This window comes from Salmo salar, chromosome ssa15 (genome assembly GCF_905237065.1).
Source record: "Salmo salar chromosome ssa15, Ssal_v3.1, whole genome shotgun sequence".
Classification (NCBI taxonomy): Eukaryota; Metazoa; Chordata; class Actinopteri; order Salmoniformes; family Salmonidae; genus Salmo; species Salmo salar.
Genome location: NC_059456.1, coordinates 85,043,681 through 85,321,791, shown reverse-complemented (window position 1 = coordinate 85,321,791; position 278,111 = coordinate 85,043,681). Strand labels below are relative to the sequence as shown.

At 42.6% G+C, this 278,111-nt stretch overlaps 8 protein-coding genes across 36 annotated transcripts; 4 read left to right on the top strand and 4 right to left on the bottom strand.

Annotated features, from left to right (window-relative positions):
- Positions 1-8,210: 8,210 nt before the first annotated feature.
- On the bottom strand, positions 8,211-35,633 carry LOC106572405 (neurofascin). Of its 4 annotated transcripts, XM_014146542.2 has the most exons (28): positions 35,228-35,632; positions 34,745-34,877; positions 25,456-25,583; positions 25,212-25,317; positions 24,902-25,092; positions 24,512-24,634; positions 24,065-24,283; positions 23,028-23,139; positions 21,486-21,670; positions 21,070-21,201; positions 20,763-20,906; positions 19,598-19,709; positions 19,360-19,523; positions 19,091-19,238; positions 18,182-18,306; positions 17,893-17,994; positions 17,534-17,731; positions 17,291-17,361; positions 16,938-17,160; positions 16,567-16,682; positions 16,135-16,345; positions 15,889-16,011; positions 15,593-15,766; positions 15,354-15,485; positions 11,839-11,908; positions 11,392-11,403; positions 11,053-11,091; positions 8,211-10,949 (listed from the first exon to the last, which is right to left on the bottom strand). In XM_014146542.2, the coding sequence occupies exons 3-28, from the start codon at positions 25,529-25,531 to the stop codon at positions 10,694-10,696; spliced, it is 3,564 nt and encodes a 1,187-aa protein (XP_014002017.2). In that variant the 5' UTR covers positions 25,532-25,583; positions 34,745-34,877; positions 35,228-35,632; the 3' UTR covers positions 8,211-10,693. The 4 variants fall into 4 exon arrangements, with proteins under 4 accessions (XP_014002017.2, XP_045552149.1, XP_014002014.2 ...); XM_045696193.1 differs by lacking the exon at positions 11,392-11,403 and having other exon boundaries at positions 35,228-35,633; XM_014146539.2 differs by lacking the exons at positions 34,745-34,877; positions 35,228-35,632 and adding an exon at positions 26,253-28,380.
- Positions 35,634-59,991: 24,358 nt separating this feature from the next.
- Positions 59,992-67,616, top strand: LOC106572406 (monocarboxylate transporter 2). The gene is made up of 5 exons (XM_014146544.2): positions 59,992-60,208; positions 60,513-60,747; positions 62,465-62,608; positions 63,422-64,291; positions 66,863-67,616. Exons 2-5 carry the CDS (start codon positions 60,531-60,533, stop codon positions 67,117-67,119), a joined length of 1,488 nt encoding a protein of 495 aa, XP_014002019.1. The 5' UTR covers positions 59,992-60,208; positions 60,513-60,530; the 3' UTR covers positions 67,120-67,616.
- A 39,145-nt stretch (positions 67,617-106,761) lies between these two features.
- Positions 106,762-152,061, top strand: LOC106572407 (chemokine-like protein TAFA-1). 2 transcript variants are annotated; one of them, XM_014146546.2, is made up of 6 exons: positions 106,762-107,219; positions 109,201-109,348; positions 147,127-147,267; positions 150,761-150,885; positions 151,050-151,119; positions 151,224-152,061. In XM_014146546.2, the coding sequence occupies exons 2-5, from the start codon at positions 109,201-109,203 to the stop codon at positions 151,083-151,085; spliced, it is 450 nt and encodes a 149-aa protein (XP_014002021.1). In that variant the 5' UTR covers positions 106,762-107,219; the 3' UTR covers positions 151,086-151,119; positions 151,224-152,061. The 2 variants fall into 2 exon arrangements, with proteins under 2 accessions (XP_014002021.1, XP_014002020.1); XM_014146545.2 differs by having other exon boundaries at positions 109,198-109,348.
- A 4,486-nt stretch (positions 152,062-156,547) lies between these two features.
- Positions 156,548-160,809, bottom strand: LOC106572409 (chemokine-like protein TAFA-4). Of its 2 annotated transcripts, XM_014146548.2 has the most exons (4): positions 160,619-160,809; positions 159,981-160,136; positions 159,649-159,773; positions 156,548-158,386 (listed from the first exon to the last, which is right to left on the bottom strand). In XM_014146548.2, exons 1-4 carry the CDS (start codon positions 160,716-160,718, stop codon positions 158,375-158,377), a joined length of 393 nt encoding a protein of 130 aa, XP_014002023.1. In that variant the 5' UTR covers positions 160,719-160,809; the 3' UTR covers positions 156,548-158,374. The 2 variants fall into 2 exon arrangements, with proteins under 2 accessions (XP_014002023.1, XP_045552148.1); XM_045696192.1 differs by lacking the exon at positions 156,548-158,386 and having other exon boundaries at positions 158,895-159,773.
- A 10,275-nt stretch (positions 160,810-171,084) lies between these two features.
- LOC106572411 (NEDD8-activating enzyme E1 catalytic subunit) lies at positions 171,085-195,228 on the bottom strand. 16 transcript variants are annotated; one of them, XR_006759258.1, is made up of 12 exons: positions 194,882-195,216; positions 194,720-194,789; positions 188,479-188,590; positions 188,303-188,383; positions 179,239-179,321; positions 178,970-179,071; positions 173,949-174,062; positions 173,656-173,804; positions 172,643-172,724; positions 172,371-172,471; positions 172,144-172,262; positions 171,087-172,051 (listed from the first exon to the last, which is right to left on the bottom strand). XR_006759258.1 is itself a non-coding variant. In XM_045696190.1 (10 exons), coding segments are annotated over exons 1-7 (438 nt in total). In that variant the 5' UTR covers positions 194,902-195,228; the 3' UTR covers positions 172,224-172,262; positions 172,371-172,724; positions 173,656-173,804; positions 173,949-174,061. The 16 variants fall into 16 exon arrangements, 7 of the variants coding, with proteins under 7 accessions (XP_045552142.1, XP_045552141.1, XP_045552147.1 ...); XR_006759261.1 differs by lacking the exon at positions 179,239-179,321 and adding an exon at positions 178,808-178,851 and having other exon boundaries at positions 171,085-172,051; positions 172,371-172,724; positions 173,656-173,709; positions 178,991-179,071; positions 194,882-195,224; XR_006759260.1 differs by having other exon boundaries at positions 171,086-172,051; positions 172,371-172,724; positions 173,656-173,801; positions 194,882-195,222.
- Positions 195,229-195,278: 50 nt separating this feature from the next.
- LOC106572413 (PRA1 family protein 3) lies at positions 195,279-200,066 on the top strand. Its single transcript, XM_014146556.2, has 3 exons — positions 195,279-195,524; positions 196,451-196,668; positions 198,918-200,066. Exons 1-3 carry the CDS (start codon positions 195,346-195,348, stop codon positions 199,094-199,096), a joined length of 576 nt encoding a protein of 191 aa, XP_014002031.1. The 5' UTR covers positions 195,279-195,345; the 3' UTR covers positions 199,097-200,066.
- Positions 200,067-202,804: 2,738 nt separating this feature from the next.
- Positions 202,805-227,903, bottom strand: LOC106572414 (FERM domain-containing protein 4B). Of its 2 annotated transcripts, XM_014146557.2 has the most exons (23): positions 227,663-227,903; positions 217,404-217,469; positions 217,162-217,256; positions 214,926-215,021; positions 214,627-214,711; positions 214,286-214,342; positions 214,170-214,192; positions 212,614-212,697; positions 212,346-212,411; positions 211,844-211,901; positions 211,612-211,698; positions 209,802-209,878; positions 209,565-209,703; positions 209,253-209,394; positions 208,934-209,067; positions 208,542-208,658; positions 207,611-207,839; positions 207,444-207,500; positions 207,071-207,341; positions 206,103-206,872; positions 205,721-205,859; positions 204,607-204,731; positions 203,327-203,565 (listed from the first exon to the last, which is right to left on the bottom strand). In XM_014146557.2, exons 2-22 carry the CDS (start codon positions 217,467-217,469, stop codon positions 204,629-204,631), a joined length of 2,895 nt encoding a protein of 964 aa, XP_014002032.1. In that variant the 5' UTR covers positions 227,663-227,903; the 3' UTR covers positions 203,327-203,565; positions 204,607-204,628. The 2 variants fall into 2 exon arrangements, with proteins under 2 accessions (XP_014002033.1, XP_014002032.1); XM_014146558.2 differs by lacking the exon at positions 204,607-204,731 and having other exon boundaries at positions 202,805-203,565.
- Positions 227,904-236,298: 8,395 nt separating this feature from the next.
- On the top strand, positions 236,299-277,385 carry LOC106572415 (microphthalmia-associated transcription factor). 8 transcript variants are annotated; one of them, XM_014146560.2, is made up of 10 exons: positions 236,299-236,524; positions 257,052-257,316; positions 271,052-271,255; positions 271,530-271,625; positions 272,081-272,195; positions 272,411-272,503; positions 272,984-273,037; positions 273,182-273,257; positions 275,147-275,294; positions 275,509-277,385. In XM_014146560.2, exons 1-10 carry the CDS (start codon positions 236,418-236,420, stop codon positions 275,929-275,931), a joined length of 1,581 nt encoding a protein of 526 aa, XP_014002035.1. In that variant the 5' UTR covers positions 236,299-236,417; the 3' UTR covers positions 275,932-277,385. The 8 variants fall into 8 exon arrangements, with proteins under 8 accessions (XP_014002035.1, XP_014002034.1, XP_045552140.1 ...); XM_014146559.2 differs by having other exon boundaries at positions 272,981-273,037; XM_045696184.1 differs by having other exon boundaries at positions 272,981-273,037; positions 275,147-275,304; positions 275,509-275,813.
- The last annotated feature ends 726 nt before the right edge of the window (positions 277,386-278,111 follow it).

Here is a 278,111-nt window from a genome sequence, read left to right as displayed (position 1 = left end):
GGTCTAAATCCATGCCACATTATTAACAAGTAGCCTCACAATATTGTGTTCTTATTCACCTATTGTAGACTATATACTTACTACTAAGTAGTAGCCTATTTTACAGTTGGAGGTAATGGCGTAACAACAAAGGTTTCAAACATTTAAAACGAAAGGCAAATCACAATCAGCAGCATCAACAAATATTGCACAAGTACTTTATTTTGGCTCACTTTTGAATGATATCACAATAATTGTTATTCCATTGTAATTGGTGTACATATTGTTAATAAAATCTAAACTAACGTAGGCACAGTGGTGGTGGAGTGGTCGTGGGAGGAAGTGGTGGCAAATTTGTCATACACAAAATGTGTTATTGTCAAGCATGGAATGATGCAATGGGTGCGTTCGAGCGGATTACTTTTGTCAAGGAATTAGGGTGTTTTTGTTTGACCCACGCGAATGTGACTAAAGACATGACTGAAAAAGGAACCAACTTCATGTAGGCTATACAGACGATAGCCTACATACAAATGAATGTGATATGAGGCTCTCAGTCATTTCTTGTAGAATGAACAGACATGATTTCAGTTTGTGAGTGTGTGATATGGGGGTTGGAACCATGTTTATTTCGATATTAGAAAGAGATGTTTAGAAACAATGGCAACACTGCCCTATTAATTTGAGCCTTGCTGTTGGAAAACCACAGTGTCTGACTTTTGGCTGTCGTAGCTGCACCTCCCCCGACTTCACTCCTAAACTTTCGCCTACAGTCGTTTGCTTTCGCCTTAACATTCAAACGCACCCTTTGTCTTTCTTATACTAACTAAAGCTTCTCTTATGAGACTTTTACCTCTGTATTCTAGTAATGGCTGCTTACCTGAGGCCAGAAGAGAACGCCGATCAGAGGCTAGTCATCCAGAGCCCAGATAAAGGCCCCTACAAACTTGTTCATTTTAAGATGGCATGCCTATAAAATGACAAAATATTTTATTTCCTGAAACCATATAGCCATCAACCAATCACCATGTAACCAAAAACAAAGACATTATGGTTTAAATGAGCAACAGAATTGCTAGAATTTACAGCCATCAACTGAAAAAATAGTCATTTTTGCACTGTTGATACCTTTGTCTCAAAGTTTTCCCTGTTGTCAAATCCCACCCACTAATTACCTTTGGTGGGGTATAGGGAACCATCTGATCCTCAATCAATTGGACAGTTGCTCCTTGCAAGAAAGTGCAGATCTGGTGGAAGAGAAAAATAAACATGAGTACTGTATGTGTGTTGGAAAGCTGATCCTGGCATGCAGAATACCTGTTGTTTTGAATTGGTCCTGAGGATACTGAAAATGTGCATTAATGTATTGTGTTAAACTTTCTTTTTTTTTTAAATGTCCCTTTGTAAAGTTTGATCAGGTGTTTTACAACATTGTAGTACTTGAGCTCCCCTTCCTCTCAATCTGAAGCACCGCGGTACAGAGGGCTGTTGTGGTGTAAGTCAAAACAAATCAAATATTATTGGTCACGGCCCAGACAGCTAGGGATGCCGTCTGGGCCGTCAGCCTTGCGAGGGTTAACGCGCTTAAATGTCTTACGTCGGCCAAGAAGAAGGAGAGCCCATAGTCCTTGGTAGCGGGCCGCGTCGGTGGCAGGGTGTTATCCTCAAAGCCGGCGAAAAAGGCGTTTAACTTGTCCAGAAGCAAGACGTCGGTGTCCACGATGTGGCTGGTTTTCCCCTTGTAGTCCGTGATTGTCTGTAGACACTGCCACATACGTTGTGTGTGAGCCTTTGAATTGCGACTCCACTTTGTCTCTGTACTGCCTTTTTTGAGTTCTGTTTTAACCTTTGAACTCACTTTCAACCTCTGCAATCTCATAAGTATTGTCAGTGTTTCCCTTCCCAGCAGCCACTGCAGCTGTAACCAGCAGCCTTGGTCTCCTGATGTCAGCACCCTCCTTCTCAAATGCCTCGAGAAACTGCTGGAACCAAATGGGACAGTGTATTTTGTTAATGTTATGAAATAATATAAGCTATCAAAATAAAGTCACACTCCATGTATAATCTCCCAGCAATTTAATGGGTATTTACCAACGTTTCAGCATCACTGTGCCTTCCTCAGGGTAATGTCATGAACACTTGAACCAGGTTATATAGACACAGTGCAATTAGTGTAACCAATGACAGTAGTGAGGGGTGTGTCATAATGATTAAGTTAATTCAAATGAATTAGTGAAACTGTTAAAAAATAGTATATGGCATATTAAATATATTACGCTATTATCATATAGAAACATAATGGAATATTGTACATCATATGAAATATATTACGCTATTGTTATCATATAGAAACATAATGGAATATTGTACATCATATTAGCATCAACATACATTATTGTTTCATTTAATTTCACAATTTTGTATTTCATTTTTGTGACATGTAATCTTTTGGTTCAACCTTAATATATAATGAACATCATCATCTGAGAGAACAACATTTAAAGAAAAAAGTTCATTTGTACCTCCCCCCCCCAAATGTAATGCATCCATAGAAACCTTCTGTAGGATTGTTGAAAATGATGTTCGTGACTTACTGAAAGACAACCAGAAACACAAATCCTATGATAATCTGAGTGGAGACGAGGGAATGGCTCTTAAGGACTTAAAGTCAGATCCTTTGATTATCATAAAAAATGTGACAAAGGAGAAGGAATTTGTATACAACACAAATGTGACTATGTGAATGAATGTCACCGACAACTATCTAAAGGTGACTTCTATCGCGAACTGAATTGTGACCCTACCCTGGAATTCCAGCATAATATCTCATCCACAGTGGAAAGCTGTTTGGAATCAGGACAAATCAATAAAAATAAGTTGAATTTCTATGTGTGAAATTTCCCAAGATACCAACTTTCTGTACAGTCGCTAAATTACACGAACAAGTGTCTCCATCAGGTAGACCCATTGTAGCAGCAATCGACTCTGTGACTTCCAACATTTCTACATTTGTGGATTATCACATTAAACCGATGGTTGAGAATCTCCCATCTTATGTCAAAGACACTAGTCACATGATCTCATTGATAGAGGGTTTAGGAAGGATACTAGAGGGCACCCTGCTGGCCACTTTTGATGTGGAGAGCTTGTACGCTAACATCCCACACACTGGAGGCTTGCAGAGAGACTCTACCCTTGCTCCATCCAATGATTACATCTTACAACTTACTGAACTGGTATTATCCCATAACTACTTTGTCTTTGAGTCAGACTCTTTCCTTCAAATTCGGTGTGTAGCCATGGGCTCCCCTTTTCCCCCCAACTATGCTAACCTGTATGTGGGACAATTTGAAGAAGCACTCCTTTATAAAACAGAGACACACCCCTTACTTTCTAAAATATTTCTATGGAAGAGATACATAGATGATGTCTTTGTGCTCTGGGAAGGAAGTCAGCAGGAACTAAATGAATTCCAAACTCTACTAAACGAGAGCTCTGAATACGTCAAATTCACCATGCAGACTGATGAGAGAATAATAAACTACCTGGATTTATGGATTATCAAAGAGAATGATGCATTACACACAGATTTATACACAAAGCCCACAGATTGCAATACCTTGCTATGTGCTGATAGTATGCATCCCCTTCTCCTTCAGAATGGTCTACCATATAGCCAGTTATGCAGGGTTAAATAGAATCTGTGGCCACCAGTCAGATTTTGACAGCAACGCTAAAAAAATGACAGATAAATTCAAAATGAGAGGCTACAAGGACAAAACTCTTGATGCTGCAGTGATGAAAATATCTCAAAAACCAAGAGCGGAATTACTAAAAACTCAACCAAAGAAGAAAAACAAAGTACACCAAGGGTTCGGAGAAAATTAAAGCAATCCTGAAAAAGTACAGGCATATTCTGCAATCAGACAAAAAAATCGCACACCTCTTCTAGAAACCCTGGTCTATAAGCGTGGTCACAATTTTGGAGATAGTTTGGTGAGATCTGACATGCCCCCTGAGCCCACTCAGACACTCTTGACACCTATCCCAAATGGGAACTACAAATGTGGCTCATGCCCACAGTACAATAACACTATAAAAACGTCTTTCTTCAGACACCCACATAGAGGTCGAAAGATCCCTGTTAGGGTATCATCTCATGCAAGACCAAGGGAGTAATCTATCTCATCACCTGTTCATGTGGAAAAGCCTATGTAGGACAAACGAAAAGACAATTAAAACAACGCATAGCTGAACACCGCAGCTCAATCAGGTGTAAGAACATTGACTCTCCAGTAGCAGCTCACTTTGTTGAAGCTAACCATCCCATCTCCTAGCTCAAATACACAGGCACTGAGCATGTTGCTCTACCAAGGAGAGGAGGTAACATCGAGATCCTACTACTACAAAGGGAGGCTTACTGGAGATCCTCTCTAAAAACATTGACCCCTAGTGGTCGGAATAGTGACTTTGATCTCAGGGTCTTCTTATGAACACATTTTCCTTTATGAACAAGTCTTATAAATTGAAAAACATTTTTTCCAGCTTATTAGCGTACACCTAATATCTTCCCTCTGTTGATGATGTTCATTATATATTAAGGTTGAACCAAAAGATTACATGTAATAAAAATTAAATACAAAATTATTATGTGAAATTGAATGAAACAATAATGTATGTTGATGCTAATATGATGTACAATATTCTATTGTGTTTCTATATGATAACAATAGCGTAATATATTTAATATGATGTACAATATTCCATTATGTTTCTATATGATAACAATAGCGTAATATATTTCATATGATGTACAATATTCCATTATGTTTCTATATGATAATAGCGTAATATATTTAATATGCCATATACTATTTTTTAACAGTTTCACTAATTCATTTGAATTAACTTAATCATTATGACACACCCCTCACTACTGTCATTGGTTACACTAATTGCACTGTGTCTACATAACTTACCCATTTGAAGGCACATCAAGAGAGACAGGCCTAAAACAGGAACAAAACATTTGTTCACTAGAAAAACCAAACACGCTTCATTGTATGCAGTCATTGAGGAATCTACAGTATGGTGTCATAGTAACATGTTAAATTGATCACAATATTTCATTGTCAGAATTTGACTTACCAGCAAGGAGTGTTAGTTTGACGATGATGGGTTTGCAGTTGCACGGCTTCTGCTTTCAAAATCAAAGTTGAACCTGGAAAAATTAAGACTTTTTTTTTCATTAAACGAAGCATGGTGATAAAAATGTGTTTGTATATTGTGGCTAAAGTTTTTCTGATTGCACTGGCCAGCTTCAAATCAGTGGAGCATAGGCAATATATATTTTGCTATAATAGTACCCAAAAGGTTATAGTTTAGAATTGTAAACCTAGCTGAATGAATGGTAATAGTAGAACTATATTGTAATGATGAAAACATAAAGCCCAAGTCCTACCTCTTCCTCTGTAAAAGGCTAGATCCGTGTCTGGAGGAGAACACATCTCACCCTTTATACCGCTCTGATAAGCCTGGGCCAAAGGCTAAATACCATTTTTTGTCAGGTCATAGCCTTAAGTGAAATGTCTGAACTGTACCAGAGATTGAGACACATCTTTATGGTCTACCTACCTTGGATGATTAGTATCTAAAATGAACCACCTGACTCAGTCAGGGTGTCAATTTACTGTTGAGAGTTAGAATAGTTGAACACACAAGGTTTGAAATTTGTTTGTGCATCAGCAATTTTTCTGTTATGTCAATCAATTAAGACACATTTCAGTTGTACAACTGACTAGGTATTCCTTTTCCATGTCAGCTAAACATTTTCAGATTGGGAAGTTAGTCTAGCCAGCTATCTAAACTTGTAGTAATCATGGCCGAATACCGAGTGGGCATGCAGGGCACGTCCACAGGGGCCCTGACCTCCAGGGGGCCCCCATTGATTTTATTAGTCACTCAGATATCCTTAACATGGCATAAGTCATGGCAAAATGTGTAGAATTGCAGGCAATTAGCTGTGAAACTGAAAACCTTTTCTCTCCACTCCATGGCAAAATGGGTAGAATTGCCGGGAATTAGCTGTGAAATTGCACACACAACAAATTCTCGGCCCCATGGCAAAATTGCTAAGTGTTCGCTACACTATATGGAAAAATATGTAGAACTGCAGAAAAGGAGCTTTAAGAGGATAGGGGGCAGTATTTTCACGGCCGGATGAAAAACGGGTCCCGTGTGGCTCAGTTGGTAGAGCATGGTGTTTGCAACGCCAGGGTTGTGGGTTTGATTCCCACGGGGGACCAGTACGGAGAAAGAATTTATGAAATGTATGCATTCACTACTGTAAGTCGCTCTGGATAAGAGCGTCTGCTAAATGACTAAAATGTAATCTGGTTACTACTCTGGCCCAGAAACTAGAATATGCATATTATTAGTAGATTTGGATAGAAAACACTCTGAAGATTCTAAAACTGTTTGAATGGTGTCTGTGAGTATAACAGAACTCATATGGCAGGCAAAAACCAGAGAAAAAGTCAACCAGGAAGTGGAGGATCTGAGAATTGTAGTTCTTCTTTCTAGTCCCTTTCGAAACTACAGTATCTGTGGGGTTACGTTGCACTTCCTACGGCTTCCATTGGCTGTCTAAAGCCTTCAAAAAGTGGTTTGAGCTTTCTCCTGTCACTATTCAGTGTTCAGGATTCAGACCACTTTACACGTACAGCTGCAACCTGGTAATGTTCTGGTCTAAAGGAAGGTGAGTTTATTTCTTCACCTTGTGTTGAGGTTCAAAGTTCTAACCATTTCAAATGTGCAGCTCCCGCCTCCCATTTCCTGGTCTCTGAGATTCAGCGTTTAAACCACTTTAGATGTGGGCTGCAACTGCCCATCTTTCCTGGTCTGAAATGTTAATTCTTAGCCAGTCCTTTTAAGCACTCTGGTCAAAAAGGACAGTTCCATTAGGCTGACACGCTCTTCTGACCTCACTCCTGGCGTGGCTACTTAATGTGCAAAGGATATGATTGGAAGTTCTCTTATGCTTCCTAAAATCACATTCCTATCTTAACAAAAATACCTTCATAATTTTTCATATCATATGCACAACGTATTGGATGGAAACTTGCCATATAAAGGGGATATACTTTCCAAGTTACAGTATTTCATCCATACAGTTTATAATGACATCACAAAATGAAAACCAATATGACATTAGTTTTCTATAGCTCCCCACTAACCATTCACCACATTCTTATGTTATAATTATTGTTCCAGTATTCACTTTTGATGTGTTAGAGTTTCGTCAGGAAAACCTCTGTGAAGCAAAGAATATTCCTTGGGTTAGATACTGGAGGTTGAACCATTCACACTGGTTCAACCTGGATGTCAGTCTGCCTCTGCTTTAGCCAACTATTTTGTTTTCATCATGCCACACATGTATGCAAATTAATGTAAACGTAAACAATGTATACTAAATGTACTACAATTCTTGAGATTGAAAAACAAACACTTTATTCATGTAGCAACACTTGTGATAGCATGACACAACCTAATAAGAGCTCTATGTACTAAATAGACAATCAATTAGATATTTACAGTGCCTTCAGAAAGTATTCACAGCCTTTGATATTTCCCACATTTTGTTGTGTTACAAGGGGGAATTAAAATGTATTTGTATTTTATATTATCAACACAAAAAACTGTCATTTCAAAGTGTAAGAAAAATTGTAACATTTGTAAAAAAAAAAAAAAATACTAATATCTCTTGATTAGAAAGTATTCAAACCCCTGAGTCAATACATTCTTCAAGCTCTGTCCAGATGGTTGTTTATCATTGCTAGACAGCCATTTTCAAGTTTTGCAATAGATTTAAGCCGATTTAAGTCAAAACTGTAACTAGGTCTTGTGCCTTCCCTGTAGCTCAGTTGGTAGAGCATGGTGTTTGCAACGCATGGTGTTTGCAAAGCCAGGGTTGTGGGTTTGATTCCCACGGGGGACCAGTACAAAAATAAAAAAATTCTAAAAAATATCAAGAAATGAAATGTATGCATTCACTACTGTAAGTCGCTCTGGATAAGAGCGTCTGCTAAATGACTAAAATGTAATGTAAATGTAGGCCTAACATTCAATGTCGTCTTTGTAAGCAACTCGAGTGTATATTTGGCCTTGTGTTTTAGATTATTATCCTGCAGAAAAATTGAATTTGTCTCCCAGTTTCTGTTGGAAAGCAGACTGAACCAGGTTTTTCTCTAGGATTTTGTCTGTGCTTAGGTCTATTCCATTTATTTTTATCCTAAAAAACTCCCTAGTCCTTGCCGATGACAAGCATACCCATAACATGATGCAGCCACCACTATGCTTGAAAATATGAATAGTGGTACTTAGTTATGTGTTGTGTTGGATTTGCCCTAAACATAACACTTTGTATTCAGGACATAAAGTTAATTTCTTTGCCTCTTTTTTTCCCAGTTTTACTTTTGTGTATTATTGCAAACAGGATGTATGTTTTGGAATATAATTCCTTCTTTTCACTCTGTCATTTAGGTTAGTATTGTGTAGAAATTACGATGTTGATCCATCCTCAGTTTTCTCCTATCATGGCCATTGAACTCTGTAACTGTTTTAAAGTCACAATTGACCTCATGGTGAAATTCCTGAGCGGTTTCCTTACTCTCCAGCAACTCAGTTAGGAAGGATGCCTGTATCTTTGTAGTGACTGGGTGTATTGATACACCATCCGAAGTGTAATGAATAACTTCACCATGCTCAAACGGATATGCAATGTCTGCTTTTACATGTTTTACCCATCGATCAATAGTTGCCCTTCTTTGCAAGGCATTGGAAAACCTCCCTGGTCTTTGTGGTTGAATCTGTGTTTGAAATTCACTGAAATGCTCGACTGAGGGACCTTAGAGATAATTGTGTGTGTGGCGTACAGAGATTTAGGTAGTCATAAAAAAATCCTGTTAAACACTATTATTGCACACAGAGTCCATGCAACTCATTATGTGACTTGTTAAGCAAATTTGCACTCCTGAACTTATTTAGGCTTACCATAACAATGAGGTTGAATACTTATTGACTCAAGACATTTCAACTTTTCATTTTTAATTAATTTGTTGAAGAAACATTTCCACTGACATTATGGGGTGTTGTGTGTAGGCCAGTGACACAACATCTCAGTTTAATCCATTTAACATTCAGGCTGTAACAACAAAATGTGGAAAAGTCAAGGGGTGTGAATACTTTATAAAGGCACTGTACAAGTGCCGGGATATTAAGGGGAGAGACAATTTACAGTTAAAAAAACTAAATTATGGCTGAAATACAGCATCTGTTACAGCTCTGAATCACCTGGCAGCTTTCCCCCCACTAATCTTACTGACGATGTTGCTGATTCATAGTCCCTGACTGGAAGGTTAATATACAGAATTCCGTGTGCACCATATCATTTGAGAACATGATGATACTGTACTGCTGCTCCTCCATATTGTACTTTCAACACTATTATTCATGATGGAAAAATGCAGCTGACCTATTTCACGTCATTAGAACAGTGTTTTAATCTATTTGTGTATTAATTAGAGTACCATGAGTATATGGTAAATCTCTATCAGTTAATATTGTCAAAATCACAAGGAACATTAATAATAAGCAGAAAGTAAATAAATGATTAAATAATATCATAGCATTTACAACTTCTAAATACTGTAGCTCACCACATTACAATTACACAAATTCCTCGTAAAAATAAAAGTGCACAGGGGAAAACAAGGTACAGTATGGTCCTAGGGATATGTTTAGGGATATTAGGGATATGTCTGTGTTTACACTTCCCGCTCACACCCAAAAGTAGACAATTTGCTGTCCAGACATTTTCAAGGCTACAGATGACATCTGTCTAGCTTTGAAAGATGTTGAAGCAGCCCACAGTCCTGAAATGTATGTACACAATGACAATGTGTCATCATACCAATAACAACATCAGCCAAGATTCACAGATCAATTTTTAGACAAAGCAACAGACAAACAAGTCAAGGGCACAGAGCCCTAAAGGTGGTACTATATTTACTGCCATCAGGTAGAGATAAAGTTAAAAGGATACTTAGCAATCCTGCCAGGCCTAAACCAGTGACTTAGCAGTGAATCGTTAATTAAGATTTTTCTCCCACTGTCATATAAATCATCATATAAATAATATTTATCATATAAATAGTTTCTCTACCAGGTGTCACTGCTTTTATCAACATGATAAACGTATCAATGTATCCCTCTGCCTAACGTGCAGTCAATATCTCTCCATTAGTAGGAATATTACACACGCACATCAACATGTACGCATGCACTTCCACACCCACAAAATACACCTGAAAAGCATGTACTTTTTACAACTTCATAAATGTAACTGTAACCAGACTAACTGTAACCTTCATATTTTTGTTAAATTGCTGCTGTATTGCATTTACAGCACCAACCCAGTGTCAATGCCGAGCATGAGAATAGAGGAACACTACCAGGCTCCAACCACATCACCTTGTGTGCCTGGATTGAAGAAGATGGTGGATTTGCTTGGGAACACCTGTGTCCCCCAGTTAGTGGGCAGTGGGCATTCCAGACCCAGTCTGATTCACGTATACAACTGTTTATAGACGCGCTAGTGGGCAATGTTCATTCCGGACCCAGTCTGAGTGTAACACCCATTGTACGTCTTGTTTCCTTATGCAAATGAATAGATGGGGCTCATGGGGGAGTGGGCCATCGGGGAGTGGGCTTCCTGGCTCCTGCTCTCACTGAACTCTGTGTCTCTGTCATCCCTTTCTTTGTGTCCAGTGTACTGGCCAATGAAGGAGCCGTCCTCGTTGAACTCAATCTCCTGTCCATCACCATAGTCCACCAGACTGTCGTCACTATCTGTCCGTTTCATCATGGTGTCTACTGTCGTCTGGCCCCTGCCAACTTTAGTCTCTTCCTCCCTGGAAGAAAAAGGACAATATCAGAGGATATGCTTCAGCAGCCGTGGTTATGGCTTAACAGCTTTCTGCATACAGTTCTAGACTAACTGGCTATAATATTTACCGTCGGGCAGAGTAGGGAATGGTGGTGACACGACTTATCCTGAAACATTAAAATAGATTGTTTAGGAATTGTGTTGAGAGCGAGTGTTGAAGAACATTGCTATAAAATGTCCTAAGATGGTTGATCATTCAATCAAATCCCTTAAAACCATTCATTTGTTTCAACAATGATAACACGCTGAATTGCAGACACAGACCTTTTTTATGTTGTTTTTTTGTTCAGATTTCTGATTATTGGTTATAAATATAAAATAAAGTCAATATATAAGTAAAATAATACTAAAATAATATAGTAAAAATGGTGTACATGGTGTAAACTTCAGTGTTAGTCTTATCATACCTTTCCAGAGACCTTCAGTAGTCCAAAAGCGAAAAGAACAAGGATGAAAATGTGAAAACATTAGTAGTCAGAATAGAGAGATCAATTGGGGAGTATTGGGGAGTTACCAGGAAAAATACATTATTCTGAAATAATGACAACACCAAATGGTACAATATTGTTAGGGAATTAAATGATTTTTTTCCAATGTTGAATATTATTACCATGACATATTACATAATGAATACATGTTCATATGACAGTAGATCACTGTTCATGTGGAATTATTTAGATACCATAGCTGTCTTAAAGGGAAACTGACATGAGGAGGAATACTTCACAAAATTATTATACATGATATATGTGGTTTACTTTGACCTATACAAATCTGGCATTGGTACCACTGATACCTATCTCAAGTCAAGGTTTTCTCAGTTGATTTTCAGACAGTTCTGCTATATTGCTTACCGATAGTCAAATGATCCCTCCTGATCTTTGTCATCCACTGGCTCCAATGTCACTTCTTTCTTGTCCCGTACTGAAAATAAAAATCTCTGTCTTGTTACTTTGACCAAATATAATATAAGCAATGCATACTTAGGGTAAATGTATCCTATCCATTAGATTGTTTAGTGCAATTGTGGGATCAGAAGCTTTATGCTAGTGATTTAACTATAGCATTAGGAATGACGTGTCCAGAACATTTTGAATGGGTTAGCCAAGGTGGGGCACAGACCCAGTTAAGGCAGGCCATAACATTTTGAACCTTAATCAATGCAAGGTGAATTTTATCAATATAATTATGATGGTTGAATGCGTGAAATGTTTGGCGCATTTCCCTGTTCAAATCAATCATAAATAATTTCCAAAAGTCTTGTTACAGTGTTTCCATTCAAGGTCAGGATTGTATATAAGGGCATTAGCATACAGCAGTAAATTCACTTGAAAGTGCCATCCAGAGCGTGAATGAATTATACCGTGACATTCAGGGGTCTCTATTTTTTAATGAGCCTCCTATAGGCGGGCCACAGTGTGATATTTTATAATATATAGTTTGTTGTTAGACATAAAATACTAAAATCACAAGGAAAGCAGCTCAAGTGATTTTAATGTAGGAAATCTGTTCCCAAGTATTCCCACGCATAAATAGAAAGGCATATGTGATTGTTTTCAATTATTCTGTTTTTGTCAAATACTATATATCTATTTGGGATTCTTGTAGTCAATTTACAGTGTACAAATAATTTATAACTACAGTACATTCGGAAAGTATGACTCCTTGACTTTTTCCATGTTTTGTTACATTACAGTCTTATTCTAAAATTTATTAAATCATTTTCCCCCCTCATCAATCTACACACTACACCCCATAATGACAAAGCAAAAACAGATAAAAAAAACAGAAATACCTTATTTACATAAGTATTCAGACCATTTGCTATGAGACTCGAAGTTGAGCTCAGATGCATCCTGTTTCTATTGGTCATCCATGAGATGTTTCTACAACTTGATTGCAGACCACCGGTTGTAAATTCAATTGATTGGACATGATTTAGAAAGGCACACACCTGTCTATATAAGGTCCCACAGTTGACAGTGCATGTCAGAGCAAAAACTAAGCCATGAGGTCGAAGGAATTGTCCTTAGAGCTCTGAGACAGGATTGTGTCGAGGGACAGATCTGGGGAAGGGTAGCAAAAAATTTCAGCAGCATTGAAGGTCCCCAAGAACACAGTGGCCTCCATCATTCTTAAATGGAAGAAGTTTGGAATCCCCGAGACTCGTCCTAGAGCTGGCCGCCTGGCCAAACTGAGTAATTGGGGAGAAGAGCCTTGATCATGGAGGTGACCAAGAACCCGATGGTCACTCTGACAGAGCTCCAGAGTTTCTCTGTTGAGATGGGAGAAACTTCTAAAAGGACAACCATCTCTGCAGCACTCCACCAATCAGGCCTTTTATGGTAGACTGGCCAGACTGTCACGTCCTGACCAGTAATAGGGGGTTATTGTAGTTTGGTCAGGACGTGGCAGGGGGTATTTGTTTTATGTGGTTCGGGGGTTATGTGTATGTAGAGGGGTGTTTTATTTATGTGTTCCGGGGTTTTGGTGTATGTTCTTGTTTTGGTATTCTAGGTTTTTCTAGTTTGTATATTTCTTTGTTGGTCTGTGTGGCTCTCGATCAGGAACAGCTGTACATCGTTGTTCCTGATTGAGAGTCATATATAGGGAGCTTGTTTTCACCTGGTTGTTTGTGGGTAGTTGTATTTTGCACTGCTGTTATTATAGCCTGTGAAACTGTCGGTCTGTCGTTCTTTGTTTCTTGTTTTCGTGTTCACTTTAATATAAATAAATAATGATGAGCACGCAACCCGCTGCGCCTTGGTCCCCTTCTTTCTTCAACGACAGCCGTGACACAGACGGAAGCCACTCCTCAGTAAAAGGCACATGACAGCCCACTTGGAGTTTGCCAAAAGGTACCTAAAGGACTCTCAGACCATGAGAAACAAGATTATTTGTTCCGATGAAACCAAGATTGAACTCTTTGGCCTGAATGCCAAGCGTCATGGATGCAACCTGGCACCATCCCTATGGTGAAGAAATCTCTCAATATCCTTGAATGGCCCAGCCAGAGCCCCGACTTGAATCTGATCAAACATCTCTGGAGAGACCTGAAAATAGCTGTGCAGCAAAGCACCCCATCCAACCTGACAGAGCTTGAGAGGATCTGCAGAGAACAATAGGAGAAATTCCCCAAATACAGGTGTACCAAACTTATAGCGTCATACCCAAGAAGACTCGAGCATTTGCAAAAATGTATAAAAAAATGTTTTTGCTTTGTCATTATGGGGTATTGTGTGTAGATTGATGAGAATAAAACAACTATTTCATTAATATTAGAATAAGGCTGTAACCTAACAAATGTGAAAAAAGGGGTCTGAATACTTTTCAAATCCACTGTATGTTCCGGTCCCACAACCATGCGCTCAAGGAAAAATATTGACCCACAGCTTAATGTAATTGGGGACCCCTGCTTTATAGTAAAGACATGTACTTTAACTGTAAAAATGTATTACCTTTTAATGAGTCATGAACACAACTAGTCATGATGTTGTCATCTGATTGTCAAACAAATCACTTCAAAAACTAGGCCAGCCTCCCTCAAAAAATTTACAATAAAAAAAGAAACGAAACATAATGATTTCTTTTTCATGACGATCCACTTTTCATACTTTTCCAGTCAATTCGTAAGATGCTGAATCTATTTCACTAGAGAAAGTATCTGAGTGAGGCACCCCTCTGTCGTAGTATCTGTAGCCCAGCCTAGTGGTTAAGAATGTTGGGCCGGTAACTGGAAGGTTGGTGGTTTGAATCCCTGAGCCGGCAAGGTGGAAAAGTCTGCTGTTCTGTCCTTGAGCAAGGCAGTTAACCAAAAACTGCTCCCCGGGTGCCAATGATGTCAGTTAAAGCAGCCCCCCACACCTCTCTGATTCAGAGGTGTTGGATTCAATGCACCTCTCTGATTCAGAGGTGTTGGATTCAATGCACCTCTCTGATTCAGAGGTGTTGGATTCAATGCACCTCTCTGATTCAGAGGTGTTGGATTCAATACACCTCTCTGATTCACAGGGGTTGGATTCAGTGCAGAAGACAAATTTTGGTTGAATGCATTCAGTTGAACTCTTTTTGTCCAGACAGCATCATATAAATGGGCTACACATACTAAGACAGAGGGGCTCTGTTTTGCTCGGATGCTTTCTCCGGTGAGATCGATGAATCTTGCTGTCGGTTCTTTTTCTTGGTAAAAATGATCAATATATTCTGAGACAACCTATCAGATCTGAATTTCTGAGGGGGCCGCTGGGGTGGCCAACCAGATTTCAGGGCACCCCCTGGACATGCCACTGAGTATTAGGTCTGTCTCTCCATCTAAGAATGTTAGTCCTGTAATGGAGAAGTCTTGTGGACTACAGTATTGCTACAGTACCTGGGTATTTGCCCCCTCGGCTCCTTTTGATAAAGCAGACGACCAGCAGGATGAGCACGAAGAGAGCCACAGCACACATCACACCAATTACCCAGCCCTGAGTGGAGAGGTCCACCTGCTCCCGAGCATAAGCTGTATGTAAACACCCAGACATGATTAATTGTCGTGATCAAATCTGCAGATGTGTGGATGTTTAATGGCTTGTAATTGTGTGCTGTGGTTGACCTGCAGTGTTATACCTTCAGTTGTATAATGGGGTGATTCCTCTGTGTACCACTCTCCTACCCCGATTCTAGTCTGTGCTGCTATGGTGAATCTATAGCGGGTGTAGCGATCATATCGGCGAACAGCAAAACTGGTGGTGTTTGGGGGAAATTCCTCAACACGCAATTCCTCCCCCTGAGTTGCGTTCACTGTAGAGAGAGTGCACAGTAGTGAGCCATGAGAACGTATGGTTAAGAGACATGCAGCTACTGTACTTACTGTAGATACTGTACCTTATTTGCTCACCTGGCTTATGAGTAAGTCTTCCTACCTGTCTGATATTTGAGAATGTATCCGGTGACGATGCCATTGGGCTCTGCAGGAGTGTCCCAGTCCACCCAGATCGTGTCCAAATGTCTCTGCTGGATTCTGAAGGATCTTGGAGCAGAGGGTGCTACAGACATAGATCAGAGGTCAAGTATGAGAATAAACACTGGGAAATACATGATTAGGAAAAGAACCATGACAGAAAAAGTGTCTGCCACATCTAATTCAGCACCACAACGCTTTTCCTTACTTCCCTCTGGAGTGGAGAACTCTATGGTGTTACTGGGATGTCCCTCATATCGGTTGTTGGCCACCACTATGTACATCTTGTAGTTGCTGTAAGGGATGAGTCCCGGCAGGGCACCAGAGCGACGCGACCCGCTGGGTGGAAAGGCTTTAGACTTCATGGCCCTGCTCACACTCAGCCACCTCAGCTGGCTACTGTCTCGCCAGAAGTACACCTGGGATATGGGGGACACAGCACATGCATTCGTTCTCTCTTTTGTTCTGTCGTTTATTCCCTCATTCATTCATTCATGCAGCCAGTGTGTGAATGGCTCTTCCTCCACCTCTCTCCTAAAGAATAACAATTTCGCCTGGATCTCTACTTGTCAGAACAGATTGTCACACTTGGAATTGAAAACCAGAAACTAAACAAGCCACCTATTCCCGTTAGTCTGACCTTGTATTCCTTCAGTTCTCCCATGATGCTGGTGTTAGCCACGGGGTCCCAGTGCACCGTGACCTTAGTGGCCTCTATCTTGGACACACGCAGGTTGAGGGGGGCAGCAGTGGGACCTGAGAGACACCCAGAGGAAGTTGTAATTCACTATGGTATGGCTAACTATGGTATGGCTAACTATGGTATGGCTAACTATGGTATGGCTAAATGTCAACTAGGTATAGACATGACAAAGATCAGTTTTATGTGTGAACAATAAACATCCATGAATTCATGGGATGGCATGGGTCGATCTAGGTCTATAGCTACCTGTAAATGTATATAAAAAAGTGTCTCTGTATCTGCAGGAAGGGATGGGTGGTCATACTCACGGTCTTCTCCAGAGTAGCCTATGACGACAGGAGACTCTGGGCCCATCCCAAAGTCATTGACAGCCTGGACCTTTATCTCATATGGTGTGAAGGTGTCTGTGTCGTAGATGTAGTATTTACACCACCAAGTGGTAGCGTTCTTCCACTCCTCCTTGGACTTCATCCGTTTCCACCACACCAAGTACTTTAGGTGGGGACCGTTCCACTCTCTGTTGTTTAGTGCCTTTTCCCCATACCAGACACGGAAGTTCAATTGTACACAATAAAAGTTGTTATTCTTCATTGAATAAACATTGAGTTAGAAATGAATGAATGGAGAATTAGCTTTTGAAAAAACACTTAGAATGTCTCACCTCCCAGCTGATCATCATGTTGTTTCTCCATGTTCCCACCCCTTTGATGTTTTTAGGGATGGCGTCTGGAGCTGAGAATCATAGCAAGTACACAGATTACTTTGGGAAAGCTCATTGTCCAAGTTTTTTAATATGAAAGATAATTGTTGTCAGCTGTGTTCCTGTTTAATACAATTAATGAAGCCAATAAGAAATCCGTTATTCATATCACATTATCGAACTCATCAAGCATGAAATACTCACGTGCTCCACCAGTCTGGAAGTTGGCTGACGAGCGACTGGGTTTACTCATACCAATGTCATTGATAGCAATGACCCTAAACTCATAGATAATGAATGGTGACAGTTGCAGAATGACAGAGTTGAGGTTTCCAGGGTACGTGGAAAGGTTTCTCCACTTGAAAGGTAACCAGTCGTCATCATCATACTGCACCAGGTATTCTGGAGGAAAAGCCCAGAAGAACACACTGATTCCTTCAGTTGTTGGTAGCTAACTCTGACTATTTCAATGAAACTATGGTGTATATGTGGCCTGAATCCAGGCCTATGTTTACTCTGGATGTCTTGCTCCTGAGGTGTAGACTGTAGGGTAGAGCTGTTACCTTTGATAGGACTGTGATTGCTATCTCCAGGGGTCCAGGTAAGCCTGACGCTGCGCTCAAAGGGGTCCGACAACTGCAAGTTTGTTGGGGGGTCTGGACGATCTGGGAAGAAGGTAAGGAAACTTTTGATGCAAATTCCAAAAACATACAGCATGCTTATGAAGTCTCTATCTGCTACTCTTACATAATGAAATGTAATTAACATTACATAACATGTAATGCAATTGCTGAAACACAGTGTATGTACTGTAGCTATGTATGTTAACTAAGTGTCAAGTTATTGTCCCACCCATCACCACCAGGCGGGCGGAGGCAGTGTTCTTGTCCAGCTCAGTCTTGATGATGCAGGTGTAATTGCCCTCGTCTCCTCTGTTGACGTTTGTGATGACCAGAGTCGATTCATCCAGCGACAGCCTGGAGATAATTAAAAGGACACAATACTGTTATTATTACAAAGTCATCTTGACAAATTCAGTTGAACTATTCACCATTTAGCCTTTAGTTATACTCAGATATAGACTATAACTCTGTTAATTTGATTTTAGCTACAGTGGTGGAAAAAGTACCCAATTGTCATACTTGAGTAGAAAATGACTCAAGTAAAAGTAAAAGTCACCCAGACAAATACAACTTCAGTAAAAGTCTAATAGTATTTGGTTTTAAATACGCTTAAGTATCAAAAGTAAATCTAAATGCAAAAAAATACTTAAGTATCAAAAGTAAAAATATAAATCATTTCAAATGGTTTATAATAAGAAAATCACATGGCACAATTTTCTTGTTTTTCATTTTATTTACAGATAGCTAGAGGCACACTACAACATTCAGACATCATTTACAAACTAAGCATTTGTGTTTAGTGAGCCCTCCAGATCAGAGGCAGTAGGGATGACCAGAGATGTTCTCATGATAAGTGAGTGAATTGGACCACTTTCCTGTCCTGCTAAGCATTGCAAATGTAACGAGTACTTTTGGGTGTAAGGGAAAATGTATGAAGTAAAAAGTACATTGTTTTCTTTAGGAATGTAGTGAAGTAAAAGTAGTCAAAAATATAAATAGTAAAGTAAAGTACCTAAAAAAACTACTTAAGTAGTACTTTAAAGTATTTTTACTTAAGTACTTTACACCACTGGTTAGCTATAACTATAACCCCATTGTCACAATGGTTACAAGGACAAGTAGTCATATTCAGGCTCACCTCCAGCCTATGATGAGAAACTGTTTGTTCTTCAGCCAGGTGGTGGTGACAGCGACCGTGGGGTCATGTTGGGCCTTACACTCCAACCGGACATCAGTCCCCCGGAGGACTCTCATATTATCTGGGCGTTTGAGGATTTTGGTGGACTCTGAAAAAGAGAGGATAAGGACCATGAGAACACCTGCAATGTGATCCATGAACAGTGTAACTCTAGATTGAACGACATGCAGAAGCAAAGTGTTACAGTAAATCTATTATTAGGCATTCACCTTTGACCTCTAGCTTGACCTTGTTTTCATCTCGTCCTGCTACGTTGCTGACAATACACAGATATGTCCCCTGGTCATCCATACGGGTGCCTCTGATCTGTAGTGTCCCGTTGCTGTGTACTTTAAAGCGATTCCCCTCCAGGTTGCCCAGTCCGTACTTAGACCTGTGAAAAAACAGGTAGTCAGTTACACACATGCATACACACACGAGAGAAGAGCATCATAAACATGTTCTCACCAGCGCAGATCAGGCACGGGCGAGCCAAAATAGCGGCAGTCTAGCCAGGCGCGTCTGCCCTCAATGACCTTCACCAGGTCAGTCCTAGGCCTAAGGATACGTGGCATTGCATCTGCAGATAAGAAGATGAGACATTAGACAACTCACATATACTTTTTATCTTCATTCCTGGCTGTGGAGCGATTTTAGTGCCAATAGAAATCGTATAATTTTGAATTTTGCACAAATTAAATCACGAAATGTATAAATTGATCTTTTGTTTCATGATTTGAAACTGAATTGAATGAATGACAAATTGACGTTTAAATTCAATATTTATACATTCAGTTTCAATATGGTATATATTGCATTCACTGTCTGCATATCCAGTTTACAAACTATAATTTCAAGTTTATCAAAGTTTCATATATTCAACTTCTAAAACGCATTCAGATTCTGTTTTCAAATGCAGTTCTCTAAATTCAGATTTAAAACCAAAGACAACATCCTTGTACTTTGCCAGCCAGGAAAGTTAGAGGAGAACAGATAGAATCCAACTCTCTATGTTCATAGGTAGAAAATAAATTCAACATGCCACATTGGCTTCAGAAATGGCCAGAGGTTTCTGTTCACCACAGAGAGTTTGATTCTATTTGTTCTCCTCTACCTTTTCTGGCTGGGAAAGTACCAGGATGCTGTCTCTGGTTTTGAATCTGAATTTAGAGAACTGAATTTGAAAACGGAATCTGAATGCATTGAATATATGACACTTTGATTAACTTGAAATGATGGTTTGTAAACTTGATACACAGACAACGAATGCAATACCTACAATCTACCATATTTACAGTATAAATATTGCATTTGAATATTCTATTAAATTGAAATTGAACTTTAAAACTGAATTCAACTGAATTCAATGATTCAATTTGTGCATTACAAATTAAAAAATATTACATTCAAATTCAATATCCTAATATTCTGAAATTCAAATAACATTTCTGTTGGCATTGAAATGTCTACATATGTGGCTCTGAAAATACTTGGTGTTGCATCTTGAGGAACAGAAAACGAAACTGTATCACACTAGAATCCTGCAATGGTGACCTAATATCTTGCATTTACACATATGCCAATGGATAAAGAGGTTTAGGGATATTTTCTGCAAACAAATGTGATATCTTACGCAGTACGTTGATGTAGGCATTGGCAAACAGGTAGCCATACTGGTTAGAGGCATTGCACTGGTAAACACCAGTGTTCGCCACAGTCACAGAACGGAAGGTAATTGTGTCTCCTGACACCTCCCTGTTCGGGACTGGAGTAGCATCTGGAAAGGATAGGAGAAGAAGAAGTAAACTATTATTTCCTAGTAGTTCAACTTACTTTACCATATAACCTTTTCAATTAAGTGACAACATGGCTGATATTATTCATATCATTATTGAAAAATGTGAGTGGCATCTATAATTGTGCTTAGGTTAGCTGCTTACCCTCTATTGTATCTCCGTTGATGAACCAACGGATACTGGGCCGGGGGATGCCGTCAGAGCGGCACACTAAGCGTGCATTCTCCTCTGGGGCCAGCACCAGGTTACTGGGCTTTTCCAACCAGAACGGCGCCGCTGTCATGGAGATCAGGTCAGCAGAAAAACACAAACATATCATATCACATAAATCTACATAAATATGAAATATTTCCGTAATATCAAACACCATACAAGGACAAGTAACCATGTCCAGGCTATATCAAACTACTGAATATCAAACTAATGGGCTATTTCCTCCCACGGGAAATCAAACAGTGTAATGTAAAGTTCAAATCGAAATCCTTGTGAGAGTAAATATGCTGAACATGTCCCAGTATCTGTGTGTTGGTGTGATGAAGGGATGTAGATGATTGGCTGACCTTTGATCCGGACAGTGATGGTGTGTTCCAGGTATCCAATCTTGTTTGTGGCAGTGCACGTGTATTCACCAGAGTCCTCAAAAGTGGCCTTGGGGATCTGCAGTAACTTGTTGTAGTTCTTCACCTTCATGTTGGTCGTGTCCAGTTCCTCTCCATCTTTGGTCCATGTGATGACAGGGGTTGGACTATTATATGGTAATTATAATTAAAACCAAATAAAATCACAAGTCAGGTGTATTCAGGATGCTTTGAACGTTGAATGAACATTCAAAACTTGACGACTTGGTTTGAAGTAGTAATAGTACAAAACAAGATACTTGAGGCATTTCAATGTAGCCTTGTATGACTTACAACACTGTCAAGGACATAGCAAGTTGCACCGGCAAAACTGGGAAGTGGAATAGAAGAAGAAGTATGGAGAATAAGCACATTAATTACCATATAAGTTTTGCCCGTTATAAGGAATCAGAATTGTTCCACTGACTTGATTAGCTGTTGTGAAAGACCAAATAAATGAAACAGATATGTGTGAAATATGACCGGAGTCTGCATTTGGTCCTATTTTAATTACTGTTCATTGAGATACAGTACGTTAAATATACCTCCAACAGTTGGTTTTGTTTAATTCAGGGCCCTAAAAACGATAACTCGAAAGCATCATGATACTGTACAAGCCTCTTGTTCACCACAGGGGGCTTATTGGAGCTGTCATTTGTGACTGAGACTTTTAAAAATGTGCTTCAAACAATGTACAGTACAATTGTGATTGCTATGCATACATTTTTATATTATTTCTTGATACATTTGAATTTTGAAACGAGGTCTAGTTGCGGCCATAACCGGAATAGATTGTAAACGACTCTTGGCGGAATTCAATTGCTTGACTGCCGCGGTTGAGATTAGCACATTGATTTGTTCTCGAGTTCCAGTTTTTTTGAGCTGTGTATGTTTTGGTTCTATAAAGCTGTGTCCATCGATAACATTCTACAATCAATAAAGTGCATTCTTTCTAGCACCATGCAATCAATGTTTAGTTCTAAACATGTATTTTTCTTCGCTATACTGTCTGCAGCATGATCTATTTTCCTAGCCTCGTGGAGAAAAGCATTGTGATAGATTGTTTAGGCCTGTAATCGGGATCCATTGTTTCCCCTTCAAATGTTTAAATTAAAAAAGGGGCAAGCTTTTTACCCTCTCAATTCGAGCACTGCTGGTACTCCTATATTTGAACTATTGTGTTGTCCCATGTTTCTGTTTTTACTGTTATTGTTCTGGCCTCTTGGTGAAGTCGTGGTTGTAAATAAGAAGTGGTTCTCAACTGACTTGCCGAGGGAAAGAATGTCCCAAAAAGTGTCGTTGAGAGGATCATGGCTAAATCGTAAAAATTCATGAAAACAACTATTTGCATTTTGGTCTTGATTTTATGTCAGGTGAAAAAATCGGATTTTAATAACACATTTTTTTAAACAGGCGGGGTTATGACTTTAGCCATAATTATGACTTTGTGCCTGTGGTAACTAGTGACGACCGATGATCACTCACACTCCAGCAGCGATGCACTCGAGGAGCAGCTCCTCCCCCTGCAGGACAGTCTGGGAGCTGGACCTCCCGGCTGGAGACAGGAAGGTGGGAGCGGCCTCAGACACCATGCGAGCTGTGGAGGAAACACAACACACCACACAGAGTTAGAACCACAGAGATAGATAGAGGACTCTATTACACAAAAGCCCACTTTAGAATGGGAAGGATCAATATGGACTTTCACCATTTTGAAGTCGTCAACTGGGTGGGACTTCCTATGGGTTAATGCTGCAATTTGTAACTTTTTGGGTGACCTGACCCAATTCACATAGAAATGTGAGTTACAGATCTATCATTCTCATTGAAAGCAAGTCTAAGAAGCGGTAAATCTGTTCTCCCCTAATTCTATGATTCCGGTTTTGTACACCAGCTTCAAACATCACCAACCTTGGCTTTATACCTGTTCCAACAACACACTCTAGGTGGCAGTGTGCACTCGTTCAGTTTGTTTGCCAACTCATAGAAGTAGTAGAAGAAGAAAATTGACTACTTAAAGTGGAGATGGCCTCAATGACGCTGCCCGTGTTCTCAGAGACATCATAATGGGACAGATACAATGACGCAATGTCTATCTAAGTCTATGGTTCGAACTTTTGTCACTTAAATATCCTGACAGCATGGACAACGACTGTGGTTTGACTACGACTGGTACTTTACACTGGGTATGGAAAACAGTGGCGCCTAACTCATCCTGGGCCTGAAGACTGTGTGTCAAGGCAGACCAATGTTAAAGAATGTTCAGGTTGTTAAGACAAGGAGGTTGTTTATTCTTGACAGTATACTTAGTAAAAAATTAAACACAGCAAAAGAAGCAGAGCACACACTCACCACTGCACTAGGTCAGTAAGATCGGAGAAGGGCTATGGTGAGTCGTATTAGGGATAGTCTGAAATAAAACAATGTGGGGCAAACCAAAGCAACAGTTTAATAAGGTCAGTTAGTACATGGTAAGTTAAGTAAATGATGCAACATCCCTTGTGCTACATACCAATACTCACTTGTAAGGACTCTTACGGTAATAGGCATCTTCTGTTGGATTATGTTTTTGTAGGGGAAGCGTGCGTTGCAGCAGTAGTCGGTGGCAGAGTCATTGACGTAGACATTAGAGAAGTAGAGATCTCCATTCACCCCCATAGACACTCTACGGTCTTGTTTGATAGGCAGCATGACTGGGGGGTGGGGCTGGTGAGGCCAGTTGAAAGGTCTCCCTGATGAACCTGAAATAAATACAAAGTTATTTATGCATTTCCTGGTAAGGTCATCTGGAGTTGATAGGATAAATACAGATAATGTTTGGGATAAGTGCCATATTACAAAAACATGAACAAAATAAGCTCATCAGTTCTGAAGGAGAGACAGGTGGTTGTCATTAATTATAGAATATCAATGCCATTCCTAGACATGATGTACTTCTGATGTGAGAATAGGAGGTAGGCTCTACTCACACTTGCTCATCCAATAGGTCTCAGGTTTGGGAGGGCCTGGAGGAGGGCTGCAGTCCAGGACCAGAGGGAGACCAACACTCACCGTTACCGGTTCCAACACCTCTCTGGGCCACAGAGGGGCCCCTGACATGAAAACATAGGGTTAAGAGGATGAGGTTAGTGGCATTTAACACAGAGAGCAGAATCTTGCCGGGATATGGACTTATCTTAACATAAGACCACTTTTGAGGTCTGAAAACGGCTGACAAAATTAGATTTTGTACGGATTTGTCCCTTTAAGCTTTGCTTGGTTCTGCCACCAAAGTTGAGCATTTTCAAGGTTTGAGGCCCTAGCTTTCGAATGTACTCTGTGACAATGGACTCAAAAGCCTGAATGGAGTGGCAGCTTACTAGAGATGCGTAGGTTGATCTTGTTTGAGTATGCAGTGCCATACTCGTTGGTGGCAACACACTGGTACTCCCCCTCATAGGCCTCCGGGTCAGCCCAGGCATAGATGTCCAGCGTCCCCGAACGTCTCCTCATCGAGGCCTGAGGGTCCCGTGCCACATTGAAATACTTCCCATTACGCCTCCATGAGAAACTTAGGGATAAAGGCAAGTCATTTGGTTAAAGTAGTTAAAAGAGTTGTACTACAGTTACTCACAATTTTTATACGGTTTTGAACTATAAAGAAAGTGCTTTTGATGTGTCAGTTCTTACATTGGGTGGGGGGTGCCTTTGGCTTCACACTCAATGACCATGTTGTCTCTGGGGTCCACAACATGATCCTTCAATGACTGTTTTATAATGGTGGGGGGCTGTCTGACTGTAGGTTGACAAGTCAAAATGAAAGACCTGATTGCATTAGGATTGTACATTAATTTACATACTGTATTTGACAATATACAGCACTGTACACTATTATCACCATTTTGCAGCAACACAATAGGTTGTATTGACTTACTTTCCAGTGGGACGTCAATGGCAGACAGTCTTTGCCATAACAGTAGTAATAGAGTGGATCTGGCCAGCATCCCCATCTCTACAGTGAATGACCTTCACCGACCCTGTTGAACTGCCGGATGCCTTTATCTAGGAAATGTTTCATAAGTGACCGATTAAGCAATTAAAATGTTTCATGAAATCAAATGAAATTAAATATCATGACATTTATGGGACCAATTGCTTGGTAAGACAATATTTTCTAGCGCAAAACAACAAAATAAAATGAAATGCCATTTAGTATCCAAACAGCAGTATTTAATCTCAGTCCCACTCAACAGTTTGCGCTGTCACATTCTCTGACAGAGTCTCTTTGTCACTGTTTCCAAACAATAGATCCACCAACGCAACACATGCCCAGGACTCAACTCCAGTCTCAAGCCATTATGAAAAACTTTCCTCCTCCACAGGACTACATTAATGAAGCTTTTGTTAGTTCCTGTATAGATTTACTTGAATCCCCAAAAAATACATTGTTATAATGTAATTAATATGTCACTACTATATTACCCTGTTAGTTATATATATATATATATATATATATATATATATATATATATATATATATATATATATATATATATAAAATATATATATAAAAACTATATATAATATAAATATATATATATATATATATATATGATACAAAGTGTAACAAAACAGATCATTGATCAGACTCATTGATCAACTCATCTACAACAATTATCAGAACTTTTCCTCCTCTTATTAGAACACATTAGCTCATTACATCTGCGTTACCTTTCATAAGTACAATCCTTCAAGTGGAATATCATGAGGTTTCCCTCTTCCCCATCATCTCCATGACACTCCAATACATTGAGTTTCTCCACAATTCCAATTAGTCCAGTTAGTGCAGCAAACAGATAAAATCCTTGGTGGTCAATCAGTCAATTTTGTTTCCTTGGTCTATCAAATAGCAGGAATCTGGAGAGGCAGAGCAGAGTGAACATCTCAGTAATAGAGTTTCTGTCTGTGCCATGGCCATTCTGCACTCTGCCCACCCATCTCATGAATAATGAATGAGCTCCCTTTGCCCCCTCCTCACCACCCACATCTCTGTGCCTGCCAAGCTCCCTCTCTCTTGCTCTCTCGTGTACACGCACATATTCGTTCAAAGAAATCTGTGAATAAGTATCATGGAAAGTTTTAACAATGAGATGATAAAATGTGATTTGAGTGGAATGATTGAGCACTGCTTGGAATTGGAATGATTGACATTGTTGCGGGTTGGACATGACATAATTTGCATGGAAAGAAAGATGGTTGTCACAACCATAGATATAGAGCCTTGATACATGGTCTGTGGTCACAACCTTGTATGCTGACTCATTTGATGATGCCTATCTGGGGGAACTTATGACGGAAGCCAGACAGAATTGTTTGTATTTACATCAAAGCTGTGTAATAACAAAGCTTTATCTCTATTGCAGTCCCATACTCTGCTTATGGGCTTATTCATATTGAGCAATTTCAGTGGCAGAAATAATTCTACAGAAATACTCTGTGTACTCAGTGGAAACACAAGCTAGCCCATAGTCTGCACATGGTTAGCATTTTTATTGGTTTTGATGACATCAATGATGTGGGCCTTATTGTTGGCAGCTGAAAAACAGGGAACAGAGTATGAGTGCAATGTTTGTCTCAAATTAATATTATATGCAAGAAAAAACTTTGGCAAATGACCTCATCACAAAGGCTGTTACAAGGAATGACTGTTTTATTGGCAAAACAGAGGCATATGTGTAGCAAGCAATGTCTGTTGTGTCTGTTTGTGAATTGTGTTGAAAGCGATTTTATGGTGTCTAACCCTCCGGCCAAATTAACTTCCTTTTGTATGAAAACAAAAACAAACACTTCACTTGTTTGCACTCTGGCCACCTTCCCACTATTGTCTCCTTCCAATATGTAGCTCATCAGCATTTTCTATTCCAATTCTATTCCATACTCGACCACTCTAATACAGTACAACCCACAGGTGGCTGGTGGCACCTTAATTGGGGAGGACGAGCTCATAGTAATGGCTGGAACAGAAATTAATGTAATGGAATCAAACGCATCAAACATATGGTTTCCATGTCTTTGATACCACTCCATTCACTCCATTCCAACCTCCTGTGGTAGACCCAAGCAAGAACAATCATTCAGACTGACTGACATCCTCAGAAAGGGCAAAGGTCTAAGCCGTTCAGCGGAGGACTCTTCAGGAAAACAAAATGCTTTTTTTTCTAGAAGCAGCACAGAACTCTAGAAGAGGCCACTGTCTCTGTGGCAGTCTTAAGCCTCTACATAGTTCTGACCCAAGTAGGCTAGGAGCCCAGGAATGCAGACACAGCACAAATTCATGGATATGTACTATACTCTATGCTAAAATGGACAAACATGACTGGTGAGGGTAAGATGAAAACCAAACCAATTAATTATCTCTGCCTCTTTTTGCTAAAGAATCCAAAGGGTTTCACTGTAAGCAATTGTTTGGAGATGTCACACCCTGATCTGTTTCACCTGCCTTGTGCTTGTCTCCACCCCCCACCAGGTGTCTCCGGTTTCCCGTTTCTCCAGTTCTCTAGTTCTTGTTTTCTAGTCTATCCCGTTCCAACCTTTCTGCCTGCCCTGACCCTGAGCCTGCCTGCCGTTCTGTACCTTTTTGACTCTGCCTTGGATTACGAACCTCTGCCTGCCTGCCCTCGACCTTCCCTTTTGCCTGCCTCTTTGTTATAACAAATATTCTGAGAACCGAACCATATGCCTCCTGTGTCTGCATCTGGGTCATATCCTGAGTTGAGATAGTACGAACTGGCCATGACTGACCCAGCAGACTCGGACCAGCTCCACAACGCTGTTTGCCTGCAAGAAGCCACCATAGGAAGACACTAGGAGCTACTTTTGAACCTTATGGAAGGACTCCATACCTTGGTGGAACGCCATGACCAGGGTTTCAACTCATTACTGGAGCAATTCCGCTGACTATCTATTGGGCAGCAAGCCATAACGGAAACCTCCCGGATGCTCAGTAACCCTGCTACCAGCGGTGCTATTCCCCAGCCTACCCCGGCTTCCCGAGAACCCCACTTACCTCCTCCGGCGCGCTATGTTGGGGATCCTGGGGCCTGCTGGGCGTTTCTCTCCCATCTTTGAGCTGCAGCCCTCTTCGTTTCCTTCAGATCGTTCGAAAATAGCGTCTCTCATAATGCTGATGTCTGGAAGGGTACTCGCCTGGGCTACAGTGGTGTGGGAGCAACAATCCGCCGTTTGCCTTCGTCTGGAGGATTTTGTAGCAGAGGTGAGGAAGGGGTTCGATTCTCCAGTGTCTGGGAGAGAGGCGGCTCGGAAGCTACTTCCGCTACATCAAGACTTCCATAGTGTGGCAGACTACGTGGTAGACTATCGCATGTTGGCCTCCGAGAATGCCTGGAACCTGGAGTCCTTGGTTGACACCTTCCTTCATGGATTATCGGAGGAAATTAAAGATGAGCTCGCAGCTCGGGAGTTACCCATGGACCTCGACTCCCTCATAGCCTTGACCATAAGGATCGATGGGTGCCTATGGGAATGCAGGAGGGAGAGGAGGTCTGTTCTCGGCCACACTCGCTCATCAACGGTTTCTGCCTTGCCTCCGAAGAACCCCGGAAGTCCCCGGCGCCTGTATTCCCGAGAGAATCTGAAGTCACCCGAGTTCCCTCGGGAATCATCGGGGACTGGCGACTCGTCTCCTCCAGAGCCCATGATGCTGGGCAGGGCTAGATTGTCTCCTAATGACTGTTTACGCAGGCTGAGCTCCAACAGTTGCCTGTATTGTGGTCTACAGGACATTATATATCCACCTGTCCAGTAAAAGATCAGTCTCATCAGTAGGTACGAATACGCTGGTGGGCCTTACTTGAAGTCTCCAAACTCCTATTACTCGTACTCCTCTCCATGCTATCCTGCTGTGGGGTGACCGGTCTAAATCTCTCCCGGTGCTCATTGACTCTGGGGCTGACGAGAGCTTCATGGATGCTATCCTGGTATCTGAGCTGGGTTTCTCCACACAACCCCCTCTATTCCTATGGACGCCAGAGCATTGGATGGACACTCCATTGGAAGGGTCACTCACAGTACTGTTCCCATTAACCTGGGAGTGTCAGGCAATCACAGTGAGTCCATACAGTTTCTACTAATTGAATCTCATGTTCCTGTGGTTTTGGGATTTACATGGCTCCAGAGGCACAACCCCTTGATCGACTAGGCAATTGGGTCTATCCTGGGTTGGAGCCCGTTCTGCCGTGCACATTGCCATGCACATTGCCTGAAGGCGGCGCAGCCTGTCCCGGGACGTCCTCCTGCGGAAACGGAGGATCTCTCCGCCGTTTCCGCGGAGTCCCAGGACCAGCGGGAGGTTTTCAACAAGGCTCACACCACATCCATTCCGCCGCATCATCCCTACGATTGCGCCATTGATCTCCTCCCGGCCACCACACCGCCTCAGGGGCGGCTTTATTCCATGTCTGGCCCAGAGACCAAGGCCATGGAGGAGTACATTGAGAACTCTATGGCTGCAGGGAGCATTCATCCTTATGCCTCCCCTGCCGGCGCAGGGTTCTTCTTTGTGGCAGAAAGGACAAAACCCTGCGACCGTGTATCTACTACCGGAGCCTCAATGACACTTTAAAAAAACGTTACCCTCTACCACTCCTCTCCTCAGCAGTCGAGCCTCTCCAGGGGGTGATCATCTTTTCAAAGTTGGACCTTCGGAACGCCTACCACCTAGTTCAGATACGGGAAGGAGATGAGTGGAAGACAGCCTTCAACACGCTAGCAAACACTACGACTACCTGGTTAGGCCATTCGGACGGACCTACGCTCCCACCGTGTTCCAGGCCCTGGTCAACGATGTGCTTTGTGACATGTTAAACTGGTTTGTGCTTGTCTACCTTGATGACATCCTTGTCTTTTCCCGTTCGGCTCAAGAGCATGTCCTCCTCATCCGACAAGTCCTCCAGCGCCACCTGGAGAACCAGCTGTTTGTCAAAGCGGAGAAATGTGAATTCCATTGCTCCACTATCTCCTTTTTGGGATACGTCATCGCTGCCGGGAATGTTCAGATGGATCCTGACAAGGTGAGAGCGGTAGTGGATTGGCCCCAACCCACATCCAGAGTGCAGATGTAACATTTCCTGGGATTTGCACATTTCTACAACAGCTTCATTTGGGGCTACTTTCTGCTCTCACCTCTCCCAAGGTTCCGTTCACGTGGTCCCCAGCTGCTGTTTTTGGATCTTAAGCATAATTTCATCACTGCCCCCATCCTAATCCATCTGGACCTGTCCCGTCAGTTCATGGTGGGGGTCGACGCCTCGGACATTAGAGTGGGGGCCGTTCTGTCCCAACGTTCTGCCCAGGACCAAAAGTTGCATCTGTGCGCTTTCCTGTCCCATCCCCTTAATCCTGCTGAGAGGAACTATGACATTGTTAATCGGGAACTTTTCACAGTCAAGATGGCCCTGGAGATGTGGAGGCACTACCTTGAAGGGGAAGGAACACCAATTCTTAGTGTGGACCGACCATAAGAATCTAGAATCTTGGCAGGCTCGTTGGGCTCTGTTATTTACTCGGTTAAATTTTACCATCGTGGTCCTCAGTTCTCGTCCAGGTTCTGGAAGGCATTCTGCACCCTGATTGGGTCATCGACCAGCCAGTTCTCTGGGTTTAATCCCCAATCCAAAGCCGGTCGGAGTGAGCCAATCAGGACCTGGAGACGATTCTTTGTTGCCTCGTCTCTGCCAACCCCACCACCTGGGGCCAGCAACTTGTGTGGGCAGTGTACGTCCACAACACCCTTCCCTGCTCAGCCACTGGTCTCTCGCACTTTGAGTATTCCTTCAGTTACTCCGCTCTTCCCTGAGCAAGAGGAAAAAGTCAGCATACCCTCCGCCCCTGGAAGAGAGCATGGTCCACTCTTCTTAAGACCAACTCCAGGTATCGGTGACAGGCGGACTGCCACTGGATCCCAGCTCCCCGCTATCGTCTCGGGCAGAGGGTATGGCTCTCCACTCGGGATCTTCCCCCCAGGGTGGAGTCCCGTAAACCTTCCCCCCGGTTTATCTTCCCTTTCCCCATCTCTAAAATCCTGGACCCAGCCTTCATCGCCGAGTCCCGCCAACACCCCGATCAACCAGGTATGGGCCCGGGTAGGACCCCCCTCATCACTGAGTGGGGGGGGGGTCTGTCACACCTTGATCTATTTCACCTGCCTTGTGCTGGTCTCCACCCTCCACCAGGTGTCTCCGATTTTCCCCATTATCCTCTGTGTATTTATACCTGCGTTTTCTGTCTGTCTGTTGCCAGTTCTTCTTGTTTTAGGGCACCACCAGCGTGTTTTCCATTTCGCCAGCCTCCTGTGTCTGGACCATAGGGCTCCCGAGTGGTGCAGCGCTCTAAGGCACTGCATCTCAGTGCTAGAAGTGTCACTACAGACCCTGGTTCAATCCCGGGCTGTATCAAAACCGTCCGTGATTGGGAGTCCTATGCGATGGCGTATAATTGGCCCAGCGTCGTCAGGGTTAGGAGAGGGTTTGGCCGGGGTAGGCCATCATTGTAAAATAAGAATGTGTTCTTAACTGACTTGCCTAATTAAATAAAGGTTAAATAAAAATATCCTGAATTGTGATAGGAGAGCCATTGCAATTGGGGCTTGGAGTCACAGATCACTACCAGTTCTGACCATGACCATGATGTCAACCACTGAGGCCCCTGCAATAACAGACATATAACAGTATCACAGGAATGACAATTGAACTTGAGCATGGCTCATCCACTTGTACCGGTCTGGGCTTTTCCCCCAACGTCATCTTGATTGAAACAGAACTTGAGCCCCCTCACAAAGGAAACAAAAGCAAAAAGTATGTTCAGCTTGGCTCTTGGCATGGCCTCTTTCTTCCCATGCATTTGACTTCAGCAGGGTTTCAGTCTGACCAGTGCCATGCACCAGATTGCACAGTGTGAAGGGCTCGAGTGGCGGGCGGAGGCAGCTCTGTGAGGATAACAATGTCTCTATGTCCCGTGGGTCCCCTTTGGCACGTGAGGCTAGGGCTTGGCTAGGAGCAGATGGCATGTGGGAGGATTTCTCCATCTCTACACAAGCTGCCTGTTCAGGAACGGAGTCAGAGACAACCCATCACTCAATGCACAAGCGTCACTAGGCCTACACCAGTGAGGAGGAGGGGTGGCAGTTGCCAGACACAAAGGAGTATTCTTAAGGTAACATCAGGTGGCAGGTGCAATACTAAGCATCATCTTCATTTGGACTCTGCTGGAGTGCTTATGCTCTGTTGCCCCTTTAATGCTCTGTTTCTCCTGACTGTTGCCAGTAGTTAGAAGTTTTAGCCTGGTTTGAGCCTGGACCATTTCAAGTGCCATGAATATCAAATTAACATGGACAAGTATAAAAAAAATCAGACTACCAAGACTGTCATTATAACTGTGATCTTCAATCAAAAGCAAATACTGTATGTCCGCAAAAGAGACTAAAATAAGGTCAATACCAAAACAATGAGTGCATCTAAATGCATGCCAACAGCTTCTATTGGGAATCGTGGGAACCAAAAAATTAAATAAAAATATATATATTTTCCACATTTTGTTGTGTCACAGCCTGAATTTAAAATGGATTAAATTGAGAGCATGTGTCACTGGCCTACAAACAATACGCCATAATATATATGATTTTAGACATTTTTACAAATTAATAAACAATGAAAAGCTGAAATGTCTTTAGTCAATAAGTATTCAACCCCTTTGTTATGACAATCCTAAATAAGTTCAGGAGTGAAAATGTTCTTTACAAGTCATATAATAAGTTGCATGGACTCTGTGTGCAATAATAGTGTTTAACATGATTTTTGAATGACTACCTCATCTCTGTACCCCACACATACAATTATCTGTAAGGTCGCTCAGTCGAGCAGTGAATTTCAAAAACAGATTCAACCACAAAGACGAGGGAGGTTTTCCAATACCTCACCAAGAAGGGCACCATGGTGACTTTAAAACAGTTACAGAGGTGAACGGCTGTGATAGGAGAAAACTGAGGATTGATCAACAACATTCTAGTTACTCCACAATACTAACCTAAGTTACAGAGTGAAAATGAGGAAGCCTGTACAGAATATAAATATTTCAAAACATGCATCCTGTTTGCAATAAGGCAATAAAGTAAAACTGCAAAAAATGGCAAAGCAAATAACATTTTGTCCTGAATAAAAAGCGTTATGTTTGGGGCAAATCCAACACAACACATCACTGAGTACCACTTCATATTTTCAAGCATGGTGGTGGCTGCATCATGTTATGGGTATGCTTGTCATTGCAGGAGTAGGATGCTCTGTTTCAAGTGCCTAGGAAGTTTTTTTATGATAAAAAGAAATGGAATAGAGCTAAGCACAGGTAAAATCCTAGAGGAAAACCTGGTTCAGTCTGCTTTCCAACAGATACTGGGAGACAAATTAATCTTTCAGCAAGACAATAACCCCAAACATAAGGCCAAAATTCACTGGAGTTGCTTACCAAGACAACATTGAATGTTCCTGAGTAGCCTAGTTACAGTTTTGACTTAAATCGGCTTGAAAATCTATGACAAGACTTGAAAATGGCTGTCTAGCAAATATCAACAACCAGCTTGACAGAGCTTGAAGAATTTAAAGAACAATAATGTGCGAATATTTTACAATCCAGGTGTGCCAAGCTCTTAGAGACTAACCCAGAAAGACTCACAGCTATAATCACTGCCTCATTACAAAACTGCTGATTCAGTGAAAGAACCTCCCTCTTCTCATCTCAAAGGAGGATGAGATCATTTAAAGCTTGACCCTGCTTCTGATTCCTTCTGACGAGCAGCTAAAAGAGTACTCAGTCATACAAAGACACTTGTCATGGAATAAAATCTCAACATCTATCCAGGACTTAAAGATACAGTCCGTACGATGTGCACAACTCTCGTTTCATGTCTATGAAATACATATAAATGTAATGCAATTAAATTATTTTTTCAAAAGTCTTCAGATACAAAAATATAAACAACGGTGAAGAGTCATATTCTTCAACAATCACAGGGTAGCCTCTCTTAGTTGAAGTCACTAATGAGCAGCAGAAAATCTTTTGCACCAAGATTGCACCAATAATGCTTGTATTTAAATTCAAAGGCATTCATAATTGCCAAAAAGACATGCAATACAAGCAAATAAAACAAAAGTTACCTGGAGAATTAAGTTGCTGTATTTGTTCAGTCTCTTTCCACCTACAGTTGCAGCTACGGTGCTTCTCCTCTGCTGCTCTCTCGGTGAACTCAGAGCAGCTACTCTGGTCTTAACATCAGTCTACAATCAGCTTCTGAAAGTCAGTGTGTGAGTGTTGTGAATTTTATTTTGCATTATTTCCAACCACATGCGGGACAAAATTAGGTCAAACTCTCTGGTCACACGACATGTCAAATGGGCACCATAATGTTTCCTTTGTGTAATAGGGATACAAAGATAACGTCATCTCCGTCCATTGTGATAGCAAATGTGATGGCAGACTTCACAAGTCAGTTGAATAGAAACAAGGTCATAACGTGTCATTTATTTATATATCAACTTTAATAGGGGAAACATGTCAATTGGATAAAAGTGTATATATCAAATAATTTCATGCCTTTTGTTATCTGTGCTATTGCAGAGTGAAAGGCGGGGATTACTGACCTTGTGTCTTCTCTCTGGCTGGCACGGACACACTCATTCCCTCTCTCACAAGGCCTTTCTGTCCCAAACAAAGTGTGTCTTACACTGACTGACCACTGACCAGGGAGGGTACGGCCTCTAGATACAGGCAGGCTGCCGTTAACCCCTCTCACTCCAGCAGTACACAGTCGAAACTATACATGACTTACCGCTTTTAACTGCTCAGTTGTTGCATCACCAACACCAATCCAAGTCTGGGATGGGAATGACTGGGTCTGAGAGAAGTGAGATAAGTTACTACTTGAATGCAAAGGCTTCAGCTGAGCACAACAGCCCAACAGAGGCCAGACATTTCACAATTATGTGCGAGACAAGTTGCTGGATACATCAGAGTAATTCATAGCTATGAGAGGCTGAAGCTAATTTCACCTTGACACAAATATCATAGAAAAAAAACACAGTACATCATTTTAAAATAAATAATAACCCTAACCGTAACCCTTTTAGCTAACCCTTCCCCTAACCCCAACCCCAATACTAACCTTAACCATTTAACCTAACTCCTAAACTTAACCCTAACCCCTAGCCTAGCTAACGTTCGTGAGCTAGCTAATGTTCGTGAGCTAGCTAACATTATCCACCTAGCTAGAATTCAGGTGTTTTGCAAATTCATAAAAGGGATGCTAATTTCTGTAAATTTTGCTGCCGACTAACTGACCCTCATTAACCGGTCAACAAACGGTTACATTTTTTCAAAACACTAAAATGATGTGACCAACAGAAAACACTATCAGAGATATGTATATAATGACGAGATGCTTATGTTTCCGCCCTAACAATGGTATTCGTCCCAAGGCGAGAAGGCAGGCGACAAGCTTAGGCCCAAAATGTTGTCTCGGCCAGGTCGCAGTTGTAAATGAGAACTTGTTCTCAACTAGCTTACCTGGTTAAATAAAGGTGAAATAAATAAAAAATGTAAAAAAATAAGCCCATATAAAAGCATTGGGCTTATTTTGGACGGATTTTTGTGAGTGTGAAACCTTTTGCTTAGCCCCTTCCTCTCTGATACTATGCATGCACATGAGCATCAGACATTTTTCATGAAGAGCTTAATGGAAACAATAAGCCCATTGTCTTACAGTCAAAAGGCTATAGCCTATTATAGAACATGTAACTCCTGTAATGAAGCAGCTAATAAAATACACTTTTCTAAATTTGTCAAAATGCAATTAGTGGAAAACACAGTTATAAACAGCAAACCTAATGCCAGCAGTTGTGACAGAGATGAAAATCTCAGTTAGAAAGAGGGAGAATCTACACTGAACAAATATATAAACGCAACATGTAAAGTAATGGTCCAATGTTTCATAAGCTGAAATGCACAACTATTATTTCTCACAAATTCGTTTACATCTCTGTTAGTGAGCATTTTTTCTTTGCCAAGGTAATCTATCCACCTGACAGGTGAGGCATATCAAGAAGCTGATTAAACAGCATGATCGATACAAAGGTGCACCTTGTACTGGGGACAATACAAGGCCACTCTAAAATGTGCAGTTTAGTCACACAACACAATGCCACAGATATCTCAAGTTTTGAGGGAGCGTGCAATTGGCGTGCTGACTGGAGGAACGTCCACCAGAGCTGTTGCAAGAGAATTTAATGTTAATTTCACTACCATATGCTGTTTTAGAGAATTTGGCAGTACATCCAACCGGCCTCACAATTGCAGACAATGTGTAGCCACCCCAGCTCAGGACCTCCACATTCGGCTTCTCCACCTGCAGGATAAATTCTAAATAAATTATATTTAATTACCACACAAATTCCATGAAATATGATAGAGTGACAAACCAAATAAATATGTAGGCTACAGCAGCCTAGAGGTAGGTAAATAGTGGTTTCTTCCCTGTCTTCGCTCTGGCGAATGATGAAGAACTGTTGGCTACATATGAGCACTGTAGAGGCCCATTGACAATTCATAACGTTGAAAAACTGTACCGGTCTGCCTTGATGTTCATAAAACTCCACCGACCTGCTCTTGCGCAATGGAACCCAGAACGATATGTGACCACTTGGTTACAGCGACACGATTCTACTGAGGACACCCAAACCAGAGTGGCCACCTTAAAGCCCAAAAGCCTTACCCTCGCTGGAAGTTGCTGTAGCCCTTCTTGTTATCGTTAGGCAGTAATGACTGTGAATTGGGCCAAGTTGGAGGTAATGATGCATTTAAGTAGATTCATGAATACACCATACCAAAAGCTTGATTTTATGGTTCTATTAAAAGGAATTTGCTGCAGTTCTACATAGTAATGATTTATATTTACTACGTGGTCAATTGATTTGATGATTAAATCTATGAAAATAAATTATATGAATTGATAGTTCTGCCCTTTCTTTTATTCTGTAATAAGTATATTGTAACCATGGGTTCAAGCTAATCAAATCAGTTTATTTAGTGCAGTCTATTTAGAACCACGAAGGGCGCTTCAATCGTTTAAAAATAATAACACTCAGATCTGTTGTCTATGCCTAATAGTCCTACTGACCACTTATTATTATTATTTCTACAAATAGAAGATTATTACTTCTCACAATGGTGCTTGTTTAGTAAAGTTAGATCAAAGCTGAATCAATGTCTTGCAAGATCACATAACGATTAATTAGAATTTTATATAACACAACCCGAATAACCCTACAGGACGGTAGCACTCCAGAAACAGGGTTGGAGAGTCATGATAGGCTATTCAATAGACTCCATCTGTCTGTACCAATTTTGATTGAGGAAATGATGACGCATTTAGTACCACATCTGGCCATTATGAGTACCTCGTCATGCCGTATGGGTTAAAAAATGCTCCCGCCGTCTTTCAATCCTTTGTGGATGAGGTTCTCAGGGACCTGCTCGGTCAGGGTGTGGTGGTGTACATCGATGACATTCTGATCTACTCCGCCACATGCGCCGTGCATGTGTCTCTGGTGCGTAAAGTGCTTGGGCGACTGCTGGAGCATGACCTGTACGTCAAGGCTGAGAAATGTGAGTTCTCCAAACGAGCCGTCTCTTTTCTGGGATATCGCATTTCCAACTCCGGGGTGGTGATGGAATGTGACCGCATTGCGGCCGTGCGTAATTGGCCAACTCCAACCACGGTGAAGGAGGTGCAGCGGTTCTTAGGGTTTGCCAACTACTACCGGAGGTTTATCTGGGGCTTTGGTCAGGTGGTGGCTCCCATTACCTCACTGACGAAGGGGGGTCCGGTGCGGCTGTGGTGGTCGGCAGAGGCGGACAGAGCCTTTTGTCGTCTGAAGGCTCTGTTTACAGACGCTCTAGTGCTGGCGCATCCGGACCCCTCTTTGCCATTCATAGTGGAGGTGGACGTGTCCGAGGCTGGGGTAGGAGCGGTGCTGTCGCAGCGTTCGGGCGCACCCCCGAAGCTTCGCCCCTGTGCTTTCTTTTCTAAGAAGCTGAGTCCGGCGGAGCGTAACTATGATGTGGGGGACAGGGAGTTGCTAGCCGTGGTCAAGGCCCTGAAGGTGGGGAGACATTGGCTTGAGGGGGCACAACACCCTTTTCTCATCTGGACTGATTACCGTAATCTGGAGTACATCCGGGCAGCGAGGAGACTTAACCCTTGTCAAGCCAGGTGGGCCATGTTTTTACGAGGTTTCAGTTCACCCTCTCGTACATCCCAGGTTCCCGGAACCTGAAGGCCGACGCACTGTCTCGTCTCCACGACGCCGAGGAGCGGGCCATTGACCCCACTCCCATACTCCCTGCCTCCTGTCTGGTGGCACCAGTGGTCTGGGAGGTGGATGCGGACATCGAGCGGGCATTGCAGTCAGAACCCACTCCCCCTCAGTGTCCCGGGGGTCGGAGGTACGTCCCGCCCGGTATTCGCGATCGTCTGATCCGGTGGTCGCACACCCTACCCTCATCGGGTCATCCTGGTGTTGAGCAGACGGTGAGGTGTCTGAAAGGGAAGTACTGGTGGCCCACTTTGGTTAAGGACGTGAGGCGCTATGTCTCTTCCTGTTCGGTGTGCGCCCAGTGTAAGGCTCCTAGGCACCTGCCTCGAGGGAAACTACAGCCCCTCCCCATTCCACAGCGACCATGGTCCCACCTGTCGGTGGATTTCCTCACGGATCTCCCGCCGTCTCAGGGGAGCACCCCGATCCTGGTTGTTGTGTATTGGTTCTCGAAGTCCTGCCGTCTACTCCCTTTGCCCGGTCTTCCTACGGCCCTACAGACCGCGGAGGCCCTGTTTACGCATGTCTTCCGGCACTACGGGGTGCCCGAGGACATCGTCTCTGATCGAGGTCCCCAGTTCACGTTCCGGGTGTGGAGGGCGTTTATGGAGAGACTGGAGGTCTCGGTCAGTTTGACTTCGGGTTTTCACCCCGAGAGTAATGGGCAGGTGGAGCGTATTAACCAGGATGTGGGCAGGTTTCTGCGGTCCTATTGCCAGGACCGGCCGAGGGAGTGGGCGAGGTTCGTGCCATGGGCCGAGATGGCGCAGAACTCCCTTCGCCACTCCTCTACTAACCTGTTGCCCTTTCAGGTGGTGTTGGGTTACCAGCCGGTCCTGGTGCCATGGCATCAGAGCCAGACTGAGGCTCCTGCGGTGGAGGAATGGATACAGCGCTCAAAGGAGACCTGAAGTGCCGTCCAGGAATCCCTTAAATGGGCTGTAGGATGGCACAAGGAGAGCGCTGACCGCCGCAGCAGTGAGGCCCCCGTGTTTACTCCGGGGGACAGGGTCTGGCTCTCGACCCGGAACCTGCCCCTCCGCCTGCCCAGCCGGAAGCTGGGTCCGCGATTTGTGGGGCCGTTCAAAGTCCTGTGGAGAATAAACGAGGTGTGTTATAGGTTAATAAGTTTGAGCCTATTCCTGGAAACATTGAACCACTGTAGTTTACATCAATTATAATTTCTAAAGTGGAAGTTAGAAGAGTTATATTTGAGTGTTTCAGTGAAAGGTTAGTGAGGGAGGCCCTGCTCTCTCGCTTCCCCAGTTGTTTAGTTAATTTTCATTCCAATCTCCTTTGCATTAGTGTAGCCTCTTCTGTAGCCTGTCAACTATGTGTCTGTCTATCCCTGTTCTCTCCTCTCTGCACAGGCCATACAAACGCTTCACACCGCGTGGCTGCTGCCACTCTAACCTGGTGGTCCCAGCGCGCACGACCCACGTGTAGTTCCAGGTCTCCGGCAGCCTCTGGAACTGCCGGTCTGCGGCCAACAAGGCAGAGTTCATCTCAGCCTATGCTACCCTCCAGTCCCTCGACTTCTTGGCGCTGATGGAAACATGGATTACCACAGAAAACACTGCTACTCCTACTGCTCTCTCATCGTCTGACCAAGTGTTCTCAGATACCCCGAGAGCATCTGGTCAGCGGGGTGGTGGCACTGGAATCCTCATCTCTCCCAAGTGGACATTCTCGCTTTCTCCCCTGACCCATCTGTCTATCTCCTCCTTTGAATTCCATGCTGTCACAATCACTAGCCCATTCAAGCTTAACATCCTTATCATTTATCGCCCTCCAGGTTCCCTTGGAGAGTTCATCAATGAGTTTGACGCCTTGATAAGTTCCTTTCCTGAGGATGGCTCACCCCTCACAGTTCTGGGTGACTTTAACCTCCCTACGTCTACCTTTGACTCATTTCTCTCTGCCTCCTTCTTTCCACTCCTCTCCTCTTTTGACCTCACCCTCTCACCGTCCCCCGCCTACTCATAAGGCAGGCAATACGCTTGACCTCATCTTTACTAGATGCTGTTCTTCTACTAATCTCACTGCAACTCCCCTCCAAGTCTCCGACCACTACCTTGTATCATTTTCCCTCTCGCTCTCCTCCAACACTACTCACTCTGCCCCTACTCAGATGGTATTGCGCCGTCGCAACCTTCGCTCTCTCTTTCCCGCTACTCTCTCCTCTTCCATCCTATCATCTCTTCCCTCTGCTCAATCCTTCTCCAACCAATCTCCTGATTCTGCCTCCTCAACCCTCCTCTCCTCCCTTTCTGCATCCTTTGACTCTCTATGTCCCCTATCCTCCCAGTCGGCTCGGTCCTCTCCTCCTGCTCCGTGGCTTGACGACTCATTGCGAGCTCACAGAACAGGGCTCCGGGCAGCCGAGCGGAAATGGAGGAAAACTAGCCTCCCTGCGGACCTGGCATCTTTTCACTCCCTCCTTCTTCCTCTGTTTCTGCTGCTAAAGCCACTTTCTACATTTACATTTACGTAATTTAGCAGACGCTCTTATCCAGAGCGACTTACAAATCCAGAGCGACTTACAAATTCTACCACTCTAAATTCCAAGCATCTGCCTCTAACCCTAGGAAGCTCTTTGCCACCTTCTCCTCCCTCCTGAATCCTCCCCCCCTCCTCCCTCTCTGCGGATGACTTCGTCAACCATTTTGAAAAGAAGGTTGACGACATCCAATCCTCGTTTGTTAAGTCAAACGACACCGCAGGTCCTGCTCACATTGCCCTACCCTATGTTTTGACCTCTTTCTCCCCTCTCTCTCCAGATGAAATCTTGCGTCTTGTTACGGCCGGCCGCCCAACAACCTGCCCGCTTGACCCTATCCCCTCCTCTCTTCTCCAGACCATTTCCGGAGACCTTCTCCCTTACCTCACCTCGCTCATCAACTCATCCTTGACCGCTGGCTACGTCCCTTCCATCTTCAAGAGAGTGAGAGTTGCACCCCTTCTCAAAAAACCTACACTCGATCCCTCCGATGTCAACAACTACAGACCAGTATCCCTTCTTTCTTTTCTCTCCAAAGCTCTTGAGCGTGCCGTCCTATGCCAGCTCTCTTGCTATCTCTCTCAGAATGACCTTCTTGATCCAAACCAGTCAGGTTTCAAGACTGGTTATTCAACTGAGACTGCTCTTCTCTGTGTCACGGAGGCTCTCCACACTGCTAAAGCTAACTCTCTCTCCTCTGCTCTCATCCTTCTCGACCTATCTGATGCCTTTGATACTGTGAACCATCAGATCCTCCTCTCCACCCTCTCCGAGTTGGGCATCTCTGGCGCGGCTCACTCTTGGATTGCGTCCTACCTGACAGGTCGCTCCTACCAGGTGGCGTGGCGAGAATCCGTCTCCGCACCACGTGCTCTCACCACAGATGTCCCCCAGGGCTCAGTTCTAGGCCCTCTCCTATTCTCGCTATACACCAAGTCACTTGGCTCTGTCATATCCTCACATGGTCTCTCCTATCATTGCTACGCAGACGACACACAATTAACCTGTTATGGCTAGGGGGCAGTATTTTCACGGCTGGATAAAAAACGTACCCGATTTAATCTGGTTACTACTCCTGCCCAGTAACTAGAATATGCATATAATTATTGGCTTTGGATAGAAAACACTCCAAAGTTTCTAAAACTGTTTGAATGGTGTCTGTGAGTATAACAGAACTCAAATGGCAGGTCAAAACCTGAGAGATTCCTTTACAGGAAGTGGCCTGTCTGACCATTTCTTGAACTTCTTTGCCATCTCTATCTTTTACAAAGGATCTCTGCTCTAACGTGAGACTTCCTACGTCTTCCATGGGCGCTCAGAGCCCGGGAAAAACCTGAATGTCGTCATCCCAGCCCCAGGCTGAAACACATTATCGCCTTTCTCAAGTGGCCGATCAAGGGACTGTGGGCTTAGGCGCGTGCCCTGGCCGCCCCCGTCTTTGTGATTTTTCCTCTGTTTGCCGAAAAGGAGATTCCCGGTCGGAATATTATCGCTTTTTTACGAGATAAATTGCATAAAAATTCATTTTAAACAGCGGTTGACATGCTTCGAAGTACGGTAATGGAATATTTAGAATTTTTTGGTCACGAATTGCGCCATGCGCGCGACCCTGATTTACCATTTCGGATAGTGTCTGGGACGCACGAACAAAACACCGCTATTCGGATATAACGATGGATTATTTTGGACCAAACCAACATTTGTTATTGAAGTAGCAGTCCTGGGAGTGCATTCTGACGAAGACAACAAAAGGTAATCAAACTTTTATAATAGTAAATCTGATTTTGGTGAAGGCTAAACCTGCCGGGTGTCTAAATAGCTAGCCCGTGATGGCTGGGCTATGTACTTAGAATATTGCAAAATGTGCTTTCACCAAAAAGCTATTTTAAAATCGGACATATCGAGTGCATAGAGGAGTTCTGTATCTATAATTCTTAAAATAATTGTTATGCTTTTTGTGAACGTTTATCGTGAGTAATTTAGTAAATTGTTAGCGAATTCCCCGGAAGTTTTCGGGGGGTATGCTAGTTCTGAACGTCACATGCTAATGTAAAAAGCTGTTTTTTGATATAAATATGAACTTGATTGAACAAAACATGCATGTATTGTATAACATAATGTCCTAGGTGTGTCATCTGATGAAGATCAATGGTTAGTGCTGCATTTAGCTGTCTTCTGGGTTTTTGTGACATTATATGCTAGCTTGAAAAATGGGTGTCTGATTATTTCTGGCTTGGTACTCTGCTGACATAGTCTAATGTTTTGCTTTCGCTGTAAAGCCTTTTTGAAATCGGACAGTGTGGTTAGATAAAGGAGAGTCTTGTCTTTAAATAGCTGTAAAATAGTCATATGTTTGAGAAATTGAAGTTTTTGTATTTTTGAGGAATTTGTAATTCGCGCCACGCCTATCATTGGACATTGGAGCAGGTGTTCCGCTAGCGGAACGTCTAGATGTAAGAGGTTAATCTTCTCCTTTCCCCCTTCTGATAACCAGGTGGCGAATCGCATCTCTGCATGTCTGCCAGACATATCAGGGTGGATGACGGATCACCACCTCAAGCTGAACCTCAGCAAGACGGAGCTGCTCTTCCTCCCGGGGAAGGACTGCCCATTCCATGATCTCGCCATCACGGTTGACAACTCCATTGTGTCCTCCTCCCAGAGTGCTAAGAGCCTTGGCGTGACCCTGGACAACACCCTGTTCTCCGCTAACATCAAGGCGGTGACCCGATCCTGTAGGTTCATGCTCTACAACATTCGCAGAGTACGACCCTGCCTTACACAGGAAGCGGCACAGGTCCTAATCCAGGCATTTGTCATCTCCCGTCTGGATTACTGCAACTCACTGTTGGCTGGGCTCCCTGCCTGTGCCATTAAACCCCTACAACTCATCCAGAACGCCGCAGCCTGTCTGGTGTTCAACCTTCCCAAGTTCTCTCACGTCACCCCGCTCCTCTGCACACTCCACAAGCTTCCAGTTGAAGCTCGCATCTGCTACAAGACCATGGTGCTTGCCTACGGAGCCGTGAGGGGAACGGCACCTCCGTACCTTCAGGCTCTGATCAGTCCCTACACCCAAACAAGGGCACTGCGTTCATCCACCTCTGGCCTACCTCTGCGGAAGCACAGTTCCCGCTCAGCCCAGTCAAAACTGTTTGCTGCTCTGGCACCCCAATGGTGGAACAAGCTCCCTCACGACGCCAGGACAGCGGAGTCAATCACCACCTTCCGGAGACACCTGAAACCCCACCTCTTTAAGGAATCCCTGGGATAGGATTAAGTAATCCTTCAGGAAGTGGTGTGTCGAACATGCAGAATCACCATTTCTTGCCCAATTTCTGTCATTTTGATTTTCCTCCAGGAGCTTATGGCAGCAGGGAAGTCCCCATCTATATTGAAAGTGTATATGGCAGCCATCTCTATGGGTCATGACCAGATTGCGGGTGCATCACCAGGGGCAAACCTTCTAGTATCACAGTTCATGAAAGGTGCCCACAGGCTACGGCCCCCCAAGGCTCCTTCAGTACCCTCATGGGAGTTAGATGTTGTCCTACGATCACTTATGAGCAATGTTCCCTCTAAGCTGTGCGTGTTCGCAGCCCCACACACCCTCCAGTACTGCAGTGCAGAAGAAATTCCATGCTGCGCAGAGACGCAAGAGATTCACTGAGTTCACCCCATTAGTTTGCACTATAGTATAGATCAATGTTTTTTCTGTGACCAAATCAACATTATACCAGCCCCCTTTCAATGCAACAAACCAAAACAAATCTAACTTTGCAAGATTGAGTCTGTGATTTTGTTGTAGGCAGAGCCAGACGACAACGGTGAGTTGTTTTGGCTGGGGTAGCTCACCAGTGGTCTTTCAATCACCCATGAGTCAATCATGCCTCACTTTAGCAGAAGATGGATCTAAGGCAGTGCTTCGGCCAAGTCCAGTATTCTTACCTAAGGTGCTTTCATCATCACATGCTAACCAGCTCTTAATGCTAACCAGCTCTTAATCAGTGCATTTCACCCGCTTCCCCACTTCTCACAGGAGAGGCTTGAGTTGCATACACTTTGTCTGGTTAGGGCATTGAGTGCCTATCTTGTTGCAACAAGAACTGTTCATCAAACAGTAACATTTTTGTGGGTTATGGGGAGAACACCAAAGGGCGTGCTGTCTAACTAACAGAGAATGGCACATTGAATAGTTACCGTTTCTTTGTAATCCCCAACTCTGATGGGGTGACTGTAAACATATTATATAATAAGCGTCTCAATCACATCGGATGAAGGGGAAGGAGTTCCTTTAGGTCGTTTGGCGACCCGTTACTCTACTCAGAGAACCAAGGTTACATCTGTAACCCAGGTGAAATGAGTGAATGCCAAATCACCTGTTGATTGAAACCAAAGAGGAAGAGGTGAAGCGAAAGGCTTTCACGCTCACCCAAATCTGTCCAAAATAAGCCCAATGATTTCTTATTTAAGCTTGTCACCTATCTTCCTGCCTTGGGACAACAACTCCCACTGTTAGGGTGGAGGCATAGGCATCTCATCATTATATACAGATCTCTGATGAAATCCAAACCACCAACACCTGTGTATCTCACATTTCCAACAAGTCAGGTCATCAAATTTCTGAACTGCTACAGCTGCCCCGGTCAAACAGAAACATTACACAAACCTAAGATCCCATGCGCAATGCCAGGCATCGGCTTGAGTGATGTAAAGCAGTTCTCTGGAGTGATAAATCATGCTTCCCCAACTGGTAGTCCGACAGACGAATCTGGGTTTGGCGGATGCCAGGAGAACGCTACCTGCTCCAATGCATAGTGCCAACTGTAAAATTTGGTGTAGGAGGAATAATAGTCTGGGCTGTTTTTCATGGTTCGGACTAGGCCCCTTAATTCCAGTGAAGGGAAATCTTAATGCTACAGAACACAATGACATTCTAGACGATTCTGTGCTTCCAAATTTGTGACAACATTTTGGGGAATGCCCTTTCCTGTTTCAGCATGACGATGCCCCCATGCACAAAGCGAGGTCAATACAGAAATGGTTTGTCGAGATCGGTGTAGAAGAACTTGATTGGCCTGCACAGAGCCTTGACCTGAACATCATCGAACACCTTTGGGATGAATTGGTATGCCGACTGCGAGCCAGGCCTAATCACCCAACATCAGGGACCAACCTCACTAATGCTCTTGTGGCTGAATGGAAGCAAGTCCCCGCAGCATTCTTCCAACATCTTAGTGGAAAGACTTCCCAGAAGAGTGGAGGCTGCTATAGCAGCAAAGGGGGGACCAACTCCATGTCAATGCCCATGATTTTGCTTGCTTGGATTGTCTTGCCAGCTATTTGCTATGAGGGGGAACTGCCCCAACGAAATCGTAGGATTTCATAGCATAATTTATAACAGCACAATGTAAATGGGCTGTCCTGGTGTGCTCAAATGTGCGACCAGTCAGAACTTCTGGATCTGCTCTAGTCTCTTCCCAATGAGTCTCTCACGCCAGACAGCTGGCTTACTTCCACACACGAGACTAGAACTGCTCTATCAGGTACATATGGCGCTAAAGCAAAAAGCTAATTGTAATTTACTTGTAAATAAATAATCACAACAGTCATGGGAGCCTGGGACCTGATAAACTGGACAACTACAGTACATCCAAGAAGAGTCGAAGGACAGAGGGATACACTAGTTAGAACCTTCTCATCTCGGCTCTGGTAGGACAAAAAAGCTGTTGTTCATGAGGTTCTACTGTAGGTGACAGGGCGTCATGTTGTGTGGACTCAAACAGCATTAAATCTGGTGTATCACAAAGCAGGATCAAATTAATCAGCCAACTACATTAATTTAAAGAAACAATTAGATCAAATAAGCAGCTAACTAGTTAGCTAGCTATAACCAAATGATAGCTTACTAGCTAGTTAGCTCCCATATCAATTTCAACTATTTCTAAACTAATATCTGAGTAATTCGGGAAATATGAAGTTATTTCAGAATGAACGTTACCTGGCTAGCACATTATGCTTTGTGACATTATGTTAGCTAGCTATCCCCAGTTAGATAATGTGTTTTCACTTATTGCATATATGCTTGTTGCATTCACCCTGGTTTCCATTAGTTACCACAGCCACAAAAAATTGGTTATATTGTAAAAATGTATGAAAACTAACATTAGCTTTTTGGTTTTAATTTAAGGTTAGGGTAAGGTATAAGGTTAGCAGTGTGGTTAATGTTAGGGTAAATGTAAATGTAATTGCTAAAATATACTTAAAATATACTAAAGTATCAAAAGTAGAAGTTAAAGTATAAATAATTTTAATTCCTTATATTAAGCAAACCAGATGGCACCATTTTCTTGTTTATTTCATTTATGGATAGCCAGGGGCACACTCCAACACATAATTTACAAGCGAATAATTTTTGTATAGAAAGTCTGTCAGATCAGAGGCAGTAGGGATGAGCAGGGATGTTCTCTTGATAAGTGCATGAATTGGACCATTTTCCTGTCCTGCTAAGCATTCAAAATGTAGCAAGTACTTTTGGGTGTCAGGGAAAATGTATGGAGTAAAAAGTACATTATTTTCTTTAGAAACCCATAAAAACAACTTGTAGCTGTGGTAACTAGTGACGACTGTTCTCCCTGGTGCACTTATTTGTTCGTGAGCTGGCTGCTCGTTCTAGATAGTATAATCTAATCTGTTGAAAACAGTGGGCAGGCAGAAGTGGTCATTCAATTTTTGACATGCAAAAGTGAAATAGGTGTATTTCTGCTGTTGTTCAAATGCACAGATCACTTTAAATATCTTCGCAAAGAAACTACTGGTATTTCAAAAACTTGGCATCATATTTCTGTTATGCTCCTTTGTTGACGGCCGCAGCTGCATAGAAGACGTAAATCCGGGACACTAAAATTAGTCGGGGTGGATGGATGGGCGTATAACAAGAACGTCTAGCAACCCAAAAGTTGGGTTATTGTGCCCATATTTTGTATTTCGTATGCCGGAGGTTTTACTATTAAACTGCTCTGCCTATTACCAAGTTCTGCTCTCCTGCGTCTGACTTCCCTGCCACCAGTTACGCACCCCTTACAGAATACCACACCAACCATATGGAGTCAGCAGGAGCAGGTGCCCCTGGTATCGGGATAGAGGAGATACGGATGACTGGATGACTTCGAGGAGTTCACCCGCCGTCTGAACGGCGGGTGAACGTCTCTTCCACCTGCGGCAGGGGACGAGGAGCAGGTCATTAGCCTATAGTTTAGGGATCCCCATCGTTCTTGTGACAATACCCTTCCCAGTTCACGCCTTAGATAGTCAACCATTAGGGTCAGGGTTGATTAGGGAGACCACCGCTCCTCTGGGCATGGTGATGCAGGGGGGACACACAGAGAAAATCAGACTCTTTCTCATTGACTCTCCTGCGTTTCCCGTGGTGCTAGGTCTACCCTGGTTAGCTTGTCATAACCCCACTATTTCATGGCAACGGAGGGCTCTCACGGGGTGGTCGTGAGAGTGCTCGGGGAGGTGCTTAGGGTGGAAAGTCCAGACCAGGTCTCCACCGTGCGCATTCCCCCGGAGTATGCCGATTTGGCTCTCGCCTTCTCCAAAAAGAAGGCGACTCAATTACCACCCCATCGACGGGGGGATTGTGCGATAAACCTCCTGGTAGATGCAGCACTTCCCAGGAGTCATGTGTATCCCCTGTCACAGGCGGAGACAGTGGCTATGGAAACATATGTCTCCGAATCCCTGCGTCAGGGGTACATTCGGTCCTCCACTTCACCCGCCTCCTCAAGTTTATTTTTTGTGAAGAAGGAGGGAGGTTACGCCCGTGTATTGACTATCGAGGCCTCAATCAGATAACTGTGAGGTACAGTTACCCGCCACCTCTAATCGCCACGGTGATTGAGTCAATGCATGGGGTGCGCTTCTTCACCAAACTGGATCTCAGGAGTGCTTACAACCTGGTGCGTATCTGGGAGGGAGACGAGTGGAAGACGGTGTTCAGTACGACCTCAGGGCATTATGAGTACCTCGTCATGCCGTACGGGTTGATGAATGCTCCATAAGTCTTCCAAGCATTTGTAGACGAGATTTTCAGGGACCTGCACGGGCAGGGTGTAGTGGTGTATATTGATGACATTCTGATATACTCCGCTACACGCGCCGAGCATGTGTCCCTGGTGCGCAAGGTGCTTGGTCGACTGTTGGAGCATGACCTGTACGCCAAGGCTAAAAAATGCCTGTTCTTTCAACAGTCCGTCTGCTTTCTAGGGTACTGCATTGCCACCTCAGTGGTGGAGATGGAGAGTGACCCAATTTCAGCCGTGCGTAATTGGCCGACTCCCACCACGGTAAAGGACATGCAGCGGTTTCTAGGGTTTGCCAATTACTACCGGAGGTTTATCGGGGTTTTTGGTCAGGTAGCAGCTCCCATTACCTCACTGCTGAAGGGGGGACCGATACGTTTGCAGTGGTCGGCTGAGGCGGACAGAGCTTTTGGTCACCTGAGGGCTCTGTTTACCTCAGCTCCCGTGCTGGCCCATCCGGATCCCTCTTTGGCATTCATAGTGGAGGTGGATGCGTCCGAGGCTGGGACAGGAGCCGTGCTCTCTCAGCGCTCGGGTACGCCACCGAAGCTCCGCCCCTGTGCCTTCTTCTCGAGGAAGCTCAGCCCGGCAGAGCGAAACTATGATGCGGGGGACCGGGAGCTGTTGGTTGTGGAGACATTGGCTTGAGGAGGCTAAACACCATTTTCTCATCTGGCTTGACCACCGCAATCTGGAGTACATCCGGGCGGCGAGGAGACTGAACCCTCACCAGGCAAGGTGGGCCATGTTCTTCACCCGTTTTGTGTTCACCCTTTCTTACAGACCAGGTTCCCAGAACGTGAAGGCAGACGCACTGTCCCGGCTGTGTGACACAGGGGAGCGGCCCATGGATCCCACCCCCATACTCCCGGCCTCCTGCCTAGTGGTGCCGGTAGTGTGGGAGCTGGACGCGGACATTGAGCAGGCGTTGTGTGCAGAGCCCGCTCCACTCCAGTGTCCCGCTGGGCATCTGTATGTTCCGTCTGCTGTCCATGACCGGTTGATCTATTGGGCCCACACGTCACTCTCCTCTGGTCATCCAGGCATCGGTCGGATGGTATGCTGTCTGACTGGGAAGTACTGATGGCCCACTTTGGCAAAGGATGTGAGGGTTTATGTTTCCTCCTGCTCGGTGTGTGTCCAGTGTAAGGCTCCTAGGCACCTGCCCAGAGGTAAGCTACACCTCTTACCCATTCCACAACGGCCATGGTTGCACCTGTCGATCGATTTCCTGACTGATCTTCCCCCATCACAGGGAAACACTATGATCCTGGTTGTTGTGGATCGTTTCTCATAGTCCTGCCGTCTCCTTCCTCTGCCCGGTCTCCCTACGGCCATACAGACTGCGGAGGCCCTATTTACGCACGTCTTCCGGCACTACGGGGTGCCTGAGGATATAGTGTCTGATAGTTCACTTCGAAGGTCTGGAGGGCGTTCATGGAACGTCTGGGGGTCTCGATCAGCCTTCGTTTTCACCCCGAGAGTAACGGGCATGTGGAGAGAGTTAACCAGGATGTGGATGGGTTTCTGAGGTCCTATTGCCAGGACTGGCCGGGGGAGTGGGCAGCGTTCGTGCCCTGGGCAGAGATGGTCCAGAACTCGCTCCGCCACTCCGCCACTCCTCCACTAACCTCTCCCCCCTCCAGTGTGTATTGGGGTATCAGCCGGTTCTGGCTCCTTGGCATCAGAGTCAGACCGGGCTCCTGCGGTGGACGACTGGTTCCAGCGCGCGGAGGAAACATGGGACGCCGCCCATGTTCACCTTCAGTGCGACGTGCTTTCTGGCGCAGACCGTCACCGCAGTGAGGCCCCGGGACCGGGTCTGGCTCTCGACCCGAAACCTGCCCCTCCGCCTGCCCTGCAGGAAGCCGGGTCTGCAGTTTGTGGAGCCATTTAAAGTCCTGAGGAGAGTGAACGAGGTTTGTTATAAGTTACAGCTTTCCGCCGATTACCGTATTAACCCCTCTTTCCATGTGTCTCTCCTCAGGCCGGTGGTGGCTGGCCCGCTCCAGGAGTCTGAGGTGCGGGATATTGACAGTTCTTTTGTGTTTCTTCCATTTGCGAATAATTGCACCAAATGTTGTCACCTTCTCACCAAGCTGCTTGGCGATGGTCTTGTAGCCCATTCCAGCCTTGTGTAGGTCTACAATCTTGTCCCTGACATCCTTGGAGAGTTCTTTGGTCTTGGCCATGGTGGAGAGTTTGGAATCTGATTGATTGATTGCTTCTGTGGACAGGTGTCTTTTATACAGGTAACAAACTGAGATTAGGAGCACTCCCTTTAAGAGTGTGCTCCTAATTTCAGCTCGTTACCTGTACAAAAGACACCTGGGAGCCAGAAATCTTTCTGATTGAGAGGGGGTCAAATACTTATTTCCCTCATTAAAATGCAAATCATTATATAACATTTTTGACATGCGTTTTTCTGGATTATTTTGTTGTTATTCTGTCTCTCACTGTTCAAATAAACCTACCATTAAAATGATAGACTGATCATTTCTTTGTCAGTGGGCAAACGTACAAAATCAGCAGGGGATCAAATACTTTTTCCCCTCACTGTACACTCACACGCACAAAACACACACACACACACACACACACACTCACACACACACACTCTTCACATACGCGTCGGCCACCCTGTAATGTACAGAATGGAGGCATTGGCTGGTAGAGTCGTTCGTTCAATTAGTTCTATATTTATGGACGCAACCAAGTTGTCTATTCTATATGTTCAATTGCCATGATCTCTGGCAAAGTTCTTATCCTTTGCTTGCTAGCTAGCCAACTAGCTACAGCTAACAGTCACCACTGATATAACAATGAGCCATATATTTCACCGGATGTTTAAATGTGAAGCATCCAGTTGCCATTTCCACTCACTACCAAATATGGTGATGAGAGGAAGCCCAGTGGCCGGCAGTGGGAGAAGATGGAACAAGATGGATTTTGGCTGATATTCTGCAAATATTATCATCAATGAAACATTTGATCTCAATACAGTTTTCTTTTTTCAAAACTAAAATCTGTTATGAACAAAGTGGACTGAGTTGAAGGCTTTACCTTTTGCCAAAGTTTTAAAAAATTGCAGAAGGAGTAAAAGGGCGCATTGAGATATTGCACACGTAACTTCAAAGAGTAGGCATTCGCTAACGGAAATATGCTAATACTGTACATGCTAGAACGCACCAATAGGATCTCGCAAGCTTGGTGGTCTATCTTAGGTTAGTTATAAAAATCCTTTGTCATGACATCTGCAGCCAGAACAGCAACGTAGGTGCATTTGTGTTTGTTTACGGTGATTTCTATTCACATTCATGTGGATACATCCATACCAATGAGCTAATCATGCCTAATTTGGCCTGGCATAGTGCCTACTCATCAGGACACTCATTACGAGGAGATCACATTGCATATCAAACACTAACGTTAGGCTAGAGGCTAGCTAAATCGTTTGTTGCTAGCAAACCTCCCAATATGACAGCCAAACTAAAAAATTGCCGTTGCTGAAAACAGCTGGTCAAACTAGACATTTCATGTGGGAGGATTTGACAGCGTAGCGCCACTTGCGTCCTGACTACAGTAGGAACCGGAGAAATTCATGTTCATCACTCACAACGTTACTGTAGGTCATCAGATGCTCCAAAAAAATATGTCTCTGCAAAAACTATTCAATTGCAAAGTTTTTCTTTTGTTTGACCTGCGTTTACAATGTATCCAATTTCGGTTTGTGTGGTTGTTGGTTTAGCTTTCTGTAACTTTGTAGCAAATACATGTCTAGGTGCATGTAGTGTCATGATTGCAAGGTGTCCCCAATATCTTTTCCAACTGTCCCGATATCTTTTCCAACTGTCCCATTATCTGGATTTAATGTCCATTCTAGATTGCCCTTCAAGCCAATCAGAAACGAGTATTCAACAATGCTGTGGTATAAAGCCTCAATATTTTCCTTTATTGTGTTATTATTTTCTAGTTTTATTTGCACATTTTTGTAAGTAAGCATTTCACAATAAAGTCTACACCTGTTGTATTCAGCATGTGACAAATAATTTCTAATTTGATTTTGTAAAATTAGCATTATCAAACTTCTATTTGATCAAATAAGCCTCAAATTCGACATTCTCTCAATGCCCCCCCCCCATACAAAAAATCCTCAATTGGTCTACTAGAAGATACCTTTAGACCAAGGGTGTCAAACCCATTCCATGGAGGGCCTATTGTCTGTGGGTTTTTGGTTTTTCCTTTCAATTAAGACCTAGACAACCAGGCGAGGGGCGTTACTTACTAATTAGTGACCTTAATTCATCAATCAAGTACAAGGAAGCAGCGAAAACCCGCAGACACTCGGCCCTCCGTGGAATGTGTTTGACACGTGCCATAGACTTCCAGTTATTGGCCAACACTAGTTAGCATTGTCTCACGAAATACATCTAACTTCCTTCATACTGGACACAGAGACATACAAATGGTATCCACAAGTTCATCTGACTCTGGGGAAGTAGATAAAAGTCATCATTGCCAAAACCCCGAAGTATCCATTTAAACAGACCAAGTCTGCTTAATCTGAGAGGACAGATTTTGGGGGGAGTCGACCCTCTCACGTCGCCTATTCCTTTCTGGTGATCATACACACTGAAATGTCTGTGTAACATGATCATTCTGATAGCCACTCTAGCCTCGCCCTCATGTGGGTGCTAGCAAGCAGAATAGGTGGTGCTAGGTCTGAACAGCCAATCCAGTAGGGTCTGGAAGCTAGTGAGCTTCGATTGGTCAATAGCATAGCCATATCACTGAGTATTTGCATAACGTTTTTCACAATGAGAATGATAGAGAAAGCATCCCTTTATAGTTCCTATTATGGCTTCTGTGAGAGCACGGCAGCACCATTAAGGCAATGGTGCTCAGTTGGTAGAGCATGGCACTTGCAACGCCAGGGTTGTGGGTTCGATTCCCACGGGGGGCCAGTATGTAAAAATGTAATAAAAATGTATGCACTCTACTGTAAGTCGCTCTGGATAAGAGCGTCTGCTAAATGACAAAAATGTAAATGTAAAAATGCAATCTCAATTGTGAAGTAGTCAATTTTCTTCTTCACGATTGGCTGATCCCTCCTGATGACCCGGTTTGACATGACTCCAACAGGGTCACCAGGAGGGATCAGCCAATAAAGTTTAATGTCCCAACCAGTTGACTAAATTAAAATGGTGGAAGCCCTCAATGGTGCTGTCCATGCTAAAACAGCCTTTTGGCCACAAGAAGCCTCTATAATTCTCTATGCTTTCCCTGACTTTGGTCCCACCCTGTTCACGCTCCCTCGCCCATTCTCGCATGGCCCAACGGTCCCCCGCCCACTTCACTTCCCTCCATTGAAAATATATGTGGCTCTGTTGTTTCATCGCCCCCAACGTGTTATGTGGAAATGCACTGTAACTTTTCCTCTGCCGGCTATCTAGCCTATGAGAAAAGGACATGGAGAAAAAAATATGAATGTTTGGAGTTCTGTCAATGTTTTGTGCGCAAACCACACGTAATTTTTGGGATTGGCTTACTGCATTGTTTAATGGTTTTACGCAACAATCCTGATTTTTTTCACCATGTAGACAACGACACGCACATTTACATAATAAATCATAAGCATCCCTTGTCTGGCATGAATGTTTAATAAAATTATAGTGAACAAAAATATAAATGCAACATGCAACAATTTAAAATATTTTACTGAGTTACGGTTCATATAAGGAAATCAGTCAATTGAAATAAACTCATTAGGCCCTGATCTATGAATTTCATATTACTGGGAATACAGATATGCATCTGTTGGGAATACATATATGCACCTTTAAAAATAAATGGGCCTCACAATGGGCCTCAGGATCTCGTCACAGTATCTCTGTGTATTCAAATTGCCATCGATAAAATGCAATTGTGTTAGTTGTCTATAGCTTATGCCTATCCATACCATAACCCCACTGCCACTGTGGGGCACTCTGTTCACAACATTGACATCAGCAAACCGCTTGCTCACACAAAGCCATACACGTGGTCTGCGGTTGTGAGGCCGGTTGGATTTCTCTAAAACAACGTTGGAGGCAGCATATGGTAGAGAAATTAACATTCAATTCTCTGGCAACAGCTCTGTTGGACATTCCTGGATTCACCATGCCAATTGCACGCTCCCTCAAAACATCTGTGGCATTGTGTTGTGACAAACTGCACATTTTAGAGAGTGGCCTTTTATTGTAATGATCATGCTGATTAATGAGCTTCTTGTTATGCCACACCTGTCAGGTGGATGGATTATCTTGGCAAAGGAGAAATGCAGGGATGTAAACAAATTTGTGCACAAAATATGAGAGAAATACGATTTTTGTGCGTATGGAACATTTCTGAGATCTTTTATTTCAGCTCATGAAACATGGGACCCACACTTTACATGTTGCATTCATATTTTTGTTCAGTATATATTTAAACTTATCCTTTGTGACTGTCCCTCAACTGGTCAAAATTTTTGAGAAAATATCGACAGGAAAGTATTATTAAACCGACTTCAAAACGCACTCGCACAAGATGGAAGTACAAGCACGCGAGCCATGCATACTAAACGAAGGCTTGCCGGTGTTTACATAGTTTTGCACCAGGTGATAGAAATGTCAACTTCAGTACCAGTGTCTTAAAAAGTCGGGTAAACAATACTTTCCTGAGGATATTTTGTCTCAAATTTCGAGCAGCTGAAGGACCAACACCAGAGTTATTTCAAATATAATTTGATTCAACATTCTGGCTTGTAGAGGACCTGAGAGGACCCTTTCTGAATCAAACACTGTCATCTTCCAGACGGAGTATTTAGAAATTTGGTCCATTTGGTCCCCAGGCAAGGAGCCAGGCTGCCGGCTGTATCATCTTGATAAAATTGCATCATTACTAAAAGGTCAGCTTCACTGTCAAGTTTCAGGGAAATCTTTCCTAACCCTCATTCTTTGATTGTGCAATTACAGGCCTACACTACCACCAAGCAGATTGTGTCCAGTAAAGGAGGAAATGATCATTTGAATGTCTGACCTGACCATATACTTCAATAAGGAATCTAAGAGAAATCTGCTTATTTAATGAGTTGGATGTTCAATTGTGCAAATGTAGATTATTTAAAATTTGGAACTAATTTACACTGAAACTGCAGATTTATCTGAGTAAGCATTTGGCATGTGTGGCAGTAATCAAAAATGTCATTTTGACACCAAAATCCTAATGGAATCTGGGATTATTCATTAAGTGGGTGACTTTGAGGTGAAGTTGGGTCTGCCTTTTTGGTAAAAACAAAATAAAGTAGCTGTGGAAAGCAACCAAGGAAAGCACATTTTGGAGATTTCAAATCTTAGAACAGAAGAGAAAGGCTTCCATCTCACTGAAAAGTGACTTCAGATGAGCCCACGTGTTGCATTTCATTTTAGCTACAGTACCTGTCAAAAGGAGACACCTACTCATTCAAGGTTTTTCTTTATTTTTACTATTTTCTATATTGTAGAATAATAGTGAAGACATCAAATCGATGAAATAACACATATGGAATCACGTAGTAACCAAAAAAGTGTTAAACTAATCAAAATATATTTTATATTTGAGATTCTTCAAAGTAGCCACCCTTTGCCTTGATGACAGCTTTGCACACTCTTGGCATTCTCTCAACCAGCTTCAAGAGGTAGTCACCTGCGATGCATTTCAATTAAGTTCATTAGAGTTACCAGCTTCAGAAATTGCAGCCAAACTAAATGCCTCACAGAGTTCATGTAACAGACACATTTCAACATCAACTGTTCAGAGAAGACTGCATGAGTCAGGCCTTCATGGTTGAATTGCTGCAAAGAAACCAATACTAAAGGACACCAATAAGAAGAAGAGACTTGCTTGGGCCAAGAAACATGAGCAGTGGACTTGGCCCAAATTCTGCTGTGATACACTATCCCATCTGGTTTGCACTTAGTGGAACTATGATTTGTTTTTCAACAGGACAACAGGAGTGCTGCATCAGATGACCTGGCCTCCACAAACACCTGACCTCAACCCAATTGAGATGGTTTGGGATGAGTTGGACAGCAGAGTGAAGGAAAAGCTGACAACAAGTGCTCAGCATATGTGGGAACTCCTTCAAGACTGTTGGAAAAGCATTCCAGGTGAAGCTGTTTGAGTGAATGCCAAGAGTGTGCAAAGTTGTCAGCAGGGCAAAGGGTGGCTACTTTGAAGAATCTAAATGTCACGATTGTCATAAGGAGTGGACCAAAACGCAGCGAGAAAATGTATACTCATCTTCTTTTTTATTTGAAGAAGGAAAAACAAAATAAACACGTATACTAAACAAACGACTCCAAACAGTCCCGTCAGGTGCAACAAACACTAAACCAGGAAATAACTACTCACAAACCCCCCATAGAACAAACACCCCTATAAATAGGACCTTCAATCAGAGGCAACGAGAAGCAGCTGCCTCCAATTGAAGGTCAACCCAATAAACACCACATAGAAATAGGCCAACTAGAAATAACATAGAATTACACTAACATAGAACATAACCCAAAGACCCCCTGCCACGCCCTGACCAAACTACAATAACAAACAACCCCTTTACTGGTCAGGACGTGACACTAAAATATACTGCTCAAAAAAATAAAGGGAACACTTAAACAACACATCCTAGATCTGAATGAAAGAAATAATCTTATTAAATACTTTTTTCTTTACATAGTTGAATGTGCTGACAACAAAATCACACAAAAAGAATCAATGGAAATCCAATTTATCAACCCATGGGAGGTCTGGATGTAGAGTCACACTCAAAATTAAAGTGGAAAACCACACTACAGGCTGATCCAACTTTGATGTAATGTCCTTAAAACAAGTCAAAATGAGGCTCAGTAGTGTGTGTGGCCCCCACGTGCCTGTATGACCTCCCTACGACGCCTGGGCATGCTCCTGATGAGGTGGCGGATGGTCTCCTGAGGGATCTCCTCCCAGACCTGGACTAAAGCATCCGCCAACTCCTGGACAGTCTGTGGTGCAACGTGGCGTTGGTGGACGGAGCGAGACATGATGTCCCAGATGTGCTCAATTGGATTCAGGTCTGGGGAATGGGCGGGCCAGTCCATAGCATCAATGCCTTCCTCTTGCAGGAACTGCTGACACACTCCAGCCACATGAGGTCTAGCATTGTCTTGCATTAGGAGAAACCCAGGGCCAACCGCACCAGCATATGGTCTCACAAGAGGTCTGAGGATCTCATCTCGGTACCTAATGGCAGTCAGGCTACCTCTGGCGAGCACATGGAGGGCTGTGCGGCCCCCCAAAGAAATGCCACCCCACACCATGACTGACCCACCGCCAAACCGGTCATGCTGGAGGATGTTGCAGGCAGCAGAACGTTCTCCACGGCGTCTCCAGACTCTGTCACGTCTGTCACATGTGCTCAGTGTGAACCTGCTTTCATCAGTGAAGAGCACAGGGCGCCAGTGGCGAATTTGCCAATCTTGGTGTTCTCTGGCAAATGCCAAACGTCCTGCACGGTGTTGGGCTGTAAGCACAACCCCCACCTGTGGACGTCGGGCCCTCATACCACCCTCATGGAGTCTGTTTCTGACCGTTTGAGCAGACACATGCACATTTGTGGCCTGCTGGAGGTCATTTTGCAGGGCTCTGGCAGTGCTCCTCCTGCTCCTCCTTGCACAAAGGCGGAGGTAGCGGTCCTGCTGCTGGGTTGTTGCCCTCCTACGGCCTCCTCCACGTCTCCTGATGTACTGGCCTGTCTCCTGGTAGCGCCTTCATGCTCTGGATACTAGGCTGACAGACACAGCAAACCTTCTTGCCACAGCTCGCATTGATGTGCCATCCTGGATGAGCTGCACTACCTGAGCCACTTGTGTGGGTTGTAGACTCCGTCTCATGCTACCACTAGAGTGAAAGCACCGGCAGCATTCAAAAGTGACCAAAACATCAGCCAGGAAGCATAGGAACTGAGAAGTGGTCTGTGGTCCCCCACCTGCAGAACCACTTCTTTATTGGGGGTGTCTTGCTAATTGCCTATAATTTCCACCTGTTGTCTATTCCATTTGCACAACAGCATGTGAAATTTATTGTCCATCAGTGTTGCTTCTTAAGTGGACAGTTTGATTTCACAGAAGTGTGATTGACTTGGAGTTAAATTGTGTTGTTTAAGTGTTCCCTTTATTTTTTTGAGCAGTGTATATTTTGATTTGTTTAACACTTTTTGGGGTTACTACATCATTCCATATGTGTTATTTCATAGTTTTGATGTCTTCACTATTATTCTTCGATGTAGAAAATTGTTTTAAAAAAAAAGAAGAAAAACCTTGAATGAGTAGGTGTGTCCAAACTTTTGACTGGTACTGTTATATCAAATGTGTTTTTGTTCCCCAGTATTATTGTTGTACAAAAGTGCCAAAAAAGCGGTCTCTGTGTGTCAATTTGATTCTGACTGGCCTGTAACGCCCCCTCCTCCCTCCTACCATGACAAAACCCTTGATAAGATGATGATCAATATTTGGAATGAGCGGCACCAACGTGATGAAGACAAAACTTTCGCTTCGAGGGATACCTTTGAAAGATTGTCAAAGGAGAGAAACGGAGCTAACACATCTGAATTCTTTTGCACTGAAAGAGGTAAGCTGACACTTAAATTTATCAGATGAATATATATTTTATTATGATGATAATGAGGTAAAGCATAAAACACATATGACATGACCAAAACTTGATACATAGTAATGAATGCATGCAATGCCATAAGAGTAAGGATAAGTCAAGTCTAACAATACATGTAATGACAGGAGGTATGAAGGAGTGTACATTTTCTCTGCTTTTGTTGAATGTTAAAATCACTGTGATAGTGATCTATTATTCAGTTCACTTCTTTTGAACCAAGTTGCAACTGGTTATTTTAGACAAAGATATCCTGTTTCCACAGCCCAGTCACTAACTCACCATGCCCCCTGCGGCCACAAATAACCTGGGGTACACCCCACCAGATGGAGGCTGGGGCTGGGCTGTGGTCTTTGGTGCCTTCATTTCCATCGGGTTCTCCTATGCCTTTCCCAAATCTCTCACCATCTACTTCAAGGAGATTCAGATGTATTTCAGTGTCTCCTACAGTGAGATTGCATGGGTGTCCTCAATCATGCTGGCTGCCATGTACGCAGGAGGTAAGTGTATATTGTGTGTGCATGTCATGGTTTATGGGGTATCACGATGTGTCAATAGGAATGTTATTTGTCCAACACACACTTTGGGCTTTTTTCCCAGAGATTCTCCATTTAGCATTCTTTTTAGTCCAAGGCTAGGTTCTATGTCTGTGAAACAGTCTCATTGTGAAAATAAAGGCAACAGCCACTGAAAGGTAATTTCCGGACTATTAAGCGCACCTGAATATAAGCCGCACCCACTGAATTTAAAAAAAAAATATTATTTTGAACATAAATAAGCCACATAAGTAAGCCGCAGGTGCCTACCGGTACATTGAAACAAATTAACTTTACACAGGCTTTAACGAAACACGGCTTGTAACAAAAATAAATAGGCTTTAATGAAACACGGCTTGTAACAAAAAATAAAAAATTAGCAGTAAGCTTTAGTTGTCTTTTTGCACTGAGTCAATTCCTCACGCTGCTGTTTCCAACATCTTATCATCGACTCATTAAGACCAAGCTCCCGTGCAGCAGCTCTATTTCCTTTTCCAACAGCCAGATCAATCGCCTTCAACTTGTAAGCTGCATCATATGCATTTCTCCGTGTCTTTGCCATGATGAGGGTGACAAAATGACTACCGTAATCAGAATGATGGGAAGTTTGAGAGCGCTCGATTTAATCTAAACAGTAAACAAAAAAGTTGTTTGACCTTAACCCGTTCGTCAATTTCATTGGTCTAATGAAAGCTTCATGCCGCCAAAAAACTGAGCATGTCACAGAATGTGTTTTTTTTTTTTTTAATTGAAAGCGGGAAAAATCCATATATTAGCCGCGTCATTGTTTAAGCGTGGGAAAAAAGTTGCGGCTTATAGTCCGGAATTAACGGTATATATGATTATAAACTGGGTGGTTCAAGTCCTAAATGCTGATTGGCTGACAGCCGTGGTATATCAGACCGCATAACACGGTGTGGCAAACCTCTTCAAAGTTAGGAGCGTTTGTCACAAATTTAGTGGGAAACTGTCACCAAAGTCAGCCCAGAATGAAAGTTCTTTCGAACATGACAGTACCTGTGTGTTTGTTTCGCTGTCCTGGTCCACCCAGGCCACAGGTAAGGTCAAGGATAGCAGGGTTCGGTACACAAATCTGGTTCTCGGTAGGTCCAGGTCTAAACGCCAACAGGTAAGTCCAAAACAGTCCAGCTCGTACACGGTAAATCCAGCCAATGTAGATTGTCTCTTTCTCTATGGTTCATAGATCCTTCCCGCCCTCTCTCTCTCTCTTCCTGGTTTTTCTTGACCTTTTATCTGTGGGTCGGCTCCACCTTCTGAGGGTTCCCTTGCTTCTGGGAATTGTAGTTTTGGCAGTCGGACATTTTGTGATCTGTAGTTCTGATCGGGGTGGCCATTTTAGTGATCGGGCAGAGCCCGTTTATTAGTTCTGCCCTCACATATCTGCCATTTATCACTCAACCCCCTTCTTTGCCACAACGGGTATGACAAAACATGTTATTTTACTGCTCTAATTACATTGGAAACAAGTTTATAATAGCAATAAAGTACCTTGGGGGTTTGTGGTATATGGCCAATATACCACGGCTAAGGGCTATATCCAGGCACTCCGTGTTGCGTCGTGCATAAGAACAGCCCTTAGCCGTGGTATATTGGCCATATACCACACCCCCTCGTACCTTATTGCTTAAATATAATACTTTTCCTCTCATTATCTTTGCAGGTCCAGTGAGCAGTATACTGGTCAACCGCTATGGTTGCCGACCTGTGGTTATCATTGGTGGGCTCATGGTTGGGGCATCTATGGTTGCTGCTTCCTTTGGCACTACGATTATACATCTGTATTTATTAGTTGGAGTCATTGGAGGTATTTATTTGAATGTTTTCTTATAATTTTGTCATTATTATGAAAATGTGTAGAATGTATTTATAATCACCCGTTTTCTTTGTTATGTGCTTATAGCCACGAAAACCACAAATCTCAATCAATGTCAGACATGTGTTGTGTAATGTCTGTATTAAAGTTTCCCTCTCTAATTCTGACTGGGTAGGGAGGGAACTGAGTGGTTGGTTTCAGAGTAGATATGTCATGTACGTCAGAAGGCTGTGTCACTCATAGGGACGAATAGTCTTTGATCACTCAGGGTCAATGCGCTAGGGAGCCTCTACACTCTCTCCCTCTTTCATTGTGTGGTTAGAGGGGACAGTTCAAGGACAGACCTTCACTATGGGGCCTGCCTGTCTGTTAGACCATTATATCACAAAGGTTGCTTTGGGATATTCTTCCCCAACTCCGATGAGTCAATAATTTTACATGCACGGTATTTGGAAAACTATCATACCAGAAAACAATGCTCATGCTCTTAGTGAAGTATTCTCAGATAGGGTAAGGATTGTTGAAATGTCAATAAACTGCTATGCTGGACAATCTAAATGGAGAGGAAGAGCGCTCTAAAGAGAAAACCACAGCAACTTGAATGTATGCTCAGCTTCAGGACAATTTGTACCAGGTCTGACAGTTATAGTGATGTTTGAGGGGCATGTTATCTGACAGATTGGCAGAAGATAGTTTTAATCTTCAAGAGGTTCAGGGTAACACCATCACTGTCATACGGCCATGTGAATGGAATTCATTAATTCATAGATGATTGATTGATAAAGCAACCTTTCTTCTCTACAGGTTTTGGCCTCTCTTTCAACCTACAGCCTTCCCTTACAATCATAGGAAAGTACTTCCAGGTGAAAAGGCCAATGGCAAACGGCCTGGCCATGGCAGGAAGTCCAGTATTCCTCTCCACTCTGGCTCCACTCAATCAGTTCCTGTTTGATAACTTTGGATGGAGGGGAGCCTTTATGATCCTGGGAGCCATAGTGATGAACTGCTGCGTTGCTGGGGCCCTGATGAGACCCGTTAACATGAAAACAGTCCAAAAACATCCTGTTACAGCCTCCAAAGGAACAACTGCCAAGAAGGCTGGGTCCACTGAGAACAATGCTAACCCTGAGGCAGGGGACCTTCTAACTGAAACAGAGCAGAAGCAGAAGATAGGTGGCTGTGCAGACAAATTAATGGATCTCTCTCTCTTTAAACACAGAGGCTTCATCATCTACCTCATAGGCAATGTGGTCATGTTTTTTGGCTTCTTTGCTCCAGTGGTCTTCCTCCCCTCATATGCAAAAGGTATTGGGATTGATAACTACCAGGCCGCTTTCCTTCTCTCCATCTTTGCCTTCGTGGACATGTTTGCCAGGCCAGGGACTGGCCTCATCGCCAACACCAAATGGATCAGGCCCAGGATCCAGTACTTCTTCAGTTTCTCTGTGGCATACAATGGTGTGTGTCACCTCCTCTGCCCGTTTCTTGCGGGATACCTGGGGTATGCAGGCCTGGTGGTTTATGCTTTATTCTTTGGTGTGGCGTTTGGGATGGTGTGTGCTCTGCTCTTTGAGGTCCTGATGGATCTGGTGGGAGCACAGCGGTTCTCAAGCGCTGTAGGACTGGTCACCATCCTCGAGTGTGGCCCTGTGCTTTTGGGTCCCCCAATTTCAGGTGAGTGAAGGAAATGTATATATAATTTTATTTATTTATTTATTTATTTTCTCCCCAATTTCGATCTTGTCTCATCGCTGCAACCCCCCAATGGGCTCAGGAGGCGAAGGTCGAGTCATGCGTCCTCCGTAACATGACCAGCCAAACCGCGCTTCTTAACACCCACCCGCTTAGCCCAGAAGCCAGCCGCACCAATGTGTCGGAGGAAACACTGTTCACCTGACAACCAATGTCAGCCTGCAGGTGCCCGGCCCTCCACAGGGAGTCGGTAGAGCGTGATGAGCCAAGTAAAACTTCCCGGCTAAACCCTCCCCTAACCTAGATGATGCTGGGCCAATTGTGCGCCTCCCTTTGGGACTCCCGATCACGGCCGGTTGTGATACAGCCCGGGAGCGAACCAGTGTCTTTAGTGAGTACTCATACATTTTAAAGACGCTTGTGTATATACAGTGCCTTCGGAAAGTATTCAGACCCCTTGACCTTTTCCAAATTTTGTTATGTTATAGCCTTATTCTATAATGGATTAAAAAAATATATATATCCTCAGCAATCTACACACACTAACCCATAATGACAAACCGAAAACAGGTTTTTAGAATGTTTGCAAATGTATTAAAAATAAAAATAGAAATACCTTATTTACATAAGTATTCAGACCAACAGTCTTGAAGGAGTTCCCACATATGCTGAGCACTTGTTGGCAGCGTTTCCATTGATCATCCTTGAGATGTTTCTACAACTTGATTGGAGTCCACCTGTTGTAAATTCAATTGATTGGACATGATTTGGAAAGGCACACACCTGTCTATATAAGGTCCCACGGTTGACAGTGCATGTCAGAGCAAAAACCAAGCCATGAGGTGGAAGGAATTGTCTGAAGAGCTCCAAGACAGGATTGTGTTGAGGCACAGATCTGGGGAAGGGTACCAAAACATTTCTGCAGCATTGAAGGTCCCCAAAAACACAGTGGCCTGTGTTCTTTGGAATCACTAAAATTCTTCCAAGAGCTGGCCGACCGGCCAAACTGAGCAATCGGGGGAGAAGGGCCTTGGTCAAGGAGGTGACCAAGAACCCGATGGTCACTCTGACAGTGCTCTAGTGTTCCTCTGTGGAGATAGGAGAACCTTCGAGAAGGACAACCATCTCTGCAGCACTCCACCAATCAGGCCTTTATGGTAGGGTAGCCAGACGAAAGCCACTACTCAGTAAAAGGCACATGACAGCCCACTTGGAGTTTTCCAAAAGGCACCTAAAGAATCTCAGACCATGAGAAACAAGATTGTCTGTTCTGATCAAACCTAAATTGAACTCTTTGGCCTGAATGCCAAGCATCATGTCTGGAGGAAACCTGGCACCATCCCTATGGTGTAGCATGGTGGTGGCAGCATCATGCTGTGGGGATGTTTTTCAGAGGCAGGGACTGGGAGACTAGTCAGGATCGAGGAAAAGATGAACAGAGCAAAGTACAGAGAGATCCTTGATGAAAACCTGCTCAGGAGCTCAGACATGGGCGAAGGTTCACCTTTCAACAGGACAACGACCCTAAGCACACAGCCAAGACAACGCAGGAGTGGCTTGGGGACAAGTCTCTGAATGTCCTTGAGTGGGCCAGCTAGAGCCCGTACTTGAACCCGATGTCATACGTTTCGTCTTCTGATGAAGAGTAAGAAATATCGGACCAATACGCAGCGTGGTAATACTTATGGTAATACATGTCCATACTTATATTTTTATTCATACGTGAACACTGAAACAAAACAAGAAAACGCACGACAGTCCTGTAAGGTAACCTTGCCTATACATGGAACAATCACCCACAAACACAAGAGAAAATAAACCCATATAAATATGGCCTCCAATTAGAAGCAACGACAACCAGCTGCTTCTAATTGGAGGTCGTTCCCAAAACTAACATAGAAATACAAATACTAGAAATACGAACATAGAAATACAAAACATAGAACAATACCCAAAAAACCCCGACAACACAAAACAAACACACCCCTGCCACGTCCTGACCAAACCACAATAACAAATAACCCCTTTTACTGGTCAGAACGTGACACCCGATTGAACATCTCTGGAGAGACTTGAAAATAGCTGCAGAAACGCTCCCCATCCAACCTGACAGAGCTTGAGAAGAGAAACTCTCCAAATACAGATGTGCCAAGCTTGTAGCGTCATGCCTAAGAAGATACGAGGCTGTAATTGCTGCCAAATGTGCTTCAATAAGGTACTGAGGAAAAGGTCTGAATACTTATGTAAATGTCCATATTTCTTTTTTTCTTTAATGTATTTGCAAAAATGTCTATAAACCTGTTTTTGCTTTGTCATTATGGGGTAGATTGATGAGGGGAAAACATTATTTAATCAATTTTAGAATAAGACTGTAACGTAACAAAATGTGGAAAAAGTCAAGGGGTCTGAATACTTCCAGTATGCACTGTATATTGTACCTGGTATACATTGTGTTAAACTCTACACTGAAGTCCCATTGGTGTAAGATGAACTGATAGCCTAAAAGCTGGCCACGGGGTGTCATACAATAAATGCCTGCTACTCTCTCTGCAGGGTTTTTGGTGGATGTCTTTGATGACTACAAATACATGTATTGGGCATGTGGTGTCATGATGCTGGCACCTGGCATCTTTCTCTTCATCATGAACTACTTCAATTACAAACAACTGGACCAGGAGGAGAGGGAGAGACAGAGTGGAGCCATTGGGATGCAATCTGTTAAGCAGTCTGTAGCGGAGGAGGCAGAAGCAAGGGAGAAGGAGATGAAAATGACGAAGGATGAGGAAATGGCAGAAGGGACAGGGGACTAAGGGGTTTGTTAATGGGTTCATGTTGATGTTTATTTTTCAGACCTGGGTTCAAATATTATTTCAAATATCTCAATTACTTTCACAAACATTTCAAATTAAGTATTCAGATATTTTTTATTTGAAAAGATAAGTAGTTTAATATTGGAATGTACTTGGAAATAGAATTGGAAAGTTTTGGCATGTATTTGAAATTACTCAAATACACTGACACAAATACACTTTAACCCAGGTATTTGGGTTAAAATACTTTCAAATAATAGGCTATTTATAGGAAATTATTTGAAAATACTTTCAAATAGTTCCCATAATAGTAGTTGACGTGTATTTGAACCCTGGTATATTTGGAAATTTTATATTTTTTATATATATGTTAGTGTTGAGGTTGTTGAAATATTTGTCTCATACTCTGTTTGCCAAATAAGCAATCATGTCTTTACCCAAAGGCATTGTAAATACAATATGATTCTTGCAAATAAAATGGAACAAGTTCATCAGTACTATGTGGAGGAAGCTGTTTCCCACATCTTTATGACCAATAGATGGCAGTAAAGACCTACTACAGCAAAAAAGGTTCTCTGAGCACACCAGGAGTTCACTATGCCTGTCCTCGAGGGTTGTAGTCCTGTTGGTTTTCATATCTCCCTGGCACTTCATTGCCTAATGAATGGATATCACTGATTGGCTAGGAATTGGTTTTATTTCTTGGAAGAATCTTATATTACTGTAAATTATGTTTACATGACCTTGACGTGCAGAACATCCCTCAATATCCCCCTCAACTATGGTATTCAATGTAGGCGGGTGTTACTACTTTATATGCACCAGACCAAATAAATGTTGCTGTGATAATGATCTGGTGGACATCCAGAACTGTGTTCAAAATACCTAACCAACATGGCTTTCTAGTGTGGTCATTATAAAAGATCAATGCTCATCATTACACATAGATGTCCTCATCATTGCACATAGATGTCCTCGTCATTGCACATTGATGTCCTCATTATTACACATAGATGTCCTCATTATTACACATAGATGTCCTCATCATTACACATAGATGTCCTCATCATTGCACATAGATGTCCTCATCATTGCACATAGATGTCCTCATCATTACATACATTTTAAGGTAGAAATTGCCTCTCTTAGATGGCAGGAAAATTGTTTATCAGAGAAACCTGAAAATCTGGTAGGAAACACATGTAACTGCCAGAGAAAGATCTATCTAGGGTCTTGGTCTTGTCTACTAGTCAACGACAATGTTGCAGCATTCATCTTGAGCTTCATTTTTTTAAATGCTGGAGAACACCATGCCTCAGTATGTTGTTATTACAGTATTAAGTATGCAGAAAATAGGGTAGGTCATAGTTCACATGGGTATATTACTGATTGACCTACAATACCAGACAAAAGTTTGGACACGCATACTCATTCCAGGGTTTTTATTTATTTTGAACTATTTTCAACATTGTAGAATAATAGTGAAGACATCAAAACTGTGAAATAATCATGTAGTAACCAAAATATATTTACATTTAAGATTATTCAAAGTAGCCACCCTTTGCTTTTATAACAGCTTTGCACACTCTTGGCATTTTCTCAACGAGCTTCATGAGGTCATCACCTAGAATGCATTTCAATTAACAGGTGTGCCCTATTGAAAGTTAATTTGTGTAATTTCTTTCCTATTAATGTGCTTGAGCCAATCAGTTGTGTTGTGTCAAGGAAGGGGTGGTATACAGAAAATAGCCCTATTTGGTAAATTACCGAGTCCAAGTTATGGCAAGAAAAGCTAAAAAAAGCAAGAGAAATGATAGTCCATCATTAATTTAAGACATTTAGGTTAGTCATTCCGGATAATTTCAAGTACTTTAAAAGTTTCTTCAAGTGCAGTCGCAAAAACCATCAAGCGCTATGATGAAACTGATTCTCATGAGGACCGCCACAGGAAAGGAAGACCCAGAGTTACCTCTGCTGCAGAGGATAAGTTCATTAGAGTTACCAGCCTCAGAAATTGCAGCCCAAATAAATGCCTCACAGAGATCAAGTAACAGACATATGTCAAAATCAACTGTTCAGAGGAGACTGTGTGAATCAGGCCTTCATGGTCAAATTGCTGCAAAGAAACCACGACTAAAGGACACCAATAAGAAGAAGAGACTTGCTTGGGCCAAGAAACATGAGCAATGGACATGAGACCGGTGGAAATCTGTCCTTTGGTCTGATGAGTCCAAATTTGACATTTTTGGTTCCAACCTCTGTATCTTTGTGAGATGCAGAGTAGTTGAACGGATGATTTCCGCATGTGTAGTTCCCACCGTGAAGCATGGAGGAGGTGTGAAGGTGAGGGGGTGCTTTGCTGGTGACACTGTCTGTGACTTATTTTGAATTCAAGGTACACTTAACCAGCATGGCTACCACAGCATTCTGCAGCGATACACCATCCCATCTCGTTTGCACTTAGTGGGACTTTCCTTTGTGTTTCAACAGGACAATGACCCATCACACCTCCAGGCTGTGTAAGGGCTATTTAACCAAGAAGGAGAGTGATGGAGTGCTGCATCATATGACCTGGCCTCCATAATCACCCGACCTCAACCCAATTGAGATGGTTTGGGATGAGTTGGACCGCAGAGTGAAGGAAAAGCAGCCAACAAGTGCTCAGCATATGTGGGAACTCCTTCAAGACTGTTGGAAAAATATATTTTGACAACTGATGGCAGCATCGCGACTAGCTCTTAGGAAACTTTGCAGTATTTTGTTTTTTATGTACTATTTTTACATTATTAGCTCAGGAAATGTTTTGTGTCATTACATACATTTGTGTCATTACATACATACCGTTGCTCTATTGGATATTAGAGCAACGGTTACTCACCAGAACTACCAGCATTATGACCAGGAATAAGACTTCACTGGAGCAGATCCTTTGTTCACTCTCCCCAGAGCAATTTAACTTATTCCAGAGGCTAATTCAAAACATCGCCGGCGGAGGAAAGGCACTCGAGGCGGCCTGCTGGTTCGACTTAGGAGGCACACACACCACCCACTGCTTCCGAGTATATTACTCGCTAATGTTCAGCCTTTGGATAACAAAGTTGATGAGCTTAGAGCAAGGATTTCTTTCCAGAGAGACATTGGGGCCTGTAACATACTTTGTTTCATGGAAACATGGCTCTCTTGGGATACTCTGTTGGAGTCGGTAAAGCCAGCAGGATTTTCAGTACATTGCGCAGACAGGAATAAATAGTGCGGAGGGGTGGGTTTTATGATTAACGACTCATGGTGTAATTCTAGGAACATACAGGAACTCAAGTCCTTTTGTTCACCCGACCTAGATAACCTCACAATTAAATGCCGACCATATTATCTCCAAAGAGAATTCTCCTCCGTCATCGCTATTGCCGTTTACATCCCACCTCAAGCCGAAACCTCAACGGCCCTCAAAAACTTCACTGGACTTTATGCAAACTGGGAACCACATATCCTGAGGCTGCATTTCTTGTAGCTGGGGATTTTAACAAAGCAAATCTGAGGACTAGGCTGCCAAAGTTCTATCAAGATATCGACTGTCCTACTCGCGCTACTAAGACTCTCGACCATTGCTCTTCAAACTTCCGGAATGCTTGCAAGGCCCTCCCACGCTCTCCTTTCGGCCTGGGATATGTTCCGGGTAGCTTGCGAAAATAATCTAGATGCATACACGGATACGGTGACTGAGTTTATAAGGAAGTGTATAGGAGATATTGTACCCACTGTGACTATTAAAACCTACCCTAACCATAAACCGTGGACAGATGGTACCATTCATGCGAAACTGAAAGCGCGAACCACTGCATTTAACCATGGCAAGGCGACTGGTAATATTGCAGAATATAAACAGTGTAGTTATTCACTCTGCAAGGCAATCAACCAAGCTAAACGTCAGTATAGAGAGAAATCCGCAATTCAATGGCTCAGACACGAGACGTATGTGGCAGGGACAGGCTAAAAACATTCTTTGCACGCTTTGAGGATAACACAGTGCCACCAACGCGACCCGCTAACAAGGACTGTGGGCTCTCCTTCTCCGTGGCCGACGTGAGTAAAACATTTACCCTCACATCTAGGTCACCAACACATCTATTGATCTTGGGGTGTTTCCAAGGGTATGGAAGTCGGCCATAATAACGGCCATCTTTAAATCGGGCGACCCTGCTGATGTGAGTAACTACAGGCCCATTACTATACTACCTGTGGTGTCGAAGGTTGTTGAAAAGTGTGTAGCAGAACAACTGATTGTCCACCTCAACAACAGCCCCTTCACATTACACTCCATTCAGTTTGGCTTCAGAGCGAAACACTCCACAGAAACGGCCAACTGCTTTCTTTTGGAAAATGTGAAGTCCAAGATGGACAAAGGGGGCATTGTTGGGGCTGTGTTTCTAGACCTAAGGAAGGCTTTTGATACTGTTAACCATGAGATTCTCATCACAAAATTGTCCAAGTTCAACTTTTCCCCCGATGCCTTGAGATGGATGAAATCATACCTTGAAGGCAGAACTCAGTGTGTCAGAGTGAGCAATGAGCTGTCGCCCTCTCTTAGCTAGGATGTGGGCGTGCCCCAAGGGTCAATACTGGGGCCCCTCCTGTTCAGCCTGTACATTAATGATCTGCCCTCTGTCTGTACTGGGTCTGAAGTTCAAATGTATGCATATGATACAGTGATATATGTGCATGCAAAGAGCAAACAACAAGCTGCACAAGAACTCACTACTGTAATGGTCCAGGTTACAAAGTGTCTCAGTGACTGGTGTTTGTATCTCAATGTGAAAAAAACTGTTTGCCTGTTTTTCACAAAGAGGGCAACAGATGCTACTGAGCCAGATGTCTATGTGTCAGGGGAGAAGCTCCAGGTGGTATCTGATTTTAAGTACCTTGGCATCATACTTGATTCCAACCTCTCTTTTAAAAAGCATGTGAAAAAGGTAATTCAAATAACCAAATTCAACCTAACTAATTTCCGATTTATACGAAATTGTTTGACTACAGAGGTAGCAAAACTGTACTTCAAATCTATGATACTCCCCCACTTAACATACTGCTTGACTAGTTGGGCCCAAGCTTGCTGTATAACATTAAAACCTATTCAGTCTGTCTACAAACAGGCTCTCAAAGTGCTTGATAGGAAGCCCAATAGCCATCATCACTGTTACATCCTCAGAAAGCATGAGCTCCTGAGTTGGGAAAATCTTGTGCAATACACCGACGCATGTCTTGTATTCAAGATCCTAAATGGCCTGGCTCCCCCTCCACTCAGTATTTTTGTTAAACAGAAAACCCAAACATATGGCAGCAGATCCACAAGGTCTGCCATGAGAGGTGACTGTATAGTTCCCTTAAGGAAAAGCACTTTTAGTAAATCCGCTTTCTCTGTGAGAGCTTCCCATGTCTGGAATACACTGCCATCAGACACACATAACTGCACCACATATCACACTTTCACAAAATGCATGAAGACATGGCTAAAGGTCAATCAGATTTGTGAACATAATCCTTAGCTGTGTATTGCCGCTTTCCATGTTGTCTGTTGTCTGTAGCACTTTGTTGCTTTTATGGATTTTGTCTTGTTGCTTTTTGTTCTATGTTGCTCTGTCTGTATGCTACATCTTGCTTGTCCTATGTTGCACTGTCTGTATGCTATGTCTTGCTTGTCCTATGTTGCTCTGCGTGTGCTCACTGCTCAATGATTGTCTATATTGTAATTGTTTTTAATAACCTGCCCAGGGACTGTGGTTGAAAATTAGCCGGCTGGCTAAAACCGGCACTTTTACTGAAACGTTGATTAATGTGCACTGTCCCTGTAAAAATAAAATAAACTCAAATCTCAAATAAACTCAAACTCACAAGGCTGCCGGCCCAGACGGCATCTCTAGCCGCATCCTCAGAGCATGCACAGACCTGCTGGCTGGTGTGTTTACGGGCATATTCAATCTCTCCCTATCCCAGTCTCCTGTCCCCACATGCTTCAAGATGGCCACAATTGTTCCTGTACCCAAGAAGGCAAAGGTAACTGAACTTAATGACTATCGCCCCATAGCACTCACCTCTGTCATCATGAAGTGCTTTGAGAGACTAGTCAAGGATCAAATCACCTCTACCTTACCTGCCTCCCTAGACTCACTTCAATTTGCTTACCGCCCAATAGATCCACAGACGATGCAATAGCCATCACTCTGCACACTGCCCTATCCCATTTGGACAAGAGGAATACCTATGTAAGAATGCTGTTCATTGACTATAGCTCAGCATTCAACACCATAGTACCCTCCACGCTCATCATTAAGCTCGAGACCCTGGGTCTAAACCACGCCCTGTGCAACTGGACTTCCTGACGGGTCTTCCCCAGGTGGTGAAGGTAGGAAACATCACCTCCCCTCTGCTGATTCTCAACACTGGGGCCCCACAAGGGTGCGTACTCAGCCCCCTCATGTACTCCCTGTTCACCCATGACTGCTTGGCCAAGCACGCCTCCAACTCAATCATCAAGTTTGCAGATGACACAACAGTAGTAGGGTTGACTACCAACGATGACGAGACAGCCTACAGGGAGGAGGTGAGAACTCTGGGAGTGTGGTGCCTGGAAAACACCCTCTCACTCAACGTCAACAAAACAAAGGAGATATTTGCAGACTTAAGGAAACAGCATCTACATCAACGGAACCGAAGTGGAGAAGGTGGAAAGCTTCAAGTTCCTTGGCATACACATCACTGACAAACTGAAATGGCCCACCCACACAGACCATGTGGTGAAGAAGGCGCAACAGAGCCTCTTCAACCTCAGGAGTCTAAAGAAATTTGGCTTGTCACCTAAAACACTCACAAACCTTTACAGATGCACAATTGAAAGCATCCTGTCAGGCTGTATGACCGCCTGGTACGGCAACTGCACCGCCTGCAACTGCAAGGCTCTCCAGAGGGTGGTGCGGTCTGCCCAACGCATTACCGGGGGAAAACTACCCGCCCTCCAGGACACCTACAGCACACGATGTCACAGGAAGGCCCAAAAAATCATCAAGGACATCAACCACCCGAGCCACCCCGCTATCATCCAGAAGGCGAGGTCAGTACAGGTGCATCAAAGCTGGGACCGACAGACTGAAAAACAGCTTCTATCTCAAGGCCATCAGACTGTTAAACAGCCATCACTAGCACATTAGAGGCTGCTGCCTATAGGCATAGACTATAAATCACTGGCCACTTTAAGGAATGGAACACTAGTCACTTTAATAATGTTTACATACCTGGCATTACTCATCACATATGTATATACTGTATTCTATACTATTCTATGGTATCTTAGTCACTTAATAATGTTTACATATCTTGCATTACTCATCTCATATGTACATACTGTATTCTATACTATTCTACAGTATCTTAGTCACTTAATGTTTACATATCTGGCATTACTCATCTCATATGTATATACTATTTTCTATACTATTCTACAGTATCTCATACTATTCTACAGTATACTATTCTACTGTATCTTAGTCCGTTCCGCTCTGACATCGCTCGTCCATATGTATATAGTCTTAATTCATTCCTACTTAGACTTGTGTGTATATGTGGTGTAATTTGCTAGAAATTACTTGTTAGATATTTTTATTTTTAACCTTTATTTAACTAGGCAAGTCAGTTAAGAACAATTTCTTATTTACAATGACAGCCTAGGAACTGCCTTGTTCAGGGGCAGAACGACAGATTTTTACCTTGTCAGCTCGGGGATCTAGCAACCTTTCGGTTACTGGCCCAACGCTCTAACCACTAGGCTACCTGCCACCCCAACTGCACTGTCGGCGCTAGAAGCACAAGCATTTCGCTACACCCGCAATAACATCTGCTAATCACGTGTATGTGACCAATAAAATTTGATTTGATTCACTATTATTTTACAATGTAGAAAATAGTAAAAATAAAGAAAAACCCTAGAATGAGTAGGTGTCCAAACTTCTGACTGGTACTGTACATACAGAGTTAACTATATCACACTGAGGACACTGACAGGCATTCACAGTTCAAGACGTGGGCACAAACCGAGAAAGTGAAGGCCTCCAATTAGTAGCCATTCCCATAAGCCTCTGCATTATCTCCTTACTGAACAGCTTGTACGTAATTACACACACTGAACTGGGACTGATGTCAGTAAATCTGACTTTAATTGAGACCCAGAAGATTGGATCTTGGCAGCTTTTCAGGATGGGTCAATCCTTCTTTCATCGTGATGGCTGTTGGAGACTTGAGAGCCCAGCCACGGCTTATATTAACCTTGGGTGATGGAGATAAACGGAGAGGAGATTTGAAGAAATGCAGAGGAAACAATATTTTGTAATTTCAACAGACTTTATAACAGTTCTTGTGATGCTAATTGATATTTGCCTATAATATCAAAAGATTACATTATGAGTCATGCCATGAGGACTTCATTATCAGATGGAGGTAGAAAAGAATGAGATACAAAATACGCACCAGCAAGACACACCAAAGCCATACTCAAGGAACATGGTTCTTAAAAGTAACAGCAGTCATAAAAAAAGCAATGACCAACTGGTAGTTAGTTACTCTAATGATACACCAAGGTTGGGACTTACTGTGGTTCCACACTTCAGTACACATCTAAAATCTGGAGAAATTAACATATCTAGGTTAAACCAGTACTGTACCATAACCACTGCTTTAATTGCTTGAGCTGGATATGTGAAAAGAAGGAAATGATGCTGTCTGCCTAATCCAACATGTTTGTTTATAATCTCTGCTAATCTGCTTTAACTGTTGCAGTATAACTAATCTGTCTTAACAGTGTTTACATCCCAAGAGGAGAGAGTAGGCTGGGGACGTCATGGGAATGCCACCCTGAGGCTTTATCTACTTAGTTCTAGACCCTGTACTAATACAACTGTGAGACACACTGAAGACGGATAGAACATTTACCATGGATTTAGTGAGTTCTTATGTCATGTCATCATATTGCCAACACACAGAGAAGCAGTTGCCACTGACATGTCACGGTCTGTCTATATCCAAGCTGCATTCAAGGATTTCGACCACCACACTATCTACGACGGCATTTAGTTTGATAGATCACAGTCTGTGAATTTACTGGAGCATTGTCTGATATGTAGAATGCATACCCGGAACTGCTGAATGTCATTCAAATTAAATCAAACATGCATACATATCAAAATACTTGTACTATGGGTTCTAATAATTTCCTGTGTTCAGTGTGAACTGGGGAAGTGTAGATTGTGTGTTACCTGAGGAAATCCCTAGAGGGCAGACTAAATCAAATGAACCAGTAAACCACAAAACACAATACATATTTTCTGTCAACAGATTTTCTGCCATTTGCTCTCCATCTGGGGGGAGAGTTTCCCAAATATAATAAAATACCCATATGCATGTCCAGATGGAAATAGTTTCATTAAGTAAAATTGGGTGGTAAGCAACATCGAGGTTGAAGAAACCACTGGAATACTTAGCCTATAATTAAACTTTGTGGAGGTGCTACATGTTTGAACCCAGCATCCTACATAGTAGTGTTTGAGTGTCTCTTCTCTCATGAAAGACCATCCCTGTTTCCTGCTTCAGTACCCTAGGTGTGGTCATGCAGAAACTTGTGTGTTCTGCTATCAGAGGGAATTTGTTTGAACCCAGACAAAATAGGGACTTGAAACATCAAACATTCATACACTACACTACTCAATTATGAAAGAAATTGAGAGGCCATGCAAAAGAAGACAAAATGAGTTTATGGTGTTTCCTGTAATCAACATGCTGTGAAACACAAATCTCCAATCTAAGCCACTGCAACATGGCTTTTTATGCTTTTGCCAGCCATTTTGTCTGAGACATTGTAAATTATCATCCAAACTCACATTTACCATGCCTTTTACAGGTCACAGTGCTGGGTCCCTGACCGACATTACTAATCTGTCATTTAAAATATACTGAACAAAAATATAAACGCAAGATGCAACAATTTCTAAGATTTTACTGAGGTACAGTTCATACGAAATTAGTCAATTGAAATGAATTCATGAGGCCCTAATCTATGGATTTCACATGACTGGGAATACAGATATACATCTGTTGGTCACAGATACCTTAAAAAAATGGGCCTCACAATGGGCCTCAGGACCTCAACACGGTATTTCATGGTATTCCTGTGCATTCAAATTGCCATCGATAAAATGCAATTGTGTTCATTGTCCGTAGCTTATGCCTGCCCATACCATAACTCTACCGCCACCATGGGGCACTCTGTTCACAATGTTGACGTCAGCAAACCGCTCGCCCACATAATGCCATACGGTTGTGAGGCTGGTTGGATTGTGAGGCTGGTTAGACTTACTGCTAAATTCTCTAAAATTACGTTGGAGGCAGCATATGGTAGAGAAATTAACATTAAATTCTCTGGCAACAGCTCTGGTGGACATTCCTGGAGTCACCATGCCAATTGCACGCTCCCTCAAAAGTTCAGACATCTGTGGCACTGTGTTGTGTGACAAAACTGCATATATAAGAGTTGCCTTTTATTGTCCCCAGCTCAAAGTATGCCTGTGTAATGATCATGCTATTAAATTATGAGCTTCTTGATATGACACACCTGTCAGGTGGATGGATTATTTTAGCCAAAGAAAAATGCTCACTAACAGGGATGTAAACAAATTTGTGCACAAAATTTGAGAGAAATAAGCTTTTTGTGCGTATGGAAAATTGCTGGGCACTTTTATTTCAGCTCATGAAACATGGGTCCAACACTTTATATGTTGCGTTTATGTTTTTGCTCAGTATATTTACTCAGCATAAAAAGAAACGGCCCTTTTTCAGGATCCTGTCTTTCAAAGATAATTAGTAAAAATCCAAATAATTTCACAGATCTTCATTGTAAAGGGTTTAAACACTGTTTCCCAAGCTTGTTCAATGAACCATAAGCAATTAATAAACATACACCTGTGGAACGGTCGTTAAGACACTCACAGCTTACAGACACAGCAATTAAGGTCACAGTTATGAAAACTTAGGACACTAAAGAGGCCTTTCTACTGACTCTGAAAAACACCAAAAGAAAGATGCCCAGAGTCTCTGCTCATCTGCGTGAATGTGCCTTAGGCATGCTGCAAGGAGGCATGAGGACTGCAGATGTGGCCAGGGCAATAAATTGCAATGTCCGTACTGTGAGACAGCTAAGACAGCGATACAGGGAGACAGGACGGATAGCTGATCATCCTCGCAGTGGCAGACTACGTGTAACAGCACCTGCCCAGGATCGGTACATCCGAACATCAGGATGGCAACAACAACTGCCCGAGTTACACCAGGAACGCACAATTATTCCATCAGTGTTCAGATTGTCTGCAATAGGCTGAGAGGCTAGACTGAGGACTTGTAGGCCTGTTGTAAGGCAGGTCCTCACCAGACATCACCGGCAACAACGTCGCCTATGGGCACAAACCCACCGTTGCTGGACCAGACAGGACTGGCAAAAAGTGCTCTTCACTGACGAGTCGCGGTTTTGTCTCACCAGGGGTGATGGTCGGATTCACGTTTATTGTCGAAGGAATGAGCGTTACACCGAGGCCTGTACTCTGGAGCGGGATCGATTTGGAGGTGGAGGGTCCGTCATGGTCTGGGGCGGTGTGTCACAGCATCATTGGACTGAGCTTGACCCTCCAGCATGACAATGCCACCAGCCATACTGCTCGTTCTGTGCGTGATTTCCTGCAAGACAGGAATGTCAGTGTTCTGCCATGGCCAGCGAAGAGCCCGGATCTCAATCCCATTGAGCACGTCTGGGACCTGTTGGATTGGAGGGTGAGGGCTAGTGCCATTCCCCCCAGAAATGTCCGGGAATTTGCGGATGCCTTGGTGGAAGCGTGGGGTAACATTTCACAGCAAGAACTGGCAAATCTGGTGCAGTCCATGAGGAGGAGATGCACTGCAGTACTTAATGCAGCTGATGGCCACACCAGATACTGACTGTTACTTTTGATTTTGACCCCCCCTTTGTTCAGGGACACATTATTCAATTTCTGTTAGTCACATGTCTGTGGAACTTGTTCAGTTTATGTCTCAGTTGTTGAATCTTGTTATGTTCATACAAATATTTACACTGTTACTTTTGCTGAAAATAAATGCAGTTGACAGTGAGAGGACGTTTCTTTTTTGCTGAGTTCATATTCCCCTCTCTTACTCTTACTCTCTCTTACAAACAAACTAGAGAGTAGAGAGAGATAATGGAGAGAGGGAGATCTAATCTGAAACATAGCATGGTCCAACTACTGTAGGAGACGCGCCATCACCTTTATCAGGGGAACACAATCGTGAGGGGCAATTCGACCTGAGCGATAACATTGTACTATTTCATTCAATTTGTTACTCTTAATATGGAGAAATTGTATCCAATCTAAGATGGTAGTTCCCAATCCCCATTTTCTCAGATATAGCTATATAGCTGTTCCAGTGTAATGTCCTCTGGGAGAAAGAAGCAGGCCTGAGCTACCATTGTCTATTCCCTTTAAAGTGCTCTACTTTTCACCAGGGCCCATAGGGCTTTAGTAAAAAATAAGTGCACTATATAGGGAATTGGGTGTCGTTTGGGACACACTCCGTGGAGGGTTGGGATTGGGCATGGAAAAGGGAGAGGAGCAGAAATAATTACCAGAACAACTGAGGCATGACGGTTTGTCCTTGCCCCAAAGTGAAAAGCAGGATGAGGCATGATGAGCTCCATACACCAATCTCAGACCTAACATCTGTGTCATTACATATCAAGAAACATTGTAATGTCTGGACTGCTGCTGGTACATTCTGACATATACATGGTCTCTGAATTGTGGACCGGTTTATCCGTTGTGATGAGTCAACGTGCAAGTGGATACAACACTATTTGGAAATATATGATGGATACCAGGGTTGCGTAGGTTACTTTCTAAATGTAATCCGTTAGTTACTAGTTACTTGTCCAAAATTGTAATCAGTAACGTAACTTTTGGATTACCCAAACTCGGTAACATAATCTGATTACTCTGTTACTTTTAGATTACTTTTCCCTTAAGAAGCATTAGAAGACAAAAAGGATCCATTAAATGCATTTGGTGTGCAATCATAGTGGTCTCTTACTTGTGATCAGACTCACTCTGGTGGAACAAATTTTACTTGCACCTTTTTCCAACGCTGAATTGAATGTCATTGAGAAAAAATAAGGGTATCATCATTTATTTTTCATCCCGCAAACATCCTTTCTGAATTTAAAAGTAATCCAAGAAGTAATCATCTATTTTTTCAAAAGTATCTGTAATCTGATTACCATATCTATGTTGGTAGTGTAACTGACTACAGTTTGTTTTATTGTAATCAGATTACATGTAAAATCCAACTCTAATGGATACAGTGGGTATTATAAGTATTCAGGCCTCTTGGACTACTTCACGTTTTATTTTGTTACAAAGTGTGATTAAAATTGATTTAATTGTCTTTTTTTTGTCAACAATCAACACAAAATACTCTGTCAAAGTGGAAGAGGAATTCCTTTTTTTAAAGATGAATGAAAAATAAAACAAATATTCTTTGTAATGCAAGAAGAAATATTATACCTATATACATGGTAGTTACTAATCCCCATTTTCACAGATATAGCTATATAGCTGTTCCAGTGTCATGTCCTCTGGGAGAGAAGTAGGCCTGAGCTATTATTGTCTATTCCCTTTAAAGTGCACTACTTTACACCAGGGCCCATAGGGCTTTAGTAAAAAGAGGTGCACTATATAGGGAATTGGGTGTCGTTTGGGACACACTCCGTGGAGGGTTGGGATTGGGCATGGAAAAGGGAGAGGAGCAGAAATAATTACCAGAACAACTGAGGCATGACGGTTTTTCCTTGCCCCAAAGTGAAAAGCAGGATGAGGCATGATGAGCTCCATACACCAATCTCAGACCTAACATCTGTGTCATTACATATCAAGAAACATTGTAATGTCTGGACTGCTGCTGGTACATTCTGACATATACATGGTCTCTGAATTGTGGACCGGTTTATCCGTTGTGATGAGTCAACGTGCCAGTGGATACAACACTATTTGGAAATATATGATGGATACCAGGGTTGGGTAGGTTACTTTCTAAATGTAATCCATTAGTTACTAGTTACCTGTCCAAAATTGTAATCATTAACATAACTTTTGGATTACCCAAACTCAGGAAGGTAATCTGATTACGCTCAGTTACTTTTGGATTACTTTCCCTTTAAGAGGCATTAGAAGACAAAAAGGATCCATCAAATGCATTTGGTGTGTCATCATAGTGGTCTCTGACTTGTGGTCAGACCCCCTCAGGTGGAACAATCTTAAACTTGCTCCTTTTTTCAATGCTGAATTGAATGTCATTGAGAAAACAGAAAATTGGCATAATGTATTTTTTCCAAAACATCCTTTCTGAATTTAAATGTAATCCAAGAAGTAACCATCAAGTTTTTCGAAAGTATCTGTAATCTGATTACAATATTTTAGCTGGTAATGTAGCTGATAACAGTTCATTTTTTTGTAATCAGATTACATGTAAAACCCAATTCTGATGGATACAGTGTGTATTATAAGTATTCACCCCTGTTAGATTTATTCACATTTTATTTTGTTACAAACTGCGATTAAAATGAATAAATTGTATTTTTTTTGTCAACGATCTGTACAAAATACTCTAATGTCTAAGTGGAAGAAATATTCCAACATTTTTTAAAGATTAATGAAAAATAAACGCTAATATTAAACACTAAAATAAAACCATGATTCAGCCACCACCATACTTGAAAATAAGGAGGCAGTTACTCAGTGATGTGTTGTGTTGAATTTGCTCCAAACATAAGGCTTTTCATTCATGCCAAGAAGTGTATTTCTTTGCCGTGTAGTTTTTCTTCAGTATTACTTTAGTGCCTTGTTGTATACAGGATGCAGGTTCTGTATATTTTTATTCTGTATTTTTTAAAATTATTTTCACTCTTATGATTTAGGTCATTATTGTGAAGTAACTACAATGTTGTTGATCCATCCTCAGTTTTCTCCTTCCATTGAACTATCACAACCATTTTTGCTGTATTCAATCGCCTAATGGTGACATCCCTAAGCAATTTCCTTCCTGTCCTGCAGCTCACTTTAGATGGACTAATGTACACTATCTTTGATGTGTTTCGTGGTTTAGTATATCATCCACATCATAATTATTAACTTGACTATGCTTACAGAGATGTTCAATGTCGGATTTGTTATTGTTTCCCATCTACTGACCTTCTTTATGAGGCTTTTGAAAAACTCCCTGAATCCCTGAATCTGTGCTTGAAATTCAATACTTGACTGAAGGACTCATCCCATATTATTTCACACAGCATGAATCCATGAAATGTATTATGTGATTTGTTAAGTCAAATTTTACTCCTGAACTAATTTAAGCTTACCTAAATAAAGGGGGTGAATATTGTACTTATGCAAAGACTATATTTTAGTCATTTTTTTTAACCTTTATTTATCTAGGCAAGTCAGTTAAGAACAAATTCTTATTTACAACAATAGCCTAGAAACAGTGGGTTAACAGCCTTGTTCAGGGGCAGAACGGCAGATTTTTACCTTGTCAGCTCAGGGATTTGATCTAGCAACCTTCCGGTTACTAGTCCAATGCTTTAACCACTAGGCTATTTAATTTGTATTTATTTGTAAAAATGTGTGTCATTTTCTTTTCACTTTGACATTATGGAGTATCTTGTGTAGATCAATTACAAAAAAAATCTACGTTTAAATCTATTTAAATCCAACTATGTAACACAACAAAACTACTTATGGTACCCACTGTAAGTACGTCATACTCTAGATGGGTCTCTGTTGCAACTTTCCTTGCCAATGACACCTCAGGTACAGTTTACGTGGACATAGTGTTCAAAAACAAGACTCTTGACCACAATCTCCATGTAAACAAAAAGTGTTTCTATATAGGTCGGCTAGCAATGGTCTGGTGAAGTTACTCAAAGCGGATCAATACTCAGTGGTTCTTTCAGTTTCAAGGGCAGTGCGTCTCTCTATGACAGGCATCATGAGGTTCCTAATGGTGACAGCTGCCTTTTAAGGCTTGGCTGCTATATAGATGTGTGATTAAGACTCTTATTCTCCTCCCAAGGAGAAGCAACACATTTTCTAGAACACATGAACACAAGCCATATGGCCAAGACAATAAAATGTCTTCATCGCCTCTTGGAGAAGTTGGCTGGTCTGTCCCTACAGACCGTTCCCGAGGCCCTTGACGATGATACTTGAAGCTACGTTCCCTCACAGGAATGTGTGTTTGTGCAGTGTTGCATCTCTGCTAGCTTGACATTTAAAATAATGTTTTTGATTCATACATTAGCAAAACAATTTTGAGAGGAGAATGGGGGGAAAAACAGTACAGCCATGGTATAGTACATGCATCTTGCCTTCCACATACAGTAACCAGTACATCACTGAAGAATTATTTGTGTCCTAATCTAAAAAACAATCTCCCATCATAAAGGATTCATCAAAGCTGGAGGCAGGGCTGAGGCATACATACAGTAGATGGTATATGGAGATCATTAGCAGGGATGTCTCGGTGTGAGGCCCTGCCCTGGAGAGAGCCTCTGTCTGTCCCAAATGGCACCCTGTATTCCCTATATAGTGCATTTCTTTTCACCAGGGCCAATAGCGCTCTGGTCAAATGTAATGCATTATATAGGGAATTGTGTACTCACAGACCCAGCAGCTTTGGTTTCAGCCTGCTTAAACAACCAACAACCTCACTGCTATCTTTAAATATGACTGTATTACTGATGTAGTGGGAGAGCTTCCCTCGTGCAAATGGCCATTATGCTTCAGGGTTTGTTAGGAAATATTATTCTCTGGTGTGCACTCTCACTATATATGCATGCCTCTACAAAGGGTATATGTTTATTATCATATATATTATTTTTATTTCAAACATTGTGTGGTAGTCAACCATATTGAATCGAAGAGGATCCTCATCTCCTGAAAATGGACTGTATCGTTCAGATTTATGTTATACTACTGGAATGGTAAAGGTTTGACTACAGCTCAGCATTTAACACCATAGTACCCTCCAAACTCGTCATTAAGCTCGAGACCCTGACTTCCTGACGGGCTGCCCCCAGGTGGTGAGGGTAGGTAACAACATCTCCACCCCGCTGATCCTCAACACTGGGGCCCCACAAGGGTGCGTTCTCAGCCCTCTCCTGAACTCCCTGTTCACCCACGACTGCGTGGCCATGCACGCCTCCAACTCAATCATCAAGTTTGCAGACGATACTACAGTGGTAGGCTTGATTACCAACAACGATGAGATGGCCTACAGGGAGGAGGTGAGGGCCCTCGGAGTGTGGTGTCAGGAAAATAACCTCACACTTAACAAACAAAGGAGATGATCGTGGACTTCAGGAAACAGCAGAGGGAGCACCCCCCTATCCACATCGACGGGACAGTAGTGGAGAGGGTGGAAAGTTTTAAGTTCCTCAGCGTATACATCACGGACAAACTGAAATGGTCCACCCACACAGACAGCATGGTGAAGAAGGTGCAGCAGCGCCTCTTCAACCTCAGGAGGCTGAAGAAATTCGTCTTGTCAACAAAAACACTCACAAACTTTTACAGATGCACAATCGAGAGCATCCTGTCAGGCTGTATCACCGCCTGGTACGGCAACTGCTCCGCCCATAACCGTAAGGCTCTCCAGAGGGTAGTGAGGTCTGCACAATGCATCACCAGGGGCAAACTACCTGCCCTCCAGGACACCTACACCACCCGATGTCACAGGAAGGCCAAAAAGAACATCAAGGACAACAACCACCCGAGCCACTGCCTGTTCACCCCGCTATCATCCAGAAGGCGAGGTCAGTACAGGTGCATCAAAGCGGGGACCGAGAGACTGAAAAAAAGCTTCTATCTTAAGGCCATCAGACTGTTAAACAGCCATCACTAACATTGAGTGGCTGCTGCCAACATACTGACTCAACTCTAGCCACTTTAATAATGAAAAATGTATCTATTAAATGTATCACTAGCCACTTTAATCTCATATGTATATACTGTACTCTATATCCTACTTATAATAAAACAAACTCTGCAGGGATTTTTCTGCTGACCTACAATTGAGAAATGTATGAACTGAGTCAGAAGAATAAGGACCTTTGTTAACTTTCAGTAAAGTCATTTTGACTTCCGAATAAAACAAATATCTGAGCTAGTGCATCTTGCCATTTTGATGTAATAAATGTATCACTAGCCACTTTAAACAATGCCACTTTATATAATGTTTACATACCCTACATTACGCATCTCATATGTATATACTGTACTCTATACCATCTACTGCATCCTGCCTATGCCGTTCAGCCATCACTCATTCCTATATTTTCATGTACATATTCATATTCATTCCTTTACACTTGTGTGTATAAGGTAGTTGTTGTGAAATTGTTAGGTTAGATTACTTGTTCGATATTACTGCATGGTCGGAACTAGAAGCACAAGCATTTCGCTACACTCGCATTAACATCTGCTAACCATGTGTATGTGACAAATAAAATTTGATTTGATTTGATTTTGATTTTGTGGGTAAAAATGTACTGAAATAAATTAATTTTATACATTTATATGGTGATATACATTTATAACAAAGACTTGACAAATAATAAAAAATGAAGAATTGCACACTTATTTACGTCGTTACTGTACAAGAATGCTCTTTACCTCCTCACTTTTCCCAATCCCAAGGTGATAGGATATTTTCTAATCACTCAACAATGTGCAACTTTACATTCCCGGGTCGAGGGCTTAGTTTAGCATAATTTAAACTATTTTTGAGAAGACTATCTTTCCACTCCACTTAAAATCAATGAATTTCATGCAAGCATTTGCAGTAGACTCAAGCTGCCATTTTGAAATGAGCAAAAGTTCCTATTACCACAGAATAGTATGCATAATCACCTCAGGGACTTGATGCAACAAACTAGCACTGAATACAAACCACACATCTCCCTTCATGACTCCTTACACAGCCAATCAACTGTAATTTATTGTAATATATTCCGAAGGTGGGTCAGTAGTAAAGAAATTATTCTGACTCTGAAAAGGATCTTATCTAAGAAGCCAATGAGCCATGAAAAGGGCATCTGTTCAGTTTTTTTGTTTCCTCTTTGTTTTGATCAATCTCTCTGATAAAGTTGTACAATATTGTGAAGGCATTCTTTCCAGGAAAAACATGGGTCCTTCCTGAAACACGGCATCACTAACTTTGAAATGTAAGTGTTACATACAGGTAGTGTAGTAATGACTTAGGTAAAATATACATGACAGTAAGTATAGACAGCTGATGCAAACCAACTCAAAGAACAAATCAGACAACAGCAAACATCAAAATCCACCTTATCGTTTTGGGTAATAATTGAAGGTTTTGGCAATACAAATCTTGCAAAGAACCCTATTACACAAAGCACTCTGTTCAGCTGTCTCAATAGGACGATTACAGCGGATTTGAAAGGTCCTTTAGAGCGAGAAGCTTTGGTAAGAGAGAGAACAGATTATCACACACATGTGGGTGGGGCTGAACCTGGTGTGAGCAACCCTGAACAGCCTTGGAGGACTTATCCCACACCTGACAGTGAGTCAGAACACAGACACACACACAGAGTGAGCAAGGGTGTGTGTACGTGCCTGTGTGTTTGTGTGTGTGTGTGTGTGTGTGTGTGTGTGTGTGTGTGTGTGTGTGTGTGTGTGTGTGTGTGTGTGTGTGTGTGTGTGTGTGTGTGTGTGTGTGTGTGTGTGTGTGTGTGTGTGTGTGTGTGTGTGTGTGTGTGTGTGTTGTATTCACCAACCACTCTCAGATATATTCTGTCTACCTATTCATTTTACCCAGTACAGTGTGTTTATTGAAAACCCATTCTCATTTGCAACAATAGCCTGGGGAGTGTTGCAGTGGAGCAAAATAATGATGAAGGTGGGAAGACCCTCCATTGCCTACTCATTCTCATTCTGACAAAATAAAAAAAGAGTACACTCCCACAGGTACCAGCTGGAGATGTTGTTCATGTTCTAGCTGAGGATATACTCACTCCAGTAAACCGGTGAAAATAGTCAAGCCACAGTAAGGAGAGTCTGGAGACTAGGAGAACTTCATTAGTACAATGGTTGTAGCCATCAATGGTTTTGAATGGGCATCCTTGCACTTATCAAGCTTTTCACAATCTGACAATCTAATTATCCCCTCATATACACTGCCTTCAGAAAGTATTCACACAGCTTGATTTTTCCCACATTTTGTTGTGTTACAAAGTGGGATTAAAATTGTTTTTTTTGTCAACAATCTACACAAAATACTCTAACGTCAAAGTAGAAACATTCTAACATTTGTAAAAAAAAAAATATGAAAAAGATATCTTGATTACATAAGTATTCAACCCCCTGAGTCAATATGTTAGAATTACCTTTCTGGGTATATCAAAGAGCTTTGCACACCTGGATTATTATTTTTTTAATTCTTCAAGCTTTGTCAAGGTGGTTGTTGATGATTGCTAGACAGCCATTTTTAAGTATTGCCATAGATTTTCAAAAGGATTTAAGTTAAAACTATAATTAGGCCACTCAGAAACATTCAATGTTGTCTTGGTAAGCAACTCCAGTGTATATTTGGCCTTGTGTTTTAGGTAATTGTCCTGCTGAATGGTGAATTTGTCTCCCATGGTCTGTTGGAAAGCAGACAGAACCAGGTTTTCCTCTAGGCTTTTACCTGTGCTTAGCTTTATTCCATTTATTTTTATGCTATAAAAACTCCCTAGTCCTTGCCGATGACAAGCAAACCCATAACATGATGCAGCCACCATCATGCTTGAAAATATGAGAAGTGGTACTAAGTGATGTGTTGTGTTGGATTTGCTTCAAACATAACGCTTTGTATTCAGGACATAAAGTTATGTTGTATCCACATTTTTGCAGTTTTGCTTTAGTGACATTTTTACAGGATGCATGTTTTGGAATATTTGTATTCTGTTCAGGCTTCCTTCTTTTCACTCTGTCAATTAAGTTAGTATTGTGGAGTAACTACAATGTTGTTGATCCATCCTCAGTTTTCTCCTATCACAGCCATTAAACTGTAACTGTTTTAAAATCACAATTGGCCTGATGGTTAAATCCCTGAGCAGTGTCCTTCCTCTCCGGCAACTGAGTTAGGATGGACAACTGTATCTTTGTAGTGACTGGGTGTATTGATACTGTACACCATCCAAAGTGTAATTGTGTAATTCCCCATGCTCAGAGGGATATTCAATCAATGTCTGATTTTTATTTTTTACCCATCTACCAATAAGTACCCTTCTTTGCGAGGCATTGGAAAACCTCCCTGGTCTTTGTGTTTGAAATTCACTGCTCACCTGGAGGGACCTTACAGGTATTTGTATGTGTGGGGTACAGAGATGAGGTAATCATTAAAAAATCATTGCACACAGAGTCCATGCAACTTATTATGTAACTTATTAAGCAAATGTTTACTCCTGAACGTATTTAGGCTTGCCATAAAAAAAGGGGTTGAATGCTTTTCATTATTTATTAATTTGTAAAAATGTCTAAAAACCATAACATTATGCGGTATCGTGGGTAAGCTATTGACCAAAACATCTAAATACATTTGAAATTCAGGCTGTAACACAACAAAATGTAGAAAAAGTCAAGGGGTGTGAATACTTTCTGAAGGCACTGTAATTGGCTAATTAGGAAGAAATTACTACCATTCATCTACTAATAGCTCTACAAGGTAATGGAGGCACCCTTAGACGATAAAATAAATGCTCCATAATCTCGTACTCTTCATCTCTTGTTCAAGAGCTGTTGTCAGAATGGGAAATGGCTCTACGCAGGTTGACATCTATTGAGATGACTCATGTACTGGAGACAGCTCTGCAGAGTGGTCACTAGCTGGCACAGTCACAGTCACAGTCATCACATCTGATTTTAAACCCAACCAGAACCACAGTGCTAGCCCTAATGCCTTACCCTAACCTTAAATTAAGACAAAAAAGCACATGTTTTTTCAACTTTGACTTTGCAGCTGGCCTATCGAGTGGAAACTGCTCAGTTCTGCCTCCAGGGCTGGCTCTACCATGTAGCCATGCGGATGCAGCTGTTGCCTTCTCAAAGCATTTGTTACAGACTGTTAGCTGATGAAAGCTAGGATTATAACTTATGACAATCCTTCTAAGGATATTAGTCTTATACACGGAGTGTACCAAACATTAGGGACACCTTCCTAATGTTGAGTTGCACCCCTTTTTGCCCTCAGAACAGCCTCAATTTGCTGGGTCATGGACTACACAAGGTGTTGAAAGCATTCCACAGGGATGCTAGCCCATGTTGACTCCAATGCTTCGCAGAGTTGTGTCAAGTTGGCTGGATGTCCTATGGATGGTGAACTATCCTTGATACACACGGGAAACTGTTGAGCATGAAAAACCCAGCAGCGTTGCAGTTCTTGACACACTCAAACCAGTGCACCTGGCACCTACTAGTATACCCCATTCAAAGGCACTTAAATCTTTTGTCTTGCCTATTCACCCTCTGAATGGCACACATACACAGTCCATGTCTCAGTTGTCTCAAGGCTTAAAAATCCTAATTTAACCTGTCAGTAAGGGATCGTAGCTTTCACCTTGTTTCACCCGGTCAGTCTTTGTCATGGAAAAAGCAGGTGTTCCTAATGTTTTGTACACTCAGCGTAGGTGTGTTGTTTAAATCCTATAAGGAGGAGGTGGCATATAATGAATAAGCCTATTACTCTATTAGGTTCAGCTCAGAAAATAAATCACTCGTCCCTAGTGTATGATACAGTTACTACAATGGATTCATATTCTTATTGGTCACCAGACTCATTCTGACATTCTGTCTCCAATTATAGTATTCCTCTTTGTCAGTTATATTAACAGCCACATGAACCCAAAACTGTGAATGTAAGACAGTGGTTTAGGACAGAGCTGCAAAGCTTACGGCTCCCTTTCTCCAAGCGTACAGTAGGAGGCTGTAGTAGTATTTGTAGTGGAAAAATGGATACATAATTATTTATGAAATATGTGACATAATGATCCAGAGCTCATAGGCTGCGTTTACACAAGCAGTCTAATTTTGATAATTTTTTCACTAATTGGTCTTTTGACCAATCAGATCTGCTCATTTGCCAATAATTGGTCAAAAGACCAGAATTGGGATAACAACAATATTATGGCAGTTACAACAGAGGTTAGTGTTTTTCAACATGAATCTTGTTCTAGAGGCAGCTCTGCAGAGTTATCACTAGATGCCACAGCCATAACCTTAATCTTAACCCTAACCTCAACCACACTGCTAACCCTAATGCACATTTTACCTTTTGCAGCTGAGCTGGCCTATCTAGTGGAAATCGCTCAGTTCTGCCTCCAGGACAAGACTCATCAACCTGCGGTTACAACTGTAAAGTACCCTTTAGTATTGCTGTTGAATGTCTTTTTCAAAATGAATTTTGACTACAGGAAATTCTTTGACGCAATAATTTCAATAATATGTTTGAGAGCTCTTGATTAACAGTTAGACAAGTTAGTCTGGGAATGTATTAGAGACCAGAGCAGAGACTCAAACGTGTCTCTAAAAAGCCCTCTGCTGTTTGCTGCTATAGTAGTGATCTATAGCAATGGAGCACAATGGATGATAGGACCATAGACCTATCAACAACGCATGGCACAGCTAGAGAAATCACAATGTGGTGTCTCTCTAGGACCCACCAATACATTTGCAGGACACTAATAATGATTCTTCACAGGGAATAAAGGCCACACTCTCTCTAAAGTATTAAACCTTGCTCAGTCCTCCATTGGCGGCAAAAGAAAGGTCCCCCTCCAACCTCACAGGGTCTCTCTTTTTACAAATACTTCACATGTTCCCACAGTCCAGTTGGACACAAAGCATGCTGTTTAATTTCCTTTTCAGCTGTTTTGAAGGTTCTCTTTTTAGTCCTGACAGGAAAAATGTATGCTGCTCTTTCAAGCAAATAAATACCCGTATATGTGTATGTTTGTATATATTGTAATATCTGTTTATTGTGTGTTTTTAAATTGTATTTTGTTATTTAGGGGTAGATCAGCTTTCATACAGCAGATATATTGTGGGTTCTATCAATGTAATTGTCTGCATAATTTCCAATCCCCATAATTTGAGTAAATTAATGGACAACAATATTCAGGCTTTTACTTCCAGTTTATACATACTATATACATTTTAAGGACACAGTATATTTTACATTAGTTATCTTCTTTTTTTATCCTTCAGTTACCCTCAACTCTTCCCACCTATCTCTGAAGACCATCCAGTTTTGTTTTTCTAATTGCCATATTTTTCAACTCTGCAGTGATGTTTCACAAAAGTTCTGAACCTTTCTATTCTCATAGTTTCTACGGAATGTAATTGAAAGATTGCATTTTTACTAAGAGTACTATTATATTACTGATCGATTGACTATGACTTTTCAAGTCACCCAGCAGTGCTATTTTTTAGAGATAACTACAGGTAAATGTTGCAATTCTGAACCTGCGACCAGAAACGAACCACATATGGGAAGTATCAAAACAAGTGATCTAATGATTCTGTCTCTTCGCAGAAAAATCTGCAGAGCTGGGATGGTTGTATTTACATTGTATTGGTCCATATGTACTCTTTCTGGGGTCCAGCAAAATGAAGGCAGTTATATACAATAAAAAAAACATTACATTTCACAACAGATTTCATAACACATTGTGTCCCTTCAGGCCATTAGTGTACTACCACATATCTACAACACAAAGTCTGTGTGTGTATAGTTTGTATAGTGTGTATGTTATCATGCCTGCGTGTCTCTATTCACAGTCCCCGCTGTTCCATAAGGTATATTTTTATATGTTTTTTAAAGATATGATTTTACTGCTTGCATGAGTTACTTGATGTGGAATAAAGTTCCATGTAGTACTGTGCACCTCCCATAGTCTGTTCTGGATTTGGGGACTGAAGAGACCTGGTGGTATGTCTTGTGCAGTATGCATGGGTGTCTCAGCTGTGTGCTAGTAGTTTAAAACCTCTACAGGATCGGTGTGTCCCCCGCGGGTCGGTTGAGCTAATGTAGGCTAATGTGATTAGCATGAGGTTGTAAGTAACAACAACATTTCCCAGGACAAAGACATATCTGATGTTGGCAAAAAGCTTCAATTATTGTTAATCTAACTGCACTGTCCAATTTACAGTAGCTATTACAGTGAAAGAATACCATACTACTGTTTGAGGAGAGCGCACAGTTATGAACTTGAAAATGTGTTAGCTCACAGATCACTGCACCTGTACATAGCCCATCTGTAAATAGCCCATCGAACTACCTTATCCCCATATTGTTATTATTATTATTTTTTTGCTCCTTTGCACCCCAGTATCTCTACTTGCACATTCATCTTCTGCACATATATCACTCCAGTGTTTAATTGCTAAATTGTAATTACTTCGCCACTACGGCCTATTTATTGCCTTACCTCCATAATCTTACCTCATTTGCACACACTGTATATAGATTTTTTTCTATTGTGTTATTGACTGTATGTTTGTTTATTCCATGTGTAACTCTGTGTTGTTGTTTGTGTCACACTGCTTTGCTTTATCTTGACCAGGTCACAGTTGTAAATGAGAACTTGTTCTCAACTGGCCTGATCACCGACAATGATCAGGCCTTTCATATCCAGATGCTACTCTTGTTTTGTATCGTTCCAAGTTTATTGTATTATTAAACTCAACCCCTGCACCTTCTTCTCGACTCCCAGTGTCTCTGTCACAGTAATATTGGGATGCAAACTCAAAATGGAATACATTTCAACCCTATCTGAAATGGTACAGGTGTCTTTTTAAGCCCATAACCATGTGTGTGAGGTGTATACTTTTGTTTGAATGTTGATTTTGTTTAAGACTACCAAGAAACACTATGTGACCCTGATTTAGCCAACTGCAGTAAAAGGTTAGTGAATGACTTTTCCCAAGTACAATGCTTTTAGTTTTTGAAATATTTAGGATTGATATATTTCTTGCCTCCCATTCTGAAACTGAATGCAGCTTTTTGCTAAAGATTATCGATGTAGAAATTGCTCCACCATTTTCTGGTTGCTAAAATTTTAATAGTTCGCCTGTTTGTGACAAAACAAAGTTTAGTGTAGAGAATCATTGTACCATCTAAATTGCTGTGAAATATATTTTCCCTAACCAAAAATAAGAATTTTCTGCTGTTTGAAGCAGGTGTACAAAACCGAAAGTGAAAGACACAAACACAACTTAAGAACGAGAAGCATAGAAACAAACAGCGCACAGAACAGATCTACCACTTCTTAGACTTGCTTTCAATTAGAATGACAGATCTTTAACTCAGATTTCTATATGAATTTGGTCGGGTCGCCCAAAAAGTTAACGCTGCAATATGTAAGTGTTTCAGTGATTTCACTTGCTGTGGTAGCTGGCGTGTATAGTGTTGAGTCATCAGCATACATAGACACAAAGGCTTTACTCAGAGCCAGTGGCAGATCATTAGTAAAGATTGAAGAAAGTAAGGGGCCTAGACAGCTGCCCTGGGGAATGCCTGACTACCTGGATTATTTTGAAGAGGCTTCCATCAAAGAACATTGTCTGTGTTCTGTTAGACAGGTAACTCTTGATCCACAATATAGCAGGGGATGTAAAGCCATATGTTTTTCCAGCAGCAGATTATGATAGATCATGTCAAAATCTGCACTGAATTTTAACAAAACAGATCCTTAAATCGTTTTATCAATTTCTCTCAGCCAATCATCAGTCATTTGTGTAAGTGCCGTGCATGTTGAATGCCCTTCCCTATAAGTGTGCTAAAAATCTGTTGTTCATTTCTTTATTGTGAAATAGCATTGTATCTGGTCAAACACAATGTTTCCCAAAAGTTTGCTAAGGGTTGGTAACAGGCTGATTGGTCAACTGTTTGAGCCAGTAAAGGGTGCTTTGCCATTCTTGAGTAGCGGAATTACTTTTGCTTCCCTCCATGCCTGAGGCCACACACTTTCCTGTAGGCCTAGATTGAAGAGATGGCAAATAGGAGTGGTAATATTGTCCACTATCATCCTCAGTAATTTTCCATCCAAGTTGTCAGACCCAGGTGGCTTGTCATTGTTGAGAGACAACAATCATTTTTTTCCACCTCTTCCACACTCACATTATGAAATTCAAAATTACAATGCATGTCACATAATTTGGTCAGATATGCATGGATGTGTAGGTTCAGAATTTGTTGCTGGCATGTCATGCCTAAATTTGCTAATCTTGCCAATGAAAAAAGCAGCTGTATATCTGGTTTTGTGATGGCTATCCGTGCTAGGATTTTATTTTTTTTTTTTTTTGCTAAGGTGCTATGCTAAAATAATCTAATGTTTTGCTTTCACCGTAAAGCCTTTTTGAAATCGGACAATGTGATTGGATTAACGAGTAGAGTATCTTTAAAATGCCGTATAATACTTGAATTTTAATTTTGAGATTATTTTGTTTTGAATTTCGCGCTGTGCTATCGCACTGGTTGTTGTCCAACCAATCCCGTTAACGGGATTTTATCTCGAAGGTGTCCTCAAGAGGTTATTAAGTAGTTGGCAATATCAGTGAGTTTTGTGATGAATGAGCCATCTGATACAATGTTCAGAGTTTGACTTTTTGCCAAATCATTTCATGCTCCAAAGCTTTTTTTTACTATCATTCATCTTTGTTTCATAGTACAGTTTCTTCTTCATTTTGTTCAGTTTAGTCACATGATTTCTCAATTTACAGTACGTTTGCCAATCGGCTGTTCAGCCAGACTTATATCCCATTCCCTTTTCCTCATCCCTCTCAACCACACAATTTTGAAATTCCTCCTCAATCTCCAGGGATTTAACAGTTTTTACAGTCGTTTTCTTAATGGGAGAATGTTTATTAGTAACTGGAATAAACCATTTTATAAGTGCAGCATCTAGTTGCTCCTCATTACACACCACAGAACAGCAAATATTATTTACATCTTCAACATAGGACTAATGTAACGACTGTCGTCGCAATGAGACCAAGGTGCAGCGGAGGATGTGTATTCATATTCAAGATTTTAATCAACCGAAAATAGAACACTATACAAATAAACAAAAAATCGACAGCCGACAGTTCTGTCAGGTACTCACAACGAAACAGAAAGCAATCACCCACAAACCCCAAAGGAAAAACAGGCTGCCTATGTATGACTCCCAATCAGCAACAACGAACTACAGCTGTTCCTGATTGAGAGCCACATACGGCCAACCAAAGAAACAAACCAACATAGAAAAATAAACATAGAACGCCCACCCATGTAACACCCTGGCCTAACCAGTCCCTGCCGATGAAAAACATCCCCACAGCATGATGCTGCCACCACCATGCTTTGCTGTGGGGATGGTGTTCTCAGGGTGATGAGAGGTGTTGGGTTTGTGCCAGACATAGTGTTTTCCTTGATGGCCAAAAAGCTACATTTTTGCCTCATCTGACCAGAGTACCTTCTTCCATATGTTTGGGGAGTCTCCTACATGCTGTTTGGCAAACACCAAACGTGTTTGCTTATTTTTTTCTTCAAGCAATGGCTTTTTTCTGGTCACTCTTCGGTAAAGCCCAGCTCTGTGGAGTGGACGGCTTAAGGTGGTCCTATGGACAATTACTCCAATCTCTGCTGTGGAGCTTTGCAGCTCCTTCAGGGTTATCTTTGGTCTCTTTGTTGCCTCTCTGATTAATGCCCTCCATGCCTGGTCCGTGAGTTTTGGTGGGCGGCCCTCACTCGGCAGGTTTGTTGTGGTGCCATATTCTTTCAATTTTTTTATAATGGATTTATTGGTGCTCCGTGGGATGTTCAAAGTTTCTGATATTTTTTTATGACCCAACCCTGATCTGTACTTCTCCACAACTTTGTCCCTGACCTGTTTGGAGAGTTCCTTGGTCTTCATGGTGCTGCTTGCTTGGTGGTGCCCCTTGCTTAGTGGTGCTGCAGACTCTGAGGTCTTTCAGAACAGGTGTATATATATACTGAGATCATGTGACACTTAGATGTCACATTGGTGGAATTTATTTAAATAATTATGTGACTTCTGAAGGTAATTGGTTGCACCAGATCTTATTTAGGGGCTTCATAGCAAAGGGGTGAATACATATGCACGCACCACTTTTTCATTTACATTTTTTTTAATTTCCCTTCACCAATTTGGACTATTTTGTGTATGTCCATTACATGAAATCCAAATAAAAATCCATTCAGATTACAGGTTGTAATGCAACAAAATAGGAAGAACGCCAAGGGTGATGAATACTTTGCAAGGCACTGTACCTTATCATGCATTTCACACATATTATCCAGATACTCACTGTTAGCACTTGGTGGTCTATAGCAGCTTTGGTCAATAATGGCCTTTAGGTGTGGCAAGTGAACCTGCTGCCATATTACTTCAACAGCATTTGACAGAGGAAGACATGACAGTGATATTTATGTTTGAGCTGATAGTGCAGGGTGAGCTGCACACAGTGGACTTCCTACTAGGGCCAACTGCCTCAGTGCTAACAGTATAACTCAGGTTCATAGGCACATGATTACTGCATACTGATCTGTTTGAGCTGTCTTTGTGCTTGTCTCCACCCCCCTCCAGGTGTCGCCCATTTGCCCCATTATCCCCTATGTATTTATACCTGTGTTCTCTGTTTGTCTGTTGCCAGTTCGTCTTGTCTCGTCTACCAGTGTTTTTCCCATACTCCTGTTTTTCTCTCTAGTCCCTGTTTCCCCAGTTTTGACCATTCTGCCTGCACTGAGCCTGCCTGCCGTTCTGTACCTTGTGACACTGCCCTGAATTATTGACCTCTGCCTGTCCTGAGCCTGCCTGCCGTTCTGTACCGTTCGGACTCTGCTTTGGATTACTGACATCTGCCTGCCCTTGACCTGTCATTTGCCTGCCCCCTGTTTTGTAATAATCTTTTGTTACTTCGAACTGTCTGCATCTGGGTCTTATCCTGAGGTCTGATACATACAATAGCTGTAGGATTGACAGAGGCATTCAGAGGAGTTAAAGGGACATAAAATAGGTTACTTTACATTGTGACTGCCAACGCCCCTGGGACAATGTACATTTGCAGCAGCACTACGACAACTCAGCAACACAATGGGAGAGATTATCTGAGCAGGGCTTGGGTCACTGATAAGTCATTGTCTCAATTCAGCCTTGAAATGCACGGACAGGGTCAAGGAGTCAAGATGATTTTGATGTACTTTGCATTCCTCTAGAGCATCTTCTGTTTCTTAAAGGTGTCAAAGTTATCTATAAAAAAGATAGACCAACAAAGCTACAGATACATTGTTAAAAGCAAGAAAATAATATACTGTATAATTGAATATTTTCCGCACCTGGTTGCAGGAAGAGAATAATAGAGAGTTGTTATAGCAGATCTGGGGAGAAGCAGAGGCACTTACTGAGATGGAACGGTGAGGCCCTGGGCCAGAAGGCAAAGCATCTGCTCTCCCAAGAGACTGTCATCAGCAGTTTGGGATAAAAGAATGGTGAGTTATGAACAAATGCATCTGTATGTCCTTTATTTTCTGCCTAAGATTGCACTACTGTATTCATCACTTTCAAAATTGCATGTGCATGCATTGATGTTACTACTTAGGTGTAAAAGGGTAAAGATGTAAAAATGGGGGAAATTGTCCCATAATGATCTCAAAAAGATGACTTATACAGATAGGCTTTGCATATTGCTCAGTCTTTTTATAGATCTGGGCCCTACTAGAAACCAAAAACCAGAGCGTATATTATGTAAACATCTTAAAGAGCGACTCCCCCTATAAAACAACTAATCTCTTTGAAAACGACCTATGTGGAATCAATATGAGTCAGAAACATTTAAGATTAGGAAGTATGTTATTTATAAGGATTGCCTGCTGCAGTTGTTTGAGAGATGTCCAGTTTGCAGCCAAACATGCAACATAGAGAAGACCAGCAAGAAGACCCTCTGTATCATACAGACATGCCCTCGCTGTGAGCATTCCTATAAATTGAACAGGGAGGACACTTTAATGAAGTTGGTGACATTTAACCTAGTCAAAGGTCAAATAAGTTTTGACTTTTGTCCCAATTCACCTTCATAACCTAGCCTGGTGGAACCAGCCTGATTGCTGTGTTTATCATTCTATTTCACTTCATATATCACGATATCTGAACTGAACTAGAAAGGTGAATACAGCGATCAGGTTGGTTCCACCATGCTAATCATAACCATCATTGATAATGTAATCAGTGCTCTGTGTGTGTGACCTACCAGTATCTTTGATGAGGGACCAGGAGCTGATCTACGCTGTCCTGCCCATAAAGGGGGCACTGGCAAAGACCTTACCTTCAGCCTCACCTCTTGCCTGCTCACCAAGGTCGTCGATAGGGAGACCAGAATTAGGTAGGTTTAGTCTGACTTGTTCAAACTTAAACCTAGTATATGATTGTTTGTCAGATATCACCTATCCTAACTGCCATTGGTGATTGAACATTGACTGTGTGTGTTCACAGATGCATCTATGGAGCCAGCACTTGGAGACTTGCAAGATGATGTGATGAACTCCAAACTGATGGGCTTGATATTGATGTCTCTAAATTTGTGAGCAACCTAGCATTTGGCATTGCAATTTTACTAGACAGAACTTTTACTTATATTGTCTTTTTTTAGTATTGAATTCAATGGTGTCAGTCAATATGGGGAGTGAGAAACCCTGTGTATTCTGCACCAGGATCAGGGACCTCCTGTTGTATACAGGACACCACACAGGAAGGTATGACCACTCTGACATGTTTGCCAGTGTAGCCCCATTACCACCAGACAAAAGTATCTGTATCGGCTGGGAATGACAATGAAAGCTGAAAGGTGCACATTGTAACATTAGCAGAACACTGATGCTATGGTATTATGTAAAGGGTTGTTTATTCTACATGGACCTGTTACTACATTTGAAAGTTCTCAAAACACTTAGTTTAGAATATCTAAATAAATTCAGCAATCTCATATTACTCTGTAGGCTACTGACCTATTCAAAGCTTCCTCTGGCATGTCATCATACATCGATCTGCCTGTAGCAATTGAACTCAACCTTCAGGAGGTTTGTTTGTTGTGGTTGAGCGCGGGAAAACAGCCTCCGGCAAGGTTCTGACAGATGGGTGTGTCTTGGTGGTGGCAAGGACACACCCAAGAAACACCCACATCATACCACCACCAAGCCAACTCACGTTTGGTTTCTGTCATGGCCACAAGCATTTCTTGAGGAGCAAGCCAAAAAAACAAGGCCAAATCAGCAGGTGCAGTTCCCCTTTAAACTTCTGTGTCTCAGTTTCCAACTGAAATCACGTCGGGGTAAGAATAGTGAAGTTGTGCCTGGTAAGTTAATGAAGTGTTTGCTGGGGGAAAGATTACAACTGTGTCTCACTGTCATCCATAACAAAAATCTATTAAATGTTAAGATCATCAGGTGTAAAATGTGGAGACACTCAATTTCCATTAAACACGAGAAGGCAGTACATTTAAAAATACCCAGCTTCCTCAGATCGAGACCAAAGTTATTCTAATAGTGGTTTGATGGGATCCTACCCAACATTAGCGCACCACAATATAAGATACAAGGCTTTGGCTTTCAGACTTTTAGATTAGGTCTCCCTTTAAAGATAATCATATTTCTTACTTGGCTGAACCTGCAAGAGGGCTCATGCAGATGGACCAGCCCCTAACTGTTTACCATTGACCCCTAAAAGAAACAAGCCGCAATTGCTGCTTAAAACAGAATCACTCAATGAAAATGCTAATGATTGGAAGTTGAAAAGAATCCCTCATCGCCTCATGCTGTCTTCCCAGTGTGGTTTATTGGCACTGGTGACTGATATGCCTCTGAGAAAATGCATTTAGACCAAACAATAAAGGAAAGGCTTTTCCCCCTCTTTAAAAAGTCTTGAGTGTTTTCTCAGCATTAAAACGGCTTTTAAATGATACTCTTTATTAATGTCAGTTGAGGAAATTATAATTAGATTATGAACAGCAGAGCCTTGTAGGGTGGCCGGCACATTCACAGCTCAAGACTGCAAACATGTCTGTGTCCGTCTCGGTGTCTGTTTTTGTCTCTGAATCCGTATCTGTCTGTCTCCATGGGCAGATTCGATTATGCTAAGCCGTGGGGAACCGGCCTATGGCCCATTACGTCATCGGGCAAAAGCAGGGAGGGTGGAGCTCCCTTCTCAAATGGAACAGTAATCTGTGCCAATCTGTCATTTTGTCAATAAGGCAGTATGGTGCATCGTCCAGAAACATCTCTTTTCCATAAAATAAATGTTTAAATTTTCTAACTATATTTTACATTGGAAAGGCAGATAAAGCATTTTGCATGGGAAAACATTGAATCCTAATCATACTTAATTGCATCACTTCTGTTTTGAGCGGACTTCACCTTGGGCTTTGAATGGGGCACCTGTTTCACACACGGGAGGCAGCCCGGTTCCAAATCGAATGCAATCAACTTTCAGCTGATGCAAACGCGCCTACACGGGTACCCGGGGCAGGATTAATCGAACCCCCTCCATCTGTCTTGGGAAAGACAGAGAAATGAATGCCCATTCCTGTTGCAAAAACAAAACACACACCATGAGGTTGGGAAAAGTTGGGTGTGCCTGAATACACAGGTGACAATGAGTAAACCATACAACCAAGACTCAAAAAAACAAGTTCACAGAGCCATCAGGCAAGTGGTGGCTGAAGATCCTACCCGTTTGGCTTCCCTTACTAAGGCAGCGTCTTGGCTTCTTCGAAAGTGTTAAAATAAGTTATCCTTCTGAGGAACCTACAGAGAGGGACCTAAAACACAATTAGTGGGTCTGCTGGCGTGCTGTGGTTGTGTCCTTCCAACTGCACCACTGGTGTGGAACCTTCATGCCACTGTGTTGACTAGAGAATGCCTTGCAGGTGTGTTGATTATTAATTCTATACAGGTATGTTGAGTGACAAGGCGCCGTCCTTTGCCAGCATGGTGCTGTAGTGATTGGGGCTGTAGCTGTCCAGGTTGCTGAAATTGGGTTTCTTCACTGTGATGCAGCGAACAGAGCTGTCCATGGAACTGAACTAGAGCATCTTGATAGTGCTGTAGTGAGTAGACCTGTCTATGGTGCTGAAACAGGAGCTGTTCAGTCACGCCTATGCCCCTCACTGAGCTACACATGTGGAATAGCAATACATTTAATGGTGTGAAGATTTACAATTGTTAAAGTTTTTATTTCAGTGTAAAGGTATCAAGCTTTCCCACTATGAACTCTTTTAGTAGGTTCGACATGTTGTATTGTTCTGAATGAACAACAATACTGGTATAATTAAGAATTTTGACACACTCCATGAAGTCTTAAAACAATGAGCCTTCAGGAGTAAATGTCAATGTCAGCATTAATATAATTTCCAAATGTCATGTGCAGTTTTTGGAACACCAAAACCTTTCAGAATTTTGGTCACTCACGACAGCAATAGACATTACTGTTGCTGAGGGGAAAATGTGAACTAGTTTGGGATACTGCAGGTCACAATTGCATCAGTGTATATGCACTGTTCACTTTAGACACATGTGCATTACTGCCACCATCTCACGGAGAGGTTTTGAGATATAGGTAACTGACAAAACAATGGAAACACTTGAGTAAATGAGGGATACAAAGTATAATGAAAGCAGGTGCTTCCACACAAGTGTGGTTCCTGAGTTAATTAAGCAATTAACATTCCATAATGCTTAGGGTCATGTATAAAAATGCCCACTTGCCCATTATTTTGGCTACCATGGCTAGAAGAAGAGATCTCAGTGACTTTGCAAGAGGGGTCTCATAGGCGCATAGGGGGTTTAAAATGTGTGTGTGTGTGTCTCAGTCACCAGATCTCAACCCAATTCAACACTTATGAGAAATTGTGCAGCGGCGCCTGAGACTGTTTACCACCCCCAAATTATGGAAGAGGGGTGTCACATCCCTCCAATAGAGTTCCAGACCCTTGTAAAATCTATGCCAAAATGCATTTAAGCTGTTCTGGCATTTTATGTTTGTGTTTCCTTTATTTTGGCACTATCATAGTAAGGGACAGACCAAGGCACAGCGGGTATAGTGCTCATCTTCTTACTTTATTTAGAGAGAACACTCAAACAAAATAAACAAACGACTAAACAGTTCCATAAGGCACACAGGCTATACAGAAAACAACCACCCACAAACCCAAAGGAAAAAAGGGCTGCTTAAGTATGGCTTCCAATCAGAGACAACGAAAGACACCTGCCTCTGATTGGAAACCATACTCGGCCACACATAGAAAACGAACATAGAAAATGAAAACTAGAACAAATCCCCTCTAAATAAACCAACCCCAAAACACACAAAAACAACACCCGCTGCCACACCCTGACCATACTACAATGATAAAAGACCCCTGTACTGGTCAGGACGTGACAGTACCCCCCCCCCCCAAAGGTGCAGACCCCGACTGCACCTCAAAACAAAAAAAAACACAAAAACAACCCCAAACCTAAAGGGAGGGAAGGGAGGGTGGTCATCGTCAACGATGATCCCTGTGCTACACCCCCTCTTCGCCAATTCTCCCACTACGAAGGTGGCTCTGGGCGTAGCTCCCGTTCTGAAGACTCTTGGCTGCAGACCACCGCTGAAGGCTCTTGGCTGCAGACCACCGCTGAAGGCTCTGGGTTGCAGACCACCACTGAAGGCTCTTGGCTGTAGACCATTGCTGGAGGCCCCGGGCTGCGCGGCGTCGCTGGAGGCTCCGGGCTGAGAGGCGTCGCTGGAGGCCCCGGGCTGAGGAACGTCGCTGGAGGCCCCGGCTGAGAGGCATCGCTGGAGGCTCCGGGCTGAGAGGCGTTGCTGGAGGCTCCGGGCTGAGAGGCGTCGCTGGAGGCTCCGGACTGAGGGGCGTCGCTGGAGGCTCCGGGCTGAGAGGCGTCGCTGGAGGCTCCTGACTGAGGGGCGTCGCTGGAGGCTCCGGGCTGAGAAGCGTCGCTGGAGGCTCCGGGCTGAGGAGCGTCGCTGGAGGCTCCGGGCTGAGGAGCGTCGCTGGAGGCTCCGGGCTGAGGAGCGTCGCTGGAGGCTCCGAGCTGAGGAGCATCGCTGGAGGCTCCGGGCTGAGGAGCGTCGCTGGAGGCTCCGGGCTGAGAAGCGTCGCTGGAGGCTCCTGAGTGAGGAGCGTCGCTGGAGGCTCCGGGCTGAGGAGCGTCGCTGGAGGCTCCGCGCTGAAGAGCGTCTCTATAGGTTCCGGACTGGGGACCTTCACTGCAGGCTCCGTGCCATGGGTCATCACTACTGGTTCCGCGTCATGGATAATCACTGGAGGCTTTGTGCCATGGATCATCACTGGAGGCCCCGGGCCATGGGTTATCACTGGAGGCTCCGTGCCATGGATCATCCCTACAAGCTCTGGGCCATGGATCATCACTGGAGGATTCGTGCCTTGGATCATCCCTTGGGGCTCCGGGCCATGGATCATCACTGGAGGCTTCATGCCATAGATTATCGCTGGAGACGTCGGACCATTGACCATTATTAGAGGCTTCCTTCGGGGCGCTGGAACTGGTCTCACCGGACTGGGGAGACGTACTTCGGACTGTGTGCTCACAGCGGGCACCTGCCTTACTGGGCTATGGTGGCGCACTGGAGGTCTGCTTCGTGGGGCTGGCATAGGAGGCGTCAGGCTAGTCACACACACCTTCAGGCTAGTGCGGAGAGCAGGAACAGGACGTACTGGGCTCTGGTGACGCACTGGAGGTCTGCTACGTGGGACTGGCATAGGAGGCGCCAGGCTAGTACCACAAACCTTCGGGCTAGTGCGGGGAGCAGGAACAGGGCGTACTGGGCTATGGTGGCACATTGGAGGTAGAGTGCGCGGAGCAGGCACAGGGTCCACTGGGTCTTGGAGGCGCACTGGAGGTCTGGAGCGCACGGCCTGCACAACCTGCCCTGGCTGGATACTCAACTCCGCTCGATCACTGTGGGGTGCGGGCACAGTTCGCACCAGCCTTTGTATGCGCCCTGACGACAGAGTGTGCGTCACCGCAAAATACTGTGTCTGCTCCATCACTTGCTCCTCATAGTAAGCCCGGGAAGTTGTCTCAGGACTCCATCCTGACCCTGCCCAACTTCCCTTGTGCCCCCCCCTAAAAGTTTTTTGGGGCTGCCTCTCCGTCTTGCCTTTAGGTGCATTTAGAGCCTCCTCTCGTCGCCGCTCTGCTCTGGCTGCCTCCACTTCTTCCCATGGACGGCGATTCCATCCCTCCTGGATCTCCTCCCATGTCCAGGATCCCTTGTCGTCCAATATCTGCTCCCATGTCCATTCCTCCTGCTGCTCCTTCTTCCGCTGCTTGGTCCTGCTTTGGTGGGTGGTTCTGTCATAGGCGTCGTAAGGGACAGATCAAGGCACAGCGGGTATAGTGCTCATCTTCTTACTTTATTTAGAGAGAACACTCAAACAAAATAAACAAACGACTAAACAGTTCCATAAGGCACACAGGCTATACAGAAAACAACCACCCACAAACCCAAAGGAAAAAAGGGCTGCCTAAGTATGGCTTCCAATCAGAGACAACGAAAGACACCTGCCTCTGATTGGAAACCATACTCGGCCACACATAGAAAACAAACATAGAAAATGAAAACTAGAACAAATCCCCTCTAAATAAACCAACCCCAAAACACACAAAAACAACACCCGCTGCCACACCCTGACCATACTACAATGACAAAAGACCCCTTTACTGGTCAGGACGTGACAGGCATTTACCTGTATATCATAAAGATATAGTCATATAAGTCATATAGTCACAATAAAGAAAAATAATAGTCCCTCAGAGATTAGAGAATTTACTTCCCCGGAGACTGAGCATTCAGAGCTGCAGAAACTTAACGTGTGCTTGGTTGATGCCAGGACTTATTGTTTTTCAATGAGATCCTTGCATTTTTGCACTGCTTTGACAAAGTAGCTTAATCCAATGGAGCTTTGAAGCATATCGTTCGCTCCTAACGCTGTCAAAGACAAATCTCATTCATTCAATGTTAAAACAGCCCTGTTGTGGGCTGCATGCTGAAGATGTCTGAGGCTGGGAATGATTGTCTAACTCTGATTCTGCTCCAAGATATTTAAGTTGTCTCTGTTTGTTTCTCTGTTTTCCTCTTCTTCACATCGTGTCTCCTCCATCCCCATCAGAGTGTTGATTATTACATAGCCTCGCAGCAGAGACGCTCATTCAAAGTGACATTATGCCCATAACCCCTGAGAGGAGTGTGTCACACTTTCTCCTCTTGCTCCAAGTTTTTATTCCATCCTTGGCCTCCATGGGAATGAACCTCACCTTTCCAATCAAGCTGAAAATGTTTTCACCACTTTTAGAGCAGTGTGATTTCAGGGCCAGGGGCGTGTTCGGTATACCAGCGATAATGCAGTGGAGGAGTGGAGCTGGCTTTCAGTCATACCGTGGGTATAGAGGAGGGAGGACAGCCTCTCTCAGCCTTACTGTCTTCCACACATACTGATCAGGGCTGACTTACTCCCTTTAACGGCACTTACCTCTCCCTTATTTCCTATGATAGCCATTAAACCATCACGTGACTGATGAACTTGACTATTTGAATATCCCTCTCAGACGTCCAGTTTATGGTTAATGATCCTTCACCAGAAGGTTGATTTCAGCTCTCTTCTTTAAACTTCTTATTTCTATTGGGTGGCGATTTGGTTATGAATATATATTATCTGCAGTCACCATGAAGAGGATCAAGCATATGAAATGTACAGGGCAATTAGATGGTAACAGAGTGATACTGAGACTTAGATTTTTCACAAAATGAATGCCAAACAAAAACCAATGATTACAAAGTTAAACAAAACAGCCAACTCTATGCAGATGCAAAGTTTGGTGACAAAATGATGGCACAACAACAGCACAAACCATCACAGCACAACGTTGCATCTGCACCGTTCTTCAAGTAAATGTGTTTTGGTAAAATATTCAGTGGAAATTGTCAAAAGTAGCCCATGTGCATAGAGTTTTATGGTTTGTTCAACTTTTCAATCATTGTTTGACATTTTTTGACATACATTTTAAAGTGAAAATCTGAGTCTCATCATCACTCTCTTTGCGTGGAATTGCCCTACATGAAATGTAGCCTGGTTTGTTTGCACCCACTTGCGTGTCATATTACCATGTTATGCTGTGGGGAGAAGTGCATCAAAAAATCTGTGTAAGATGTACTAGGTAAATATAATCTATGTAAGTGTCTATAGGTGTTCTTAAGTGGGTGTTCCTATGTGAGACCACCTGTGTTGATTTCCAATGGTAAGAGGCTGATAATCAGGACTGACCATAAGGTACCTTGCCGTTTCAGTGTGATACTGGGGCAATCTTGCTTTAAGACCTGATAGTCTTTACACTCAGGCAGGCTGTAGAGGAACAGTCATTACTTAGTGCTCGCTGAGGGGGACAGAGCTAGAACGTGTGCTCAGAGACTGCCTGTCAATGGGAGGAGGACGCAGACGGACAGAGCGAGAGAGAAAGAGAAAGAGAGAAAGAGAGAGCGAGAGGGGAGATTCTACAGCAGTTAATTAAGGATCACTCTGTATGTGCCTGTAAACGCAAAGAGGCAAATCTATTCTGTGTCAGTGCCAGGGTCTCCTCGAGGGAATACAGTGATATTTCAAAGGAGGAAATGGCAAGGCTCTAAATCTGTTTCAGTCTCTGTGCTCATTGCCGTTGGTCGTCCTCAGACAAAGTGAAGAAAGGCAAGCCGTGAAGTGTCAGAGGAGTTTGGTAGTCTCTTCACCTAAATCAAGGATAAAGTTGTGGCGGGATTCACATCAGCTTTGGGATGGATGGATTTAAGATAATGTGATAGAACAATTATTTACTCTACCAGGATTACCAGGATCTTTACTCAGGTAGGAGATTTACTGTATAAAGGAGAAAGAGATGTTTAGTGTTTCGATGGAAGTAGAAATAAAACTGTACCCAAGGGACTTTAAATGAACAAATATGGAGACAGTTTCATAAAATCTGCATCACTTATATGTTTAACTTGTTCATAAAGATTTAAGTGAGTTTGTACGTAGTTATGCGTTGAGTAAATTCCTTAAAAGTACTGTGCTCTGTTTTTATGACATACTTTTGCTTGCTATTTGTAGTAACATTACTTTTACAATATTTACTGTTTGCATAATCTTGTGGATTTCGTGTTCCTCTTTTATCCCAAGGCTGATTTATTCCAAAGGTTACATCCAGTCTGTTGAAATACATAATGTATTGAACTATTAAATGTACTGACAGTTTTTTGGAAATTTTCTGGACCAATTATGTTATGTACAGTGCTTTACTGTACATGAACACACACGAGAACATCGATAGTGCATCAGAAAGAAAATACATGTCATGTGTTTTGCAGACTATGCCACCTTTTAACAGACGTAAGGTCCTTTAAACAGGGAAAACAGAGACTTTAATATCTAGGCTGAACTACGATAGGATCTTAATGTGATCACCCTGTTGAAGGAGAGTTTCTCCTGCAATGCAGGAAATGTAACACTTGTAATGTATTTAAGGTTTTAAAAGGCTTCTGAAGTTTTTCATTTGGACTTAGACATTTCAGTCTTGATTTTCCCTTATGAAAAATTTAGCAACCCCTACAAAAATGTTCATTAATTATAATCCACATAATAATTACATTTCCTGTTACTGCAGGAATTTTTTATTGTTGTAGCAAACTGGCTCAAATGAAGATCCTATACCTATACTGTAGGACATGTGGAATGAATAACAAAAGGCCAGCTACATTTTTTTTCTCTGAAGCACTATCATTGAAAGCCAATCCAAGGCGGAAACACACTCTAGTCAAATTTCACACAGACACAGTACGCTACATTCAAAAAAATATCTAAAACCTAATCTAATACAAAATCTCATTACCTATTAAAGACACCTGCATAAAAGCACATTTTCCGTTGACATGCTCCTTGAAAGAAATTCACATTTTGTAATTTGTTGAACAGAAACACTGCTTGCAGGCAACACCTCTAGTATGTTGACGTAAAGATATGTTGACGGTGGTAATAATTTCGATTATAACTGAGAAAAAAACAACACTGAAACTGAATCTAATTACATGACAAAGACACCTGCCCAAAAGCTATTTTCTCTTTCACAAGCTTCACTAAAAATGAATACATTTGTAATCTGTTGAATACAATCACAATTTAATGCTATCACCAAAACGTTTGTTGATGTCAATATATTTTTACAGAGGCAATTATTTAAAATATTGACTCATTCTCAACCCAACCCTAACCTTAACCTAGGATCTGTATGTGTCTTATCTAAACAGCTTTGTGAGAGACATTACATGATTGTTGATTCCCATTATGGTTCTGTCACTTTCACAGCCTTGTGACATCCAAAAGACACCCATAGAAAAGAGTTGGCAGCTAACTGCCTGCGAACCAGGAGAGAAATCTTATCTTTTTTATTTCTAATTTTGGTTTAAAGGCAGGCAAGAAGAGATAGTCAGGAGTTGAAGAGGGGGATTCAGCCTGTCAGGGGAAATCTCAGCTGCATGGAATAAGTCTCCAGGGACCATTCCACATTTGCTGCTGTGCCGTGGCTGACGGACAAAATAGGGCAGGAATAAAAAGATCACAAATGAGCAGTTGATTATCACGCTGAATGATACACTGTTTATTATGAGGTTTATGTGGAAGTTCATTGGGTCAATGTGCCAGGACCTGGTTATCTCTGTGTGTTTCTGTGTGTGTGTGTGCGTGTGTGTGTGCTTTCATTTGGTCATGAGTGCATCTGTGCTTGCGTGTGTGTTTCTGTGTGTGACATGATGACCTATGACATTGACTGTGCCCCTCCCCCCCGCTATAGCAGATGTGTGCTGTCATGTCCTGGCTACTTTGCCTGGTCCTCTGGGTCAGTGGGACGGCCATCCAGCTCTGCCAGGCCACCTTCTATGAGACCATACAGCTACAGCAGCACCATGTGACACGGCCTGGAAGGACTTCCATTCACATGATTGGTGAGTCATCAACAACACCCTCCTCCACTTCTACCTCTGCTTTGTTCCACTTTTGAGCTGTGTAAATGTAGGTCTAATGGAACATTGCAAAAGGTTTTGTCCCTTTTTATAGCCTTTGTATGGATAATTGCGTTACAGAGTAATGGTTGTTTACTAGAACAAAACAAGATAGGGAGGAGGGCTTGGGCAATATACGTATATATTCTATGTAGAACTTTGTGTGTTCTTTGTAAATAGTCACTGAAAAAAATGACCAACTTTCCCTAACCTCTTGCAGGTTAGTGTTTTTCGTCATGAATCTTGTTCTGGAGGCAGCTCTGCAGAGTGGTCACTAGCTGGTACAGCCACTAAGTCATACAATCTGATTTTAAACCTAACTTTAACCCTAACCTTAACCCAAACCTTAACCACATTGCTAACCCTAATACCTAACCCTGACCTTAAATTAAGCCCAAAAAGTGAACTTCTGTTGTCATACATTCTTACAATATAGCCAGTTGGCCCATCTAGCGGAAGTCACTAAGTTCTGCCTCCAGGACAAGACATCCCAATAAACTTCAACCTGCTAACCACTTTAGAAAAGGTTATGGTGCGTGTGGTGTCTGTGGGGGCTTCTTTTGACAAAGCCATTATTTTCTAATGGATGACAGGCTAATTAGCTATGACTAATCACCCATTAGCTAACTAGCATGCACATTGCACTGTGTTACATTTGTCTTTTGTGTACAGAGGGTTTGCTTCAAAAGTCCAAACCAACGTGGCAAGACTGTGTGTTTATTCATTTTGAGCTACAGTTTGCAGGATCTGGCGGAAATATTTACTCTTGGGTCCACCTCAGCCCCAATAACTCTCATGCTGATTTATGAGTTAATTTACCAACAAACGATTCTCCTCCTTTTGGTTCGGGTGATTACAATCTTTATGAAATTGTGCTGAATTGAAATTGGACTACCGGTACTTTTGTTTTCAGGAGGCCTGAGTTATGGATATTGTGAATGGAAGTATACATAGGAGAGAATCATTCAAAAGCTGCATAGTGAATCTTGTCAAGGCTTTGCAAAGAAAGCTGTGCCAGTGCTTTTAACTGAACGTGCAGCACTCTTCAGTGGCTGTTCTATTTCCAACGCCCTAGTAGTGATAAAGCAGGTCAACTGCTTCTTGTATTCAACATTTGATGTCAGTGTCAGGACAGTAATTCTCGCTACACCACCTTTGTTTCATCGCTCAGTCACACGTGAGTATGATATAGTATGTGCTATCAAATGTGGACAAATGCAGCCCAACCAAATCCCAATGCATTATAACATGTGGAAAAATGCAGCCCAACCAAATCCCAGGGCATTATAACATGTGGACAAATACAGCCCAACCAAATCCCAGGGCATTATAACATGTGGACAAATGCAGCCCAACCAAATCCCAGGGCATTATAACATGTGGACAAATACAGCCCAACCAAATCCCAGGGCATTATAACATGTGGACAAATACAGCCCAACCAAATGCCAGGGCATTACAAGAATATTTGTTTTTTTAAATAAATATATAACATAAAATGTGATAAAACGAATAAATACTTGAAATATGACTAAGCATAATTTCTTTCATTGATGCGGAGTGCAACTTTTAGTCTTTAATACAGCCCAACCAAATCCCAGGGCATTAGAACATTCCATGTTCGTGTCCTGGTGCCTACAGAGGCTACTGAGGCAGCAATAATGACTGGTTCAAAAGACACTGTGTCACAATATAGCCTCGAATGCACAATTTCAAAGGTTTTATACAGTACATCCTCCTACTGTATTTTTAGAATACTAAAAGTACATTTTGTGTGTTAATTATATGTTTTTCTTGGGTGAATGTAATGTCAGCACAACATACAATAGACTAAATGCTTATTGGGTTTTGTTCTTTTCCACTTTAGTGAGATGTATTTGGAGAAAGCTGGGAGCCTGATTGGAGTTACTGCTCTCTTGTGAGTCTTTGTTGTTTAGATGCCCCTGATCATAGGCTTTCCTGAAAAGATTGATTGGTCTAGCTGCTCCAATCATAAAGCAATGATGGAGGAGTAACACAACATGGATGTCATATTAGTACAGTGGCTTGAGAAAGTATTCACCCCACTTGGCATTTTTCCCATTTTGTTGCCTTACAACCTGGAATTAAAATTTATTTTTTGGAGGTTTGTATCATTTCATTTACACAACATGCCTACCACTTTGAAGATGCAAAATATTTTTTCTTGTGAAACAAACAAGAAATAAAACAAAAAAACTGAAAACTTGAGCGTGCATAACTATTCAACCCCACAAAGTCAAAACTTTGTAGAGCCACCTTTTGCAGCAATTACAGCTGCAAGTCTCTTGGGGTATGTCTCTATAAACTTGGCACATCTAGTCATTGTCCTGCTGGAAGGTGAACCTTAATCCCAGTCTCAAATCTCTGGAAGACTGTGAACAGGCAGTGGCTCGGGTGGTTGTTGTCCTTGATGATCTTTTTGGCCTTCCTGTGACATCGGGTGGTGTAGGTGTCCTGGAGGGCAGGTAGTTTGCCCCCGGTGATGCGTTGTGCAGACCTCACTACCCTCTGGAGAGCCTTACGGTTATGGGCGGTGCAGTTGCCGTACCAGGCGGTGATACAGCCCGACAGGATGCTCTCAATTTTGCATCTGTAAAAGTTTGTGAGTGTTTTTGTTGACAGACGAATTTCTTCAGCCTCCTGAGGTTGAAGAGGCGCTGCTGCGCCTTCTTCACCACGCTGTCTGTGTGGGTGGACCATTTCAGTTTGTCCATGATGTGTACGCCGAGGAACTTAAACTTTCCACCCTCTCCACTATTGCCCCGTCGATGTAGATAGCGGGCTGCTCCCTCTGCTGTTTCCTGAAGTCCACAATCATCTCATTTGCTTTGTTGACATTGAGTGTGAGGTTATTTTCCTGACACCACACTCCGAGGGCCCACACCTCCTCCCTGTAGGCCGTCTCGTCGTTGTTGGTATTCAAGCCTACCACTGTAGTGTCATCTGCAAACTTGATGATTGAGTTGGAGGCGTGCATGGCCACGCAGTCGTGGGTGAACAGGGAGTACAGGAGAGGCTGAGAACTCACCCTTGTGGGGTCCCAGTGTTGTTACCTACCCTCACCACCTGGGGGCGGCCTGTCAGGAAGTCCAGGATAATAAATGCTGAGGTGTAGTCGATGAACAGCATTCTTACATAGGTATTCCTCTTGTCCAGATGGGTTAGGGCAGTGTGCAGTGTGATTGCGATTACGTCTTCTGTGGACCTATTGGGGAGGTAAGCAAATTGGAGTGGGTCTAGGGTTTCAGGTAGGGTGGAGGTGATATGGTCCTTCACTAGTCTCTCAAAGCACTTCATGATGACGGAAGTGAGTGCTACGGGGCGGTAGTCATTGAGCTCAGTTATCTTAGCTTTCTTGGGAACAGGAACAATGGTGGCCCTCTTGAAGCATGTGGGAACAGCAGACTGGGATAAGGATTGATTGAATATGTCCGTAAACACACCAGCCAGCTGGTCTGCGAATGGAAACACTTTGAAGTTTGTGGAAATGTGAAAGGAATGTAGAACAATATAACACATTAGATCTGGTAAAAGATAGTACAAAGAAAAAAATATTTTTTGTATTTTTTTTGTACCATCATCTGCAAGAGAAAGGCCATAATAGATTATTCTAGCCCAGGCGCAATTTAGACTTTGGCCACTAGATGGCAGAACTGTATTTGCAAAGTTTTAGAGTGATCCAGTGAAATCTTGCACATCTATACAAAATGTTGTATCAAGACTGCCCAAATGTGGCTAATTGGTTTATTCATACATTTTTGAAGTTCATAATTGTGCACTCTCTTCAAACAATAGCATGGTATTCTTTCACTCTAATAGCTACTGTAAATTGGACAGTGCAGTTAGATTAACAAGAATTTAAGCTTTCTGCCCATATCAGATATGTCTATGTCCTAGGAGTATTTTTTGTTTCTTACAAGCTCATGCTAATTGCATTAGCCTATGTTAGCTAAACCGTCCCGTGGACGGGACACCGATCCTAAAGAAGTTTTTAATGAAAGCCAGTCAATATTTAGGTCACCCAGAAAATATACATCTCTGTTGATATCACATACAGTGGCTTGCGAAAGTATTCACCCCCTTTGGCATTTTTCCTGTTTTGTTGCCTTAAAACCTGGAATTAAAATTCATTTTTTGGATGTTTGTTTCATTTGATTAACACAACATGCCTACCACTTTGAAGATGCAAACTCTTTTTTCTTGTGAAACAAGCAAGAAATAAGACAAAAAACTGAAAACTTGAGCGTGCATAACTATTCACCCCTCCAAAGTCAATACTTTGTAGAGCCACCTCTTGCAGCAATTACAGCTGCAAGTCTCTTAGGGTATGTCTCTATAAGCTTGGCACATCTAGCCACTGGGATTTTTGCCCATTCTTCAAGGCAAAACTGCTCCAGCTCCTTCAAGTTGGATGGGTTCTGCTGGTGTACAGCAATCTTTAAGTCATACCACAGATTCTCAATTGGATTACAGTCTGGGCTTTGACTAGGCCATTCCAAGACATTTAAATGTTTCCCCTTAAACCACTCGAGTGTTGCTTTAGCAGTATGCTTAGGGTCATTGTCCTGCTGGAAGGTGAACCTCCGTCCGAGTCTCAAATCTGGAAGACTGAAACAGGTTTCCCTCAAGAATTTCCCTGTATTTAGCGCCATCCATCATTCTTTCAATTCTGACCAGTTTCCCAGTCCCTGCCGATGAAAAACATCCCCACAGCATGATGCTGCCACCACCATGCTTCACTGTGGGGATGGTGTTCTCGGGGTGATGGGTGGTGTTGGGTTTGTGCCAGACATAGTGTTTTCCTTGATGGCCAAAAAGCTAAATTTTAGTCTCATCTGACCAGAGTACCTTCTTCCATATGTTTGGGGAGTCTCCCACATGCCTTTTGGCGAACACCAAACGTGTTTGCTTATTTTTTTCTCTAATCAATGTTTTTTTTCTGGCCACTCTTCCGTAAAGCCCAGCTCTGTGGAGTGAACGGCTTAAAGTGGTCCTATGGACAGATACTCCAATCTCTGCTACGGAGCTTTGCAGCTCCTTCAGGATTATCTTTGGTCTCTTTATTGCCTCTCTGATTAATGCCCTCCTTGCCTGGTCTGTGAGTTTTAGTGGGTGGCCCTCTCTTGGCAGGTTTGTTGTGGTGCCATATTCTTTCATTTTTTTTTATAATGGATTTAATGGTGCTCCGTGGGATGTTCAAAGTTCCTGATATTGTTTTATAACCCAACCCTGATCTGTACTTCCCTACAACTTTGTCCCTGACCTGTTTGGAGAGCTCCTTGGTCTTCATGGTGCCGCTTGCTTGGTGGTGCCACTTGCTTAGTGGTGTTGCAGATTCTTGGGCCTTTCAGAATAGGTGGTGAATACATATGCACGCACCACTTTTCCGTGTTTTTTTTCTATAATTCTTTTAAACAAGTTTTTTTTCTTCATGTCACTTCACCAATTTGGACTATTTTGTGTTTGTCCATTACATGCAATCCAAATAAAAATCCATTTAAATTACAGGTTGTAATGAAACAAAATAGGAAGAATGCCAAGGGGGATGAATACTTTTGCAAGCCACATCACGGCACCATTTAAAACCATACAGAGCGCCATTTAAACCTACACGGAGCACCATTTAAACCTACACAGAGCGCCATTTAAAACTAAACAGGGCACCATTTAAAACTAAACAGGGCACCATTTAAAACTACACAGAACGCCATTTAAAACTACAGAGAGTGCTATTTAAAACTACACAAAACCCAATTTAATGGGATGGCCTTGTACACAGATACACAATGCATAGATACACACATTAGATGGGACTAATATAGGACTGTAATGCTGAATGTTTCAGTTGTGTGTCTGTCCCATAAACATTTCTAAACAACAATAAAGGGGAACATGTTTTCTGAGCTCGAGATTCCCAGCTATCGAGTAATGACCTTATGAAATCTCCTCTGAGACATCAGTGCTTACTGCTGTTCTATGAGCTTTGTGATGGTACAGACCATAATTACATTCTCCCATTGAAGAATCAATCACTTGGGATGTTGGCATTCAGCTGTAAAGACAATACACTCGACAAACACACATTTCCGACAAGGATTTGAGAGAGATTTCAAATTCAACCAAAAATGTGAATACTGGTTAGTTCATCTTGTAGAAAGCATACAATCCTTAATTTTCTGTATCAGGGGAAAGAGTAAAAACCTTGTTATTCCTGAATACCATAATTTGTCTTGTCCTCATGCCAGGATAAATGGGATGGCAGTGTTATGAGAGCAGAATGGGATGCCTGGATTGACTGTGACATCAGGGCATTTGTTCTGCGTTGTGTGTTGTGTGGCTGTTGGATTGGTAGCAGTATTGAGGTTGACGGGTCATGAATTGGTGGCAGGAAGGACATTGGCTGTAGACCGTTGGGCCAATCATTGAAGCCGGTGACATGCCTTAAATTCTCAGTGACTGGTACTACCACAGGAAATTGAGATCACAAGGGGCTGGAGATCAGTTTTTTCCTTGCCAATGAAAAGTGTTGGGCTGTAGAGGTAAACAGGTTCTCTAAGCAGGATAAATGGTAGGCATAGTGCAATGAAAGGTTTTAATATGCTGATTACAGCTAAATGCAACTCACATGGTCCAATATGAACACGAACAACACCTTATTCCAAACAACAGACATTGATTTCGAAAGCCTTGAACAAAGGTAGGTCTATGTGTATAATTGCCTTGAGCCAATTTGAAATGTATTGCAAAAACAACACAAAGCATCCCAAGGGTCCCAAGTGTCCCAGGCCCAGCACGCACTAACTCTAGCTGGAGGTAGGATTCCTGAATAGATGATTATGTATGTCCAGTGAATCAGGAGGAGGTAGTGTACTCCTCTCCACCCTTCAGCTGTACTTATAGGTTGCAGCAGCAGCCGGAGCTTCACTCTCAGACGTGCTGTGGGCTGTTTTACGCTCCTCTGGTGAAGACGAACAGTGCAGTTTGCTGAGCTACGGGTTGCATGATTCACAAGGTGCCGTATTTATTCCATGCAAAGAGCGTGAACAGCAGCAGGAACAGATTGTGGTTGTCGTGCATGCAAAAGGGGCATCGGCTTTGTTTTTAGGGTCATGAGTTGACATGCAACCATCCACCCCCAACAGGGATCACAGGAAACACACTAGAGCACTCAAACGTAAAGCCCTCTTGCCACTGTTACAACGTTTTATTGTGTTTTTCTGATCACACTTTATCTCTAGAACTCATACACTTTAACTCATACATAAGGCTTTGTCCCATGGTTTGAACTTACTTTACAAACTGAACCATATTGCTCAAAACAAACAAACAATGCTAACTACAATTAATCTATAGTGATATGGTTATATAAATGATAAGGTTACATAGTATTTTTAAGTGTATGAAAGGGGTGTGTTGACAGGGACTTTTAAATGCTTAATGCTATCTGTCAGACAGTCCATTTTCCCATGTGGTGTGTGTGCACATAAGAGTGATGTATATAGAGAAGAGGGAAACATAATGCTATCTTAAATTAATCTGGAGTGATTGTATTGTAATTTTGTACTATCTTCAAATAGGAGGAAAGATTTGTTTTTAAATGGTAAGAATTCTATTGAGTGGTTGGCCTGAATCTCAGTTCCATCTGAAGATGTCAACAGAGCCGCCTCTTCCTATACGCAGACTAGGCGCTGCGTGTAGGGCCCCACACAATCCAGGGGGCCCCAACCTCCCGCACACAAAAAAAGGAACTCAGTCAAGGTCTCAACTTACTGTTGAGAGTTAGAAAAGTAGAGCACACAAGGTAGTGCATCAGCAGTTTTCCACTTGTTATGTCAGTCCCTCAATTAGCCCATGGCAGCTACATTTTGTGGGGATTGCTAGGTAATTGCTAGCCCTGGCCAAATCTCGCTTGGGGCCCCCAAAAGGCTAGAAGCGGCACTGGGTGTCCACAGAGAGACAACAAATAGGAGTTAGGAGGACACAGAAGTCTGAGGTTGTCTCACTCATCAACTCCCTCTCACCTACACTACGGCTGGCAGGGTTTGAACTCAGACAATACTGGATTGAACTTCACTCGGCTGAATGGTTCTTTCCTAATTGCCCTGAAAATACATCAGCATCTGGTTTGTGTACTGGACTCCCAGTATGTTCATTTGAATTCTCAGTGCAAATACGTACTTAAATTTACAGACACCCAAACATTACACCCCAAATTATATAGAAATCAGACACACACGTCAACATATAATAAGGGGCAGTGGGTATACGTAAGCTATACCATAATGTTGCTTGCAAGCTACATATTTTTCATTGTGTATCTTTCTGTAAAAGAGAGTGAGAGAAAAAAGAAGGAGCAAAAACATTTCCCCATGCTCTCTAACAAAGGAGAGACATAGTACAGTGCTACATCCTCGCCAGAAACAAACATGAAAAATTGATTTTCAGCGGTCGCAAACAAAGGTTGCATCCTTCTAGACAGTGACAGCTTAATAGCCTTATATAATGCCTCTCGCAGGCACATTCTTTTGACTTACATGTCGCTCATCCTCCCCTCAGACCTCCTCTAAGGAGGCTTGGGTTCAAATACTATTTGAAATCTGTCATATACTTTGAGCGTCTGCATGGAGCGCCAGATGTTAGAGGTTTGCACTTTTGAGACTTTGCATTCCAACAGGAAAGGTTAATCAAGCACAGGTACAATATTTGAGAAAAAAAAATCCAATATTATTTGAACCCAGGTCTGCCTCTGAGCCAGGAAGCCATGCTTTCACTAGGTCTCATCCCAGCCTACCTGCAGTGTCTATGGGAAGTGGCATGCAGCCTGAGCCTCAGGCTCTACTACATCTAGTGCCTGCCAAGCCCACTTTGTCCCAATATTCTCCATACATGACAGTGTGACCCCAGGGGACCAACACTCCATACAACTCCATTATGCAGTGGTGGAAAAATTACTCAATTGTCATACTGGAGTAAAATTAAAGATATCTTCATAGAAAATGACTGAAGTCAATCAATCAATAAATCAATCAAATGTATTTATAAAGCCCTTTTTACATCAGCCGATGTCACAAAGTGGTATACAGAAACCCCGCCTAAAACCCCAAACAGCAAGCAATGCAGATGTAGGAGCACGGTGGCTAGGAAAAACTCCCTAGAAAGGCAGGAACCTAGGAAGAAACCTAGAGAGGAACCAGGCTCTGAGGGGTGGAGATTATAACAGTACATTGCCAAGATGTTCAAATGTTCATAGATGACCAGCAGGGTCAAATAATAATAATCATAGTGGTTGTAGAGGGTGCAACAGGTCAGCACGTCAGGAGTAAATGTCAGTTGGCTTTTCATAGACGAGCATTCAGAGTTAGAGACAGCAGGTGCGGTGGAGAGAGAGAGTCAAAAACAGCAGGTCCGGGACAAGGTAGCATGTCCAGTGAACAGGTCAGGGTTCCATAGCCGCAGGCAGAACAGTTGAAACTGGAGCATCAGCATGACCAGGTGGACTTGGGACAGCAAGGAGACTTCAGGCCAGGTAGTCCTGAGGCATGGTCCTAGGGCTCAGGTCCTCCGAGAGAAGAGAGAAAGAGAGAAAGAGAGAAAGAGAGAGAATTAGAGGGAGCATACAGACACCGGATAAGACAGGAGAAATACTTCAGATATAACAGCCCCCCGACACATAAACTATTGCAGCATTAATACTGGAGGCTGAGACAAGTGAAAGTCACCCAGTAAAATACAACTTGAGTAAAAGTATTTGGTTTTAAATATACTTAAGTATCAAAAGTAAATGTAATTACTAAAATATACTTAAGTAATTAAAGTAAAAGTATGTGTTTAGTGATTAGTGAGTCTGCCAGATCAGAGGGAGTAGGGATGTCATGTGAACTGTGTGAATTGGACCATTTTCCTGTGCTGCTAAGCATTCAGAATGTAACGAGTACTTTTGGGTGTCAGGGACAATTTATGGAGTAAAAAGTATAGTATTTTCTTTTGGAATGTAGTGAAGTAAAAGTAAAGTTGTCAAAAATATAAATAGTAATGTACAAAACAAAACAAAAATACTTAAGGACGTTACACCACTGCCATTATGCTAAGGTACCTTCTTAGACTAATTTCCAGTCTATAAAGTAGTATTTCCATGTCATTTGACACATTTTTATGAATTTTTATTACTTATGTAACCTTTATTTAACGAGGCAAGTCAGTTAAGAACAAATAATTTTTTCCAATGACGGCCGTATTTGTGGTAATTATTATTAATATTTTTTAAATGTATTTCACCTTTATTTAACCAGGTAGGCTAGTTGAGAACAAGTTCTCATTTACAACTGCGACCTGGCCAAGATAAAGCAAAGCAGTGTGACACAAACAACAACACAGAGTTACACATGGAATAAATAAACATACAGTCAATAATACAATAGAAAAAGTATATATACAATGTGTGCAAATGATTTAACACAAGGGAGATAAGGCAATAAATAGGCCATAGTGGCGAAATAATTCAAATATAGCAATTAACCACTGGAGTGATAGATGTGCAGAAGATGAGTGTGCAAGTAGAGATACTGGGGTGCAAAGGAGCAAAATAAATCAAATAAATAACAGTATGGGGATGAGGTCGTTGGATGGGCTATTTACAGATGAGCGATGTACAGGTGCAGTGAACTGTGAGCTGCTCTGACACCTGGTGCTTAAAGCTAGTGAGGGAGATATGAGTCTCCAGCTTCAGTGATTTTTGCAGTTCGTTCCAGTCATTGGCAGCAGAGAACTGGAAGGAAAGGCGGCCGAAAGAGGAATTGGTTTTGGGGGTGACCAGTGAAATATACCTGCTGGAGCGCGTGCTACGGGTGGGTGCTGCTATGGTGACCAGTGAGCTGAGATAAGGCGGGGCTTTACCTAGCAAAGACTTATAGATGACCTGGAGCCAGTGGGTTTGGCGACGAATATGAAGCGAGTGCCAGCCAACAAGAGCATACAGGTCGCAGTGGTGGGTGGTATAAGGGGCTTTGGTGACAAAACGATGGCACTGTGATAGACTGCATCAAATTTGCTGAGCAGAGTGTTGGAGGCTATTTTGTAATTGACATCGCCGAAGTCAAGGATCGGTAGGATAGTCAGTTTAATGACGGTATGTTTGGCAGCATTAGTGAAGGATGCTTTGTTTCGAAATAGGAAGCTGATTCTAGATTTAAATTTGGATTGGAGATGCTTAATGTGAATCTGGAAGGAGAGTTTACAGTCCAACCAGACAACCAGGTATTTGTAGTTGTCCATATATTCTAAGTCAGAACCGCTGACCACCTGCCCGCCCGTGCTGGACGGGCGGGCAGGTGTGGGCAGCAATCGATTGAAGAGCATGCATTTAGTTTTACTTGCATTTAAGAGCAGTTGGAGGCCACGGAAGGAGAGTTGTATGGCATTGAAGCTCGTCTGGAGGTTAGGTAACACAGTGTCCAAAGAGGGGCCACTGTTGTACAGAATGGTGTCGTCTGTGTAGAGGTGGATCAAGAATCACTAGCAGCAAGAGCGACATCATTGATGTATACAGAGAAAAGAGTCGACCCGAGGATTGAACCCTGTGGCACCCCCATAGAGACTGCCAAAGGTCCGGACAGGCCCTCCAATTTGACACACTGAACTCTGTCTGAGAAGTAGTTGGTGAACCAGGCGAGGCAGTCATTTGAGAAACTGAGGCTGTTGAGTCTACCGATAAGAATGTGGCGATTGACAGAGTCGAAAGCCTTGGCCAGGTTGATGAATACAGCTGCACAGCATTGTCTCTTATTGATGGCGGTTATGATATCGTTTAGGACGTTGAGCGTGGCTGAGGTGCACCCATGACCAGCTCGGAAACCAGATTGCATAGCGGAGAAGGTACGGTGGGATTCAAAATGGTCGGTGATCTGTTTGTTAACTTGGCTTTCGAAGACCTTAGAAAGGCAGGGTAGGATAGATATAGGTCTGTAGTAGTTTGGGTCTAGAGTGTCTCCCCCTTTGAAGAGGGATGACCGCAGCAGCTTTCCCAATCTTTGGGGATCTCAGATGATACGAAAGAGAAGTTGAACAGGCTAGTAATAGGGGTTGCAACAATTTTGGCGGATAATTTTAGAAAGAGAGGATCCAGATTGTCTAGGCCGGCTGATTTGTAGGGGTCCAGATTTTGCAGCTCTTTCAGAACATCAGTTGTCTGGATTTGGGTGAAGGAGAAATGGGGAGGCTTGATCAAGTTGCTGTGGGGGGTGCAGGGCTGTTGACCGGGGTAGGGGTAGCCAGGTGGAAAGCATGGCCAGCCATAGAAAATTGCTTATTGAAATTCTCAATTATCGCGGATTTATCGGTGGTGACGGTGTTTCCTAGCCTCAGTGCAGTGGGCAGCTGGGAGGAGGTGCTCTTATTCTCCATGGACTTTTCAGTGTCCCATAACTTTTTGGAGTTTGTGCTGAAGGATGCAAATTTGTGTTTGAAAAAGCTAGCCTTTGCTTTCCTAACTGCCTGTGTATATTGGTTCCTAACTTCCCTGAAAAGTTGCATATTGCAGGGGTTATTCGATGCTAATGCAGTACGCCACAGGATGTTTTTGTGCTGGTCAAGGGCAGTCAGGTCTGGAGTGAACCAAGGGCTATATCTGTTCCTGGTTCTACATTTTTTGAATGGGGCGTGGTTATTTAAGATGGTGAGGAAAGCACTTTTAAAGAATAATGGGTTTCTGACAAGACATCGAGGTCTCTTTCAGGGGAGAACTGATGTGCCAGTTTTGGATTTTGGATCTGGGCCACATTTTGTCAGTTATTTTGTGTGAGCAGTAGTCATATTTTGATACAACACCTTGCACATGCCTGATTATGTTCAGTATTGGTGTGATATTACTACATGAATACTACATGAATACTACATGTTCTCTCTTGGACTCCATTAATAATTCTGTTCACGAGACCCACGTGTGCTTAGTGCTTGTAGATATTGGTTTATACACCATGTTTATAGAAAACGTACATGCAGCAGCATTGTGCAATGGGCTATGGTTTTGTGTGTGCAAAATGAATTTCGGAGGCCTAAAGCTTAATTAATTACACAGCACTCACTGTCCTCTGACTCTGCCAGCTGTTATCAGCCTTAGATACTCTGTATGAGGATCCTCATGCATTAATAACCATGCTACATCACTCCCACCAGGCTCAGCGGCTGCTGGCACAGGGGGTTCTCCAAGAACACACACACACACTTGCACACACACACACATACACAATCACACACATACATACACAAACACACACATAAATAGTGTAGAGTGGAGGGGAATTGTTTTGTTTTGCATGTTGGAGTCAAGGCCACCAGCCGCGGAGAATAGTAATCCATCAACACAGTGTCAAACAGCCCCCACATTCAATTTGATCATTCTCTATTCACTTTTCACAATTTCTTCTCCACAACATACTGTGTGAGGATGTAGGGCAGAAGAATACTGTTCATCCTAACCTTGGATAAGATCTGATTCTGAAACAGAGTAAAGTGATAATCCTTCCATTGAATTGATCATGCCTCAATGACTGACAGAGCAAGTTGACCCACAGGTAAATGGCTTCCACATGACATGTCAACATATGTTGTCAGCTATAGCAAATTCACTACACAGTGGTTGATGTGATTGGGTAAAAAGGAATGCAGCCCTTACAACAACAAAAAAACACAAAAAAACTTTGTTATCAGACACGTGTGACCTTATATCAAACATATTCACATTTTCACGAGTCAGACGTGGTTTTCAGACACGTGTGAAGCTTCACATGTTGTATCATTTTTCACATGTTTTTTCCCTTCACATGTTTTTCCCTCACTTCCAGCTACATCTAGTCTCCCATCCAGGGATTGACCAGGGCCAAACCTGCACTCAGGCTCCTAAGTGGTGCAGCGGTCTAAGGCACTGCATCTCAGTGCTAGACATGTCACTACAGACACCCTGGTTCGAATCCAGGCTGCATCACAACCGCCATGATTGGGAGTCCCATAGGGTGGCGCACAATTGGCCCAGTGTGATCTGGGTTTGGCTGGTGTAGGCCATCATTGTAAATAAGAATTTTGTTTTTAACTGACTTGCATAGTTGAATAAAGGTTAAATTAAAAATAAATAAAATGGAGGCAAACCAGCAGAAGAACTGTAATATCCTATGTTTCTCAGAGGCTGAACAAGAACGTGGATAATATACATCTAGCTGTTTTTTCTATGCATTGGCAGGACAGAACGTCTGCGTTGGGTAAACTCAAGGGGGAGGTGTCTGTCTCTTTGTTAACAACAGATGGTGTGCAATCTCTGATATTAAGGAAGTCTCGAGTTTCTGCTCGCCTGAGTTAGAATACCTAATGATAAGCTGTAGACCAAACTATTTACCAAGAGACTTTTCAGCTATATGTTTTATAGCTGTCTATTTACCATCACAAACCGATACTGGCACTAAGACTGCACTCAATGAGCTGTATAGGGCCATAAGAAAACAAGAAAATGAAATGCTCATGCGGAGGCGTCGCTCCTAGTTGCAGGTGATTTTAATGCAAAGAAATTCAAATCAGTTTGCCTCATTTCTACCAGCATGTCTCCTGTGCAACTAGAGGTGAAAATATCACCTTTACTCCACACACAGAAAGGCATACAAAGCTCTCCCTCATCCTCCATTTGGGAAATCTGACTATAACTCTATCCTCCTGATTCCTGCTTAGAAGCAAAAACTCAAACAGGAAGTACCAGTGACGCGCTCAAAATGGAACTAGTCCAATGAAGCGGATGTTAAGCTACAGGACTGTTTCGCTAGAACAGACTGGAATATGTTCTGAGATTCATCCGATAGCATTGAGGAGTCACTGGCTCCATTAATAAGTGCATTGACGACGTTGTCACCACATTGACCGTACGTCCATACATATCCCAACCAGAAGCCATGGATTACAGGCAACAACCGAGTTAACTTCTTTGGGCTAGGGGGCAGTATTTTCACATCCGGATAAAAAACGTACCCAATTTAATCTGGTTACGACTCCTGCCCAGTAACTAGAATATGCATATAGTTATTGGCTTTGGATAGAAAACACCCTAAAGTTTCTAAAACTGTTTGAATGGTGTCTGTGAGTATAACAGAACTCCTATGGCAGGCAAAAACCTGAGAAGGTTTCATGCAGGAAGTGGCCTGTCTGACAAGGTGTTGTTGTTCTTGCTTCTGTGTATTGAAGAGTCAGGATCTTAGCTGTAACGTGACATTTCCTAGGGCTCCAATAGGCTCTCAGAGCCCGGGAAAAACCTGAACGATGACGAGGCAGCCTCAGGCTGAAACACATTATCGCCTTTTCCAAGTGGCCCATCAGAGGACAATGGAATTAGGCGCGTGCCCGATTCGACCCCGTGCAGTATTTTCCTTCGGCTGTTTAGCTAATTGCAGATTCCCGGTCGGAATATTATCGCTTTTTTATGAGAATAATGGCATAAAAATTTATTTTAAACAGCGGTTGACATGCTTCGAAGTACGGTAATGGAATATTTAGAATTTTTTTGTCACGAAATGCGCCATGCGCACGACCGTTATTTACCATTTCAGATAGTGTCTGGGACGCACGAACAAAACGCCGCTATTCGGATATAACGATGGATTATTTTGGACCAAACCAACATTTGTTATTGAAGTAGCAGTCCTGGGAGTGCATTCTGACGAAGAACAGGAAAGGTAAGACCATTTTTGTTATAGTAAATGGGATTTTGGTGAAGGCTAAACTTGCCGGGTGTCTAAATAGCTAGCCCTGTGATGCCGGGCTATCTACTCAGAATATTGCAAAATGTGCTTCATCCGAAAAGCTATTTTAAAATCGGACATATCGAGTGCATAGAGGAGTAATGTATCTATAATTCTTAAAATAATTGTTATGCTTTTTGTGAACGTTTATCGTGAGTAATTTAGTAAATTGTTAGTAAATTCCCCGGAAGTTTGCGGGGGGTATGCTTTTTCTGAACGTCACATGCTAATGTAAAAAGTTGGTTTTTGATATAAATATGAACTTGATTGAACAAAAAATGCATGTTTTGTATAACATAATGTCCTAGGTGTGTCATCTGATGAAGATCATCAAAGGTTAGTGCTGCATTTAGCTGTCTTCTGGGTTTTTGTGACATTATATGCTAGCTTGAAAAATGGGTGTCTGATTATTTCTGGCTGTGTACTCTGCTGACATAATCTAATGTTTTGCTTTTGTTGTAAAGCCTTTTTGAAATCGGACAGTGTGGTTAGATTAACGAGAGTCTTGTCTTTAAATAGCTGTAAAATAGTCATATGTTTGAGAAATTGAAGTAATAGCATTTCAAAGGTTTTGAAAATCGTGCCACAGGATTCAACTGGCTGTTACGTAGGTGGGACGAATTCGTCCCGCCAGTCCCATAGAGGTTAAAAGCTTGAGCTGCCGCTTTCAAGGATGAGACACTAATCCGAACACGTATAAGAAATCTCGCTACGCCCTCCGACGAACCATCAAACAGGCAAAGCATCAATACAGGACTAAGATCGACTCCTACTAAACCGGCTCTGATGCTCGTCGGATGTGTCAGGGCTTGCAAACTATCAAAGGGAAACCCAGCTGAGAGCTGCCCAGTGACGTGAACCTACCAGACGAGCTAAATGCCTGAGCTATGCATGAGCGCACCAGCTGTTCGGGACGACTGTGTGATCACGCTCACCATAGCCAATGGGAGTAAAACCTTTAAACAGGTTAACATTCACAAGGCCACAGGGCCAGATGGATTACCAGGACGCATACTCAGAACATATGCTGACCAGCTGACATTTTCAACCTCTCCCTGACCCAGTCTGTAATACCTACATGTACATGTTTCAAGCAGACCACCATAGTCCCTGTATCCAAGAACGCCAAGGTAACCTGTCTAAATTACTATCGCCCCATAGCACTCACATCTGTTGCCATGAAATGCTTTGAAAGGCTTGTCATGGCTCACATCAACACCCTCATCCCAGTCACCCTGGACCCACTCCAATTCGCACACTGCCCCAACAGATCCACAGATGAAGTAATCTCAACTGGACTCCACACTGCCCTCTCCCACCTGGACAAGAGGGACACCTATAGTGAGCTCCAAAAGTATTGGAACTGAGGCACATTTTATTGAGGTTAAAGTGCAGATTAACAGCTTTAATTTGAGTATATTTTCATCCATATCGGATGAACTGTTTAGAAATTACAGCACTTTTTGTACATAGTCACCCCCATTTTAAGGGACCAAAAGTATTAGGACAATTTCATTTATTTGTTTTAAATTAGTCAGAAGTTTAGTATTTGGTCCCATATTCCTAGCACACAATGATTACATCACGCTTGTTACTCTGATGCATTTGCTGTTTGTTTTGGTTGTGTTTGAGATTATTTTGTGCCCAATAGAACTTAATGGAAAATAATCTATTGTGTCATTTTGGAGTAACTTTTATTGTAAATAAGAATAGAATGTGTTTGTAAACAGTTCTACATTAATGTGGATGCTACCATAATTACGGATAATCCTGAATGAATCGTGTATAATGATGATAGAAAAAGTTACAGAAGTATAAATACCATACCCCAAAACAAATGCTAACCTCCCCATTATTGTAATGGTGAAAGGTTAGCATGTCTGTGCATCTGTAACATTTGTGCGTCTATCATCTTCTCACTATGAAAAGGTGAGACTCTCACGAACACGATGGTGTTCTCCATTTTGCTCTATGACCCCCACAAGTGTCACGGGACTCATCTCAAGTAACCCATACAAATGAATGGAAGTATATAGGAAGTTTTTTGCCAACAAAAATAAGGGAACATGGACAAGTGCAAACAGTCCAGCTATATCCTCCGTAAGGCAATCAAACAGGCAAAACGTACGGGCCTCCCGGGTGGCGCAGTGGTCTAAGGCACTGCATCGCAGTGCTAGCTGTGCCACCAGAGATGCTGGGTTTGAGCCAAGGCTCTGTCGCAGCTGGCCGCAACCGGGAGGTTCATGGGGTGATGTACAATTGGCCCAGCGTCGCCTGGGTTAGGGAGGGTTTGGCCAGTAGGGATATCCTTGTCTCATTGTGCACTAGCAACCCCTGTGGCAGGCTGGGCGCAGTGCATGCTGACCAGGTCGCCAGGTGTTTCCTCTGACACATTGGTGTGGCTGGCTTCCGGGTTGGATGTGCATTGTGTTAAGAAGCAGTACGGCTAGGTTGGGTTGGGTTGGGTTGGGTTGTGTTTCGGAGGATGCATGGCTCTTGACCTTCACCTCTCCTGAGTCTGTACGGGAGTTGCAGCGATGAGACAAGACTGTAACTACTACCAATTGGGGAGAAAAAAGGGGTAAAATAATAATAAATAAAAAAAAACAGGCAAAACAAGTACAGAAACAAAGTGGAGTTGCAATTCAATGGCTCAGACACTAGATGTATGCGGCAGGGACAATTACAAAGGGAAAACCAGCCATGTCACAGACACTGATGCTTTGCTCCCGGACAAGTTTAAAACCTTCTTTGCCTGCTTCAAGGAAAACATAGTGCCGTCGCTGCCAGTCACGAGGACTGTGAGCTCTTGTTTTCCATGGCCGCTATGAGTATGACATTTAAGTGTATTAACCCTCGCAAGGCTGCTGGACCAGACGGCATCCCTAGGCATCCTTTATTTTCAATGACGGCCGGTGTCGTGTCTCTGACTTATCATTAAATGTGAAGACTGTTATTTTATCAAATCTATTCTCTGTAATTATTATTACGTGATAAACTATTCATGTAAATTTTATTAACTAGGAAGATGGGGCACCACTGAAAATGTTGGTTTACAGAGTCATAATTTTCTGAATATAACTCTTCAGACATTTTAATATGTGATCAATTAGTCTTGTATTAATTTATTATTATTATTACCTTCCGTCCGTCTCATCTGAACGTCGTAAAATTCTTGGTTATCTGCACAAACCCAGCCTCTACTATGAATCATTCATACACCAATTGGCTCAATTATTTATTTACTAACTAATTAAACAATTACAGAATATACAATACATAATAACATTATACAGTAAATACCATCCCTAGTGGACTAAACAAAAACAGCTTGGTTATAACACGTTAGATTCAGGGAGAAGAGAAAGGGGTTTTGGAAGGAAGACTAAGGAATATGGGTCTCTATCGGACCTGGGAAGCTATTCTCACGTAAATACCTATGCCACTAATGATCGCTCATTCGGAAAAGTAATGTATCGTATTTATGTGAAGCTGGCTTCGATAGTTGAGCTGGTGATGTGAGGCGCTGGTTTGCCCAGTCGATGTCGCCATTTTCCTTTGTAGATTCTTCCGCGTTTTCATGTGACAGGTTCACGTGGTCTGAAAGGTTCATCTCACTGTTGAGATTCCTCCGGTTCGGTCAGTGTTCTCGTACTAGATTTGCTACCTTTCCAGCTGCAGTCTGTTAGGTTGTAGTCTAGGACTCACTTCTTCTTGAGTGATCAATAGTTCACAGTTCATACCATTTCACATGTGGCGCAAGCACTCTCGTTTCCTGCCCTGTATAGTTGAAATTAGCCCTTTTCAAAGTGGAGGACAAGTCCTCCCGTTATTTGGAACTGAGTTGACTTTTCGTCACGGAGGCTTTTATTCAAGAATAGAAAAGGGGTTGGTTCATCATTTCTAACCAATGTCTATTCACTTGGGCGTGGCTACTGACTTAGTTAAACTTTACATTGGAGGCCAATTCTCTCATTTTAAAGGTTAACATCACATTACATCATTTCGCAAAAATAGTTTAATCTTTACTCATTAATTTTATACAAGAATTAGATGCAAGCCTCACAACTGAGGAACCTGTGTAAACAGAGTTAGGGTAATGTGGCTGTATTGTCTTTCATGAGGTCACAAACATGAAACAAAATTGACCAGGTCGTAGCTGGCTTCTCCACCGAACGTTTACACATTCTCCAAAATAGGAATATTGTTCAATTCTCAAATTCTGGGACGTAATAGAATTTGGCAGGAGAGTTCTTTTGTTCTACTGTGACCCTCTCTCTCTCATACAGCATGGTCAGGGAGACAAGAGTCTCTGCCACCTAACAGGAGAGGGGGGGTTGTTCACATTTCTGCTAGCCAATTCACTGAAAGGGCTAGCGTCATGACACAGGCCAAACCCGGACGATGCTGGGCCAATTGTTCACCTCCCTATGGGACTCCCAATCACGGCCGGTTGTGATACAGCCTGCATATCGCCCCAACAGATCCACGGATGACGTAATCGCCATCGCACTGCACACTGCCCTTTCCCATCTGGACAAAATGATTACCTGTGTAAGAATGCAGTGGTAGGCCTGATCACCGATGACAATGAGACAGCCTATAGGGAGGAGGTCAGAGACGTGGCAGTGTGGTGCCAGGACAACAACCTCTCCCTCAACATCAGCAAGAGAAAGAAAATTATTGTGGGGAACAGGAAACGAAGAGCCGAGCACGCCCCCATTCACATCAACAGGGTTGTAGTGGAGCGGGTCGAGAGCTTCAAGTTCCTTGGTGTCCACATCACTAACGATCTATCATGGTCCAAACACACCAAGACAGTCGTGAAAAGGGCACAGCAACGCCTCTTCCCCCTCAGGAGGCTGAAAAGATCCTCAAAAAGTTATACAGCTGCACCATTGAGAGCATCTTGACTGGCTGCATCATCACTTGGTATGGCAGCCACTTGACATTTGACCACAAAGCACAACATAAGGTAGTGCATGCGGCCCAGTACATCACTGGGGCTAAGCTCCCTGCCATCCCTGACCTCTATACCAGGCGGTATCCCTAAAAATTGTCAAAGCCTCCAGCTACCCAAGTCATAGACTGTTCTCTCTGCTACTGCATGGAAAGCGGTATCGATGCACCAAGTCTGGAACCAACAGGACCCTTTAACAGCTTCTATCCCCAAAACGACTAAATAGTTAGCTAAATAGTTCACCAATAGCTACACAGACTATCGGCATTGACCTTTTTTGCACTAACTTTTATGACTCATCATACACTTCTGTTACTGTTTATTATCTCACTTTATTACTAGTTATATGTACATACACTATATATACAAAAGTATGTGGACACCCCTTCAAATTAGTGGATTTAGCTATTTCCACAACAGGATGACATGGAGAAGGGTACGAGTAATGGAGGATTTGAAACTCCCTGTATGGCTCACCAGCATACTCATAGCTACTGATGAGCCTGGTCTTTTAATGGACAGGTAGATATGTAATGTCCTGTAGTTCCACAATACAGACAGCTCTTGGCGCTCAGTCTGCATAAACGTTCAGCAGGAGACAATCTAGCCCTGCCCAGTTGCATCGGCTCCGGAGAAGGCAAGTCGACAGCCCTCTGTGATTCCCGAGGGAACTCGGGTGGCATCGGATTCTCTTTAACCACCTCTGATAATCCACGAAGGAAAATGTCGAACAGAGACTCCGGATTCCAGGCACTCTCAGCGGCCAAAGTGCGAAAATCCACTGTGTAGTCTGCCACACTACTTGACTCTTGACACAGTTGAAGTAGCTTCCGAGCAGCCTGTCTCCTGGAAAACGGAAAATCGAACACCCTTCTAACCTCCACCATGAACTCCTCCAGACTGAGGCAAATGGTGGATTGTTGCTCCCACACCTCCGTAGCCTAGGCTAGTGCCCTCCCGGACATCAGCATTATCAGTTACGCTATCTTTGAGCAATCTGAGGGAAACGAAGAGGGCTGCAGCTCGAAGATGAGGGAGCATTGGGAGAGAAACGCCAGACAGGTTCCTGGATCTCCAACGTAGCGTTCCAGAGGAGGTAAGCGGGGTTCTCTGGAAGCCGGGGTAGGCTAGGGAGAAGCGCCGCAGGTAGCAGGGTTATTGAGAGTCTGGAGGGTTACCGTAGTGACTTGGTGCCTATTAGATAATCTGCAGAATTTCTCCAGCAATGCATTGAAAGTGAGATCCTGGCGTTCCGCCAAGGTCGGGAGTCCTATCATAACGTTTTGAAGTAGCCCCTCGTGCCTTCCAATGCTGGCTGCTTGGGAAGAGACAGCATTGCGAAGCTGGTCTGAGTCTGCTGGGTCAGTCATGGCCAGTTTGTACTATTACACCTCAGGATATGACCCAGATGCAGACACAGGAGGCGGATAGTTTGATTCTCAGAATATTTAATATAATAAAGGGGCAGGCAGAAAGGTCATAACCGGGAAGACTAGAAAACAAAAACTTGAGAACAGGAGAAACGGGAAACACGCTGGTAAGACCTGACAAAACAAGACTGTTCCTCCAAGACATTGGTGCGGCTGGCTTCCGGGTTAAGTGAGCAGTGTGTCAAGAAAAAGTGCAGCTTGGCGATATCGTGTTTCGGAGGACGCATGGCTCTCAACCTTCGCCTCTCCCAAGTCCGTATGGGAGCTCCAGCAATGAGACAAGACTGTACTAACAATTGAATATCACGAAATTGTGGAGAAAAGGGGTAAAAAATACAATAAATAAATAAATAATTAAATAATGGTTTGCCAAAATCGGTGTGGAAGAACTTGACTGGCCTGCACAGAGCCCTGACCTCAACCCCATCAAACACCTTTAGGATGAATTGGAACGTTGACTGTGAACCAGGCCTAATCTTCTGTGGCACAATGGATGTCCCCGCAGCAATGTTTCAACATCTAGTGGAAAGCCTTCCCAGAAGAGTGGAGGCTGTTATAGCAGCAAAGGGGGGACCAACTCCATATTAATGCCCATGATTTTGGAATGAGATGTTTGACAAGCAGGAATCCACATACTTTTGGTCTACCTCAATTACCTCATACCCCTGCACATCGACTCGGTACTGGTACCCCATATATTCACGTTATTGTTAGTCATTGTGTATTTATTATAACTTTTATTATTACGTTTTACTTTTCTACTATTTCTGTAAATTGTTGGGAAGTGCCCGTAAGTAAGCATTTCACTGTCTACACACCAATTTTTTTATTTATTTAGATTTGGGATACAGAGTACTATGTTGCTGGAATGAATGTGCCTAAACGTGCACCTGGAAAAAGGTAGTGAAAGCAAAGTCCAGGGTAACATAACCAAAGATGTGGAATATTGCAGGAAAGAGGGAGGCATTTCATTTATTTGTATTATTGTAACATATACCCTAAGAATCGGGAAACAAGTACAGGGAGTGAATTTACTAAATAACGGAACACGGAACAAAACAAGAAACACAAGTAGCGTACAGACATGAAACACAGGAACAGAGTCAATAATGCCTGGGGAAAGAACCAAAGGGATAGACAGATATTGGGGAGGTAATCAGGAAGGTGATGGAGTCGAGGTGAGTCTGATGAGGCGCAGGTGCGCGTAACGATGGTGGCAGGTGTGCTTAATAATGAGTAAACTTTCGACGTTGAGCGCTGGAGAGCGGGAGCGGGAGTAGACGTGACAGTTATCATTAAATAAAATCACTGAAAAGTCCATTTACAATTAATTTGCTCTCACATAAAAAAATATAGTTTTTCTATCAATACCTTTGAGTCTGTTTTGCTTTCAATTTCATTCAAATGTAATTTTCACATGTGAAAGTGAGATTTTCACACGTGGAGTTTTCTTACATGTGAATCTGCAAATTTCACGTGATTGATTTTCACATGTGATTGATTTTCTGGTCACACTTTATTTGGATAGTCCGGATAGTCCATACTATCAACAAACTATCTGTTGTTAAGCAACTACTTACTAAGGTTACGGTTAGGGTTAGGTTTTGAATAAGGGTTAGGATAAGGGTTAAAGTTAGGGCTAGACAAGGGTTAGGGTTAGTAAGTAGATGGGAAGTTGAAGTGTTACTGATAGTCAGTAGAGCACCTACAGATGGACAATCCAAATAAAGTGTTACCGAGTTTCCTTACATGTGATTGATTTTCACGTGAACTTGCATATCCACATGTGAAAGTGATATTTTCACATGTGGAGTTGTTTTACATGTGAAAAGGCAAATGTAATTTTCACATGTGAAAACACAATTCCACATGTGAAAGTGGGATTTTCACATTTGGAATATTCTTACACGTGAAACGTAAAATGTGGTTTTCACATGTGAATGTTTTTCTGATGTGAAAATGCAATTCCACATGTGAGTTAGATTTTCACGTGAACATTTTTACATGTGAAACTGCTTATCCAAATCTCACGTGAAAGTTTTTAACATATGAAACCAAAAATGTCACATGTGAAACTGCAATTCAAATGTGAGGTGAAAACATGTTATTCTCCTCACATGTGAAAAGGTGGTGTTAATGTTAACATGTGAACTATGGTTTCATATGTGAAAATGCGATTTTTATATGTAAAACTGCAAACCTTTTTTTGTAAAGGAGGATATGCTGTATGAATGATTTACACGTACACCATATTCATTTGAATATCTGATAAACTGCTACTAAAGTGGCATATTAACAGTGATACCTTTCACACCACCCGACCAGTTGATGCGAGTTTCTGAATAACATTAATTTGTCATTATACCAACATCAGCTCTAAATCAAATCAAATTATGTTTGTCACTTGCGTCGTAAACAACAGGTGTAGACATACTTATGGGCCCTTCCCAAAACAAAACGAAAAAACTATTAGAAATAGTAGAAAAATTGAAAAATAATAACACAAATAATAAATAGAAACATTATAGCACAAGGAATAAACACACAATGAGTAACGATAATTTGTCTATACACACTGGGTATCAGCACAGAGTCGATGTGCAGGTGTACGAGGTAATTGAGGTGGATATGTACATATAGGTAGTAATAAAGTTACTAGGCAATGGAACAGATAATAAACAGTAACAGCAGCGTATGTGAGTCAAAAAAGGGTCAATACAGATATTCCGAGTAGCTATTGGTTAACTATTTAACTAACTATTTAGCAGCCTTTCAGCTTGGGGTTAATACTGTTCAGGGTGCTATTGGTTCCAAACTTGGGGCATCGGGACCGCTTGCCATGTGGTAGCAGAGAGAACAGTCTCGGACCGCCTGCCATAGAGCTCGGCCCCAGTGATGTACTGGGCCGTATGCACTACCCTCTGCAGCGCCTTGCCGTTGCCAAGCAGTTCCCATACAGTTGCCATACCAAGCGGTGATGCAGCCAGTCAACATGCTCTCAATGGTACAGCTGTAGAATGTTTTGAAGATCTGAGGGCCCATGCCAAATCTTTTCAGCCTCCTGAGGGGTAAGAGGCGTTGTTGTGCCCTCTTCATGACTGTGTTTATGTGTGTGAACCATGATAGTTCCAGAGTGATGTGGACACCGAGGAATTTGAAGCTGTCAACCTGCTCCACTACAGCCCCGTCGTTGTGGATGGGGGCCTGTTCGGCCCTCCATTTCCTGTAGTTCACAATCTGCTCCTTGGTCTTACTGACGTTGAGGGAGAGGTTGTTGTCCTGGAACCACACTGCCAGGTCTCTGACCTCCTCCCTGTCGGCTGTCTCATCATCATCAGTGATCAGGCCTACCACCGTCGTGTCATCTGCAAACTTAATGACGGTGTTGGAGTCCTGCGCGGCAACGGAGTCGTGGGTGAATAGAGAGTATAGCAGGAGACAAAGCACGCACCCCTGAGGAGCCCCTGTGTTGAGGGTCAGCGTGGCAGATGTGTTGTTGCTTACCCTCACCACCTGGGGGCAGCGCTAATCAGTATTCCAATTTTAGTGTTGTTTGTCTGGTGTGTATCTCAGTGAGTCAGGACCCTTAGGCCTTCCTCAAAAAATACCCCCCCCCCAATCAGATTCTGTTTGGGATATAAAAAAAATACAGAATTTGGGATTCTCTTATGTATTTTTAAATCTGCAGTGTATTTTCTTGCCCTTGTCCTTGTCCTGCCTATCCCTTGCAAAAAAAGGTGTTATGCTATTTAACCCTAATCCCCAACCCTAACCTAGCTTCATGTCCAGACCCCGGCTCAACCCCAACCATTGGCATAACCCTAACCCTCGCTTCATGTCCACACGACGGTTCAACCCTAACCCTAGACATAACCCTAACCCTTACCTTAATCCTAACCCTAGCTTCATGTCCAGACCACGGTTCAACCCTAACCCTAGACATAACCCTAACCCTTACCTTAATCCTAACCCTAGCTTCATGTCCAGACTACGGTTCAACCCTAACCCTAGACATAACCCTAACCCTTACCTTAATCCTAACCCTAGCTTCATGTCCAGACCACGGTTCAACCCTAACCCTAGACATAACCCTAACCCTTACCTTAATCCTAACCCTAGCTTCATGTCCAGACCACGGTTCAACCCTAACCCTAGACATAACCCTAACCCTTACCTTAATCCTAACCCTAGCTTCATGTCCAGACCACGGTTCAACCCTAACCCTAGACATAACCCTAACCCTTACAATTTTTTTATTTTTACTTTTATTTAACTAGACAAGTCAATTAAGAACAAATTCTTATTTACAATGGCGCCCTACAAAAAAGGCCTCCTGCAGGGACGGGGGCTGGGATTAAAAATGGAAAAATATAGGACAAAACACACATCACGACAAGAGAGACACCACAACACTACATAAAGAGAGACCTAAAACAACAACATAGCATGGCAGCAACACGTGACAACACAGCGTGGTAGCAACACAACATGACAACAACATGTTAGCAACACAACATGGCAGTAGCACAACATGGTAGCAGCACAAAACATGGTACAAACATTATAGGGCACAGAAAACAGCACAAAGGGCAAGAAGATAGAGGCAACAATACGTCACACAAAGCAGCCACAACTGTCAGTAAGAGCGTCCATGATTGAGTCTTTGAATGAAGAGATGGAGATAAAACTGTCCAGTGTGAGTGTTTTTTGCAGCTCCATCCAGTCGCTAGCTGCAGCGTACTGAAAAGAGGAGCAACCCATGACTGTGTGTGCTTTGGGTACCTTTAACAGAATGTGACTGGCTGAATGGGTGTTGTATGTGGAGTATGAGGGCTGCATAGGTATCTCAGATAGGGGGGAGTGAGGCTTAAGAGGGTTTTATAAATAAGCATCAACCAGTGGGTCTTGCGACGGGTATATAGAGATAACCAGTTTACAGAGGATTATAGAGTGCAGTGATGTGTCCTATAAGGAACATTGGTGGCAAATCTGATGGCTGAATGGTAAAGAACATCTAGCCGCTCGAGAGCACCCTTACCTGCCGATCTATAAATTACGTCTCCGTAATCTAGCAAGGGTTGGATGGTCATCTGAATCAGGGTTAGTTTGGCAGCTGGGGTGAAAGAGGAGCGATTACAACAGAGGAAACCAAGTCTAGATTTAACCTTAGCCTGCAACTTTGATATGTGCTGAGAGAAGGACAGTGTAGCCATACTAGCCATACTCCCAAGTACTTGTATGAGGTGACTACCTCAAGCTCTAAACCCTCAAAGGTCGTAATCACACTGGTTGGGAGAGGGGCATTCTTCTTACCAAACTACATTACCTTTGTTTTGGAGGTGTTCCGAACAAGGTTAAGGGCAGAGAAAGCTTGTTGGACACTAAGAAAGCTTTGTTGTAGAGTGTTTAAAAACCTCTTTTAAGGATCCGTCCCTTTTTTTTCCAATTTTCACCTAAATGTATGTCATACATATGTCATACTCAAATCTAACTGCCTGTAGCTCAGGACCTGAAGCAAGGATATGCATATTCTTGATACCATTTGAAAGGAAACACTAAATGAATGTAGAATAATATAACACATTAGATCTAAATAAATAAGATCTAAATAAGATAATACAAAGAAAAAACAAGAAAAAAACATGCATTTAAAAACAATTGTACCATCATCTTTGAAATGCAAGAGAAAGGCCATAATGTATTATGCCAAGTTCATAACTGTGCACTCTCCTCAAACAATAGCATGGTATTCTTTCACTGTAATAGCTACTGTAAAATGGACAGTGCAGTTAGATTAACAAGAATTTCAGCTTTCTGCCAATATCAGATATGTCTATGTCCTGAAAAATGTTCTTGTTACTTACAACCTCATGCTAATCACATTAGCCTACGTTAGCTCAACCGTCCCGCGGGGGACCCACCGATCCTGTAGAGGTTTCAGAGTCACTCTCCCCAACAGAGCAGAGAGGGGCGGGGGTACCTGTACCAGACAGGGGGAGACAGGCCAGGGCAGACGGTGAACAGATCGGCAGGTGGAATCCAAGCAGCAGTGCAGCAGGCATCGGGAGTAGGTGTCACACCCACTTGGGAGAAGCTTTTTTCAGGAGGCAGATTCCTTGTAGAAAATCCCAGCTAGCTAGCTAACGTAGCTGTCAAGTCTCTGTCCACCATTTTTTTCCACATGGAAAAGGAGGTCGTTAGTTGGCTATATCTCTTCAGTTTCAGCGAATGGTCCTTTACGATGTCCAAACAAAGTTGTCCTGTGGCTGTTGTATTTTGGAGATTGCGAGGAGGATATCTTCTGATGTGATCAAAGCAACAATATTGTTTCTTATTGAGGTAATTTACAATTGAAGTGTCATTGCTGCATATCAGTTCAAAATAGAGATGAATCCAGGGGGTACTGTATTGTTACAACCTCTGCACCGATGGGGGGGCTTCAAAGACCTCTGCCTTTGGGTGGGAGAGGATGTGAAACTCTCCTGACATTGTTGGGCTCAAGGGCTTTGACACCTCTCACTTACAGCCGGATCTGTGCTGTCCTTAGCTTAGAATTCTGTCCTCATAAAGTAATATATATCATTGTAATTTATTTTTCTTCTTGGCTTTAAAACTAGCTTCAGACTAACATTACTCACTCAGTTCCAGGTTGGATGGTGTTTTCAGGTTTCTTGTGCTTCTTTTAGTGGTTGTTCGTTTGGTAGTAGGAATCCTTCAAGGTATTTTGTCCAAAATCAGGTTGTAGGTTTGGAGGTTTGATTTGGAGTGAAGGTTATGTTGTACCCTTACCCTAGCTTCATGTCCACATCGTTCAACCCTAACCCTAGAAATATATATTTTTTTTATTTAACCAGGCAAGTCAGTTAAGGACAAATTGTAATTTACAATGAAGGCCTACCCCGGCCAAACCCGGATGGCGCTGGGCCAATTGTGCGCTGCCCTATGGGACAGCCGGATGTGATTCAGCCTGGATTCGAACCAGGGACTGTAGTATTGCCTCTTGCACTGAAATGCAGTGCCTTAGACCACTGCACCACTTGGGAGTCCAATAACACTCACCCTTACATAAAAATGAATGACTTGTCAATAAGGGTAACTACAGTGGGGCAAAAAAGTATTTAGTCAGCCACCAATTGTGCAAGTTCTCCCACTTAAAAAGATGAGAGAGGCCTGTAATTTTCATCATAGGTACACGTCAACTATGACAGACAAAATGAGAAGAAAAATATCCAGAAAATCACATTGTAGGATTTTTTATGAAATTATTTGCAAATTATGGTGGAAAATAAGTATTTGGTCACCTACAAACAAGCAAGATTCCTGGCTCTCACAGACCTGTAACTTCTTCTTTAAGAGGCTCCTCTGTCCTCCACTCGTTACCTGTATTAATGGCACCTGTTTGAACTTGTTATCAATATAAAAGACACCTGTCCACAACCTCAAACAGTCACACTCCAAACTCCACTATGGCCAAGACCAAAGAGCTGTCAAAGGACACCAGAAACAAAATTGTAGACCTGCACCAGGCTGGGAAGACTGAATCTGCAATAGGTAAGCAGCTTGGTTTGAAGAAATCAACTGTGGGAGCAATTATTAGGAAATGGAAGACATACGAGACCACTGATAATCTCCCTCGATCTGGGGCTCCACGCAAGATCTCACCCCGTGGGGTCAAAATGATCACAAGAACGGTGAGCAAAAATCCCAGAACCACACGGGGGGACCTAGTGAATGACCTGCAGAGAGCTGGGACCAAAGTAACAAAGCCTACCATCAGTAACACACTACGCCGCCAGGGACTCAAATCCTGCAGTGCCAGACGTGTCCCCCTGCTTAAGCCAGTACATGTCCAGGCCCGTCTGAAGTTTGCTAGAGAGCATTTGGATGATCCAGAAGAGGATTGGGAGAATGACATATGGTCAGATGAAACCAAAATAGGACTTTTTGGTAAAAACTCAACTCGTCGTGTTTGGAGGACAAAGAATGCTGAGTTGCATCCAAAGAACACCATACCTACTGTGAAGCATGGGGGTGGAAACATCATGCTTTGGGGTTGTTTTTCTGCAAAGGGACCAGGATGACTTATCCGTGTGAAGGAAAGAATGAATGGGGCCATGTATCGGGAGATTTTGAGTGAAAACCACCTTCCATCAGCAAGGGCATTGAAGATGAAACGTGGCTGGGTCTTTCAGCATGACAATGATCCCAAACACACCGCCCGGGCAACGAAGGAGTGGCTTCGTAAGAAGCATTTCAAAGTCCTGGAGTGGCCTAGCCAGTCTCCAGATCTCAACCCCATAGAAAATCTTTGGAGGGAGTTGAAAGTCCGTGTTGCCCAGCGACAGCCCCAAAACATCACTGCTCTAGAGGAGATCTGCATGGAGGAATGGGCCAAAATACCAGCAACAGTGTGTGAAAACCTTGTGAAGACTTACAGAAAACGTTTGACCTGTGTCATTGCCAACAAAGGGTATATAACAAAGTACTGAGAAACTTTTGTTATTGACCAAATACTTATTTTCCACCATAATTTGCAAATAAATTCATAAAAAATCCTACAATGTGATTTTTCTGGAGAAAAAAAATTATCCTTTTGTCTGTCATAGTTGAAGTGTACCTATGATGAACATTACAGGCCTCTCATCTTTTTAAGTGGGAGAACTTGCACAATTTGTGGCTGACTAAATACTTTTTTGCCCCACTGTATATGTCCAGTACACCTACAGTATTTCTGCAGGATGATCCCTTACTGAGTTGTTACCCTTCATTCTTACTTATTTCAAATGCTCGACAGGGATATTCAATTCATTATCATGACTTAAACCTCATTAGAATTCCTAATTGGGTCCAAGGGGGAGAGTTGGTATGATAAATAAGCAAGGTAATTAATACTGTGAGTATCAGGCTCTATTGCAGATTTCAGCTTCTTATGCCTCTAATACCTTCTTGGTTTGCCACAAATCACTTTGCATATTTAAACCACAGATCCAATTACAGCAGGTTCAGAGTTGGTGATAAGCATGCAGCATGCCGAGGTAGAGTGGTGTGGTATGATAGAAATGACTGCTCTGTTGCAATAATGAGAACCCTATCATAGGATGAGTGATGGAGTTAGGCTGGAGAGCATCAATTGGGGCAGAGAATGAGTAGTGTGTTGTTCTCACATGGGACATGTGATAAGAAAACACCTACACTATGTTAATAGAGATGATGACTGGTGTACTGTCCCCTCACAGTAACCAAGTGGTATACTAATAGCAAGCATAAAGAGTGCAATTATTGTACTTTCATACAATAGGCTGCATACGTCACCAACACCCACATATCTAGTCTATTATCAATGCACAATAAAGATGATTGAAAGTGATCATTACCTAAGACATCTCTGCACAACACCAGCATATTGGATTAGTAATTAACCATTTCCTTCAACTCCCATTACCAGCCCTGTCACCCTGCGAAACTTAGGTAAATCATTACTACCCAACCCAGGAGAGCACATGTCTTATTGAATGACAGGTAATTTAAGCATTCTACTATGCTGTACATTATTTACACAGAGCAAATGTTGCAGCAGAGTGCATTTGCAGGGCAGCCAGACACACTTGTACCCTGCACCAGACTACTGCAGCGTCCGTCCAGCACTGAGAGGAGAGGACCTACACTCAAACAAAAAAAGTGATATCTAGAACCTAAAATGGTTCTTCGACTGTGCCCCTTTGAATAACTCTTTTGGGTTCAATGTAGAACCCTTTCCATAGAAGGTTCTACATGGAACCCAAAAGGATTTCCCTGCAACCAAAAAGGGGGACAGCCGAAGAACCCTTTTGGAACCTTTTTTTCTAAGATTGTAGCTACAGATACAAGCTCAGCAGCTTTCCACTGACAACTCTTTGAATAGTGCCCACCTTTCATCTTCCCTCTTTTTTTAATTTCTTTTTTTTTAATGCAGACTGGAAGTGTTTCATCTGGGAAGGCTATATACTGATATTAAATACCTGGAAACGTAGAAGGCAGCGAGAGCTAGGGAAAGATGGATAGATAGGCAGACAAAGCATTGACATTACATTTTTGGAAAAGAATAAAGAAGAATAGAGACTCATGTTCAATGTTTCTTGTCCTATTTTTACCAAATGGAACGTTTTTGTTTCATTGCATGATTGCTGCTGTAGTTTGCTGTCACGCCCAACAACACATACAGTATATCCATAGCAAATCACCATGGGCATTTTGTCACATAAGGATCCTCCTCCTCAAGACTGAGAATATGATTTTATGCCCTTGATCAATACCAGTTTTACAGCAGCCTTTGCGTCCCTGTGTGACAGCTGTGGAGACAGGTTTTGAGGCTCAGATGCAAATAGAAAAACCCATTCCCTTTCTCTCTCGGATTCCTCCCTTTCTCTCTCTCATTCCTCCCTTTCTCTCTCTGGTTCCTCTCCTACCGTTCCCTCTCGGATTCCTCTCTCTGGTTCCCCTCCTCCCTTCCTCTCTCTGGTTCCCCTCCTCCCTTCCACTCTCTGGTTCCTCTCCTCCCTTTCTCTCTCTGGTTCCTCCCTTTCTCTCTCTGGTTCCTCTCCTACCGTTCCCTCTCGGATCCCTCTCTCTGGTTCCCCTCATCCCTTTCTCTCTCTGGTTCCTCTCCTCCCTTCCTCTCTCTGGTTCCCCTCCTCCCTTCCACTCTCTGGTTCCTCTCCTCCCTTTCTCTCTCTGGTTCCTCCCTTTCTCTCTCTGGTTCCTCCCTTTCTCTCTCTGGTTCCTCCCTTTCTCTCTCTGGTTCCTCCCTTTCTCTCTCTGGTTCCTCTCCTACCGTTCCCTCTCGGATCCCTCTCTCTGGTTCTCCTCATCCCTTTCTCTCTCTGGTTCCTCTCCTCCCTTCCTCTCTCTGGTTCCTCTGTTCCATGCTGTTTTCATGCATCTTTAACACAGGAGGGTAAAAGATATGGTCAGGTGCAACGGGCCTCTGAGAATGGACAATACTTTATTGAAATGCAAAATAACTACTAAGAGGACGGAGATGCTACTGCTGTTAAGTGACAGTGCTGCCAGTCATATATTTCATAAATGTCCTTGCTTATATTAATTTTCTCATGGGCCGTACTTTTTCTGAGTAGCAATTTATATTTTTCTTCAGCCATGTGTAAATTGTGCATGCTGTGAAAAAGTACTTTGCTAAATCCAATTCAGAGGGGGAGAGTAATTCTTTCTGGTCTGGGAGGGTAAAAGTAAACACACACACCCTTACACACCACACACACACAAGAAGGGACTGTCGAATCCCGATTTAGCCTTCTTGATCAGTGCGTTATTAGGACTTCTTAGCGCTTTTCAAATCCATGTTATTTGCTCTAAGAGAGAAAAGAAAACATTGATCTTACATTGTTCATAACATTCAGCTATTCCGTTTTAGTTTTCTCTCCCATGACTCACACGATTCATCTAGATGTCATTTATGATTGGCATCATATCATGTTATCATCCGTTTTTCTTTTTTGCAGAAACAAATTTGTCATGATTGGCACACAATTTATCATGCAATAGTTCTCTCCATGTTCTTCCCAAGCATTTGAGACCAGAATAACAACAGCCCTGCAAGGACTTTACTGGGTTGAAAAACCTAGTCTTTCAATTTGACACCATGCAGGCTTGTGTTTTGTGACTCTCACTGTCTTCCATCTGCATTAATTTGACATTCTCTAATCTGGTTGTCTCATTTCCTGCCAGTGACAGGGCTGTGGTAGCCTGCTGGCATGGACACAGAGAATGAACTGTGAGCGCGGCCTATTACAGGTCACCTTGAGCGAATCTTCTATTTAATGGTGAGAGGCTGGCTACTTCCATTCCAAACATGGGCTGTGGTTTGCCAGAACTCGTGGAGATGTGTGTGTATATGGGAAAGAACCATTCACAACGTAGTACGTGTGCGTCCACAGAACCTCGGAAAAGAGCCATGTTACCTGCTAAATTGAGCGTCTAAGGCTTTCCAAGTGGATGGCAGTGTGAAACACAGCAGAGAGAGCACAGTACATTCAATTGGAGGTTCATATTTTGTTTTAGACTAGCGTGCACACACACACACACACACACACACACACACACACACACACACACACACACACACACACACACACACACACACACACACACACACACTGCTGGAGAGGGAAAGATTGTACCCACTACCCATTGAGATAGAATACATGCGGTCAGATCCTCTGGAGACTACTTTACACGTGTTTATTACAGTAGACAACAAGTCTTGGCATGCTTACGGCATATAGTGACATTTCTAGTGAGATGTAGCGAACATTTGCATCTGAGCAATAGCAGCTTCATCACTGGTGAATAGCCATTTATTGGTCCCATATGGCCCCTGTTCACATCCATTAGGCACAGAGAATCTTAGATCCACGCAATTGTAGAATGTCAATGTTGTGTGTAATTGTCATGCATGGGTTGACACTACAGTATGAACCTCTATAGCAGGGGTAATAAGTCCTAATTCCTCATTTCTACTGGCTTTCATTTCGCTTTCCAGACCCCTCAAACTGATTTACTCCTCTGTTACTCCTCAGAAACTGATTTACTCCTCTGTTACTCCTCAGAAACTGATTTACTCCTCTGTTACTCCTCAGAAACTGATTTACTCCTCTGTTACTCCTCAGAAACTGATTTATTGTGGCCACCAGGTGTTGTGACCTGTCCAAATCATGGGTTCCTAAAACATTAAGAGCCCACACAAATGTCTTTCTCTGCAGCCCCCACAAACCAGGCCACCCAAGCCCCTTTTCAAAAGGTCGATGTCTCTAGCTAAATAAATGTGGCCCAGACCTATTGGGTTGCAGGTTGTATGGCACCTGTGTTCTGACAAACCCAATGTTTAGATTACTGTACAGACAGGAAGAGGGCACTGGCAGAAACATGGCATGGTATGGCAACTAAAATAGTGCGTTACTAGCAGAAGCCCTCCTGTTCCTGCCTGCATTACCCCTCTACCCCCTGGAACGACTGTCTCAGCAGGATTCCTGTTCTCTGCCAGTCAACACAATAGTGGGAGAAACAATAAGGAAAGAGATCAGGAACTGGCTCATGACCTGCTTAACATAATGTGCTTTTCAGGGAGAGATGGGATATTTTGTGCTTTCAGAAAGCACACCATCCCACCCAACCTTTATACAATATCACAGCTTCCATGAGACACATAACTACACAAACACACACACACAAGTTCTGAAGCCATTTGTCATTAGGGCAGCTGACTTTGTTCTCAGTGATTGATAATGGAAGAGGGAATGGAAATACAGAAAACAATTATATCCTGGCATGGCTCCAGCAGCCGTCACCTGATGAGGCACTATTCATCTCCAGCCATGTTATTCTCCATCTCACCCTGATATATTCCTGACGCAGAGATGTGGTCTCTGAGCATGCAGCGTGTGTGCGTAGAGATGGAGTCTCGGAGCATTAAGAGTGTGGCAGTCACAAACTGAGCCACACCGACTGAGCTTAAAGAACGCTCATCAGTTTCACATTACTTTTGTTTAAAGCCACCGAATACACCTACCAGCTGGAAATAACCAAGCCTATTTGCATTTTTATTTGATTTTAATATATTCTTCAGAGGTGACGATTTCCAAATATAGAGTATATCCAGACTCAAACTTCTCCTGTTCTCGTTGCTGCTCCTCTCAACAAGCAACGTAAGCAACGAACAAAGTGGATTCTGTTGAGTAGTGTGGTTTTTAATAGATCAAAGGATTCATCTGGGTCTTGTCTTATGCAATTAAGAAGATGCATTAAAGAGAACTAACCCCTGTGGGCTGTTGTTGTTTTAGCTGATGGCCTACTGCTTCCACTGCTAAATAAAATCTGGATTATCATTGTGCAAGCATGCCCCGTTGTCATACAGGTTCAGAGATAAAGTTTGTCTCCCCTCAACTCCTGCCAAAGGCCTCGAGTCATGAAAATCCCACTGAAACCACACGGTATTATTGAGAAATCTGGTCAGACAGAGAGATTTGGAAAGCTAAGGTCTTTAATTTATTTCCTCCCATTCAATTAAACTTAGTCAATTACCATTGTTTAATTATTCTATTACAATTATTTCTGCCAATTAAACCTCTAGGCTGTCTCCAACGGAGCTTCCAATCTCTATTGCTGTTATTTGCAGTCACTTCTCAGTCAAGCTAGGCTCAAACAACACTTCAGATAGCTGACAGGGTGATGTACAATGCACACTCTGAAAAACACAATGTTATGTATAAAGGCAGTGTGTGGGTGAAGTATATAAAAAATCCTAATTAAACCCTAACGTATAATGGTAACGTTTGGCAGTCTCTACAATTCTTTGCATGTTGTATTGAAAATGTTTAAACTAAATCCTCTTGCTATTGAGATGAGGTGGTGGAATGAGTGAGTCAGTCATTAGTAGAGGAGAATGGGCTGTGTGGTGTCCTTTCAATCAGGGGTCAGGAGGTCATCCAGGGTTCAGGAGAGGTCGTGTTAGATCATCTCTCCAGGCTTTAACATGATCACTGAATTATAGCATGAAGCTGACACCGACTCCTCTCCAACCTGAATTGAAACTCTTTTAAATGTCTATCTGGGTTTTGACTCCAAATATGGGTCTCACTTGAAATCGTACATCTTAGAAGACAAATCTACATTTCTATCTAGTTGGGAAAAAGTCATTTGACTGTATTTGACTAATCTTTGGATACTGCACAGGGTAAGGTGATAGCATTATTATTCAACCCAGTCTCATAGGTTATATGTTCCATAGTATTACTTTCATCAGCAGGTGATATCCACTGCTGCTCTGCAATTACATTCTCTAGTCGTAACACATTTTGAAAACGTAATGGCATATACGTTTCTCTCGAAAAACTCCACCAAATGGGAAACATTTCATATTTACCTCCTGATTCACATATAAACTTTCCTTGTCTTTGGTCGGCAGACAGGCCTAATTATTGGATTGGTCATACTTGTGTTGTTAGTGTTAGTTGTAGGGGCAGACCGCTGAGGACAGCAGGTGGGGCATCCTGATAGGGAGATGTTCCGTAGGCAGAATAAGACAGCCAGCCTGATGAGGGGGGTGGCGGGGGACGGTGTCCTGTAGGCAAAGTGAACCAACCTCCTGATAATTACATGAAGGGACATTATTCAGACTGAGACGGAGGGAGGGCCCCTGGAGGCCTTCTCATCCTGATAATGTCTTTATCTAGTCTCTCACACAAGCTAGGGACCTCTGGGGCCTCACTCAATCAAAGCACAAAACGCACGACAGACATTGCCCTTGTTTATGGTAAACATATTAATAGCTGTCACATGTAATACACTTGTGATATCTTGCATAAAGAGATACCATCTACAGTATGTTGATATTGAGATAAAGCCTAGAACATACACAGGAATTTAACATGCCAACAAAGGGCCTACCAACATACAGTAGCTACATAAATCTAACTTTGCCATTGACTAACCTAAGAAGTTATTTTGAACAGTTTTTACTTGTTTGCTGTTGTTTATCTTTCCTAGAAGGAGGAACATGTGAAGTGATTGCGGCTCACAGATGTTGTAATAAGAACAAGATTGAGGAGCGGTCCCAGACAGTCAAGTGTTCCTGTCTACCAGGGAAGGTGGCAGGGACCACCAGGAACAGACCCTCCTGTGTCGACGGTGAGTAGACGAAGACTAGCATCCCAACCCCCATTGGCAATGCAGGTGCAAGGGAAGGGTGTGCCCTATCACTGATTGGACTCGCACACACCGATGCTGCTTATAGAACCAGTTCTTGAATATTTTTTTTATCAGGGTTGCATAAAAGTAGTACAATATATAACTTGGATTGTATATGATGCTTCAGCCTTTCCCAATAGATCTGGGATAGCATTTCACACAGCAGGTGGCCAGTAGAGACAGAGATGCACCATCCCTTTCTTTTGATTAGCTCACTGCAGAAGTATTAACCTGAGAGAATGTATAGAATGTTTTATAGAACATACGCTTTCATCAATGGCATACAGTACATTCCCTAGAGAAAGTTGCAATGGTTCTTTGTGTATTATGCATCTTGTTTTGATTCGTGCCAGGTCTAAGACAGAGCAGCCTAAGGAGTTGTTGTTTAATAGATGCACTATAAACTTTGTTCGATCAGACTCCTGGCAACAAACCACGGTGACCCTCTTCACCGTAAGGAACAGGTCCAAGTGGAAAACCACTTAGACTAGGACAGCCAAGAACACTCAGACAAAACTTTTACTGAAGTTGTGGCCATACTCAACTACCTAATTTTGTACTGTGGAAATCTACTGTTGCTTTATGAATTGTATGTATTGGCTTTTTGACAGATGAGACACAATTTTAGCATCTCTAGTAAAGATCCAACAGAAGACAGTAGTAGCCTATATTACTGTCTATATACTGTATTTCTTCCTATGCTGTGGGGTAGAGAGAAAATGCTAAAATTGTATACTCATTTTGCCATGTGGTGAAGCTACATTTTTTGCAGTTTTAAAGCTAATCTCCTGCAATTCTCCACATTTTGCAATGACTTATGCCATGTTAATGATCTCTGAGTGAAAGTGACTAACAAAATAGTACCCAGTTGGTATTTGTCCGTAATTACTATAGTTAAGTGATAAAGCCCGAGAAGCCGGTTTTGGAGGATATATTGGCATGAGTGTTGTTTTGTGTCGGGCTGGCAAACGGTGCCAATATATTCTCCAAACACCAGCTTCAAGGGCATTATCACTTTTATACAACAGGTTACCAACATATTCAAATAATGATTGACATATTTTCATTAAAAAGGTTATTTGGATACTATTTCATCCTTCCATGAGATATAGTCCCGACACAAATCTAAGGTTTCTACCCAGGTTCTTCACACTCAACAGTTTCCCATGTGTATCAAGAATGGTCCACCACCTAAGGGACATCCAGCCAATTTGACACAACTGTGGAAACGCTTTAGACACCTTGTAGACTCCATGCCCCAACATATTGAGTCTGTTCTGAGAGCAAAAGGGGGGGGGACAACAACTCAATATTAGGAAGGTGTCCTAAATGTTTTGACCACTGTTTTACATTTTTTGGGGTCACTTATGTCGCTTATGCCTGGGGCCGGCCCTGACAACAAGCATCACTTCTCACCTGCTTGTATGCTTCTTTAGATTCTAACCATTAGGAAATGTTTCCACAATTACTGAGCAGAGTACACAGACAGAGTGAGGGAATTTGAGTTCTCTTTTGTCTGTCAGGACTGACAGGGTATTTTTCTCTGTCAGACGTCCAAGATGTGTTGGACATTTACCCTGTATTTAAGGCAATTTTCTCTTTCCAGAGCAAGAATATGTCCTGCATTAGTTACAGCTATGCCCCCTCTTTCAATTAACATGTCTAGACGTCTAGCTTTCTCTTTGATTTGAAATATATGTAAGAAATGCTTTACAGTGCCTTGCAAAAGTATTCATCCCCCTTGGCGTTTTTCATATTTTGTTGCATTACAACCTGTAATTTAAATAGATTTTTATTTGGATTTCATGTAATGGACATACCCAAAATAGTCCAAATTGGTGAAGTGAAATAATAATTTAAAAAAAGTGAAACGGAAAAGTGGTGCGTGCATATGTATTCACCCCCTTTGCTAGGCCCTAAATAAGATCTGGTGCAACCAATTACCTTCTAAAGTCACATAATTAGTTAAATAAAGTCCACCTGTGTGCAATCTAAGTGTCACATGATCTGACACATGATCTCAGTATATATACACCTGTTCTGAAAGGCCCCAGAGTCTGCAACACAACTAAGCCAGGGGCACCACCAAGCAAACTGCGCCATGAAGACCAAGGATCTCGCCAAACAGGTCAGGGACAAAGTTGTGGAGAAGTACAGATCAGATTTGGGTTATAAGAAAATATCAGAAACTTTGAACATCCCACAGAGCACCATTAAATCCATTATTAAAAAATGGAAAGAATATGGCACCACAACAAATCTGCCAAGAGAGGGCCACCCACCAAAACTCACAGACCAGGCAAGAAGGGCATTAATCAGAGAGGCAACAGAGACCAAAGATAACCCTGAAGGAGCTGCAAAGCTCCACAGCATAGATTGGAGTAATCGTCCATAGGACCACTTTAAGCCGTTCACTCCACAGAGCTGGGCTTTACGGAAGAGTGGACAGAAAAAAGCCAATGCTTAAAGAAAAAAATAAGCAAACACATTTGGTATTCACCAAAAGGCATGTACTCTAGGCAGATGAGACAAAAATTTAGCTTTTTGGCCATCAAGGAAAACGTTATGTCTGGCGAAAACCCAACACCTGTCATCACCCCGAGAACACCATCCCCACAGTGAAACATGGTGGTGGCAGCATCATGCTGTGGAGATGTTTTTCATCGGCAGGGACTGGGAAACTGGTCAGAATTGAAAGAATGATGGATGGCGCTAAATACAGGGAACTTCTTGAGGGAAACCTGTTTCAGTCTTCCAGAGATTTGAGACTGGGATGGAGGTTCACCTTCCAGCAGGACAATGACCCTAAGCATACTGCTAAAGCAACACTTGAGTGGTTTAAGGAGAAACATTTAAATGTCTTGTAATGGCCTAGTCAAAGCCCAGACCTCAATCCAATTGAGAATCTGTGGTATGACTTAAAGATTGCTGTACATCAGCGGAACCCATCCAACTTGAAGGAGCTGGAGCAGTTTTGCCTTGAAGAATGGGCAAAAATCCCAGTGACTAGATGTGCCAAGCTTATAGAGACATACCCCAAGAGACTTGCAGCTGTAATTGCTGCAAGAGGTGGCTCTACAAAGTATTGACTTTGGAGGGGTGAATAGTTATGCACGCTTTTTTTTTCATTTTTTTTGTCTTATTTTTTTCTTTACAAGAAAAAATATTTTGCATCTTCAAAGTGGTAGGCATGTTGTATAAGTCAAATGATACAAACCCCCCAAAAATCCCTTTTAATTCCAGGTTGTAAGGCAATAAAATAGGAAAAATGCCAAAGGGGGTGAATGCTTTCGCAAGCCACTGTAAATACACCTAAGGTTGCTTCAGTGCTAGTCACCAATCCATCTTCAAGTGGTATACTGCTATCTCATATTGCCTCCGTTTCCACTGGGTAAGACATACTCAGGTCACCTTATGGTTTTGTTGCCTGCAGCATCCATAGTGATTGGTAAGTGGTGGTGCGAGATGGAGCCCTGCCTGGAGGATGAAGAATGCAAGACGCTGCCTGACAACTCAGGCTGGATGTGTTACGCTGGGAACAAGATCAAAACCACCCGGGTAAGATTAACCTCTCATTACAATTTGAATCAGAGTTATATTGGAGGAGGGATAGGTACAGTCATGGGAGATTTGCACCAACAGACCAATAGAGTTTTATATTGACAGACAAAGGCACAAGGTATTGACTCAAGAATATGAGAACTGTCTCTTTTCTTTTTTAGAACACCCAACAACCTGCAAGCAAAGGATACCTCTAACTCTAGATGTTCCATCTTCCATGGAGCTGTTAATGTATACCATCTTACCATAAACCATCTAATAATCAAGACTATTTTAGCTGCACCTCAATATACTGTATCGCAATATCTGAGTGCTCTCCCTTTTGTTTGTTTCAGATCAATCCAAGGACCCAGACATTCAGCTTACCTTACAGTTATACGTGTGAACTTCCCTGTATAGAAAGGTGTGAATTCTCAAAGAAACTGCTGCTCAAGGGCACTGAGGAATGATGCAGCTGAAGCATAGCAATGGGAAACCCAGTGATTTCACAATGTTGTAATTTGATGGAACACTGCATTTGGATGTACAGCACATCTGAACTGCGTCTGATATTCGTCTGAGAATCTACTGCCGCCACTGTCCCAGCTCTTCGTTCTCTGGTATCAGCAGACTCAGACAGACTCGGCGAAAGAGAGAGACATTTCTGGGTTACTTTGAGGAAGTACTTGCCGTGGGGACTCAGGATTCTGTATTATACCATGTTTCAGTCTCTTCATGTGAACAAGAACATTGTCTACAGTATGATGGTGGTGAGATGTAAATGATTCCAAACCCTGATCTGTTCTGTTCTTGTCCATGTGTTCCAGATTCCAGACCACAGCCAAAGGTCTAGTGTTTCTTAAACATACAATAACCTATAGGTGTAGATCATGTGAGGATGAAAATGTACATTGGGATCATTTGGCCAATAACAAGACATGTTTCTTTTATCAAAACTGTTTTTGTACTTGAATTCCTTAGGTCATCTCTGTTGCTTTCTTTTATAGTTCAGTTATCCATCAAACGGTTGAGTGTTCACCAAAAAACACAGTAGGCCGACGTTTTTTTGTTGTTGTACTTCTTTAGATGCCTTGTGTGTCAAATTCTTCAACAACATTCAAGGTCTACCATTGCTTTGTGCATAAATATTAAATTAAACTATGGTGTGTTGTGTAATTAAATATCTATTTTGCATTGGCTGCTTGAAGTATCAACAAAATCAGCTTATCGTAAGTGATGAAAGCTGGATAATAATTGCCTCCACAGATGTCAGAAATCCCAACGATCACAATCAACTAGCCTGCTAACTGGGTTAAGTAAGTAGAGGAAATCACATGACCAGAATACCAATGTTTAATTTGTACATTCAGAGGTGAAAGTATATTTATTTTCTTACCGCCCAAGTAGTAGTGAAATAAATGACAGTCCCTATACTTTCAATGCATTTTTCTGCAAAAGGTGGGTAAACTGTCCAGTCCTCTAAAAATGTGGGTAAACTGCATTGTTTACCCTCCACTACACCACTGTGGTAATGTTAAATAATGTTTTAATAGCCTATAGTTTTATTGGCATTTTGTGTTAATTATTGTGATAGACTCACATTTTACCGGTATAGCGTACCCCCATTATTTATTTTGCCGGGGCGCCATAATGGACCGTACCGGCCTACGTTCACCCGTGTACATGCATCTTTTGTATTGGGTAGCCTACTAGACCAGTTGAATCCATAAAACAGTAGCTACAGAGCTGCAGCACTCTGGGAATTCTACCCTAACAGACTGGGGTTTTGAAGTGTTCTGCTCGCATTGTAAAGAAGAAATTAACTTGACGAATAAGGACAGTCAATAAAAAACAGATTTACTCTGAAGTCTTCCGCTCAACAAAGGATACCCAATGGAGCATGAAGCAGATTATATAAAAGATTTTTATATTACAAAGCACCAGGAACCAAGCAGTCAGCGGGGAGATGTAAAACCACCAGACACCCTGAAGGGATTTTCTTAGTAGTGTTGCTCTCTGGCACATGTTGTCTGGAATCTCCATCTGTGCTTGTGGGTCAAACACAGCGTATAAACACACACTGAAATCACATCGCACCAGCACACGCAAGGCTAGTGGCAGCACAAAGTAACATGCAAGTAAAGGCACTGTATCCTAACTGTATTCTGAAATCTGTTCTAAAGTGTATTCCAATCTGAACAACTATTGATGAACTGCTAGTGTACATACAGTACCTGTGTAAGCACACAGCCTAAGGAAGCAAATTAATTACTAAACCACTGTTTAATGGAGGTGGTGCTTCCTTTAAAGGCTCCCTTTACAATCATGCTGCAGATGAAAAGATTAAGCTGGTGGGACTGGGCTACTGGGATTCTGTGAAAAAGATAAATGAGACAGAGGTGAACAGTAGTTGAAGGTGAAACCATGGTATGCAGCATTGTGTCTCATGGAGGGAATCATCGGCTAAATTGAAGCACTCTGAAAAGTTATCATCTTCAATTATCTGTGGAAGAGCTGTTGAAACTGAGGTCTTGACTCAGTGGTCATTAAATATCTTGTGGCTAGAACAGGGGTGATAACCCCGGTGCCCTGGCCTGGATAGATTCCCAACATGGCTGCTCATCCTACCAATGGCTACTCAACCGCAGCTTCCAATTGTCTCATTCAGCTCTCCTCTTACCCAGAATCTGACATTCAGCCATATTCTGTTTCTAACTAAAGTCGTTTGTTTGACAGTAAAACAGATCCTCCATCACACTACCAAACACTATGACACTAATGATAATTTAATGTTAGCTAACTGCAGGAGATTCTGAAGAAGCACCAGCTCCATAAAAATCAGACACACTCTAGGCTGCTCCCGCAGGGCCTGATGGCTCACATTTGGGTGCAGAACTGTGACAAATACGTGGCAACTGTTGTTGATCCACCTTGACTTTCTGTCAGGACGTAAGTGAGGCATCAGGGGACAATCGTGAGGTACCCATAGGACCCCTTCTCTGCTGGATCCCAAGGGGCCAGGGTTCTGATCTAGAAACTGTTTTGACTACTCCTACAGTTTTGCTTCGGTACTGCAGTTTAACTGATGCCCGCCCCAGAAAGACAATTTCCATAAACAGCCACATAGAAAAGTCCGATTTGAAAATTCCTAATGAGACACTTTAGTCATCACCTTTGTGCACAAATCCATATATTTTTTTCACATCACAAGATATTAACAAATTATATTCATCCAATGTCTGCCTTGTTTTTGGATGATGTGATGATGTCGTCGCTACTTGCGCTGCTTCATGTGCGCTAGTGCACATGTGATGTTGGTCGGTATAAACCGGATGCAACCCGGATGTAGACGGTCCATGAATCGACGTCTACGAGCGTGAGTAGATTACCTTGAAAACAATAGTTGAACATCTTGGATGCAGTCTCCAGTTCTTATTACACCTCAGTGCTGGATCCCCATGGGATATTCTAGATATAAACATATTCCAACTGGGTGACACTGACAGTGCTCATGCTCAACACCTGCACCAACCCATTTACGCATTTTGTACGTCAGTCAAACTCAATATCATGATGGGTAGTGTCAGATATTAAGTCAATGATTGTACCAAGATGGAGTCAATTAATAAGTGTGTACCACCACTTCAGCCACCACTACATTAGGTGAATGTGCCATGTACAGTAGTTTATGTGGACAACTGGCAAGAAAACTAAGCTCGGACCCCGTACATAGCCTACAGTAGAGTAAAACAAACTGCTCTAGTGTTTGCCATTCTCTCCAAGTACAACAGGCAGCAGCCAGCCACCAAGATATTACCAAGTCTAATCACATCCTCTCAAACCAGGCACTGTCTCCCTGTTTCCCTGTGGGATGCAGGGATTTCAAAGTCAAGGTAATGCGGACCAAACTCGATTCTAATTAAAGTTGACATCAGGTTCCTCTCCCGGCTCCTCCAGCGTTCATCTAAATCATTCATGCTGAGAACGCTGGTGCCGCCAAACCATTTGGGCTCCATCAATGATTAAAGACTTGATCAGGCAAACAAAAACAATAACACATTTACAAACAGTGATAAATCTACAGGGTTGGTAGTGTGTCAGTGGTGACCTGCTTTGACATGTGTTGAAACTGACTGACTATAGCCTCACTTATACCTAGTTCTAACATGAGTCACTTGTCCTGATCTTATCCACATTCTGATTGTGCCCACATTGTAGCCGTTGCATCTACACATGGTATTAAAATGTGTCTCTTGGCCTCCCGAGTGGCACAGCGGTCTAAGGCACTGCATCGCAGGGTTGCGGCGTCACTACAGCCTGAGGTTCGATCCCAGGTTATGTCATTACCGGCCATGACCTGGAGTCCCATAGGGTGGCACACAATTGGCCCAGCGTCGTCCGGGCTAGGGGAGGGTTTGGCCGGGGGGCTTTACATTGCTCATCACGCTGTAGTGACTCCTTGTGGCAGGCCAGGCGCCTGCAGGCTGACTTCGGTCATCAATCAAACTGTGTTTCCTCTGACACATTGGTGCAGCTGGCTTCTGGGTTAAGTGAGCGGGTGTTAAGAAGCGTGGTTTGGCGGGTCATGTTTCGGAGGATGCATGACTCGACCTTCATCTCCTTAGCCCGTTGGGGAGTTGCAGCAATGAGACAAGATTGAAATCACGAAAAAGGGGTTAAAAGATAATAAAAACATTTTTTTAATTGTCTCTTATCTGTCCACTGTATCCACATTGTGACCAGATTTCCTGGGGCCTCCCTGTATGCAGATTATTTAACACATATCCTTTCAAAATAATATGCATTTATTTACTTTAAGACAATTATTGATGCCATAAGTCAATGGTGCTACCTGTCAATGATTTTAGAGACCAGTATAATTATGATTTAAATGGTTAGATCATCCAGATCTGTTTCAAATTGATTGATATCCAGATACAAATGGTCCCTGACTACCTCTGGAGGTGGTCGTCTACACTTGTCTAAAAATGTGGGCACATTCAGAATGTGGATAAAATCAAGACAAAGGATGCATGTTAGAAGCAGGTATAAATGGGGCTAATGTGTTGTGGGCCTGTCTCATTGACCTTGTAAACTCAGTGTACCTTACATCAACATTACCCCGCTGATGTTCAGGAGGCAAAACGTTTAAACGCACAGTTTTCCCCTTGTAAAGTAAACCCACGGAAGACAAAGGTTAATAATTGATTAACTGTAAAATGCATGTTGAGGGATTTTCTGGAGAAGATACATCTTGCTGTGGATAGCATACTCATGTTTGGTAACAATAGGACATAACGTTACACCAATATTACTCATGAAAACAGGCAGTGCCTGAGTCTTTGTGTGCTCTCCCTATCTGTTGTGTCTTGCTGTGGGGTTATTTTCCTCTGTTGTGAGCTCAACATGTTTACTTTAAAAGAGTGTGACAGTAAATTACAATTATCCACAAGCAAGATACTTTCAAAATAGTTCAGGAAATTAGGCTGTACTAATAGGACGGTTGCTTTATAAGTCAAAGTGTATTTTACATCATGCATTTTAAATATGAAATAATTTATACCCATGTTAACTTCAGAAAATGTCATAGTTACCATATGATATCATTAACATCACAGCACAATGAAAACAGGGAGAGACTAAACTATGGTTTTATGTATTTGATTACAAGTAGCTCCAGTATGCATCAATCTGCCTACAGTACAACTATGACGCATGACCATGCATGCACTATACATGAATTAAACACAGGCAGATGAACCAACATTGTTATTCCAATTAATATTATATTCATTAAAATATAATTGTTCAACTCTCTAATTATGTTAAATGCAATTTCAATTCTAGACATCATGCACATGACAAGACACATGGAACATATCTTTGAGCCATAACCAAATTACACTCAGTCTATCGCACTGAGTAAGTTGGAGGCATTTTAAAACCAGTGGGATTTTAATTATTGTCTCCCCAGGCAAAACACGCACACCCACATGCATGCACACAAACACACAGCGCAATAATGGCTTGTATTTATCATATTCACACTTTATTAATTAGCTGTGTCCTCTCTAGGTCATTAAGAGAAAGTTGTGCTGAATAAATTAGGAAGATAAATATTTGTGTTGAGTAAAACTGTAGGTTAGGCATCATTTACACTAGCATTAATTATTATGTCATAAACACAACATTACATCTGATCCTTTGTGACAGCTCAGAAGATATAATTGCCAAATCATTTTACAGGGTAATAATTTTGGCGGTGGTGAGCAAACACCTCTTATGTTAGGCTTGACAAGCTGAATTTGAATGGCTGTTTGGCATGTTCTGATGGGATGTTGTTTTGGGAATAAGTAGGTTTTTATCAGTGAAGCTCTGTAACATTTCTGCATTGTCATGTTAAACTGTAAAAACTCTCCTGCTTTCTCAAACTACTTTAAAAGAATGAACAAAAGAATGTCAATTATTATGAGTAAGCATAGATGTACAAAAAGTGTTGAGAGGACAGAAACTGAGGAAAGTAAATGACAGTAGAGTGAATGTTCTATTTTGCTTGTAGCCACAATTTGCTTGAAGGCACAGGCAATTCTGCACCATTTCACATCATTACTATAACAGAGGTCCTCTCAACAGGAGACAGCAGTTAGAAAGACAAACAAATGCGTGATGTAAATACTGTCGGCATTGAAGAAGCCCCTTTCCTCTCTCCTCCTCTCCTAGTGATTAGCATTTCAAACAGCCGTTGTTTTGCATCTGAGTTCCATGTTCATTTCCATGCCATCACATCCTTGCATGTGTGAGTGTGTGTGGCTGAATCTGGAGTATCTCGAGGAGCAGCCCAGGCATGTCAGGCCCTTTCCTCCAAAATGTTGGACAGGACAAATCAAATGACAGTGTCTCTAAACAAAAAGTATCAATAAGAATGCCCAAAACAAATGAAGACAGCGTCTCTCCACAAAACATATTGATAAGAATGCCCAAATCAAATGAGCTTCCACTCATCAATAGCAGGGCACATTGCTTCATTGAGACAGTCAAGACAAGAGCCTCTGTTCATAGTCATTGGTCCAAGTTCACAATCTATTTCAAATGTCCAGTTGTCTCTCTGGGTGTGACTCATCCAAACAGACAATGCATACAGCAATCATCAGCTCAGCATTTATCTCTCACTGAAAGACAATGTCCCTCTGACAGAACACAATATGGAATCCAATTGAGAGATGATGTTTTTATCTGCCCCCCATCTCTGTCTCTCAGAGGACACAGGCAGGGGAGTAGGGATACATACTTTATTGCACAGGCTCCTTGAGTTCCTTTTGAGTTATCCTTTTCATTCACACCAGTCACTTTATTTATCTGGTAGGGCTGCTCATTTGCTAGTGTATTCATAATTGTATCCCAGGAACTGCACGAGATCTTCACTTTGTTCAAAGAAAAAAACGAGTGAGATTTACTGTAGGCCAGGGCACATTCAGGGTCTCAGTCGATTGGCTGAGATGGGTTTTTGCTACCGCGCTACCTGGAAAAGGTAAAAGGAAGAACAGATGTAGAATCTTAGAGTCAGTTTGCCACAGCAGGAAATTAATCCTGCAGCAACAGGAAAAGTGAATTATTATGTGGATTCTAATTAATGGACATTTTTGTAAGGGTTGATACATTTTTCATAAGAGAAATTCAAGTCTGAAATTTTTAAGTGGAAATTACAAACTGCAGAAGCCTTTTTAAACCTCAAATACAGTTAAAGCAACAACAACAACAAACCCTGCAACAGGGTGCAATCCAGGAACTTCTGAAAGGTCTATTAAATGCTGGGTCACCCTGTATCAACAGCCTTCACTAGAAATCATTATTTCTACTGCCTGATCCAAATCTTAGACATAGTGTATGTAGTGGACAGGGAAATGGCAGAACAGAGTTTCTTCCTGGGGCAACTATAAAATCAGATGGGTATAGAATACCTGTCCAGAAAGATTCATGTTGGAATGTTTGTTTCAGTTTTTATTCATTAATTACTTTATGCAGTATATGTTCAGCTGTTTTTCTATTCCCTTTGACTTGACTCATGATAGGTTTCCCTACTGCATATATATTTCAAGCTGATAAAAGGCAAGACATCACAGATTTGCACATTCCTAAAGGCAGCAGTTTGTCCACTGGCATGAAAGGCTGTCAGATTGAATTACATTCCATTTAGATCTCTGTATCAGCTGGTTTACATGTATAAAACGGTCTCATTTCATGTTTGTCCTTTTGGCCCCATCTCACACAGAATTACCAAATAAAGCTTGCTTAGCCCTCTGTGACTGACTGGGAGCAGTAATCATGCCAGATTGTGGGATATTTTATCATCAAAGCAAGGCTTATTGCATGTACTGTAAACGCATGTGATGATTCTGCACAAACGCTGTCATTCAATCTTTGCATTAGCTAGATGTGCAAACATAATTAAGCTTCATGGGGGAGGGGTGCAGAGAGAGAGAGAGAGAGAGAGAGAGAGAGAGAGAGAGAGAGAGAGAGAGAGAGAGAGAGAGACAAAACAATCAATAATTTCATTAGGTTATTTATCATCATCTTTACACAGGGACCACTTTGAAGCATGTATGTATCATTGGTGCCTTTTCCCTGATGTAATACTAGTTGAAACAGATGTATAGTTTTCTTGTCATTTAATGATTGTTTTCTTAATAGGTTGGTTTCATTGCCTTCCAACTGTACTGTAATAATGCATGAATTCAAAGTCCTTCATTTAATTTCCTTTGCTGTCCCTTCACATAAACTCACCTTGGTGGTCTTGACTTTGTTTCCAGAGCTGCAGGACCAGCCATTGAGATCAGGCAGTACTTTACTCTCCTCTCCCTTTAGACAGGGCTGCATCTGGCACCACCACTTCTGAAGCATGATGGATGCTGAAAAGAACAGGAGAGAACACAGCACAGTGGGCAGTCAGTCACTTGAAATGAGATGAGTTGCAGCGTGTTGTTTGGAGAGCACTTCAATAAACACTGATTTCCGCCTGGAAAAACGGGCGAGATAACTGTAACATTGACAATATGTTGTTGTAATAAAAACCCTTGAAGTACTGAAACTCTACCATCTTATATGAAGCATCCTACCTTCAACACAAGAGGGCATTGCCCTTGTTTTCCCAGCGACCTGGCCAGGGAAGCAGGAACACTTGACAGTTTGAGAGCGCTCCTCAATCTTGTTCTTATTGCAGCAGCGATGGGCGTCCACCACTTCACAGGTACCTGTCTTTACCTGTGATGAATCTGAGACAAAGGGTTTAGGAAAGGTGGTAACCTGACTAGCATGCATAGACATAGATGAAAAAAATTAAACCAGTCCTTAAAATCTGTCAAAAAGACACGTCCCTGCCTTCACATACAGATGTAGGATCTTCATTTGATCACTTTTTTGTTGTTGAGCATTTTCTTGTAGTGTTTTTGAACACTTGGTTATTAAAGGGAAGAGAATAAATTACTGACAATTACCTGTTTGTTATTTATGAATGTGTAGCTGATTATTGTAGTATTTTGTAGTATCTTCCTACAGTCGCTGTACAGTAATTGCAGCATCAGCATATGCTGTGTTTAAATTCTACCATACAGACCAGACCAAACATCTCTTTTCACCTCATTAGTATTGGCCGTGCTCAGTTCCCAGTAGAGCTAGGCATACTGGTGGCCAGGAGCCATAATGAGTCTTTTGGGGGCCAGGGGAGGGGCTGGTGTGGGCTGGCTCTGGTACCTACCCGACTGCCCCAAGGGGCTGTGGTTGCCGGTGGACATTGGTTGGCAGTAGAGGATCACTATGCAGAGCAGGAGGCCGCCCCAGTGTACCGGCCACGCCATCTCTCAGCTAATAACCTTCATCCTGTCAGCCAAGCAACAACAGAGAAATATGTTGTTAGTGGGAAGGTATGATACATCAGCCATCGCACAGTATGGGGGATGGGGTCTGAAACGTCTGTTAGAATATTCAGTATTAGTTCAAATACTTTGCTTACAGCTACTTCAAATATTTGATTTCTTAAAATAGAAAAATGTTAGTTTAACACTTTTATATCTACATATTGTGTCTACATTTCATCATGAAGTTTTATGAAAGCTTGATAAAAGACACAATACAATACGACATACAATTACTGCCACCCAGTGGTTAAAAAAAACAGTTATTGGGACAAAAGGTGAGAAGAGCTAAACTCATGAGGGACATGGACCAAACATTTGTATTCAATCAACAGTTAGCCTATCTGACTGCACCCATGAGTGGTGTTAGACCCAGCTTGCTGAGACCACCAACGGTCAGACTGAGCCACCAACTGGTATAGTGTTTACAGTGCTGCCATAGTATAGGCCCATTCAGCGCTGCAGGTTCTTGAACTTTTGATGTCTGATGGCCTGCTCTGTAGCCAATTCCGTTGTCTGTCTCGTTTATATATAGGTTATTTTAAAGTGATTCCACATTCAAACACACTATGTTACACGAGTTTTCAACTTCAATATATATCTTTATACAGTATGTAAGGATTTCCTGACCCAATAACCTAGGCCATACCACCCTTTCACAACCCTCTGAGAACTTCTACCTCACAAACCCCCTCACCCAGTCCACAACAATACCCTAAATAACCGCAAGTATTTCCAACACAACCAAGTCGTCCCAGAAAAACTAGGACAAGGATTTCTTCTTTTACATTTAATTACAGTGCTGAATAATGCAGAGAACATTGGGAGAAAAAAAGTTAACCTACTGCTGTTGCTCAGAGATTCTCCCAGAAGAAGGATATCAGGAGTATTAACTACTGTATTTTTAACCAGCATCTGTTCTTCAACAAGGTCTTAAACCCGTCACTGTGTCTGTATGCAGTAGGTAGCCTACCTCAGTGATGCAACCTACTAAGGTGATCACATACTGTATCAAACACCACAGACAAGACTAGCATTAGATAGACAAGAATGTGTTTGAATTAATGTGGATTTATGGCAAACATATCTAATAATTATTTCCCCCTTGGTCCATAGTGTATCTGCTCCCATTGTAATAAAAAACAATCTCGGCCACCCGTCAAACTCAATATTAAAGAGAAAATCTGCTTTGATATTAGGCCTACAGTATCTAAAAAAGATTGTGTTCTTCAACACCTGGTGAAATAGAGCTACGCTACATCAAATCAAATCAAATTTATTTTTATATAGCCCTTCGTACATCAGCTGATATTCTCAAAGTGCTGTACAGAAACCCAGCCTAAAACCCCAAACAGCAAGCAAAGCATGTGAAAGAAGCACGGTGGCTAGGAAAAACTCCCTAGGAAAAACTCCCTAGAAAGGCCAAAAACCTAGGAAGAAACCTAGAGAGGAACCAGGCTATGAGGGGTGGCCAGTCCTCTTCTGGCTGTGCAGGGTGGATATTATAACAGAACATGGTCAAAATGTTAAAATGTTAAAATGTTCATAAATGACCAGCATGGTCAAATAATAATAATCATAGTAGTTGTCGAGGGTGCAACAAGCACGTCCGGTGAACAGGTCAGGGTTCCATAGCCGCAGGCAGAACAGTTGAAACTGGAGCAGCAGCACGGCCAGGTGGACTGGGGACAGCAAGGAGTCATCATACCAGGTAGTCCTGAGGCATGGTCCTAGGGCTCAGGTCCTCCGAGAGAAAGACAGAAAGAGAGAAAGAGAGAATTAGAGAGAGCATATTTAAATACACACAGGACACCGGATAAGACAAGAGAAATACTCCAGATGTAACAGACTGACCCTAGCCCCCCCGACACATAAACTACTGCAGCATAAATACTGGAGGCTGAGACAGGAGGGATCAGAAGACACTGTGGCCCCATCCGATGATACCCCCGGACAGGGCCAAACAGGCAGGATATGACCAAAAGTATGTGGACAAATGCTCATCAAACATCTGATTCCAAAATCATGGGCATTAATATGGAGTTGGTCCCCCCTTTCCTGCTATAACAGCCTCCACTCTTCTGGGAAGGCTTTCCCCTAGATGTTGTAACATTGCTGGGACCTGCTTCCATTCAGCCACAAAAGCATTAGTGAGGTTGGGCACTAATGTTGGCGGATTAGGGCTGGTTCGCAGCCGGCATTCCAATTCATCCCAAAAGTGTTCGATGGGGTGGAGGTCAGGGCTTTGTGCAGGCCAGTCAAGTTCTTCCACAACGATCGACAAACCATTTCTGTTTGGACCTCGCTTTGTGCACGGGGACATTGTCATTACGAAACAGGAAAGGGCCTTCCCCAAACTGCAACAAAGTTGGACGCACAGAATCGTATAGAATATCATTGTATGCTTTAGCGTTAAGATTTCCCTTCACTGGAACTAAGGGCTCTAGCCTGAACCATGAAAAACAGTCCCAGACCATTATTCCTCCTCCACCAAACTTTACAGTTGGCACTACGCATTGGGGGGGGGTTGCATTCTCCTGGCATCCCTCAAACCCAGATTCGTCCCGTGGACTGCCAGATGGTGAAGCATGATTCATCACTTCAGAGAACTCATTTCCACTGCTCTAGAGTCCAATGGTAGCGAGCTTTACACCACTCCAGCCGATGCTTGGCATTGCACATGGTGATCTTAGGCTTGTATCCGGCTGCTCGGCCATGGAAACCCATTTCATGAAGCTTCAGATGAACTGTTCTTGCGCTGACGTTGCTTCCTGGACCAGTTTGGAACTCGATAGTGATTGTTGCAACCAAGGACAGAAGATTTTTACATGCTATAGGACTCGGTGGTCCCATTCTATGAGCTTGTGTGGCATACCACTTCGCGGCTGAGACGTTGTTGCTCCTAGACGTTTTTGTTTTGTTTATACCTTTACAGTCTTGTCTTATTGCTGCAACTCCCCTTCTAGGCAGAGTTCCTCTGTCCAGGGTCTGTGTTCTTTTGCCCATCTTAATCTTTTCTTTATATTGGCCAGTCTGAGATATGGCGTTTTCTTTGCAACTCTGCCAAGAAGGACAGCATCCCGGAGTCGCCTCTTCACTGTTAACGTTGAGTGTTTTGCGGATACTATTTAATGAAGCTGCCATTTGAGGACTTGTGAAGTGTCTGTTTCTCAAACTAGACACTAATGTACTTGTCCTCTTGCTCAGTTGTGCACAGGGGTCTCCCACTCTTTCTATTCTGGTTAGAGACAGTTTGCGCTGTTCTGTGAAGGGAGTTGTACACGGCACTGTAGAAGATCTTCAGTTTCTTGGCAATTTCTCGCATGGAATAGCCTTCATTTCTCAGAACAAGAATAGACTGAGGAGTTTAAGAAGAAATGTCTTTGTTTCTGGCCATTTTAAGCCTGTAATCAAACTCACAATACTCAACTAGTCTAAAGAAGGCCAGTTTTATTGCTTCTTTAAATCAGCACAACAGTTTTAAGCTGTGCTAACATAGCTGCAAAGGGTTTTTCTAATGATCAATTAGCCTTTCAAAATGATAAACTTGGATTAGCTAACAACGTGTCATTGGAACACAGGAGTGATGGTTGCTGATAGTGGGCCTCGGAACGCCTATGTACAGTCGTGGCCAAAAGTTTTGAGAACGACACAAATATTAATTTTCAGTCTGCTGCCTCAGTTTGTATGATGGCATTTTGCATATACTCCAGAATGTTATGAAGAGTGATCAGATGAATTGCAATTAATTGCAAAGTCTCTCTTTGCCATGCAAATTAACTGAATCCCAAAAAACATTTCCACTGCATTTCAGCCCTGCCACAAAAGGACCAGTTGATATCATGATAGTGATTCTCTCGTTAACACAGGTGTGAGTGTTGACGAGGACAAGGCTGGAGATCACTCTGTCATGCTGATTGAGTTCGAATAACAGACTGGAAGCTTCAAAAGGAGGGTGGTGCTTGGAATCATTGTTCTTCCTCTGTCAACCATGGTTACCTGTAAGGAAACACGTGCCGTCATCATTGCTTTGCACAAAAAGGGCTTCACAGGCAAGGATATTGCTGCCAGTAAGATTGAACCTAAATCAACCATTTATCGGATCATCAAGAACTTCAAGGAGAGCGGTTCAATTGTTGGGAAGGAGGCTTCAGGGCGCCCAAGAAAGTCCAGCAAGCGCCAGGACCGTCTCCTAAAGTTGATTCAGCTGCGGGATCGGGGCACAACCAGTACAGAGCTTGCTCAGGAATGACATCAGGCAGGTGTGAGTGCATCTGCATGTACAGTGAGGCGAAGACTTTTGGAGGATGGCCTGTTGTCAAGAACGGCAGCAAAGAAGCCGCTTCTCTCCAGGAAAAACATCAGGGACAGACTGATATTCTGCAAAAGGTACAGGGATTGGACTGCTGAGGACTGGGGTATATTCATTTTCTCTGATGAATCCCCTTTCTGATTGTTTGGGGCACCCGGAAAAAAGCTTGTCCGGAGAAGACAAGGTGAGCACTACCATCAGTCCTGTGTCATGCCAACAGTAAAGCATCCTGAGACCATTCATGTGTGGGGTTGCTTCTCAGCCAAGGGAGTGGGCTCACTCACAATTTTGCCTTAGAACACAGCCATGAATAAAGAATGGTACCAACACATCCTCCGAGAGCAACTTCTCTCAACCATCCAGGAACAGTTTGGTGACGAACAATGCCTTTTCCAGCATGATGGAGCACCTTGCCATAAGGCAAAAGTGATAACTAAGTGGCTTGGGGAACAAAACATCAATATTTTGGGTCCATGGCCAGGAAACTCCCCAGACCTTAATCCCATTGAGAACTTGTGGTCAATTGATAATGCAAGAATGGGCTGCCATCAGTCAGGATGTGGCCCGGAAGTTAATTGAAAGCATGCCAGGGTGGATTGCAGAGGTCTTGAAGAAGAAGGGTCAACACTGCAAATATTGACTCTTTACATCAACTTCATGTAATTGTCAATAAAAGCCTTTGACACTTATGAAATGCTTGTAATTATACTTCAGTATTCCATAGTAGCATCTGACAAAAATATCTAAAGACACTGAGGCAGCAGACTTTGAAAATGAATATTTGTGTCATTCTCAAAACTTTTGGCCACGACTGTAGATATCCCATTAAAAAAAAATCAGCCGTTTTCAGCCACAATAGTCATTTACAACATTAATAATGTCTACAATGTATTTCTGACCAATTTGATGTTATTTTAAATGGACAAAAAAAATATGATTTTCTTTCAAAAACAAGGACATTTCTAAGTGACCCCAAACTTTTGAATGGTGGTGTGTATAAAAATCAAATACTTTCCAAGGTGTTTAGAATTTAATGAACAACGCTGCAGCTTCAGATCATTCGACTGACAGTTGTTTGCAGATAAAGCAGTCTGTCATTTTCTGATCACGATAGTGTTTAATCACATTCATGAAACAATGGATTCAATTTAGATATGAATACTCACTTACCTATAGAGCCATATATCATTGTGATGACAGCTAGCACCTAGGCTACTTTCCTGATTGTTTCTTGAAGTTGCCGTCCATCAACCAGACAGTTTATCGGTCCAAGAACGCACTCACTATTGAGAGGAAAACATTCTCATGCATGATAAAGTATGCCTACACTTCACTCTGTTCGTATCTTTCTTTGCCTTTTACAGAGCTAATTTCGTATTAACCCCTAAAAACCGTGGTTCCTACATCAAAAAATGTTGTCCACATCAATGCGCAATAGGCTAGATATAATGCTGGAAATAATGGTTGAAAGAGTCCCCTCCTCAATAATTATTGATTTCCTTGAGTTTGTTTCTGTTCAGTAGCCACCTCATATTTGATCCGAAAACAGACGAAACCGCGTGATAAGTCACTCCAATTCAGACTATTAACGTTGAACAGGATACAGTCCGAGGCAGAAAAATAGAAGGGTTAGAGAGAAATATCTCTCACTGCTGTTGAAATATATTCCAGCCCATGCTTCAGAGCTATCCTCTCATCATTGATGGACTAATTTGGAAAAACACAGGTATCATATCTTCATGCAGTCGCTACTGGGGCAAAACGTATGAATGGGTATGATGTACTTCCCCAGAGCTTAATGACTACATGAGGGCACAAGACACCAGTTTTCACATGATACTGACTGTTTAGCATGCCATGCGGCTTTCTCGTCATTTAACAACTTAATCAAGAAACCATCTTTCTCCATACCACACCAAACCTCATTCAATATGACACGTAAGGACTAAGGAGCTTATGCTGATTTAACACAGTGATAGTGTGTGGGTACATTTGATCTGCTCACTCACTGCGGGGTATGAATCCTGTACCAGGGCTGCATTCAGTAATTGAACGGAAATGGTGCTGTACTGAAAGACAAGTTGAAAATGGGGATGGGTTGGGGAACGATGTCAGCATGACCACTGTCCTTTAAGTACATCACTCATTGCTTCAAGCCACCCCACACCATCAAATGGGAGCAAACCAGTGGCGGTCAGTGCATTTAAGATGAGGGAGGACGATTATATTTTTGCCTTATTTCTATTACTTATTTCTATTACAGCATATTGGATGACTGTCATTCATATTCCATTCACCCAGCTCAAAGTAATAGCGATAGGTTTAGGCTACTACCTGATACTAAAATCATAGCAGCCACATATAAACAGCATCATCCCTTTGATCGTTGGATAATTCTTTCTCGCATCTACACGCTCTCCTCCTCTCACCTTTTCCCCTAGCTTCTGGACTAAAGTGCAGAACACAACAGCGGTCTGTGACCAGACGAAAAAAACTTTCATAGTCAAACCTAAATATCATAACCACTACATACAGCATACATCGTTGTCACCATGTCAGCTAATGTCAAGTCAACATAGCTACTAGAACTAACGAGTTAGTAAACCCGCTACAATCAGGGAATACAGTGTACAGGTAGCAAGCAATTTAGCAGTTACCGGCAGGTACCAAAAGCTTACTTGGAAGAGTTCCGGTGTTGGATAGCCATAGCCAGCTAAGTAACATAGCAAACCCTCTGAGCTGGGTGTTTGAGTTGGCTAAACTAGCTAGCTACATTCACTAGCTAAGTAAGTGAAAGAAAATAAAAATATAGCCATCTCTTGCTTCTCCATTTTTGAATAAATTAATTTGTTCAAAACTGTTAACTATTGTCTTTCCTCTTTGAGTCAACTAATCTCCACATTTTATGCACTGCAGCGCTAGCTGTAGCTTCTGCTTTCATTACTAGATTCATTCTCTGATCCTTTGATTGGGTGGACAACATGACAGCATGCTGGAAGAGCTCTGATAGGTTGGACGAGGTCCTCCGGAATTTGTCATAATTACTTTTTACTGGGGGAGGTCGGGTAATGTAATTATGTGCATGAGCACAAAACCCCACATCTGTAATTTTACTCCTGTCCGCATCTGCCATATCAGTAATTTTTACATGGCAGGAGTATAACAATTCCAGCCAGAATAGCCTAGTTTTTTGGGGAACTCCAAGATCTGACAATACTAGTCCTGTTGGAATTGACATCCCTGTGTTTTGAGAGAAATATCTGAGTTTGACAGGTGATGCTCGCGGTTTGAGCAAGAAAACAATAACTGATTAGATAAATTGAACAAAGTGCTAATGGCCTACATGTATCAACTTTCACAGTGAATACTTTTGTTCATATGTTTTGTGCGAATTAATTTAATATTGTGAAATGTATCAGTAAAACATATAGTGCCGATTTAATGCAACACCTAGTGGTTAGAACGTTGGACTAGTAACCGAAAGGTTGCAAGATCGAATCCCCGAGCTGACAAGGTAAAAACCTGTCGTTTTGCCCCTGAACAAGGCAGTTAACCCACTGTTCCTAGGCCGTCATTGAAAATAAGAATTTGTTCTTAACTGAAGGTGAAATAAATAAAAAAATTATAAAAATAATAGATTGCAAAGCAGCATACAACTGACCTAAACATTTGGAAATGACAGGTTAACTTCCTCATCCAAAACCTTAAAACTCAAATGCACCATTTAGCTTACATCTGAAGAATGCAGTCATTTAGGACATGAAATATCCTAAAGATTATGATCACACTTCCTCAATTCAAATATTATGGTGACACTATACCAAAGATAGTTTCTAAATCATACTAAAACTTGGGAACCAAACTCTAGTTAACAGTGTAGCCCTGTTGTCACCTGGACTTGTTGAAATACAGTATCTTCACACCTAGAAAGAAACCTCCAATAACTGTCAATTTATTGAAAAGAAAGTAAGAATTACAGGGGGGTAGTTTGGAAAACACTAATCCCATCCGAATTGTCCTCTGGAATAATGGACATTCTGGGGAAATAATTACATAACCAACGTTCTCTAGTAATACTAGTCCTGTGCGAATAGGGCTTACGGAAGGGGGTGAGAACCACAAGCCTCCTAGGTTTTGTATCGAAGTCAATGTACCCAGAGGAGGAGAGAAACTAGCTGTCCTCCGGCTACACCATGGTGCTACCCTAGAGTGCTGTTGAGGCTACTGTAGACCTTTGCAAAACAGGGTTTTAATAAATTATTTGGTGACGTCTGAATACGTTTAGAGGTTTTATCTAAAAAGGATAACTTTAATGTTCCAATATTTTAATGAAATTTGGTGAAGAGGATGGTCCTCCCCTTCCTCCTCTAAGGAGCCTCCACTAGAGCAAACATACCTGTCTGTTCAATAACGTTTTTGCTCCACAATGTAGCAAACCTGAACACACCACAGAAGTATTTTATAGCCGCTAACCTCATGTGCAGACCATGGTACTAGTCCTCCTATTGTGCTTAGTAAAATAGGTGTCAACTCGTAATTTCTTTAAGTCGACTACAAAATGCCCCATTTACAATTTATTTAATTGAAATCTGGGCTAGTCTATGACTATGAAGTTTAGCCATAGAGTCCAGGAACTACTAAACCATATACAAAAAAAATCTAATGATCAATATCCTAAAAAGTTACATTAATTTGGGTTGGTGAAACCACCTCTAATCAAATCATGCTATGTCAGTGGTGTGTTGGGTATATAGCGTCGATCTAGTGCAGACTAAGGAAACCCTCTTTGCGATAACTTTCATTAACGAAACACTTTATTGCAGCACAGTTTGTCATAATTACAAACAGTACCAGCTAAACGTTTGGACACACCTACTCATTTATTTTTTCCTATATTGTAGAATAATAGTGTAGACATCAAAACTATGAAATAACACATTACAAATCATGTAGTAACCAAAAGTGGTAAACAAATTAAATATATTTTAGATTCTTCAAAGTAGCCACCCTTTGCCTTGATGACAGCTTTGCACACTCTTGGCATTCTCTCAACCAGCTTCATGAGGTAGTCATCTGGAATGCATTTCAATTAACAGGTGTGCCTTGTTAAAAGTTCATTTGTGTCATTTCTTTCCTTCTTGATGTGTTTGAGCCAATCAGTTGTGTTGTGACGTGACAAGCTAGGGGTGGTATACAGAAGACAGCCCTATTTGGTAAAAGACCAAGTCCATATTATGGCAAAAACAGCTCAAATAAGCAAAGAGAAACAACAGTCCATCATTACTTTAAGACATGTAGGTCAGTAATCTGGAAAATTTCAAGAACTTTGAAAGTTTCTTCAAGTGCAGATGAAACTGGCTCTCATGAGGACTGCCACAGGAATGGAAGACCCAGAGTTACCTCTGCTGCAGAGGATACGTTCATTAGAGTTACCAGCCTCAGAAATTGCAGCCCAAATAAATGCTTCAGAGTTCAGACACATCTCAACATCAACTGTTCAAAGGAGACTGTGTGAATCTGGCCTTCGTGGTCAAACTGCTGCAAAGAAACCACTACTAAAGGACACCAATAAGAAAAAGAGACTTGCTTGAGCCAAGAAACTTAACCAGCAAGGCTACCAAAGCATTCTACAGCGATACACCATCCCATCTGGTTTGCGCTTAGTGGGACTATCATTTGTTTTTCAACAGGACAATGACCCAAACACACACATCCAAGCTATGTAAAGGCTATTTGACCAAGAAGGAGAGTGATGGAGTGCTGCATCAGATGACATAGCCTCCACAAATCACCCAACCTCAACCCAACTGAGATGGTTTGGGATGAGTTGGACCGCAGAGTGAAGGAAAAGCAGCCAAGAAGTGCTCAGCATATGTGGGACCTCCTTCAAGACTGTTGGAAAAGCATTCCATGTGAAGCTGGTTGCAAAGCTGTCATCAAGGCAAAGGGTGGCTACTTTGAAGAACCTAAAATATATTTTGATTTGTTTAACACTTTTTTGGTTACTAGATGATTCCATATGTGTTATTTCATAGTTTTGATGTCTTCACTGTTATTCTACAATGTAGAAAATAATAAAAAATAAACAAAAACCCTGGAATGAGTAGGTGTGTCCAAACTTTTGACTGGTACCCAATATAAACGACTGCTCTTTTGAATGAGGGAAAGACAGCCGTTTGGAGCAAACATTTAGGAGTAAAACATTAAGAAACATTTTCACAGACTGATTCCACATATAGTGATATAGAAAGTTGATGGCCATCAGCTACCTCCCATAATGGGCCAATACGACAGAGAAAATGATCTTATATACATTATCAGACTAAAATATATTAAAACCATGCCACGCTGTATCACTTGCCACTTTCTCCCCAAAGGTTGTCAAATGTCTTGACAGATTCTGCATTTTAAAAAAGGTCCAATGCAGTCATTTTTATCTCAATATCAAATCATTTCTGGGTAAGAATTAAGTACCTTACTGTGATTTTAATTGAAAACAATGGTAAAAAAGAAACAAAAATAGCTTCTTAACAAAAAGCAATTTCTCAAGCAATAATTTCGTTAGGACTGTCTGGGAGTGGTCTGAGAGGCACCTAATTGGAGAAGCTTAATGGGAGGGATATGTAACCTGAAAACTAGCTGTTATTGGCAGAGGTTTGGAACTCTCTGTTATTGGTCTATTAACACCGCCCGGTAATGTTGCCAGGCAGGCCAAAACTCCACCCATGCAAAATTACCTGAAATTTCAGGCGTTCTTTTCAAACAAGCTTACATTAAAAGGGTATTATCATAATTTTCACAGAATTATTCCAACCTCATAGTGTGGAAATATAGATAAAACATAAGAAAAATCACATTTATGACTGCACAAGCCCTTTAAAGGTGAGTTTCAACTTGAAGAGGACAGTCTGAGGTGTGGTGACATCCGCCACTGCTAGTTCCTGTCCATCAGACAATCCCAGTTCTGCAACAACACAACATTACATTTACAAGATGGCTGAAATAAACACATAGCTTTATATGATCTACCACACACATACAATGCACACATCTTACCTTTCAAGGTTTTGCAAAGGTTTGGTCTAGTTCTTTCTTCAATTGAAGCTATAGTCTGTAAATACAGTGTCTTATTTTTCCCTTCCAGGGTTGCTGTGATGGCTGGAGATTTCATTTGTCTGGAAAACAAGTAAATTTACACTTCAGTAACCATAAAAAACAGCCTCTTCTGTGTGAAGACATGACAGACATCAATATCAGTCAATCTGGTTACTAGATGTACTCACAGGGAGGCGTTCTCTGTCAAGTACTCCAGGACCTCCTGTAGCTTGGCAGAGGGTGGGAACTGTAGATCCTGGGGCACCTGGCTACAAGCTGAGCAGTTCTCCTGTCAGACCAAACAAGAGCATGAAGGCACAAGTAGCCTGAAACCACGCCATACCCTTATAGCCTTGTGTGTCAATAGCACCGTCAGTAACAATACAGTTCTCCTAAATAAAATGGGCAAACATATATCCATTAAGGACACTCATCTGGGTACATCGAAAACATTACTAACCTTTCGCTCTGCCTCAAAGGTGTAGGTGTACAGTCCATCCACAATATTAAATACCAGATAATTATTCAGTGGAATATAAGTGCTGCAAAGTCAGAGAAAGGTAATATGAATGATACCTAGTATGGATTTGACCATAGTATGACCTAGTATGGACCTAGTATGGAATCTCCAGTGAGTCCATCATGTGAAAAAGGGATGAGTCATAGTACTAACCTTGAAGCCATTTTAAAAACTTCAGTGGAACAGGCAGCTACAAAGCAACATAAAATGTGAAATACGTTACACTTTACTTTAGGATTCTTCAAGATAAAACCCAATGACAGTCATTGGCCCTGTCCGGGGGTATCATCGGATGGGGCCACAGTGTCTTCTGATCCCTCCTGTCTCAGCCTCCAGTATTTATGCTGCAGTAGTTTATGTGTCGGGGGGCTAGGGTCAGTCTGTTACATCAGTCATGTTATATCCAGTGTCCTGTGTGTATTTAAATATGCTCTCTCTAATTCTCTCTTTCTGTCTTTCTCTCGGAGGACCTGAGCCCTAGGACCATGCCTCAGGACTACCTGGTATGATGACTCCTTGCTGTCCCCAGTCCACCTGGCCGTGCTGCTGCTCCAGTTTCAACTGTTCTGCCTGCGGCTATGGAACCCTGACCTGTTCACCGGACGTGCTTGTTGCACCCTCGACAACTACTATGATTATTATTATTTGACCATGCTGGTCATTTATGAACATTTTAACATTTTGACCATGTTCTGTTATAATATCCACCCTGCACAGCCAGAAGAGGACTGGCCACCCCTCATAGCCTGGTTCCTCTCTAGGTTTCTTCCTAGGTTTTTCGCCTTTCTAGGGAGTTTTTCCTAGGGAGTTTTTCCTAGCCACCGTGCTTCTTTCACATGCTTTGCTTGCTGTTTGGGGTTTTAGGCTGGGTTTCTGTACAGCACTTTGAGAATATCAGCTGATGTACGAAGGGCTATATAAAAATAAATTTGATTTGATTAAGGGTTTCCTACCAGCTATTACAGCATTAGTTGACGCCACAGCAGGGATGATCCTTTTCACGACGCCTGAGGCAAAGCCATGTCAAAAGAAATCTTTAACTCCACTGTTCAGAGATTTCAGCAACCAATACTTGTAAGCGGGGGAGTTGGTGTCAAAACTTCTATAAAAAAAACATTTAAAAATTCTAATTGAAAATGGAATTGAGAGCAAATTGTGTGTACTATACAGTATGTATGGCTGAAAGCTGGTAAAACATGAGTTTTGCCATCTCCAGGACAGGGTGTTACAGTATGGTTCTCCTCACCTTGTGAGAGTCTGTATGTGACTCCTGTGATGCTGTAGTCAGCAGCTCTCTCCTGGGCCCTCTGGAACACCCACTGGATGTGCTCAGGGTTATCCCCATCCAAACCAACACCATCTGAGGGACAGACATGAGCCGGACTGTCATTAGCTGCCATTATCTATTATAAATGGGTATAATGTTGATCATTATGATAGTGTTATGAAGGAATTATGACCACCAAAAGGCACATTGTGCAATGCCACAGTTTGGGGAGGGGTGGGTGGGAGAGGTTGAGGGTAGCTGAAGGCTGGGACTAAAAACAAACAAAAAGATAACTAATGTAAAACATACTGTCCAGCAAATGTACATAGCATGTATAAGCTGTATTGTTGTCCATGAATTTACTCCAATTAGGGGAGGGAGGTAGGTTTATGGGAAAATAACAAAGAACAAAAATATATTTATTTAGTTTACTCCAATGAGGTAGGGTTATAGATATATACACACACACAAAAGTTTGAGGTTACTTAGAAATGTCCTTGTTTTTGAAAGAAAAACTTTTTTTGTCCATTTAAATAACATCAAATTGATCAGAAATACAGTGTAGACATTGTTAATGTTGTAAATGACTATTGTAGCTGGAAACGGCTGTTTTTTAAAAAATGGAATATCTACATAGGCGTACAGAGGCCCATTATCAGCAACCATCACTCCTGTGTTCCAGTGGCACGTTGTTAGCTAATCCAAGTTTATCACTTTAAAAGGCTAATTGATCATTAGAAAACCCTTTTGCAACTATGTTAGCACAGCATAAAACTGTTGTCCTGATTAAAAAAGGAATTTAAAAAAACTGGCCTTCTTTAGACTAGTTGAGTATCTGGAGCATCAGCATTTGTGGGTTTGATTACAGGCTCAAAATGGACAGAAACAAAGAACTGTCTTCTGAAACTTGTCAGTCTATTCTTGTTCTGAGAATGAAAGCTATTCCATGCGAGAAATTGCAGAGTGACTGAAGATCTCGTACAACGCTGTGTACTACTCCCTTCACAGAACAGCGCAAACTGGCTCAAACCAGAATAGAAAGAGGAGTGGGAGGCCCCAGTGCACAACTGAGCAAGAGGACAAGTACATTAGAGTGCCTAGTTTGAGAAACAGACACCTCACAAGTCCTCAACTGGCAGCTTCATTAAATAGTACCCTCAAAACACCAGTCTTAACGTCAACAGTGAAGAGAAGATTCCGGGATGCTGGCCTTTTAGGCGGAGTTCCTCTGTCCAGTGTCTGTGTTCTTTTGCCCATCTTAATATTTTATTTTTATTGGCCAGTCTGAGATATGGATTTTTCTTTGCAACTCTGCCTAGAAGGCCAGAATCGCCTCTTCACTGTTGACATTGACACTGATGTTTTACAGATATGCATGCATGCATGTATGTATGAGCATGACTAGCGTGCACACACACACACAAAATATAATTATAAACTGGGTAATTTGAGGGCTGTATCCAGGCACTCTGCGTTGCGCACATGAACAGAGTAGCCGTGGTATATTGGCCATATACCACACCCCCTTGTGCCTTATTACTTAAATGCAACAATTAACGATTTCACTGAGTTACAGTTCATATAAGGAAATAAGTCAATTAAAACACATGAATTAGGACCTAATCTATGGTTCAGGGCCTAAGGGGGCATAGGCCCACCCCCTTGGGAGCCATGCCCACCCACTAGGGAGCCAGGACCAGCCAATCACATTAGTTTTTCCCCACAAAAGGGCTTTATTACAGAAGGAAATACTCCTCAGTTTCATCAGCTATCTGGATGGCTGGTCTCAGACAATCCAGCAGGTGAAGAAGCCAGATGAGGTCATGCAATGGTTACACGTGGTCAGCGGTTGTGAGAAATTAACAAGAAATTCTCTGGCAACAGCTCTGGTGGACATTCCTGCAGTCAGCATGCCAATTGCACACTCCCTCAAAACTTGAGACATGTGGCATTGTGTCGTGTGACAAAACGGAACATTTTAGAGAGTGGTCTTTTATTGTCCCCCGGCACAAGGTACACCTGTGTAATGGCTCCCTGTGGCTCAGTTGGTAGAGCATGGTGTTTGCAATGCCAGCATGGTGTGTGCAACGCCAGGGTTGTGGGTTCGATTCCCATGGGGGGCCAGTAAAAATTTAAAAAATTAAATGTATGCATTCACTACTGTAAGTCGCTCTGGATAAGAGTGTCTGCTAAATGACTAAAATTTTTAAAAAATGTAAAAGGTAATGATCATGCTGTTTAAATCAGCTTCTTGAGATATTATCTTGGCAAAGGAGAAATGCTCACTAACAGGGATGTAAACAAATTTGTCCTGAAATAAAAGATTCCAGAAATGTTCCATATGCACAAAAAGCTTATTTCTCTCAAATTCTGTGCACAAATGTGTATGGTGTGTATGGTGTTTCCTCCAACACATTGGTGTGGCTGGCTTCCGGGTTAAGTGGGCATTGTGTCAAGAGGCTGGGTTGTGTTTCGGAGGACGCACGGCTCTCGGCCTTCGCCTCTCCCGAGTCCGTACGGGAGTGGGACCAACACTTTACATGTTGCGTTTATATTTTGTTCAGTATATATGGGGGATTGGAAATGATGCAGATAATTACTTTGGTAGAAGCCACAATATATCTGCCATATTAAAAAAAAAAAAAAATATATAGATTCCTGGCTGTTTCTGCTCTATCTTAAAGCAATCAGCAAGGGCAGAAACGGCTAAAAAAACAATGCTGTATTGCAAACTGTATCATTAGATAGTCATATTATAGGACCTCCCGAGTGGCGCAGTGGTCTAAGGCACTGCGTCGCAGTGCTAGCTGTGCCACTACAGATTCTGGGTCCGAGTCCAGTCGGCCATGACTGTCGCAGCCGGCCGTGACAGGGAGACCCATGGGGCGGCGCACAATTGGCCCAGCATCGTCCGGGTTAGGGGAGGGTTTGGCTGGGCAGGGATGTCCTTGTCCCATCGCGCACTAGCGACTCCTGTGGCGGGTCGGGCACAGTGCATGCTGACATGGTCACCAGGTGTATGGTGTTTCCTCCAACACATTGGTGCGGCTGGCTTCCGGGTTAAGTGGGCATTGTGTCAAGAGGCTGGGTTGTGTTTCGGAGGATGCACGGCTCTCGACCTTTGCCTCTCCCGAGTCCGTACGGGAGTTGCAGCGATGAGACAAGACTGTAACTAACAATTGGATACCACGAAATTGGGGAGAAAAAAAGGGGTAAAAATAAAAGATATCATGACTACCTATTATAACAGCTGTGGAGGTATTATGACTATGTCAATCTTTATGATAGTGTTATGGCGGTATTATGACGGTCGATACAGCATAATCATTTTCATCCAGCCATTCATCCAACGCCTGGCGATGATGGAATCTAATCCACAAACAATAATATGGAATTCTACAAATAAGAGAAGAAAATGTGTCAGAGCCATTGTTTTACAGTGCATTCAGAAAGCATTCAGACCCCTTGACTTTTTCCACATTTTATGTTACAACCTTAATACCGCATAATGACAAAGCAAAAACTGTTTTTTCGCTAAGTTATTCAAAATAAAAAGCTGAAATATTACATTTACATAAGTATTCAGACACATTACTCAGTTCCTTTGGCAGCGAATACAGCCTCAAGTCTTCTTGGGTATGACGTTACAAGCTTGGCACACCTGTATTTGAGGAGTTTCTCCCATTCTTCTCTGCAGATCCTCTCAAGCTCTGTCATGTTGGATGGGGACCGTCGCTGCACAGCTATTTTCAGGTCTCTCCGGAGATGTTTGATCGAAGTCCGGGCTCTGGCTGGGCAACTCAAGAACATTCAGAGACTTGTCCCGAAGCAACTCCTGCGTTGACTTGGCTGTGTGCTTAGTATCATTGTCCTGCTGGAAGGTAAACCTTCGCCCCAGTCAGAGGTCCTGAGGGCTCTGGAAAAGGTTTTGGGTTCATCAGACCAAAGAATCTTGTTTCTCTTGGTCTGAGAGTCTTTAGGTGCCTTTTGGCAAACTCCAAGCGGGCTGTCATGTGCCTTTTACTGACGAGTGGCATCCGTCTGGCTACTATACCATATAAGGCCTGATTGGTGGAGTTCTGCAGAGATGGGATAATCTTCCAGAAGGACAACCATCTCCACAGAGGAACTCTTGAGCTCCTTCAGAGTGACCATCGGGTTCTTGGTCACCTCTCTGACCAAGGCCCTTCTCTCCCAATTGCTCAGTTTGACCAGGCAGCCAGCTCTAGAACGAGTCTTGGTGGTTCCAAACTTCTTCCATTTAAGAATGAATGCACTGTGTTCTTGGGGACCTTCAATCCTGCAGACATGTTTTGTATGTCCTTCCCCAGATCTGTGCCTTGACACAATCCTGTCTTGGAGCACTACAGACAATTACTTCGACCTCATGGCTTGGTTTTTGCTCTGACATGCAATGTCAAGTGTGGGAGCTTATATAGACAGATGTGTGCCTTTTCAAATCATGTCCAAGCAATTGAATTTACCACAGTTGTACTCCAATCAAGTTGTAGAAACATCTCAAGGATGATCAATGGAAACAGGATGTAGCTGAGCTCAATTTCGAGTCCCATAGCAAAGGGTCTGAATACTTATGTAAATAAGGTATTTCCGTTTATTAATTTAGCAACAATTTTGAAAAAAAAAAAAAACAGTTTTCGCTTTATTATTATGGAGTATTGTGTGTAGATTGAGGAAAAATATTTATTTAATCAATTTTAAAATAGGGCTGTAACGTAACAAAATGTGGAAAAAGTAAAGGGGTCTGAATACTTTCTGAATGCACCGTAGGTACAAATGATTTTAGAAAACTCCATAATGTACACAAAGTTTGCACTTACGTCTGTAGAAAGATTAATCAAAGTCTTGGATTTTGTTGAAATGTCTGAGCAGGATACTATTTAAGAAAAATAAGTGATAGAAGATACTTCTACAAATGTTCACATGCTCAAGCTTAGTAATGCAATAATGTGTATGGGGTAATCCTACATGCCGGTATTCACCACGTCAGTTGTAAAGGATACGGGACGACTTGACATCCAGGGACGCGACCATTGACAAAGTCAGCAGCCACATCTGCTTTTGGCCGTCCAACATCTTTGGTCCTAAACAGGGTATACAGATGAGATGTGTGTGTTTAACAGTAAACTCTTAAGACTCTTTTTCTTTCAGTAGATTTTTTCTATCAACCGTGAACACACTAAGGTTGGTATCCATCATAAAGTAATAGATTAATGGACATAGGAGAATGTGGGAAAATGGCAAGCCAAACCTGAAAAGGAACTGCCTGTTGAGATTGGAGATATCAATGGTATCCATGTCAACAACATGAATGTGACGAAAACCTGACAGGGCCTAGAACAAGGCAAAACCAAACATTAAAGTGGAACTGACAGCATTTCAGCAACATTACATTTTATTCATACACAACCCAAGGAATAATATGAGGCCTTTTACATTGTCTGACAAGCGAGCAATTAGATATGATTATTTTCATAAATGCATAGAATGTTTGGGAAATACGTAAATACCACAGGAGTCCTCTAACATTTGAGAACTTGACAGTCCTATTGATCAAACAACCATGAAAAGGTAGACTCTCTCCCTCAGTTGCCTATGTACGTCAACAACTAATGCTAGCCAGAGCGAGATGAGCTCAAATCTAACGAAGGAATATTAGATAAACACTCACACTTTTTCAGCTAGTTGGCCGTCAAAATTGCACTGATAAACGATGGGGGAATAGTAAGTAGCCTGCTCGTCCTTCTGCAGCTTACCTGCTAATGCATGCTTGTCACAACCCATGTTTTGAAAACTGAATAGGAACTTCCCTGCCTACCCGCCCATTTGATCAATGCCAAATACATTTGATCACAACTAAGAGATATACTAACTGTGGATAACAGTCGTTCAAGTTCAGCTTTGCGAGCTAGCAAAGCAATTCACATTTCTCGCTAACTAACCAAATGACAGCTGCATCTCTAGCTGTAGCCACCGAAAAACGATCAGGGGGAAAAAGTCGGTCACTCACACACTCAACCAATAACATGACATCCTCCTAACAGCTAGCTAGCTAACGTTAGGCTCTGTGTTTTTAGCTTGCTAAATAAATACGCTAGCCCAAGGGTGTCAAACTCAATCAGTGCACGGGCCATATTGAAAAAAACTACGAATTTGCGGGCCAGATATAGCCTACTTGTTTTTACAACAAATAATAAAAAAAGTGAAACTGGGACGCAAACTGGCCATTGTTTTATCAGAAAAAAAAGATGTCCCTTTATAAAATGTCCACTTATGTACATAGAATACGGTATATAAAATTGTTACATATTAGAACAAAATATAAATATGTGTACAGCCTTTGCTGCTATGCATAATATACTGCGACCCTAATCCAAAAAAGTACTGTAACGACCCGGTATTGTGTTCTGTGTTTGTGGGTGTGTTATGGTTCTCATGGCTACTAGCAGGGGTTAAATATGTCAGGACAGAGGGAAAGGTTGGGGGGGTATGATGGGTAATCCCGCGGGATTTGGAAATGCATAAATAGGGATTACTGTCTCATTTTATCTCTTTTTCTGTTCGGGGCCTTGATCTGTTCCTATGGGAGTAACCCTCAATTAGACTTGGTATAATTGTGTACGTTCGGCATTTAGCGGCGTGGGCTGTGGCCTGAACAATAGCCCAGTTTAGGAATAAACCTGTCTTCTGACCTGCACACCTAGAGTCCGTCTCTTTTTCCTTTATGACCCAGCCGGGTCATTACATTGGCGTCAGAAGTGTCGGGAGGGTCGGGCGGCGACTGCCGTAGAAGAGCTGGAGGGCCACATGGCGGGAGTTAAATTGTCAGTCAGCAAGATGGCAGAACTGGCGGGTTTTCCTTCACACCGCTCGAGAGCAGACGTCACGGCGACGGGGATATCGACGTCACCGGGTGCGGAAATGGCAGGGCCTGCTTATGTAAACAGAGATGGCAGCGGCCTATTGCCATTAGCCACGGTAGCGGCTAAACTACCAAAGTTCAATGGACAAGGTAAATGGGAAGTTTTTTTCACTCAATTCGAGTTGTTGGCTAGAGCCGGGAGGTGGTCTGACGAGACGAAAGCGTTACAGCTTGCCCTGAGCCTGACAGAGGAGGCGTCGGAATGCCTGTTAACGCTAGCCCCGGACGAGAGGGGCGCCTACGGTGCGCTAGTGGAGGCATTGGGGAGCCGTTTCGGCAGCGACGCGCAGCCCAACATGCTGCGGATTGAACTGAGTAACAAAAAGAGACTTCAGGGGGAATCATTAAAGGCGTTGGCAAGTGGTATTCTGAGCCTGACCAGGCGGGCTTATGCAACTATGCCAATTGGGGTGCAAGACGAGCTGGCACGGGACAGTTTTATTAGAGCACTCTCTTCCACCGAACTGGGTAAGCATGTTCAGATGGCGGACCCACCATCTCTGCGGGCTGCAGTGGAGGTAGCCAGGAAGAGGGAGCTGATCTGGGGTGAGGGAGTGAGAGTGGAAGTCGCCAGTCAACCAGAGGTGAGAGCAGTGGTGGCTGGGGTGCCAGGGGTCACGAAACCAGAGTGGGTCGACGAGTTGGGCGGGCTAGTCAAGACTGCTTCGCTTGTCATGGAGAGGGGCTCCAGGCAGCGTCGCAGTGTCAGCTCAACTCCTATTGTCTGCTGGGGTTGTGGCCAGCCTGGCCACATTCAGCGGGAGTGTGGCAGATTCCCCCCGTCACCAGGGAAACGACGGCGGGTTCTCGCGCAGGGGGGCAGCGCGGACCCACCCCCCGCCCCGAACCCACTGTAAGCAAAAGAGGTACCCAGCAGCGCAGACAAGAGGGTGGGGACCTGCTCCCCCAGGGTGTAGCTGCCGCCGTGTTTCCTAGTCCGGTAGTTGTGGTGGGACGTACCACCGTTGGGGACTTCTGCAATGTCATCGTCAAGGTAGAGGGGTGGAATGTTTGGCCCTGGTCGACACGGGCTCTACAGTAACCCTGGTGAGACCAGACATACTACCTGTTGGGGTGCGGGTGGAGCCGACCCTTGTCCAGCTACGGACTGTCACGGGAGAGCTAGCCCCCATGTTAGGGAAGTGTCAGCTATCTGTGACTGTGGGGGGGGAGAACTGTGGGGTGTCTGGCGTGGGTAGCAGCGGTGCAGGACCCCTGTATACTGGGAATGGACTTTTTGAAAAACTGTGGGGCTCAGTTGGACTTAGCGTCGGGCACTTTGAGGCTGTCGGGGGGGCCCACAGTGGGAATGTCGCCTTCGGGAGAGCCAGCAGGGGGCAGGGCTCTCCGTCAGTCTTCCTCCAAGCTTGCAGAAACTCCACCGGTCATCCCGGCTGCTCCCTTGGTCGTTGTGCCATTCCAGCAGCTGTCTCCGGCGGCGACGGCCTTCACTCCCTATCATGGTGCAAGCACAGGCAGCTCAGTAGCCCAAAACACACTGGCTCCTTCACCCCATCAGCCCGACGGGGGGAAGGAGGAAGCTATCGACGCCGTCGAGGCTGTGTGGCTGAAGAACTGTCAGGGTCTGGATGAGAGACAACAGAGACAGTTAAAGCAGCTGCTGTTGGACTTTAAAGATAGCTTCGCTTGGGGGGAAGATGAGGTAGGACAAACGCACCTAGTTCAGCACGAAATAGACACTGGGGACGCCCGACCCATTAAAATTCGGCCCCGTCGTATTCCCCTTGCCAGGAGGGAAGCAGCAGACACAGCTATTGTTGACATGTTGCGGGCTGATTTCATTGAGCCATCAGATAGCCCATGGTCCGCGCCGGTCGTCATGGTGCCTAAGAAAGGGGGTAAACTTAGGTTTTGTGTTGACTACAGGGGCCTAAATTCTGTCACCACTAAAGACTCTTATCCCCTACCGAGGATTGATGAGTCGCTAGACCACGTGAGAGGGTCCTCGTGGTTCTCCTCCCTTGATCTGCGCAGTGGCTACTGGCAGGTGCCCCTCTCGCCAGGCGCACGTGAAAAAACGGCCTTCTCCACAGATAGGGGCCATTGGCAGTTCAAGGTGCTGTGCTTCGGGCTCTGTAATGCTCCTGCCACCTTTGAGAGGCACATGGACAGAGTGCTGGCGGGGGTTCCGAGAGACGAGTGTGTTGTGTACCTAGACGACATATTGGTGCACGGCACATCGTTCGAGGGGGCACTGGGGGCACTTAGGCGAGTGTTGGAGAGGATCTCGGGGGCGGGGCTAAAATTACATCCGGGAAAGTGCCATTTCATGCAAAGGGAGGTGGCGTTCCTGGGGCATCAGCTGGGTGGTGAGGGCATCAGCACGATGCCAGACAAAGTAGAGGCTGTGAGGGGGTGGCCAGTTCCAGGGGGAAAAAAAGAGGTTAAGAGCTTCCTGGGGCGGGCATCCTACTATCGTAGGTTTGTGAAGGGGTTTGCGGGGGTAGCGGCTCCTTTGAACCACCTTCTCAAGGAGGACACTGTTTTTCAGTGGACCGAAGAGCACCAGCGGGCGTTTGAGGCTCTCAAACGTGCCCTGATGGAGGCCCCTGTCCTGGCCTCACCAGACCCGAACCGTCCGTTCATCCTGGACACCGACGCAAGCAATGAGGGTTTGGGGGCTGTGCTGGCTCAGCGTGGTCCGGATGGGGAACACGTAGTAGCTTATTACAGCAGGACTTTTGATAAGGCTGAAAAACGCTACTGCGTGACAAGGAGAGAGCTTTTGGCTGTCGTGGCAGCAGTACGCCATTTCAAGTACTACCTGGGGGGCCTGCCGTTTGTGGTCCGGACGGATCACTCCGCCCTGCAGTGGCTTCTCTCCTTCAAGGAGCCAGAGGGTCAGATTGCCCGCTGGCTGGAGGAGCTGCAACCCTACGACTTCCAGGTGGAGCACAGAGCCGGCCTTCGCCACAGCAATGCAGACGCCTTGTCCCGCCGCCCGTGTGCTGAGGATGGCTGTGGGTACTGCGCCAAACGCATGGAGCGAGAGAGAGAACTGTGCAGGGAGGAGGGAGTCACCGCCACGGTGAGTCAGCTGAGTGTGACAGAGTGCCGGGAGCTTGAGGCTGTGGACGTTGGGGAGTGGAGGCGTCGCCAGGAGGACGCAGAGCTGCGTCCTGTGCTGCGGTGGGTGGAAGAGAGAAGACGACCGCCGTGGGGGGAAGTAGTCCCTCTATCACCAGTCACCAAGGGACTGTGGGCTAAATTCACAGTCCTTAGAGTGGCTGAGGGAGTGCTCCAGAGGGGGTGGAAAAAGCCAGCGACTGGAGAAATTACGTGGCAGGTAGTGGTGCCCAAAAGGCTGCAGGGGAGCGTGTTACAGCAGCTTCATGGGGGAGTTGGCGCAGGGCATTTTGGGGTCTCCAAAACGTTAAAGCGCATGCGTAAAGGCTTCTATTGGGCCAGGCACAGGAGGGATGTTGAGGACTTTTGTAGGCAGTGCGACGAGTGTGCTGCTAAAAAGGACCTCCAGGTCAGTCACACGCCCTCCTACAACAATTCCCAGTAGGGGAGCCCATGGAGAGACTGGGGGTAGACATAGTGGGGCCGTTTCCAACCACAGACAGAGGTAACAGGTGGATTCTAACCGCTATGGACTACTTCACCAAGTGGCCGGAGGCTTACGCTCTCCCAGACCAGGAGGCAGAGACAGTAGCTGATGCGTTGGTGGGGGGAATAATCAGTCGGTTTGGGGTGCCACAGTCTATTCACAGCGACCAGGGGAGAAACTTCGAGTCACGGGTGTTCTCAGAGTTGTGTAGACGGTTAGGCGCGGAGAAGACGCGCACTACTCCGCTTCACCCCCAGAGTGATGGGCTGGTGGAAAGATTTAACAGAACGTTAGCACAGCAGCTGGCCATCGTTACCTCAAAACACCAGAGAGATTGGGACACCCACTTACCGTTTATTCTTATGGCATGTAGGTCGGCTGTTCAAGAATCGACTGCGTGCTCCCCAGCGCTACTAATGTTAGGTTGTGAGTTGCGCACCCCAGCCGAACTGACGTTTGGCCACCCTCCTGATAATGACGACGGGGTTTTGCCTGGCCCGAACTATGTGTGTCGTCTGCAGAACCGGTTAGAAGCGGCTCACACCTTCGCAAGAGAGCAACTCGAGAAGGCAGGGGTGCGCCAAAAGCGCCACTACGACTCGCGCTAGGGGGAGGCACTTTGGAGCGGGAGAATGTGTGTGGCTTCACAACCCCACGCGCAAGAAGGGGCGGTGCCCAAAGCTGGACAGTGCATGGGTGGGGCCGTGTCTGGTGATAGAGAGAGTGGGGGAGGTTACGCATCGGGTGGAGGTCCCCCACGGAGCAGGAAGGTGGTGGTCCACCGGGACCGATTGGCACCCTACAGAGGGAGGAAAACGGTAGGAAATGGGAGTGAGGTCTCTGATGTGAGCCCACGGGAACAGTCTAACGAGGAGACTCTAGCGCAACCTGAGCCTGGGATGGGGGCTGCTTCTTCGGAGGGCGCTGGAAATGACATTGGGGCAGATGAGTGTTCTGGGGGTTCACCGGTGAGAGCCACGGGGAGGCCCAAGAGACTGATGCGACCTCCGGGTCGTTTTAAGGATTTTGTTGTGTAACCCTAGGGGCTAGGGTTTAGAAAGGGGGGGGCTATGTAACGACCCGGTATTGTGTTCTGTGTTTGTGGGTGTGTTATGGTTCTCATGGCTACTAGCAGGAGTTAAATATGTCAGGACAGAGGGAAAGGTTGGGGGGGTATGATGGGTAATCCCGCGGGATTTGGAAATGCATAAATAGGGATTACTGTCTCTTTTTCTGTTCGGGGCCTTGATCTGTTCCTATGGGAGTAACCCTCAATTAGACTTGGTATAATTGTGTGCGTTCGGCATTTAGCGGCGTGGGCTGTGGCCTGAACAATAGCCCAGTTTAGGAATAAACCTGTGTTCTGACCTGCACACCTAGAGTCCGTCTCTTTTTCCTTTATGACCCAGCCGGGTCATTACAGTACTTTAAAAAACGTAGCAATAAGTTGTAACATTTAAACTTAAAACATGTTTTCATTTTTTTGCACTGCATGGATCACGGGTGCAGTTGAATACAGCATTGCTGTATGGTGACATACAAATGTGTTGTAGTCAGTAGCCAACCTAGCTTACTGCTCAAAATTGCTGTAATAGGCCTACATGTTTCTCCTTTGCGTGGAAGTTTGTTGCAGGTTTTTTATTTTTTATTTATTAATTGAGCACAGTTACACGCACACAACAATGCGATTATTGTGGATAGTCACGGCAATATAATAGTTTGTTTAAAAAGTTGACATGGTTTGCAAGAAGAACGATTTCCCTAATAATCCTGTTTACATGGACACATCTGAAATCAGGCTACTGATGCAACTTTTGAGAAATACAGAAATTCTCTAATAAAAAGTAACGTTCTACCACAGTGACAATGTTATTTTTGCGAATTGTTCTTGATTCTGATTTTGGACATGTACCTTTTTTATGTAAAAACGCTGGAACGCCGATTATGCTGCTTACATGTTTTAGTAATTAGCTAGATTGCTTAGAAAACCAGGTGTTAATCGGCGTATGCTTACTTCGATTATGACTTTACACTGATTAAGATAAGCAGAGTTAGGTGTTTACTGATGCCATACTCTGCCTTCTGCCACAATCAGTTTAATATCAAATTACTAGTGTACATGTAAACGTACTCACTGTCAAGCCTTAAAAACCAAAGGCAGACTGCAACATTTTAGTAGCCTAACTAGGCATGTGTCTGTCTGTAAACTTTCCCATTCGCTACGCGCTGTAAACAAGGAAGCGCATCAGGCAGTCATTTCATAAAGTAGATGATTCAATTTGACTCATTTATATTCGCTTGTGTATGACACGTGCGCTAGCCAATTTGCCACGTTATGACTGACTTTTGATCATTGATAGTTTGATTGTATTGACATTCCAAGCCTTAGTTACAGTCGTCCATTTTTGGTCAAAATATTGAGACATTTAAACTGAAACAGTGCATCCAATGGGTGGAGGCAGCAAAACATGGGCCAGACCATCTGTGATTTACAACCTGATAGCAATATTTTTTGGACTACCAAGAAATGTATTGGTGAATTATATTAATAATGCATTGAACTCCTTCGATATACAGTTGAAGTCAGAAGTTTACATACACCTGGTTGGAGTCATTAAAACTCGTTTTTCAACCACTACACAAATTGCTTGTTAACAAACTAGTTTTGGCAAGTCGGTTAGGACTTCTACTTTGTGCAAGTAATTTTTCCAACAATTGTTTACAGACAGATTATTTCACTGTATCACAATTCCAGTGGGTCAGAAGTTTACATACACTAAGTTGACTGTCCCTTTAAACAGCTTGGAAAATTCCAAGAAGCTTCTGATAGGCTAATTGACATCATTTGAGTCAATTGGAGGTGTACTCAGTGCCTCTTTGCTTGACATCATGGGAAAATTAAAAGAAGTTAGCCAAAACCTCAGAAAGAAAATTGTAGACATCCACAAGTCTGGTTCATCCTTGGGAGCAATTTCTAAATGCCTGAAGGTACCACGTTCATCTGTACAAACAATAGTACGCAAGTATAAACACCATGGGACTATGCAGCCGTCATACCGCTCAGGAAGGAGACGTGTTCTGTCTCCTAGAGATTAACGTACTTTGGTGCGAAAAGTGCAAATCAATCCCAGAACAATAGCAAAGGACCTTGTAAAGATGCTGGAGGAAACAGGTACAAAAGTATCTATATCCACAGTAAAACGAGTCCTATATCGACATAACCTGAAATACCGCTCAGCAAGGAAGAAGCCACTGCTCCAAAACCGCCATAAAAAAAGCCAGACTACGGTTTGCAACTGCACATGGGGACAAATATCACACTTTTTGGAGAAATGTCCTCTGGTGTGATGAAACAAATATATAACTGTTTGGCCATAAAGACCATCGTTATGTTTGGAGGAAAAAGGGGGAAGCTTGCAAGCCGAAGAACACCATCTCAACCATGAAAAACGGGGTTGGCAGCATCATGTTGTGGGGATGCTTTGCTGCAGGAGGAACTGGTGCACTTCAGGAAATAGATGTCAGGAATTGTGAAAAACTGAGTTTAAATGCATTTGGATAAGGTGTATGTAAACTTCCGACTTCAACTGTATTCTGCCAACAATGCCTTATTATAAGTCATGGAATTCTGATTAAAATATAACCTATTTTTAAAACTGCTTATAAAGTTGGTTTTGAAGCATAAACTGGGAATGTCATATATGCAAAGTAGTTCAAACGCTGTCAGTTCCACTTTAAGATATTGATGTGCAGAAACAGACAAAGAAACAAAAGGCTTGCATGCATTTGCACCTGGATGCTGGACATAAACTCTCATACCAGATTTTTGAGCAGCTCACACCCAAGTCCTCCAGCTCCGATGACCAGGATCTTGCATGTCTCCAATAAGAACCCAAGGGACTGAGAACATAAAAGAGTTGGTTTGGTGAATGATTATCTCTATCCCCTAAATAAAGGAAATGTTATTAGTTATCTATTTGTTATTCCTTCCTTACCTCAATGCTTGGCTCAAAGTCAGGATGAGTGAATGGGCCGGGTCTCTCGAGGAACTTCTTCACATGGTTCCATCGGCCATCCCAGTCTCTACTGTCTCCATCTACAGCCATTCTGCACACAGAGAACACACGGTGCTCTTCTGCACATATCAATCAGAAATCATTCAAACCTTTACCACAAGTGTGATGAGTCAAAATGAGAGAGCTAGCTAGGTAGACACAGGTCTGTAACTTGTACATTAACATCATGATGATTTCCCTAGTATAACTAGCTAGCTAGTACCTAAACAATTTTTCGATTATCATATGTGAAAATTCAGGCTGCAGATTTCATCATTGGCAGCAGATGTTGCTGCTGCTAACTAGCTAATGGAAACTAGCTGGCTACCATAATAGCTCTCCAAAACGCTAGGTGGCATTCTGCATTATCCCTACTACAGTTCTCAGCGGTTAGCGTCTCCCACGACTGGCTCATGTGAAACTACAATCCTGACGCTGTTTTAAAAGGTGTACTAAGCAGAATTCGCTCCGCCATTTCCTGGTTGCTAAAATTCTAATAGTTTGCCTAATTTCAGTTTGTGTGACAAACAAAGCAAGTATAGTGTAGAGAATCATTATACCATCTAAACTGCTGTGAAATATTTCCCTAAGCCAAAATATTCAGGTTTCATACAAACAGTGGCAAGTCAAATTCAAGGACTTTTAAGTACCTTGAGCTAGCGAGACGTCAGACTGAAATATCAGCAACTCTTTAACAGTTGTACAATCATTCTCAGAGAGTCGGGGGGTTGTTTGGGGGGGGGGGTTGTCTATTGACACGGCAGGAGTCGAGGGATTTCAATTTTTTTTAGCGGTCTCTCTGACACTTGCCACTTTAGGTCTGGGCTGAGGTAGTTCATTTCACGTCTCAGCTTATGTCGTGGGCGGAGTTTCCCATTGGACAGTGTGGTGAATGAAAGCGCTGCTAACCGAGGGAGCAGGTGAACATAACGAGCATATATGGGGGGGTGATAAGGGACATATATATATATAAGCCTTGGCAACTGTACCACCTGACATGATACCAACGCCTTACTAACGTCTGTGTGACACCTGCATTGCGTGTTAATGACAGTCATAATGTGCATAGTTTACATTTATATTAATTAAATCTCAACCATAGACGTTACAAATGTACAATTTTCCCCGTGCAAGCAGACATTCCGACATAGCCACCTTGGACTATAGTGTAGCCTACGGCTTGTGTATTTCCTGTTATCGCTAATGGCCTAGAAATGATGATGTGGGTTCGATTACAGGCATAAAATGGCCAGAAACAAAGAACTTTCTTCTGAAACTCGTCAGGCTGTTCTTGTTCTGAGAAATTAAGGCTATTCCATGCGAGAAATTGCCAAGAAACTGAAGATTTGTCACAACACTGTACCACAGAACAGCACAAACTGGCTCTAACCAGAATAGAAAATGGAGTGGGAGGCCCAGGTGCACAACTGAGCAAGAGGACAAGTACATTAGAGCGTCTAGTTTGAGAAACAGACACCTCACAAGTCCTCAACTGGTAGCTTCATTAAATAGTACTTGCAAAACACCAGTCTCAACATCAACAGTGAAGAGGTGACTCCAGGATGCTGGCCTTCTAAGCAGAGTTACAAAGAAAAAGCCATATTTCAGACTGGCCAATAAAAATAAAAGATTAAGATGGGCAAAATAACACAGACACTGGACAGAGAGACTCTGCCTAGAAGGACAGCATCCTGGAGTCACCTCTTCACTGTTGACGTTGAGACAATCTGAAGGTAATTATCTTTGCACACAACACAGCAGTGTCCAGGCCTCCAGACTATTCACTCTATCACCTGCTATATGGAGGGGGGCTGCAGCAGTTAACTGATGTAAACAATGCAATTGTATATAACATTATTGCATATACTGTAGTATACTTTTTTTGATTGACTTAGTGTTTTTCTTTTGCTGTTTTTTGTATTAACGCACTTTGAGGTCACTAATACTCCACCTGATGTGGTAGAAGTTGTCGAACCAGATTAGGACTCCTTCAAAGACCACCTTCAGGCACGGACTGAGAAGGATGTGGAGGTTTTTGACCAGGTAAAAATTGTCCGCTGTTCATTTATTTTCTGGCCTTCCAAGAGATATATAAGAGATGTATTTGTAATAATATTAAATATAATTGCATTTATTTTAATTATCAATCAAGGTGAGACTGAACATGGACTGGGTGCATGAGAAAAAGAAGAGCCACCTGAGAAGAATCAAGGGGACCAAGTGCTTCGACATCTAGGTGAATGACTTGGCTTGGAAGAAGGACGAAAGGAAGGTGAGACCCGGGAAAGCTTGGTGCTCTTTCGCTCCTAGCTGGGGTCAACATCCGTTAAGGGGAATATAAAAAATCTCAGATGGTAACTATTTGCCTTTGCTGCCTCGTGGTGGATGGCATCGCTATGCTGTCAGCAGTACCAACACTGGCCTAGGTGTTTCTCAAAATAGTCCATCTCAAGGCTAACCACTGGGTCACGTTAAGTAACCGCCACTTCCAGGTAGGTACTGTTAAGGTGTATGACTCCAGTGGTCATGACACCACCCTGGAGTTTCTCTCAACTCATCTCTCCATCTTTCCCAGGGACCATCCCTTCCCAACCCCACTGACATCAAAAATAATAAAGGTATCCTTTATTTTCTGTCTTCCATTAACATTAATCCATGTCTAATCAAACATTTAAAGTAAATAATTAAATAACTATTTTTACATACCTGACAATCATTTAACCTGTGTGTTTGCTTGTTTACGTCTGTCTCCTACCCTGTTCCCTTTACTCTGCTCCTGGTCTCCAGGACCTAGGGGTTCTGCCTAACACCCAGACATGGATCCACCTGATGTCCTCCATTACCAACCACCCTCCAACTTTTCATTACATCAGCTACTGTTATTGTCAAGTTGTCATTATCTGCTAAGAAAGAGCAAGACAGCTATCATACTGGGCACATAATGTGAGCTGCACAGATTAGCTAAAAACACTAGCACTGCAAACACCCAGAACAGAGGGCAGCAGCGCCTGAACTTTGCAGTTTCCCTCTTCGAGTCCACTACCTGTTTAAAAAAACAAGTGACAGGCAGAACCTCCCATCCACACAAGACCCACCTCCTCTCTATTCGACACACCAGAATTCTGTATTTCAGTCTATGATTGCCATGTGAGTGTACAAAAAATCTGAAAGTAAATTGACACACATGTACCAAAAGAATATCAATGGTTATGTATTTAAATCTAAAATATTGCTAAATTGGTTTTCACAGCTGTTTCATAAGGTGTTTGTTATTGTAAATTGTAATGCATCACTTGATGGTATTTGTTAGTTCAACATTATTATTTGTATCATAAGACATACAATAGATATATATTCAACCACAAGGGTGTACTAATGAGCTATGACTTTTTAAAATCATTATTGAGGACTAAAATTATTTCAGTGTAGGTAAGGGAATGCCTGTTTAAAATGAAAACATGCCAGCCAGACAAGCCAGTGTATGAATCAAATGTATTTGCATATTAATGGTGTGGAAATTGGTTCACTTTGTGATCTGTAAGGTAAGTAACATTAATGTGTGTGTGGGGGGGCATTGAAATTATATTATGTTTACCCTGATGCCTGTTTACTCATAAAAGCAGAAGATGGTAAATATCATTAAATCGCAATGGTTAGCCTATGCAAATTAATAGGAATACATTTACCCTAATTGGTAATATGACATGGGGGAAAGTCAGGATCCTAGTCAGGCTTTTGTTTGTCAATTCCAGATTAAATATAGGTCTTCATGTGTATCAAATCCTTAGGCAATTGTGGGCTAAATCAATGACAAACAGCTTAAATGTTCAGGCTTCATCATGATCTGTGATCAAAACAGGCTGGGGTGTTTACGATTCCGTTTAGTCTAAGGATATGCGTAAGAACGTAACTGCACTGAAATGAATAGCCTGATTCAAATGGATTCTCCTGAATAATAAATGATCTGTTCAATCAAATGTATTTATAAAGCCATTCTAACATCAGCTGATATCACAAAGTGCTGTACAGAAACCCAGCCTAAAACCTGAGGCATGGTCCTAGGGCCTCTGTTAAGCTGTTTGGTCTATGCATAGATCCATACCGATTCTAACTTTTGGGTATTTTGCATTAGGCATAGCTCTACATTGCAGAGCATTTAATAAACCAACCACATTTTCCTGGGATGTTTAGGCTGCGCAAGACCTTCAATAGACCAGTAGACTGCGGAAATAATCGTGGAGTTTATCATTGTTATAGCCTAGATCGCTTTATAAAATCTGGACTGTTGCTTTTCCTATGGCTAAGCAAACAAGTGGTAGCATATGCTTTTTGCACGTCTCTACAACAAGGCCTATATTCTCACATAGCCCCTCAATTCGAACCCTGCTTTTAACCATAAGACATCTCTACAGAAATGTATAGACGAAGGATTGCATGGTGACAGTGACTGTGACTGTTAATCCAGTAAACTGGGAAGTGGGGGGAAAACAAGGTCAAATCATGACATCAGTGATTTTCAGGTCAAAGAAAGATGCCAGAGATTCCGAGTTGGATGACTGTTCAAAACAAAACTAAAATCCCAGTCTGAGATAATTTTTCCCCCCCCAGAGTTCCCAGTTGTCTTGAACGCACTGAAGTCGAAAGTCAGATTGCAGACTTCCGAATTGTTTTGAATGCGCCAATAGGGACCTAGACTACCCCAACAAAGAAAAGGGGGATACCTAGTCAGTTGTACAACTGAATGCATTCAAATTAAATGTGTCTTCCGCATTTAACCCAACCCCTCTGAATCAGAGAGGTGATGGGGGCTGCCTTAATCGAAAATCCACATATTCGTCGCCCGGGGAACAGTGGGTTTACTGCCTTGCTAGGGCAAAACGACAAAAAAGTTTCTCTTGTCAGCTTTGGGATTCGACCTTTCGGTTACTGGCCCAACGCTCTAACCACTAGGCTACCAAGAAGCCCTTGTGTCTGTATTAATGCGAGAAATAGGCATATCTACACGGTAATGGTGGCTGCAATATCAACTAGCCTAATAAGTTTTGCATTGAGGTGATAGGCCTATTTTAGCTAAATCGACAAATGAACTTGCTATACTAAACAGAGACTTTAACACATAACACATGTAGACGTTTTTAAATTGTTCGTTGTAAAATCATTCATAATAAACTTACACGCAAACTGACACATGACGTATCAGTGACACGTTACGCAACGTGAACACTATGTCCACATGACGTGTACATGTCGTGAACGCGTCGGCAGTTTGAAGCCTTAAAAACAAACTTGTCTCCATTGACAGTCCATGTTAATTCATGGCGCTAGGAAGACGTTAGTAGACTTGGTGAGAGGTATCAGTAGCTTCATGAGGCTTAATTCTGGCATGTATCACTCCCCATAAGCATACATGAATCCACTCGTTAGCACAGGTAGGCGCGATTAGAACTCAGATCAATAAGCCTTCTGAATGTTGACCAACGCAATAATAAGTGTGTAAACGATAATTAACTAAATTAAAAAGGTGCGTAAACGTCGTTTATCCTCCACTACATCCCTGGTTGTGTCTGGCAAAACCCCATTCATAAACGTCAATATCCTGCCAGACTATTTAATAAATGTAAACAAGCGCTGTAACATGTAGATATGGCCATGTGTGTACTCTAACCCTATAAACAGGTGTGTATCAATTTAACCTTTTGTTTTCTGAAAATGGTTTCTCACTGATATGAAAGATAAGGTCATTATGCTTCCAAAATCGTACCACAAGCGATGCGTGTTCAGACCGAGCGTCGGGCTGTTAACAAAACTCCCGCATACCGAATACGCCTTCGTCCAATGTTGACTCTTATGTGTAATGCTCCAGGCTGGTAAACTAGATAAGTTACCTATCCGTTACCCGATTTTCATCTGTGTGGAACTGCGAGTCATGATCAAGGGCTAGCTAACGTTACCATAACTAACTGGTCTTCTTTGATATTGCAGAGCTAGAGCCTCTGGCCGAGGTTAGATTTGGTACACTTTGACTAGGCCTATAATTCCTTGCTAATATGTGCCAGGTCGTTATAGTAAACTAGCTAACTACTTGAATTGGTCCAATTTCCAAAACTGAAATTGTTGAATGAATGAATTTCCACACTCCATGCTAACAGGCTAGCTAACTAGTTGTGCAACTCAAACCTACTGCTGACAGTTTCAAGCATTTCGTCACTAACGTCTCAGTCAGCTCCTCTATTTTCCTTATTTTCTTCTCCCTAAAAATGAGAGAATAAAAGAAGGTTCAATGCTTGTTTAACAGCAGCATATTTATGTCAGCTACAAAATCTATTTTGGTAATGTTACTTACGGCTCTTCAGCATCCGCCATACTTTCACGCTGCCATGTCCCCAGTGCCTGTACTGTATATTCACACAAATCAAACCTGCGTTAGCATTATGTGCTCAAATTTTGCAGTTATAATGGTGCTTTCAAGACAACTGAGAACTCAGGTAAAACGAGGTCAACTCATCACGTCAGTGATATTCAGGTCGGAGCTCGAGATTCCGAGTTGGATGACCGTTCAAAACGATATTTCGTTTTTTCCGAGTTCGTTAATGCTCGGAAGTCGGAGATTTCTGAGTAACCATTTGTTTTAAACGCGGCATGTGAAGCCATAGACTGTTTTAAAAAATAGGGTGAAGCACAACGTAATTTTGATTCACATCAACGTTACTGTGCTTGTCCTACGCTCGCGAGAAGCTGAACTGCTAAGAACGAGAACTGATTTGATCAGGTGATCAGTCAAAAATACTCGCGCAGTGAAACTCAGAGATGGCGAGTATGGAGCTTGCACCACTTAGACCGTGGGATGACTTCTTCCCAGGAGCTGATCGATTTGCAAAACCCGACTTCGGAGATTTAGCTAAATGGAACAACAGGGTGATCAGCAACTTGTTATACTATCAGACCAATTATTTCGCCGTGGCCATTGTGGTTTTCCTGATCGTGGGGTAAGTCAACATGACAGCGCGAGCTGCCTAGCATTTTCCACCCAGCTGCTATAGCTAGCTAGCTAGATAACTCGTTTCTTTGATTAGCCTGCAATCCGATCCACGCGCCAGTCGTGGGCATTTATTCATAGTAATGCGCAGTCCCTATATACCTTTTCATATTACTGCAACGACAAAATAAGAGATCCAGTCATGTCATGGAATTCGAATGGAGTCTGGCATTAGCTACTGTAGTTGGCCTGCTAAAAACAAATCTCATTGCACCACTTTTCCTGAATCAGCTGCCAGCAACTGTGTGTGACATTTTTTTAAATCATGGGAGCCATGATGAACATAGTAATTACAAGGTCATGTAGGGCTTAGGCTAATAGTAACCAATTTCGTTATAGTCTAATTTTCATTTGAGTACTTGAGTACCTTTTTGTCTTTTGAAATAAAGATAAATGGTACTCAAAATATAAAAAGGTACTCAAGTACGAAACTGAACTCTGTAAAATTTGACAGAGATGAGTTTCCTGTCACATTTCTTTTCTATTAATAGTCTCTTGAGTCAACCTGACAATGACAACACATGGATGATGCTGCAAGTTGTCCCAGCTGTTGGGACCTTATCTCAGCCACACACTGATCCATGTCAAAGTATGCTATTAATACAATTGATAAGATACCTGAGGAACAGCTTTGTATGCGTCCTAATTACTAAATTGCAGCTACAGTAGCTTGAAAGTTATGATATTATTTTAGAAAATGGCTCAGATAAAAATAAATCAATAATGTAAAGGTGTTGATCATATTCCAGCCACCAGGTTGTGCTCATCATTACATATATTATGTTTTAGAGGCCTAATTGTTGTTTTGCATTGCCATGTATAGCGTTTGAGTGGATTTAGAGGTTGTGTAATCTGTGTTTCCCTTGTGTTGTGTAGGTTTCTGAACCCTCTTGGCATGTTTCTGGGCGGTGCGGTGGTCTCTCTGGTCTTCATGGGCTCGGTGTGGGCAGGAGAGAACAAGAATTTCATCAAGAACTTCAAGAAGAAGAACCCCACTCTGTTTGTCATCGCTGTCATGGGAACGAGCTACTTCCTGCTGTCGCTGTGTGGTGGAGTGATGGTCTTCATTTTCGGAATTACTTTTCCCTTGATGTGTGAGTCTCAAAAATTGTACACTCATAAGGCCAGCTTTTTGGACACAGATTAAGATCTTTGTACAAGACTAGGCTTTATCTGTCTGGGAATTCAGCCCATAGGGTCAGAATCCTGATAGTCACACAATGCACAAGTATGCACACAGTAACTAGCATGTAGATTTATCCTAGCTTCCAGGCCTTTTCCAATGGTAACTCCATTGGAATATGGTGCAAGCTAGCTACATTGTACACAAAATAATGTGATATAACCAACGTTTTTGGTGTCCATTACTGGCTGTTACAGGAAAGCCCCATACAAACTGCCACCATAGATTTTTCAACTAAGCTGTCCTTGACGATACTTTCTTCATTTTCGATTTGGTGTAAGAAGTATCTTAGAAATGTCAGTTTCCAGTTGCAGGTGGTTCTACAAAAATCAATGGAACCCCCCCCCCAAAAAAATATGAAATCCATGTTTTGTTCCTCACCATCTTAGCTGCCGCACATCTAGCACTTCCCAGCATCTTTGCAGGAACTATTCATTTCTATGCAACACGCCCACCATCTACACACATGCAAGAGGCATATCTCATACAAAACATGGATTAAATATACACTGAACAAAAATATGAATGCAACAAGCATACTCATCAGATATGTCACCCATTGAGCATGTTTGGGATGCTCTGGATCAAAGTGTACGATAGCGTGTTTCCAGTTCCCGTCAATATTCAGCAACTTCGCACAGCCATTGAAAAGGAGTGGGACAACATTCCACAGTCCACAATCAACAGCCTGATCAACTCAATGAGAAGCAAATGTGTCGCGCTGCATGAGGCAAATGGTGGTCACACCAGATCCACGCCCTACCTTTTTTTTAAAAGGTATTTGTGACGAACAGATGCATATCGGTATTCCGAGTTGTGAAATCCATAGATGAGGACCTTATGAATTTATTTCAATTGACTGATTTCCTTATATGAACTGTAACTCAGTAAAATATTTTAAATTGTTGCATTTATATTTTTGTCCAGTATAGATAAATGCAAACATTTTTTTTTACCATAATGGGCCTTGTGTTCTAAAAATATACTCCCCAAAAAATCATGAGTACTCGAATAATCAAAACATTAAACACCCATCCCTACTGTAAACAGACATTTCTAAGATCTTTTCTTCCGTCTGTTTTCCGTAAACAAGTGCTGTAACATGGAAATATGGCCATGTGGGAACCCTAACCCAATAAAGGTGTGTAGTAATTTAACCTTTTTTTGTTAAATCTTTTCTCGCTGATATGAAAGATACATTCCTAATGTTTCCAAAACTGTGCCGCAACACAAGAGATGTGTGTTAATGTTTAGAGCAAGAGTCTGGGCTCTTAACATAAGTCCCCTGGTCAGCAGATACTATCGTCAATAGATGCTAAAGCAGTTAGCATCTATGAATGGGGTAGGTGAAAACATGGGGGATGAGTCCCAGAAGATGGAGCAAACAGATTTTATTTAGATTTTTTTATTTAACCTTTATTTAACAACTCTCACTGATTTAATGGGTTCAATATGGAGAATGCATGTGCCACTGTTTGAAAAGAAATAGCCTACACCAGTGTTTCCCAATTCCAGTCCTCGAGTACCCCAAACAGAACACATTTTAATTGTAGCCCTGGACGAGCACACCTTATTCAACTTATCAACTAATCATCAAGCCCTCGCTAAGTTGAATCAGGTGAGTTTGTCTGGAGCAACAAAAGTGTGTGTGGTGTTGGAGTAGACTGGAGTTGTGAAATGCTGGCCTAGACAAACTGCTACATTCTGAAATACACAGTACAGAACACAATGTTTAGGGTAATTGGTGGTTCTGAGAAAAGTACAGGCAACAACTAACATTGTGGTGAAAAAACAGGAGGCAGTCAGTATGTGACACAGCCTATCCCAAGAGGGCTGTCCTGTGGCTGCCGACGTGGTTGCTATGTACTGTCTGTACTATAGACTCCACTACGTTTACTGGCTTACATCATGCAGTCGGCATCTCTGACAAGGGAAGTAAAGATGCCTCTCCTTAACCCGTTAGTCAATTGTATTTCATAATAACATACCTGGAAAATAATTATCCTTCTCAGTTGAAGCTGCGTAAGAGTAAGGCACACCTGTGTACTTTTACAACATGTTTCCAGCTGACAGAATGGGAACATACTACCATGGGAATCTCCATTGAGGATAGCACATCCTGAACGGGTAGGAAACTAATCCTGCCTTTCTTCCCTATAGTGATCCTGGTTCATGCGTCTCTGAGGCTGCGCAACATGAAGAACAGACTGGAGAATAAGATGGAGGGAGTGGGCATGAAAAAGTCCCCGATGGGCATCATCCTGGATCTGCTAGACCAACAGGAGGAGAAGATCAACAAGATCCAGGACTTCCTGGAGTCAAAGCTAAACAAGGATTGAGGGGAGAGAGCCAAAATGACACCCGCACCCTCATTCTGATTAAATTCAACATGGTTTGCTTTTTCCTTTAACACCAAAATCAAGTGTGTTGATTTGTACCCCATATAATGTCAGTAGTGTTGTATTCCCCCTATTTATCATTCTCACTCCATTTGTTTTGTTATATTGAAACACCTTTGTACAATTTGTGTCACACAGCCCCTGATTTTCTTTGGAGCATTTCAGAAAGATTTGTACTGTTGTGTATGGATCAGATGTTGGGGGGAAGGCACTTGGCACAATGAAATGAGGCATGAGCATTCCTGTGTATATTGTGTGTCCATTCAAATAAACACACAATACACATGTCATTATGTAATTGCAATATGTATCCAGGCACATTTGACTTTTGAGCGTGTGTGTACAATGTCAACAATAAAAAAAGCTGCATGCCAGAATGCAATAACTATTGCATGTTAAACCAATTGTGTTCAGTAGCGTAGCATTTTGAATTATCTTTTTTTAAAGATATCAAAGCATTTAATCAATTAGAACCAATTTATTTGCTACCTCAGAAGAATAACCATCGCTGTATTTCCTCTTAAGCTGAACTGGTGTCACTGGGCTCCCCCTTATGTTCACTGGACCAGCGACTGCTTATTGACAAGTAGCAATAATGTCCCTCTTGTTACTTCAGACCCTGTGGGTTGGGCTTGAGATGAACATTATCAGATCACAGTTATGCAATATGGGAAAATGAATGGCAAATGCAGCTTTATTAATTGAAGTAGTCATGTTGTATATGTTAAAGTTGTGCTTTCATGTATCACCACATTTTCTGTACTTGTGTGTTCAGCATAAAGCATAAAGCATGCAGAAAACAAATGTTTGCATTACACAAAGGACAGGGTAAGGCACCAAAGTATTGATGGAAAAATTATTAGTGCAAGAATGTTACCTCTGTACTATTAAATATTACACACATTTTGAATGTTTGGTGTATTTTTGTTGTGTATTTGAAAATAGGGGTTCTGATTGTATTTTCCTGTATTTCCCAGATGTTTGGAGATTTTTTTTGTCATATTAAAATGCCTATCCAATTCCAGGGATCACCATTGGTAATTCATATAAAACGATTAAATAGATTGTAAGACGCTATTCAGATCCCAGAATGCAGTCAAAAACATGATTTCCTGTGTTTTATATATAAACTCAGCAAAAAAAGAAACGTCCTCTCACTGTCAACTGTTTATTTTCAGCAAACTTAACGTGTAAATATTTGTGTTTCAGGGACGCCCTGATGTCCTCCACCAACTGTTGCTTTCAGATCTCACAGGTTTGCACACATCTCAAGACGGATTTTGTCCCACTCCTCTTTGCAGATCTTCTCCAAGTCATTAAGGTTTCGAGGCTGACGTTTGGCAACTCGAACTTTCAGCTCCCTCCACAGATTTTCTATGGGAATAAGGTCTGGAGACTGGCTAGGCCACTCCAGGACCTTAATGTGCTTCTTCTTGAGCCACTCCTTTGTTGCCTTGGCCGTGTGTTTTGGGTCACTGTTGTACCCATTTTCAATGCCCTGGCTGAGGGAAGATTTGATGGTACATGGCCCTGTCCTTCGTCCCTTTGATGCGGTGAAGTTGTCCTGTCCCCTGGAGACTGGCTAGGCCACTCCAGGACCTTAATGTGCTTCTTCTTGAGCCACTCCTTTGTTGCCTTGGCCGTGTGTTTTGGGTCACTGTTGTACCCATTTTCAATGCCCTGGCTGAGGGAAGATTTGATGGTACATGGCCCTGTCCTTCGTCCCTTTGATGCGGTGAAGTTGTCCTGTCCCCTTAGCAGAAAAACACCCCCAAAGCATAATGTTTCCACCTCCATGTTTGACGGTGGAGATGGTGTTCATGGGTCATAGGCAGCATTCCTCCTCCAAACACGGCAAGTTGAGTTGATGTCAAAGAGCTCCATTTTGGTCTCATCTGACCACAACACTTTCACCAGTTGTCCTCTTGAGTCATTCAGATGTTCATTGGCAAACTTCAGACGTACATGCATATGTATTCTGAGCAGGGGGACCTTGCGGGCGCTGCAGGAATTCAGTCCTTCACGGCGTAGTGTGTTAGCAATTGTTTTCTTGGTGACTATGGTCCCAGCTGCCTTGAGATCATTGACAAGATCCTCCCGTGTAGTTCTGGGCTGATTCCTCACCGTTCTCATGCTCATTGCAACTCCACGAGGTGAGATCTTGCATGGATCCCCAGGCCGAGGGATATTGACAGTTCTTTTGTGTTTCTTCCATTTGCGAATAATCGCACCAAATGTTGTCACCTTCTCACCAAGCTGCTTGGCGATGGTCTTGTAGCCCATTCCAGCCTTGTGTAGGTCTACAATCTTGTCCCTGACATCCTTGGAGAGCTCTTTGGTCTTGGCCATGGTGGAGAGTTTGGAATCTGATTGATTGATTGCTTCTGTGGACAGGTGTCTTTTTTACAGGTAACAAGCTGCAGTTAGGAGCACTCCCTTTAAGAGTGTGCTCCTAATCTCAGCTCGTTACCTGTTTAAAAGACACCTGGGAGCCAGAAATCTTTCTGATTGAGAGGGGGTCAAATACAATTTATAAAATTTTTGACATGCGTTTTTCTGGATATTTTTGTTACTCTGTCTCTCACTGTTCAAATAAACCTACCATTAAAATTATAGACTGATCCTTTCTTTGTCAGTGGGCAAACGTACAAAATCAGCAGGGGATCAAATACTTTTTCCCCCACTATATATTGTAATTACTTCACCACCATGGCCTATTTATTGCCTTAACTTACCTCCTTTGCACTCACTGTATATAGAGTTTTTGTTTTCTTTTGTTCTACTGTATTATTGACTGTATGTTTTGTTTATTCCATGTGTAACTCTGTGTTACACATGTGTTGAATTGCTATGCTTTATCTTGGCCAGGTCACAGTTGCAAATGAGAACTTGTTCTCAACTAGCCTACCTGGTTAAATAAAGGTGAATCATTTTTTAAATTTTTATTCAAGAAAAGTGCAAGGGTACCATTATTTTTTGACGCAACTGTAAGATCATACAAATGTATGTTAATGAAGGAAAGATTGACATCTGAAACATTTTGTATGTACACTGATTTGTTATGTGAATACAGTTATTATTCCAGTCCCTCAACCACTGATCCACAGTGTTTTACACAGTAAAAGACTAAGGGCTGGATTCAATCCGTATTGCCAAAGTATCACGGAAGATCCACATTATAGCTCATTGAAATTTAGGGCTTTATTTCAATCTGTATTGCTAAAGCCTTAAATATTAAATATTTATGGTGCAAGAGGGTCAAGGGAGACATACTAACATATTCCTTTTTCAGCAGCTTGAGTCAGCTCAACAGGCTTCATGATCTTTCAGCATGGCAGTTGATTGGGAGACAGGAAGAGGGGGAGATAGACAGTAACAGGTGGATTGTTTTTTTACAGGCCTGGGAAGGAATCCTAGGGTCCACTGCGTAGAGGGCTCCGCCCAATCCCCCAGAGTTCCCTGAAAAATGTAATAATATCTCCCTAAAGTGATGCACAACAATGAACAGCTGATATAAATGAGAATATCTGATATGTAGGGGGTTGCTATACTCAATGGGAATGTCCTGTTATCAGTATGACCCCCTGTAGCATGTAATTGAGAAAGTCTTGTTTATCACACACAGGGCTAAAGAAGTCACACTACAAATAAAGTCTCACACTGGTTTTTATTAATGTCCCAAATCCAAATGGGAGATATTCACTCAGAGTAGGAGAAGACAAACAACACATGGACAATGTAGAAATATGTAGAGAAACAAATAAAGGAATATTATTTGAGAGTTATCCAGTTCAAAGACATATCTTTTTACATCATACAAAAAAACCTACTTATCAAAAGTTTATGTTCTCCACATGCAAACAATTTACACCACAATAACACATTCACAAATAATAATAATCTATAAACATGTACATTCAGATTCATACTTGGGAGAGGAGAGAGTGTCAGTCCATGGATTGACAACCTGGGACTAAAGATGGGTTAATTTATTATTTTGTTATCACATTTTGTGAATAATAACTCCAAAATGTATACCTAAATGTTTTACAAAGATATTAAAGTTGATTTACAATATGTATAATGTCATAATACAATATGTTCAATATATGTGAGTCAAAGATATCCCAGGGTTTGAAATTCACAATGATGAAGTTGCTTTTCCAGATCAGCAAAACTTTGCATTTGTGCCATCACCACATCCATGTCTTCCTGAATAATATCAATCTCCATCCAATCCAAGGCACATGGGAGAGTCATTCTCAAGCTTCATAGTATGTATAGAGATTGGTTAGTTGACATCCTTCCAGAGGTCTGTGCTTCCAGTGTCAGGGTCATTGTGACAGATTTCAATCCAGTCCTCTTACCTTCAGTGGATGCTCATGTAATTTCCATCCATGTATATTCTCCTGTAATGAAGAGATGAAAACATACACATTTGAGTCAAGGTCAATATAAAAGACTCCCATACTTTAGGATAGCATATTACTGCATGAAACCCCCTGCATGCTGCAACAGCTGAGATTATAATCTACTGTACAGGCATGAAAATGGAACAGAACAAACCAGGGAAACACCATGAAAAAATATGTTATTAGAAAGGATGTTTAACAAAAGCAAACGACCTACTGTCTTGTCAAGCATGCCATGCAATAATATAAGGAATGTAAAATGTGAAATTAGAACTTTCCACTTATATGGATCACAATTTACACTAATGAGAGGCAAGGGAAAGTAGGTGAATTCTACTACTGGTGCTATGAGGTACAGTATGTGGAGGATGTGGTGTGTAAACTGTGCATGAGAAGGTAGACAATGTGAAAGTGGGGTTTCTAGCTACAGGATGTAATGTAACATTTGCTTCACATTTCACTGGGCACAGACGTCAGTTCAACGTCTAGTTTTGATTTAAATGGTTGAGTTGTCAACTAATGTGAATTCAACGTGAAATCAACAAAACATTTCACCATGTCATTGGATTTAGGTAAAAAGTTGGATGTAAAAAATGCTAAATTCCCTTACATTGATGACATTTTGAAAATCCAATCAGTTTTACATGATGATTCAACGTCATCACATTTAATTATTTTGTTGAAATGACATGGAAACAACGTTGATTCAATCCATTTTTCCTAGTGGGATGCAGCCATACTGAATTTGTGAGCCTGCTAATAGACCAAGATAATTTGGCAAAATCTTTGATCGAGCGGGTAAGGCATGGTCATCCATGAGCTAGAAGTATCTGGGTTGGCCTTGGCAGAATGTGTTACCACTGCTCTGGCTGTACATTTAATGGATGGTCTACATATTGATTTCACCTTGATTTTCACGCCACTAAATGAGCTACACTATATTGATCAATATGACAAATGATGAGACGCAGATGGAAACTGTAAACAGTGGCACTGATGGAAATGGATTACCACTACCACAGCCTATTTGCATCTCACCCTTCTGTGTTTGAATGGCTGCCTAATGGTCTTCCTCAGTGCTATTGGCCACAGCACCAAACATCTCTACTGACTCTACCGGCATCGTATCAGACCTCTTCAACACATTGCATTCTGGGGGAAATCTATGTACATGAGGATTGAGGATGGACAGATCGTGAAAGGAGAGAAAGATAGGAAGAAAGTGAAAAGACCACCAGTTCACATAGAACACACCCACACTCATTAGAGACTGCTTCGTTATTGGGGTTTAGTTTCACACCAACAGGCCAAACACACTGATGTCACTTACTATGAAAGACTGTTCATAGATAAGGATAACATTTTAAAGTCTATCTGACAGCCAAAATGACCTGTCCAATCATGAGGAACAGGATGAAGGTGGAGAAGAGGAGAATGCAGGAGTATTAAGAGCAGGTGGAAGGATAGCGGCAAGTGGTGACAACGAATGCTAGGATGGTCCTGAGGCTCAATGTCATTACGGGCAAACACAGAGTCAACAGAGATGACATCCACAAGAATACCTGCCATTGTGCATAGGGAGGAGAAAAATATGAGCATGTTTTTACCTGGTAAGTTCACTGAGAACACATTCTCATTTACAGCTTCAATCTTGGGCATAGTTACAGGGGAAATGAATGAGTTAATTGGAAACTGGGGATGATTAGGTGGTATAAGGACCAGATTGGGAATTTATCCAAGACACCCCAACTCTTATGTTAGGTGCCATGTGATCTTTAGTGACCACAGAGAGTCAGGACACCTGTTTAACATCCCACCCCTACACAGGGCAATGTCTCCAATCACTGCCCTTGGGAATTTAGATTTTTTATTTTGACCAGGGGAAAGAGTGCCTCCTACTGGCCCTCTAACACCACTTCCAGGAGCATCTGGTCTCCCATCCAGGGACCAACCCTGCTTAGCTTTAGAGCCAAGCCAGCAGTGGCTACAGGGTGGTATGCTGCTGGCTAAGTAATCCTCATAAGACTGGTCTTGATTGAACCATTTTATTTCCCTTAGTTTAGGTCACACAATTAGTGCTACTATTTCCTCTAAAATCATATGGGATATATAGATGACTACATGTAGGTGTGGGGCTGTGGTAGGTACTCACCTGATATGGCTGGGGCTCCGGTTGTAGGTGCCATGGGCTCCTGGGTGATGGTGCTGTGGTGACTCTGCCATGTTATCATTGTCTGTTAGACCCACAGTTAGCTGGCTGCGCCAGTTTCCTGTGCTGGTGGATGAGGAAACTAGAAAGAGAACACTTTTTAGTTGCACTAAAGAGACAGAAACATAAAGGGGAGTCTCAGTGAATGACACCCTAATCCTAACAATCAATACAGAATAATATTTTCATACAGTATGTTAGGAATGTATGAATTGTATTAATCAGAAAAAAACCATGTCCCTCCGTGTTACTGAGGGTGAACAGACAGAGTATGGTTTCTGAGGTGACCTGTTGCAGTATGATGAGAAGCAGGATCAACCCCTACCTGAGGAGTAGGAGGTGGTTCGGCTGGAGTGGCTGAAGGGGGCTGGCATGGTCTGGTATCCAAGGCTGAGCTGAGAGCCATTATCGTAGTCATACCCAGCCAGACCTCTACCTGCCTCTATGTGGCCCCCACTGCGGTGGTACCAGCCTCTCAGGTGCTCAGCCACCATGGCCTTCTGCATGTTCTTCTGTAAGGGCTCATTACGGGGCCCATGTCTGGTCCGGGGCAATCTCATGGTAGCGTAGGGGTTCTGAGCAAGGCTGTCCGCCCGATCACTACTGTAGGTCCTGTATCGCTCGTGTCCGTAATTGTGGACTTGGTAGGAGGGGTTGACATTGTAGTGGCCCTCCATCTCGTTCTCATAGACGTAAGCACCGTTGGAGTAGGGCTCCATGTCTGGACAGGGGTAGCCTGCCACATAGTAAGCAGTTGGCGCGTAGTGTGCCTGGCGCTCGTAAGTATCACTAAAGCCGATATGGTTCTGGACCAAATTGGGCATACTGCCTGTATTACCGTAGACCTCCACCCTCCTGTGCAGCTGATGGTTGCGGGTCCGAGAGTCCAGGGTGCAGTAGTGGGGGTTACCTGCGTAGTCCAAGCTGGACTGGCTGGTGTAGGAGGAGCAGTCCTCCAGGGCTTCTGTGCTGTTGTTCCTGCAGGCAGGGGACTGGGTAAACACTGGCTTCTCTGAGTCAGTATCCTTTAATAGCCGTTGCTGTGACTCCAGACTCCCACTGCGGTGCCTGAAGGACTGAGAGTTCCCATCCGACCTGCAAAAGTCACACAAAAAAAAAGAAGCAAATAGTATGGTTAAGAAATCCAGATGTACAGCATACTAAATTACAATCGTTTACTGTTAAACAGTAGGATGCAGGTAAGGTAGGAGAGTATAGGTTAAATGTTCAGGGTCGGGGTGAGAGGGTAAGGGTTTGGCTAGGCATGGTCTGAGGGGGGGTGGAGGGTCTCACCTGAGCTGGCTGCTGCTGTAGGCATTGCGGGTCATAACGGGGGTGGAGGGCATGCTGCGTGCGTCCCGTGGAGGTCTGGGTAAGGTTCTGTAGGGGCTGCTGTGTGTGGATGACACCTCTCTGGGGTGGTAGTGGTGTGAAGCATCCTGGCCGTCAAACGCTAACCTGTTGAGACTCTTGTTGTTGTGGTGATCTAAGGAGTGCGCGGGGCTGAGCTGAGGGGAGCACTGGACAGACCGTGACCGGGGCCTCTGAGCACCATCAGAGTCATCTAGACCAAAATACAAAACTCATGGTCAGATGGGATTGGTAAAGCAGCTGTGCAACAAAGGTCACGTAGCTACTGTATGACTGAACTCTGTGTCCCACTCACCGTCATCCAGAATCTGACTATCTGACAGGGAGCTGGTCTCTACACGGATAAATTCATCTGGGGAAGAGGAAGGAAAGTATATAATAGGCTACAGATTACAGTACAAATGTATAAAGTCATATTGTGGAATGTGAGTGCATGTGTTTGTCGATCTTTATCTCCAGTACCTGCGATAATCACAGAGGCTCTTTGGGTAGGCTTCTTGCCTTTCTTGATTCTGTACTGGTTCATCTCGTCTTCAACCTGCTGCAGTTTCCTCATGGCGTCCTGACAGTTCCTCCTCCTCTTCCTCTTCACCGTCTTACAGAGCTCTGCCTCTGAGGCCAGCTTCTTAGCTGCTTCTACGATCTTCTGCTGCAGAGCAAACCTGCTCTCCAGGTTCCTCAGATAAGGGTCCTAAAGGTCAGAGTACAGACAATATTATAGACAGTATTACAGCAGCAAATGGCAGATCCATTTCAATTTCCACTGAGCACTTTACATGCAATATCCAATTGTAAATTACAGTATAATGTAGTCATATCAACAACATAATATTTTGCAGTATGTGCCTGTATTGGGAAATGCATCTGGCAACTCATCAACACGTGATCCATACGAAACAGGACAGGACATGATGCTAAATTCATCACGTTCCATTCATGACACCATTTTTTTTCAGTGTACGGTACAAGTGTTTCTCTGCTTAGAGTATTATCCTAAAACCCCAAGTTCAAATCCCTGAGGAATTCATGGAATTCATGTTATGTCATATTCTGCAAAATATTAGTCTTGTTACAGACTTAACAAGGCCAACATGTACAACGGACGTCACACTGCTTGCACAGCAGGTACCGCTTCCTGATTGGGCACACACAAAGGCTGGAACACAGGACCTCTGCCTTGCTAGCACACATGACCGCCCTCTTGAAGTGTATTACCAGTTCGGCACCACCGAAAAGCTAATAATTCGGCAGCGCAAGTGGCGGCATTTCAGGCTGAGGAGTAAATTTCACACATCCCCATGTGCTACACATGAACGTGAGATTTGGTTCTGGGTTCCTAGATTAGTTAGCAAAATATATGTCATATACTGAACAGTGCAGTTTCAATACAGACCTCGTTGTATGGGAAGAGGTCATCCAATTTGAAGGTCGTTCCAACACGTCGTCTGACATGAGGAGGTCTCTCGCCTGCAAACAAGGGATACTCTTTTGGCAGTTTGCCCGTGAGCTCCTGGAAACACACAACAAAACATCCAGGTCAGTTAGCTTTACAGAAAACAACGTGAGAAAACACAAAACAGACACTCTCTGTGGCACACAGGCTCGTACTGTTACACAGTGTTTCACTCCAATAGTCTCAGTTGCCCAAACTAAAGCAATTTGTACAGTAGCTTGACTGGTGTTTCACTGACTGACCCTGACTGAAATGAATTGCTGAAGTCTATCAGCCTAGCACCTCCAGAAATCAATGTAAGTCATTGTCTAAGAGAAAAATGGGTCTCTCACCGCCTCCAGCAAGCAGATTTTCTTCAGCTCCTTTGTTTTCTGGGTCAAGACGTCTTGGATCTCTTGTTCCTTCTTCTTTAGCTCAGAGATCTTCTCCTTTCTCTGCTCTTCGTCCACCGCTGAATCAGCAGACCCTGTAGTGGTGACATTGTTTACACTATAAATGTACCGTAGGCCTATGTGTTAGTTTTGGTTGTACTTTTTCTAACACAAAGTGCATACAAATAAGGGTATATTTTTCCTAGCCCTTTATACAGGTATTTCAAAAGAGAAACACTTAGCTAAATAGAGACTTTGAGCTACCAGAATGCTGACCTACCTGTTGACGCCAGGCTACCAGTGCTAGCCATAATGAGGTTGTGCTTTAGGTTATCTCCTAGTCTGGTTATCTTGGTTCCTCCTCCATGCTCTGTTAGATCGACGGCAATATCACCCAAACTTTTCGCTGCAATTATTTTACCCTGTTGGATTAGGGATTTATGGGGTGAATACATACTACAAACCTACACTGTCTACATGTAAATATCAGCATTTAATCCTACATGAATACATTTATTAATTTAGGGACGCATGAAGGTACAGAACACAGGTACACTGATTAGGTCATAATATGACATGGTAGCTTGCTTACCTTGCTTTGCTTCCTGTCCAAGTAAAACTGGTGCTGACTGATGGCCATGACCCAGATAGTTTTGATCAGTGAATGGCTGGCGTACCATGTGTGGATGACCAAGCCGGTCTGGCCGAATGTACGCTTGGTCACTGCCCGCCTGTTTAGAGGTAATACATTAGGCTCAGGAAGAAGAGCTTCTTTAGTTGTCTAGGAAATGTAGTTGTGATAAATATTTATAGTTTGACTTGCCCTCACCTGTGAGGGTCATTCACCTCAACAGCAAATTTCTTCTCCCGAAAATACAAGTTCTCCAGTTGCTTCCACTGATACAGCTATGGTGGTAAACACAGAGAGACACAGAGAAACAACTGATTAATGATTGGTGAAACATTTTCCTTGAACTTGGTGAAACATTTACTTGTATCCTGCATATGACACCTTTATATGTACCCATATAAGGTATATGATTAAATAATAAGCATCTGTAATGATGAATCACAACAGATATATTACAATGACCTTATACTGACCTGGCTATGTCATAACACATGCCCACATAGTCAATCCCATGATGTAATAACTAGCAAACCGCAACCTTTAATCAAGTAAGTTAAATCACAACTATAACTTGAACTGCCATGAAACAGGCAAGGGCTGTCAGGTCTATGATAGCATTATATCATTATGCAGGTGCTAGTCCAGAGTAAATAGCATTTTGCTACAAAGGGGCATACCACAAAGACAAATAACAATGTGTAACAGCTTCCATGGCTCATCACATTGCTTAGTAACCCCTCCAGGTGCTGACTGTTTACAGTAAGATATGAAGAATCCACAGAGGTGCATGACTCATCACCATGTCTAGGTTTGCCACACGAGGCAGGCAGATACAGCCTTGTTACAGACCCAAACTAACGGTTGGATTTTATAATCCACACCTCTCTCTCCTATTAGTTCTGTAGCCTATCTGGAACATTTACTAACACTATTGTACCTGTTGCATAATATCAGGGGCAGAAAAAAAACAATAACCCAAATTGTGCTACCATTAAAAATCGCATCATAAAAAAGCATGATATCATCATATATGTAGTTGTTTTTCATTTGACAAAATGTTATTGTCAACATCCAATATTTAAAACTGTTGCTTTATCTCTTACCAGTAGAGGTCCAGATAGTGAACAATCCTGTTTCTATAGTAATGCTGTCTCTAATCCTTTTTGTCAAGCTCAAACAACTCCTTCTCTCTGCTTCCAACATGTCTCCTCAGGTACTCAGCACTCTGAAGGGTAACGCCCAGTACCCTGCCTTCCTGTCTTTGACATCACATACACACCATCCTCCCTCCTCTCAATACTAAATGTCTGCCCAACCAGATCTCCTTCTCTCTCCGTGTTCAAACTCATTCGCACATAGATCATTAACTTAATACCGTGATCATGTAGAGGCAGACCACAAAGCTTGGTGTTTGTCCAGGAGAACAGCAAGCTATAAAACATCCACTCAACCAGAAGAGCGGGTTACACACTTGACACTTTATGTAGGACTCTCAGAATTATGAATATATCTACATGTATTAACTGATCTGGTAAAAGTTGAGCAGGCATACCTCTGTTATAAGTGATAGACAGAAATATTATAAATACAGGCCTCCAAAGTAATGTTTACCTAAAGGGATTGATCACAGAGTTGTTATAAACTATATATTCAAGTCTGGCCTTCTTCAGCTGTATTGAGGGCCTAACCCCGATCAGATGAATAGGTGATGAATGTGTGTGAGAGTTTAGTGAATCGTGATAGTGCTACGTGCTGGAGATATCTTTATCCCTGCCATTTTCATCTTTCCTCAAACAGCCTGCTGAAGCTCCTAGCGCTGTCAGGTATAATACTACAGTAGCAGGCAGACATCTTATCTGCAAAATGAATCTCCTATATGCCTGTAAAGGCTATACTGCAAAACAACCGCTGTACGCTGCCAATAAAATATCTCATGCAAAACTAATGCTGTACTCCTCCATACTGTAAGTAGAGAAGAACACAAATGGGAACAAACAAATAACTGTACCTTCCTTGGTTTCAATTTGTCCTGCAAATCATATTGGCCAATTCCTTTGTAGCTGATCCCAAGCCACCATGGGATACCTTGCTTGTCCTGTGAGGCAAAAGCATAGTTTCATGACTGAACTGCATACATCCATTCCCTTATAGAAATCTGATTTATAATTTTATTTATTAGGATGTATAAGTGCAATACACAGCTGTTGTTTTGTGCATAATGCAATATACTGTATTATTACCTTTACTTCATAATAATGAACACCATACGTGGGTAAGGATTCCACTAGAGTCAAATACCTGAAATAAAATAATTTTCTGTTACAGTAACATCCCCGAATCACTCTTTAACTTCCAAAAGGTGGTTTGCCAGGGATATAATAGATGGTACAGGACAATGAGAGCATGATATGTTAAAGGTGCCTACAGTGAATCACGCTGGCCAGACAGTAACTGAACTGGGTTATTGATTTCTATCAGACCTTGGCTGCGAGAAAGGAGAGTGTGAGAAAGAGAGAGAGAGAGAGTAAGGGAGAGAAGAAAAAGAGAGGGAGAAGAGAGAGAAGAGAGTAACGAGTGAGTATTTGAGAGAGAAAACAGAGAGCGAGAAAGGGAGTAAGAGATAGAAAGAGAAAAAGAGAGAGGACTGAGAGATAGCCAGGGCCTGATGTTTTCAATCTTATGGCTTGTGGTAAACAGGCGTGTGTGAGGGGAATGAGGGATCATTGTTTTTCCAATACTCACTGCACTATGGCATGTCCGCGGGAGACTCCTTTCAGCTGTTTGTAGTGCTCTATCACTCGATCCTCACTATAATAAGCATTGTAAAAATGCATGATGATGACACCTTCAACTTCTAAGTTATGGGCTGCATCCCTCCTCCCTCTCAGGAATGAATCATTCATCCTAAATTATTGTCTGATATAACATTGCTTTTGAAACTATTTTAATTTTGCAGTTTTGTAAACTAAAAAGTTACTAAGGATGCACATCATATTCAAGGTTATTTTACCAGTATGTAAGTGATGGGTGTTCCTTTAGCACCTTGTTGGGAAGAGTTGGGAGCTTCTTCAGATCCATTCTGGTGGTTTCATCACTGATAATAATGATAAAACAGAATGTGGATGGTGAAATACAATATACTGTAGGCCCAATGCAGACGTTTTTATCTCAATATCAAATAGTATCTGCGTAACAATTAAGTACCTTACTGTGATTGTTTTCATAATTTTTTCTATCCAAAATAAACAAAAATTGTCACGCCCTGACAATAGAGATCCTTATTATTCTCTATGTTTGGTTAGGTCAGGGTGTGACTCGGGTGGGGAAGTCTATGTTTTCTGTTTCTTTGTTTTTGGGCGAGTGTGGTTCCCAATCTGAGGCAGCTGTCTATTGTTGTCTCTGATTGGGAATCATACTTAGGCAGCCTGTTTTCCACCTTTGTTTGTGGGAGGTTATTTTCTGTTTAGCATTCTGAGCCTGACAGAACTGTGCACTTTTGTTTTTTCGCCGTTTGTTATTTTGTTTGAGTGTGTCTTGAAATAAATTATCATGAACACTTACCACGCTGCGCCTTGGTCCACTTCTCCTTCTAACGATGAGCGTTACAAAAATAGCTTCTTAGCAAAGAGCATTTCTCAAGCAAGACATTTACTAGGACTGTCTGGGAGTGGTCTGTGGGGAGGGGAACACTGAAAACTAGCTTTCTTGGCAGAGAGGTTTGGAACTCACTTTCTTATTGGTCTATTAACTAATGTATCACCTGGTGATTTCACTAGACAGGCCAAAACTCCATCCCACCAAAACATCATAGTGTGGAAATGTATATAAAACACAGGATAATCACGTTTTTGCCTGCACCAGGCCTTTAACTAATATTATGTACATAACAGTTAGCAAATTACCATACAGAAATTATGTAGAGAAACCAGTGCAATGAGATCTTCTAAAGTACAAACAACTTGGAATGAGCTGCTAAAGGATATCACCCCTATTTAGTCAGACGGTCTGACCTGACCCACAGGTGCAGAAACCTCATTGGCAGACATGTTCCAGGTGCATGGCCACATGCAGAGGAAGGTTCTTCATAATGAACTAACTGAAGCTCCGTTCTCTGGCCATCTAACCCCTGTAATTTCTGTTAATTTGGAATGAGACAGGTGTAAATGCAGACAAAGATCCACAGTGTTCCATAATTCTCTGTCTACAGTATGGTTCCAACTGAATGCTCCCTGACAGTAAAGAGGGTGCTGCTCTTGCAATATAAGCTTTATTAAAGGTGGTAGAGCTTTGATGTTAGAATGCAGCCCTGCAGAATGTAGTAGCCTTGGCCGAGCTGTCAGTGGTATGATACTCATTCGAAGGCCTGTGTGAGATTTCAACACACCGTGGCAGGCCTCACAATAGACAACATCTCTGCCTTCCCTCTTATAACTGCCTTCGCTGTCATTGATTTTACTGTTTTGTCTGGAAAAACAGTTCCAATATTTAAAGTCTTTGCTAAATGTGTGATGTCTTGTTGCTTAGATAGCTGTTGTGTTCGATACTCATTAGAATGTATGTCCTTACCTTGAGTAATCCCCCTTTGCTTCCTGAATTGATATAAAAACAACATGTCAGAAGATGTATGCTTTAGAGTGGCCAATTAATATACAGTACAATTCCCAAGCAAATAAGAAACTAACCTGCAAGGCGTTTGCTGCTAATTTGAATACATTCTCACTTTCCACCTCTATATCCCCCTGTAAGAAATAAAGCATCATCATAAATGTGTTAATGTACATATGGGCTGCTGAGACACTTTGCAGATGTCTGTATCTGAGCTCTGTTCCTATGACTAACACATATTCATCAAAATATAATTCTCTTGGACTAAACAGCAATCTACTCTTTCTGACTGTCTCATCTCATTCCAACAAAACAGTGTCTCACGGCCACAGTCGGACTGAGGTTTGGTGGTTTATGACAATGAGACGGTGAATTACCATTTATCTCAACACACAGCAGAATAAGATAAGTAGCTTACATTGTAGACGGCAACTTTTGCATTTAGGAAGAATAATTCTACTGTTGTGTTGTCTTTCAGCAGTGTTATACTCTCGATGTAAAACCTGCAGGGATACATACAAAGAAGTTTCAAAGACTATTTGTTGAATTGAATTCTAAAGTACATATTCCATGCATAATCAGTAAGACATCTCATCACCCACTACTAGATATTCCCTAATGTAATAAAACTCCTTCCGTCATATCATCTTAAACCAATAACAGGAGTGCCCTACTGGTAGATATGTGGTACAGATATGGACCTGGTGCAATAACTACCTGACCAGGAAGTTGAGGGCGATTGGCCCAGTAGCCTTCTTAGAGAAGTCATGTTCTAGAACTCTCCGGTCCAACTGCAAGTATTTACACTGGCCACTGCAAGAGACAATGAAGAAAAGTTTTAAGTTAACAAACAGCACTGGTAAGACACATACAAGCATACATTTATCAGTAGAGGCTCCTCAGGGGAGGAAGGGGAGGACCATCCTACTCAGTGAATTTCCCCAAAAATGTAAATAGATAAAACATATACTAAATATATTATCGGCAATATATTAACGTGTGATTAAAACACACTGTTTTTCAATGAAGGTTACAGCCTCAACAGCACTCTCTGGGGTAGCACCATGGAGTAGCCGGAGGACAGCTATTTTCTGTGTACATTGACTTCAATACAAACCTAGGAGGCTCATGGTTCTCATGCCCTTCCACAGACTTGCACAATAAATATGACGACTTCCGGAGGTCATCCTCCAACCTATCAGAGCTCTTGCAGCATGAACTGACATGTTTTTCACCCAATCAAAGATTCAGAGAATTAATCTAGTAATGAAAGCATAATCTACAGCTAGCTAGCACTGCAATGCTAAAATGTGGTGAGTAGTTGACTCAAAGAGAGAGAAAGACAATAGTTGAACAGTTTTTAACTAATTTATTTCTTAAAAAATTAAGGAGAAGCACCAGAGAGAGAGAGAGAGATTTCATTGTATTTTTTTAACTTATACTTTCACTTACTTAGCTAGCTAATGCAGCTAGCTAATTTAGCCTACTCAAACATCATGCTCAAACAGAGAGGAATGCTATTTATTTTTGTTGGCTAGCTAAGGCTATACAACAATAGAACTCAAGGTCAAGGTAAGCTTTCGGTTTTATGAATTTATTGCCACTGGGGCCCACCGGTGTAACTACTAAACTGCTTGCTGTACACTGTACTGTGTGATTGTAATGGGTTTACTAACGTGTTAGCTCTAGTAGCTATCTTGACTATGGAGTTAGCTAATATGGTGACAACGATGTACGCTGTGTGTAGCTGTTAGCGGTTATGATATGAAGGTTTGGCTCGGAAAGGCTTTTTCGCCTGGTCACAGACAGCTGTTGTGTTATGCACTGAAGTCCACAAGCGAAGGGAAAAGGTGAGAGGAGGACAGCGCTTAGATGCGAGAAGGAATTATACAACGAGCAAAGTGCTGATGCTGTTTCTATGTGGCTCCTATGAAAGTGAACTGTGTGTGCGGGTGTATTCCTTCCACCGATTCTGTTGAAAAACTTTTCTTAAACGGAAGCACACAGAACGAAACGGGGATAAACCTACCTGAATTTGTCCAATAGAACCTCTCGTTTGCAACTGTTGGTGTCATACCCTGATCGGTTTCAGCTGTCTTTGTGCTTGTCTCCACCCCCCTCCAGGTGACGCCCATCTTCCCCATTATCCCCTGTGCATTTATACCTGTGTTCTCTGTTTGTCTGTTGCCAGTTCGTCTTGTCTTGTCAAGCCTACCAGCGTGTTTTTCTTACTCCTGTTTCCTTGTGCCCGTTTTCTAGTTTTCCAGTTTTTTCATCATTCTGCCTGCCCTTACCCTGAGTCTGCCTGCCACTCTGTACCTTTTGGACTCTGCCCTGGACTACCGACTCCTGCCTGCCCTTAACCTGTCCTTTGCCTGCCTCCTGTTTATATAATAAACGTCCATTATTCGAACTGTCTGCATCTGGGTCTTTTCCTGAGCCGTGATAGTTGGACTAATGATTACACTCTAGATCAGCTAGATGCAGGCAAGAGTGTGCAAGGCGGTATTTGATGTGTCACTGTCTGTCACCTTGATTACTCCAATTTGTCTCTCGACCTGTGCACCTACGTTATAAACTTTCATTCATAGGCTAGTTTGTAGCAATCTCATGATGGGTATAGGGAAAAATGTGGTATCATGTAGTAGCCTAAACCTATCAATGTTACATTGAGCTGGGTGAATGGAATATGAATGACAGTCATCCAATATGCTGTAATAGAAATAAGACCATGCTCATAAAATGTTTCATTGTCCTCCCTAATCTTAAACAGCCACGACCGCCACTGAGCACACTCAAGCACTCACACACACTGGCACAAACACACACACACACACACACACACACACACACACACACACACACACACACACACACACACACACACACACACACACACACACACACTGTATGCTCTAACACCCATATACTTACAAAATAAGCAGTGTCTTACCTGTCATCAACAAATGTTAGGCCGAAGTATTCCTTCTCTTTGAGGTTAAAATGGGAGGACACCAGATCTAGCAGTTCACGGGACAACAGCTTGGGCTGTGGAATAGGAAATTGTTTGAAGAGGGCATTAGGCCTATCTATTTGAGGGCATTATCATTTTTGGTCCAAATTATTTGAAATTCATAATAAACTAAAGTACTGTTACAATAATCTCATAAAATTATTTAAGATATTGTACTGTACCTGAACCAGCAGCTCAAGTTTCCTGTCGTCAAGGAGATGCACCTGGCAGAGTCTCCCCTCCGTCATCTACAATGGTGTACAGGAAGTAAATACTGAGTATTGGATTTGTTCATACTGTCAATCAACACCAACCCTGCTTAGATAATGCAATTAATGACAATTGTAGGACATTTCAGTTGTGTAGAAATCTTGTCTCTGTCAATATAAATTGACAAAATCAAACATCAGCCAAGGCTTTCTTTATTTTTGTAAAACCTTATATTTACCCCTTTTCTCCCCAATTTAATGATATCCAATTGGTAGTTACAGTCTTGTCCCATCACTGCAACTCCCGTACGGACTCAGGAGAGAGCCATGCGTCCTCCGAAACATGACCCTGCTTAGCTGCACTGTTTCTTGACACACTGCTCACTTAACCCAGAAGCCAGCCGCACCAATGTGCGGCTACAAAGGAATTGGCCACAGTGCAGCTACAAAGGAATTGGCCACAGCTGGCGACTGAAGTCAGCATGCGTGCACCCGGCCCGCCACAAGGAGTCTCTAGAGTGCGATGGGCCAAGGACATCCCGGCCAGCCAAACCCTCCCCTAACCCGGACAATGCTGGGCCAATTGTACACCCCCGCTTCATGGGTCTCCCAGGCGCGGCTAGCTGCGACACTGCCTGGGATTGAACACGGGTCTGTAGTGACGCCTCATCACAGTGCCTTAGACCGCTGCGCCAATCAGGAGGCCCAGGGCTTTCTTTTTAACAAAGGCAATGCACAGGACAGAGAGCTCAATCCTGTTAAGGAAATAATAACTTATGTTGTTTTTAATCACAAGGACTCCATTGTCTCATGGATTTAGCACTATGGTAACCCAAGGAGGATTTGTTGTTCTGAAGGTTTTGAAGTAATTCTGTAGGGGAGAGTGGGGTAAGTTGAGACATTTTTTACATTCAGCATCACTCCACCAAGGGAAACATGGTATTCCTTCTAACAAAGATATCTACACATATTTCAGTATGTTGTGTATCCCTGAAACTAATCAGAATTCATGTACATTTCAGTTTTGAAAACATAGCTTATCAAAAAAAAAGTGGTCACTTGGCACAAATTACACCGGGTATTGGGTAAGTTGAGCCGCAGGTAGGGTAAGTTAAAACCTCTACAGGATTGGTGGGTCCCCCGAGGGACGATTGAGCTAGCCTAGGCTAATGTGATTAGCATGAAGTTGTAATTAACAAGAACATTTCCAAGGACATAGACATATTTGATAATGGCAGAAAGCTTAAATTCTTGTTAATCTAACTGCACTGTCCAATTTACAGTAGCTATTACAGTGAAAGAATACCATGCTATTGTTTGAGGAGAGTGCACAGTTATGAGCTTGAAAATGTATTAATAAACCAATTAGGCACATTTGTGCAGACTTGATATAAAATGTTGAACAGAAATGCAATGGTTCATTGGATCAGTCTAAAACATTGCACATACACTGCTGCTATCTAGAGGCCAAAATCTAAATTGCGCCTGGGCTGAAATAATACATTATGGCCTTTCTCTTGCATTTCAAAGATGATGGTAAAAAAAACTGCATGTTTTTCTTTGTATTATCTTTTACTAGATCTAATGTGTTATATTCTCCTACATTCATTTAACATTTCCACAAACGTCAAAGTGTTTCCTTTTAAATGATATCAAGAATATCATATCCTTGCTTCGGGTCCTGAGCTACAGGCAGTTAGATCTGGGTATGTCATTTTAGGTGAAAATTGAAAAACAGGGGCGGATCCTTAAGCAGATTTCAGTACTGAATTAAATATTAGCATTACCTTTTAAAAAACATGTCTATCTTTATTTCCAAAACACAAATAAACTAAATCACTAAATCATCGCTTTTTTTGTCTTTTAATCATTTGAAGCATCTTTTAACACAGGCTTAACAACTATCAAACACTGTACTTTTTTTTACATAGGCCAGGCCCTGTTGTTTCCTCATATCCAATCGATAATGCCTTGCATTACGCCTGTGAAGTAAACTTTAATTTGCTCAACTTGCCATGGGCTCAACCATTGGCTTAACTTATCCCATGGCTATTGGCCCAATTTATCCCAAAGCAAACATTTTGACTATATTAGCCCACACAGCTACAAGGATGCATTTTCATGCTAGGTTTAGAACTTCATACTGAAGCTTACAGAAACCCCAACTGAGGTTTACAGCAATTTTAAAATGATCTACTTTGGTTTAGATACAAGCATCATGAACCCTCCAACACAATACATTCATTTGACTTGGCGAAAATCTATTTTTTGGACCTAACTTTCTTACCACTTTTTTCACGTGATTTCTTCCTTCACAGACTCCATGAAATGATGACATCTTCCTAAATATTTGGTCAAATTATACATTTTTTGTATGGTTTCCTAGAAATAAGGGTGGCTCAACTTACCCCTCTGGCTCACCTTACCCCACTCTTCCCCAACAGCCTTTTGTAACATTTAAAAACATAAAATACATACACATACTCCCAAAACAATCAACACCACACCTGACTCTAATCTGTGTCCACCTACCAAATTATGGCATAAAATATAGAATATACAACCTGCAATGGCTCACAAAACATTCTCAATATCACATATAGTAGTTACAGGTAACACTAAAGCAGGCAAAGACACACACTTCCACCAGCCCTGTCCTCTAACGTCCCTATATTGTAAATGACAGAAAGGGGTTGACCAGATGAAGTCCTACTGATCTATAGAGTGCTGCTGTACCTGGTAGAGCTCCCCTGGGAGGACACACGTCTGAACACATCCCTGTCCAGAGCTCATCATCCCTAGCATGTAGCCCTTCTTCCTCAAGATCCACACACTGACATCCAGCACAAAGCGAGCACCTCTGACCAACAGCTTGTCCATACTGCACACTAGCTAACACCCACCCGGGCTTTGGCTTGGCCGTCCCTGCCCTGCAACGCCTGATACCAAACCCAAGTCTGGCTGGGTTGGTTTGCGTAACAACATCATTGATATGTGCTGCTAACCCATTGAGCTAAGGCACGTCTGGGTCAGATGCTAGACTACAGACTTTTCTTTCAGAGCACTGCTTCTGCTAAGCCTGAGGGAACATGGGTCAGCCTGGAGACGTGGTGCAGGTGACTCCTATTGTAGCCAAATCATTTATGCTCTAGGAAACATAGGGCATGAGGAAACCGAGGTGTTGAATACCAGACAGTAATACCGCCTCTGTCTCAGACAAGTCTAATAATAATAATACATTTTGTAGAGCGCTTTTCATTACATAAAATAATCTCAAAGAGCCTAAAAAGCTAAACCAACAACCAACAAATTTAAATTGAGATGGTAGAGATGGAGATTGAATGTCTCTATTTGGCTTTGGATGAAAGGCTAGGAGTTGAAGCAATTCAGATAGGAAAGTCATAATTAACAAATCACCCTCTGTTAATTATGCTAATTAACAATCATTCAATTAAGGGGTCTGATTTAAAGGCCCTGTAACACTGACAATGTGATCAATTAAAAAATATATAATCTAATGTTAAATATGCACATTCAATGGATCCAATTAATTTTGCATGACTGCATGTCACTCACAGTGAACAGAGACCTACAGTACTTGGCACAGTGCACTGACATTGTTATGCCAGTATTATAGCAGCAGGATGTCTAGTGTATTTGTGATGACAATGCCATCATGGTTTACTGTGTTCAGATTGCAGAACCAGCTGCCAGGAGCAGGACAGTTGTAGCTATTACATTTTCAGCATTAGATGGGTCATGGTGATTTGTCACTACAGTGAGTATTCTATGTGGGGCAGAAAATGTCAAGAAAATGTTTCTTACTTAAGGCCCTCATGTGCCTGAACATGTGAGGATTCATTTCCAATGTGTACTTAGAGTATCAGCCAATTTAATTGAATGAGCGTTTTGTGATTGGTTTGCCCACATTTAACATTTGGACAATGGGAAATGTCAAATCCTCTCAACATGATCTATTTTTATCACTCTGGACAGAGCTTTCCACAAGCTTTTCCAGATGCACAGATCTAGGAGCTAAACCCTAACTTCTATGTCACTTCTAAATTCTATTTCACTTTTCTTTAAGGATGTTTATAGCCAACCCATCCTCATATCAAGCCCCATTGAGATTCAGCCTGTACATACTGTAGCAATAATATTTGCACGTATAACTATATAAAGTCCATTTATACTAATGCATGAGATGATAATGATATTGATTGACTGGAATACTGATTCCAGTTCTCCAGTGTTGTGTTTATCCAAGACCACTGACACTGCTTAGTCAACCAAACACATTCCATTCAACAGCTTTCAATAAAACACCACTTGCCTTCAGGGCCGAGACATGCAATTAATCCCACATGGCAGAGATGTAGCGGGACATGATGAAAGAAATGTAAAGGCTTTCTGTGTGTCTCTGGAGCCTGACTGCTGTCTGAGAAGTGGGCCACAGGCAATGGGCATGGGACTATAAGGAATAGGGCCTAGGGGCCTGGGTGATATGGAGAGTTTGTCATGGATGGCCTGTTACGGATTGGCGCTGGCCCTCTGCACTAATACCAACTGTGTTAAGTGGATTTAAACATTACCCTCTTATAATGCTTGACTTGCATATATGTCATCATAAATGTCTTACTTCACATAACGTTATCAACAATGGCACTTTCACATGGCAGTTTGTAATGATTATAGACTACGTGACAATGATAATGAGATTTAATGACAGGCTAAGTATTCAGGCATATTGTTGCATGAACCAGTATCTGGGCAAAAGTGACGATGAATGTGACGAGATCTCCTCTCTGCCCAGGAAGCTTCCATTCATCTTGCCATTAGACAGCTCTGCAAGCGTTATAATGTTAAAATAAGTTATTTACACACCAAATATGCCTGCCCTGCCTGCAACTATCATCATTTACTGCCGTCACGCCCGGCATGTACTTCCAAGAAAGGTCTAAATAAAAATGGTCAAGCAACCCCCCAAAAAAGGTATAGATTGTTTTTGACCGGAAGAGGTGCATCTTCCGGTCAAAAACAATACATTCATGTTTTTCCGGTTGCTTGTACATTTTTATTTAGACCTGTTTAAAAAGTACATACCAGGTGTGACAGCAGTAAATCACATGAAACGGTTGGTTTTGTCATCATGGCCTGGCTGCACCCCATCTTATCTCGGTTTCCTGGCTTCATGCATTATTGATGAAACCTGGTCTCGCACGCCAGCCCATTTCTGCTCTTTAGACTTACATACATGTCCTCTGCACATGGTTTAGACATGTACTGTGATGCAGGGCTAAATGATCTCTTGATTCCTTTATACACATTTCTATGATCAGGTTGACATTTCCTGGAGTCATACTGCAAAGCAATGTATAAGACTTAGTCTATGTTTTTGTGGTAATTAGCCTTGATGTGTCAAGGGTGGATTTAACAACTTTAGTTCAGTAAAAACTCATTAGGAACTGAACTAGTTAACATCAGGGTTCCCGCTCCAAAAGAAAACCAAACACTCTTAAGCAGCCAAAACTATGTCTTCCTGTGATTTCAGGTGTCTGTAAACAGCCTACTAAACAGGATACCCAGCTCCAATTCTATCAAGCCAGGGTGACCTCAATGTAATCAAGTAGTTTTCCATTCAGTCACAACACTCTTTTCAGTTAGGGCACCACAAAACCTCTCCAGTGTTGTGACACGAGACCACTTGTTGGTTGCTTGCGAAGGCAATTACCCTAAGCAACTTGTAACTTGCATCTTTGACTTCTGCTGATGACTGGTCATGACCTCCAGCACCATAGCTAACCTCTAGGTAAGGCTACACAGAGCAGCAGTATTTGAGGGGAGGGTGGGACACTTGTTCCCCCAGGCTTAGCGCCTTCTGGGATCCTGAGGCAGTGAGCTGATAGGAGTGGTGTTTGGAATTCTACCATATCTGATTTCTCCTTTGGCCAAATTTTGTCATTGGTAAAATATAATGATCATGGGCTTCAGCTAGCTGGAAACGGAAGATTTTTTTAATGGAATATCTACATAGATATAGGTCTGTAACAGTTTGGGTCTAGAGTGTCTCCCTCTTTAAAGAGGGGGATGACCGTGGCAGCTTTCCAATCTTTGGGGATTTCAGACGATACGAAAGAGAAGTTGAACAGGCTAGTAATAGGGGTTGCAACAATTTCGGCGGATAATTTTAGGTTGTCTAGCCCAGCCCAACATTAGAATGTCTAGTTTGAGAAACAAACACCTCACAAGTCCTCAACTGGCAGCTTAATTAAATACTACCCGCAAAACACCAGTCTTAACGTCAACAGTGAAGAGGTGACTCTGGGATGCTGGCCTTCTAGGCAGAGTTCCTTAGTCTAGTGTCTGTGTTCTTTTGCACATCTTAATCTTTTCTTTTTATTGGCCAGTCTGAGATATGGCTTTTTCTTTGCAACTCTGCCTAGAAGGCCAGCATCCCGGAGTCGCCTCTTCACTGTTGACGTTGAGACTGGTGTTTTGCAAGTACTGCAATCAAAGAGCACTCAGCACTGCACACTAACCATGCTGTCTACGCTGTCTAATCATGACAGCTGTAGTAGCAGTATTTTCAGAAGTAGTGGAAGTATTAGCACTAAGTAGTGGTTAAGGTAGCAGTAGAGGTAGTAGGCTAGTAGGAGTAGAAGTAAAGTAGTAGCAGCAGTAGTAGCAGTAGTAGTAGTAGTAGTGGTAGTAGCAGTAGTAGCAGTAGTAGTAGTAGTAGTAGTAGTGATAGTAGTAGTAGTAGTAGTAGTAGTAATAGTAGTGGTAGTAGCAGCAGTAGTAGCAGTAGTAGTAGTAGTAGTAGTAGCGGTAGTAGCAGTAGGAGTGGTAGTAGTAGTAGAAGTAATAGTATTGGTATTAGTAGTAGTAGTGGTAGTGGTAGTAGTAGTTGTAGTATAAACAGTAGTAGTAGTAGTAGTAGTAATAGTAGTAGCAGTAGTAGCAGCAGTAGTAGTAGTAGGAGTAGGAGTGGTAGGAGTAGGAGTGGTAGGAGTAGTTGTAGTATAAGTAGTAGTAGTAGTAGTAGTAGTAGTAGTAGTAGTAGTAGTAGTGACAGTAGTAGCAGCAGTAGTAGCAGTAGTAGGAGTGGGAGTGGTATTAGTAGTAGTAGTGGTAGTGGTAGTGGTATTAGTAGTTGTAGTATAAGCAGTAGTAGTAGTTGTAGTAGTAGTATTAGTAGTAGTAGTGGTAGTGGTAGTAGTAGTTGTAGTATAAGTAGTAGTAGTAGTAGTAGTAGTTGTAGTACTAGTTGGAATTGTTGGAGTAATAGTAGTAGTGTAGTATTAGTAGTAGTAGTAGTAGTAGTAGTAGTAGTAGTAGTAGTAGTAGTAGTAGTAGTAGTAGTAGTGGTAGTAGCAGTAGTAGTAGCAGCAGTAGCAGCAGTAGTAGTAGTAATAGTAGTAGTGGTATTAGTAGTAGTTGTAGTACTAGTTGGAATTGTTGGAGTAATAGTAGTAGTGTAGTATTAGTAGTAGTAGTAGTAGTAGTGGTAGTAGCAGTAGTAGCAGCAGTAGTAGTGGTAGTAGTAGTAGTAATAGTAGTAGTAGTAGTAGTAATAGTAGTAGTAGTATTAGTAATAGTAGTGGTGGTGGTAGTAGTAGTTGTAGTATATGTAGTTGTAGTATTAATTGTAGTACTAGTTGGAGTAATAGTAGTAGTGTAGTATTAGTAGTACAGTATTAGTAGTAACTGTTGCTATCCCTTCACTACAGCTGCTATGCGACTAGAATGAAAAGCTGTTTCTCTATAGGGTGTCAGAAGCAGGTGCTGTAGTGAGGGGTTTGCATGCCTACTGAAAGGGACTGCAGAGTTGTATTATCTGGAGCTGCAGTGACTTTCTGCAGAGCCCTGGGGAAGGAGCGAGGCACTCAGTCACTGAGGAGCAGAGTAGAGATTGGGATATTAATGATGTTGCAACGCTTGATGTAGGTAACAGAACTACGAATCACAAAGCTTTTATAGATGCTATCATCAAAAGATAACATTGGCTGTCAAAACAATATTATCGTGACACGTAGCACTATTAATTTTATTGAAAATTAGCATTTACTATCATCAGTTATTATATGTACTAGCAAGAGCCGATAATCTGGAGTATGTAGAGTTATGGAGTTGAACAGGTGTGTAATTACCAATGAATGCTTGAGGATGAAGACTGACGTAACACTTAGGCAGTTTCATAGAATGTGTATACTTCCCTACCTATGGACTTGTAACAGTATTTATGTAACGTAACAATATTTAACTCTTCCAGGATATGAATAAATGCAGGATAACCAGCCTTTCCAAAAAGAATCCTCTCTTTAGACAGTGTGTTTCATGTAAATCCTCAGGAGACGTCAAGGTTCCTGAAAGGAAAACTGCCAACTGAGTGTTGTGGTGTGTTGCTCATCACCAGCATCAAACAGCCTCACAAACCATCTCTCATGTACTGAGGTACACTCACAAGAGGAAAAGATGTAGAGACAGTAAACTAGCTGAAGTATATGCCTACATGGTCTATGTTTATTGTTAAAGGTACAATGTATTATTTCAGTTTACTGTATATTTAGTTACCCACTTAAACAACACTTGTTTGTTATGACCCCTGTTGCTTGTTTCAAGGGGCCAGTCATTGCTTTATGTCGTGGGTTTTAAACAATGCCCCCCATCTCCAGTGGTGCTACATCGCATTAGTCACCATACTGTTTTCAACAGGATATCCTGACCACAACGGCAGGGGCCATCACAACGGGATAAGTATCAGGATAGTAAAGTTCATCCACTTCCATTTCTAAAAAAAACAGCCATCAAACTAGCAATTCCTGTTTGCCATGCCGGCTGCCTAAAACTACGTCAAAAGCCTTTCTTTTCCTGAATCTCACAGAGAACATGACAAATAGTGACAACTTGTGACAAAGTCAGAGGAAAATTCAGTGATGTTTTGCTCTTCTTTCTTTGTTCTGTTCACTGCCAGATCTATACAGTGTAAAAAAAAGTTTTGAGAATTGAGTCTACTTTTTCAAATAGTTTTTAACGAATTCACTACGTAGTCAATCGGTAACATCAGGCCAGAGCTGGCCGAAACAACTGCCATTAAACATTACAATGTCTTAAACTACTGCTTCCACCACTTGCTACTGGCACTGCCACATGTACAAGGACATTATACTGTGTGCTGCTGTTTGCGTTGGCTGCTACTACACAGGTGACATGTTTCTCATGAAAATGATGGAGTGAGCCTGCTAGCTCCCTTAGAGCAGTCATTGACAACGTACAATGCAAAATAAAGGATGCAAATAATCCACAACTCTTTATGACTATCAACATGTAGCCTAAGTAGGCATACACAGAATGGACATACACAGCATGAACAAAAACAGATCGGAAAACGGATAGACAGTATACTTTCAGAGTAAATTGATGTTGCTAATTAATCAACTGGACTTCGTTTCTGATGCTAATATATGAATTGTAATCGCTTACTGTATTTACTTACAACAGGCCTAATCCTAAAGATATCCTTTATGTAGATAAATAAAGCTACATAATCATTGCCTTACTGTACCCAACCCAATTTCTGTAAGGAAGCCTTCTTTCTGCACTGTATCCTTCCTCACTGACCAAACCCCGGTCCATATCGGTCCCTAACCGATCCCTTCTATACACTGCTGTTTAGTGCAGACTAGACTGTATGGCAAGGTGTGTCAGACAGAATGCAAATGTATTGTGTGTCTTATCTCATCATCAAAAACATATTTTAGTTTATTCCATTCACATAAAGAAAAGTATTTACCAATTGTATACAGTAGGCTAATAACCCATTAAAACGTTGTATGCTAACAGTAACACGTATTTCACAATGAGGTAGAAACAATGACTAGGTTACTGTACATTGGTGGTTATGTTCAGTCAACTGACAAACCTGAGTCCCCGATTACAGAAAAAGCTAAATAAAAGTATATGAATCGGCATGATTCTTTTGTTGAAAGAAAAAACACTGATGCCAATATTGATAATACAATAACAATAATACAATTACAATAATACAATAATACAATAACAATAGGATAGCCAAGCCTACAATGATATGATAAAGCCGGTTAATTAATTGATCACTCGAGTGGGATCCCATTCCGATGCGTGAATGACCTGGTATACTTTGTTCCCTGCACAGTTCAGAGAATACTCTCCCCATGATCGTTTATTGTCACGTTGTAACGGGACAGTCTTACCTTCGTTTTGGGCGTTTCCTTTTATTTCAGCTGGTTGGTTTCTTGAATCTAACATAGGTCTCCCCCGGCATATAGGAATCGCATTCAATGCATCCCTGTTATGTTTTCAGCAAAAGGAGAGAGCCAGTGAACTGTATCGCAGTCAACTATTAGTAGCCTTCTCTCGTAGGGCTACTCGCGCACGCTTGCTTTCTTCCACGCTCACCACGCCTTCACCCCGCAGTTATTTATGTGAAAGGAGATTTTAGCGCTCGCTGTCCTCAGCTACGGCGGCTGTACTGAACTGCTATACACAATGGGTCACAATATGCTCATTGCTGGTTATAAAGGTTCATGTTTTAGAATTAGACATGATGCAGACCCATGCGGAATACCATTTTTTTCTACCCGGGTATTATCGCAAACCTATCTACAGGCCTATCAGGGTTTTTCAAATAATAATAATAATAATTGTAGCCAATTGTGGCCATTGTATAAATGAATGCATGTCCAATATACTGTGTGTTGGCTGTGACATAAACCGCACCCACCCATTGCCTTCAAAAACATCTATTCATCAGCAATTAATAGGATTAAACTAAAGTGACATAAACTGCTCTATATTTCAGAAAATCTAAAATGTAAATCTCATGAAAGCAACCTGAAGAAATGTGTGGTTTATAACATGCTGCCAAGAAGAACCAGATCAAATAATCTCAGTGTTGGGAGTGATCAGCCAATGATCATTGTCATCTTTTTGGGTTGCCTAATATCCAGGAGCCAAGACCAATATTCTACCAGGACATTGGTCCCAAGATCCAGACACAGTGAGTTGAGACCATGACAATTTAAAAACCAAATGAATATGGTCGTGAGTGGTCTCAAGACCAAGACCACTGGGGACCCAGGGACCCTCCATTATATGTTAGCAACAAAAAAAAACTCACATCTTGTCTTATCATCAGGTGAATGATAATGGCAAGTAAAGGGTTTCAACATTTTAAAATGAATACGTTTGCTAGACAGTTTCATTATATATACACTACCGTTCAAACGTTTGGGGTCACTTAGAAATGTCCTGGTTTTTGAAAGAAAAGCACATTTTTTGTCTATTACAATGACATCAAATTGATCAGAAATACAGTATAGACATTGTTAATGTTGTAAATGACTATTGTAGTTGGAAACGGCAGATTTTTTATGGAATATCTACATAGGCGTACAGAGGCCCATTATTAGCAACCATCACTCCTGTGTTCCAATGGCACGTTGTGTTAGCTAACCCAAGTTTATCATTTTAAAAGTCTAACTGATCCTTAGAAAACCCTTTTGCAATTATGTTAGCACAGCTGAAAATGTTGTCCTGATTAAAGAAGCAATAAAACTGGCCTTCTTTAGACTAGTTGAGTATCTGGAGCATCAGCATTTGTGGGTTCGATTACAGGTTCAAAATGGCCAGAAACATAGCACTTTCTTCTGAAACTCGTCAGTCTATTCTTGTTCTGAGAAAAGAAGGCTATTCCATGCGAGAAATTGACAAGAAACTGAAGAGCTCGTACAACGCTGTGTACTACTCCCTTCACAGAACAGCGCAAACTGTCTCTAACCAGAATAGAAAGAGGAGTGGGAGGCCCCGGTGCACAACTGAGCAAGAGGACAGGTTCTTTAGAGTGTCTAGTTTGAGAAACAGATGCCTCACAAGTCCTCAACTGGCAGCTTAATTAAATAGCACCCGCAAAACACCAGTCTCAACGTCAACAGTGAAGAGGCGACTCTGGGATGCTGGCCTTCTAGGCAGAGTTCCTCTGTCCAGTGTCTGTGTTCCTTTGCCCATCTTAATCTTTTCTTTTTATTGACCAGTCTGAGATATGTCTTTTTGTTTGCAACTCTGCCTAGAAGGCCAGCATCCCAGAGTGACCTCTTCACTGTTGAAGTTGAGACTAAGGTGTTTTGCAGGGGAAAAAAACTGTATTTAGTTCCAATGACTGTAATTTCCTCTATATTTAAGGGATAGTAAGAGATTTTGTCAATGAAGCCCTTTATCTACTTCCCCAGATCCAGATGAACAGGAACAGCTAGCACTGGTTATCATTTGCCTGTGAAACTACCTCTAACTTCTTTCATACTGGACGCAGAGACATAAAAATGGTATCCATGATGGTATTCTGTTGCAGCTAGCGATATTCATAAAATATATATTTTTTTCACATGACTAAATCCCGCAAATATTTTTTTAAATAGAGCACAATACAGAAAACTACAATACAATTACAATTTTAGCAGACACTCTTATCCAGAGCAACTTACAAGTGGGGGCTGTCCTGTCCCAATTTCATTTCATGCATTTTTTTTTCTTCGTACTGGTCCCCCGTGGGAATCGAACCCACAATCCTGGCGTTACAAACACCATGCTGGCGTTGCAAACACCTTGCTCTACCAACTGAGTCACAGGGAAGACAGTACTCTACAGTACTGTCTACATTGATTACATCCTCGTCTTCTCCCGCTCCCCCCAAGAACACGTGCTACACATCTGACAGGTTCTCCAGCACTTTCTGGCGAACCAGTTGTTAAGGCGGAAAAGTGCGAGTTCCTTCATGCCACTATTCCCTTTCTGAGCTACATCATCTCTGCCGGGAGTGTCCAGATGGATCCCGAGAAGGTGAGAGCGGTGGTGGATTGGCATCAGCCCACGTCCCGGTTGCAGCCGCAACACTTCCTGGGGTTCATCAACTTTTATCGCGGCTTTATCCGGGGTTACAACACCCTGGTCTCCCCCCTGTCTGCACTCACCTCTACCAAGGTTCCGTTCACGTGGTCCTCTGCCACTGACCGGGTGTTCTGGGACCTCAAACACAGCTTCATCACTGCTCCTATCCTGGTTCATCCTGACCCTTCCCGTCAGTTCGTGGTGGAGGACGATGCTTCGGATGTCAGAGTGGGGGCTGTCCTGTCCCAATGTTCTGCCCTGGTCCTTAAGCTACATCCCTGCACCTTCTTCTCCCACCGCCTCAACGCCACGGAGAGGAACTATGATGTGGGGAATCAGGGGCTTCTCACGGTGACGATGGCGTTGGAGGAATGGATGCACTGGCTAGAAGGGGCGGAACATCCATTCATTGTGTGGACCGACCACAAAAACCTGGAGTATCTCCGCCCCTCTCCACGCCTCGCCTCTCCGCGCCTCAACTCCAGGCAAGCAAGATGGGCCATGCTGTTTACCGGTTCAACTTTTCCCTCTCCTACCAGCCGGGGTCCAAAAACATCAAGCCGGATGCCCTGTCTCGCCGTTATAACCCCATGGTTACCACCCCGGAGCCCGAGACCATTCCTTCCCACCTCGTGCCTGGCGACGGCACTCAGCTGGCGTATAGGGAAACAGGTCCGGGAGGCGCAGCAGTCCCAGCCGAACCCTGGGGGGGTCCCAGATAACCGGATGTTCATACCTGACGTCGTCCACTCCGTGGTCCTGGAGTGGGCCCATTCCTCCAGGCTTGCCTGTCACCTGGGCTCTTGTCAGAGCCTGGCCTTCATGCAACAACGCTTTTGGTGGCTTACTATGGTTCCGGATGTTGCTGCGTTTGTCGCCGCCTACATGGTCTGCGCACAGAACAAGACTCCTCCCCAAGCTCCGGCTGGTCTTGTCCAACCACTGCCTGTCCCTCACTGTCCCTGGTCCCATATATCCCTAGATTTCGTCATGGGTCACCCCCCGTCTGAGGGCAACACTGCCATCCTGACTGTGGTCGACTGGTTTTCCAAAGCCGCCCACTTCATTCCTCTCACCAAACTACCCTTGGCCAAGGAGACGGCCCAGCTTATTGTGCACCACGTCTTCCGGATCCACGGACTCCCGGTGGACATGGTCTCCGACCGGGGTCCGCAGTTCTCATACCGGTTCTGGAAGGTGTTCTGCACGCTCATTTGGTCGTCGGCCAGTCTGTCCTCCGGATTCCACCCCCAGTCCAACGGCCAGTCGGTGCAAGCCAACCAGGACTTAGAGAACTCTTCGCTGCTTAGTCTCCGCCAACCCCACCACTTGGAATCAGCAATTGGTATGGGTTGAGTACACCAGCAACGCCTTTCCTTGCTCTGTCACGGGTCTCTCGCCCTTCGAGTGTTCCTTGGGATATAAGCCTCCGCTCTTCTCCGGGCAAGAGGAGGAAGTCAGCAATCCCTCTGCCCAGATGTTCATCTGCCGCTGTCGCCGTATCTGGAAGAGAGCCCGGGACCGCTCTGTTGAAGACCTGACCTTGTGCTTGTTTCCACCCCCTCCAGGTGTCACCCATCTTCCCCATTATCCCCTGTGTATTTATACTTTATACTGGTGCTCTCTGTTTGTCTGTTGCCAGTTCATCTTCTTTATCAAGTCAACCAGCATTTTTGTCTCAGCTCCTGATTTTCCCAGTCTCTCTTTTTCTCGCCCTCCTGGTTTTGACCCTTGCCTGTCCTGACTCTGAGCCCACCTGCCTGGCCACTCTGCCTGACCCTGAGCCTGCCTGCCGTCCGGTACCATTGCCCCACCTGGTATACTGAACACTGCCTGCCTTAACGTGTCTATTGCCTGCCCCTGTTGGATTATTAAACCACTGTTAATTCAACGTTGTCTGCATCTGGGTCTTACCTTCATACCTGATATTTTTCTAAGAGATTGTCAGTTGGATAGGCTTTCTGCAAGGTTTTGTACATATTACCTATCATAAGAGTATCCTTTTCTGACTCAAATAGGATTCCCTCAACATTGCTCTGACGTCCAAAAGATTTCAGTCGAAATTTTGTGATAAACTTTTAAGTTGCATGTATTTGAGAATCTCTAAATTGGTCAGTACAAAATTCATAAATTCTGTCATGGAAATAATTGTCAATGTTCTTAGCTTTATCCATTTAAAATAGACACGTGACAAGATTCTGGGGATGAGCATATCTTCAATATGTACACATTGTTCCTCTTTAGTGCATTTAACAATGTTTTAAGTAAAAGCCTTGGGTGGTGATCGATACAATTCCAAGTCTGGAAGGTTAAAACCACCCTCAGACTTAGGAAGATGTAAAACTTTAATTTTTATTCGATGAGTTATAAAGAATTGGTGGATTATTTTGTTACACCTAAAATCAGGGGCACAACTTTCATTGGGGACAGGGGGGACACATAATGAAATATCATTTTTGCCCTCCCCCCAGTTTTATCATTGGAATGTGATATAAAACGAGGCAACATTATGCCTTAGGACCATGCGGACGCCTCCAAGTGGTCGGGTTAATGAAGCTGCCAGTTGAGGACTGTTTCTCAAACTAGACACTCTAATGTACCTGTCCTCTTGCTCAGTTTTGCACCGGGGCCTCCCACTCCTCTTTCTATTCTGGTTAGAGACAGTTTGTGCTGTTCTGTGAAGGGAGTAGTACACAGCATTGTACGAGATCTTCAGTTTCTTGGCAATTTCTCACATGGAATAGCCTTCATTTCTAAGAACAAGAATAGACTGACAAATTTCAGAAGAAAGGTCTTTGTTTCTGGCCATTTTGAGCCTGTAATCGAACCCACAAATTATGATGCTCCAGATACTCAACTAGTCTAAAGCAGTGGCGGTTCTAGACCATTTCAACTGGGGGGGCCAAGCTGGGGCCAGTTGCACTGTTAGAGGGGCCAGTTACATTAGACGTTATTGTTGTCATATCATTTTCTTCACTGCATTGCAGGCATTAGCAGGCAAAAGACCATGTTCATAATCATCATCCTTGCCACTGTCTAATAACGGATGTAAAAAAAGAATGATAGCAATAATTGGTTATGTTAAAAGTATTTCATACTCCACATTTAGGGGTGCCAGAAGGGGTCCAAAATTGTTGTGTCCCCCCCCTTCTTTAATCAGAACAACATTTTCAGCTGTGCTAACATAATTGAAAAAGGGTTTCCTAATCAATTAGCCTTTTAAAATGATAAACTTGGATTAGCTAACACAACGTGCCTTTGGAACACAGGAGTGATGGTTGCTGATAATGGGCCTCTGTAAGCCTTTGTAGATATTCCATTAAAAAACAGTTGTTTCTAGCTACAAAAGTCATTTACAACATTAAAAATGTCTACACTGTATGTCTGATCAATTTGATGTTATTTTAATGGACAAAAACATTTCTAATTGACCCCAAACTTTTGAACGGTAGTGTACAGTCGTGGCCAAAAGATTTGAGAATGACACAAATATTAATTTTCAAAGTCTGCTGCCTCAGTGTCTTTAGATATTTTTGTCAGATGTTACTATGGAATACTGAAGTATAATTACAAGCATTTCATACGTGTCAAAGGCTTTTATTGACAATTACATGAAGTTGATGCAAAGAGTCAATATTTGCAGTGTTGACCCTTCTTTTTCAAGACCTCTGCAATCCGCCCTGGCATGCTGTCAATTAACTTCTGGGCCACATCCTGACTGATGGCAGCCCATTCTTGCATAATCAAGAGAGAAGTAGCTTTTTTGCTGCCCTTCTTGACACCAGGCCACCCTCCAAAAGTCTTCGCCTCACTGTGCGTGCAGATGCACTCACACCTGCCTGCTGCCATTCTTGAGCAAGCTCTGTACTGGTGGTGCCCCGATCCCGCAGCTGAATCAACTTTAGGAGACGGTCCTGGCGCTTGCTGGACTTTCTTGGGCGCCCTGAAGCCTTCTTCACAACAATTTAACTGCTCTCCTTGAAGTTCTTGATGATCCGATAAATGGTTGATTTAGGTGCAATCTTACAGGCAGCAATATCCTTGCCTGTGAAGCCCTTTTTGTGCAAAGCAATGATGACAGCACGTGTTTCCTTGCAGGTAACCATGGTTGACAATGATTCCAAGCACCACCTTCCTTTTGAAGCTTTCAGTCTGTTATTTGAACTCAATCAGCATGACACAGTGATCTCAAGCCTTGTCCTCGTCAACACTCACACCTGTGTTAACGAGAGAATCACTGACATGATGTCAGCTGGTCCTTTTGTGGCAGGGCTGAAATGCAGTGGAAATGTTTTTGGGGGATTCAGTTCATTTGCATGGCAAAGAGGGACTTTGCAATTAATTGCAATTCATCTGATCACTCTTCATAACATTCTGGAGTATGTGCAAATTGCCATCATACAAACTGAGGCAGCAGACTTTGTGAAAATTAATATTTGTGTCATTCTCAAAACTTTTGGCCACGACTGTATACATCACAAACTCAGCTTTTCAGCAAAAGGAACGTGTGTAAATATTTGTATGAACATAACAAGATTCAACAACTGAGACATAAACTGAACAAGTTCCACAGACATGTAACTAATATAAATGGAATAATGTCTCCCTGAACAAATGGGGGGGGGGGTCAAAATCAAAAGTAACAGTCAGTATCTGGTGTGGCCACCAGCTGCATTAAGTACTGCAGCACACTCCTCCTCATAGACTGCACCAGATTTGCCAGTTCTTGCTGTGAGATGTTACCCACTCTTCCACCAAGGCACCTGCAAGATCCCGGACATTTCTGGGGGGAATGGCCCTAGCCCTCACCCTCGGGTCCAACAGGTCCCAGACGTGCCATGGCAGAACTCTGACATTCCTGTCTTGCAGGAAATCATGCACAGAATGAGCAGTATGGCTTGTGGCATTGTCATGCTGGAGGGTCATGTCAGGATGAGTCTGCAGGAAGGGTACCACATGAGGGAGGAGGATGTCTTCCCTGTAACGCACAGCGTTGAGATTGCCTGCACTGACAACAAACTCAGTCCGATGATGTGGTGACACATTTTATTTTATTTGTCACCTGCAGACTCAATGGTGATGATGATTGTCCTAGCTTTACACTGCCGCCCAGTGGTGAATAAGGGAGTTTTAAACGGGGACAGTGCAGATTGCAAGGCACAGGAGAGTCGCCTGTGGTGATCATGGCTTTTGCTTTTAACCTTTCCACGGTACAGCCTGTAATGAAACACTATGCTATCGCAATACCTAACTGGTTGTAAATTAAACTTTATGTTCAGACTCCAGTACCATTGCTAGAGTGCAGTAGGGTACAAGCTCAGATAATAATAACCTACATTAATCAACATAGTACATAACCTACCCACATTTGAAGATCACATTTTCTCAATGTTATTCTCCCATCATCATAAAAAAAAAAAACATAAAACAAACATTGTCAATATTTGGGTCAATGCTATTAACAAGGCAATGTAGTCTACGAAATGTAGAAATAGTCAACTCCTCTGATGGTTTGCAATGTGATTTGTACATGGTAGTTGGCTCGTAGTTACAATGTAATTACACTATAGGTATACAATGTTGCACAATAGGCTTATAGTTGTAGTTACACTGTAGCCTACCTTTCATAGACAGAAAAGTAGGGTATGTGTGAAAATGATGGAGCTGTTAATAAGGCTATTATTTTTAAGAACGAATACTGATATTTGTACATTGAAACAATGTAGCCTGCTATGGTAATTTACCTGAGCAGATTTGAAGGTAAAATGTGGTAAAATCCCATCGGATGTTGCGACCAATGAAAAAGCTGCTGACATTGACAGATCAAAACACCAAACGTGTGGCTTATGGTGCTTGTAGTTTTCCATACCACAAACTCCCATTGCTACGAGCGTCATTCCCTGCTCTACAGAACTACATATTTTTTGCGTTGTTTGCGCGCTGGGTCTTGGAGCAAGACGGGTTTGCGCTTTCAGTGGCTGTTACAGCGAGTGTTTTAGAGAGGTGGCCATAACATCGTTCGTTTCTTTATCATTTGAAATTACCAAGAAGTTGACAGCCGCAAGTATGCAAGCGGAATCGGGTATAGTTCCCGACTTCGAGGTTGGAGAAGAGTTTCAAGAGGAACCAAAAACGTATTATGAATTGAAGAGTCAGCCCTTGAAAAAAAACAGGTCAGTGTTTTGACTGTGCACTGCTATTTTATGCGGTAAAGAGGAATTTGATATTCGAGGGATGTTTGCAAAAGTTTTAATTATTGTGGAAATGTTTTTTTTTGTGTGGGTATAATTACATTATTTCCAATGAAGGCGATTCCACAAGGATGTTATCCTATAGCAAACTGTCCTATCCTATTGAGGACTTTCTAGGAGGGATTTGTTTGCTTCCCATTCCTTATGTCTCTTCTATATTGCACATTTAGTTATGCAACACTTGGGTGTTGTCTTGTTAACATGCAACTTCAAATATTAGCTTGTGAAGAATACAGTTTGTTTGTGTATTTTGAACAGCCATACCAGGGAGTAAACTATGATGTCTTCTTCACTGTGATTACCATAGCGAACTAAACTCCACTCCATGGTGAACTTCCTTCAGTTTATTCCGCTGCCATAGTTCTTTTCCACATGTATAGTCTAAATGCATTTTCTTTTGAAATAAATATATTTCATGCATTGTAAATGTCATTACAATATCAAGAAAAAATGTCATGTTAAATGGTGTTGTAATGTGTGTTCAAATGTGTGTCACATTTCACTGGTGTGTCAGTTTGTGCATCAGCTGTAGGGATATTTCTAGTGCTCAGTGAATTCTTAATATTATTGATATCAATATATCAATAGAGACCTAGTAAGAAAATGTGTTATAGATTCTAAAATTAAGTAAATAAATATTGTAGGAGCCATGTTACTTTCCAATATAGCTTATTGAACTACATAAAGGAAAATGTATAGATACTTTCCTAAACAGTTGACAAATGACTTAATAAAGAGCTATTTGCATCCATATTGTGTCCTCTGTCCCTAGCGCTGAATAAAGAGCAGGGAGCTGAGTCAGGTCTGTTCGCTGGACATGACCTTTTACCCCCTTTTGCCGCCTGGGGTCCAGGCCTCCGCTGAATTGTTGTCACTTTGGTTATGTCTCTCTGTGTAAGATTAGAATGTACAAATAACTGGGACTTTTCTATTCTAAAGACTTATGCATCAGTGGGGTCTGCTGAGGGGATGACGGCTCATAATAATGTCTGGAATGGAGTCAATGGCGTGGTATCAAAAACATCAAAGATGAGGTTTCCATGTGTTTGATACCATTCCATTGACTCCATTCCAGTCATTATTATGAGCCGTCCTCCCCTCAGCAGCCTCCACTGTTATACATTTAAGTCCTTATACCATAATATTGCCTTCTGTGTAATTGCGTAGTTCATGGGGTTGCCGACTGTGAAGCTTGATTGACTGAGACAAGCGTTACATTGAGCAATGGTCTAAAATGCCTGTCAATACTGTGTGCTTGGCTGCATGCCTATTGCCAGGAAGTAGTTCAAAGCAATATTGTCTCTTTTCGTCTGTTAATTATGTATGACTTCATTATTGTGCTTAGTGGTGGAGGCATGTGACCTTTCTAAACATGACAGTGCTCTTCTGTGTCTAGATTTCCTATAGCATACTTGTGGTGGACCCAATCAGTCTTTCCTTTCTGGATCTTTTTTTCCCACTTCTTTTTTTAGGGGATAGATCAGCTATGAAATGATCAGATAGAATTGAAGTCTATCAAATAACATTACCTGCATCATTTCTAATCCCCTTCTTTAGTATATATATTTTATATACACTACCGTTCAAAAGTTTAGGGGCACTTACAAACGTCCTTGTTTTTTTAAAGAAAAGCACATATTTTGTCCATTAAAATAACATAAAATTGATCAGAAATACAGTGTAGTCATTGTTAATGTTGTAAATGACTATAGTAGCTGGAAATGGCAGATTTTTTATGGAATATCTACATAGGTGTACAGAGGCCCATTATCAGCAACCATCACACCTATTTTCCAATGGCACGTTGTGTTAGCTGATCCAAGTTTATCATTTTAAAAGGCTAATTGATCATTAGAAAACCCTTTCTCAATTATTTTAGAACAGCTGAAACTGTTGTTCTGATTAAAGAAGCAATAAAACTGGCCTTTAGACTAGTTGAGTATCTGGAGCATCATCATTTGTGGGTTCGATTACAGGCTCAAAATGGCCAGAAACAAAGACCTTTCTTCTGAAACTCATCAGTCTATTCTTGCTCTGAGAAATGAAGGCTATTCCATGCGAGAAATTGCCAAGAAACTGAAGATCTCGTACAATGCTGTGTACTACTCCCTTCACAGAACAGCGCAAACTGTCTCTAACCAGAATAGATAGAGGAGTGGGAGGCCCCGGTGCACAACTGAGCAAGAGGACAAGTACATTAGTGTCTAGTTTGAGAAACAGACGCCTATCAAGTCCTCAAATGGCAGCTTTATTAAATAGCACCCACAAAACACCAGTCTCAACATCAACAGTGAAGAAGCGACTCCGGGATGCTGGCCTTCTAGGCAGAGTTGTAAAGAAAAAGCCATATCTCAGACTGGCCAATAAAAAGAAAATATTAAGATTAACAAAATAACACAGATACTGGACAGAGGATCTGTCCCATATATTGAGCATTCTTTTTGTGGTGAGAATTTTATATAGTAGTTTAAATGGAAAAGAACGGATGGATCCGTCAATTGTTGTTTTGTATATCAGTTCATTAATCCGATGCCTTGGTATTTCCTTTCCGGAACTTGGGATTTTGTCAGCAATTTGTTCGATATTTTTTGCAATGAAACATTGCTGTGGAGTTTTTTGCTTTTATTTTTCCCAAAATTCCACCTAAATGTCAGAGAGAGCGAGAGAGCAATCACCATCTTGTGCAGCCCTTTAACGTAATTCATAATTTAAAACCTCCTCCCAGCTGCCCACTGCACTGAGGATAGGAAACTCTGTCACCACCGATAAATCCACTATAATTGAGAATTTCAATAAGCATTTTTCTACGGCTGGCCATGCTTTCCACCTGGCTACCCCTACCCCGGTCAACAGCACTGCACCCCCCACTACAACTCGCCCAAGCCTTCCCCATTTCTCCTTCTCCCAAATCCAGTCAGCTGATGTTCCGAAAGAGCTGCAAAATCTGGACCCCTACAAATCAGCCGGGCTAGACAATCTGGACCCTTTCTTTCTAAAATTTTCTGCCGAAATTGTTGCAACCCCTATTACCAGCCTGTTCAACCTCTCTTTCGTGTTATCTGAGATTCCCAAAGATTGGAAAGCAGCTGCGGTCATCCCCCTCTTCAAAGGGGGGGACACTCTTGACCCAAACTGCTACAGACCTATATCTATCCTACCCTGCCTCTCTAAAGTCTTCGAAAGCCAAGTCAACAAACAGATTACCGACCATTTTGAATCCCACCGCACCTTCTCCGCTATGCAATCTGGTTTCAGAGCTGGTCATGGGTGCACCTCAGCCACGCTCAAGGTCCTAAACGATATCTTAACCGCCATCGATAAGAAACAATACTGTGCAGCCGTATTCATTGACCTGGCCAAGGCTTTCGACTCTGTCAATCACCACATCCTCATTGGCAGACTCAACAGCCTCAGTTTCTCAAATGATTGCCTCGCCTGGTTCACCAACTACTTTTCTGATAGAGTTCAGTGTGTCAAATCGGAAGGCCTGTTGTCCGGGCCTCTGGCAGTCTCTATGGGGGTGCCACAGGGTTCAATTCTTTGGCCGACTCTTTTCTCTGTATACATCAATGATGTCGCTCTTGCTGCTGGTGAGTCTCTGATCCACCTCTACGCAGACGACACCATTCTGTATACTTCTGGCCCTTCTTTGGACACTGTGTTAACTAGATGAGCTTCAATGCCATACAACTCTCCTTCTGTGGCCTCCAACTGCTCTTAAATACAAGTAAAACTAAATGCATGCTCTTCAACTGATCGCTGCCTGCACCTGCCCGCCCGTCCAGCATTACTACTCTGGACGGTTCTGACTTAGAATATGTGGACAACTACAAATACCTAGGTGTCTGGTTAGACTGTAAACTCTCCTTCCAGACTCACATCAAACATCTCCAATCCAAAGTTAAATCTATAATTGGCTTCCTATTTCGCAACAAAGCATCTTTCACTCATGCTGCCAAACATACCCTCGTAAAACTGACCATCTTACCGATCCTCGACTTCGGCGATGTCATTTACAAAATAGCCTCCAATACCCTACTCAATAAATTGGATGCAGTCTATCACAGTGCCATCTGTTTTGTCAGATGGCACTGCGACCTGTACGCTCTCGTTGGCTGGCCTTCGCTTCATACTCATACCCAATCCCACTGGCTCCAGGTCATCTACAAGACCCTGCTAGGTAAAGTTCCCCCGTGTCTCAGCTCACTGGTCACCATAGCAGCACCCACCTGTAGCACGCGCTCCAGCAGGTATATCTCTCTGGTCACCCCAAAGCCAATTCCTCCATCGGCCGCCTCTCCTTCCAGTTCTCTGCTGCCAATGACTGGAAAGAACTACAAAAATCTCTAAAACTGGAAACACTTATCTGCCTCACTAGCTTTAAGCACCAGCTGTCAGAGCAGCTCACAGATTACTGCCCCTGTACATAGCCCATCTATAATTTAGCCCAAACAACTACCGCTTCCCCTACTTTATTTATTTATTTTGCTCCTTTGCACCCCATTATTTCTATTTCTATTTTGCACTTTCTTCCACTGCAAATCTACCATTCCAGTGTTTTACTTGCTATATTGTATTTACTTCGCCACCATGGCCTTTTTTGCCTTTACCTCCCTTATGGCACCTCATTTGCTCACTTTGTATATAGACTTATTTTTCTACTATATTACCGACTGTATGATTGTTTTACTCCATGGGTAACTCTGTGTTGTTGTATGTGTCAAACTGCTTGCTTTATCTTGGCCAGGTCGCAATTGTAAATGAGAACTTGTTCTCAACTTGCCTACCTGGTTAAAAAACAAAAAACAAAATCTTCATTAGTTCATTTCATTACATTGATACTAAATCAACACTATATGGGCTTGCTGTAGCAGATGCTTTAAGTTGTGATTTAATTTCATTTTTTTATTGTGACTTCTATGTGTCTCCAAAATTATCTGACATGCATGAATTAAAACACTTTTCTGCTTTTCCTCTGAACCTGAGAATGCCCTGCTAAAAGCAGTGCATCCTAATGGCTTTGCAACCATGACAGAAAGCCAAACATTGAGTGCAGTCGTTTTAACCATGCGTATCCTTACATACCCTTGTGGTTATGACACTATGGTTCATTAGTTTGATCAAAATAAAATAAAATTGTATTTTTAACATGTGTGTCACAACTGTCATCATGGAGAGAAGAAGTGGACCAAAATGCAGCAGAGTTAGTGTTCAGCATCATTTAATTCAAAAAAAGATCACTGGAACACTACAAAACAAGAAAATAACAACAGCTCAACAGTACTGACAGCATAACACACTGAACAGAAACAATTACCCACAACCCCAAAGAAAAACACACACTCCTATATAGGACTCCCAATCAAAGGCAACTCAACACACCTGCCTTCAATTGGGAGTCCTAATCACCAACATAACCATTCACACACACAAAAACCCTGCCACATCCTGACCAAAACGAATCCAATTGCTCCCTCTGCTGGTCAGGATGTGACAGTACTCCCCCTCAAGGTGCAGACCCCGTAATGCACCTTACAAAAAGAAAACACAACAAAAAATCCCCAATACCCCAACAAAACCAATAAACAATAACCCCTAAACAATAAGGGAGGGAAGGGAGGGTGGCTGCTGTCAACGACGGCACTGTGCTACACCCTCCCTCCCCAACCCACCTATCCTGGAGGTGGCTCAGGTGCGGGACGTGGACCTCTCTCCACCTTCGGCGTCGCCCACTTTGGTGGTGCCGATAGCTGCGCCGGGCAGACGGGCCACTCGGGCTGACCCTGGCAGACGGACCACTCGGGCTGTGCCGGAGGGCAGGCGGGCCCCTCGGGCTGGGCCGGAGGGCAGGCGGGCCGCTCTGGCAGACCCGGGCAGTCGGGCCGCTCTGGCAGACCCGGGCAGTCGGGCCGCTCTGGCAGACCCGGGCAGTCGGGCCGCTCTGGCAGACCCGGGCAGTCGGGCCGCTCTGGCGACTCCTGACTGGCAGGCCGCTCTGGCGACTCCTGACTGGCAGGCCGCTCTGGTGACTCCTGACTGGCAAGCCGCTCTGGCGACTCCTGACTGGCAGGCCGCTCTGGCGACTCCTGACTGGCAGGCCGCTCTGGCGACTCCTGACTGGCAGGCCGCTCTGGCGACTCCTGACTGGCAGGCCGCTCTGGCGACTCCTGACTGGCAGGCCGCTCTGGCGACTCCTGACTGGCAGGCAGCTCTGGCGACTCCTGACTGGCAGGCAGCTCTGGCGACTCCTGACTGGCAGGCAGCTCTGGCGACTCCTGACTGGCAGGCAGCTCTGGCGACTCCTGACTGGCGAGGCTGGGCTGACACACTAGACGCCTGATGCGTGGGGCTGGTACTGGACGTGCCAGCCTGGAGACACGCACCTCCATGCTAGTGCGGGGAGCTGGCCTGGGGCTCCATTCTTGCCCCGCAAAACTGCCCTTGTGCCCCCCCCCAATTTTTTTTTTATTGGGGCTGCCTCTCGAGTTTACTAAACTCTTCCATCGCCCTGGAAACGCTCCTCCTTATCTCTGCCCACGTCCATCCTTCCTCCTCGTTCCTCTGCTGCTTGGTCCTGGTTTGGTGGGTAATTCTGTCACAACTGTCATCATGGAGAGAAGAAGTGGACCAAAATGCAGCAGAGTTAGTGTTCAGCATCATTTAATTCAAAAAAAGATCACTGGAACACTACAAAACAAGAAAATAACGACAGCTCAAAAGTACTGACAGCATAACACACTGAACAGAAACAATTACCAACAACCCCAAAGAAAAACACACACTCCTATATAGGACTCCCAATCAAAGGCAACTCAACACACCTGCCTTCAATTGGGAGTCCTAATCACCAACACAACCATTCACACACACAAAAACCCTGCCACATCCTGACCAAAACTAATCCAATTGCTCCCTCTGCTGGTCAGGATGTGACAATGTGCCGAATACAACAGGACCTTACAGTGAAATGCTTACTTAGAAGCCCTTAATCAACAATGCAGTTTTAAGAAAAATACCTAAAAAAAAAGAAATAAAAGTAACAAATATTAAAGAGCAGCAGTAAAATAACAATAGCGAAGCTATATACAGGGGGTACCGGTACCGAGTCAATGTGCGGGGGCACCGGTTAGTCGAGGTAATTGAGGTAATATGTACATGTAGGTAGCGTTATTAAAGTGACTATGCATAGATAATAACAGAGAGTAGCAGCAGCGTCAAAGGGGGGGGGTCAATACAAATAGTCTGGCTAGCCATTTGAGTAGATGTTCAGGTGTCTTATTGCTTGGTGGTAGAAGCTGTTTGGACCTACACTTGGCGCTCCAGTACCGCTTGCCGTGCAGTAGCAGAGAGAACAGTCAATGACTAGGGTGGCTGGAGTCTTTGACAATTTTTAGGGCATTCCTCTGACACCGCCTGGCATAAAGGTCTTGGATGTCAGGAAGCTTGTCCCCAGTGATGTGCTGGGCCATACGCACTACCCTTTGTAGTGCCTTGCGGTTGGAGGCCAAGCAGTTGCCATACCAGGCAGTGATGCAACCTGTCAGGATGCTCTCGATAGTGCAGCTGTAAAACCTTTTGAGGATCTGAGGACCCATGCCAAATCTTTTCAGTCTCCTGAGGGGGAATAGGTTTTGTCCTGCCCTCTTCACGACTGTCTTGGTGTGCTTGGACCATGTTAGTTTGTTGTTGATGTGGACGCCAAGGAACTTGAAGCTCTCAACTTGCTCCACTTCAGCTCTGTCGATGAGAATAGGGGCGTGCTCGGTCCTCCTTTTCCTGTAGTCCACGATCATCTCCTTTGTCTTGATCCCTTTGAGGGAGAGGTTGTTGACCTTGCACCACATGGTCAGGTTTCTGACCTCCTCTCTATAGACTGTCTCGTCGTTGTTGGTGATCAGGCCTACCACTGTTTTGTCATCGGCAAACTTAATGATGGTGTTTGAGTCGTGCCTGGCCGTGCAGTCACAAGTGAACAGGGAGTACAGGAGGGGACTGTGCACGCACCCCCGTGTTGAGGATCAGCGAGGCGGATGTGTTGTTACCTACCCTTACCACCTGGGGTGGCCCGTCAGGAAGTCCAGGATCCAGTTGCAGAAGGAGGTGTTTAGTCCCAGGGTCCTTAGCTTAGTGATGAGCGTTGAGGGCAATATGGTATTGAACGCTGAGCTGTAGTCAATGAATAGCATTCTCACATAGGTGTTCCTTTTGTCCAGGTGTGAAAGGGCAGTGTGGCATGCAATAGAGATTGCATCATCTGTGGATCTGTTGGGGCGGTATGCAAATTGAGTGGGTCTAGAGTTTCTGGGATAATGGTGTTGATGTGAGTCATGACCAGCCTTTCAAAGCACTTCATGGTTACAGACGTGAGTGTTATGGGTCGGTAGTTATTTAGGCAGGTTACCTTAGTGTTCTTGGGAACAGAGACTATGGTGGTTTGCTTGAAACATGTTGGTATTACAGACTCAGACAGGGAGAGATTGAAAATGTCAGTGAAGATACTTGCCAATTGGTCAGCACATGCTCGGAGTACACGTCCTGGTCATCCGTCTGGCCCTGCGGCCTTGTGAATGTTGACCTGTTTAAAGGTCTTACTCACATCGGCTGCGGAGAGTGTGATCACACAGTCGTCCAGAACAGCTGATGCTCTCATGCATGTTTCAGTGTTGCTTGCCTCGAAGTGAGCATAGAAGTAATTTAGCTCGTCTGGTGGGCTTGTGTCACTGGGCAGCTCTCTGATGTGTTTCCCTTTGTAGTCTGTAATAGTTTGCAAACCCTGCCACATAAGACGAGCATCAGAACAGGTGTAGAACAATTCAACCTTAGTCCTGTATTGCTTTGCCTGTTTGATGGTTCTTATAAGCTTCCGGGTTAGAGTCCCGCTTGTTGAAAGCGGCAGCTCTACCCTTTAGCTCAGTGCGGATGTTGCCTGTAATCCATGGCTTCTGGTTGGGGTATGTACGTACAGTCACTGTGGGGACGACGTCATCGATGCACTTATTGATGAAGCCAGTGACTGATGTGGTGAACTCCTCAATGCCATCAGAAGAATCCCGGAACATTTTCCAGTCTGTGCTAGCAAAACAGTCCTGTAGCTTAGCATCTGCTTCATCTGAGCTTAGTACGCGTCTCTGTGTGTGGAGTAAAGGCGGTCTGGAGTTTTATCCTTCTGATTGCACATTTAACATGTTAGTAGAAATGAGGTAAAACGGATGTACGTTTTCCTTCATTAAAGTCCCCGGCCACTAGGAGTGCTGCCTCAGGATAAGCGTTTTCCTGTTTGCTTATGGCCGTATACAGCTCATTGAGTGCGGTCTTAGTGCCAGCATTGGTTTGTGGTGGTAAATAGACAGCTATGAACCTGTTAGGGCTAGGGGGCAGTATTTACACCGCCGGATAAAAAACGTACCCGATTTAATCTGGTTACCACTCCTACCCAGTAACTAGAATATGCATATACTTATTACATATGGATAGAAAACACCCTAAAGTTTCTAAAACTGTTTGAATGGTGTCTGTGAGTATAACAGAACTCATTTGGCAGGCAAAAATGTGAGAAGGTTTCATTCAGGAAGTGGCCTGTCTGACAAGGTGTCGTTCTTCTTGTCTCTGTTTATTGAAGAGTGAGGATCTTAGCTGTCCCGTGACACTTCCTACGGCTGCCATAGGGTCTCAGAAGGCGGTAAAAAGCTGAATCGTGGCTTTGCATTCTCTGGCTGAAAAAAAGTAGCGCGTTTGGGTAGTGGCTGGTTACAGTACTGTGAGACTCAGGCTCGTGCCCGCGTCGACCGAAAGCTTTGTTTACTTTCCTCTGTTTAGCTAAATGGACATTCCCGGTCGGAATATTATCGCTTTTTTACGAGAAAAATGGCATAAAAATGGATTTTAAACAGCGGTTGACATGCTTCAAAGTACGGTAATGGAATATTTAGATTTTTTTTGTCACGAATTGCGCCATGCGCGCAACCCTGATTTACCATTTCAGATAGTGTCTGGGACGCACGAACAAAACGCCGCTATTCGGATATAACGATGGATTATTTTGGACCAAGCCAACATTTGTTATTGAAGTAGCAGTCCTGGGAGTGCATTCTGACGAAGACAACAAAAGGTAATCAAACTTTTATAATAGTAAATATGATTATGGTGAGTGCTAAACTTGCCAGGTGTCTAAATAGCTAGCCCGTGATGCCTGGGCTATGTACTTAGAATATTGCAAAATGTGCTTACACCAAAAAGCTATTTTAAAATCGGACATATCGAGTGCATAGAGGAGGTCTGTATCTATAATTCTTAAAATAATTGTTATGCTTTTTGTGAACATTTATCGTGAGTAATTTAGTAAAATGTTAGCGAATTCCCCGGAAGTTTGCGGGGGGTATGCTAGTTCTGAACGTCACATGCTAATGTAAAAAGCTGGTTTTTGATATAAATATGAACTTGATTGAACAAAACATGCATGTATTGTATAACATAATGTCCTAGGGTTGTCATCTGATGAAGATCATCAAAGGTTAGTGCTGCATTTAGCTGTCTTCTGGGTTTTTGTGACATTATATGCTAGCTTGAAAAATGGGTGTCTGATTATTTCTGGCTTGGTACTCTGCTGACATAATCTAATGTTTTGCTTTTGTTGTAAAGCCTTTTTGAAATCGGACAGTGTGGTTAGATTAACGAGAGTCTTGTCTTTAAATAGCTGTAAAATAGTCATATGTTTGAGAAATTGAAGTAATATGATTTTTAAGGTTTTGAAAATCGTGCCACAGGCTTCAACTGGCTGTTACGTAGGTGGGACGAATTCGTCCCGCCTAGCCCAGAGAGGCTATGAAGTATATAGATAAAAACTCTGTAGGTAGATAGTGTGGTCTACAGCTTATCATGAGATACTCTACCTCAGGCGATCAAAACGTTGAGACTTCCTTAGATATCGTGCACCAGCTGTTCTTTACAAATATACATAGATCATCACCCCTTGTCTTACCAGAAGCTGCTGTTCTATCATGCCGATACAGTGTGTAACCCACCAGCTGTATATTATTCATGTCGTTATTCAGCCACAACTCGATGAAACATAACATATTACAGTTTTTAATGTCCCGTTGGTAGGATATACGTGCTTGTAGTTCATCCACTTTATTATAAAGCGATTGTACGTTGGCCAATAGTACCGATGACAAAGGCAGATTAGCCACTAGTCGCCGGATCCTCACAAGGCACCCCGATCTCCTTCCGCAAAACCTCAGTCTCTTTCTCCTGCGAATGACGAGGATGAGGGCCTGTTCGGGTGTCTGGAGTAAATCCCTTTCGTCCGACTCATTAAAGAAAAATTCTTCTTCCAGTTCAAGCGGAGTAATTGCTGTTTTGATGACCAGAAGCTCTTTTCGGTCATAAGAGACAGTAGCAGCAACATTATGTACAAAATAAGTTACAAACAATGCAAAAAACAAACAAATGCTACACACCCTGACTACTACAGTAAAGCAAGGCCAAAGATAAGACATAGACTGACTGGCCTGATAGGTGTAAAATGCAGATTTCTTCATTTGAAATCATGACGTTGATAACATCATGAATTAGCTTGTTTTTACTGACAGAGGTTACTTCGCTTTCTTTCTGTCTCAGAAAGCTTTTGGCACAGACAGCCGAACGATCCCCTGCAGAGTCAGAGCCAGAGCTGTGTGTTCTTAATATAGACGTGAGACAGACGGTGGAACTTGTCTTCTATGCGGTGTAAATTAGCTCTGTAAATTTAGCAATGGATATGTCACCTCCAATGCAAAGCAGGCCTGGCGTTGTTTGTTGCTGGGATTTTTTAGCAAGGTAACCCATGGAGTCAGCTTCACATTTTAATTAGACTGTCAATATTCTGCACGTTTCTTGACAGGATTTGTTCACGTCTCAGCTCATATATTTTGCTTCTTGTAGGCCCAGAATCAGGATTGGTCAAAGTATGTGCTGCACCATTTGTAGGGCCAGAGAACTAAATGGTGAAATTTACATGAAAATAGTAATGACATAGTTAAAAGCAAAAATGTAGATACAGTTTAGAGAGATATTCCATGTCACATTATGAATAAAAAATATGTAAAGTCACTGTCCAATGGTCACATACCTGGCATACTGTATCTTTCATCTGTCAAAGATGTGGATGAGAGGTAAAGTGTCAATGTAGCATGAACCTCATCAAAGCATGTGGCATGGGCTCCTGAGTGGCGCTGCATCTCAGTGCTAGAGGCGTCACTACAGACACCCTGGTTCGAATCCAGGCTGTATCACAACCGGCCGTGTTGGAGAGTCCCATAGGGCGAACCCACAATTGGCTCAGCGTCATCCGAGTTTGGCCGGTGTAGGCCGTCATTGTAAATAAGAATTTGTTCTTAACTGACTTGCCTAGTTAAATAAAGGTTAAATAAAAAAAATTACAAATAAAATGTCTGTAAGTCAATTGTCAATGTTGCGTCCTTTTTCCACCATGGATCTTCCCGTTTATGTAATATGATGACTCATTGAGCGGTTAAGGATACACTATTCATGCAGTCAAACACTACGTAGAGTATATGACGCTTTCAAGGAGCAGAGATGTCCCAGTTGTCCTCCAGTGACCATGCACTCCATGCCCCCGAACTGGTTTTATAGATTCCCTACAAGTCCCATTTGACCTAGAAATTAAAGAATATCAAAGAGCAGAGGTTGTCTTTATTGTGTTCAATGCTCTTCCCAAGCCACATCTTGGCCTAGGCATTGAAGTACATATATGGTAACGTGTATTCACAGAAAGTACATACTGCATTGCATTATGATATGGATTTTTACATGAGCATCCAGTATCCAGTGCTGGTCTCAATGTGGCCTTTGTAAGGGACACTCAAAGTCTCAGGGAGCGCTCTGTCCTGTTCTGTTTCTGGGAGTCCATATCATATACCAAAGAGGGAGGTCAGGACCAGGGTGTTTTTCTACCGATCCAGGATGGGGATCTGATGGGGTCTGAGTGACACATACAGGTGCTAGAGTGGAGTGAGATACTACACAACCCAATCTTACGTAATCACTCTGACCGCATCCTTATTCCCACTTTGGCTCTAAACACATTCACTGGACAGTGGCCACGAAGGTGTTAATTTCATTTCTCCATAATTCCAGTTAGATCTGATAGTCTGAGTAAACAGATGTGAGACTGGCAAAGGATTTTCTTTATCAATCAATCAAATGTATTTATTAAGCCCTTTTTACATCAGCTGATGTCACAAAGTGCTGTACAGAAACCCAGCCTAAAACCCCAAACAGCAAACAATGCAGATGTAGAAGCACGGTGGCTAGGAAAAACTCCCTAGCAAGGCCAGTACCTAGGAAGAAACAACATTATGGTAGCCACTACATTACCAAGAGTATGTGGACACCTGCTTGTCGAACATCTCATTCCAAAATCATGGGCGTTAATATGAAGTTGGTCCTCCCTTTGCTACTGTAACAGCCTCTACTCTTCTGGGAAGGCTTTCTTCTAGATGTTGGAACATTGCTGTGGGGACTTGCTTCCATTCAGCAAAACTGTCGCTACAAAAATTGGAAGCACAGAATCATCTAGAATGTCATTGTATGCTGTAGCGTTAAGATTTCCCTTCACTGGAACTAAGGGGTCTAGTCCGAATCATAAAAAACAGCTCCGGACCATTATTCCTCTTCCATCTAACTCTACAGTTGTCACTATGCATTGGGGCAGGTAGCATTCTCCTGGCATCCGTCAAACCCAGATTTGTCCGTTCGACTGCCAGTTGGTAAAGTGTGATTCATCACTCTAGAGAACGCATTTCCACTGCTCCAGAGTCCAATGGCGTCCAGCTTTACACCACTCTAGCCGATGCTTGGCATTGTACATGGTGATCTTAGGCTTGTGTGCGGCTGCTTGGCCATGGAAACCCATTTTATGAAGTTCCCGACAAACAGTTCTTGTACTGACGTTGCTTCCAGAGGCAGTTTGGAACTCGGTAGTGAGTGTTGTGTGCTCGATTTTATACACCTGTCAGCAATTGGTGTGGCTGAAATAGTAGAATCCACTAATTTGAAGGGGTGTCAACATACTTTTGTATATATAGTGTATTTTCAAATAGAGAACACATTGTTGCTGTCAAGGATAATTTGAAGAGCATGCCTGTAGTAGGGCACGACTTATCACACATTATAGCCACCCACCATTCTGTATGCAGCAGCAGCAATATTACTGCAATACATTAATAATCTGTGTGGTTGTTTTTTGATGTGCTTCAGAGTGCTGTCCTAGTCATAGCATGCAGAGAGAGGAAGGCAAGCTGGACTGGAGTAGGCCATACTACTGTAAACAAGTGATGAGACTCATGAAAAGCATTAAACCTAATTACAGAAATAGGACCCGGCAAGTTCAAATTATCCCAACTGGACCTTCTCTGCCCGTAACTACGACAACAAAGAACCCCATTATTTGTTGTGGTAGTTGGCAACTTGCTGTTTTGTTTTCCTTGCATAACATACACTGAGTATACAAAACATTAAGAACACCTGCTCTTTCATGATATAGACTGCCCAGGTGAATCCAGATGAAAGCTATGATCCCTTATTGATGTCACTTGTTAAATCCACTTCAATCAGTGTAGATGAAGGGGAGGAGACAGGTTAAAGAAGCCTTGAGACAATTGAGACATGGATCGTGTAAGTGTGCCATTCAGTGGGTGAATGGGCAAGACAAAATATTTAAGTGCCTTTAAACGGGGTATGTTAGTAGGTGCCAGGTGCGCTGGTTTTGTGTCACACTCAGCTGTCTCCTGTGTGTATCAAGAATGGTCCACCACCCAAAGGACATCTAGCCAACTTGACATAACTGTGGGAAGTATTGGAGTTAACATGTGCCAGCATCCCTGTGGATGCTTTCGATAACTTGTAGAGTCCATGCCCCAACGAATTGAGGCTGTTCTGAGGGCAAAAGGAGGGGTGCAACTCAGTATTAGGACGGTGTTCTTAATGTTTTGAGAACTCATCGGATACAATTATACCTAAATTGTATTTATTTGTGACCCGAGCGCTCTTAACTTGTCTTACTTAACCAAAGCACTGCATACAGAGTCTTTCCTCACTGTGAGTGTTCTTCACAGTTATGTCATGGTCCATTTTATCTGTGTTAATGTGTCTCTTTCCTTACTGTAGTCAATGTTTTAGTTTACATGACCTTTTAACCAGTTAACCTTTAAATTGATTGACTTGGGTCAAATGTTTTGGGTAGCCTTCCACAAGCTTCCCACAATAAGTTGGGTGAACTTTGGCCCATTCCTCCTGACAGAGCTGGTGTAACTGAGTCAGGTTTGTAGGTCTCCTTGCTTGCACACGCTTTTTCAGTTCTGCCCACAAATTTTCTATGGGATTGATGTCAGGGCTTTCTGATGGCCACTCCAATACCTTGGCTTTGTTGTCCTTAAGCCATTTTGCCACAACTTTGGAAGTATGCCAGGGGTCATCGTCCATTTGGAAGACCCATTTGCAACCAAGCTTTAACTTCCTGACTGATGTTTTGAGATATTGCTTAAATATAGCCACATAATTTTCCTGCCTCATGATGCCATCTATTTTGTGAAGTGCACCAGTCCCTCCTGCAGCAAAGCACCCCCACAACATGATGCTACCACCACCGTGCTTCACGGTTGGGATGGTGTTCTTCGGCTTTCAAGCCTCCCCCTTTTTCCTCCAAACATAACAATGGTCATTATGGCCAAACAGTTCTATTTTTGTTTCATCAGACCAGAGGACATTTCTCCAAAAAGTCCGATCTTTGTCCCAATGTGCAGTTGCAAACCGTAGTCTGGCTTTTTTTATGGCGGTTTTGGAGCAGTGGCTTCTTCCTTGCTGAGCAGCCTTTCAGGTTATGTCAATATAGGACTAGTTTTACTGTGGATATAGATACTTTTGTACCTGTTTCCTCCAGCATCTTCACAAGGTCCTTTGCTGTTGTTCTGGGATTGATTTGCACTTTTCGCACCAAAGTACGCTCATCTCTAGGAGACAGAACGTGTCTCCTTCCTGAGCGTATGACGGCTGCATAGTCCCATGGTGTTTATACTTGCGTACTATTGTTTGTACAGATGAACGTGATACCTTCAGGCATTTGGAAATTGCTCCCAAGGATGAACCAGACTTGTGGAGGTCTACAATTTTTTTTCTGAGGTCTTGGCTGATTTCTTTTTATTTTCCCATGATGTCAAGCAAAGAGGCACTGAGTTTGAAGGTAGGCCTTAAAATATATCCACAGGTACGCCTCCAATTGACTCAAATTATGTCAATTTGGCTATCAGAAGCTTTTAAAGCCATGACATCATTTTCTGGAATTTTCCAAGCTGTTTAAAGGCACAGTCAACTTAGTGTATGTAAACTTCTGACCCATTGGAATTGTGATACAGTGAACTATAAGTGAAATAATCTGTCTGTAAACAATTGTTGGAAAAATTACTTGTGTCATGCATAAAGTAGATGTCCTAACCAACTTGCCAAAACTATAGTTTGTTAACAAGAAATTTGTGGAGTGGTTGAAAAACTAGTTTTAATGACTCCAACCTAAGTGTATGTAAACTTCCTACTTCAACTGTATATGCTAGAGGCACCAGGCAGCAGTGTTCTGAGCAGAGGGGGTTGGTTGGGTAGGTCAAGGTTCTGAGCAGAGGGGGTTGGTTGGGTAGGTCAAGGTTCTGAGCAGAGGGGGTTGGTTGGGTAGGTCAAGGTTCTGAGCAGAGGGGGTTGGTTGCGTAGGTCAAGGTTCTGAGCAGAGGGGGTTGGTTGGGTAGGTCAAGGTTCTGAGCAGAGGGGGTTGGTTTGGTAGGTCAAGGTTCTGAGCAAAGGGGGTTGGTTGCGTAGGTCAAGGTTCTGAGCAGAGGGGGTTGGTTGGGTAGGTCAAGGTTCTGAGCAGTGGGGGTTGGTTGGGTAGGTCAAGGTTCTGAGCAGAGGGGGTTGGTTGGGTAGGTCAAGGTTCTGAGCAGAGGGGGTTGGTTGCGTAGGTCAAGGTTCTGAGCAGAGGGGGTTGGTTGGGTAGGTCAAGGTTCTGAGCAGAGGGGGTTGGTTGGGTAGGTCAAGGTTCTGAGCAGAGGGGTTGGTTGCGTAGGTCAAGGTTCTGAGCAGAGGGGGTTGGTTGGGTAGGTCAAGGTTCTGAGCAGAGGGGGTTGGTTGGGTAGGTCAAGGTTCTGAGCAGAGGGGGTTGGTTGGGTAGGTCAAGGTTCTGAGCAGTGGGGGTTGGTTGGGTAGGTCAAGGTTCTGAGCAGAGGGGGTTGGTTGGGTAGGTCAAGGTTCTGAGCAGTGGGGGTTGGTTGGGTAGGTCAAGGTTCTGAGCAGAGGGGGTTGGTTGGGTAGGTCAAGGTTCTGAGCAGAGGGGGTTGGTTGGGTAGGTAAAGGTTCTGAGCAGAGGGGGTTGGTTGGGTAGGTCAAGGTTCTGAGCAGTGGGGGTTGGTTGCGTAGGTCAAGGTTCTGAGCAGTGGGGGTTGGTTGCGTAGGTCAAGGTTCTGAGCAGAACAGCGTGCAGTAGTGCTGCTCTAACTCCACCTCCAGCAGGGAGACTGTGTAGTGCTGTCGGGAACACCTGATCCAACCAGGAACCAAGACACCTGCAGACTGCAGTCACTGGACTCTGGGCTCTTTGTGTCTCAGAAGGTGATTGTGAAGGTGAGCCCAGAGGAAGAAGTGTACCTTATGGTGGGGGAAAGGGGCGGGGCCAGGATAACTCCTTGTATTTACTTGTGTCCTTCTGCACACATGGCTACTCATTGTTTGACCAGGGTCAATCTTTCCGGTCTGAGGATCTTGATGTTGATGCAGTAAGGAATGTAAGTAGCTCAGTTAGTGTACAACACCTCCTGTTAGTGTACAACACAGCACTGCTCCCGTGCTCTAGCCCACTCTCTCTCTCTCTCTCTGTCACTGTGTGTGGATTGGTGTTGACCGGACGGGGCTGTTCCTCCCTGGGTAGCTCTATGTAGGGATTGGAGTTCCCAGGCCTGGCCCAGGAGCCTCCCCCTTGTGACACACTTACAGGGCTGCATTGGCAACATGACTTTCACTGCTCTCCAAGGACAGCTGTCTGATGCACCTTCAGGAAAAACGAACAAACATGGAGGCCTTAGGAGTCCAAGTGCACAGACCCTGCTCCTTTTACACTAACCACCTGTGAGTAGCATGCTGCTATGTGTGCATGCAGGTGTGTGTTTATGTTTGAGAGTTGAATGTGCGTGTGTTAGAAAGAGTGAGATAGAAGGTTTATGTGGGTGCAGAGTGAAACGTGCATTTGGACTATAAATACAATACATCTATATGGCTATTAATAGCACTCTCTCTAGGCAGTAACTTTAGGTTGCAGTTTGTTTGCTGCTCAGGGTTTTACTTGCCAATGCAGTGTTTTGATTTTGGACAGATGGGTCAGAAGCTTTTGCATTGGAATTCAAGAAATGTATGTGCAATTTAGGCTAAGTACTATAGCCAGAATGCATTTAATGCTTTGGTGCATTATCCTTTTGTTTGGAACTCATATGTAATTATACAGATATGTAGATCTTGAAACGTGAAAGATATTCAGCCAAGATTGAAGGACAATTAAAAGTTGACTAGAGAAATACTTATTTAAATGTTTTGTCTAATAGCATTGTTATGATGTTTGGAGACAGAATACAAAGCACATAGATATGATATAACATGAATTGTTTATTGTGTTGTCATTATCACTATTTGTTTTTTATAGGTATTAGTATTGTTATTGAGCTGTTATTGTGCCATTGTTCATTGTGAGGCTAGATTGATGGCTCTCCCACTAGGCCAAGCCATTCTTTATCCAGCAGGTCATTAAGGTGTGTGAGGGTGGGCTGCAGCCTCCTCTCCTAAGCCATTGAACCACCTCCAGTCCAGGAGCTCTCTCTCTCCATTAAAAACCTCTCGGCCAGAGGGTGTGGCCATGCGAGACTGTGCAGCCATTGTGTTTCCTGATACATATGCACAGAGAGGAGGTGTGTGCACACACAATAGTGGAAAGTTGAACCAGACAAAAGGTCTTTTTTATGGGTTTCAGTATTCTGCTTAGGAACAACTGGGCAAAAAGCCATCTGGCAGCCAGTCAATGTGTTAGTGAGGGCAGAACCTACACACACAGTGGTCAATGGTTGTAATCTTGAGTCTGCCTCAATACAGTTCTGCTTATTCTACTATGTAAGATGATAGAGGTATACCATATACACAAGGGTTTACTGGTTATGAAACTTTTTCGGATGCATTTTGTAAATACCACAAGTGCAAGAGTTGAGAATCAACATTTGCTGATCTTTGTCTCTCTTGAATGCATGTTAGGGAATGTCCTACATATGAACTTAATGAAGGGCCACAGAAGCACAACAGATCGATATTATCTGGAGATTCCAAAATGTAAAGTGAGGATGAAAATTATTTTGAATCCACCACAGGAAGCATTTTGGTCTTGTGTAAGTCAGGTCTCTCAACCGATGTGTGTCAAAAGAGATGATTCACTTGCCCCAGACAAGCCATAATCAGTTTGCAAAAATGAGGAAAAGGCACCGACTGAATTTCCTCCATGTTCTAGACCTCAGAGATGTATATTAATCATTGTGGTTAAAGTGTGGAAAATGGCATTTGGTGTCAGGCTTCTTCAAGTTTATGAACATTTTGGGGCCTAAAATCTAGTGTTCGTACGATTACATAAAAAAACGTTATATAAAGTATGTAGACCTATCTTTAATGCATCTCAGTTGTCAGAAATATGATGCGTAAGATCACGTTTTTATTTTATGAGGGGTTGACATGAGCTTATATAAAATAAAGGGAAAGCTCAGTGCGGAGGGATGGCTGTAGACCAAGGTTGCGATTGACCAGACTGGCTAATTAGTCCGATTACTACACAGCTTGATTGGCAAGGCGTTTTTCTGAGTTTTTTTTATCAAATCACTCACTCAAGGAAGGCTTCATCCAGACAGCTTCTGCTCCAGCACACCCTCTATATTTTAGGCCTACAGCAAGATTCTGTCTGGAAAACAGCAAGTGTCTACATTTGAGAACATAGGGAGAACTGAAACTGTGTGAAGAAAAGTTCCCCTTTCTGAGTCATTGTTTTGATCCAAGTATGGGATGTTGGCTACATTTAAACACTATACAGACAAGACTAGAAGGAGATACGTTAGGGTTAAGATTCCTCCTCAGGGATGGTGTTCAGTATTCTGCAGCAGACACAACTTTCTGGCTTGCAGACCAGCAGGAGACATTTAGAAGAAATCTTTAGGTTTTCTCACTGTGATGTGGCGTCTTCCTGATCCCAGTACTGTAGATCCTAATGCTCCAATGCCTCTCCCTTTTCCTTGACCTCTCTTTCACTCCTTAACGCTCACTCTTACCTCCCTAACCCCCCCTCCTCCTCTCTCCTGATGCCCTGCCTGGTGTTTGTCTCTCCGTCCTGCAGTAATCCGTTAGACCAGAAATGCTCGTCTTCCAAGCCCCCGTTGGGCTCTTCCGCCATGACATCACGAATCCTGCTGCGGCAGCAGTTGATGCGAGAGCAGCTCCAGGAGCAGGAGCGGCGGGAGCAGCAGAGACGTCAGGCCTCCTCCACCTCGTTGCACCACCAGACCACCGACGGCCACATCCACACCCAGACCCCAGCCATCAACGTCAGCGCGCCCCCCAGCCTTCCCCCCGCATCCCAGCTGCCCATGGAGGTGCTGAAGGTAAGCAATAAGTATTGTCAGTTCTCACACCTGATGACACAGGTGACACACCCCCTCTCTGGCTGGCTGCTTCACTGTGATCTGCCAAACATGCCAATCCTCAAACAATTCCAGAGGTCTCACTATCACCTCTAGATGCAGGCTTTCACACTCAGATGTTGTTTGAAGAAGTTACTGTGGGTTGGATGACTCTATATTGGCAACTTGATCATGAATCTTCTGGACAGTCGAGCAAGCAAGGTTTACTATGATACGGTGTAAAACACGTGGAGGTGAGAAGTGTTTTAAAACGCATATGGGGATGATCTTTCCTGAGAGAATTCCTCTTTAATGCATGCTGTGCTTCCATCCATTTGGATTTAGCCATCTTTAATCCTGTTTGCTGAGCTACATTCATATCTTTTCATAGCTTTGATTCATTGTTAATCTGCTCTGGGTGACTAGACTGTTGCAAATTTTCTGAAAGCTAGGGGAGACAGAGATTGATAACTACCACAACGCACTACTATACTATAGTACATCCAGCAAAACAAAGATCATTTGTTAAGTTTTTTTTAGATTCCTTTATATTTGTTTGTCCTTCTTTAGAAAAAGTATAACTAAATATAAAAATACTAATAAAAAAAGGTAAAGATTAAGTGTTGAAGTGTATCCCAAACTTCATATCTAAAGCATGACTGGATAGATATTTCTCCTTTGCGTTTTCCTTTGAATATGACAAATTTCCTGTTGTTTCCAACATTGTCACTGCAACATTCTGATTGATTGTTATCACTGGAAAAAATTGAATGTTTTCATTTCTTAAGAAAATTCAGAGAATATGAATCATAAACAATACAGATAATAACACAATGATACCGTTTTATGACACAATGATACAGGACGTGGTAGCTTCATAGCATGAACTGCCTGACAAGCATTTCTTAAGAGCATACTGCCACCCATTAACAAAACAGTGAGGGTATGTTTTTACAATGTATGCATTATTTTTTAAGTTTTCACACTTTTCTGAGGCACAACCTAATTTTAAGGAGATCAGGCGAGACTGAGTCATTTCTGATTATGACTGCTTTAGGACTTGTTTATTTCTGAACCCTCTGAACATGTAGATTCACTGCAGATTTACTAGAAGTATTGTAGTAATTTAGCAGTAGAAAAGCCCTAGTCCATGTTTTACTGCAATTTGTGTAATTGTTGTGATTGAAGTTTACGCTGGTAGGATTTTGCCATCTGGGTAGTCCATTTATAACCATTTCGGTTTGTTAAAGTAGGTTGTATGTGTGCAAGTGTTCTATATCAATGTAATATTTCATTATAGCAAGTATGTTTAATATTCTATTAATTGATAGCTTTTGTGGAAATATAACACAGATTATATATTTACAGTTCATTTGGAAAGTATTCAGACGCCTTTACTTTTTCCACATTTTGATACAGTACGCTACAGATTTATTATAAAATGTATTTTAAAAAAATTAAAAAATCCCTCATCAATCCACACCAATACCCCATAATGACAAAGCAAAAACACGTTTTTAGAAATTGTTGCAAATTTAATACAAATAATACACCGAAATATTACATTGACATAAGTATATAGACCCTTTACTCAGTACTTTATTGAAGCACCATGGGCAGCGATGACAACCTCTAGTCTTCTTGGGTATGATGCTATAAGCTTGGCACACCTGTATTTGGGGAGTTTCTCCCATTCGTCTCTGCAGATCCTCTCAAGCTCTGTCAGGTTGGATGGGGAGCATTGCTACACAGCTATTTTCAGGTCTCTCCAGAGATGTTCGATCGGATTCAAGTCCGGCCCACTCAAGGACATTAAGAGACTTGTCTCGAAGCCACTCCTGCGTTGTCTCGGCTGTGTGCTTAGGGTCGTTGTCCTGTTGGAAGGTGAACCTTCACCCCAGTCTGAGGTCCTGAGCGCTCTGGAGCAGGTTTTCATCAAGGAGCTCTCTGTATTTTGCGGCGTTCATCTTTCCCTCGATCCTGACTGGTCTCCCAGTCCCTGCCGCTGAAAAACATCCCCACAGCATGATGCTGTCACCACCATGCTTTACCGTAGGTATGGTGCCAGGTTTCCTCCAAACGTGACGCTTGGCATTCAGACCAAAGAGTTTAATCTTGGTTTCATCAGACCAGAGAATCTTGTTTCTCATGGTCTGAGTCTTTAGGTGCCTTTTGGCAAACTCCAAGCAGGATGTCAGGTGCCTTTTTCTGAGGAGTGGCTTCCGTCTGGCCACTCCACCAAAAAGGCCTGATTGGTGGAGTGCTGCAGAGATGGGATTACCTTCCAGAAGGCCAACCATCTCCACAGAGGAACTCTGGAGCTCTGTCAGAGTGACCTTCGGGTTCTTGGTCACCTTGCTGACCACGGCCCTTCTCCCCCGATTGCTCAGTTTGGCGAGGCAGCCAGCTCTAGGAAGAGTCTTGGTGATTCCAAACTTCTTCCATATAAGAATGATGGAGGCCACTGTGTTCTTGGGGACCTTCAATGCTGCAGAACCTTTTTGATACCCTACCCCAGACCTGTGCCTTGACACAATCCAGTCTCGGAGCTCTACGAACAATTCCTTTGACCTCATGTCTTGGTTTTTGCTCTGACATGCACTGTCAACTATGTAACCTTATATAGACAGGTGTGTGCCTTTCCAAATCATGTCCAATCAATTAAATGTACCACAGGTGGACTCCAATCAAGTTGTAGAAACATCTCAAGGATGATCAATGGAAACAGGATGCACCTGAGATCAATTTTGAGTCTCATAGCAAAGGGTCTGAATACTTATGTAAATAAGGTATTTCTCTTTTTTATTTTTAATACATTTGCAAAAATAAAATAATGTCATTATTGGTTATGGTGTGTAGATTCATGAGGAACATGTTTTATTTAATCAATTTTAGAATAAGGCTGTAACGTAACAAAATGTGGCATTTTTTTTTTAAGGTAAAGTTAAAGCCTTAATTCCATTATGTAAAATTCCATTCCATATAGTATAAATTATTAGGATAGTAGTAGAAATAGTGCCCCCCTCTTGTCATCATACTGAACATGTGTGGCATGGGTCCAACAATTGAAACCATTGCCCTCCACATACAGCATAAACATTACTTATCCTATACTCTGTAAAATCGTTAGCTCTTTGAAAGGTTTAGGATAACCCCATAAAAGAGTACAATACGACAAGCTGGAAGACATTTCTGTGATTCAAGTTTGGAGCTTATGGGCATTCTTCATTGACTGAAATTCCCCCATATGAAAGGCCTGTTCCTGTCTAGCACTAAGCACTGTAGACCAGGGTTTACCTGCTCGCCTGTCTGTGACTAGATTAGCACAGTCCACACACAAAGCTGCACAAAATTAGCTTAGGGGTACCAGGCGGGGCTGCTGGACCTTAAAGGTGAAAACATTAAGCTCAGATGAGTTTGTCTAAAGACAGATTGGGTCCTTAATTAACAAAGTGACCACTGACCTTTGGAGGAATATGTACGGTATCAGTTTGGGGATCAGGACAAAGGCAAGCAGTCTTACTACACACCCTAACTCTAATTCAGCGAAGAATGCTCATAATTAGCCCCACTGCTTTCATTCCATGGCATAAGGGGAAAAAAACACTAGCTTTGAAATGTATTTTGGATCCTTTCCTAAAAGGGTTCAACATGATTTCTAGATTTAGTGAAAAGGAATTTAGCGTATTATGAGAAGAACAAAGCACTGTGCATAGTGTTCAGCTCTGAAAATGACAGGATGTGTTCTTTTGTATCGCGCTGCATCAAAAGTATGCATTAATGAAACATGTACAGATGTAGGATCTTAATTTGAGCCAGCTTGCTACAGCCGGAAAATAATCCTGCAGCAACAAGAAATTTGAATTATAATGTGGGTTATAATTAACCTCTCTAGGGTAGGTGGCACCAAATCGTCCCACCTACGTAGCAGCCAGTGTAATCCCGTGGCGCGTTATTCAAAAAACCTAAAAAATGCAAAAACTTCAATTTTTCAAACATATGACTATTTTACACCATTTTAAAGACAAGACTCTCGTTAATCTAACCACACTGTCCGATTTCAAAAAGGCTTTACAATGAAAGCAAAACATTAGATTATGTCAGCAGAGTACCCAGCCAGAAATAATCAGACACCCATTTTTCAAGCTAGCATATAATGTCACATAAACCCAAACCACAGCTAAATGCAGCACTAACCTTTGATGATCTTCATCAGATGACAACCCTAGGACATTATGTTATACAATACATGCATGTTTTGTTCAATCAAGTTCATATTTATATCAAAAAACAGCTTTTTACATTAGCATGTGACTAGCATGTGACTAGCATTCCCACCGAACACTGCCGGTGAATTTACTAAATTACTCACGATAAACGTTCACAAAAAGCATAACAATTATTTTAAGAATTATAGATACAGAACTCCTCTATGCACTCGATATGTCCGATTTTAAAATAGCTTTTCGGTGAAAGCACATTTTGCAATATTCTCAGTAGATAGCCCGGCATCACAGTGCTAGCTATTTAGACACCCAGCAAGTTTAGCACTCACCAAAGTCAGATTTACTATAAGAAAAATGTTATTACCTTTGCTGTCTTCGTCAGAATGCACTCCCAGGACTTCTACTTCAATAACAAATGTTGGTTTGGTTCAAAATAATCCATTGTTATATCCAAACAGCGGCGTTTTGTTCGTGCATTCAAGACACTATCCGAAAGGGTAAATAAGGGTGACGAGCATGGCGCAATTCGTGACAAAAAAATTCAAAATATTCCATTACCGTACTTCGAAGCATGTCAACCGCTGTTTAAAATCAATTTTTATGCAATTTTTCTCATAAAAAAGCGATAATATTCCGACCGGGAATCTGCGTTTAGGTAAACAGACGAAAGAAAATAAAGCATTCGGTCGACTCGGGCACGCGCCTAAGCCCATAGTACTCTGATCGGCCACTTGCCAAAAGCGATAATGTGTTTCAGCCAGAGGCTGCCTCGATATCGTTCAGCTTTTTCCCGGGCTCTGAGAGCCTATGGGAGCCGTAGGAAGTGTCACGTTAGAGCAAAGATCCTCAGTCTTCAATAAAAAGAGCCCAGATGAAACACAACTTGTCAGACAGGCCACTTCCTGCATGGAATCTTCTCAGGTTTTGGCCTGCCATTCGAGTTCTGTTATACTCACAGACACCATTCAAACAGTTTTAGAAACTTTAGGGTGTTTTCTATCCAAAGCCAATAATTATATGCATATTCTAGTTACTGGGCAGGAGTAGTAACCAGATTAAATCGGGTACGTTTTTTATCCGGCCGTGTCAATACTGCCCCCTAGCCCTAACAGGTTAATGGACATTTTTTTGTAGGGATTGGTAAATTTCGTGCGGCACCTCGCTCTGCGGGTAATATTACATTTCATTACATTACATTGGAACGATTTGATTAGTGTATTGTTAGCTAGCTACACAGTTGTATCTGCTGTCTTTGTATCAAGGATACAGGTGTAGCTCTGCGGAACTAACAAGGTTAGCTAGCCAGCTGTATTCGTTCGTTCGCGCCGTTTTCGAAACGGCGTCAACACCACAACGCCACTGCTAGGTAGCCGACTTTACCAATTAGCAGTACAGTAGAAACGATATACATTACAACGGAACGATTTGACTAGTGTAACGTTAGCTAGCTACATAGTTGTCTTTGTATCAAGATAAAGGCGTAGTACAGAGTAACTATCGAGGTTAGCTAGCCAGCTACATTTTCTAACAGTCTACAACGCGCCCACTGCTAGCTAGCTAACCCTACCAGCCAGCTGTATCATTTTTAGTCAATCAGATTTTTGCAACGTAATGTAACGACCCTGGATTTATAAGCGCGGAAATCGACTCTGCCGGACGAGCATACTTTTGCGGCACAGTCGATAGCGCGCCGGACTTCGGGCTTGAACGTCGAGGGTTCGAGACCTGCTCCCTGCTGCCTGTTTCATTACAGTAAGCTTAACTTTCTGAACATTCGAGATGTGTAGTCCACTTGTGTAGCTAGCAGGACTGACTTTGTGTTAGCTAGCCAATGTTTAATTACTTCTGCGTTATGAACTAGACACGGACACGAATGATCCATTGGTAGCTTGTTGTTACCAAGTAATGGTGCTAACCGTGTGTTATAGGATGCTAGCATGCTAGTTAACTAGTTAGCTACGGCGTCATAGGACACGGTGCGCTAGGTTGGTTTTCACGGAAGAATACTGTACCAAGTTATCTAGCGGAATAAACTAAGTTTGAGCCTATTCCTGGAAACATTGAACCTCTGTAGTTTACATCAATTTTAATTTCTAGTGGTAGCTAGAAAAGTTATATTTTAGCGTTTTAGTGTTTCAGTGAATTGTTAGTGATGGAGGCCCTGCTCTCTCGCTTCCCCAGTTGTTTAGTTAATTTTTCATGCCAATCTCCTTTGCATTAGCGTAGCCTATCAACTATGTGTCGGTCTATCCCTGTTCTCTCCTCTGCACAGGCCATACAAACGCTTCACATCGCGTGGCCTCTGCCACTCTAACCTGGTGGTCCCAGCGCGCACGACCCACGTGGAGTTCCAGGTCTCCGGCAGCCTCTGGAACTGCCGGTCTGCGGCCAACAAGGCAGAGTTCATCTCAGCCTATGCTACCCTCCAGTCCCTCGGCTTCTTGGCGCTGACGGAAACATGGATTACCACAGAAAACACTGCTACTCCTACTGCTCTCTCCTCGTCTGACCACGTGTTCTCGCACACCCCGAGAGCATCGGGTTCAGCGGGGTGGTGGCACGGGAATCCTCATCTCTCCCAAGTGGACATTCTCTCTTTCTCCCCTGACCCATCTGTCTATCTCCTCCTTTGAATTCCATGCTGTGACAATCACTAGCCCATTCAAGCTTAACATCCTTACCATTTATCGCCATCCAGGTTCCCTTGGAGAGTTCATCAATGAGCTTGACGCCTTGATAAGTTCCTTTCCTGAGGATGGCTCACCCCTCACAGTTCTGGGTGACTTTAACCTCCCTACGTCTACCTTTGACTCATTTCTCTCTGCCTCCTTCTTTCCACTCCTCTCCTCTTTTGACCTCACCCTCTCACCGTCCCCCCCTACTCACAAGGCAGGCAATACGCTTGACCTCATCTTCACTAGATGCTGTTCTTCTACTAATCTCACTGCAACTCCCCTCCAAGTCTCCGATCACTACCTTGTATCCTTTTCCCTCTCGCTCTCCTCCAACACTACTCACTCTGCCCCTACTCAGATGGTATTGCGCCGTCGCAACCTTCGCTCTCTCTCTCCTGCTACTCTCTCCTCTTCCATCCTATCATCTCTTCCCTCTGCTCAATCCTTCTCCAACCAATCTCCTGATTCTGCCTCCTCAACCCTCCTCTCCTCCCTTTCTGCATCCTTTGACTCTCTATGTCCCCTATCCTCCCAGCCGGCTCGGTCCTCCCCTCCTGCTCCGTGGCTTGACGACTCATTGCGAGCTCACAGAACAGGGCTCCGGGCAGCCGAGCAGAAATGGAGGAAAACTAGCCTCCCTGCGGACCTGGCATCTTTTCACTCCCTCCTCTCTACATTTTCCTCCTCTGTTTCTGCTGCTAAAGCCACTTTCTACCACTCTAACTTCCAAGCATCTGCCTCTAACCCTAGGAAGCTCTTTGCCACCTTCTCCTCCCTCCTGAATCCCCCTCCCCCCTCCTCCTTCTCTGCGGATGACTTCGTCAACCATTTTGAAAAGAAGGTCGACGACATCCGATCCTCGTTTGTTAAGTCACATTGCCCTACCCTATGCTTTGACCTCTTTCTCCCCTCTCTCTCCAGATGAAATCTTGCGACTTGTGACGGCCGGCCGCCCAACAACCTGTCCGCTTGACCCTATCCCCTCCTCTCTTCTCCAGACCATTTCCGGTGACCTTCTCCCTTACCTCACCTCGCTTATCAACCCATCCTTGACCGCTGGCTACGTCCCTTCCGTCTTCAAGAGAGCGAGAGTTGCACCCCTTCTCAAAAAACCTACACTCGATCCCTCCGATGTCAACAACTACAGACCAGTATTCCTTCTTTCTTTTCTCTCCAAAACTCTTGAACGTGCCGTCCTGGCCAGCTCTCCTGCTCTCTTTCTCAGAATGACCTTCTCGATCCAAATCAGTCAGGTTTCAAGGCTGGTCATTCAACTGAGACTGCTCTTCTATGTGTCACGGAGGCTCTCCGCACTGCTAAAGCTAACTCTCTCTCCTCTGCCCTCATCCTTCTAGACCTATCTGCTGCCTTTGATACTGTGAACCATCAGATCCTCCTCTCCACCCTCTCCGAGTTGGGTATCTCCGGCGCGGCTCACTCTTGGATTGCGTTCTACCTGACAGGTCGCTCCTACCAGGTGGCGTGGCGAGAATCCGTCTCTGCACCACGTGCTCTCACCACTGGTGTCCCCCAGGGCTCAGTTCTAGGCCCTCTCCTTTTCTCGCTATACACCAAGTCACTTGGCTCTGTCATATCCTCACATGGTCTCTCCTATCATTGCTACGCAGACGACACACAATTAATCTTCTCCTTTCCCCCTTCTGATAACCAGGTGGCGAATCGCATCTCTGCATGTCTGGCAGACATATCAGTGTGGATGACGGATCACCACCTCAAGCTGAACCTCGGCAAGACGGAGCTGCTCTTCCTCCCGGGGAAGGACTGCCCTTTCCATGATCTCGCCATCACGGTGGACAACTCCATTGTGTCCTCCTCCCAGAGTGCTAAGAGCCTCGGCGTGACCCTGGACAACACCCTGTCATTCTCCGCTAACATCAAGGCGGTGACCCGATCCTGTAGGTTCATGCTATACAACATTCGCAGAGTACGACCCTGCCTTACACAGGAAGCGGCGCAGGTCCTAATCCAGGCATTTGTCATCTCCCGTCTGGATTACTGCAACTCCCTGTTGGCGGGGCTCCCAGCCTGTGCCATTAAACCCCTACAACTCATCCAGAACGCCGCAGCCCGTCTGGTGTTCAACCTTCCCAAGTTCTCTCACGTCACCCCGCTCCTCCGCACACTCCACTGGCTTCCAGTTGAAGCTCGCATCTGCTACAAGACCATGGTGCTTGCCTACGGAGCTGTGAGGGGAACGGCACCTCCGTACCTTCAGGCTCTGATCAGGCCCTACACCCAAACAAGGGCACTGCGTTCATCCACCTCTGGCCTTCTGGCCCCCCTACCTCTGCAGAAGCATAGTTCCCGCTCAGCCCAGTCAAAACTGTTCGCTGCTCTGGCACCCCAATGGTGGAACAAGCTCCCTCACGACGCCAGGACAGCGGAGTCAATCACCACTTTCCGTAGACACCTGAAACCCCACCTCTTTAAGGAATACCTGGATTAGGATATAGTAATCCTTCTAACCCCCCCCCCCCAAAAAAAGATATAGATGTACTATTGTAAAGTGGTTGTTCCACTGGATATCTTAAGGTGAATGCACCAATTCGTAAGTCGCTCTGGATAAGAGCGTCTGTTAAATGACGTAAATGTAAATGTTAGGGCAAATCAAGTCTGACATTTTAAAGTGGAAATTACAAACTTTAGAAGCCTTTTTACACCTCGAATACACTACAAGTTTGCATTTCCTGCTGTTCGGGAAAATTATCTGCAACAAAGGAGTGATCAAATTAAGATCCTACATCTGTAATTATCCATGGGTGTCACATACTGTAATTTTCGTATTTACTAGTTTACAGATGGTCACTTTGGTTTAGCTTCAAAGAAACCATTGAGTTAAACTTGAGAAATTCATCAAATACAATTATTGAACCTTTGAGACATTAGACATTGTTTCATAATATAATGAAATTAATAGATCAGGAAAAATTGCATTATGTTTCATCTCATGGATTAGATCAGGGGTTCCCAAACTTTTTACTCATCATTGGGTATTATGTATTCATGTGATATGAGTGACTAAAACATTACAACAAAATCTATGGGCTAAAAAAACCTAGCTAAAAAAATAGTAATTGACTTTATCGAGGAGGAGTTGCTTGTTGCCTCAGGACTGTGTTGGCCTGTCTTATTTTGGAAGTCAGATTATTTATTGTTTCTTTTATCCTAGTAATATCCCATTAATCAAGTTTGAGCTAAGACTAAATTCAAGACATGTATCTTCAGACTTCACACTCGTTACTTGCATTTCTCTCATGGAAGTTATAAACACCAAATGAGAACCGAAAGGCAAAGAACATGTAGTGTGGTTTGGAAGAACTTCTAGTTCAGTTACTAAAGGCATAAAGTTCAATCTGTATTGAGTGAAATCAATTCGACTAAGCCTGCATTCTGTATTCTGGCCAATTCTAATGCTTATTTTATATAATGTACAAGTAGTGTAGATTTTTTGTGTGCTTCTTGGCTCACTATATTGAGGTAATCCAGTGTTATAATCCATGTTATTATTCCAATTTAAATGTCAATCAATCAATGTAAAAAAAATAACAAACAATTGCTGATCTTGTTCCATTGTCTCAATAACATCCTGGTACATATCAATTCAAACCAATTCATCATAACAAAAGCAGTATTTACACACCTTCCATATTCAATATTAGCAGAAGGAATTTGACCAGGTCATGAAAATACTGAGGCAGATTGGTCCCGTGTGGCTCAGTTGGTAGAGCATGGTGTTTGCAATGCCAGGGTTGTGGGTTCGATTCCCACGGGGGACCAGTACGGGGGAAAAATTTAAAAAAAATAATGAAATGTATTCACTATTTGGACCCCTAAATGACTAAAATGTAAATGTAGATTGTCTGGAAGTATGTCTTGGTATTCTCTGATGGGAATGGATGTAGGACTGGTGTGAGAAATTAGAAAGATAAGTGTAAGATGTAGAACTCTGAAATATACAGGAAACATAGTGTCAATGGATTCTAACTTATGTTTTCCATATGTCAGATTTGCAGCAACATTTGCCTGTTCTCTGTACTGTACAATTATGAAATGTATCGTAACTGTCGGAGGTTGTGCATGTAGCCGTCATATTAGTAGTTATAGTAGCGTTAATTGCATGTTAAGACGTTAAGAGACTTGTTATCAGATTGTTCAGCATGCTAATTATTTATATTTTTTAAGTGAATAATCGAACACCTGTGTACACAAACAGTGCAACTAGTACTTACTCCTCAATTACAGCTCAGAGGCTAATTACGTGTCTAGGATTGTTGGATGATTATTTGGCGTGCCATTTACAGCACATGAACACTATATAGATACAAATCAGGGATTGCCTCCACCTCTCTGACATTTAGAAAATATTATTTGAACGGTTCCATTTGTTTAGGATGCATCTAATTATACACAATTCCTCCACCTCATATTGTTGACAAACAGTGCATTTAAAGGACATTTAAAGCTGGCCCAGAAGGTTTTATTGCCTAATTGGTCAGGATGTATTCTCAACTTTGACCCCTTCAGTTATCACATGGTCGACATGCCTGAAATAACTTTCGACTCTCCCCAGGGGAATTCCCAAAATACCTCAGAGAGCTATTAATAGACCTGCCAGTTAGGATACATTCCTTATGGAATGACTAGAAATAGGGAATGACAATTTACATTGAGCAATACACATCTATTGAATTACCTTTTTAGTTTTTGTTGCATAAAACAAATAGGCCTACCAGTAAATGCTTATTACCATGTTATAGTAGAACAGTGTATGATATTCTCTATTGATGCTAGTGTGGTGTCAGTTGTTACTGTAGATACTATTTGCAAGGTTAAATAACCCCAACCGTCTGGTTCTGTTGCTGTGTTGTTGAGCCAAGAGTTCAGGAGGTGAATGGGGTTGTGAGGAGCTCCATCTGCCTCAAGCCTTTCCAAATAACCAGACTCTGTCATCCACACTTGGTTATCCTGAGCTCATTAACCACCTCACCAGTGAAATCAACTGCCATTCTGTAAGGCTGTCATTACGCTTTTAAAATGCACATTATGAACCCCCTTACTATCCTTACAGAAAAGTAGTTTGTATATTCTGTTGCTGTCAAAGCTGTTGCCTTTTGTTTTTTGGTGGATAAGAGTACAGCTGTAAATGCTCTCTAACAGTATTTGGTTTAATTTGAAGTTATTAACATTTGATTGCCTTTCACATTTACCCCCTGTTTTGTCACGCTTTTTGTAACCCAGGATTCTTGTGAAGGGCTTGAAAAGGAAAGATTAGATAGTTACAAATTTGTACTTTTGATGGTAAGACATACTTTCTTTATCCAGAGCTTGTCTGGTCTTGGCTACAGCCAATTTCCACACGTGTTGGATAAACACACATGCTTCAGTACAACCGATTCTAAACTGAATTCTATCCCATTACTGGTTTATAATTAGTAATTTATCAGTTGGTCATCTTTGCTGTTGTTGGAACCCTTGAAAGCAGTGATGTACTGTCCTGTTAGGATTCAGGAATAACTTCATATTAGAGATAATGTTACAGGTAGCTGAAATCACATGTTTAGAAACATCTTATTACAATCTGCTTTCTACTCAGGTTTGAGTAAAGAATTAATAAAGTAGCCTCCCTTCAGCAACGTAATCACTTTATTGATTTTTTGTTTCAATTAAGATGTTTAGACAAACAACAAAATACAGTATATATTTTACTATATTATGAAGCATGTAGTTTACAAGAATAGTTTTAGCTCAGTGAGCCTATCATCCAAAAATAGCAGAGGAACCAGCCAGTGTGCAACAGCCATACATGTGGTTAAAGAGGAGATGAGAAGTTATCTGGCCTGGGGCAAGTGTCAGTAGACAGGGTGACCTGGTATAGGCTGTAGAAAGAGCCTCTTTGTAAGACTCCCACTCTGATGTCAAACTAGCACCATAAAGGCATAAATTCATATTTTACATAAAGCATCACAATCTTTAAAAGGTTCATTGTGTCTCACTTAGACTTGTTAACATGCGTAGCTAATTACTTTTTTCTGCCTTTTATAAGCTGAACTAGAGGTGTTCCTCCCCATATTATCAGTGTTGAAAGCAGCGGATGAAAGAGGAAGACAACCTCTCTGGTCTTGCATAGACTTTGAAAGGGAATATAATTAGGTTTTAAGGATCTCTTATTTGTAGTTGGAATATAAATTGTGCAATATGTTGGAGATGCTTGAATACCACCATTATTAGGTAGGTCCAGTATTGTGTTGATTGAAATATATTTTATTTTCCCCCCTTTTTCTTTTGGGGTATGGTAAGATAAACATAACATTTATTCAGATGGTACGTGTGACATGAATTGTGAATACATGTATTTATATCTAGGGATTATTTAGCTATCAAGAGATAGCACAGAAAAAAAATATAAATGAAAAGAAAAGCTTACGGCTTACTGCTTTGGGATTTGCTAGTAATATTGATACATTCTAACATTTCAACCCATACTTGACTTTCTCTGGTCAAGTCAAGGACTCTTATCGCTAGTTGAGCTGACGTATTTTATTTTGATATTAATTAGTAATCCGGTTCTCTTTATTATTATACATGTATGGAAACATTTTCAACGCTGTTTCTTGCTTATTTAGTAAGATAATATTCAGTGAGATATGAGAGCTCTTTTCTTGAGTGCACAGCACAACTGCAACATGACCAACGATCATCAACCCATCATAACAACATTTGAGGATTCTGACTCTCACTTATGTCTCTCCCTCTCCTCTCTCCCTCTTTCACTCCATCTCTCCCTACCTCCTCCAGGTGCAGACTCACCTGGAGAACCCCACCAAGTACCACATCCAGCAGGCCCAGCAGCAGCAGGTGAAGCGCTACCTGGGCAAGCTTGGCTCCCTGCCCTGCCCCAACCAGTCCTCTGACCACAGGGGCATGGCTCTGGGGCCGGGCAACAGTGCCCCCAACAGCCCTATGGCCTTACTCACCCTCAACATCAACTGTGAGAAAGAGGTAACGCAAAATGTAACATGGCCATAGGTGCCGAGCTACAATGCAGTGTGTGTAAATTCAGTGTGCTTTTCACACCATGATATCTGCCAATTTTTGATTACTTCTACTTCAAAGCAATGTGTATTTGAGTAATGAATGGTAGTAGCACCATGGAGTTGGATAATACATATTCATTGATAAGGAAATGTGATTTTCTGTTGATTAACCCTTAATTGAATCACTGTCTGTTAGAAAATATGTTATCTCAAATTCAATTTTTTTATTTTTATTATAGATGGATGATGTCATTGATGACATAATTAGTCTGGAATCGAGTTATAACGACGATATCCTTGGATTAATGGACCCAGGGCTTCAGATGGCCAATACGGTATGATTGCCTTAATTTACTGTCTGCTTGCATGAGGCCAGTAACTGAAAGGCTGCTGGTTCGAATACCTGAGCTGACAAGGGGAAATCTGTCTATGTGCCCTTGAGCAAGGCACTTAACCCTAATTTTGTCCAGGGGTGCAGTACTATGGCTGACCCTGTAGAACAACACATCTCACTGCACCTATCCGGTGGAGGCCTATGTGACAATTCATAGTAGATGTGTCTACAAATACAGCAAAGTGTTTGCTTCCAGATCATTGTTCCTAGGCCGTCATTGAAAATAAGAATTTGTTCTTAACTGACTTGCCAAGTTAAATGAAGGTAAAATAAAAAATTAAAATTGTGTAAACACATTTTTAAAGTGTTAACTACTCATGTGTCAAGCACCACCTGTGCCAGGTATATTTGACCCTGCTAACATTACTATTGTCTGTGGTTATCTTTTCTCATCAGATCGCTGTCAACACTAATCTCTTGGACATTTATGGTAACCAGGGCATGCCCCCTCCAGGCCTGGCCATCAACTCCTGCCCTGCCAACCTGCCCAACATCAAAAGGGAATACTCAGGTGAGCATGACCCCATTACATGGAAAACATCCAGATTCAAACATGGGGTTACAAATTACTCTCCAGACCTTTGTGACTGAGCAATATGTCTAAAAGGGTCAGGGAAATGTGTATGCATGTGCTTTGCATTGATATTGTTTTTGATTATTGTAAACTTTGTTATTTTATCATTCAAAATAAAGAGAAATGCATTGAAAATTGTATGTGCCAAATAGTTTCCCAATCTCCAGCCATCATGCAAATGCTGGACAAGTCTGGATCGTGTAGCAAGTTTGAGAACTATCAAAGGCCTGAAGGGTTTCCTGTAGGTATGTCTGCATAGTCATATTTACTTTAGCTAACTGTGAGTTTGAGTTAGGTTACACGGGTGCATATTGCTTAGCCTATAATGTGCTCAGCACAGTTTCATTTATTTTCTTCCCGAAACTAACTAAACGTTTCTGGCATAACTGTTTTGTTGTGTGTCAACATCAGTGTTTTGCCATTGTCTTACAGATGTAGGATCTTAAATTGATCCAGTTTGAAAATAATCCTGCAGCAACAAGAAATGTGAATTATTATGTGGATTATAATTAATGGGCATTTTTGTAGGGGTTGGTACATTTTTCATAAGGTAAAATAAAATCTGAAATTTCAAAGTGAAAATTACACATTTTAAACCTCAAATACACTACAAGTTTTACATTTCCTGCATTGCAAGTATGTTCTCCTGCAACAGGGTTATCAAATGAAGATCCCACATCTGTAGTCATTGTCCATACCTAATGCTAACTGCTTTGTTTCAGAAGCAGAGGTCAGGGCAATGGCAAAGGAACGACAGAAGAAGGATAACCATAATTTGAGTGAGTTTTGTTATACAGTAATTATCAGCTATCTAGTAATATCATGTGGGTTGTTTAGATATGCTGTGATATTACCTTTTCATTATTACATTTTGCATGATTGATTGTTTCTTATTGTTCTCTTCTCGTCCCTATTTCCTGTAGTTGAGAGAAGACGGAGGTTTAACATCAACGACCGGATCAAAGAATTGGGGACCATGATTCCTAAATCAAATGATCCGTAAGTTGCGTATGCTGACGTGGATTTTAAGTCTTTCTATCAGATACAGCGCAGTCTGGAATTATTGGGTCTCTTGATAAAGATGAGCAAAAAAATTTATAAAATCAGTAACACAAATACTGGGCTATATTGTATACTCCAAAAATTAGAACAATTATATTATTTAATACTAATACAATTGCTCGGAGAACGAGATTTTGTGTAACAAGTAATTAAAACAAATCTCAAAAAGATATGGGTCAAAATGATTGAATCCCATTTTTGACATTTTACATTTTAGTCATTTAGCAGACGCTCTTATCCAGAGCGACTTACAGTAGTGAATACATACATTCCATATGTTTTTTATTTATTTTTTTTATATTTTTTTCTCCGTACTGGTCCCCCTGTGGGAATCAAACCCACAACCCTGGCGTTGCAAACACCATGCTCTACCAACTGAGCCACACATCCCCTGTTTCCAATACTCCAGTAAGGGAGTTGTACACCTGAATACATTCAACTGAAATGTGTATTCCGCATTTAACCCAACCACTCTGAATTAGAGCTGCCATAATCGACATCCACATCTTCGGTGCCCGGAGAACAGTGGGTTAACTGCCTTGCTCAGAACAACAGATTTTTACCTTGTCAGCTCGGGGATTCATCGGGTATTCAATCCAGCAACCTTTCGGTTACTGGCCCAAAGTTCTAACCACTAGGCTACCTGCCGCCCCCCTCCCCTTGTAAGGATAACGACAATGAGCCTTTTTCTAAAATGTTTTATGTGATTGGGGAACACACTAGGAGGGATCTTAGACCATTCCTCCATACAGAATCTTTCCAGATCCTTGATATATTTTGTCTGCGCTAATCAATTGCCCTCTTCAATTCAAACCACAGGTTTTCAATATGTTTCTGAGATGGCCATTGCAAAATGTTGATTTAGTTTTTTTCTTTGTGGATTTTGATGTTTACTTGCTGGAATATTCACTTGCTGGAATATTCACTCCTGGCAGAGGCAACCAGGTTTTTGGCTAAAATGTCCTGGTACTTGGCAAAGTTCATAATGCCGTTGACCTTAACACGGACCCCAGGACCAGTGGAAGCAAAATAGCCTCATAACATCAAAGATCCACCACCATATTTTACAGTAGGGATGACGTATTTTACTACATATGCATTGTTCTTTCGAAGGCCAAAACCACCGCTGGTGTGTTTGCCAAAGACCTCAATTTTCGTGTCAATTTTCGTGTCATATGACCATAGCACTGGTTCCAATCCAAGTGCCAATGACGTTTAGCAAACTCCAGGCGGTGCTATGGTCAGATGACATGAAAATAGAGGTATTTGGCCACGGGTTTGGCCTTCAAGGATCTGGAAAGATCCTGTATGGTGAAATGGTCTAAGATCTCTCCCAAAGTGTTCTCCAATCTCATTAAACATTTTAGAAAAAGGCTCAGTATTGTTATCCTTCCAAGGGGAGGGTACTGGAGTATTGAAAACAGGGGATCCAATGCTGACCCCTATCTTTTAGCATTTCTTTAAAAATTACTTGTTCAATAATATCTCTTTCTCTGAGCAATTCTATTAGTATAAAATAATATAATTGTTCTTTTTTTAAGCATACAACAAAGCTCAGTATTTGTATTATTTATTTCATACAGTCTTTTTTGCTCATCTTTATCAAAGGATCCAATAATTCCGGACCCCACTGTATATATAATGGGTCAGACATTGACCCTAGGCTAGAGTTTACGATAATTATAGATCAATGCCTCACTTTATTTTCAGTGCATCCATATCCTTGAGAATTGTGTGAGTTAGAACGTTGTCAGTGTACTCTAGAATGCTAACAGTTCAGGCTGATAAAATCTTGCTGGCCTGCCGTGCCCCTCTCTGGTCCTCAGGGATATGCGTTGGAACAAAGGCACCATTCTCAAGGCATCAGTGGACTACATCAGGAAGCTACAGAGGGAGCAGCAGAGGGCCAAAGAGCTGGAGAACAGGCAGAAGAAGCTGGAGCACGCCAATAGACACCTGATGCTGCGGATACAGGTACAGCATGGTAGGCCGTGGGGCACTGGGAGAGATAAGGAGCTTCTAGCCATGCCTTCAAAATGTCACATACTGTATTAGCCAATCAAAGTAGGATTGAATTGAGATGAGGCTCTTCTATATTCTGGATGGTGTCAGATATGCAGCATGCAGACAGACAATGTTGATAACACTCTCTTTCCTTTCTCTTTCTCCCTCCCTTGATGGGGTTCAGGAGTTGGAGATGCAAGCTCGTGCCCATGGTCTGACCACAGACACATCTGCCCTCTGCTCAACTGAGCTCTCAGCCCGAGGCATCAAGCAGGAGCCAGCCCTGGGAGACTGCCACCAGGATCTGTACCATGTCCACTCTCAGCACCAACACCACCCAGCCTGCACTCCAGACCAGGTTCAGTACACCACCTTGGAGCTCAACGATGGAGCATCTCCCTACACCAAGGGCCACGGGGGAGTCTCAGGTGACCAGAGGCCTTACGGCGGTCATCTTAAGGGGGCCTTGATGGACATCCTGATGGACGACACCTTGTCCCCTGTGAGAGGGGGAGACCCCCTGCTTTCCTCTGTCTCGCCCGGGGCTTCTAAGGACAGCAGCTGCTCAGGCAGCAAAAGCATGGAAGAGAACGACCAGAGCTGTTAGCACTCACTGCTGCCCACTCCACTCACCTGCATCTTTATCTCCACCCCTTCAACCTGTTCTGTGTTGTGTTGAGGCCTCCTCAGACGTCTCCCGTCAGTAGCTATCTTCAGCCAACTGCTGGTTAGTTCGTTTGTTTTCAGGTGTTTACACATATTACATTTTTCATTGTTATTCTTTTGTTTGTTTATTATATGGTATCATTGGGTTCTGAAAGCCGTCAAACTGAATTTAGTTCAGTTTCGATTATAAATTACATTTTAATAGATCATGCTCTGATTTTATCTATACTTTTATGACAATGAGTCAGGGAGCGATATCTCACACATACTGTACCTGTGTATAGTCATCATGGTATAGGGCAGGCTTATAACAGTTATATGTACATAGTTATAAAACCCTGATTATAGTGTGACACAGTCACACTACTTGCTTTATAGCATGTCTATTCAGCGCAATATGACAGAAGCGATAATACATTATTTTGATTACTTTTGTTTGTGCTTTACTTTTGTGCTTTTGAACTTGAATGAGATAACGTCTTAGTCAGGAGATTTGTAAACATTTCACATATAGCACAGAACATACCAATATTGGTAGAAATGCAACATTGATTTCCATACAGGCACATTTGGTTTATGAAAATAAGATTGACTTGTCCATTTTCTAAATTATTATTGTTTTGTTGTACACTTAGGATTTGCCTGTCCATCCATTTCGTGTTTAAGAGATATTCAGGATATTTTTTTCAATTATGTGAATGTTTATATTGCTAGGAATATAAGGAGATGTACATGTATAAAGTTGTTTAAACACTGGAATGACTTCCATAATTTTTTTTTTTTTAATATATATATTTACTAACGATTATATTTAGGTTTTTCAAACTATTGATTGTAGTTAAAACTATAAGCTGTACTGTTAATGTATATTTCTACTGTTTAACAACTGTAGCAAAGTACTTAAATATGCCTTTGATAATAACTATCTACTGTACATTACACCACTGTATTGAGAACATGGTTACAGTGCACCCTCAAGTCTGTGGAACTATGCAATGATTACAGTCGTGCCTGTTTTACACAGAAGACAGACACATTAGGCTGGTCATATAATATGTTGTAATGATTAGTAAGAAGCACCTAGCAGAATGATTTACATTGAAGTGAAGTGCCTTACTGTTAGTTTTTTGTTTTCCACAGATCTAGGAAGACTACTAGACACTGGTTTGTTGTTCTTGTTTCTGGTGTTTGGTTCTTCATGTATGAAGTGTTGAGCTGCAAGGTCCCTACAGGAAGCAGTAGGGAAGGGCCTATTGTCAGACAGAGTAGAAAACCATGTTACGGGCCTCCAAAGTCTCTCTAGGCCATCCATTTTGTTTGGGATGTTTTTGATGCTAGAGTTCTGTTTTGAGGTCAGAATTCCACTCGGAGGGCAATAATCAAATCATTGCTTTACTGAATTCTCAGCTTCTTTTTTGAGACCAATTATTTTTCTGAATGTAACGTAACTCAGTGTTGACTGCCAAAATGTGTTGCCAAAATCAAAGTGAAGTCTAAAATATGCAAAGAAGGAATTAACGTTGTTATTTTCTGATGTTGTACTTTTGTGTACGGATGTTTCTTCTTTATTTATAGAGCAATAATTTAAGAATAATTACTATCAGGCTGCACGTAAAGCTAAGCACAAAGTAGTCCATGCACTTATAGGCGCATTCTCTGCAGTACAAATCCACTGCAGAATGGCCCTCATGGTCAAACTGCACCCAGGTCTGTCTGGTAATATCTAGACACAGGCCTGTCATTCACTCACTGTCCTTTGACTGAACCCAGATCAGCATATCATTTCCCTAGACAATGTCACCCTCTTGTGTTGATGACACCACTATGCACCAAGATTGGTTTTCAACCACAGAACTTAAATGCATAGAACTAACATTTCAATTTAAAGCAATGGTGACAGTTGATTGATGCCCATTATTTGTAAATAAACATATTGATCGGTCCGCTTGTTACCATGGCACAGTTTGGGTATACCACTAACATTTCAAAGAGTCATGTTTGTTCACACATTGAACACCCCAGGCTGACAGGTCTATTAATTGTATTTACATGGTTCAGATAGACGCCTCTGCCGAGATTGCCACTGTAATATGATAATGACTCTGTTGCCAGGGCAGATGG

Bases quoted from the DNA above. Each gene is read 5' to 3' on its own strand.
- LOC106572414 (XM_014146557.2), bottom strand. From the start codon at position 217,469: ATGACGGAGGGGAGACTCTGCCAGGTGCATCTCCTTGACGACAGGAAA. The intron at 217,257-217,403 runs GTACAGTACAAT...CCTATTCCACAG, and splicing joins AACTTGAGCTGCTGGTTCAG to CCCAAGCTGTTGTCCCGTGA. The intron at 214,193-214,285 runs GTTAGTTTCTTA...ATATCAATTCAG, and splicing joins TAGCAGCAAACGCCTTGCAG to GAAGCAAAGGGGGATTACTC.
- LOC106572405 (XM_014146542.2), bottom strand. From the start codon at position 25,531: ATGGGGATGCTGGCCAGATCCACTCTATTACTACTGTTATGGCAAAGA. The intron at 19,710-20,762 runs GTAAGATATCAC...TCTTATCTGCAG, and splicing joins TGCCTACATCAACGTACTGC to ATGCAATGCCACGTATCCTT. The intron at 17,362-17,533 runs GTGAGTATTTCA...TATGATTCTCAG, and splicing joins CTTCCAGACTGGTGGAGCAC to CTCCAGACGCCATCCCTAAA.
- LOC106572409 (XM_045696192.1), bottom strand. From the start codon at position 160,718: ATGGCGTGGCCGGTACACTGGGGCGGCCTCCTGCTCTGCATAGTGATC. The intron at 160,137-160,618 runs GTAGGTACCAGA...CCTTTGTCTCAG, and splicing joins CAGCCCCTTGGGGCAGTCGG to ATTCATCACAGGTAAAGACA. The intron at 159,774-159,980 runs GTAGGATGCTTC...TGTTCTTTTCAG, and splicing joins AATGCCCTCTTGTGTTGAAG to CATCCATCATGCTTCAGAAG.
- LOC106572411 (XM_045696186.1), bottom strand. From the start codon at position 179,005: ATGTCAAGTCGTCCCGTATCCTTTACAACTGACGTG. The intron at 174,063-178,969 runs GTGAATACCGGC...TCTGTCCCTCAG, and splicing joins TATCCTTTACAACTGACGTG to ATGGTGTTGGTTTGGATGGG. The intron at 172,263-172,370 runs GTGAGTACATCT...CTTGTTTTCCAG, and splicing joins TTGACAGAGAACGCCTCCCT to ACAAATGAAATCTCCAGCCA.
- LOC106572406 (XM_014146544.2), top strand. From the start codon at position 60,531: ATGCCCCCTGCGGCCACAAATAACCTGGGGTACACCCCACCAGATGGA. The intron at 60,748-62,464 runs GTAAGTGTATAT...TTATCTTTGCAG, and splicing joins GGCTGCCATGTACGCAGGAG to GTCCAGTGAGCAGTATACTG. The intron at 64,292-66,862 runs GTGAGTGAAGGA...CTCTCTCTGCAG, and splicing joins TTTGGGTCCCCCAATTTCAG to GGTTTTTGGTGGATGTCTTT.
- LOC106572415 (XM_014146559.2), top strand. From the start codon at position 236,418: ATGCAAGCGGAATCGGGTATAGTTCCCGACTTCGAGGTTGGAGAAGAG. The intron at 236,525-257,051 runs GTCAGTGTTTTG...TCCGTCCTGCAG, and splicing joins CAGCCCTTGAAAAAAAACAG to TAATCCGTTAGACCAGAAAT. The intron at 273,258-275,146 runs GTAAGTTGCGTA...TCTGGTCCTCAG, and splicing joins ATTCCTAAATCAAATGATCC to GGATATGCGTTGGAACAAAG.
- LOC106572407 (XM_014146546.2), top strand. From the start codon at position 109,201: ATGTGTGCTGTCATGTCCTGGCTACTTTGCCTGGTCCTCTGGGTCAGT. The intron at 147,268-150,760 runs GTGAGTAGACGA...TGTTGCCTGCAG, and splicing joins CAGACCCTCCTGTGTCGACG to CATCCATAGTGATTGGTAAG. The intron at 150,886-151,049 runs GTAAGATTAACC...TTTCTTTTTTAG, and splicing joins ACAAGATCAAAACCACCCGG to AACACCCAACAACCTGCAAG.
- LOC106572413 (XM_014146556.2), top strand. From the start codon at position 195,346: ATGGCGAGTATGGAGCTTGCACCACTTAGACCGTGGGATGACTTCTTC. The intron at 195,525-196,450 runs GTAAGTCAACAT...TGTGTTGTGTAG, and splicing joins GTGGTTTTCCTGATCGTGGG to GTTTCTGAACCCTCTTGGCA. The intron at 196,669-198,917 runs GTGAGTCTCAAA...TCTTCCCTATAG, and splicing joins AATTACTTTTCCCTTGATGT to TGATCCTGGTTCATGCGTCT.